This window comes from Prosopis cineraria, unplaced genomic scaffold (genome assembly GCF_029017545.1).
Source record: "Prosopis cineraria cultivar Desert tree isolate PC_DT_omini unplaced genomic scaffold, ASM2901754v1 PC11, whole genome shotgun sequence".
Classification (NCBI taxonomy): domain Eukaryota; kingdom Viridiplantae; phylum Streptophyta; class Magnoliopsida; order Fabales; family Fabaceae; genus Prosopis; species Prosopis cineraria.
The window spans coordinates 12,238,154-12,526,511 of record NW_026555342.1 but is presented as its reverse complement, the minus strand read 5'-3'; the positions used below and the strand labels follow the sequence as shown (position 1 = coordinate 12,526,511).

Below are 288,358 nucleotides of genomic sequence, written 5' to 3'. Positions count from 1 at the left end.
CATCTAAAGATTAGATGATAGATTATAAATATATAAACTTAAAAAATATTTAATCAAATGACTTAAACTATTTTAATAGTGTATACTATCCGCAAGCAAATTTAATATAAAAAATTTAATATGGTATCAAAGTTATTTGATCGGGGACCAAATTAAAACAAAAATAATAAGAAGAAGAAGAAAAAGAAAATGAAAGAATGAAAAATAAAAAAAAAGAGATTAAAAAAAAGAGAAGGAGGAGGAGAACAAAAGAAGAAGAAGAGATTTGAGGCATCTGACACTAAAAAAAAGTACAAATCCAAGCACAAAAAAAAGAAGAAGAAAATGAATAAAAAAGAAAAAACTAATAGAGGGAATATTAAATATAAAAGAAGTCTCACATTTAAAAATTAAATTATAAATTACAAATATATAAACTTAGAAAGTATGCAACCAAATGACTTGAACTATTTTGCTGGAGTATATTATTCTCAAGCAAACTTAATATACAAAATCTAATATGGCATCAGAGCTATTTGATCAGAGACCAAAAAACATTTAAAGAAATAAATATATAAGCTTAAAAAATAGTAGAGGGAATATAAAACATAAAAAAAATCTCACATTTAAAGATTAGATGATAGATCATAAATATATAAGCTTAAAAAATATTTAACCAAATGACTTAAGTTATGTTAAGGAATATACTATTCTCAAACAAACTTAATATAAGAAATTTAATAAGTTTCTTGTGTTATGATATAAATAACAGTAACAAATAATATTATGTTGCTAAAACCAGTGAATATAATTCCATATTAGTTGTAAAGCACTAAAAATGACCCACAGACACGGATAAAGGGTTTGCTAACCGTTCTATGTTGGGACTTTAACGTTGGATATATGTTTGAGGATTAATTGTAAAACATATAAGTAGTCTTATAATAGAAGTGCGTCTGACCTGCAATGTTCTATTTTATGCTTTTTTACCGATTGTATGTCGTCTAATATTATAAAAATATTAGCTGGGATATGTTCTTTGCTGCTTCCAAAAAGCAATAGTAAAAGGAAAGAATTCAAAAGAAAATGCCTTCTGTTTTCGACTTTAGATCCCCATAACACTCTCAATTCATGGTTGATAGAATTCAAGCATGAAACATGTTGAATATTTGAATATTGTTAGAAACTCATCTCAGTATTAGCCTCTTAAAAATTTTCCATTTAAAGTGTTTTTTTTTTTTTTTGTTGACAGCGCCTGAAGGTTCATTCGCATATGAATGTTTGATGGGCTGGCTAAGGCCCATGTGCTCGTGATTCCAATACATGCCTCAAATTTAGTCAATCAACTTTTTAAAAAATATTAATTATTAATCAGTTTCTTAATTTATTTATGGCTTTAATTTGGAAATTAAAGTTGTGATGGCCTGTTGATAAGAACGTTTGGCTTTCACTTAATTAAAGTGCATGTAAACTTTTTTAACGAAGCGTATTTTTTCCGGACTCTCCTTAATTAGACTAAAGAAAAAAAATATCATCTCCGCTTAAAAGGTGTGGTCATAACAAAACAAAAATAAAGGAATCAAATTAGGAGCATGCAATAATCACAAGAAAATCTTATTTATTCATTAGAATTTTCTCGTTGGATAATAATATATCCAGCAAGAAGTTTTATCCAAACTCAAGTAATATAACACAAAAGCCACAAAGCTTCTTCGCGCGCGCGCACATATATATACAAACTCCTTTATTGATCAGAAAAGCACACAAATAAACACCCCCTTCAAACAACAAGAATAACAACAACAATAATTAATTTGCTTTAAGCACCGTTCGATTTTTTTGCGCGTGCTTCGGTTTCTTAACTCTTCTAACTGCTCGACTGATTGGATTAATCACCTTCATGGCCTTCTTAAATATCTTGTGAAACAGGCTCGGAAGCTTCTTATAATGTAGGAATTCAATCAAGCCAAATATGGTGACAGGGAAGAACGCAGCACTATACACCAAAGTTGAAGTCCATTGCTTCCACTGCAACCTAATTGTGAGCAAAATCGTTGCACTGAATTCAAGCATCGTGCTAGCCAATGCCAAGAACAAAAAAGCAAACCCTATGCTCAGTTTTTGTGGCAGAGACTTGTGGAAATCCCAGAGCTCAAAAGGCGCATTGAGGACGAAGAGAAACATGACCACTGAAGCCAAGGAGAAGGCAAGCGCCACGATGTCCATGACGGTGAAGAATATGAACACCGGAGGTCTAAGGAACACCAGTGAGCCATCCTCAATCCCGCCCGGGATGGTGTAGGCCGCCGCGAAGACCACCGTGGCCACGAGTACCGCCACCGTGGAGCATGACTGGGTGGTTTACTGTGTCCATTGTTGGGCGTCTGCAAGCATGTCATCGTGCTCTATGTCCAGAACATCTCTAGCCGTTAGTTTCTCATCGTCACAATGCAAGTGTAGTTGAACAGGAATAATTTTTTCCACTCGCTGCACATCTCACACACAACAAAGTATTGGTTTAATTCCTTGACGATCGATGAATACGTCTAAATCCAAAGAGGGAAGGTAATTAATTACTTACTCTATACCATTTGAGCTCGTGTTGTAGTTGGAATGCTACACCAGGTTGGGACAATCCTCTGTAATAATCCATCTTGGCAACTTCATGCAACGCGGTACGATTGATAAAAGAAATTTGAGAACACAAGGAAGAAAATTGTGGATTTTTCTTGAGCAATTTGAAGATGTTGAGTTGACAGTGTTTAACGGTTATGTGAAGTATGTTTTAGCCATCTTCACTGATGTAATTTATGGACATCGGATGCACTTTAAGGTACAAGTCAACTATTTCTTCAATCCCGATGCTAGCTGCTGCAAACAATGGTGTTCTATATATATTATCATCGTGAGTTTAATCTTTAGTACCTTGAAGCTCTTCTCTCTTCTCTTTCCGTTCCAGCTGTTTTTTCTTTTTCACGACATTGAGACGAGCAGGAGGTAGTAGAACCTGCGATTTGTAGCCATGATTCTAACAGGTCCGCCACGAGTCATCCTTCTTAACCAGAAACTCTACCAGACTCTTTGCTAACTCATGTTTCTTCCTTTTTTGCAATATATCCTCAATTCCAGCAGATACAGCTGCTTCCTTATTTTGGTCAAGCAAGCATAGTTAATTAATTCAATTATCATATGTAAGTACAGAATTTTGATCAAATGGGTGTGCGTGTGTGGATTTTTGAACAATATTCACACCTTTAGCTAGATTGTTACAAACAGTGGAGTTTATCCTTGAAAACGCTGCAAAAACAGCAACGACAGATTTAAGAAGTTATAAATTTTTAAGCCTTCTTGTTGCAAAAAACTTATACATGAAGATTTGGATTCTCCACATCCTTGGCAATTAGGCAAAAAAAGTCCTTCAATATAAATTTTCATTGATACTAAAGTACCTGAAGGTGGTGGCTTTGCATCTTGGCCACTTTCCAAGTCGTTGAGGCACCCAGACAACTTAAAACCATCACAACCTTCAATTTGGCATCCCCCCTCAGGAAGCACTATCCATCGAAGTCAAAAATTATGATCCCCCATTTGCATTTTCACACACACACACACACACATAGAGTTGTGAGAATTATTGATAAAGTCACGCCAGCAAAGAAATTAAGAAAATAAAGATATGAGGAGGGAGGGAGGGAGAGAAGTTACATTTATAGATGAGGTTGGTGAAGAATCCCATTTGGTATTGGCCCCGAAAGGCAGCAGGCATTCTGGCTAGAAGCTGAAGGCACGTAAGGTCACTTTTATTACGCTTCATAATTAGACTACTACAATCCATGTTATTGATTATCCAAAGAGCTACATCTGCACAAGCCCATGCAATATAATTGAATATCTCTCAGTGCTGAAGGACAAGTATATATCAATAATAAGGCTCTCTACTGTGATTTGAGCTGACATATACTTACTAAAATATTGCCCATTAATACAAGCATGGAGAATAGTTTCATCATCGCTATAAAGATGAACATTCATGTCTTCATCTGCTTGTTTGGCCATATACTCTAGCGCTTTCATGTTGCCGTTCTTGGCAGCCTTGAACAGTGGCGTTTCGCCTCTTGAGTTTTTCATCTCTAGCAATTTCGGCCTCTTCGACGGCAGAGCTGATGCTATCTTCTCTTCGAAGTCGAGCACAACGTGCACCATCTCCGTCACCGTTGACAGTTTCTTTCAGTACACGATTTTGTGAAGAAGGGTGTTGCCTTGACAGTTCTGCTTTATCAAGGCAACCCACTTTTCTTCTTGAGATAGCATTTCCAGCAACTCCATCAAGAGTTTGGGATTGTCACTGTTAACTGCGACGACGCCAATGGGGGTGTTCTCGAACAAGTCAAAATTCTCGAGCAGATCATCTTTCTTGCCATGATCCTTGAATATTTTCTTAAAGGTTTCCCAATCTTCATCCAAGTAAGCCTTTTGAGCTTCCTTTATTGTGTCGCTGAACACACCAATCTCTGCCTCACTACTCTTCTTTCCCATTTATTTCCTCTCTTCCACACGCACGCCGCTACCGCTACTCATGCTGATCAACGCTATATATGCACTGCGAAGGAGTCTCTCACATGCTTTCTTTCTTTCTTTCTTTCTTTTGGCCAATAACTCTCAATGGCTTTCTTATTTAGGCAATAATGCCTTCGTGTGGATAGTTATTTGTACTGGAAAAATGGTAATATTTTTTCTTAAATTAAGAACTAGCATAATTTAAAACTGGATTATTTAATTCATTTGTACTATCCCTGCAGTATAAAATAATTACTATTATTTATAACACTATTTCGTGTGTAATTCTTTTTTAAAATTTAATCATAACATCATGGTAACTTTTAAGTTTATATGCATAGTTGGGTTCATGAGTTTTATGTGATTATTTGTGTTGTAATGTAGATAATAATACAAATGATATTGAATTAAGTGGAAAGACTCAATTCTCTTAAAATTATAAGGTCGAATATTTATATTCCATACATTTTGTAGACCATATTGTGAATATGATGGCTTTTTTTTTATTGCACACAGTCAGTGATAGATTCAAGATTATTTTATGCATGGGGGCCAAATTTTCTTCTTCTACCTTTTTGGGGAAAGATTTTGCTACAAAATTTTTATAACTAATTTGCAGAGCCCTTAAATAATTTAAACATTTATAGGTGTTGACACCTAATCCATCCTTACATACAAGTATTTTTTTTTTTTTGAGGCAATTCGATTCGTTATATAATCAAACATTAAATGTAAATACCTTTCAAAGTGATGATTTAAACCTTAATTCATAATATTGTAAGGGGCTAATCCCTTTTGTTAAATTCAAACTCATTAATATATGATTATTTTTAATAAAATGATGTATATGAGTAATAAAAAAAATATGTTATAGATACTATTATATATATGATATTAAATAAATTTATAGATAATAGTATATATCACTCAGAATATAGCTAAATACCTTTGCTCATTATACTCTTTTTTATTAAATGTGTATATCTCATTTAGTAATAATTTAAATCTTGATTCGTCATGTGATTAATTCCTTTTGTTAAATCCAAATATGTTAATATATAATTGTTTTAAATAGTAAGACATCTGAATAATAATTAAAATAATATGTTAGATGCTGCTATCTAGTATTAGATAGCTTTGTACATAATGGTATTGTACATCATATAGCCTAATGCCTTTACTCATCATTCTTTTTGTTTTTTGCAAGAAAGTACCAATATTATATTTTCTTTTTCAATATTGGCGGTTCAAACATTTGACATGTGTTTGGCCAAAGAAAAATAAAAAGAATGCTTGACATGTGGGGGGATCATTGCATCATGTGTTTGGCCAAAAAAAATAAAAAGAATGCTTGACATGTGGGGGGATCATTGCATCAATGTTGTCATGACAATCAATCATTGACAGAGTACTATGTTCTTTAAGAAAGTAGCAACATTGTTGGTTTAAAAAAAAACAAAAGAAAGTAGCAATATTATATTCTTCAAGAAAGTAACAATGTTATATTCTTCACTCACTCACCACGTGATTCATGTATATATTCATCAGACTAATTAATATTGATAGTGTCTTGAAAACAAAGTAAACTTTATTATTTTAAAAATTGGACGTCAAGTATTTTTTTGAGTATTTTATTTAAACTCAGCTTAATTGAAAACTGAATTATACAATAATATATGCTTTTTTAAATAAAAGCCAATATATTAATTATAAAATGATTACAAAAGTAAATGGACCCTCAAAACACAACATGGGAGCCCAGCAGTACAGTCTAACTAGTAGTTACAAAAACAATAACAACTAAAAACCCAAACCAAATGAAAACCGGGCACAGAAAAGTAAAGACAAAGAATATTAACCAAGTTTTCAAGGATTGCTCTTTCGCTGCTTCTGTATGAAAGAAAGTCCTACATGGCGATATGTATACTGAATTCTGCAAGGAGAATGTGGATTTCTAGTTAGTCAATCTCCTCAGATCTGCAAAGTTCGACATCTCTTGAAAAGTGGGAACTAGCATCATATGCTGGAAATTATGGAGAGCAAGGAATCACAGAAATTTTGCGGTTGAACCTTACAATGTTGATTCCTTTCTAGTAAATATTAGGATCTTAGTGAACCATGCAAACTCTTAAAGTCTTTTCTACTTTTAAGCCTCTGATGTGACTGGTTTAATCTTTTTTGTTTCTTGATGCATCTTATGCTGTGTAGTTTTCATATTAATAATATTCCCACTTTCACTCAAAATTACGCAATGTATAATATATTCACACAAATCAGAATATATATATATATATATATATGGAGCATCTTTTGTTATAAAATATATATATATATATATATAGTGTGGTTTTTTTTCTTGATAACATAACTTTTAGTACCTCAAATCTGTTTTTATATATATAGTGTGATTTTTTTTATGACATAACTTTTAGTATCTCAAATCTATTTCAATTATTAACTCAAATTTAATTTTTATCGATTTAGTCTTTTAAATTTACTTTAGTTGTCAAGGTCGTCCTTATTGTTTAAAAAGGAGATAACATTGTTAAGATTTGATAAAATGAATAACAGAATATTGATTCAGCCCATGCAGATTAATTAAAAAAAGTTTAATTCCTTAGTTATGAAAAAAACACAACTTTAAATTGTAAAAAAATAAGAGAACAAAACACAATGTGCAAAATTATAGTGATAAAAATTAAATGATTTGATGATTAATACACACACACACATAGATGTCAAGGCCTTAATATGTTTTACAAATTACTAGATTATTTTGAGATTTAAGTTATGTTTTAAAATTTAAAAGACTAACATGATAATTTACGAGAGCACAAGGAACCAAAACGATAAAAATTGAACTAAGGGATCAAATTAATAACTAAGACAAATTTGATGGTCTGAAAGTTTTACTATTCCTTTTTTTTCAATCAATCAGGATTCGCGAAGGATATATAACGTTGGTTTATAAAAAATATACAGCATGCCTTTCCTTTCGTTTTTTCTTTTTTCAATCAATCACGATTCAGGATAGAGGGAGAAGGATATGTAACATTGATTTATCATTTAAACGAGGATCTTAACATGGCTTACAATTTGTACATGATTAAGCAAGCTCTAACGACAACAGTATTTACCATTCATGATCAGTTCCATTTTCTCTGATCATGCAATATAAAATAATAAGTGTTTTTATTATATATCATGTGCACGCAATTCAGTTGTCATGTTAATCACACTCTGTAATCTAAACTTTGATATTTTTGAGCCAAATGTTATTCGATAATTACTTAACTATATCTTTTGTGTTGTTAAACTACATTTTTTTTTCACTTGGTGATACATGTAAAATACTGAAATGATCTTCGAAGTCCAAACCACGAGCTTTGCTGATCAATATTCTTCCATATTTGCAAGAAAGTAATGTTTGTTTTTTATGGAATAAAGGAAGCAATGTGCCAATAAAATTGATGAACAAACCCATTAAGAAAGAATCCCAACTTCATTCTTTCCCTACAAGTTTAGCCTGAATTTTTCCCGACTTATTCAAATTATCATGAATAAGTTCGATGCTAAAAAAGTATCATTTTTCTAAGCTTAATTGGTTTTATTTTATTATTATTTTTTATTCATTTGAGTTGGTCTAAATTACTAACCCAAACCCAAGTGAAAAACTGATGTCAAATAAAAAGTTGTTCAAACATTTTATCAATATACCAAATATAATTTTATAAAACTTACTCCCAATCCCGATCCCATAATTTATATTTTTATCTTTTTAATGTTATGTTAAAATTAATAGAGATTTGAATTTAAGTCAAATTTTTCATTTGAATACAAGAAAATGTATAGATTATTCAAAACCAGATCTATGTTTTACTAGATTTTTTTTATAATTTCAAATTTCATATATATCATAGTTATATGAAATTTCATCAATTCCAACCATGTCCTTTTTTCATGTTTTCAGTATCAATGTCTCTATTACTTTTGGCTTTTTTCTTGTCTACCGTCAATTAAAGTGTAGAGATAAACTTATTGTTCATAATTTTGTATGGGTTAATGAGCAAAATAGATCCTGAATTCTTACTTGAAAAGCACTTTGGACCTTAAACTCTTAAAATGTGCAAAATAAACTATATATTTTTAAATTTGTAGTAAATTAAACCTACCATTATCTTTTTTAATGCCAGTTATTGTTCACCATAGGTCCCAGTTAGTTAGCACCACAAATCTTAAACTATTATATGAGTAGCATCTTGGACCCTGACTTTAAAATTTTGAGCAAATTATGCCCAACGTTTATGTATAGAATGTTGACTATTATGTATATCAAATTAGCCTTAACATGGTTCACCACGGTGAATGCATTATTGACTGTGGTGAATATAAGGTCTCCCTTACTTAACCACATAATGCTTCACAATCAAGGTATAATCAAGAAATTAACCTTCAAAGGATTACCTAAGTTTGTAAAATTACATAAAAAGAGTTCTCAAAACTTTTATAATGGAATCCCAAATTCAAAAGTAATGCGAAAGTTTGGAAATCAATTGAGACCCAAAAGAATGAGTTTTGAAACTCAAAAATGAATTTTATACAAATATTTTGGCCTTAACCATGGGTTTTACAATCAAAACTCACTAACCCCAGGCATAAAATGCACTAATTGCACAAAATAATGCAAGTAGTATAAAAACATTAGCATGTGATCCTAGTTGGCATTTACATTAACAAATACACATGGAACAACTAAAAGGAGGCATATAGAGGATTACTCCACAATCCTAGCCTTTGTATTTTTTTTTGACTCAGATCCGATAAGCTAGGTCCTAAAAATATTGAGAATTGAGGGGTAAGTATAACCATTTAGTAAACAAGTTTCACCTAACCTATACAGTTGCATATCAATTATAAATGGATGCAATTATGCAAATTCACATATATCATATACAAACACTTAGCCACGGTTCACAAAACTAACAATCATGTAATCGAGCCCACATCACACAATATTGTGATATTTCACAAAGCACAACATGAGGTCGCAATCATAACAACCATGCACCCTTAACACATACCGGACTATAAAACTAACAACCATGTGGTCGAACTTATGTGCATAATTATATGTCAACCTTATACCCTCCTGTTACCTCCGACATGAAATCTGTGGCTATCATATAGCTACGTCCTTCACGGACTAACCCAACCTTTCACTTGTGAGAAGCTACCGAGCTAGGGTAAACTTACTCACTTATGTAATCCGGTTTCTCCCAATACTAATAACCATGGGGTGTCGTACCCTTAATCTAGTCTCCTTATGAACCGGTGAAGACTAGTTAGGTTCGAGTCCCTTGTAGAACAAGTGGAACAGTCTAGTATCAACCATAAGACAAGGGCTACCTCTCGATTCCAATGGTTGGTGTTAAGATAAGTTTTTGATTCCAATAATCACTGCTAGTATCACGTGAACTTAAACTGATCTACTTCTTTCCCTAGGCGAAATTCCACTAATGATCATGCTATACATATTTTTCACATAATATGCATTTCAAACAATAAATTTATGGCAAACAATCTCACATACTCATATTCAATTACTCCACACATTTAACATACCACATATCACAAATCTTAAGTTTTGTAACATGCCACAAGTAAATTTATAAATCGCAAGTAAGTGGCAGAATCAATGTTTTCTTTTCCAAATTTATTTCATAGTTAAACACATTACTGATATACCTTATTGATTTAAATCATCAAAAACTTTTCAAAAACACAATTAACATTCAACTAAAAAAAATTAGTTTTTCTTGGTTACCTTAAACCTTTAAGAGGTCAAAGGTTTACCCCTCATAATATTAACTTCCAAAGCTTCAACAATCTTAAATAGTGTCAAAATGAATCACACTACAATCATAACACAAAAGTACCATTATTATCCTATTTGGAGGATTTTACCACATAATCTCCATACACACAATTCTATCGACCCATGAATCATTACCCATTCATACCCAATAGACACTATAGGTTTCATTAATGTACATTATCATCAATAACACTTTAAACCACCATTAATGGACATAAACCTTTCCCAACTATCTCATTTATGTGGATTTTCGGACATTAATGGCTCTACCTAACAAACTCTTAATAAAACCATCAATTGAAGGTTCCTATGCCTTAAATAACTCTCATTATACTCATTTTAACTAATGAAATTGGACCTATAATTTTATGAACCAAATTTCAACCTTTCAACTTAAACCCTACCATAAATCATCATAAATAAGGAAGAGAAAGGAAGAACAAGGCTTAGATTACTTACATTGGGTGTTTGGGATCTTCAATTTATCACTAATGTGCTCTAATAACAAGCCCTAGTAGAGCCAAAGTCATGCTTCTCAATTTTCTCTTCCTCTTCTCTATTTTTCTCATGCAGATACGAAATTGATATATCAAAATTTTGGCTGTACGCCACACCGCATGCTGCCTACTGCTGAGATGCATGGCACAAAGGAGCCCATTGGATTTAAACCTACCTCTATGCACCACAAAGAACTAACCACACTCCGCTGCATATGGCACAAAGAACAAATCTTCACTTTTTCTTCCTTTTTCCTTGCTCGGATGGCCCACCATTGATTTGACCCACTTCTAAGGCTGAAATCACCATAATTACACCAAGTTAAGCCCCTATGACCACACACCTCATTAGCTCACTAATCAAAATAATTAGGTTGACTAGTCACGGTTAATTTTCCTAAATGTTACAACGAACAACTCAATTTTGTGAAATGACATTTTTTACCTTTTTTTTTTGCAATGTTTTCTAAACAATTAGTATCTCATACTTCCTTATACTCTATAACTTTAATTTAATTTATTTTAAATAATATTTTTTATTTAATGGTGAAAACTTGGGTTCCCATTGGCCAAAAAGTTTAAATATAAGATAATTTTAATCTGTTACTTTCGGTTTTAAATTTATTGATGAAATCATCAGCTTTCGTACCCATTGTCTGTAAAATCCTATGATATCTAAACTTCTTTTTAAATGGAATCCCAAATTTTCATCATTAAATAAATAAATATTATTTAAAATAAAATTAAATTAGAGTTATAGAGTATACAAAAGCATGAGATATTAATCATTTGGAAAACATTGCAAAAAAGGGCAAAAAATGCCATTTCACAAAATTATCGATCGTTCGCTACAACCAACAATGGATTCACCATGACAAACCACATTGAGGCTAATTTAGTTTATATAATAATTAACATTCTATACATAAACGGTGGGGATAATTTGCTTAAAATTTTAAAGTTCAAGATTCAGGACGCCACTCGCATAATAGCTTGGGATCTGTGGCGCTAATTAACTAGAGCCTATGGTTAACAGTAATTATATTAAAAAAAGATAATGATAGGATTTAATTTTCTATGAATTTAAAACTTTATGGTTTATTTTTCATATTTTAAGAGTTTAGGTTCTAAGGCATTTTTTTAAGCAAAAGTTCAGGGCCTATTTTCCTCATTATCCCATTTTTTATCTTTCTTCAAATATTAGTTGGGTTTGTTTCTTCCTTTAAAAATATAGTTTATGCACGTGCATCATATTAACCATCATTTTTTGTTTAAAGTGAATAAAAAAGAAAAAATATATTTTAATGAGTTCAATTTGTTTTAAAAAATGGACAAATACGTTATAAAATTTTATTTGAGAAATGTAAAAGAAAAATAAAAAAATCAATTTAAAACTTTCTAGCCACAATTCTTTATTTTTCTAAAATTGAAGTCACTAAAATTTAGAATCCCACCCCCAACCATTTTCTTTGATCCAAACATATCATAAAATTAATAGAAATTAAATTACAAGTAGATATTAATTTGATAATTTTATAAAACTAATAGCTTATAGAAAGTGTGAAATAAAATTGTATACTCCCTTCATTTAAAAACGTAAGGCATTTTGTGAGGAGTTAAATGTTAAAAAATGTAAGGCATTTTCAGTTTTTTAATTTGTAATCATTATTTTTTTTAAAAGTGTCCCTATTGATAAGTGACTTTATATTTATTATAGGTTGTTTAATAAAAGTAAATATAAAAAGATAAGATTACTTTGAAAATATGTAACTACTTTATTGAGGAGTAAAATTTGCTTAAAAATACTTTACATTTTTTAACAGAGAGAGTATGTGGTTACAGATAAATAATTATAATAAAAAAATAAATATATACTTTTATTTCCCTAGCATATTAATTTGTGATTGGAAAATAGACATAAACAATAACTTGTTTTATCATAAAATTTATTATCCAAAGTATAATCAAATCTATATAATAATTGGGTTAAGGGTCAAAAATATCCTTGAAATATACATGAAAGGGTCACACAGATGACCTAAATTTAACTATGAGTTATTTATATTTCTTAACTTCAAAAAATCATTACTCCATTAGCCTGGCGTTAACTTACCTAATAGATTCATTTTGTGAGTCCCTGACACTACTGTCGAATGGCACCAAAATTAATAAAAACTAAATTTTGTAGTAAAGCGCAGCCTAAGTCATCTCCTAAGAGTCAATAAAGTAACTATTTGAATTATAATTATGAAAGGCTGAAAAGTGGGGAGATTTTTTTATAATGAAATTAATTAAAAAATATAAATTAAAATTAAATAAATAAAGAAAATTTAACTGAGAAAATTATTAAGAACAAGCAATGCAATCGATCATAACCCCAATCACTTAAACTTAATCTTCCTCGTTCACAAAATAAATTAATTTTATTTAACTTTATTATTTGGCTTTATTATTTATTTCTCAAATTATTATTCAAAAATTAAACAAAAAATTAAGTTATAGATAAATTGAGATCTCCTTTAACTCACAACCTGACAACTGTTCTAAGTTAGTCACATCGAAAAACAAAACATGGATAATCACCCAAACTAGACAAAATTACTCTTACAATGCTATATCAATCAATTATAGCAAGCAAAATTTCAGATAAAATTTATAACCTAAAAATTATGCAATAAAGCTACTCTAATCAGCAATAGCAATTAAAACATAAAATTCAGAGATAAAGAGAGAAAGAAAATTGAAATAAAATTAAAATAAAATATTTTTTAAATATCAAAGACTCTGATCAAAGTTTAAAATGATAGTTTATAATTGATCACACAAAAAGTAGCCCTATATGAAACTAAAAACAAAATAGCAGCGTTGCCTCTGATTCTTTTCTCCTCGTAAAAGTCGTCTTGTCTTTGCTGTTCCTTCCTTTATATATAGAATGGATGATGTGTTCTTGTGCGTACGACTAAAGCAAGACTAATGATAAAATGATAAAACTACCCTAAATAACTTTAATTAAAAATTATACTAAATAATTTAAAATAAATTTAAATAAAATTTTAAAATTTAATTTTTGATTTGATCTTCAAGCATGCCCATATTCTTCTTATCCAAAATATTCTCTTTCAATATCTTTTAAATTTAATTTAAAAGATATGCGTAAATAAAATAAAATTAAATAGCAATTGTGTACAAGTATTAAAAATATCATTTATATTTTAAAATCATAAATTTAGATAGTTAAAATTCTAAAACTGAATATTGACTAATAAAATCAAATAATATCTAATTAAACTCAATTACTCTCGAATAAATATTTCAAAGTCTAAATTAAAAAGATAAAAATATATAAAATTATCGTTTATCAGGCCCACATATAAATTTTTTAATATTTTTATTATAAAATATTATTTATGGGCTCCACATAATTTTTTATATTTTTTCCTCCTCCTTCTCCACCTTTTCTCTCTCTTTCATGTACACATCTTCAAACACTGACCCACTGATTCTCTACTTAACCTCACGGATTTATCATATAGCTCATAAACATATTAGATAATTATTTTTATCATTGTTTTTTGCCATAAAGATGAGTAAATATATATATATATATATATACATCATCCTCCTCAACCTCACATCCCCACCTCTACCTCTGACATCCTCTATAAAGCATAACCAAAATTTGGTGAGCAAGAATAAGGTAATAAGCTTATGAGAGAAAACAATGAGGAGTGCATGTCTATTCCCTCATTCTCCTTCATTCCCTCTCTCTTCACATCAACAACAACTCTTACCATTCTTTCTCGGTTTAAAGTGAACAATATGACCCTTGGCCCATCTCTGTTTTTAAGAACGAAAACAGGGGAGAACAGAGATAGGCTCAACAATAGTGCATGCATGCAGGGTCCTTCATATAGAGGAGAGAGAAAGTGGGAAGGGGAGAACGTTGTTGCCTCCTGCAAGATCCTTAACCTCCTCGACTGCATGATGATGAGGTTGGCATTAAAAGCAGTAGCTTGTTTTGCAACCTTGGCCATGATGTAAAATGGGTTAGCAACAGTGACGATGGCTTCAATGTAGGAAGCTTTGAGGAAGACTACGAAATGGGGAGAGTTAAAGAGGAGGAGCATGATTATGTGACCATGTCCGAAGTCAAGGTTGTTGAGACCGAAGGTGAATTTTTTGTAGAGTTAAGAATAAGGGCTAGGCTTGAAGAGCCACTCATTTAAGCCTTATTTTCATAAGGGTTCAAGTTTAAAAAATGACATTTTTTAAAAAATCAGGCTTTCAAGCCCAATCCTGATAGGCCCTGAAAAAAGGGCTCAAGTGGCCCTTTTAAGCTCGGTTTTGTTTTTTCCTTAAAAAATAAAATATTTTTAATTTTAAGTTAAATTTAAACTTTAAAATATATGTTTATACTTTAAAAATAAAGTTTTTATTATTTATTTTAAATTTTTAAACATTATAATTTATATTTTTAAAATATATGAATTTTTTAAAAATTTCAAAAAATAAATAATAATAATAAGAGCTTATAGGCCTAGCCCTGAGCCCTTTATATAAGGGTCGGACTTTAAAAAATGAAATATTTAAGAAAATCAAGCTTAAGGGCTTAAGCCCTTAAAGGCCAGGCCTATAAGGGCCGAGCCCGCCCGTTTTCCAACTCTACTTTTTTAGAAAAAAAAAAGTTTGACATTGGCATAGAGCAGGCTAAATTAATGATAGAGAAGGAGAGAGTAAGGAAGATGAATGCAATAGAGGAGGTTGGAGGTGAAGATCTCCTATCATGGCTTCTATAGGCAGGTGAATAAGCGATAATCAATTATAAGCTTCATACTAGTAAGTAGGGACACAACAGCTTTAGATTTCACCAGATGCCAATCAGGAGCTCCTAGAAAGGGGAGGCCATTTGCTTGGTACATATAGCGACGCTAGTGTTGAATGTCACATGCAGAAACAAGTCTTCAAGGCACGATTTGAGCTCATCCGTGATCTGCATTGGTGGGTGTGGAGGAAAGAGAGGAGAGAGAGAAGGTGGGAGAAGATAACATGGGTAGGATAAGAGGTTGAGAGATAATGGTAGAGGTAACTATCGGCTTAGTAAGGATATGGCTGAGTGGAGAATAATCCTTACTTGCAAATGTAGCTTCAACCTCCCCTTGCAATAGTCTTCAACCTCCGAAGAAAGAGAGAGAGAATGAAAGGGGAGAGAGAGAGAGAGCAAAGAGGGAGAGTAGGGAAAGAGGAAGGAGAGAGAGTAATATTTTTTATTTTATAAAAATATTAAAAATGAATTGTGGGACCCATTATTGAATATTTTATAATAAAAAATATTAAAAAATTTAATTGTGGGACCCACTTAATAGAAAAATAACGTAAGGGTCACGAATGATCAAATTTCTAAAGTAAAAGGATAAAATTGACCCTAAATTAAGTTTAAGGTCATTTATGATATATTGTGTACACTTTAGAGACATTTTTTACCCTTAATCCATAATAATTTGTTTTATTCTATGAATTGTTATATCAATGTAAATTAAAATTCTATAACATATATGTTGTTTTAGATTTTTTTTCATTTTAAATTGTATGAACATCTTATTTTGTTTTAGTATTGGCTACCCATGCATAATAAGTGTGAGTGTGTGTGTGTGTGTGTAACAATAGGAAGATAAAAATTAATCCTCATTAGGAGAGGTGGCTAATGATAAAAAGCACAACCTAATAATTTATATGCAGCGGAAATGATTCTAATCCACTTGCTAGAATCTTAGAGGAGCAAATGAAACAAATATATGGCAAAAAATAAATAACACAAATTTAACTAGATACGTCATTAATTATTAACATGGAAAACCCCTCAATGGAAGGATAAAAACCATGGTTCATCCAAATCAATGAAGAATAACTCTGTTATAATCAAAATATGATACAAGAGAGTCTTAATCAAATGCACAAACAAACATAAACAACCAACCAATCAATAAGCGTATAAAAGAGGGTGAAGAAGATGAAAAAACACCAAACTAAAGGATGCAATGTGAACATAATATCTATATCTCTCACACCGGATAACAAATCAGTGATCTCATCATTGAAAATTATACACTGGATAAAAATTTCAGCTTAATTCAATGGTGAAATAATTTGCAAACACCAATTCATTGAGACTACTATGAATATGCTAAATGACTTTCTCTCTTCTTCTCTTTCAAATGGCTACACATAAAACTTAATATGACTTTTTTGACCCCTCTTTACTTTACTTAGTGAGACTCACAATAAGCTTTAACATTAAGCCTTTCTCCGTATAGGGAGTTGAAATCTAACATAGGCCATATTTAATGCTCAATTGTGCCTCCAATGGGATGATACTCATGAGCAATAAAATAAAATAGGCACTCCCCCTGTTAAAAAATATTAAGTACTTTTAAGGGGTTGGATGTTAAAAATATAAGGCATTTTTAGTCTTTCAAGGTGTAATTATTGTCTTTTTTTCTAAAATTATCCCTATTGAATAAATCACTCTATATTTATTTTAGGATAAAATACTCTATTAAATAGGGATAACTATGAAAAGATAAAGTTAGTTTAAATACAAGTAATTATTTTATTGAGATGAGATTCAGTTAAAAATTCCTTCCATTTTTTAATAGAGGGAGTAATAATTTGTTTTATTGTTACACAAATTATTTTAAAATATGATATCATGTGCATAAAAAAAATATAAATATCTTTTTATTTGTGGTCCCTATATAAATTAAAATTTAAACAACATATTCTAGTTAAAAAGTTATTACTTGTAAATATAAATAACTACTTTTGGTGAAAAATATGTATAAATAACCACTTATTTTTTAAGGATTTTTTATAATGGTGTGCATGAAAAATGTAAATAACACTTTTTTATACAGTTATCTAACTAATTTAAATTCGAGCATTATTTAGCATAAAAACATCTTAATCCAAATTTTCAATTTCATACATAATTATTAAAATTAATCAATTTTTTAAGTTGTGTGGGAATAAGTTGATTGATTTAAATAATAAAATATTTTATTTATAAATTATTATTTAAATTGTTATGTTAGATACAATTAATTGTCTTATACATATACAAAATACAAACAATAAATGATAAGTTTCTTACATTTACAAAAAAATGTTAGATCTCATATGTATTATTTTTATTATAAGTCTCATATCTATAAGCAGTTTTATTATGAGTGCCACCCCTTTTTTTTTAAAAAAATTTGTTTTGGGTCTCATGTGAAATTTTAATATGCAAGTACTATTTTAAAAAAATAAAAAGTCATGGTACTGTTTGTCCAACTGTAAATAAATAGGGCCATATGTTGCACTTTACAAATATATAAATTTTTTACATTATTTAAATAAAGAATTTTAAATATATAAATTTTAAATATAAATTCTAAATTTTAAATGTAAATTCAAATATATCACTCCAAACTCAACCTAAAATTTATTTTGTATATCAAGCATAGTCTCGGAGATCATGTATAAATTTAATTTCATTTTATGATAGAAAATTTCAAAATTCCAATAAAGGGCCGAAAGTATTTGACAGTGGGATGCAATTGCGTAAACTTAATTACCTTTATATCCAAAATATGAAAAACCAATTGCAAATTATTTTATATAAGCAATATTCAGTAATAAATTGAAAGAATGAGTGGCAATTCTTTGCAATAGATACCTCTAAAATTTCACACGAGACTTTATGAAATTTGATGCTGATATGAGAAAAATTGTGGGAATAATGACAGTGAGATCCTAAAAATAATAAATTAATATCCGTTAAGTCCCTGATAAAATTTTTTTATAAAATAAATTATAAATATCAATTTAAACAGTTATAAATAAAAATTTCTATTACAATCTAAAAGTTACATTGAATATTTAAATGTTTATTTGTAATTTAAACTTATGAATTTGTAATAATTTGGTTTGATATTTTCAACTTACTTTTCAAAAAGAAATTATCAAATATTTAATTGATATTAACTCACTGTTTTAAAACCTAACTATCATTCTTTTAAAATTGTAATTAATGTTTCAATTTTTAAGATGAACAATTGAAAAAAAAAAAATTTAACTAATACATTTAACATTAATATACTCACTTCATATTCATTCATAATTTATAATTATAATTTATTTACATTTTCAAAATGACACGCTACCAAAGTGGAATCACAATCACGGTGGGAGGCCCGGATGATGCAGAAGTTAGGTGACACTTCTGTGAGCAGTGTTTCTAGACTGCTCACCAAACTGTGATGCTTATTAAGTCCTCTGCCTTTGAATCTAATTTCTCGTGCTTCCAGCTACCCCTTCTAGGGCCGAATTTATTAAGGATTTTTTGAGGCGCATTCGCTTTTGCTCATTAAAATTATATATACTATTGATATTCATAATAAATATTATTTTTTTCATTTAAAAATATAAAATATTTTTAATTAAATTTCACACTTTAATAAAGTAATTACCTACTTAATTTTATCTTTTTATATTTAATTATATTAAATACCTTATAATAAATATAAAGTCATTCATTAATAGGAGGATTTTTAAAAAAGACAATGATTACATTTCAAAAATTAAAAATATGCTATATTTTTTAACATTTATTTTCTCAAAAAATATCTTACATTTTTAAACGAAGAGAATAATTAATATTAATATAACTAATCCCTCCCATATACTATATAAATTTTTTAAAAATAAAATCATATTTATGATTCATTTCTTAAAATTTTATATATCATATGCACATTATAAGTAAAGGTGGATGGGGGAGAGACCAACAGTAGCAACGGTCTCAGCTCCCCAAATTTTTAAGTTTTTTAATATTATATATTCCTTCGTTAAAGAATATGATATATTTTTAATTGAAGTATGTCCCTAACAAGTTAGTTAATTATTTTTCAATCAATATTATATTTTTATATTTGCTATTATTTAATAAGATGTTTTACCTTAAGATGAATGGTTGAATTTTGAAAAATATTAATTATATATTAAAAAATTAAAAATGTTTTATATTTTTTAATATCTAATCCTTTAAATAAATGTTATATTTTTAAATGCAGGGATTAGATGTTATATACTTTTAACTTTTTAATAGTTATAAAAGTTTTGTAGGAAATATTTTTTGTAATCTTAATCCTCTCATAGTTAAATCTTGAATTCGTCTAATGTATAAATATTGACTTTTTTGGGTCTAAAAATGTTGATTAGTAATTACCCCAATATATCTATGTTTATGAAAAAAACAAGAACGATATATGTATTAAAAAAAACACACACAAGGAGTGATATAAAGAGTGAACATTTAGTTGACCTAGAGGTCACTTTCTGCTTCTTCTTATCCTATCTTAATTTAGTTTTTTATTTTAAAAACATTTCATGCATTTTTTAACTTTTACACATTATAGAATTTTAATTTCAAAATATCTAAGGATCTATCAAAACTACCCAAAAAAAATGAAATTGAATATGGTGAATTCTGAATAGTGAGTTGTTGTTGTTTAAATAAAAAATCAATAATATAAGGCCGTTATCGGCTAATCGCTCAACCCTCCAGATCCGAAACTTGTAATCCACCAAAGTAACCCTTTCAGATCAAACGGTGGCTAATCGGCGAGGTTTCAAGGATCTTTGACCTTTTGAAACCCTTTTTCAACCAACCCATAGTCCTCATCCGCTATTGGACAAGAATCATAGATCCACGCTTCCCTCGCCCCCACAATCTTCTCTACTCCGTCTTACCTCCAATTATCCATGGCACCTTCTTTCGTACCTAACGGAGGCTTCGCCGCCGGCAAAGCTGCACCTACCTCTGTCACCGGACGACTCACCTCCGTCTACAGTGACGTCCAAAACAGCCGTATCGACTACGAACTCCCTCTTCCTTCGGTTCTCGAAAGGCCTTTCAAAATTGTTGATGGTCCGGGGAGCTCTGCTGCTGGAAATCCTGGTCAGTCTCTACTCCTCGTGCTTCGTTTGGATCAATTTTCACTTCTGGTTGATCTATTTTTTCTACATGCATTGTTCGATTAACTGCCGTTTTTGTAGGAGAGCTTGGTTTCTTTCTGACAGCGTAATGCTTGTCTCAGATCACGTTTACTTCCTTTTTACCTTCGACGACGGTTGTATTGAAAAAAGAAACTTAAGGTTTGAATTCTATGTCGAGGTTTATTCCTAAATACTGGTGATGGACGTGTTGTTATTTCTGCAGATGAGATTGCGAAGCTATTTCCGCACTTGTTTGGGCAACCTTCGGCAATGTTGGTGCCGAGCAAAACAGAGGCTCTGCCGTCGGATCAGAAGTTGAAGATTGGTGTGGTTTTGTCTGGAGGTCAAGCACCTGGAGGTCACAATGTCATTTCTGGAATTTTTGGTATGCACCATTTTGAGTTAGATTAAATGAATATTGTATCTATTGGGCACATATTTGTGCCACGTAGCCAAGTGACTAATTTATTTTCCTCTTTGTTTAAGATTACCTGCAAAATCGCGTAAAAGGGAGCATATTATATGGTTTCAGGGGAGGTCCTGCCGGCATCATGAAGTGCAAATACGTTGAACTGAATTCAGATTATATTTATCCTTACAGAAACCAGGTTCGTTTATTCTTTTGCACTCATATGATTTTGTTACACAGATGTGCTTCAAAGTTGTTATAATTTAGTTGGGAAGGACAGGCTTTTGTGTGTGGTTTCTTCTTATTGTTTCCTTCCTAGTTAGTCGAATCTTTGAACTTAACATGTTTTCCCATTACATTGCAAGTCTCCTACCGTTAAAGCCCAACTTCATTTCTTTCAACACTTTACCGGTGATTGGCTCCAAAGCTTCAATGTTAACTTTTCATGGCCATTCTGTTTGTAGTTTGTGCATCTTGATTTCTGCTGTTCTAAAGTTGATGCACTTGGCATGCCTGCGAATGCTGGCCCATTCATTAATATGTTAGAGTCTGCGTCTATTATTACTCTCTTTAGTCTGATGTTAACAAGGTTTGACATCTAACATGCATCATATTTGTTGGCAGGGTGGCTTTGACATGATCTGCAGTGGAAGGGACAAAATTGAAACACCGGAGCAGGTGTGATCATAAGTTTGCTATATGTTAGTTTACACGAGCTCTCTCTCTGTCTCTTTTTCTGTTAAATGTCCGGAGTTTTTTAATTGGCATGCATAGTTTAAACAAGCTGAAGAAACAGCTCGGAAGCTAGACTTGGATGGACTTGTGGTTATCGGCGGAGATGACTCCAACACAAATGCATGCCTCCTTGCTGAGAACTTCAGGTTTGTTTTAATGGACTTACATCTTTGCCATGATCTTTTGCTATGAAGCGTTGTTGATACAGAAATATTTGCAACTTAAGGTGTTGATGTTCATTTCAACCCCAAGGTCCTCTTGGCTGCCAATGTATTGTTTTAATCATTTGGCACATGCATACAAGAGGAGAAGCAAAAATTCATTTGTTAATATACAAATGTTCATGCTTGCTTAATCTGAATTAATGCAGGAGCAAAAATATGAAAACACGAGTGATTGGATGCCCTAAAACTATTGATGGTGATTTGAAATGCAAAGAAGTCCCTACAAGTTTTGGGTTTGATACTGCCTGCAAGGTCAATGATGCTATGCATTCTGCCTTATCTGTGGATTTTAATTTATGTAGTGAAACAACATATATATTTATTCTCATCACACATTCTGGTGATTTATCCATGTTCTATTTCCTGGAAATGCAATTTTTCCGTTCGTCCATGTAATTGATGCTAAATTATGATCGATGCATGGGCACAGAACCAGGCTTTTTTTTTTTTTTGACATGGTAGTGGTAATGGTAATTTTTTTTTTTTTTTTTTTTTTGCAGATATATGCTGAAATGATTGGAAATGTTATGATTGATGCACGATCAACTGGAAAATATTACCATTGTAAGTATATGCATATGGAAAGTATTTAGTGCTCAAAATGATTAGAGATTGGTGACTTTACAGGGTTGCAGTGATCAATATTGAATGAATCGCCTTGGATTTTTATTGCTTAGTGCCTTGGTCATGCTTTCCATTTTACATTAAAACGTTTAACCTTCCAAACATTTAGTGCTCAAGTTCTATTCAAGAATCCACAGATGTAAAATCATATGTTAAATGTCATGTATTTCAAGGTTGTAATAATGCAATTACATCATTCAAGATGACAACTGTGCTCCAATTCTTGAAGGGACTTTAATAATGAGATATGTCATTTTACTTTGCCACAAGTTGCTCATGCTGCCCATCAGGCATTGAAACATACCTTTAATATGAATAATTCACATTTTTCAAAATCTTTTGTTACGTGAGAATTCTACCTCTAGTTTTGTTGATTTTGTTGAAGGAAAATTGTAATTACCCTCCTTCAACCATGACACATATGCAAATAACCACAAATTTATATAACATAGACCTGCTGATACCCTCTTCAGCTATCACCCATGATCCATTTGCGAATGCCCCCTAATTTATAAAAGCCAAGCTAATACCCTCTTCAACAATGATTTTTTTGTAAATACTCATTTGAATTATAAAAATGGATAAATATCCGTTGCACTTACATATTTTTTGATTTAAATACAATTGCTCATTCTTGGTTTACAAAATTTTCACGTTAGACTTACACTGATACCTGGTGTCGTCCTGTTGGCTTGGAAAGAGCACATGAACAAATTGTTTATGAACATAAATATCCAAACTCCAATCTAGATTGCGACTTCAACCTCCATCCTATTGAATTTTTATTTCTTTTCCAAATTAACTTTCCACAGTTTGTTTATAAGCCAGGATTGTCCCAGGTCATTAGTAGAGTTGGATGTATGGACTTTATGAACTCACCTAACCCAAAGTGTACTAATGGATTTAAATGCAAACATGTAATAGTGTGAGGGGGCATTTGCAAATGGTCTTTGTTCAAGATGGGTATTTTCATTTAACCTTACTAACAGTCAAACCTTAGTGTTGTGTGAAGGGACATTTTCTTTTATTGTCCTTTATTTAGAGATTGAAATTATTTGCATACCATTTATGCCTTGAAGAATATTGATGCAAATTGATACTTTAGTTCTTATAGGGGGCCTATTTTCGCTCACTATCTAGATAGTCCATGGCATGCCCAAAATGAACAGATCGTTGTGCTTCCATTGCAAATATTAGGTGTCAATTTCAATTTTTTCAGCAGTTCTTAATTTCTCCATCTGCTCATCATCTGATTGGCTTCTGGATATTGAGTAACATGTTTACACATTTGTATGTATGCAGTTGTACGACTCATGGGGCGTGCAGCTTCACACATTACCCTAGAATGTGCTTTGCAAACTCATCCAAACATTACTATTATTGGAGAAGAGGTTTGTCATAAATCTGATCTTTTTGTGGTATTTGCACGTTGTGGATTGATAAAATAAATTTAAGAAGCTTCTATTTTGATCTTGTGATTTTAGTTTCCCACTGGCACAGCACTGCAGGATTATTGCTTCATAAATTTCAAGTGATTTTGGTTGCATTCGAATTGTTGTGAAGCCTTTGAAAGCAAATTCATGCTTATATTATGTGCTTAAATTAACCCAGGAAACAAAATTGAATGAAGACATAATGGCAATATTTCCCTGCTTGTGGGTGCAAATATTCATTTCCATCCATCTGTGTAGTGTGTACAATGATACAGCAGTATGGAAAGGCTGAGGAAATGCCTGGTGAAAGCTTAAGTAACTAGTACTTTCAAAACACTCATCACTTTCTCACACCCAGCACCCTACTGACCCACACTCCTCCGGAAAAATACATGCTTTTATGATTTTCCTGCTAAGATTAGTGTTGATGATTGCCCTCATGTCTCTATTACATTAAATTGACCTGGAAATATCTTATTGCAGGTTGCTGCCAAGAAGTTGACTCTGAAAAATGTTACAGATTACATTGTAGATGTTATTTGTAAACGAGCTAAAGTTAATTATAATTATGGTGTCATTTTAATCCCTGAAGGCCTAATCGATTTCATTCCTGAGGTATCTATCACTTTGAGTAGAAAAAATTCAATCTGATTCCCCTTTATTTCTTATCTGTGATCCTGTACAATCAGTACAGAAATACATTGGCTGATAAGCATTTGTGTACATAATTGTGCCTTATGCAGGTCCAGCAGCTTATTGCAGAATTAAATGAAATCCTGGCTCATGATATTGTTGATGAGGACGGATTATGGAAGAAGAAACTTACTGATCAGTCATTAAAGCTTTTTGAATTTTTACCCCAAGCAATTCAAGAACAATTGATGCTTGAAAGAGATCCACATGGAAATGTTCAGGTTCTTTATGGTGCTATAGTGCTATTCTTGTTTCAATTATTTTTCCCCCATATGCAATTTGACTTAAAATGATGCTTATGCTAACTTATTCTCATATAGGTTGCCAAAATAGAGACAGAGAAAATGCTGATTCAAATGGTTGAAACAGAGTTGGAGAAGAGAAAGCAAGAAGGCTCATACAAGGGTGAATTCAAAGGGCAGTCACACTTTTTCGGGTACTTTTACGTAATATGATATTGTTATTTGGCGTTGTCCTTTTGAATTTGATATATAAAGCCATGATGCAAGATAAATACTTTGTCATATCGTACAGCTATGAGGGGAGATGTGGTTTGCCAACTAACTTTGATGCCATGTACTGCTATGCCCTGGGTTATGGTGCTGGAGCCCTCCTTCACGATGGGAAAACTGGATTAATATCATCGGTTCGTGCTTATCCTTATGCGCTTACCTTATTTGATTATCAACTTCCGAATGTCATCTTGGTTCGATGTTGATAGTTAATTCCGTTTTGTAATTGTGTTAGTCTGGTCATGTTGCTATCTCCTGAATCCTTTGATTTTCTCTGATTTTTTATCAGGTTGGCAATTTGAGTGCTCCAGTTGAAGAATGGACCGTTGGTGGAACTGCACTGACCTCGATGATGGATGTTGAAAGGAGACATGGTACATATAAATATCCTTATGAACTTTTCTTTTCCTTCCAATGGCTATTACCTGAACGACCATGCATGAAACAATTTTTTGTTCCCATTTTGTCGCACAACTCAGATCCATGTTCCATTGTTATTCTCAAATGTGTTGGGACCTCGAGTTGACAGTAAAATGCATATAAAAGTAGTAATACTGTTAGCTTTATGTATGTTTTGGTGGGCTGTGTGGTGAATTTATGTTAAACTGTCGTTGCTTTCTTTCCGGTTTATCGATGTTTAATTTTCCTCACAGGAAAGTTCAAGCCTGTGATTAAGAAGGCAATGGTGGAACTAGAAGGTATGATATTCACTTGAACTTCAATATTCTAGGTTCAAATAAAGGCTCCACTTGGTGACTGAGGATAGAGCAATAGGTAAAATAGCATGTGAGCTTCATTTATTTTTCACCTGCGTGGAAGGAGATAATGAAATTTAAGATAGTAATATTTACTTCTAATTGCTCCATGTAGTAGCCAAAAAAATAAAAACACATGGAGCCTGTTTGTTTTCTTTTTTAAAAAACTGTTTTTTGTTTTTGAAAATAGAAAATCTTTAAAATTTATTTGGACAGGTGTTTTTCATTTAATTGTTTTCACAACTGTTTTCATTTTTTTGTTTTTAAAAACAATTTTTTTTATTTTTAAAATACACTACATTTGATTATTGAAAATTATAGTTAGCTTGACCAATTTTTATTATTAATCACCACCATTAACTGTCTATAACTATCACTATTAGTCTATTTTTTAATTTTAAAACTGTATTTTAATTGACATAACCAAATGGATTTTCATTTTTTTTTTCAACAAATTTAAAAACTGTTTTACAAAACAATTTTTAAAAACAAAAAATGAAAATAAAATCCAAACAAGCCCATGATCTCCCATGTTTGAAATTTGATTTGGGCCTAGCATTGAAGATTTATTGGCTTATCAAATGATAATTTTGATTCGGAGTTCTAGATTTTTGTTCATCCTTCGCTCTAATAATATTTGGTGTATGCTGCGATGACTAGGTATATCTACTATAGGACCCATTAAAAGCTTAATAATAGATGGATCCAAAATTCCAAATTGGAAGTCTCTGTGCTTCAGCTTCAACTTGGATACGGAATCTGCAATTGAAATACTGTTAATGATTTCTGATACTTTAAAATACTGAATGACTGCATTTCCCGTAAAATTTTCCAGGGGCACCCTTCAAAAAGTTTGCCTCCTTGAGGGATGAATGGGCCTTGAATAATCGCTACAGCAGTCCAGGTACATGCTTGCTTGTTGCTGCTGCTTCTGGCTTCTTTCAATCACGTTCTTGGCTTCAATTGTTCACCCCATTAACATTGAATAGATTGAGAATAAATTAGATATAAGTCTTAGTTTATCTTGAACTGGAGGCTCTCTGGAACAAAAGGACAAACGCTCATTGCTCATGATGGTCTTGGGTGCAGGTCCTATTCAATTCAAGGGCCCAGGTGCAGATGCTGCTAATCACACCCTGCTCTTGGAGCTTGGTGCTCGATGCTAGGGATATTATGAGGCTTTTGTTTGTTGGTGGCAGTTTATTTTATTTGAAGGCGCTGCAATTGCAAATAAAACTGATGACTGATGAGGGTTAGTTAGAGCTTATTTTTGTTTGGACTTTTTGCGAACTTCTAGCGGATAATGGTTTCGCAAGTTGTTTGACTTGCATTGGTTGGTAACTCGTGTTGCACCAGCGTTCGGTAAAATTTCATCTCCATTTCCTTTTTTTGTTTTCTTAGTTTCCCACTCGGTATCCTGGAGAGCATAGATATTGAGTTCATTGCCTGCCTACCCCATTCCAAATTAATCCAAATCCCCATATAGGTTGAGCTCTTAATGTGATGGTTTTGTGGGTATCACTGATGAGACGCACTCTGTGTATTAAGCTGTGTGTTTGCGTATCCTGAAACTCAAACATGAGACCTTAGACGAGCACAGTTGGTTTTGCATTTCCATATTGATCATCATAGTACATGTAAAGTCGAGAAAAAGAGTCAGGTTTGGAAGCCTTGTTTAAATAATGGTTCGGGTTTTGAGAATAAATTTTTTTTTTAAAGTAATCAGGCTTGAGAGCTTGGCCCTGATAAGTATTGTAAAAAAAGGATCAGGTCAGGGTTGCCCTTTAAATCCTGTTACATTATTATTATTATTTTCTTTGGTGGAATGTGTTTGAAATCAATGACCTGCTCACCTGATCCTTCATATATTATATTATTATTAATTTTAATTTATTCTAAAATTAATTTAATAAATATCAGTGTATAGTATAAAATTTTTTGATATTTTTTATTTTTTTATAATTATTATGTTCGTGTATTTATGAAAAATAAATTATTTTTTAATCAAGATTTAAATTTTATTATTAAATTTTTAAATGTGTTGTTTAATTTTTAAAGGATTTTAATTTTTTTAATTTTAAAATATTTTAAGTAATTTATAATGTTTAATTTTATTTTAATTTTTTTATTTTTTTAAAAAAAGACTCACGGATCTAGCCTTAAGCCTCTCACATGAAAGTTGAATTTAAAAAATGAGGTTTAAAATAAAAAAACTGGATGTATTTTCAATTCTAAGTACATGTTCAAGTTCAACTACTGGATTGGTAGTGGGTGTGGCCCCTCTCCAAAGGACCCAATGGATAAACATGGACTTGCTCCATTGGATTTTCTGTGCTCGAGATTTGGACGCTGTAAAAGTATTGACTTAAAATTAGGAAAAATAAATCAATTAATCATCATAATTTAACTTAATTATGATTTAATTTTTTAACTTTAATTTATTATAATTTAATTTTTAAATTTTTAATTCAATTATAAATTAATTTTTAACTTTTTCTCTTATAATTTAATTCTTAAAATTTTAGTGTTTTAAATATTGATCTTTATATTTAAAAAAATAAAATTATAAAAATTAAAATATTTTAAAATTTTAATATTTATAAAAATTAAAAGGGTTTAATAATTTAAAATATTGGTAATAAATTTTAAAATATTTTTATTTTTTATAATTTTATTTTTTTAAATATAAGGATTAATATTTGAGATGTTGAAACAATCAAGTTAAAATTTCAAAAATTAGGTTATAATGAGTCAAAATTTAGGGATTAAATTATAATAAGTCAAAGTTTAAGGATTGAGTTACAACAAAGTCAAACTATAAGAATCAAATAATTTTTTTAAAAAAAAATAATTACTCTTCATCATGTATATAAATCTCTTGTAACTATTTTACTTGAAATTATAGAAAAATAGTTAAATTATTTATATTTTCTTTTTTAAAAAGGAATTTTTTATTTACTTTTGTTAGACGTATTATTTTTAAAAATATTTTTAATCATATATAATTTCTTTCTTTATTCATAGAAAATTGTAAAAAATAGAAAATTGAAACAAAATATTTAAAATATTTTTATTTTGGATTCATAAGAAGTATTATCAATTTTTTTAAAATGGTTTATTCATGAAAGCAGAAAAATTATGTAAGGAGAATCACGTCCAAGAATTTGATCAGAAATTCATTCAATGCTAATATATGTAAATATAAAATGATTTGCTGTTAAAATGATTTTTTTTAAAATAAGATTTGTTATTAATTCTGATTAGTGAATAAGTTTTTCATCATAGGATGCCATTCTTCCAATTACGAATAAAGCAACTTTTTTCATATTCAAACCTAGAAGCGTTGTTCTCCGAAGGAGGAACCGCCTATGGAAGAGGGCTGCCTCTTCTCTGATTCACCCACCTGCTATCGTACTGCTATCGACGACTGAACTTTCATATATCCACTTTTATTTCGCCTATTCAGCCTTTATCATTTACGTCAAGCACGTTTAATTTTTCCGGAATCAACAGTGCCAAGATAAAATATCTTTTCCAACAAAGTTGATGAAGCAACAGAACATGGCTTTGGCCATAAATATTGATTTATACTTTAGGGGGGTATCTTTTTTTTCCGTATGCTAATAATACATTTAATCGCAGTTTATTTTATCACAATCACGATTTGATACTCCCACCCAAAAAAAAAAAATTTCACGGTTTAATACTAAACTGTAAATTAGTGTCCCAATCAGTTAAATGATTGATACCTTGAAACAATACGTTTTAATTAGCGTTTCGTGTTACCAAAAGAACTATAAGAATGTAGCATCCCTAAATTTTAATCTTTGTTAACTGTCATAAAGTACTTATTGGACATAATGTCAAATATTATGAGAACCTTGGACATCATACTTTGATTCGGAGCCAAAAAGGGGATTCACTTTAGTCTTGAAGACATGGGATTCCTTTCTTTTTGGCTGGAGACAATTAAAAGGGGGGGGGGGGGAGATGGTTTTTGTGTGCAAAAGCTTCCTTCTCGATAACATCTCAACTACTTCTTGCATTTTGCCTTTTCAACTGTTCCTGGCCATGCTATGAAACAGAGCATGTGCATCAAGCCGTCAACATCTCCCACCATTAATATCTACATCTACAATTAAGCTATTCAAGAAAAAAAAAATTAAAAAAGCCAATTTTCAAAAAGAGAAATGATAGATTCATTTCATATGTGAAGAAGAGCACAGGGATTAGAGTAAAAACAAAAGTGGTTATAGCTTATGATTGAGTTGATGACTGTAGCAAATTAATGTTGTATCAGTTTCTGAAAGTGAAAGGGCTTGAGTGTATGTTTCACTCCCAACCAAATTGTAAAATCCCAAAAGGGAATGTTACCTTTTTTGTTTTTGCTTTTGCCCTTAACTCCATGTTTCTTCTCTCTGGAGGGTTTCTTGCATAATGATTTACGGGACATTTCTTTCAAGAATCAATCAACAATAACATTATACATCTTGTTCTCATTCGAGCTTGTTTGTTTGATTTATGTCATGTGATATTCTCTTCCTTCTTGATGTTATAGCTAATCATGTTACTGTACTGCCGATCAAAACGCGAATATCTCCACATTTTAAAACATGGTAATGACAATAAAGCCATTAATATCAATTTGATATTAATCCAAGTTTCAAAAAGTTTTCCTGAAAGATAATTGCAAATATATATTTAAACAATTCCCTATTTAGACTAGTGACTTGCAACTAAGACTCTTATATTTTATAATTATCTAATTTGGTATTTGAAACTTATCTTTTAATTTTTTTAAAAAAAAATTAACTATCAGTAAATTGATCTTTTGGGATCTACCTACCATTCTACTTTTTTAAAAAAATAAATAAATGTTAAATTGTTGGTGACATGAAGGACTAAAGAAGCATCAGAGGTCAATGTCTTAATAATAGATGGTGGCTAAATTGACATATGTGAGCTATTGTCCAAGCCAACAGTGTTTCTTTTCTCTCTTTTTTTTTTCTTTTTTAATTATTTTCTTTGGATCCTTCTTCTTGTTTCTTGGCTATGCTGTTTATGACCTTTTTCAAGCTCTATTGACATCTTCCCTCATGAATCATTCTAGTTCGAGGTCCTCCATGAGCTGTTCCTAGATTTAAAAGCACATGACAATAATTTTTATTTTCATTGTAGTTTTATGTTAATAATCAAATGTTTCTTGTGATTTATTTCAAATCATTTGATCCTTTATTTTATTTTATTTTTCTTACTTGGATTGTGACGGAAATGAATTCACGTATGTAAAAACAATTTATAATATTCAGATTAATGATGAGATATAATTTTAAGTGGATAAAATCTAAATGCATTTTTTATATTTAATTTTTACATTAATTTTTTGATTTAAAACTTATTTTTTAATAACGTTGAACTTTATATTATCTTCTTTTATACGTAAAGTTTATACCTTTAAATTATAACTTTAACCCAATTCAATCACTTTGAGGTTTGAACTTGCTCTCTATCAAAATCATCACTTTATTTTCAAAAGATAAAGAAAAAATGAAAGTTAGGTTAAAAAAAAAAAAGTTTACTGAGTTGATATTTGTCAACGCATGTGGCGACAAAAGCTCTGATTGGCAAACGGCACACCCCACAACGACAAAGCTCCAATCCCACAGGACAAAAGCGAAGGGGTGTCAAAATCTCTGAAACTTCATCGAAGCACACTAAGAAATATAATCAGAAACATTTTCCGTATTTTTTATTAAATAATTAGATAAACTTAATTAAATTTTTTTAAAAATTAATGATTTGATTATTCATATACTTTTAACTCAATTATAATTTAATTTTTAAATTTTAACTCAATATAATTTAGATATATAATTTTAAATTAGTTAAAACTTAATTAGCCTCAAAATTTTGGCTTGGTGCATTCAATTCCTATATTTTTAACAACTTAAAATGTTAGTCTTTATATTTTAGAAGATAAAATTATAAGGAGTAAAATGATGCTTTGAAGCTTAATTTAGAATTAATGTTTGAAATAGTTGAACTTATAGGAACTGATTTGTATTAAATCAAAATTTAAAAAATAGGTTGCAACTTATTCAAACTATAAAGATTAAAGTATATCGAGTTAATATTTAAGAATTAAGTTACAATCAAATCAAAACTATAAAAATTAAATGATTATTTTTTTTTAATTTTATATATGTGAAAGTATCACTCTTGTCTATGAAGTGGTAGTTGTTTTTCTATGTTATATATATATACATATATATATATATTCATGAAACTCCTATGAGTATAAAATAAGTAATAGATTCAAAGAACTTAAAACCGAAAGTTTAGGCACTAGATTATGGCTGATTTGCTCACAAAAGAGTCCATCATTATATCATAATCACTTTGATTGGCACCTAATTGAGGGGTGGGAGGGAAACACGAGGGAAAGTAATAGGAACTTTGGAGTCAATACATATAACATATAATTGTAATTTAATCTATAAACAAACATTGCTTTCCATTACATGATTAAGCATATCCTTAGTTTGAAGTTGTACATACACATTAATAATTGATTAATGTCCCTAATTATTATTCGTGTACTGTGTCTTCGTTTGAAAAAGATCAGTTGATAGATTTTGTGTTTGTATATAATGGGTTGGTATGGGAGCAGATAACATCGTGTTTTTGATTAATAATTTGTGTCCTTTAAATATATATATATATATATATATATATATGTTCATGAGTATATATCTCGTGAATATTTGTCCATTAGGTGTCGACAGGCTGTACGTGGATTCCATGATCAGTGTACGTGTGTCTCTGCATTTGTTTTTCTTATCCTCTCATTTTGATGTTGATTATTGAATACATTAACTTAAAAAAATTCTTTCTTTCATATGCTTTTGGGAACTAAATTCCAAGAACATTTGTTTTTTTCTTGTCTCGAGTAGGCTCTTAGGTGTATTCACTGTGTTTATTTATTTGAGAGAGAGAGAGAGAGAGAGCATGAAAAGAGTGTTTTTATATGTACATAGTTTCTTCACGCACTGAAATTTCTTGTCATGGCTTAATTATAATAATAACAGCAATTGGGAAAATGATCAATGCATTATATGAACATGATGACGAGGACATCACGCTTTAGATTGAGATTATTCGTCTTAATATAGAAAGCAACATACATTGTAAAGTTGTTATGCTGTTGTCTTAGTCTTTTGATGTTATCGAAACTTGGAAACTTGAAGAGGACAAGATTCAAAATTCCAACCCAAGTTTAATTTTGGATCGTAAAATTCACGTGCATGGTTCCGTGAAGGATTCGAATAGTTTTGAATGAATTATTGTTTAATTATTTTTCATTTACGTTTTTTTTTTATATTCCAAGTTGGCTAGCTCGATCATGTTTGACAAAGAATAATAATTAACTTGTTATTTAATAGTGTTGGTGTCAAAATTAGTTGGAGTACTCGAAAGCCAAAAGTGTTATAATTAATCTCTTCAAAGAGAAGTCAATGGGGATCTTATAATTTATTCGTTTGGCCTGAATCTTCTTCACCAATTCTCTCAAAAAGAAAATATCATCTCACTCACTCATTGGCTCCCTCCTGCTATGATTGTTTTTTTTCAAAAAAAAAAAATAGCATCATGGTCTAACTACATATTCCGATGAAAACGTAGTCGTACGGATGGTCAATTAGTTACCAGAAAAATAATAAAAATGATCACGACTCAGTTAAAGTGTTGAGGTTGAGAAAATGGATATAGCAAATTGAAGTCTGGCACTACATTTTAAACTCAAAATCTTCAAACAATGAATTTATAAATTGACATACTCTTGTTCTTGTATACTTGTTATTAAGCTGAATCTTTTCGTTCATCCATAGACACAACATTGAACCTAGCTAGGAGAACCCAGTTTTGCATGGGGACATTCTCCTGAGTTTGAGATGGATCTAAAACTTGAAGAAAAAAAAATTATAAGCATTGTTTTCAGTTAAATATGCATGTAAACAAGAGGGAAGTGGCTTCACAAAGAGTAAACGAAAAAACATGAAAGAAAGAAAGAGCAGAAGGATCCAAGAGAGTTTGAAAATGCAGGAAGGTACATACAGAGAGGTGTTTAATGAATGCGATGATTCAGAGACAAAGACATATAAATGCGTTGTGTATAGGTTTTGCAGAAAAACTGACAAATCATGCCACGCTAAGCCAAGCCAAGCCACCAACTACTTTTGGATCTCTTCCTTCTCTCTCTGTGGTCCTCCACTTCCCTTCATTCTTCCTTTCTCTATCCCTTCATTTATATGCCTGTTGTCCATTCCTTAATTAATCTATGTCAAGTTTTATATATATATATATATATATATATATTAAATATTCTTCTTACTACTTTTTTTAGTTTTTGAGTCTTATTAGAGGCATGAGATATCCACAGTTTTCATTTTGTCTCTGTTTTTTTGTGCAGTTTCATCTTTCTTTCTTTCTTTTTCTTATATCAAATGATTCTGATACCATATTAAATTTTAAAAAAACTAGATATTAATTAGGCTTGTTTTACGATCAAAATACTATTTTTGAAGAAATTGTAATCTGAAAAGTTTGTTTGGGGTACATAATTGTCCCCGGAGAGGGGAATAGCCCCGGGGCAAAGGGGAAAAGCAGGGGAGGAACTAACAAGCTAGGGGCTACAAACACTCTAACCCCCTCTCTCCTCTCTGTCTTTTCATTATCATCTGCTTCTTTTTCTTTTTTTCACTTCTTCTTCTTCTTCTTCTTCTTGTTACCCTTTTTGTTCTTCTCTTCCCCCACAGCAAGTTCATGAAAACGACCCATAACTTTGACAGCATATATAGTCTTTTCTTTCTTAGATCTTTTGACAACTAATTTTCAAACTTAGTAATATTTATTAATAGTAAGAATAATATTATATTATTTAAAAATGTTAAAAGAAAATAATATATCAAAAATAAATTTAAGATCTTCAACGCTCCTAATTCCTAAACTCATAATTTAAACACAAATTATTATTTAATTCTTTTAAATTCAGTCCGTTTATCATAACAATTGGGTGTTGAGGTACATAACTTTTGGCCGTGGAAAGTTTATGACAATCCATTATAAATGAAATAAACATAAAAAAAAGATCGTGGATGGAGTTGATCTCGGCCTCTCGTCTGCGACCAAGAATTGGGCAGTGGCCTAGCCGTGAGAGTGCAATGGATTGAATCCCCGAATTTACTCGGTTGGTTTAAAAATATAAAATATTTTTTAAAAAATAAATATTAAAAAATATAAGATATTTTTAATTTTTTAAGGTATAATTATTATTTTTTTAAAGTGTCCCATTAATGTATGATTTTATATTTATTGTAAGGTATTTAATATGAATAAATATAAAAATATAAAGTTACTTTGAAAGTAAATAATTATTTTATTGAGTAGTGAGATTTAATTAAAAATATTTTATATTTTTTAACAAAAAGATTAGTTTTTATATAAATTGACAAAATCAAGTTTTAATGTTGTGGATTAATTTATACTTTTAAAATTTATGAAATTTTAATTATCAATGTTTATGATTGCAATGGTTTCTTCACTAAATGAAGGCATTTCCTGAATCCTCTGATAACGATGGTGTTTATAATCTATCAATCCATTTTAGATATCCTCTTTTCTCTCCCTACTTTTTTTTTTTTTTTGCAAATGAACCTCACTTTCCATCTTTTATACGTCAATCTTTTCACCAGATTTTTAAACTCAGATGTATTTTGGGCCAAAATTAATTGCATAGACCAAAACTACTTCATGTAATAATGCTTAAACCTAACATGATCACAATAAATATTTGATAATTACATCAAAATAATATCAAGAGAAAGATTACTACAACTCACATTATTCATAAGTTAAAATAATTAAATGATATTAATTCAGATTAAATTGGGTGGAGGAGATTTCATTATTTAAACAAGCGGTCTGTATTATTAACGAAGTATACTCCTTTTTCTATGTCTAATCAAATTATCAGGCTCCATATAACATAGGAAAAATGTAACTAGTTATATTTATAAATACTAACTATATGTTTTTTGAAATTATTTTTTATTTATATAAATTATTTTAATCAATGTGTCAAAATTTAAAGCAAATTTTACAATAAACTACGTTATTTATATAGCTTGTGAGTGATATAATTTTATTTTATTATTTAATTCATAAAAAAATTACTTTTACAATTAATATAAATAAGTGAAATTTTTTTACATAATTCATAAAAAAATTACTTTATTAATATCAATACAATAAAAATACAATAAATAAAAGTAAGTGAAATTTTAAATATAACCCTTAAATAAAAAATAAAAAATAAAAAATAATATAATATTTTTTTAACTTTTTTATTTTATTTTTTAAAAATAATTTAAAAATTTAAATTTAAAATAAAATAATTTCATCAACCACCGATTTATAAAGTGAACTAAATTACATTTTTAAAAGGTAATTAATATAAATTTCGTTGTTAAAAATCTTCATTCACCTCAAAACAAGGACAAATGGGTGTCTAGTTGCTCCAATGTCATCAAAGCACGCGGCGATACAGCCCTATCAATCTTGTGGGCTCCACAGAGCATGTCAGCTTGTAGAGGGGGTCCCACCCTTTTGATATTACACCCGGTTGGTGAGAGGAAGGGTTTGAGCTGGACCCCACAACGATATTCTCCGGTACGTGCCAACGGTAATAACCGTTTGATTTTGATGTGTTACTTTTAAACTTTTCTTGATCCAATGGCCCATATTTGTTATCGTGGCGTTTCATCATCCTCCGCCTTCCCATCTCTCGTCTCATTCTCTAACACGTGTCCCTTATTCTACCACCTGTCACTCGTCCGCACAATTAAACATTTATTTTTCTTTTCCCATTATTTTATTTATTCTCAACTACACTTCCTATTATTTTCTCTCTTTTTTAATTAACACCAGAATTATTATTATCATTATTTTGAGGTTACATCCGGAAAATCCTCCACAGCAACAACACTAACATATCTTCCAAAGATATGAAGGCCACATGATAATTCTCCCTTACTTGAATTTGCTCCGTGCAAAAAAAAGTGAAAAATGAGATTTTTAAATACTTTAAGAAGATAATTCGTATAATTCACACTATTAAGAGCCACGTTTTCCTTGGAGCATGTCAGGAAGCTACTCCTGAAAACAACTGTAAATACAGGAAAAACACATAAAAATAAATGAATTTTACATAATATGTTTTTATTTTTTTTACCATCACATAATATGTTTTTATTAAATAGTATACAAATAACATGAAATATTAAATTCATGTAAGAATTTCTTATAATCAAGTAAGAACAATTTTTTGATAAATGATTTTTATATAAAAAAAATTTCAAGGTCTTACTTGTTTACTGAAAATGAATGAAATGTAATAAATTAAAAAAAATTAATAAAAAATAAATTAAATTATTCTTTCTCCTCATGATATGCATGGTAAAATTTATTAATATATACTATAAATATAAAACTAATCAAACCTTTTAAAAATTTTATAAATTATAATTCTCAACCTCATGAACTAAATACATCTTTTTTTTATAAATGTGGTCACTGTCTGTTTTAGTCGTTCTCTTTTTTTATTATTTTTTTAATCTATTATATTTCATTCACTTTAATAACCAGACGGGGTAAAAATTCATGAGAATAACATTATTTTGTATTGATTTATAAATAAAACAAATCAGAAATAGCTAAAATTGAAAACAGAGAGAATCGGATGCTTTCCAATTACGATGACAACAGACATCTAAATCGGGGGATTCCTAGGAGTAACGTTAACGAACAGTTTTGCTGTAAAGGAATAATACATGACCAACACGTGGCAACAGGATTAGATGGCAACATAATTGAGGAGGGCATGTGAAATCTACTTATCAAAGGCAAAAACCAAAATAAAGCGGAAGCAAACTAATGTGTGGCACGCTAATCCAGAATTTCATAAAACTAAAATTACACGAAGACGCTCGAAATAGTGAACAGAACGTGAGTAGTAGAGAGAGAAAGACTGAAATGGATTCCAAATTGGCAAATTCCAACTCGAGGAGTGATGTGAATCAAAGTCCCTTTTTCTTCCTTCCCTTCCAAAATACTCCATTCTCTCTGTGTGCACACATTCACAAACACAAAATCCACACACACACCTCCATATGTTGGCCCTGCGGCATGTCGGTTCCTTGCGTCATCGGTTATATTATTTCCTGACCCTATTTAATTGATAATTAACTCCAACACCTTTCACATTTTGTCATGTTTCATAAATCTGTCTAATAAATTTTCCAACTAAATCAAACAAAGTCCTCTAAGAAAATGCGTTTTTGTTTATATGGTTATCCAAGTGGATCGGATTTGAGCATTACCGTGGCCAATGTTCGTTGGTCTAAATAATGTGTTTTATTGAGGGTAAAATTTTACTATAAATGATTAATTTCAACTAATTTCATTGATTTACTGTAAAGTTATCATTAGTTTCTTGTAGTAAGGATCCCAAGGTGGATATTGAATTGTTTTTGACCTCCTACATTTCTTTGTTATAAAAAATCTAAAAAATTAAATGGTTGGTTATGTTTCTAGATATATGTGTGCGTATATATTTATTTATATCCCATGTACATAATGCATGGCTGATTTCGATTTCAATGACTTTTAAATAATTTAGATGGACATCACATCGTTTAAACTTGGGAATATGATAATAAAATTTCATCGAGATATATAAAAAATAATTAAATCTCTTAAAATGCTATAATTCATTTCAAGTTTTTAGGTACCTTTATAACATTAATAATTTTATATTAAATGACTAAATTGTCACCTGTTTAAAAAATTTTAAATGAAAAATTGTGATTTCTTACTTATTTGCAAGAATGAAATTTGTGATTATTTAAATAAAAGTTGTAACTAATTAGTTTCAAAAATTAGGCTTAAATGGTAAAATAAGTTTCATATAAAAAATTGTGATTTTTTATTTAATATTTGCGATTAAAAAAATTAAAATTGTTATTACTTAAATAAAAATTATAACTGATTATTTTTAAAACTTAAACTTAAATGATAAAAGAAATTTTATGTGAGAAGTTGTGATTTATTATTTAATTTTTATAATTCACAATAAAAGTTATAATTATTTAAATAAAAGTTGCGACTGATTATATTTAAAATTTAAACTTTAATGATAAAAGAAATTTTATATGTGAAGTTATAATTTTTTATTTAATTTTCACAGATTAAATAATAAAAATTGTTACTGTTTAAATAAAAAATTGTAATTTAAATTAATTATTTTAAGCAAGAGGCAATTCAAAATTTGTTTGGGTAACCCTCAAATATTCTTGCCAATTTCAACAAATATTTAATTTTTTTAAATATACTTTTAATAGATATAAATTGAAATTCATGCGAGAATTTAATTATTTAATAAAAAATTATTAATATTAAAAATATATTCAATGACTTAAAAAAAATTACATTTTGAGGGATGAAATTTTATCATCGCTTCCCCTTTAAAATTACATGTAATTTCAAAAGACTCTAATCCGTGATCGCCAATTCGTGAGAGCAGCTTTTTGGTGCTCTCACTGCTGCACATGTAGTTCATATAATACAGTTCAGATTTTTTATTTAACTTTATCGTACAGTACTTTTATACAGATATATGTACACACACTCACTCACAAATAATAGTGTGCATTAATTAATCGCGATGTATCTATCCATGTGCATCCCACCCAACCCTAAATGCTACGCGTGTTCGGATCCTCTGGTTTTTTCCCCCTTCCTTCCTCATCTCATCTCTATTCTCAAATTATAAAATAAATAGTTCAGATTTAATTATTTTTTTTCAATAAATTTAATTTTTTATAAAATAATTATAATATAAAAATAAATAAATTTAAATTATTATAATTTTATTTGGGCAGTTCACACTTATATTTTATCATTAGAAACTTTTATAAATTAAATTTTATTTATTTTATTGCAATTATATATTGTGCATGTTAAATTTTAACCATTTAAAATTACTTGTTTTGATTTAACTGGTTTAAAAAGTTAAATCAACTTATCTTATAATCTTAAATTTAAATTTTAAAATATTTAATCGCATTAAATAAATATATTAAGAGCATTTTAAGATAGCCATGAAACTATTATTAATAATAATAATCTCACATAACTGAGATTTTGATAAATAAAAATGTTTTCTTATATAAGCAAACCGTGAAGATGGGAAGAGAAGGAGGAGAAGGACGTGCAGGGACATTCTGGAGAGCGCCCGGTAGGGGATCTGCTTCCTTTGCGATTTTCTCTTCCTTTTGTTTTTCTTCCCAAACAAACATTTTTGGTGCCCCCATAGGAATTTATTTCTGTAGTTTCATACATGTATTTTTGTCAATGTCTAACTTACAGTTATTCCTTAAAAAAATACGTTTTCCCCATAAATAATAAGTGTTCTGATGTAGATACTTCTATATATTATAATAAATTAAAATTTACATCACACACAACTATAAGATAAACATTTAATTTACTTTCAATAATTCGTATCCACAAGGAGTGCAATATTTTTGTTGGTCGTGATAATAAATATTTTTTAAAAAGACTTGTGCAAAATTAGTTATACTACTACAGGAAAGTAAAATTGTTTTAATAGAAAAGATCTAAAACATAATTAAAATATTATCAAATAAATACTAGTTCTTTTTTGCCAAAAATTTAAAAATAATAGTATACTAGATTCTTATAAATTTTAAAATTTTTATTTTTTTTAATTGAGTTATCCTTTAGAATCGATCTTTTATATTTTGCCAAACGGCAGGCTTTGTATGACACATACTCCTTCCATACATAAATGGACTCAACCTCCAAGTTTCCAACCTCCTACCCTAATTATTTTCTCACTCAATGCAATTATTTGTCAATTTTGGTATATTTTTAAAATTTAACAGATATGGTCAATTTTTTAGGGCCATAAACAAATAGGAAAGTATAGAGATATGAGTTTGTAATTTTTTTAAACAAAAATTTGAAAAACTGTTGCAAAGACAAAGCCATATGCTGGAGGAGTTTTGAAAGACTTGTTCATTCTACTCTCTTTTAATGCTTGGTTGGCTCTTTATGATCTCTGAATTCTTCTCACACTCCTTCGGAAACTCTCAACCTTCTTCATAACGCCATTAAATCACTACACCTCCTCATCCTTCATCTTCCTCCTCCTCATCCCCCTGAAATCTCCATGGATACCAGCAAAACAGAGAACCCACAGCCTTGGTCTCTTTCTCCATCCAGTGGCGGAAGACGAAGAAGCAGCGTCTGCAATTCCCCCGAATTTGAGTTCTGGAAGGTTCGCAACCCGTCTTTCCCTCAACCCAATCTCCTCTCCGCGGATGAGCTCTTCGTCGATGGCGTCCTCCTCCCGCTCCACCTCCTCCCCCTTCAAAATAATTCTGGCCCATCGGCCTCCACGCAACGCCCGGACACCGAAACTCTCATATCGGAGCCGCCGGATCCAGTGCCTGGGTCCACAACCGAGCCATCGCCGGCCATAACAGATTCATCTGTGACGACGTCGTTTTCGGCATCAAAACGGTGGAAAGACATTTTTAAAAAGAGCGAGAAGAAGAGCGAGGAAAATAAGAGCTCCTCGGAAGAGAAAGGGAAGAAAAAGAATAAAGAGAAGAAAAAAAGCGGGAACGGTGCGAGTTCGGCGGAGTTGAACATCAACATATGGCCGTTCTCGCGGAGCAGGTCCGCCGGAAATGCCAGCACCCGACCCAAGTTATTTACCGGATCTCCCGTAACCCGGAAGGTCAACAGCGCGCCTTGTTCTCGGAGTAACTCAGCCGGGGAGTCCAAGTCACGAAAATGGCCCAGCAGTCCCGGTCGTTCCGGGGTCCATGTTGGTCGGAGCAGCCCGGTCTGGCAGGTCCGCCGTGCAGGATCCACCTCGAAGACTTCCGATTCCGGGGTTCTAAATACCAGGGGGTCAAGAAGAGAAACCCCCACGAGTCGCCGGAATAAAACGAGCACCCCAACAACCACCACCGGCGGCGTTAGCTCGAAGGCCAGAGTTTTGAATATAAACGTCCCCATGTGCATTGGCTACAGACACAATCTGAGTTGCAGAAGCGACGATAAAATTGACGCCGGTGGCCCCGCCGTCTGCGGCGTCGCTGAAAACGACGGAACTGGTAACGCTGCGGGAAGCGGTGGTAATATTTTCAATTTGAAGAGCCTTTTCACTAAAAAGAGCATGATAACGTCGCACTAGTGACAATTAATTGGACTCCCATATACAGTAAAATAAATAAATGCTGCTGAGATTTCATATTTTCACTTTGCCCTCTCTGATTAACTTTTTCTTTTTTTCTCTCTTTCTGATGATCTTTGTAAAGAGAGCTTTGTGGTTGTGTGATTCGTATATACTGTGTTGGATTGTATGCAAGGGAAAAGGCATGTTTCTGAGAAATGATGACTCACAGGTGAAGAGTTAGAAGTAGATTGGTTGATGAGTGTGGTAGGCTGATAGGGATGAGTAGATAGTAGATAGGAATGTTATGTGATGCTTCCTTCCTCTTTGGGTGTACTGTAATGTCAAATGTTGAAATGCGTCACCAAAGAATGTTATTTCAAGTTTCTTTCTGACTTCCTGGTCTTCTTTCAGCTTTCCTCTTTCGGCATCTTTGCCTGTGACTCAGTCTTACACTTGTTACTGTTAGTACTTATTATTAGCAGTGTTCATTTTACTATTAAAAAAAAGAAAGAAAGAAAGAAGCACCCTATATTTACATGAAATTTGACGCAACTGGGATGAGCTGTATTATTAACGGCAAGTTCTGTGAATTTTTCCAAAATTAAATGAAGATTTTATGTATGAGCAAAATGGAAAAGGATCTTTTATAAAGTTGAAATTACATGTAAAAATGTTTAATTGATGATTGATTATTGATAATGAGAGTACTGTGTCATTGATCGTAGAGAAGGCGTTCCCTGATAAAGCCGAATTCAGTGGCCTTTTGAAGGACGAGCACTCTGAGACATTTTGAAACTCAGGAAGTAAGACAAGCAGTAAAACTGATTCAGCATAATAATCCAAGAAGTGTTGCAAGCACAAAATTCTCTTTTTACTCCTTCCTCATGGGAGCAGTATCTAGTTTTCATTGAAACAAACCCAATAACAAATTAAGCACGTAATTAATTCTTGGCCAAAGGTAGGGCTGCACAAAAGACAGGACGGCACTGGACTTCACCCTAACTCGAAGTCCGGTCTCTTTTATGAAAAAGATTGGGTTAGGTAACCCGTAGTCCAGTCTTGTCCAGTGATAACCCGAAGATTAACAGGACCAAACTAGGTCCATAGGACTGGGAGACTGGTCCTGTCAGTCCAGTACTCACTTAGCTTTTTTTTCCTCTTTTTATTTTATGAGAAGCAATAATACATTCCAACATAATAAACTCAATTAAAATAGTAAAAACAATTATAATAATAATAAATCCATAATAATTTCTAACAATAAGAAAAAAAATATTTTTGTTATAGTCTAAATTATTTAAATTTATAAACTTTAACAAAAACAGTACTCAACAAAATTCAACAACACTATATTACAATAACAATTTAGAAACAAACTTAATAAATCTTTATGCAATCATCTCCTTAGCATCAATTACACTTTAAACATTTGTCAAAAATAAATTAATTATAATTATAATAAAAAAATTAATAGGACTGGACTGGACCAAGTGGTCCGGATGCCTGGTCTCTTGTCCAGTCCAACTTGAAAAAATAGTCTGGTCTTTTTAGTCCTTTTGGTCCTGAAGGATCAGTGACTATACAAACCGAACAAGACTGAGACCATCTCGGGTTGGACTGGACCGGACAGGACTGGAAGACTTTTGCACAGTCCTAGCCAGAGGTGACAGACGACAAAGAATGCATAGATGTGTCATGCTACTCCAACCCAGGATATAGAATTTATAAAATCATAGTCACAAAATACATTCCTTCTTAGCAATATGATCAAGGCAAGTATCCGCATCTTCTTAGCAAGATGAGCGTGAGAGTTTTTCTCCCAAAATTATATATGTTAACTAACTAATAACTACTAATAATTTAATTTAAAATAGATAAGTAATAATAATTTTATTTATATGTTTGTTTATGTGTCTGTAGAAATAAGCTTGTCTACCGGCTAAGCCCTGTGACAAATAAGCAAAATAGGTCACTTAGACCTACTTCCACCTTTAATACGAAATATTTTTTCGGTTTAACATTGGAATTAATGTACTACCTTCTATATAAATTACCCTCTCCATTGAAGAATGTAAGATATTTTTTGAGGAATTGAATGTTAAAAAATATAAAATATTTTTTAATATTTTAAGATGTAATCATTATTTTTTTCCTCCCAAAAGTGATCATAACTAATCAATCATTTTATATTTATTTAAAATAAAGCACCCCAATAAAATAGAGGTAAATATAATAAAATAATATTATTTTAAAAATAAATAACTACTTTATTAAAAGTAAAAATTTATTAAAAATATCTTACATCTTTGAATAAAATGATTACTACAAAATTAAGGGATAAATAAATACTTGTCACTTAATAATCTTTTACTTTACCCAGCATCATTGTCGGCACATGTGGAAGGAATGACTGATCAATTTTTATTTATTATTAGCCTTATGAAATATTTTTTTTTAAATGACAATAAAATTCTTTTGAATTATATAAATAATAATTTGGTCTCTTAAAATATTATAATTTCATTAAAATCCCTAAAAACGTTTTTATTATTAAGGGATTTATGTAAATGAACAAATTATCTTTGTAGCAATATCAAGAATTTGACATATAAAGTTATAATTTGCTCTTACATTATTGCAAATATAAGAAGCAAAATTATGATTATTTAAATAAAATTTGTAATCATTACTTGTTATTTCCAACACTTGTATCAATATGAGATATTTGACATATGAATTTGGAATTTGTTGTTGTATTGTTGTGAATATAAAAAGTAAAATTGTGATTATTTAAATAAAACTTATAATCATTACTTATTATTTTCAACACTTATAGCAGTATCAAAAATTTGACATACAAAGTTTTGATTTGCTATTGCATTATTGTAAATACAAGAAAAAAGTTGTGATTATTTAAACAAAATTTGTTATCATTACTAGTTATTTTCAGCATTTATAGTAATATTAAAAATTTAACATGCGAAATTGCGATTTACTGTTATATTGTTTTGAATATAAAAAAAAGTTTTGATTATTTAAATAAAACTTGTAATCATTTTATTCTCATTAAAGGTAATCTGATCATTTATATAACTTTATTAATAATAGAAAGATTTCTAGAGACTTTAATAGAATTATGACATTTTGAATGGTCAAATTATTATTTATATAATTTAAAGAGATTTTATTTTTATCTTCCCAAATTTTTTTTTGAAAAGGAAAATTACACTAAATATTAGATCAAGGATCCTTATAATAAAGTTGGAAGGCCTCGTTTGGTAACCACCAAAGAAGGGTAATTTTTCCATCACGAGATGATAAAAATGTAAAATACTTTCTCTGGTCCCGTTTAGAAAATATCTTCTAAGAGTATTTTTTTTAATTCAAAATATAGGACACTTTATAATAATTAAAGTATTTTTTAATTTTATCATTTCTTAATTAATGTGAAGATATTTAATGTAGTTGTATTATTATTTAAAGTCGAGGGTAAAAATAAAAGTACATATAATTTTTTTTATAATGTCAAAAAACTTACATTTCTTAACATATGTGAAACAGTTAAAAATATTTTATAATAAAGTATGCATTATGTTCCTATAATCATATTTAATGGTAAGATGTTAACCAATATTCTTTCTTAGTTTATTATTAATTTTTATCTTGAGAATTGAGACATGTGACATAAGAGTATGGAACTGCTTTTTCTTTGTATCACACACTGCTTTACGAGCTAATTAAGTCCCGAGGAATGAATAATTGAACACTATTCCCTTTATTTTTATTTATAAAATATTTTAACTGAATCCCATATATTAATAAAGAATTGCTATTTAGTTGAACTTACATAAAAATATAATTTTTTAATTTTAACCCTAATAATATCACAATTAATATTATGATGGTGATAAGAAAAACATACAATTAATGATCTGTTTTATTTTTTAAAATAAAAGTAACATTACTTAATTATTTAAAAATATTATTATTATTTTTTATATTTAGAGATAAAATAAACTTATAAAAAATATTTTATATATAAAAATAAAAGGAGTATACCATTTATGACCCCCAACAAATTGTTTAAAATTAAACACAAGGCGCGGAGCAAGAAAAAGCAGTTTTTTGGTTGCAATTTTGAAGATCGCGTCCAAATGCATCAGCCAGTGTTGCAGGCTCTAATGTAGTGATTCTGAAAACTGAAAAAGCGAGTAAATATTGTGAAACGGGAACAAGTGGACTCCAACGCACATCAGAAGCAGCAATTGTTGAGAACTGTTCGACATGTAATCAGAAGGTTCAAAGGCCTCACCTTGATGTTCCCGAGCCAGCTGTGCGAATAACACATTGTGCAATGCTTATGCTCGTGTTTCATTTTTTTTTTTTATATCAAAATGTGTTTCATTTTCCTTGGAGGAAGTGAGATAAGTGGCCTCCGTGATGCAACCCAATATGTTTGGGCCCTTGCAAAGGCCCAAAAAAAAACAAAGCAGGTAATGCAGTAAAATGCGTTTGCCGGCGAGTTTGTACGTGTTGCAAGTCAAAACTCAAAATCCTTACTGAGTCTGTATTTTGAAGGCTGACTGTTAAAATAAAAATTATGCGTTTCATTTTTATGTCCTCACTCCGTCATAATTTCTAAGGCATTTTCTAGCAAAATTATACATAGCAATGAAATTTATTAAATATAATTTACAATATTATTTTTTATAAACTTTTAAAAATACCCTTCATAAAATAATGATGGGCAAAATGGGATAATTGCCATTAATAAAAATTTTTTAAAAAATATTTTATATTTTAAAATATCAAATCATCTCAAAAAATATCTTTAAAAACAAGACAGGAAGAATATTTTGTAATGCATTGCATGTCAAAATCCTTAAGGAGTTTGTATTATAAACGCCAATTGTTAAAGTTAACTTGTTACTATCATGTAAGATTCTAGTGTTGACTGGGGCATCCAGAAAACTCGACACTTGAGAATGAGAACGAGTGAGTATTATATGCGTTGGTTCCGACAAAATGATCATCAGGTTTTCCAAGAATCGTTTGCCAGCGGACCTGTAAGCAATAGCCTGTTTGGTTGAAAGCGATCCATGTTTTCTGTAGGGGAAGGAACAGATTCAGATTCCCATTGTGCACTGTTTATGTTTGTTTTGTGGCGTGACATTTTATTCCATTCCCAATGGCAGAGGATTCATTCTGGCAGCTTCAAGAATCAAAAATCCCTTTTTCTAGCGATGGAATGAAGCTCCCTTCTAGGCGTTCAACTTTATACTCATCTCAATCGATCTAATTTCTTCCAAGTCATATAGGAATGGTCTTTCCAGATCCCAGGAAAAAAAAAAAAAAAGCAGAACAAAACTGCAGAGCCAAATAAGATGAAACATGAAATTGTTGTCGGACATCCCATCTCTAATATTATATATATATATATATATATATATTATTTTTTAATAAAACATGCATCAAATATTTTAATTATGTTAATATAATTTATTCTTATATTAATTATAATTTTAATATTTGTTAGCCAAATTAAAAAATAAAAATTTCTTAATGTTGATAATTTTAATAACATAGATCAAACAATATAAGGTAATTTTTTTTACAAGATATTAATTATCTAAATACAATTTATTCTTTATATATATATATATATATTTAATACTAATTAATTTGGTGATTTATTGTTCGTGCTCCTCCGGGCATGTTTCCAACCTTGATCCATTCTTCTACTTTTAGCAACTTAGAATTATTTTGTAATTAATTTTTATTTATAATATTATTTGTTATTGGTAATTAATAGTTGAAAGTTAAAAAATATAACCATGATGTTTGGTTTAACTAATAAAAAAAATTAAATCAGCTTATCTCAAGGTCTTAAGTATGAGTCATAAGATACCTAGTCATATTAAATAAATATATCAAAGACATTTTTAAAATATCTTTAAACATTGTTTTGAGATTTAATTTTTTAAAAGTATGTATGAAGAACAACTTTAATGAGAGGACAACTTTTTGCATAATTCTCAATTTCATAAATTAAATTATTCATTTCTCTCATAACTTATCTTTTCTTTATATCTTGATTATTATATTTGTATCTTTTTTTAAATTTATTTCATTCCATTACTTTCTAACCAAATGGCCATTGTTATCTGTTTTGGTGACAAATTTGTACGCCCATATGGGGCTACCCCAAAACAATGTCCTTACATCAAACACACAACAATGGCTGCGTTTGCGTTTGATATATGGGCAACGTGGTTGGTGCACATCCTAAATTTTATTTTCATAAATTTATTTAAAATCACGTGCTTGAGCTCGACAACTTTGTATTTTATCATTTCTTATACTTTATGCAAGTATCCGTAGAATTGTTCTTAGATTTCGAGTTTAAATAATAAAACTCATCTTTATGAATTTACTTTTAAAATTATCGGTTTGCAATTAATCTTGCATTTTATTTAAAGTGTTTATTAATGACCATACTAAATCACAGGTTCAACAGCCTTGTCGATGTATTTCATTAATGACTCTACTTCATCAGAAAATGAATAAATTTAAAAACGGAACACAAGGTCAAAGGGGGAAAAGGATCACGGTTAACGGCGTTATCCATTTTAGCTCACGCGCTCTGGTGGAGCGTCATGTTATAAGAGATTTGTGCGGCAGGATATATTGGCTCTATTCTCGAGCTTTCTTTCTCTGCCTCTTCTACTCTTCCTCTCTTGCGTGTGTTGCGAAGGTAGAAACAGGAAAATAAAAATAAAAATCAATGGCGTCGGGAGACAGGAAAGCATCGAAGGCATCGAGCAGTCGCGCAGGAAGAATCCGTACACTATCGGATCTGAACCGGCCGTCGGTCGACTCCGACAGCGACTCTGACGGGCCGCAGGAGTACTACACCGGTGGCGAAAAGAGGTTTCCATTTCTCCAACCCCTGCTGTTTGTTTGACATTAAAATCTCAATTTTCTGAAATTTTTTATGGTATTTGTTTCTTATCGTATCGAGTAGTTACCGAGAGCTCTTTACCCTGAATTTATATGTTATTTTTCCTATTTCAAATGTTCAATGGCTTATTTGTTCGAATCAGAACGGGGGACGGGGTTGGAAGAAGAATTTAGAGTTCAGTTTCATTTTTTTGCCCTGACATAAACTTTTTCTTGTCATCGAAAGCTTTATATGCTTGACCTACATTCCATTGGATCGGTACTGTTGTGTCCCTTCCCTGGGCACTAATTGAGCAATCAGGAGCGGGAAAGAGAGAACTATGACTTGAATAGCTTGATGCAGTGATTTACGAGCTGGAGTATAGGGATTAAGCCAGTGCTTGGCATTGGAATACAATATTGAATTAGCATAGGAAGCCATTATTGTGGTCTAGCTATAACTAACATGATTTTAGCATTCCCCTTTGTCTTTCTTTCCCCTTGATATTATAAGTGGCTTTACCTATGATATATTACCAGCGATACCATCTCAATCTGCTGATAAACAGATAGGTCACTTTGTTGTTGGTCTCCTGGCAATGGGTAGACTGATTATGAAAACCCTTTAGCTTTGATTTGTTTGATATATCTTGGTATGCATAAATATATTCTGTTAGTTTACCAATTTTTACTCCTGCAATGATGAGAGTCGACTTAAATCATGTAGATGTCAGATCATTTGTTCAATTTTTGAATTCCTAGGTTTATTTTATTCGGTGACTGGTTTTGTTGGAGTTTTTCTTTGGTTTCTCTGTTATGAGTTGCCACTTGTTCTCTTTCCCGGAGGATTTCTTATCTTCAATCTCTGTGCATTTTTTAACCTTATCTTAATGCAATTTCTTATTTTGTTGTGGAACAAAATTATAAATGGGATGAGAGCTTTATTAGCTTCTCATTGTTAGGTGCCCGTATTATTTAGCTTGTCTTTACATTAGATTTTAACCTGTGACCCTTCCTTACTTTGATGTGTGATTATTGATGACCACATTCCTTCTTACATGCAAATCTTTGTTCACTTGACTGCCTGCTGAAAAATAATTTTTCCCGTTGTCCTTAAATATTTTTAGTCTAGATTGAAGTGTTCCTTTATCGTGCCACTCTCCTAGACTGAATTGGTACCACAGATGGTTCAGCTCACTTAGAAACTGGTAGTCATGCTTTCTGAACTGTATTTGGAACTTTCTGTTAGTTATTTAACGTTTGTTTGTTATATCTCCAGTGGAATGCTTGTCCAAGATCCTTCAAAGGGCAATGATGTGGATGCAATTTTCAATCAAGCCAGGCAACTGGGAGCTATAGAAAGGCCTCTTGATCAACTCCAGGATCCACCAAGGTCAACAAGCTTTACTGGAACTGCAAGATTACTCTCAGGAGAAACTGTGCAATCGACTTCTCAACAACCTGAGTCTTTTGTTCACAACATTGTTTTTTGGAGTGATGGCTTCACTGTAAATGATGGACCTTTGAGGAGGTTGGATGATCCTGAGAATGCCTCATTCTTAGAGGTATACTGCTTTTTTCACAATGTTGGGAGCTTTGCAGTTGCGTGCAGCCCAAATAAAGAATTCATCAGTATTTGAAGATTGTGATTTTTTTTCTATTTACGATTCACAGAATGACAGAATGATGAAATATTTCTGGAATTTTTGTTTTTATCTCCACTTACTGAAAACCTCAAACTGAAAATTCCCTACACTGAAAACCGCATGGTAGCCACTAGGGAACTGTATCCCAAGCATATAGTTTGGAGTGCTCTGAAAGCTGTTCTTGAAATGAGCCATGAGACTGTTGAATAATTTTTTCAATATCTTTCTGGAATCTGGAGTACTATTTTCTTCTTGGTTACACTGGTCGATTTGTTGTTAATGATTAATAATTATGTTTACTCTGTTTGAATGCAGAGTATCAAAAAGTCTGAGTGTCCAAAAGAGCTTGAACCTGCGGACAGGAGATCATCAGTCAATGTTAATCTCATAAGGAGGACTGAAAAATATCCGGTTAGTTTTCTGTTAGTGTTGTCCCCCTCTAATTTGATATGAAATCAGCGTGAAACTGGTTTGCTTTTCTCTGTCCTGCTTTTGAATATTCCAGTTTTTTTTTTTTGTTTTAAATTACTGCCCTGACCTGGAAGCTGAAATCTGAGGATCCGTTGAATAAATTGGATGTGAATTTTTGTTATATTTGTAGGAACCCGAAAAGCGCCATCTTCCATTCCAGGGAGTAGGTAGAACTGTAGGAAGCAGCTCTACTTCAGCAGCACCCGAAACAACTGTTGCTTCAGGTTCTGGTCCGTCTAACGCTCCTACCCCTTCTGCAGGACTGGTTGTGGATCAGTCTTTGCGGTCAACCTCAGTACAGATTAGGCTAGCTGATGGAACCCGCTTGATATCTCATTTTAATTATCATCACACAATCAGCGATATCCGTGCATTTATTAATGCGTCTAGACCTGGGGGTGCATTGAATTACCAGCTTCAGGTGATGGGGTTTCCTCCAAAGCTTCTGACTGATGAAACTCGGACCATAGAGCAGGAAGGACTGGCAAATTCGGTGGTCCTCCAGAAATTCTGATAAACTGCATAAAACCTGCTGCTTCCTGGACATTACTGGTTTAATGGCGGTCTTTATAAATTGAACTTATTTTCTCTGCATCAAACTTGACAGGGTTTAAAGACAGTTTCTTCGAGGGCTTTTTGCTTTTGACGACCTAATTGGTGTTATTCAAGTTTTATCGTGTATTTTTCTTGATTTAGGATCCAGTTGGATTGAAGCTTTGAACCTAATGCCTGTGTCTTTCTGCTAGTATAAGTCTATGAGAGGTGGTTTTATTTATCACTATTGAACTCTCTTGTTTCACTTGTCCAAATGTAGAAAGTGCCATGTCTATTGAACTTTGCAAATGTTGATATTTAATCTTCTACAAAATCAAGCCAGCCTTAAGATATTGGGTATTACAATGTTTGGCTTTGCAAGCTTACCCATGGTGCAAGGGGATGATGTCGTACGGTGGTTTTCCAAATACTTGAAATTTTATTTACCAGATAACTTACGGTTAACTTATGCCAAAAGATTAGCTGAAATTGGTTGAAACTTGTTACGTCAATATAAATGTTAGTCATAAATCATCAAAGAGAAGTTAATGGGGCCACTTAATCTAAGGGAAAATCATTGATATGGATTTTCTTTGGTAGATGCATGTATTACATCTGAATAAAGATGAAAAGATTTCGCCAAAAAAAAACGAGAAAGAAAGAGTATAATATAAAAAATAAAATACAAAGTAGATAGACAACAAATCTTGTCCTCCTATGCAGGGTCCTCAATGCTGTTGACAAACCTTGTTTTTTGTCTCTCTTTTCATGTTTGTGAATTCCCGGCCCAATTTGTCTACATTGCTATTGGTTGAACTAACTGTGCAAAATCCAAGCATCCTTACTACATGAGGCCCCCATAAATCAGTTTAACATTTTAGAAAGGGCTTTAGTTATGGACCTGCGTGCACGACAAATTAAATGCTTCCATCGCTATTATGAAGTGATCTTAAGGTAGCATAATTAATTTTAAGAAAAAGTATATAAAAATATGCCAAATTTAATGGAGAAAATCCATTAATTAGGTGTCTAAATCCTTCCACTTTAAAAGATTTTGAAGACACAATACAGCCCATTTCATTAGTTTTAATGTTTTCACCGTTCTTTGCTAAATTAATGATTCCGATGAAGTAAAATAATTTTAAAAATTAAACGACCCGCCTTTTCAATGATCAAATCAAATAAAAAGTTGTGATCGAGAAAAAAGTATATCTTGTTCTAAATCCTCTAATAAAAGATATATTGATAAATGCTTTCAATTAAAAAGCCAAAGCAGCGAGGAAAAACAGAATAATGTCGTGAACCATTTTCTTCCTTTAATTTCCTTCTTTTGGAAATGTCAGGTACTTTGAGATATTTTACGAAGACGATCCATCCAAGTCCTTCAATGATGTTACTTTACAAAAACCAAATAATACGTGATCATGGAAAAGGCTAGATTTGCTTCATGCTGCAAAATTTGAACCGAATGCCAATGAAGAAACACATACACGGATGTGTGTGACTTGAGTTTTGCTGGTCCAGAGGTTTCAGAAAGATTGAAGTCCACTCTAATTATGTTGAAGCGATAGACCTCATCACTAGGGATCAGAGTGTTGACCATCCTTTTCATGTTATTATTTATAATGCTTGTAATTTGGTAAATAGGGATTGGGTAGTTTCAAACTTTCAATTAACTTGGTCTATAGGGATGTTATTAACAATCCTCACTATTTAGCTAGGAAGGCACATGTTTTTGAGAGCACTTTTTACATCTTTTACTATTCTCCATTTTTATTATTTGAAAGAAATGAATGATAACTACTCCTTCCGATTCTATTTATAAGATAAAGAGAAAATAATTTTTTTATTTTATTTATAAGTTACGTTATTAAATTTTTATTATAAATTTTTTTTATCTTCTATTGAATGTTAAAAAAGAAAATATATAATTAAAATATGTATATTTAATACGGGTAAAGTTAAAAATTTATTAAATTTTAGAACAAGTTAATAAATTTTAAAATTTTTTTATACTAGTAAAATATGTTGAAAGTGATTTATAAATAAATTAAATAAATGATTAGGATCTCTCTCACTGTTTCTTTTTAATAAGTTAGAAATATGATTAGGCTCTTTTTTGAAGGTTGTTGTACCTGTCTTCTCATTTTATGAATGCATTTTAGTTTGATTAGGGGAAAAAATGTTGCATCAATTTGTCAACCAATTTGGCGTCTTCTAAGTTGCTAGGTGAAATTAAATAAGCTTGGAGCGTGGTACTGCGCGGGGAGTTCCCTTTGTGGCCGACACTTAATTGATTAATTAATTTTATTTTTAGAAATATGTTATGGACGAGACACGAATAACCCAACAAAATTTAACCAATTATCTGAAATATTTCAAATTATCTTTTTTATGGAAAAAAAAAGAACAGAATTTTTAATCCCTATAGTTTTATCAGGTTTTATTTTCAGTCTCTATAATTTTTTTCCTGTATTTTCAGTCCTTATAGAGACTAAAACCACTAAAAAAAGGAAATTATAAGGATCTAGAAATAAATATTACTCAATCTTTCTGAAACTATAAGGATTAAAAACATGAAAAAAAAAACAATAGGAATTAAAAACAAAACTTGATAAATCTATATAGACCAAAAATTATGTTTTTTCTAAGAAAAAAAGCTCTTCTGTAATTTTTAATTTCCTTAATGTAAAAAAATTCCAAAGAAACGAGTAAATATACTAATAAATCATTAATACACGCACACATATATATAATACACAGAAAACCGTATTTAAAATTATTCATTCCACATATTTCCCTTAATGCAACAAAAAAACATGCAATAAATTTAAAAAAAAGCATTATAGATTTATGAATAATCATCATTTAATTTATATTCTTTTGTTAATTAGAAAAAAGCTTTTTTTCATTATGGCCAAAATCAAATCATCTCTCTTTCTTGGTGATAATAATATGTCCAAATAAAACTCGTTGCGAGTTGCTTTCAAAGAAAATGATGTGGTTTTTACCAAAATAAAAATATGATAGTGGTTCTTATGAGTTAGGAGTTTTGATAATGTGTGTGTGTGTTACCAATTTTATAAAAGAAATGAAAATGAAAAAAAAATCCAATAATAAACTTACAAAGCATGAGATTTTTTTTTAGTGGAGATTTAATATATATATATATATATATATATATATTGACCGAAAGGAGTAATTCCATCAAAGGTAAATAAAACACGAGTCAAAGCCGTAAGCCAGAAAAAATGGCAAGCATACAAAAAAGATCAACCAAAAATAGTTACAAATTAGCCGATTCCCTCTCAATCAAATACAGAAGATGCTTGCAAGGAAGTGTAATGATGCACTATCAGGTCGTTAGTGATGATAGCAGGAGGTGAAGGTGCAAAGACCCAGCCAGAAGGTTCCACCCCCTTTGATGCAGAGGCTACTAAAAAGTCAGCAGCATTGTTTCCTGATCGTCTCACCAAGGGAAGATTCAAATGATGAAAAGACCCAATAGAACGCAATGAATTAGCAAGCAATTCATGATACATCCAGCTGCAGTTATCCCATTTTTGTGAGGATAAGGCATGATGTAGGTCTTGATAGCCTATTTCAACGATGAGTTTTTGGTTAGGGTTGTCAGATAACAAGGGAAATCAAGTATTTCAGCCATGAAACCAAATGAGGCGGTAATTTTTTCACACCAACCTTTAATGAAAGAGCTGTTATGATCTCTCCAAATGATCCCTATGCCAGCAAAACCAAATGAACGAAGAAAAGATCCATCACAGTTGACTTCAACTTCACCAACAGTGGGAGGGGACCATATTGCCGAAACAAGAGTTTGGATTCTCATAACAATTAGCTTTCCAATATTCTCAGGCAGCAACATCCATAGTTGAAACGGCAGTGAAAGAGTTAATTACAGCACCATAGAAAACTGAGACAGACCTCATCTTCCCAATCTTCTAACAAAGATTTGCTGCATAAAATTTTCCATAATCATCCAGATCATCCTGAATCAGCAACTTATGACACCAAAGATCAAAAGGTAAGACTGTTTCAGCATCAACCTAAAAGATAAACAGCAAGCATACCAAGCCTGTCCAGCCCATGCACGCAAAAATAATAGATGTTCAACAGTTTCAGGCTCTTGCAAACAAATTGACCAACCAATAGCACACTTCCCCGTGATAAAGAGCTGATTTAATTAGTTGCAAGGGCATTATTGACAACTCCCCGCAAAAAGTGTTTGATCTTTGGCTGCAGCTTGAGGTGCCAAATATTCTTCCATAAATCATGGGGCTAAAGAAATGGATGAACAAGGCACTAGACTCATTTTGTGGGGGTGAAAGAGATACGGACAGTCGATGCCCAAGCTTAGTAGGGTTTTTGCCATAATGAACGGGAGATTTAATATATCAGGTAGTTAAATCATAATGATTACACTTTGATGTGTCCGTGATAAAAGTTGATTTGAGGATGAAAATTTCAGCAGATTAAAGTACATTATTATGTTTACAAAAAGATAAGTACATTATCCTATGAAGACCATTAGGGTTGATGAACGATAATTAATAGGAGCCCAATGTGCCATAACAGGAAGAGTTTCTTTTTGTTTGTAAATGTAATAATCCCTTTTCACTCCATTTACTATATAACTCCTTCATGATTTGATTGCTTTAATCACTCATGATTACTCCCCCAAGAGGAAAAGCTAATAACGTCGCGTCCCAACAAAAGTGCTAATCATTTCCTTCATATATTTTTTTACCTCTAAAACTTAACAAGTACTCTATTTTCCCGACCTAACAATCCTGTCGTTGTTGATTAATTTATCATTTTACCAGCATGGCAATTATTAATGGTATGTCCCTTTATTTAATTTTATTTATTTATTTTTTAAATAACACATTAAACTTTGACTTGTTGCAGTTTAACTTTTTTGGCTTTTAAATTACACACATATTATCTTTGTACATTTTATTGGCAAAATAATATACAGTATAATTATAAAAATTTGTTTACATAAATTAAAAAATAGCTTCCCAAGGCTTAAAAATGTGAATTGTCCGTGATACTTCCTCCATTAAAAAATATAAGATATTTTTAATCGAATTTCACTCTCAATAAAATAGTTACTTACTTTTCAACTAACCCTATCTTTTCATATTTACCCTTATTAAACATCTTACAATAAATATAAAGTAATTATTAATATGGATGCTTTTGAAAAAAAAGATAATAATTACATCTCAAAAGATTAAAAATGCCTTACATTTTGAACATCTAATTTTTTAAAAAATGTCTTAATTTTTTAACGAAGGGAGTATATATATACTTATTCCTTTTAAAAGGGTTGAATGTTAAAAAATATAAAATATTTTTAATATTTTAAAGGACAATGAATTTGTTTTTCCAAAAATATCTTTCATAAATAAATTATTTTATATTTATGTTTAAGTAAAACATTTTATTAAATAAAAATAAATTTAAAAAGATAGTTTTAATTGAAACACACTTAATTATTTGTTTGAAAGGTATAATTGGATTAAAAATAATTTAATTTTTTAAGAGAGGAAGCATATAATGGTCATTTTCTGGCGGCATCATCCACAATGGTTGACTTCGTGCACCATAGCGCCCAACCAGCGAGAAACTTCCGCTGTGAGGAACAACTACTGATCGAAGTGTTTAATATTTAAATATCATTTGTATTATATTCAATTAATTAATTTCAGTCACATTAATATTATGTCCGGCTTCAATCATTTAACCCAGTGTTTCACTGGAAGTAATCATTATAAATTTAAAGACAAAGATAAAACAAGAAAAACCGGAACTGGACTATTTCCCTTTTCTTTTCTTTTTTCTCTTTTTTTTTGGGGGGTTTGGCAAGCAACCCTTTGTGCTGATAACTTATTATTTTTTATTTTTTAGGACATAAGATTATATGTTGATCATGTTATACATATATATACATATATATATATATATATAAAAGTAGAACGGATGGAAAGTTAACACAAATTCACCTTATCTTAAATTATAAAATATTTTTAAATAAAATCTTGCATGCTAAAAAAATCATTCAATACACTCAACAATTTTATTTTTTTTAATATAAAATTTAAAAAATATTCTTCATTTAATATATCAAAAAGAGAAATAAATGAAAATTAAATAAAGAAAATATAATATTAAAATAAGTATTTAATAAAATTTTAATATCCTCAAAGTATCTTATATTTTAATATGTCATTCTCTTTCAAAAATATTTTTTAATTTAAAATAGAGAAATATATTTCAATTAATAAAATTTAGCTTAGTGCCCGTTTGGATAAGGAGAAAACGCGCGTTTTGGACCCAAAATTAATTTTTTCTGCCAATCTATCCAAACAGTCGAAAATGATCAAAAATCAATTATGGGTCAAAACGCGCGTTTTTCCCGAAGAACCCTTCGTCAGGCCAAAAGTTTATCAAAACGTGGGGAAAATTACAAAAACAGGTCCAGGAAAAAATTACAAAGAAAGCACATAATTTAATAAAAATAAATTAAACTCTCTTCTTTTTCTTTTTTTTTCCTTAATAAATTTAAACTTTATATATTTAAAAAATTAATATTTGATATTTAAAAATTAAATTATATAGTTAAAAATTAATTTTGATTAAATTATCCAAATATCTTCAATTCTGTTAAAATCAATTTTAAAAAAACAGTATCCAAACAGATTACATTATAACATAATCAATTATGATTAAAATCTACCACTTAATCAATTATTTTCATAATCTATTATACTCAACTGAAATCCAAACGACCCTTATATATCATAAGATTTTGAGTTTGACTCTTTTCATTCATTGGAAGACATTATTGATAAATAATTTATGAGTACTTTATTAGTTTTTTTTTTTTTTGGAACTTGAAGCCGTGCTCTCATAGAAATGAACTCCTAATTTCTAACTTGTGTACATTTTCATCATTGAAAGCATGACAAGTGGAAAGAAGCAAACATTGTTCTACTTGGAGAAGATGAAAACAAGGAATTCCTATACAGTAATAGAAAATAATATATTTGTGCACACACCTTGTAGAATGATATGAGGGGCACACTTTGGATGTACGGTCAATAAAGCTAAAATGCTAAATCATCATGCAATGGAGTCGATTCGCTGCAGCAGATCGAGATGGGACAAAAGAGGAGCATGCTAGCATTGTAGGCGCACACGAGACTGAAATGAAGATAAGCTTGTTGTTTTTAACCCACTAAGATCTCGAGTAATACAGAGGTATCATCATTGCTTAATTACACTTAACATTGCTCTCGATTAATATAATCCATCATGCAACAGTGAGGAGACGCGACGTAAAGCAACCAAGTGGAAAATGTTTGTTAATTTCTTTTCTCCATTTTTAATTAAAAAAAATCACATTTTGGAGTTGGATTTGGAGCATTAGGGTCTATTTAATTTTATTGGTTTTAACATTCGAAAAGTATTTTTTTTATTTTTTAAAATCAAATGTTATTTAATTTTAATTTTTTTAAATATTCATTTAAAAAGTTCATTTTAAATATTATTGAATGTGCTTTTGACCAACTTAAAATAATGAAATTTTTTAAAAGTAAATTTAAAAAATGAGATGTTATTTAATCATACTATCTCAAGTTTAATCTCTTATTCTTTTATTAAAGAAATAATTATTTTATTAAAAATATAATTATCATTTCAATATTAATAATTAAATATTAAGTTTCTTACGTTATAAATTAAATAATTAATCATGTTAATTTTTAGCATTAATGTATAATAAAAATTATAAATTTTTATCACATTTTTTAAAGTTACAAATTAAAAAAGTATAAATAATTAGAGATCAAGTTAACATTATAGATCAAATTTTATATTATTTAAAATATTTATCACATTTTTAAAATATTTAAATATAGATATTTATATAATAAAAATTATAAATCATTATAAATTAATTTTTTAATAATTATATATTTAAAAGTATATTTTACTATCATAATTTTTAAATAATTTTTATCGTATCAAACTAAATTTAAAAAAAATGTATTTAAATATAAATTTTATTATAATATTTAATTTTTATTAAATAAATTATTGTTGAATTAAAAACCAACCACATACTTTGTCTATCAAAGGGCATAGGGTACGGCTCTCCTGTCCTCCTATATATCCCCCACCAGTCCTATCTGTTGACTAAGATTTCCACCACAACCAGATCCACGTTGCAATTGAGTAAAATTGATTAAAAAAAATTATTATCAAATGAAGTTTAATACAATTCATAAATTCTCTCGCAATGGAATTTGAAATGCTAAATGAAGTTTATGGTGAAATAGAGTGTTTGGGTGTTTTTTTTTTTTATTTCAAGTGACATAATTAATTACGGAGAGGCATCCAAACACATCCCATGACAACCTGGGATAATCCTTATATTAGAGTTAATGACCTAGATTTGATCATGTTTAAAGGTATAGATTAATTTTTATTATTGAAATCTAAACAACTTAAAATTGTAGTGGTAGTGAATAGAAATTATAGAGGAGACAAATCAAGTCTGGCCCATGTCAAATTTACATTATTCCTTTTTTCCTCACTTACTCTCCAATCTTTAGAGCTGAAAATATGGATGAGTTGGCCCACAATTACTTGCAAACTTGACAGGGTAAATTGATATAACTTGTATGTTGTACATGTTACATTTCTATCAACCCTCTAACTCGAACTAACTCAATAAAAAAATATTTTTTGTATGCATTTTCTTTTATTTCAAAACTACAAATTCGCCGTAATATTAGCATTAATATTATTAATTATTAAAATTATACAATTAAACATGAAAATATAATGGCTATCTCTCGATTTCAATGATCAGTGTTAAGGTAAGCTTCTGATTCTAATAGTAAATCACTACTATCATGTGAATTTACTAACATACTCTTCTCCTTAGACAAAACTCCCATTAATAATTATGCTATGCACATAACGACACTTATTATGCATGTTAACACAAAATAATAATATCAAATCATATTCATAATTTTCCTTATCCACTGTACTCCATTACCAATTATCACATGTTCATGAGTTTCACAATTACATGTTTTCATTCACTTTTAATCACACATTGTGTGTAACATTCTCAACAATCCAATGCAACTGTACACACATAATTCATCACGTTGTCACAATTTACATCGATAGTTTTTAAACATCAACAAGTTCTAAATCATTGAATTTAATAAATAATTAATTAATAAACTACTATACAAATTAATTTTTTTACCAGTTACCTTAGACCTTTTAGAGACCAAAAGTTTACCTCTTTTAATCTCCTTCCTTAATCATAAATGATTAACTCAAATTATCACCTGGTTCAAGGTTGACTTTGGGCAATCATCAAGTTCAACAAATTTACAAATAAGTAATGAAGATGAGATTTTAAGTTTTCAATAATTTAACGCACCTCAAAAGGCCTACAAATGAATAGTCAGAGTTTCATTAACTATATGAAAGCATGAGATCATTAAAGAAATCATTACATTTTCTTAGAATCATAAAATAGGGGAATTCTACAAAATTAGAGGCATGTATTATGGCTCATTGAACTTGTGCAGTCGTTTGTGAGCCTTTGTGCCTTGCGCCGCAACGCATTACACACCTCATGACAACAGAATTCTGCTATTAGTTTGATGACAACCGAGGCAACTTTTGACGCACCTCAATTTTTCATCCAACATCTAACTGACGTGATTTAGGCGTCCACAGAAATGTTTCAGCTCAAACTAATGGCTTTGGTTTCACACTCAAATTATTTTCCACTTGAGAATTGGATAATCTTTTCAAAATTCTCATTTTTCACCTTTAACATGAAACTTGAGTATCTAATCTCAATACCAAAAGCCAAAAGCTACAAACATCATCTAAATCACATACAATGGACAAAAATGACATGTGCAACACATCACAACATCTAAAAAACTTACAAATTATATTTTTAATGCTCAACTCCTAAATCTTAAAAACAAGATGGGTAGCTCTAATTTCACAATTCATCAAAAAGTCTGACATGAAAATCACATGTCAAACTCAATTCTTACTTATACCAGTATTTTGACCTTGTTACAAATATCACACTGCACATACATACACTCTAGAGCTCAAAATATGCATTACAATTAAACAAAATACATAGTGTAAGTAGGTTACAAATACATCAATTCTAGTTGGCAATATCATTTATCATATACATTTATATACTCAAAAGGTAAAAGTAGCTTAGCACTAGGATATCAATCCCGTGCCTATGGTTGTTTTTCTCTATTCAATCCTCTTGAGTTATTTATTATAATATTAAAGATAGTAGGATGAGTATAATCACTCAATAATCAATGTCCAACTAACTCATATTAATGCATATAAATTTATTTAAATGCAAGCGGCAAAGGTAATCAGTAAATCAAATCATAAAACATGTTCAAGAATACTCATGAGATAAATTAAAAAAATTTTAAATGCATTAATAAAGTTTACCTCTGCTGCTCAATAACCACTTGGTTTGTAAGGAGGTTCATGCTTAATTTTACATTCTCATTCACAAGAATGCATATTCATGAGATATTAATCAAATTAATGCCATTCCATAAAGAAACATGAATATCACATGTTTTATTCTATTAGAGTCACAATACAGACAATTATATATCTTTTTTTGGCGATGTACATGATCACACCTTCTTTATATTCTTATTATTTATTTAACACGAAATTGTGGATTATGGACACATTGAGTTTGTCTTTACCCTGAGACTACCTTAATCAAAATACTTGTGAGAGATTACCCGACAAATAAAGTTTACTTGACAAAATACACTTGTGACTTGTGACAAACTCCTTACAAACTAATAAAATTTTAGCTATCATAAAAAATGAAAAAAATGCAATAAATACTAATAAGTTACACAACAAATTAAGTTAATAAATATAAGAGTAAAATAATAAAAATTTAAAACCTATCAAATCTCTTATATTTTAAATTAAAATAAATTAAAATAACATTTTATAATTTGAGCTAAGAAAGTTCTACCTAATACTTTCTGCCAGGTCAACTCAACTGCTCTTTGGCCAAAAATAAAAAACGCAGTCAGCCTTTTGGTGAGCAAAGGTCTAGTTCATAGGGATGTGGAGTGGATTAGTGAAGGAGAAGGGTTAATAAATGAAATTTGGTGGGGACACTACGCAGAAATTCTGAGAGCAGATTTAGGACCCACCGATTGGATGGAACGTCATGGGGGTAATTCCGTAATTGCGTGAGATCCTGTGCCGTGACTTATCTATCCGCTGTCCTGTCTCGTGTGTTGTTTTGTTTGGTTTCTTCCCTTTTTCTCGTACCGGGTTTTCCTTTCCCCCCCTCCGGTGAATATCAGAATATCTCCTTTCCTGTTAAAAACTCCTCCAGCCACTTTCTCGTATTATTATTATTATTATTATTATTATTTGTTTTTAAGAAAAAGAAATATGAGAGGAATTAGTAGCACTTGCACCAAGGATTAATTTGATAAAATTTTGACTTACCTGAAGTCTCATGAAAAGAATTGAGTTATGTAACTCTTAATCTAATTTAGTCCTACTATAAACTGAAGCTAAACAAGATCAAATTGATGCAATAAAATTATCTCACTTTATTTTTTTCAATTCATGAGATGTAACAATTTATTTTAATATAATACATTTAATTAATATAATAAATTACTTATAATCACATAAAATTTATCACAATAACAACAATTATACTCCTCCAATCTAGTATATAAATCACTTTCTAAAAATATAATTTAATTCACTTTATAAATCATTTGTTGATGTGATTGTTTTATTTCAAGTTTAAATTTTCAAATTACCCTTAAAAGTAAGAGAGAGAAAGGCAAAAAAAATTATATGATTAACTTAGTTTTTGCTTTTTACTTGAGGGTTATATTTAAAATTTCACTTACTTTGATTCATTATAATTTTATTATATTAATATTAATGAAATTGATAAAAATAATTTATAAATAGAATCGGAGAAAGTAAATCACAAAAATCTACAACAACAGCAAAAAGTATTTTAGTTATAATACAAAGGATTTAAATTAAACACTCTTTAAGATGTTTATAGTTCATTATATCAAGTTAATAATAAAATTTATCAATAAAAAGAGAAAATTAAGATTGATCAATGTTAACATTTTGCTAAATATTTATGACTTCATAACTATACAACACGAAAAAGTATTTAATTATTAATAAATTAATTATAATTATATTAAATAAATTTATAAACCTAAACCAAATTAAATGATTTAAATGGTTGGTCTCTTGTTCAATTTCAAACCTAACAGAAGAGTATGAACTTTTTAGTTTTTTTAATTTTAAAAGATTAATTTTTATCCGGAGCGAATTATCTGCAATTGGATGGACCGGACTGGATCAAAACACTTTTGCAAACAGCCATAGGAATTAGTAGTAGTACGTCATGTGACTTCGTGACAGCCTCAGATAGCTAGACTTGCTTTTCCAGTGCGGTGCAGCTGTTGCAAGGTAGCCCCAGTCAGTTGAATTTCTTGGTTCTGAGGAATCATCATTCCCTATTAAAATACTTGTTCCTCTGTGATTGGGTGCCTGCGTTTGCCATAACGTCAGATTCACTTAAAGCTTCCTCGTTGCCCATCCTCCTCCTCCAGGTCCGCCGTCAAGTTGGACGGACCAGAAGAAGCCTGAAATCAAAATCAAATCTTTTGATTCACGGGGTGGGGTTGAGAATCATCTACTCACAGGAGTGCCAAATAGCAAATAGTTCGTTGGGTCATGGAATTGCAGATTCTCTTCCCACTCTAGAAGCAACGAAACTTTAAATGAATTCTCAGGATCGTAGAAAATAGAAGGCGGCAAGAAGATATGGAAACGATGCATTCTCTCTGAAACTATATTTGATATTTTAAGAAATTAAAATTAAAATTAAAATTAAAATAGAATTGAATTTAAAAGTGTGTTTGATATGATGATGGAACCTGATATAATTTTAATAAAATATAAATACTTAAAATAAGAAAAGATTAAAGTGTCCTTTTTAAAATTAAAAAAATATATTGGAAGAAAGAGAAGGGGTAAATTAGAGAAAGGGAACCATAAAATTAGATTTTATGATGCATGTGATAAAATTAGATTCTGTCGAATTTTTTTAAATTCAAATTCTAAAAATTATAATTATTATATATTAAATACACATGTTAATAAATTTCATGTTCAATTTCTTTTTTTTTTATAATTTTAAGCTATCAAACGGGCCTGAAATGAAAATTCAGTGAGATTCCCAGGCGTAGCCACCCTTATGCATGCCACCTTTCTGATTCCATAATGGAGATGAAGCAGCAAGTCAGCAAGGATGTGACACTCCTGGAAAATACACACGCCTTCCATCGATATGATCCGTCCGGTGCTGTTTATAGGCTATAGCATCCAGAGAAAATAATTTTTTCATTTTCTTTATAAATTATATAATTAATTTTTTATTATATTTTTTCTCTTCAGCTTTATTAAATATTGGTAAAAAATGTTATTAAAAAATATAAATTTAATAAGAATAAAATTAAAATTTATTAAATTTTTAAATAATATTAAAAAATTTTAAAGTTTTTTTTAATTTCAATGAAACAACTTTAAAGTGATGCCTATAAATTTTATTAAAAAAAGAAACACTTTTTTCATTTTAAATTATAATAAAATTTTAAGCAAAATATGTATGCTAATAAAATAAGATAATAATATTTATAAATTTATTTTTCATTTATTAGACACTTTTAAAAATACCTCTATAAACTTAATTATTATTTTATAATATTATTTTAATTCTCTTTATACTTAAAGAGTAATATTATAAAATTATTATTAATGAAATTTTATTCTGCTTAAATGATCTTATATTTTAGAATAATTTTTTTAAATTATATTATAATTTGATGTATAGAAAGTATTAGGAGTTACTATCATTTTTATTTTTTTTTAAAAGCGCCATGTATGTTGAATACATTTACAAAATATAATTTATTACTTTGCATGATAATTTCAGCGGCCGTGCAACTGAAACTACTCTGCCCCTTAATTATGGACAAGAAGAGCCGCATCAAACCTGATGAGCAACGTAGACCAGGGAGGAATAGATTCATGTCACAGTATCGAGAAATATCCTCAAACTCTCATAAATCATTTTTATCAATCCCACCAATATTAATATAAAAAAATATGTAAAATTTAAATAGTAATGTCATATTAATTTTTTATTATGAAAGATAATTTAACAATATTTTTTAAATATTATCTAAAAAATTATACTGTAACTTATAAATAAAAGCAAATAAATCATCTAGCACGTGTTTTATAAATAAAATTAAAAAAAATTAAAAAAAATTTCTTTAAAAAAAAAAGTACTCCTAATCTAGCCATTCTTCATAAAAAGAGAGGCATACATTTACGCATACATATTAACCATGTCAACATTAACTTCAAATCCAAATTCCTTTTAAAAGAAGAAAATAACGTTATTACTAAGTGTATATTTAGTTTTCAGTTTATTAAAAATTTATTTGATGAAAGTTCATTTGGTGAAAGTCAATTTAATAAAAATCAGTTGTGGTAATGAAATTTATGTTTGGATATATTTTTTTAAAAGTCAGTTTGGTATACTGAAAGTTATTTGGTTTGTAATAGCGAAATATGTTTTTGAATATATAATTACCAAAAAAGAACATTAATTTATGATGATTTGTAATTTTCATTATACAAATGAAATATATTTGAAAAATTTTAAAAATGTGATAAAGATTTTAAATAACATAAATTTTGATCTATATTGCTAAAAATTTGATCTTTAATTATTTGTATTTTTTAAATTTGTAATTTTAAAAAATGTGATAAAGATTTATAATTTTTATTATACATTAATGTTAAAAATTAACATGATTAATTATTCAATTCAAAGTGCTAAAAACGTGATGCCTAATTATTTTTATTGAAATAATAATTATATTTTTAATAAATTAATTATTTTTTAAATAAAAAAAAGAGATTAAACTTGAGATAGTATGAGTAAATAACATCTTACTTTTTAAAAGTTTAAAATAGTTATATTTTAAAAATACACTTTCAGTTACTGTTTGAATGTATTTTTAAGATGTGTTTTCCTATAAAATATTTTATTCAAACAACTTTTAACTTTTTCAAAATAAAATTTTGCTTTCTGAATGTGAAAAGAAAGAAAACCAAACGAACTCTAAAACTACTGACCGTTGATAGAAAAAATCGCTTTCAAATCTAAATGCAAAAAGATTTTATAAAATTATATATTTATTTTAAAATCAAAATTATCAAGCAATGCTAGATAGTTGTGGATGAAATAATAATATTTAACTTTTGTCGAAAAAAATAGCAATAATTAACCGCTCCTATGGGCTGTTTTTTTTTGTCCCATATATATCTTTTTATTAAAAATAATCATATTTAAAATATTATTAGGCATTAAATGTTAGACTTTTTTTCATAAAAATTTGAACATTGTTTTGTTATATTATGAGTGACTAGTTGATTTGGTTAGACCCAACCTTCATTGTTGTATTGAACTTATGTATAAATACCTATCAGCATACTGTATTGAAATCAAGAAAAATTTTAATCCTCATTGCTTTGTCAAAAATTCAATAAGTTTTTAACTTTACTCATATTAAATATACATAATTAAAATAAAAAATATTTAATAACTTTGTTCAACATATAATAAGAATAATAGGATGAAAGTGGACATAAAAATTATAGGAATGTCCTATAAATAAAATTAAAATAGATATTTTCTTTGTCTTGAAAATAAGACTAAAAGGAGTAAAATAAATATTTTTTCTATTTTAAAAATAAGACTAAAAGGTGTATAAGTATTAATTAACACCCTCAGTTAAAAAAGGTAATTTTAGAATAATTTTTTGATTTATAAAGTTCTTCTGTATTTTGTTAAAAAAAAAAATTCTTCATTTAGATTTCTGATGCAAGATTTGGAAGTAATTTTTTTAAAACATGACGGTAGTAAAGTCAATATATTTTGTTGACCAAAATATCCAGATTACAAGAACATTTAAAAAAAATAGATTCATCAGACGTAAAATTATGTGTTTCCTGCTAGCTGCATGCATCTCAAAATATGGCGTAGATGATAGTAAATTTGAGTGTTTTTGGAGGTTAAAGACTGCAAGTTTGAGAAATGACAAGATTAGGGTTGTAAATTGGAATACATTATGGAGGAATTATGAAAGAGAGGGAGAGATGATGAGACATTCGGAGTGTCCCACTCTGAACAGCTTTATTTATGGCAGAAATGCAATGACTGTGTTGTTTTTAAAAATAATAACATGATTGAGCTCTTTACCCACAGGAGAGAGAAAAACATAATCCCCCGTTATCCTCGTCGTCGTAGATTCATAGATGCTCAGTTTCTGTTCGTGGTACTGTAAAGTTCATCTCATCTCAATCGCCGAGCCACCACCATGTATGAGCCGAGGACGGTTATGGTCCCGCATCATTTCCATAATACTTATAATTTTAACCATATTATTAAAATTAAGAAAAAAATAGTTAGATTGTTAATTTTATTTAAAAATAAAATTTTTATCTATATTTAAGTGAAAATTTTTCAATTTTACCAATACATCATGCCTCATTATCAATGAATTTAAATAACAGTTTTGTTGGGAAAAATGTAATTAACACCAAATCAAGTGTCATATGTTAAAACTATCAATTTTTTTTTGAATGAGATGCCACAGATAAACCATGCTGACCAACATGAAAAGTCTTGTTAATGTGCAAAAGATTTCTATAACCAATGGGTATTGTATCAAAGATTAGAACATTAAAAATATCAATAAAAGCTTGGTGGATCAATCAATTTGTACATTTGTTCGCTTATATGAAAATATGATTAAAGATAATAATTCAATCTTATATAATGAGATTTTTGATTTTGTTGATAGTGGCAAAAAGTGAGTGATTAGTAGAGAACTCATTGTAAATTAACGAAAGAGATTCAGCAAAATCAGAGTAAACATTAACTTTGTCAAATTTTTCAGCTCAATAGATGTTAATTCTTTTCAAAATACCTATAAATTTAGTTGCTGTACTTGGATGATATCCAATATATTTTGAGAAATTTTTAATCTAATTGCCTTGTTTGTCTTGGACGAGACTACTACAAGAAGCTGCACCATGAATATTGACGGAGTCATCTGTATCCAACTTAACCCACCCTTCTTTAAAGGAAAGCCATTTAGCTTTAGTTCTATCACCTTTTTGAGTCAAAAAAATTGATTTTAGATTGAAAGTATTGATTAATGAGAATATCTTGGATACTGATAAAAGTAATGTCTCCATCATGAACATCTTCTTTCAAATAAATATTTTTGCATATTTTCTTTCAAATGTTCCAGCATACATAGCCAAAGAGTTATTGCCAAAAGGTCTTTCTTACCCAAGCATTGTTTGCACCATTCTAGGCATTTCAAATTAACCAATTCTATAAAGAAAGAGAAAAGAATGTGTTAATTTTAAATTGTTTTAATAATTTTAATCAAATCTCGCTAAATTTCTTACAATTTCTCGACATATATATGGTTGAATACAAAGAATTGCAATCAAAAGGGCATGTCCTATGATAAAGATTGCCTCCATCAACTATCAATCTTTTTTGTAAAATGCCTTATATTATAATAAGAACAAGATGAAGTATTTAATTAATGATAGGTAAATTTTTTATGTTTTTTAAAAAGTAAATTGCAAATGTCAGTTTAAACAGTTAAAATAAGAAACACACGCGTTTGTTACATTTGAAACTTAAATCTTATATATACAATTAAAACTTAAATAAAAACTTTTTGGATCCCACCATACTTAAAGTAAAAATAGCTAGTTTCAAATTGACAGTGGATCGAAACTATTCCAATTTTAAAATATATCAAATACAAATTTAAGTTTAAATCATGCTTGGACTTATAATTTAGGATCCAGATTAACATTTAATCCTAATATAAAATATCTTCACAGCCATGCCTGCTCAAACGAATAAAAAAAGGGCGATGCACTTTGAGATAATGTATTTGTTGAGTGTTTTTGATTGCTTAACAGGCATGTTTAAGTCTTATAATACTTTATAATGAATTATATTATTCATGAATAAAAATATGATTAATTTGTGAGATCTTATGCAATTCATAGGAAAATATTGCTACGGCTTTATGATTTCTTGGCATAGCTGGCTCGAATGCTGGAGAGATCACGTCAATCGAGAATATATATGTTACTTGTAATTAAAAAAAAAAGAATATATTTGTTACTATAAATGGATTCCTTCCACATTTTTTTTTTTGGAATTGATTCAAAGTCTGGGATGGGATAAGGATATATGAGATACATTTCTGGAGTTTATTTTAGTGGGAAGGGCATTTATTGTTTCGATCCGTAATAACAAATTGTTAAGTTATTATTGATTAATTTAAAAAGATGTGGCATAATTGATAATACTCTGTTGTCTCAGTATACAAGACATATATCTCAAGATATAAAATATTTTGACAATAATTATTTAAGTCCAATTTACCTTTTCCTCTTTGTTATATTTAATTTTTCTATTTAATATTTTACAAATAAAGTTAATTAAATAAAGTGTAATTTTTAAAATTTACTCCCTCCATTAAAAAATATAAAGCATTTTTAATCGAATCTCATCATTCAATAAAGTAATTACCTACTTTTAAATTAACCCTATTTTTTATAATTATCTCTATTAAATATCCTATAATAAATATAAAGTCACTGTCAATAGGGACACTTTAAAAAAAAGACAATAATTACACCTCAAAAAATTAAAAATATTTTATATTTTTTAATATTTAACTTTTTAAAAAATATTTTATATTTTTTAATGAAGTGAGTATATTAATAAAATTTGTAAAGCGTATTTATCAAAAATATATCTTATAAATTAAAGGGGAGAGAATATACTTCAAGCATGGGACGATTATTTTACATTTCCCAGACATCCTATAAATGCAAATTGTACATTTTACATTGTGTGCGAAGTGAGAGTCAATTTATGAAATCAATGTTACCAAAATCCAATCCACCGTTGAATTGATCAATATATTAGTTCAAGATTTAATGTTGGAGCACGACCTGAACTGTGATCGAATCGCTCAGGAATAAATTAATGTATTTTAAATATTATATATTTAATATATAAAGAAATGATCACATATAATAATAAAAATGAATATTTAAATTGTAAACAAAAAATATACAATAAAAAAATAATATCAATCAATATTACATCATTTTCATTCAAAATATATATAATTATTTCATAATTTATAATTTATAAATTTAAAATATATACATAATTCATACATATTTCTTATATTTTTTTCATTTCATAAGGCTTATTAGGTGTGTGTGTGTGTATATATATATATATATATAAATTATAATTTAAAAATATAAATTAAAATAAAAAGTAAAAAATAATATGTCCAGTTCAACCGGTTTTTTATCATTTTTACCAATTCTTAAATATTATAGATTTTTATGATGACGGAGTTAAATTTAAAATTGATTTCAGGTTGAACTAGTTAGATCTATCAGTGCAATCTAATTTTAATAACATTGTATGAAATTGTGGCATTGGAGCCTAATGAAGCATCACGTGGGCAAGAGATATGATGAGCTCTTTTTTTTCGGCCAAAATGAGTTAATTTTATTAATCATAAAAAAATATTACACACACTAATTGCCAAGCCAAAAAAATTGTCAAAAAATCTTATTAATATAGCCTAACATACAACTCACAAAAGGCCAAAAAAAAAAAAACCAAAGAAACAACACAATTAACCAATTCCAATTATGTTAGAAAAACACTTAACTTTGGCAGAATCATTGTCATTCAAAGAGTCTGCAACTAAAACATCTAAGAGAGGAGATGGAGCTCTAAAGAGCCAACCTTGCGGATCCATCGTCCTAGCACCATGAGCTGCAAGTAAATCCGCAGCAGAATTGCCTTGCCTCCCAACTAAAGCAAAATCCACACAATCAGCAGAATCTCTATGCAACAATAGCTCCTCCAAGACAATCAAACATCGCCAATCACAGCCCTTCACAGAATTCAACAACAAAGCTGATAATTAAACTTGCATCAGGTGGGCAGGAGATATGATGAGCTCTGACTTGTGACTTCATACATAGTATGCAAAAGCACAGTACAAGTGACTTTCATATGATCTAGAATTTTGATGTATGAGTCCGTTTCTAGTGGCACAAACATGCTCTTCCTTTTTTCTCAGATTCAAACATAACAACATGCTCATGAAAGCATATTTCTATTTAGAAATGTCACTCACGCACAAGAGAATATAAAAACATGCTCGTTTCTATTTGTAAATGTCACCCACACGCGAGAGTCTAACTCTCTCCATCACTTGTTTAAAACTTTTCTTTAGCATTTGTTTGGTATGTTAATCAATAGATCATGGAATGGAATTTATATTTTACATAGGATAAATAAAAATAAACATGAAACTATATTTTTGCCTTTGCAAACACAAAAAATGGAGGGTACAGATGTCCAAATGTTGATCACAGAGAGTATAGAAAGCTTATACGTTAATTCATGAAGATCTCAATCCGATTTACATGCCTAGGGTTATGTAATTGGGGTTGTATGATTTGTTGTACTTTGTTGAGTCAATAGTACATGGGATTATCTAACTGTGTCAGCCAAATGCCATGAATCGGCAAAAAAAAAAAAAAGGGTCAGTAACACCAAATTGGAATGAACAAATTAAATATTAAATAATAATATATGAATACATAATATAATAAGAAAGACAAAAAAAAAATTATGATCATGAACTTTAACTTGGTTAGTAAGAAGTTGACTTACAAGATATGAGAACATGAGCATCAACTCCTTTGATAATGTGACATGTGAGTGGCTTCATGCTGTTGATGATGATACTCCCTTTGCTGCTCGTTATAATTGCCTTGTTAGGATTAAGGTGGTTAAACTATTAATTTTGTTTAAATGAAATAATTTTTTAAATTTTACCTCTATTTAGGTAAAAAAAATTAAATTTATATTATATTCTCTCATAATTAATGAATTTAAATAAAAATAATATTGAGAAAACATAATTAAAACTCTATCATATGTCTGCCTTATACGAATGATGAAAACATCTTTTTAAAACTTGTCTTTCAAAAAGTTGAGCCAGTAATTTGATAGTATTTTCATGTGTGCTTGGATTAAAAAATTTATAATTAAGATTAGGATTCAATTAAGGTTAGCAAATTGAGATTAGAATAAAAGTCAGTTAATATAACGTAATTTATATTTAGATATCTTTTTTTTTGAAAAATTAATTAGATAAATTAAAATTCATTTGGATGATTTGATTCAAAAGCCAGTTGAGATGTTTAATGGCAAAAATAAGTATGAATTTTTTTATCTTAGATATTAAATTCTAAATAAATTTATTTATATTTTTTGACTATTTAATAAGTAAAAAATATCAAACTTAAAATCACAACTAATAAGTAAAATATCTTAAATATTCAATCATGAAAACATAAAATAAATTAATATTCAGTTGATGTGATTTACAATTTTATCTCCAATTATATCACAAACAAGCTGCATCTGTCTTGACGATTCGTGTAGATTTGATGAAAATACCTCACCAATATTGATATCTTTCTTATGGACATCTACACTTTCATCTTCAGCTTGTATGAATTGCTCAACAATAATTGAATTTTTTCTAATAAAGTTATGTATTGTCATTGTTGCACAAACAATTTGAACTTGTGTTTTATATTTAAATTTGGGCATTTTTTTTGTATAATTGCAAACCTATTCTTCCACACTCCAAAAGTTCTTTCTATAGTGCATCTCAAACTTGAATGATAATAATTGAAAACCTCATTAATGTTTGCAAATCCTGCAACTCGCCTGAAGTCTGAAAGGTGATAATGTTTACAACAATATGGACTAAGATACCCATTTAATGTTGGATAATCAGGATCAACCAAATAATATTTACTTATTAAATAAAAGGAAGTGTTGTAAATTTGACTAACATTATATCAATGCAATAATAATTATAGTGACTTTAATAAAATATATCTGGAGGTGGATGCGAACAATGCATTGAAGGAGTTGATATGACATTATCAAATACTCGAGCATCATGAGCTGTACCCTCCTATCCCATATGACAAAAGTAAAAAACATGTTCCAATCACATACAGCCATAACATTCTGTATTGCATATTCTTTTCTTTCATTAAATTTGATTTGATTAGCAACACTAACTACGTATGGCACATGAGTGCCATCAATTGCTCTTATAGTATCCTTAAAGAATGGCCAATATCGTGGATTATTTTGAATTTTTGAATGACATCATTGAAACAAAGAATCAAGTGACATCTAAGGTTAAGGAAGGCAACAAATACTCTATGAAAATTTCTATGGATAGTTTTCCCTAAATGGTGAAATTGTTCTTGTCTCATTCTGTTACCAACTCCACATCCAAATGTATTTGAAAATATTCTAACCATTTCTTCAACTCCCATTTTTTTAAATTTCCTTAGACCAAGATCAACTAGTGTCGTACACAGTCGCCTAAACAAATGTTTTTCTATTCAAAACATTATATAACAATGATTAGGATGACCTTGCAAAATCTTATTGACCCACATTTGTTCTATTTGCCTACTAGTTCTCCATGGCTCTTTACATACATTTGGCATAACATATTCACTAACTAATTGACATATTTTTTCTTGCTTAGTTATATCTTCTTGTAACAAGAGAAGTAGTTGATGAGCCATATCTACATCTCAATCTTCATTCCAATCTAACATATATTCATTTAAATCTTTCACGATTTTTCAACTTGAGATAAGATAGTATGTAAATATCATTTGTATATAATATAAATACATAGTATATAAAAATCATTCAACAACATAAAAAATAAAGTATAAGATAAGCATTAGATAAGAGTTAAATATTCACTACAAACCAAGTCGTCATTTGCATAGCAAAGTACAAGTCAAACACAGGTTAAATCATTAAAATCTTAGATAAAAATTCATCTAGATGTATTCTTTAAAATAAAATCTGGTAGATGGTAGACTTGGTGTTTCAACCAATTGACCAAGTGATTAGGATGATCTTTAAGTTACTAGTAAACATCTCGCATAGACTTGTACAGAACAAGATTGACATATCTCCAATGTAAATTTTTATTACCAAAAACTTCTGAAAGTCCATTCATGTGAGCCACAACCTTTAAAACTCCTATGTTATTTGCCAAAATATTTTTCATTATTTCTATTCTAGTTTTATTATCCTTAGCCATTTCACTCATCGCGTCTACTATTTTCATTGAGGTAGGGACTTTTTGCTTTTTCCTCCCACCAACTCCTACAACCCTTTTTCTCTTGCCTTGACTTCCATCACTACTAGTTCCACTGGTATTTGTGGTAACATTCAAGCCCAACAACTCATCTGTAACCCCCATAGGTGTTGCGGTGTCAGATAAATTTAGCTCCTATTCAGTATCATCAAAGCCTTCTTGAAGGTCAATAGTAGGACGGTACACATCCTTATCATCATTGTCCTCTATTTGGGTCTGGGTAACAGATGATATAAAAAGTGTCTTCCCAATGGCCAAGACATCCTTGAATATCAAGGTCAATTCCCTTGCAAATCTCAGGCCTTTATATCTAAATTTTTCATAAAAGGGATTTTCCTACAACCATTCAAGTAACTAACAATTAAAATTCTTAAATTAAATTCTAATTTTAAAAACACAAAAAAAAATCCATGCCAAGATTTTTCGCTCCTATCACTCATTTGGAGCATCGACGGTATTCTTGTCACTGTCCCATCCTAAGCCGATTTCACTTGAAAACAACTTATGCTATACGTTCCATTCTTTCTTCATGTTAGCTAGCTTATTTTTCAGTTGCTTTTGCTCATACCTTTTTCCTGTTTTTGCCTCAAACCCCTCAATTATTACTTGCCACCCATTTTTGTTGAAAGTAATTTCTTTCTTTTATTTCTTGTATACTTGCTTCAAGCACTCCGTAATGAAAATTTCTATTAAGGTTGAATTTCACACAGCTTTTCCTTTGTCGCTATTTACAGTTCTATAGACTAGTCAGTCATCACAACCATGCAAAATCAATAAATATCTCTGCATATAAATATCCTTAAAAACGAACAAGAGATTGTAATTAGATCTAAGGCTTTTGAGAATATTAGCTACTAATTATCATCTCTCTTGATAAACCCAACTAACTCTTAATTTCTCTTACTTGCTACAAGATTATATCAGACTAACATTAAGAAATAGATTTTAGAATCTTTAAACTTTAAAAGAATAAATTAAGAAAGTAAATAACTAATATAGTACATTAAAAACATGACATGCCTATTCATACAGCACTATAGAATCAATTCTAGAAATGATGAACGATGAAACTAACAATATCTTATATAATGAAGAACAACAATTTAAAATGATGCAACTTGCACAAAAAGAATTGAAGCACAAGTAGGAAGAGCTAATGACATAAAAGCGTAAATTGGCATTGCTGCTGCAAGAATTAGAGCAAGCTAAAGTGCAACAGGAGGAAGTTAAGGTATGCTACTTTGAGCCTTGCATATTCCAAGTTAGTTGTATGTCATGTTGCTTGAGTTCCTTACTTACCCAACCGAATTATTTGCTATCCATTTCTATGCATCAAATGAATTTTTATCATTGGGTCTATTCTCATTGTAGAGGAAACTATCACAGGCCAGATGGCAACAAAAAGTAAAGGTAAAGGAAGAAATTATCCTATAGGCTAGTTCCATAAGAAAAGGAAGAGAACAACTTGAAGTTTTAGCAAAATTCGAGGAAGACATGATCAAATCAAATGTAGAAAAGAATCCACACCGGTACATAGATGATTGGTCTAACAACATTATAAATAAATGAGTTCTAGAAATGTATCTTATGGGCATCTGTACTTATGTTACACGCACGTATTTCTCGTCGCATGGGATTGAAAAAGAAAATGAAAATCAGCAACTTGAGTTCCAGAAACGAATAGGGGATGAAAGTAAAGATAATAACAAGTAGGATAGTAAACAAATGTACACGCATTATATCTTCCTTTGCTCTAAAATAAATGAATAGGGGATGGACATGAAAGAGAATAACAAGCATATATCAGTTTTTGGAGCAGCAGAGCACAACAAATCAAGGAAGAAATAGTCTTTGAAGAAGGAACAGCAGAGCATGACAAGAATGAAGGCAAGGAAGGAGATGAAAAGAAGGACCTTACTTGGCAAGGACAGGCAATGGGGAGTAGATCCGGCAATGGGAAGTGCAGATTTGTAGACACAGTGGAGATTGAGAGGCGAAAGGGAGAAGAAGCACTTTGGAGCAGGGACACGGTAGAAGCTAGAAAAAATAGCAGAGCTAGAGATCGATAGAAGGAAGCAGACAACTAACGGAAGGAAGCGGATCTAAGATGTGTAGAGTTGTGCGCAATGTAAATTGGGAGTTGTGTGTTTTGATCTGAGGTGTGTGTTTTGAAGTAGATTGGGAGGTCACGGGTAAAAGCAGCATGCATAGGAAGCAAGGCACAACTTGGGTAGATAGAAGATAAGAGAAAGAAAGCATCAAAATTTAAAATGCATTTAATGCTTGCAACAGCAAACATGAACGGAGGAAAAGCCATATCAGTTGGCTTCTCAATTATCGCGCGTTTATATGTTAACTGAGGTTGAAAAATTATGCTAATCCAAATAAAATTTTTTTAACATTTTGCATTCTAACCTCAATTTCACCCATTCTAATTAAGATTAAAGTATAATCCAAACATACTCTTCATGTATTCTTGTTAAGTTGCAATGCATTGTCTTGCCAAATTTTGAGACTTGACTCCCGCAAACAAAATTTAATTTCAACTCCATAATAAAAATATATGCCCATTTTTTCAGAAAAGTTCAGAAATTGATCCGATAAAGATTTGGAGATGGAGTGGCGTGGGAAGAAGGTATATTGCAAGGGGAAGAAGGGACAAGACAAAGTGGGAATATTAAATGAGCGCACAGATGCCGTCAAACGCCAATGGTTACAAAGGAAAGCAGAACACAGAGAGAGAGAGAGAGAGAGAGAGAGTTATTATTAACAATTTATATTTATAATTAATAAAAAGGGTGATTCCGTGCCCAACAAACCTATCTCTTCACTCCTTCTGTCCATCATCGTCCATCTGCACTATTACCAGTAGCCCAGCTTACAGGTGCCTTGTTGGCTCTTCCTCGATTAGATCGTTCCCCCCCCCCCCCACCCCTTTTTTTTTGTTTGCCAGTTTTGACAGAGCATCACTGCCACTGCAAGTAAAGAGTGTGAGAGTTTTCATCGGGAAGGTAAAGCTTTCTTCGCACTTGCACCATCGTTCACTGCTCTTCCTCTCCTCCTTCGTCGATCTTCTTCCCTTGCTCCCACACACCATGCGTGAAGATCAGAAAATAATTTAACTGAAATCATCAGAATATATACACAGTATTAAAGTAACAGCTGTGTTCTCTCACAGATAGTTATTAATGCTGCAACAATTAACACTTCGTTCCTAAATGAATGATTAACTGTGCAGGCAGGCTTCGCCAGAAACCTCCTCTCTACTGTTCAGGATTTTCCTGTAAAAAGCCTGAAACTTTTTGGCATCAAACCCGGGAGAGACCTGAAGGCACCCTAAATTCATCACGACAAAATGACTACTCAGAAAGACAAAATGAGAGGTGACTGCGACTGTGTTATATATACATAGCAGGTATGTACGGAGAATTATAAGAGAGAGCGTGAGTGTTTGGAGTAGAAAACGGAGGAGACTTCTCGAGGGATGGCTTTTGTGGGAGAGAACAGTGGTGGTGGTGATGGTCTAGTATGTCCTCAAATGATGATGAATATGCCTTTAGTGACAAATCATCATCATCATCATCAAAGTGGTCATCATCATTCATTAATAAATCCTAATGCTAATGCACATACTAATTTAAACACTATTAATTCTCCTTTTCTCCCCACACCTTGCACTAATAACAGTAGTTTCTCCTCCCCCTCCCCCTCCCTTGTTACGCTTCAAAACATCAGCAACACTGGGTTAAGCTTTGGCCGTTATTTCATGGACATCGTCGACTACAACATTAACAACAACGATGGTAGTTCCTCTTGTTCTTCTGTGAAAGCCAAGATCATGGCTCACCCCCACTACCCTCGCCTCCTTGCTGCTTACGTCAATTGTCAAAAGGTGAGTTATTGATGACAGATATGAAAAAGAAGACAGGAAGAGAAGCTTAAATTTTGACTGGACGTTTATCTCATTTTTCTCGCTTTAAAATTTTGGATATTTAATAATACCTTCATGGTTTATGCTCTCTCTCTCTCTCTCTCTCTCTCTCTCAAGTTCGGATCTGAGTTTTCGGTTGCTTGATATCTCGAACTGTGGCGTTATTATTGTCGTTACTATTTGAAAATGCTTTCAAGAAAACAGACGTGAGGAAAGAAGTCAACAAATTCAAACCCTTTGAAGTTGAATTGATTACGACAGTTCCTTGCGACCTGGATTTTTTTTCAGTTCAATTTCTTCATGGCAACTCCCTCATATTTTGTCATTATATATGCATTTGTGCATATAAAGAACCGCGTGTCCATGGATTTATTTGAGCGAGTTTGAATTCAGATCCTTAAATCCTGGGACGTGACGAGTACAGCACTGACTCCGAATTCAATGGTCTTTGGTTTGCACCTAACAGGTGGGCGCACCGCGGGAAACGGTGGCGAGGCTCGATGAAGCATATGCGGCGGCGGCGGCAATGGGCGGCAACGGAGCTGGGTCGGGCTGCACCGGAGAAGATCCGGCGCTGGATCAGTTCATGGAGGCGTACTGTGAGATGCTGACAAAGTACGAGCAAGAGCTTTCCAAACCCTTCAGGAGGCCATGTTCTTCCTTCAGAACATCGAGTGTCAATTCAAAGCTCTTACCGTTGATTCTCCGATTAACTTTGGTGATCACTTCTCTATTTAACTTTTAAACTCTATCTTCTTTCCCGATTTGTTTGGGTATTTTTTGAGGTCAAATTTTTGCCCTGGTCATGCATATATAAATGTTCATGGTTCCAGCAGAAAGTTGGTTTTGGTAAAACAATGCTATGAAGCAGAACAAAGTGATCCTAAATTGAAGTGGGTTATCACTGTTTTTAACTTTAATCAAATCTTTCCTTTTGGGGAACCGGGTAGGAAGGTCTGGTATTTGTTTTTTCTCATCGGGATATTAACACAAAAATACATTTACATTTACTATAGTCTATGAATTGTTTATTTCTCTTCTCGGTGTGGGTGCAATATCTATAGTATGCTCCCGTTATATTCTCGTTTGCTTTTTTGTGTGCGTTAGGTTTGGAACTCTCTTATGTGTTTCCCCATTTGATATTTACCTGTACGGAGGGTTTGTTGATTTTGAACCTAAACACAATGGAAGGTATTCTTCTAGCTAGAAACGAAACTACCGGCAGAGGGAAAAAAATTAGGTTTTGATGTATCCTAGGGTTTTTTCAGACCTCGTATCCAGGAATGGCAATTGTGAGGTTGGGTCAGATGCACAATTTTCGCTGTGCTTGGAAACGTGAATTTGCAGACAAGTGTTTGTAGAGAAATGAACCCATTCGGGCCAGTGCAATGCTGGAATTGGTAAAGGAGAAAAAGTTATTTGTAGGAATGAATTTTGGAACCTAAAACTAAATAATCATTGCAACTGGTCATGGCATTTCAGCCACCTTCAATCCCTTGTTTTTTTTTTTTAGCATTTTGTTGCATACTACACTTAACCTAGTGAAGAGGGATATCTAGATATTATGTGTTGATTTCATTAAAGTACCCTTCATTTTGATTATTTACATTGAAAGCTATACCTAATTGATTGCACAATTTATTTAAATGTATGTAATAGACGTATACGGGATAAAGGAGTTTTTGATTTAATTTTTGAGAGCTAAACAAACTTCTTAACTAACTCTTACATTTAGGATAGTGAAGAGTATGCTCTTTAAGATTGAGGAAGAATTGGAGTGGGTCTTATTAAATTGCATGAAGTTCAAGATGAGCTATTGTTTGTGAACTTAGCGGTTTCCTCTACTTTATTTACTATATGTTTTATATTTGTTTTTATATTGGTAATGATTAGATAATAGTCTGAGAAAAGTCTAAAATATATTTGATCGTTTGTTCTATCCAAAAAGATTTTGCCAAATATTATGTAATTTTGCTCAATGTCAATATTTCATTGGTAGATACAGGTTTTGCCGGTTACTTTGCCATTAATCATTGTATTTCGGGGTTGAGTAATAATTATCCTTTTTTTTGTTGACCTGATATAACTATCCAAGTTTAATCACCACCCTTTTTACTTTTTATGAACGTTGCTAGGTGTCATATCATTTTCCATATGTTTGGATCTGCAAGTGGAATACATCTTTTCATGCATGTTGCGCCCATGATATTATGATCTATATAATATATATATTTTTTTAATATGTTTCCTTGTCTTTAACTAGAATTGGATCGACATTGACATATCTAAGTTGGTGCTAATTGTTAGACACCTACAATAGAATGTGTCCACCTTCAGTGTCCGGGGTCATACTTTTCTGCGCGTGTAAATGACCGTGATTGAGGATATCTAACAGGCTTATCCCATACTTTCTTGGATATAAACATAACCTAGCTTTTAGTGAATCAATTTTCTGTGGCTTTTAACCGTGTTTGGTACAAAAGAAGCATTGTTCGTTGTGAGTGTTATAAAGCATGCAACATTCAATGCATAAGCAGCAAAATCAACTTATGGATCATGTTCTGATAAGTTCTTTGTTCTCCCAGCTGCTTTTGTCGTTTTGTTGTTCGTTCAGAAAAAAAAAAGTTTCTTTGATATGTTCTAGACAATTTAACTTCTATTCTTTTGCTCTTTTGATCAAACACTTATTTTCCAATGAAATCGATTGCTCTGGTTAGAGGATACTTAAATACCTCCATTATTGCTTCAAGGCTTTAATTATTTTTAAAAACTTTTGTGTGACAAACGACAATGCCTTTTTCTACTACTTACTTTGGTCTCTCAAATAAAATTGAAGGTTTTAGGATTTGGTAATTTGATCAAACACGATTATTACTTGATGGTTTGAATTATTACTTTTCAAACCTCTCTTTTCTATGATAAATGACAATGCCCTTTCCTCCTTCGGCCTCTTATCATGCTGACTGTGACGTTGAGATTTCCATGTTATTTTAAAGAAGTGAATTATATATGCACACAAATAAATTACCATGAGATCCTTGTTTTGGAGCCTTTTGAATTCACTGATTTGTACCTTTTTTTAATCTCTCTTTATTATGATAGCCAAGTCTCTCATTTTAGGAAAGATAACCCACTTCCTACTCGGTTCCCCAAAAGGAAAGATTTGATTAAAGTTAAAAACAGTGATAACCCACTTCAATTTAGGATCATTTTGTTCTGCTTCATAGCATTGTTTTATCAAAACCTACTTTAATATATATAAATGAAATATTGATTGGTGTGGTTTGATGTGAGCTGTCGATCAGGCGCTGTTTACTTTAATTTGAACCTTGATGCATTGTCTAATCTGCTTTTTGATGTACCTATAAATGCTTTGAGTGAATGGGATGGTGATTATGTTGATGATAATCCTTGGTTATGTTGCTACTGATGATTAATTCATATATATTGTCTTATCAGCTTGTGATAAGAATATTGAAAGGACTGAATCATCTGAAGATGACATGGATCTTCAAAACAGCAGAAGCTTGATCGATCCGCAGGTTGAGGATAAGGAATTGAAAGATCAGCTTCTGCGAAAGTACAGCGGATACTTGGGAAGCCTGAAGCAGGAGTTCATGAAGAAGAGGAAAAAGGGAAAGCTGCCTAAAGAAGCAAGGCAACAATTACTTGATTGGTGGAACAGACACTATAAATGGCCTTACCCTTCTGTATGTTGCCTCCATAACCTACTTTAATTTCCTTGAACTAATTCTTCTATAATTTATGTTTTATCAATCTCCTGTACGTTAATGTAATGCTTGGTAAATAGAAAAAATACTTAATTTCTAAATAAGAAGTGAGAAATTTCCATTTTATTTTTAAATACATTTTTTTATTTCCTTTTCAGAAAACACTTTTTCACGTACCAAACATAAAGCACTAAATGTGTGCTTCGAGCGGCTGTAGAAGCCGATACATGTGCAGCTATATCAGCTTATGTCCATATTTCCAATTAGCCTAATTTTTTTAACATGTCTATGATGGTGCAGTACAACTCAGATCTGGACTTAGAAAAATTTCCCCCAGAATGAAGGGATATTGTGCTAGATAATAAAACTTCTAGTACTTGAAATTTGTTTTAGTTATTGATTTAATCCTTGGAATTTAATATTCATCGATCGGGTCTATAAAATTTTATAATTATATACACAATCAGTCCTTGTGATTTATATTTCCCTCTCAATCATAAGGACTAATCATGTATGGTTATGAAATTTTGAGGACTTGATTGATAAAGATTAAATTTCAAAGACCATATTGATTATTGAAGCAAAGTTGAAGGATCAAAAGTTTTATTATTGAGAGAATGACAATTAAGGATCTCATAAGAAAATTAATGTTAAATCAGGATCTCATCATAACTTATGTTCTCAAATTCAGCACCCGTAGCTTTAAGTAGACCTGATTCAGTATTAACCTTCTTAGGAGGTCCTTAGTTGTCATTCCCCCTTTTTTGTATCTTTATTTTGCCAATTAAACAATTGGGTATAATTTGGTTCAATGAATTTTGCTGTCTCAACTCGTACTTATTGGGAGATATACTCAATCAATGCTTCTGGGTGGTGGTGTTGTATTTGGGTCCTCTAGATCTGTTTCTCCATGGAAGTGAAGAGTAATTGAAATGTGGTTTGAATTGATTACAGGAATCACAGAAGCTGGCACTTGCAGAATCAACAGGTCTGGATCAGAAGCAAATAAACAACTGGTTCATTAATCAAAGAAAGCGTCACTGGAAGCCTTCAGAAGACATGCAATTCGTGGTTGTGGATCCAATGCATCCTCCCTACTTCATGGACGACGTTCTGGGAACTCCATATCCCATGGATTTCTCTCACGCCATGCTCTGAAATATTCATAATAATCATGTCTCATGCATATGCATGAGCCTTATTCTTCTTATAATTATTAGTCTGTAGTCCATGCTAGCCGTGTCAAGAATCAAGTCATTATTCATAAGTTCACAGCTTCCCATATTCACTCTAAACCATAAATCTTATAATTAAACTGTATTATATAAAGTGTGTGTAGAGATTATTTCTGCGTTTTATGTACTACCAGATTATGTGGAATATGACGTCTATTCTCAAGATCATATATTTTGGACTTCTGGTTATGATTACACTTTTGGTGTTTTGATGAACTGGGAGGATTGCAATTCTAAAATTTCTGACTTGTATCTTAACGAGAAATTCAGCTAGAAAACTCAGTTTTAACTTTGATTTCGTGTTTAAAATTTTGTATTCTTTAGTTCGAGAGGTTGTCATCGTATCTAAGGCTCTGTTTGGGTGGCTAGCTTTAAATTTTTTGAAAAGCATCTTTGGTGCTTTCTAAAAATTATAAGTTGTGGCTTTCTGGCTTTGAAGATGTTGCTGAAAACATGTCTATTTTGAACAATGTTGAGAGCTGCTATGGATTTGATGTTGGCTTAACTCTTATTCTCTCAATCTTAGCAGAAGGAATATCTCAACCCAGTGAGTTCCTCCTGTTAATGATTTTGTTAAATTTAATACTGATGTTTTTGTACTTGTAGATGGGAGTGCTTAGTGGGGGAGTAATTTGGGATGCTGACGGTAAATGAATTATGGGATTCAGTGCTCATTTGGATCTTTTGGCATTTTGTCATTGCGGAAATCAAAAGGATAACCAAAGGGTTGAAAATCTGTTGAAATTTTGGCTTCACACAATTAAAGTTATTAATGATTGCATCGAAACTCTCAATTTGAATTTTAGAGATTTTAAAAGAATATTTTGAATATTACAGTTTATTAAGAGAGATTGGATTATAGTTTTTAACTTCACTTTTAGAGAGGCTAATAAGGTAGTTAATATTTTAGCTACTTTTTCTCATAGTTTAGTGTCCTCTTTTTAAATTTTTGATCATCCCTAACCTCATTGCTGTAAGGTGGTAAATGATGAAAGGGTTATTTGATTTGTTTGGATATGACTCTATCTCCAATGTTTAAAATTTTGACCACACTCTTAAACATTTCTAATGCATTAGATTTGTATAATAAAAATTAAAAATAATCATAAATCAATATCTTTTTTAATAATTATACATGGAAAAGTATATTTTATTGTATATAATTTAAACAACTTTAAATTTATTAAACTGGCCTTTTAAAAAATATATTTAAATATAAATTTTGTTATAATAATTGACTTTTATTAAATTGATTTTCATCAAATGAACTTTTAATAATTTTAACTAATGAAAAACTAAATACACACTAAATTTAAGCGAAATTTCAGTGTCATGTATAGATTATTTAACAAACTTGTACAATCTTATTTTTTATGACCCAATGTTGAATAAATAATAGTTGTTTTATCATAACAGTGCATTTATATTTGTATTCCTGGACATCTAAAAAATATCTGATTTGTGCTATGCATAGTGTGCGTGTCATCGAAACGTCGGCATTAATTAGAGTTCATGACATTTTTGTGTGTTTTGGAAAACATCAAAATTGAGGTTTGAGTTGTCTAGACCACGGTTGAGTTGCTAGAAGCTCTTTAGCTGATCTCAATGACGGGGCCAACGAGTGTAGAGGTGACCCGTCAGGCCGACCCTTGTTGTCGCCTCTAAATGAGTGGTGGGGTTGAAGACGTGAAACGTGTTGAGAGAGCTAATGCAGTCTGGTGGTGAGTGCTGGGGATGCTTTTTAAAATTATTGTCAGACTTCTTTGTCCCAGTGGTCTGTTCGCAATTGTTGCTCTCCATATTTGCCAATGAATTTTAAAATTTCATATTACCTTTTTACAAATTAAGATTTTTTATTTATCAATTTATTTTAAATTTTAAAATTTTACCTTTTAAAAATTTAAATTTAAATTTATTAATTTTTCAAAAATAAATATAAAATTTTTTAAATTTAATACGCTTGTATTTCAAATTATAATATACTTTTAAAGGATATTTGTCATATTAAAATATAAAACACTTTAACAAAAACAAAGTTTTATTAACAATATTTTTTTAGTATTACCTTTTTCATTATATTTTTTTAATATTCTTCTATATATGAAATATTAAGCGAAAGATATTTTTAAAAATTTATATTTTTGTCTTAAAAAATTTAAGTTGTACGAAATATTTAATGAGCTATATGTGATTTTATCTTAGAGTATCTTATAATTTGGAATAGGTAAAGTATTTTGTACTTTATGATCTTATTTTATTTTTAAAAATTTAAGGTTTTTAAGTTTATTTTTTAAAATTATTTAAATAAATTTTAGTTTGTCCAACTAACTTTTAAAAAAAGTATGCAAACATCAGTTACATTATAGTCGCATACTTTTATCATAATTTCATCTTGCCATCTCTTTTACTTTTCATGGTGACATGAAAGTTTTTGTGAAGAGAAATATTTAGATAGACTAGTGCACCACATTGTTCATGATCCATCTAATAAATTTACACCAACTCAATTAAATAAAATTTTAAGTGTCATTAGTTTTAATAATTTTATTTTTATAACAAAATGCCTATTTATATTTTTACTTTTCTCTCTATATTTTTATTAATATTAAAATTAATTTATATTTAACTGCATCTGAATATCATGTTTTTATTGGTGGAACATTAATGACGTGATACATTAAATCTATTTAAGAATTTCTCTCCCACCTCCCTCTAAGGGTGTTCACGGGACGGGACGGGACCGGGACACCCCCATCTCGTGTCCCGTCCAGAAAAAAAGATCGGAACTGAATTTTGGTCCCGTGTCCCGTCCCGTCTCGAAAGTCATCCCGTCCCGTTAAGAGTCGGGACGGGACTGGGACAAGATCGAGAAGTCTCGCTGTCCCGATATATGAAATAATATCGAAAAAAGATCTGGATAATAACGTTCATTAAAACTTTAAATTATATAATTTATTAAGTTTAAAATTAAAAAAACACAAGTACATAAATAGCAATAATTTAAAATTAATTATTGAATTATATTAATCATAACTACATATTATAATAAAAAATATAAGTGATCTTTATGCTATAAGATTAGCAACAACAGGCAAGTCAAATACAACATCAAATAATTATTCTTCTACTTTAGTGAAGATGTACTAAGCTAATTACTCTTCTAAAAATAAGCAAGAAATATGTTATAAATAAAAGTTATTAAATAGATAGATATAAGAATAAATTATATTAATATAATTAATATAATATAAAAAAGATATCGCCATGTTTACTCCATGTCATTAAAATTATTAATATAAAAACACTTTAATTTTAAATAAGAATTGTAAGTATTAAAATTATAATTAATATAAGTATAAATTATATTAATATAATTAATATATTTAAAATAACAAATAATATATATAATATTCGGGACGGGACAGGACGTCCCGATGGTAATCCCGTGTCCTGTCCCGTCCCGAACCCCTTTCCTGTTCCGTCCTGATTATTTTCGGGCCGGGACAAGACCCGTCCTGATATGATCAGGACGATACCGGGCCAATCGGGACGGGTCCAAATTGAACACCCCTACCTCCCTCCTTTTTTATTTTCTCTTGCATTTTTTCCCCTTTTTTATTGCTTCAAAGAATTCAACATTCCAAACAAACCATTGATTTTATTATATACTCTCCCAATTAAAAAATGTAAGACATTTTTTTAAAGAGTTGAATATTAAAAAATATAAGATATTTTTAATCTTTTGAGGTGTAATAATCACTTTTTTCAAAATTATTCCTATTGAATAGATCACTTTATATTTTTGTAGGGTTAAACATCCTATTAGATAGAAATAAATATAAAAAGATAGGGTTAGTTTAAAGACAAATAACTACTTTATTGAGAGGTGAGATTTGATTAAAAATACTTTATATTTTTTAATGGAGGGAGAAGTTCAGGAGATTGCATGTTTGAATACTACCTTCAATGTGAGAATTTATTGATAGGCAATTTGTAAGTACTTATATAAATATCTTATTTGAGTTCGAGATATGTTCTGACTAGAGTTAGTAATTCGAAACGGAGCGGGCTAGTTCAGGTTGAGTTTATTTAGATTAGGTTTAAAATATCTAAACATATAAAAAAACCCATATGATTAAACATAGCCTTAACTTATTTAGGCTTCAAGCCTATTCAGTCAGGCCAAAATATACAAATTATATTTTTTATTTAAAAATAAAAAATTTAATTATTTTTATTTTGTTGAAAAATTAAAAATATGCCTTTGAGGATATTTTAAAAAATGGAAGAATCAACATTTTTTATAAAAAAAATCGCGGGTTTTAAAGTTAAAAAATCAAGATGAAAATATATTTTAAATATTATTTAGAAGTATTTTGTAGATTCAAAACATTAAAAATATAATAATATGGAAATTTTTAATTTTTCTAAGAAAATATCTAAAGTCATGTGCTCAAATATATGATTTATCAATTTAAAATGAATTAAAGTTTAAATAATTAATTAATATTTAATATACTATATTTTTTTTTTAAAAAAATTGTTTGGGTATTTTAGTTAAGCCCGAATTGGATCGGGTTTAACTTGAATTTTTCATACTTGTTCATGCCAGCTCATACACTAAAAACTAAATATTTTGCTAAGTCTAGCTTTAGATTTTTTTATTGAACTGTCAGGTTTGACTCAAATTATCGACTCTATTTTTAAACTTAAGAAGTCCACGGAATCCAACTAACATGATCTTTTCTTATATAAAAAAATTCAGCCTCCAACCTATCCTCTTTATAATAATTCTAATAGAATTCTATTTTTAAATTTTTTTTATGTGGGAGTTAAAGATGAAATTACAATTGTATGAATATTATCATTTCATTCAGGGCTGTTCTTGTGACATGGCTATCTAAGATGCCTGTTTAAACCCAATAAAATTTTCCCAGCTCAACCTAGAAAAAAAGCAACTCGACATGGTTTGTACATATTCAGGTAGAGGTGATGTTCGGTTTGGGCCAGGTAACGAGCAAGTTATGTTGCCTTGTCCTTTCACCCCTACTTGAGGTATATTTTTTATATATGATTTTCTTTTTTTTTCATAATTGACCGACTAAGAGTGTGTTTGAGCATATATGGTGAAACGATCATTAATAAAATTAAATGGGGTGGAGTGGGATGGAGCAAAACAGAATAAAATATTTTATTGCTTATAAGTTTTATTAGGTGAGTGAATAATTTTATTTAATAATTATTTAACATTATTATAAAATTAATAGATTCAAATTATATATAAATATGCTTTTCAATATCAAGAGAAGGAGGTGAAAGCATTGTTTGCAAAATTGGATTGAACCAGTTGGTCGAATTGGCGACTAGGCAACCAAGCCATATGTCCTGTCCAGTTTTCTTGTTGGAAGTGGACACATTTGACTTGGATCAACCCATCTAACCCCACAGGTTAACTAGGTTGAGCGGGTTAGATTTTTTAACCCCTAAAAATCAAAAAAAAAATCAAGAAGAAGATGGAAGCTTGTGAAACTCATTCAATCTTTCTTCCTCCTCTTCTACCTTCATGGCTATTCACTTCTCATCTCTAGATATCTACTTGCTCTCGAATCTCAGTTGAGATCTCTCCATCCCTCAATGTTCCTCAGCATCTACAGTGTCCACTACAAGTCTCACCTTCTTTACTAATCCCTTAGTATTGCACTATTACTCAAGTACTGAATGCTGCGTCGTGTGCGTTCTCTTCAAAGATCAAGCAAAGATGCAAAAATAGAAGTAGATGAAGAAAGAAGAAAGAAAGAGATGAAGACTCGAGATTTATGGGACCTAACTTCTCTCCATTTCCTCTCTACTTCTCGTCTCAACCATTGGATCCATTTTTCAATGGTTGATATTTAATATTTCACAAAATTATATAATAATAATAATAATAATAATAATAATTTTTGTGAAACATTAAATCTCAACTATGCAAAAATGGATCCATGGTTGAGATGGGAAGTGGAGAGGGAAGGAAATAGAGAGAAGTCAAATCTAAATTTGTGACCCAATGCATGAAGGTGAAGTCAAAAGAGGCAAGGTGAGTCTATCAGCATGTGAAACATCAAATCTTAACTATACAAAAATGGATCCATGGTTGAGATGGGAAGTGGAGAGGGAAGGAAATGGAGAGAAGTCAAATCCATACTTGTGACCCAATGCATGAAGGTGAAGTCAAAAGAGGTAAGGTGAGTCTACCAGCATTGATAATAGTGAAATAATGATGATATTTATTAGGCTAGAGCAAATAGATAGGAAGAAAAATTGTATATATATTATAGATTTTATATATTTATATTTTTAATAAAATATTTATTATTTATTATATAATGAAAAAATACATTATTTTATTACAGCCAATTTGACCTTGGTTGAACCCTTGATTCTTAACCTCAATTGATTCAATAACTAGTTCAATTTTTAATACCTTGCATGAAAGAGTGAGAAGAGATGAGAAGAATGATGATAATTTTATAATAATGTTATTTATATTTGACCATGTCATTCTTGACCCCTAATTAAAAAGGTAGGAAAAATGAGTCCAAATCATTTCATTCTCTTTTAAAAAATGAGTCCAAACAATGATATATATAACTTTTAGGGCTCGTTTGGTTTGCTTCTGTTTCATATTCAGAAAGCAAAATTTTAGTTTTAGGATACTGAAAATTGTTTAGTTAAATATTTTACAAGAAAGTACATCCTGAAAGTACATTTAAACGATAACTGAAAGTGAATTTGTGAAACATAACTATTTGAAACTATTGAAAAATAGATTTGAAAAGTAAAATGTTATTTGATCATATTACCCTAAATTTAATCTTTTATTCTTTTATTTAAAAAATAGTTAATTCATTACAAAAATAATTATCATTTCAATAATAATAACTAGGTATCAATTTTTTATCATTATAAATTGAATAATTAATTATGTTAATTTTTAGCATTAATGTATAATAAAAATAACAAATCTTCATCACATTTTCTAAAATTACAAATTAAAAAGTATAAATAACTAGAGATCAAGTTTTTAATATCATAGATCAAATTTTATGTTATTTAAAATTTTTATCATATTTTTTAAATATTTTAAATATATTATATTTGTACAATAAAAATTATAAATCATCATAAATCAATGTCTTTTTTAATAATTGTATATTTAAAAACATATTTTACTATTATAATTCAAATAATTTTTAATACATCGAACTGATTTTAAAAAAAAAATCTATCTAAATGAAAATTTTATTATAATAATTAATTTTTATCAAATATTTTAAATATATTATATTTGTACAATAAAAATTACAAATCATCATAAATCAATGTCTTTTTTAATAATTGTATATTTAAAAACACATTTTACTATTATAATTCAAATAATTTTCAATGCATCGAACTGATTTTAAAAAAAAAATCTATCTAAATGCAAATTTTATTATAATAATTAATTTTTATCAAATAAATTTTTAACAGAATGAAAATAAAACACACACTCAGGCCATGTTTGGTAAGTTGGAATCAAGAAAATAGAAAGGGAAATGGAAATGGAATCCATGATCATGCTCGTTTGGTATATTGCATTCATGATTCTATAGAATTCTGATTCAGTCAAAATTGGCAGAATCTGATTCCATCTCATACATCATAGAATCCGATTCCAACACCCTTTCTCTCCATTTTACCCCCTTGCTCCATTTGACCCCTGCTTCTCTCCCTACCCCTTCTAGCCAACACAAAGGCTGATTGATGATTGCAACAAGACCTTTTTTAATAGTGATGAATGACGACATTGAAAGCACCCCCTTCCTCCGATCTGCACTAGTCTCCCCTAGCCACCATTTTTTCAGTATTCATTACTGATAGGAAGCATCAGTGAATGGCCTCGAGGATGTCAACCATTACTTCCCAGCTCAACGGTGTCATGGCTACTTGGTTTTTGATAATCAACGGCACCGCCGTTCGACTCTCATCGTTGTCGATGTTCTGGCTCGATGAAATTGGTTTGTGTTGTTGCTATTGATGTTATGCGTTGGTGTTGTGTTATTATTGGTATTTTTTAGGAATTCTTTACTCTCATCTTGCCGAGCTTTAATATACCTGCAAGCTCCAATACACTTCCAGAAAAAAAGAAGAAGAAGAAGAAAGCACTGTAGCTGAGTTGCGATTCTAACTCCTGTGTTGTGATTTCCTTTTTTATTTTTAAAGTCAGGGGCATTTTAGTATTTTCTTATTTAATATTAAAATTATATCGGTATTCTATCTTCATACAAAACAAACTTTTATAATTCAATTCTATCCGATTTCAATTTCAATTTCAATTTCGATTCCGATTCCATTAAAAAATTTTCTATTATACCAAACGAGGCCTTAGTTATCCCACCCCCTTCTCAAAAAAAAAAATTATCCAGACAGCAAGAGAATGGGTGTGTATTTTCAGGCCAACGCTTTTCTCATTCGGCTATTCCCAGCCCTGTCGCTCTTCCCTTTGCCCTGTCCCCTGTCCCCTCGGCTCTGTGCCCTTCGATTTCCCCTTCCCTTCCAAGTCCCAATCCTTGCCATTGCCGTCACCCTCTTCTCTCCCCGCTCTCGTTTGCGGCTTGGACTCTGCGTCTACGACTGTGCGTGACCGCGAGCAGTGCTGTGCAGCGCCGACGACATCGACGTCGACTCTGCATGTGTTTGTTGCTCGACTGTGCTCTTGCGTTCGACTCTTGCTTGACTTTGCTATGCCATTCACTGAACTTCGCTCGTCTCTGTTTCTGTTCGCTCGACTCTTCCTTGTCACTTTAACAGTCAGTTTCGAGAGTTAGATCTAATTGGCAGACTATTGGCCTTTGCATTTGTTATTCTTTGGCATGATCTTGCCAAACAACACCCAATGTTTTTGGGTAACAATAGTTGATATCGTCATCCTATTGCATTGGTAAAAGCATGCACATTTACATTTTCTCTTTAAAGAGATCTCCACCACTTTTCCTTGCAAAAAATGATATCTTATTCTATTCTTCATTTTTGATTTCGACAATGTTAACTGGAGAAGTTAAAAGCTATCGCCTTAAAGATATTTGCTGTTGTGGAGGGGAATAGATGAGGCCCTTTGCTGTGAAGACTAAGTTTGTCACCAGTCTCGTCATTTGCTTGTAGTTTTTTTAAATCATCTGCCTTCTTTTTTTATTTTTGGGTGGAAATCATCTGCCTTCTTTATTATCATATTATTGAACTATTAAGAATGTTTGGTTTATTGTTGAGTTTAACAGCTTTGCTAAAATTTTTGGAATTTTGCAATTTGACAGCCTTTTACTATTTTGATGGCTCATTTTATTCTGATTTCTGAGTTCTGAGTTTTGATGATTGTAATTAGTTTACAATTATACTATTAATTTTGAGGTTAGTTTCCTTTTACATGCTACTCGTGAAATTTTGTGTATGGGTGCTTCTGAAAAGTTTGTTTCTAGGGCAACTGATTCATTCAGTATATATAAATTTATGCGGTATGGATATTGTTTTGGGCTTATTTAATATATCTGCTTCTTAAAATGCTATTAAGTTTGATTTAGTAAATTTTTTTTTTCACAAATAATCGGCAGAGCCCTATCACAGGCAGCTTGAAGGTGGCTAGTTCTGCCCAACGTGAAATGGCTACGGGCGGACGGGCCACCGTTTGCAGCCCATGTATCCTTCAGGCTAGGCATCGGTCAGGGCCTTGCCCGTGTGCACCCACTGACTTCATTCATTAGCGCCATCCCTGATCTCATCTTCAGTTCGAGCTTTGAATTTCAACCCTAAGCTCTTCATCGGTCGCCGCTCTCTCTTCCTCATTGCTGCTTCTCAAGATCTCGCCGTTGTCACTACAGACTGTGGTCGTCGTTCACCGCATTCACTTCTGCCCTTCCCCCTTCCTCCATTCCTAACTCATCTTCGTCGTTACCTAGATCCATATTGTCAACCCTTTCCTCTTCATTCCCTTGCCCCCTTCCACATTGTCGTGAGGTAATGCTAAATCCCTCCAGCAAAAAATAAAGGATAAGTATGAACGTGAGGAATTGCAAGCGCTTTTTCCTCCTTTCTACCCTCAAACCAAAAGTCTTAACAAAAGATGGAAAAGATGGAAGAGGAATGTATGAACATGGCTTACGGGGTGTTTGATGAAATGAATCTTTGTTTTCAAAGCTAGCGATGGGTCTTTGTTGGATGTCGATCTCGGACTATCAATGCTTGTGATGGGTGACGCCAGCGAAGGTGGAGATTGGAGAAGGCTAGAAGGCAGGGAGCCCATCAGTGGTAAATGAGGGGGATTATCATCACAAGATGCAACCAAACAAACAGTGTTAAAATGTTTTTTTTTTCCCAATGGGTACTTCCTTCGGTCCTATTTATAAATTATTTCTATCAACCTCATCAATACCAATACAATAAAAATATAAGGAATAAAAGTAAGTAAAATTTTAAATATAACCCTAAAGTAAAAAACAAAAAGTAAGTTAATCATATAATATTATTTTTTTAAATTTTTCTCTCTCTTATTTTTTAAAGATAATTTGGGAATTTCAATTTAAAACAAAACAATCCCATCAATAAATAATTTATAAAGTGAATCAGATTATATTTCTAGAAAGTGATTTATATATTAAATTGAAGGAGTATCTTTTTATTAGGAATAATTTTATTGGATTGACCGATGGTAATAACCTCTCCTGTTAGACCGTGCGTAAGAATCCCTTCTTGTATCCAACCAAATGAGCCCTAAATCATTGAGGCATGTTCCTATTTTGATATGGCTCCCAAAATAAAGAAAGAAGTTATACCTAGTGTAATTAAGGAAATCTTGAGAATAACATTGTAGCATGCGTTGGATCCTCCCAATTTATCATTCGTATGTTGCTGTTTTAGGTTTATGGAATTATTCCATTGAAGTTAATTTTAGTCTCACAAGCAAAAAATATTTTTAATTTAGCACTTCATAAACTTGTTTTCTGTGTTTGATAATTTAATTTATCAATTTAAATACTTAATCGCTTATTGGTTTGGTAAATTAAAACTGTAGTTTTATTTCTGGTCTTTCATAAAATAAAATTGCCATCAATAATGTGTATTTTTAATCAATCTACTGAAGATGTGATTGATAGATGTGATAATATATAACTTAAATGTTTTTATGGGTTACAAAGTAATCTCCTATATTAGCTTATAGTTTATTCCTTTTGGTAAAGATTAATAGATAGACATTTATATAAGATATCATAAACGAAAGACATTTTTATGAGAAAAATTTAAGAATACTTGATCTATAAACTATACAAACTAAATTGAAAAATTAATTTTATGAAGAGAAAAATTAGGGAACAATGGGAGTTGGAAGTGCACTTTCCCCACTCCGTGCATATCAAAATGGAGTTTCATGCCCACCAAAAGTAATCTATTTCTTTCCAAGTAAACGCAAATATCAAATAAATTTTACGGGTTTGCATGCTTAAATGTTTCATGAAAAATCTAGCCCAAACTAATTTACAAAAGTAGTGACTTTTTGGGTGAATCATAGTGGGCTTTTAATTTGGGTCAATGAAGATTTATACTTCTATGTGCCAAAAATGATTGGGCTTGTATGGACCCAACCCGAATAAAATGCGGGTCTTATTGTCATTTTCTCGTCTTATTCCTCGCCTGCGTTACAAAACCCGAATAACGCAGAGGGGCTGGGAGCTGCACATCAGTCGCTGGTCCTATCTGGAGCACGGTACTATTTCGTCTCAAACACTTTTGCTGCATTGATTCGCGTCATTTGATGAATTTCATGCTGTGGGTTTGTTAGAGATTGCGGAGCGTACGGGTTTGAATCTCATCTCTCTGATCATTTAGTCCAAAGGTGTCCCTTTTAAACATCGTTTTTATTTATATGTTTCTCCACTTATGGACTTATGGATGACCCGTCTCAGAAATTAACGAATCCCGGGTAGATAAACGGACATGTGTATATGGTGATTTCTGACGCTGAGCTATTCTTTTCTTTCTCATTTCTTTGTTCTTTTGGACAGTCACTTCAAGAAACATTTTTTTCCTTAATGTTATCTAGGATGACTGGAAGTCTAATATGTTGTTGGACATAATTGATAGTGTGATTTGTTCGGTTTTTGTTTACTTGTTGTTCTGTTTGAGGAAGCTTGAGTTTCTGAAACTTCAAATTGTCAGGTATAAATCAGCTTGCTGGCATTGGAATGTGGAGTTGGGGCTGGGCTAGATTCTTGATTTAGTTTGTTTAATGAAGTATGGCAGCTTTAATCTCAAGAAGGCTCCAACGTTCTTTTGGTTCCTTGTATTCAATAGGCCATCGTTGTTATTCACCAAATCCTACTCATCCGCCATTAATTAAACCGGATGGTATATACTTTCTTTAATGTCACCGCTTACTTCTTGTTCTAAATCTGATTTTGGTTATTATAAGCTTCGCTATTTCCCCATTATTTTGCATTCACAGATATATGCAACAGTTTAGTCGGGGACAGACTGTTTTCTGCAGAACGTTCTGGCTTTCTCTCGGTATGTTGTCACTGCATTTATTTTTCGTTCTCCATATGCAGTTTTCTGTGGATGAATATTTAATCTGCAAAGAATTATCTCGTGATTATGGTCTTGCGTTCACTGCTGTATAATGTACAATTGTATATTTAAATGTAGGTTAGGTCATTGACCTGTTCTCATCGGCTGTTTTCAACTTCTGTTTTAACTCCTGGGTCTGGTGATAATACATTTCCCTCTGATTTGTTGTCTAAAGTGCCAGGGGCTGCTTCTGAGCGCACTATGGGTATGGATGATATTCTGAAAACTTCTACCTGAATTTCGTAGTGCTTTGTTATCCTCTGAAATTGAGATATTAAACAATACAATATTAGTCTTGCGGCCAGAATTGCTGTGTGATGCTAGATATCTGAGACATTTCTGAAGTTCCTCTGTCCATTCTGTATTTTTCTTGAAAGGTAGAAGATGCGCAATTCTCATGTGATGGTCATATGCGAGTAATGGAATAAACACATTTATTGTCAGACATCACTGTATGTATTCTCAAGGAAAAGAATATATACGTGACACTTATTTCTCAATCATGGAGAATTAAGTGTTATATATATGTTTAATGATCCAATTCTGCTCTAAAATATGAACTTGTGGTTAGGGTTTCACTTTTGTATCTCGCCTTCTCTTTCAAAAGTCATGCATATCACATTTTTGTTATTAGTCAGCTGTGGTCTTGATGTACTAGGGTTCAAGTTGTTTGCTTTGATCATGCGTCTTTCACTTTTAAAAATAAAGATGATGGTAATATTTAAATACCTCCTAATTATAATTCATAATAAATTAGACACGTTTTCCCATACTTGCATTGAGTATAAGGTATGGGTTTGTATTGTTCATGGATTATAAATGTTGTGACTTGCTATAGAGTTTACCTTTTGTATTGATTACAAGTTGAGTGCATCTTGATTATGTACTGTGTTTTCACTATCCCCCATCTATCATATTAGTTGTTAAGCCTTGATATTCATCACGGAAGAGCTGACGTATTTGGCTGTGGCTTTCTTGTTTTAAATAATATAGTAGAGCTTGTAACTAATGTATTTTTTGGATGATGTAGGGCTTTACCAGGATCTTTTGATTCCAGTGACCAATTTCCATAATGAAGACAAGGGCTTAATGGTTTTAGCTGGTGATGTTTTTGATGTTCCTATTAGGAAAGATATTATCCATCGTGTTGTTAGGTGGCAGCTTGCCAAAAGACAGCAGGTAGTTACTGTTCATTATGCTTTCAAATCCAAAGCTTGATTCTATATAGTTTTCATGTTATTCAGGGATTACTCCCTTCAGTTCTTATTATAGGATACTTTCAATCGTTTCATATATCTTAAGAAAAATTAGTTTTTTTTCTTGACATGATAAAAGAATAAGATGTACTTTCATTTTTACATTTGGTTTTAAATCATAATACAACTACATTAAATACCTTTACGTTAATCAAGAAAGGATAACATTGAAAAAAAGTAATTTAATTATTACAAGGTGTCCTATATTTTGGACCAAATATTACTTCTAGAAGATGTCTTACCAGTAAGACCTGAGGGAGTAGGGGAGACTGCTGACTCTAATTTTGTAATAGTGACCAAACAATAATTGGGATGGCTTTTATGTTATCATTTTCTTTCATCACTTCTGTTGATGCATCGACAAGTTCTTGGGGGGAAGGGTTGAATAGGGGAGTGTGTGAAAAGCATTTGTATTTTGAACAATAACTACGGTTTAGCGTGTTCGCATCAAAGTGTGTGAGGATGAAATATGTCTTGGCATTTGTCAATGATTGGTTGAACTGTCTATATTTATATTTTATTGCACCTGGACACTATGGAATTTGATACATAAATTATTTAGGAGTAGGAATAAGTTTTAGGCTCTGTTTGGTTTGTTGGAAGCATTTTGGTGGAAATGGATTTGGAGAAAGTAATAAAATAGAAATGGAAAAAGAATTTGGTTTAAAAGCATGCTTGGTATGATGGAACTTAGGTGTCTACTAATTGAGTGGAACAGGGAACACACTCTACAAAAACTATTAGTGAGGTCAGTGGGACAGGAAGAAAGCCTTGGCGACAAAAGGGAACTGGTAGAGCAAGACATGGTACTTTACGAGGGCCTCAGGTAACACAACGTTCTTCTTATTGGTTAACTGCCCATTTTTTTCCTTCTTTTCTTCACTACTTTGCTGCATTGTTAACATATTTGGTAGTTGAATCAATGAATGGGTAACAGTTCAGGGGTGGTGCCACTATGCATGGCCCTAAGCCCAGAAGCCATGCCTTCAAGCTCAACAAGAAGGTCCGCCGGTTGGGGTTGAAGATTGCTCTGTCAGCACGTGCAGCAGAAGGAAAGGCAAGTCTCTTCCTCACCCCCTCTAAAATTGATGCTTCTCTATTCTTCATCGTTTTGTTTCTCTTTCAACATTGATGCTCTAAATTTATCCTGGTTGAGTTTAAGATTTTTGCTTATGCTTAATTTAGTTTGATTTTTCATGTCAGGAACATTTCACTTTTAGCTTTTATATATTGTGTTAATTATTGCTGCTTCCCAAGGGTTGATTATATGACATTCCTTTCTTTTTTTCTTACATAATACTCCTGCCTAACTTTTAGATCAGAATCACTGTGCCCCATATTGTTAATTTAGCTTTTAGTTATGTCTGGGATACAACTATTTCTGCTGGTTTTATGCATTAAGCTACTTTCTCTCCCTATGTGAAAGGGATCAATTATTAGTTGTTGTATTTTTTTTATGTATATCATGAATTTCCTGTGGAGTTTAAATGTGGTGCGAAACATCTAAATAACATATCATACTGTATAGATAGCTGTGACATGTGCCTAGATTTTACACAGCGTGTTGATAAATTAATGAAAAGGAAGATTAAGAGAACAAATTGAATGTTGACTTTCCATCTGTTATTTTCTAACTTTTATGTTAATTTTCCACGGATCTGTTTCCACATTCAATTGCCATTCCTATTGTACGAATCTCTTGACCCAAGGGGGCTTGAATTCTAAAATTTGAATGGTAAAGTTGAAAATTCATGTTCTTGTTTAGCTTTGCATACACACTGCTAACAAGAAACAAATATATTATCTGAGAAATAAGAATGGTTCTGTTTACCTCCTCACCTAATCTTGGAATGGTCATAACAACTGGCTTTTATTTTGTTTCAGTGGCTTGACAATCAAATTTGACATACATCAAGAGTGTTATGAATTTCTCCCAGCATGTCGAGCCTTAAACTGTCTGATCATCTATTTGTATATTGTCTGTCTCTGAGTTTCATGTAGCTTGACAAAAAATGATCAATGTAGGCTATTCTTTATGTGTATTTCATGTCAAAATGCCATTCTTTAGGGCATGTATTGAACTCAGTTCCCGATACCATGTTTTTTTTTTACCTTACCGAGATGCTTTATCATGACTCTGGTACAGTAGGCTACAGTGTCTGTTCTTGAAACTCAGTTATTCATGACTTGTCCTTTAGCTTCTTTCATCCCCTAATTTGACTAATTTGTACCGTTTGCCTACTTTTTTCCTCGATTGTGTGTCCCTTGCATTTTATGCTGAATTGAAGCTTATAATTTCACTTTACATGAACCTAATAATGGACGACTGCATATATACACAGCTTCTTGTATTTGACGATTTGGAGGTTCCCAACCACAAGACCAAGAATATCGTGAACTATGTCTCTCAAATGGAAGATACCAAGAAACTTTTGCTTGTAGATGGTGGTCCAATCGGGGAAAAGTTGAAGCTGGCTACACAAAATCTTCATTATGTTAACATACTTCCTTCCATTGTAAGTTACATTTTTCATCCTTCTTGTTTGAATGTTTCTATACAAGACAGGAGCATAATTTATAAATTAGCTTCCTCGAGTCAATGGGTGTTTCTGTTTAGAAATTACGGACTTTTGAGAGACTCTGTCAACTTATCAGATGTTGTGGAAGTTTTCTTTGCTAATTTATCTTTCACATGTTCTTGCAGGGGTTGAATGTCTACAGTATTTTACTGCATGATACATTGGTGATGTCCCGTAATGCTGTTAACAGAATTGTTGAGCGTATGCACACTCCAATAAACCGTTGAGGCAGTTTTCGGTTATATCTTAGTCAGAATTAGGAATGATTCACCCCACCCTCCTTCCTTTCTTCTGTAAAACATGAGGAGACCAAGTTGTATGCGATTTTTGTTAATTAGAAGTTGGGCAAGTGACGCCAAATTTGCAGCTGTGAAGCTTGGAATTTTAGGAACTGTGATGACTGAATTTTGATGAAGTTTAATTAGAGTGCTCGTGTTTCTTGAGGCTTCTAATCGTGACACCAGGGATCTGAATCACTCTCTCTAACATATGCACTGGATCTCTGATTAGCCAGGGACTTTAGATGGAGTTGTGGACCCATTTGATTAAGTAAATTAAGTTCTCATGGATGGTATCCACGAGTGCATATTACATGTTTTCATGCTATTTGCTATTAATTTCATCTTGTTATCCTCTATATGCCAAACATATCGTGGATTTTATTTTTTTTTTTGGGCGCCTTGCGTGTGAACCTTGTTTGCGGATCTGACCAACGTAATTTGTCTTGGGTTTGCAATGATTGAGCAATCATGTTGGCACCCTAGCATGGCTGCTCAAAGGTGATAAATCTCAGAAACACCATTGTCTCTTTATTGCGCCTTTCACTGTTCTTACCTTCCCCTTTGGTCTCCGGCTTGGTGCGGCTTCCGTACAAATGTTGTACTTGTGCTTCTTTCTACCAGTTGTCCTGTTTACACGCGGGAATAAATAACATCCACAGAAACAGAATTGCTATGCCAACAGATTTTGAGCGTTACATGGTAATTAACACTTTAAGCACTTATAAATTCATTTTTACGAGCAATGTGTCTTTTATTGTTGTATATTAAAAAATATATTGGTAGTATGTCAAAAGAACAAATGGTTTGTTGATATTATAGTCATTTTTCATCAAGGAAAGGCGAGATTATACTTATAATTACGATTGTGTTTTGTTTTTACTTATTTTCTCAATTAAAGGATTTATTTTATGATTTTTTTTTTTTTTTTTGAGTTTTACAAACTGGGAAACATCCTTAAATCTGCAAGAACAGGCCGTGGATCTAGGCAAAAAGTTAAGCGGAAAAAAATAATCGTCAAAGGAATAAACTTGGTGAGGACATACGTGCCCGGGAAAAGAAGGCTTAGCCGCTTAGCTCAACGCCAAATATCTAGTAACATCCTCTATAGTGAACCTTGAGACAGTATTATATCGATTCTTGAATCACTGGTAAACTCAGGCGAAGCGTCACACTTACTCGTGCCCCTCACACAACACAAAGTCCTCATCTTCAACTTAGGGTTCCTCTGTTCTTCTCGCTAAAATCTTAGGGCTTACAATTTATACATTTCCAATCTTATGGCAAAAACTAGACCGGGAAGAAAGGACTTGGACTCTTATACCATCAGAGGTACCAACAAGATCGTCAGAGGTAAATCGCTATCTATTTCTTCTCACAAAATACCCAGTTCTGTTACTATGTTAAAAATCGTTCCTTCGTGATTTTCTGCGTTTCGATTTCCAAGGATGTGCTTTCGTGCTTTTTTTGGCAGCTGGAGACTGTGTACTGATGCGACCTTCTGATACCAGCAAGCCTCCGTACGTGGCTCGCGTGGAGAAGATTGAACAAGATAATAGGAACAACGTTAAAGTCCGTGTGAGATGGTATTATCGGCCGGAAGAGTCGATTGGAGGACGCAGACAATTCCATGGAGCTAAAGAGCTGTTCTTGTCGGACCATTATGACGTCCAGAGTGCTCACACCATCGAAGGGAAGTGTATTGTTCACTCTTTCAAGAACTACACTAAGCTTGAGAATGTAGGAGCTGAAGATTACTACTGTAGATTTGAATACAAGGCTGCGACTGGGGCTTTCACGCCAGACCGTGTTGCTGTGTGAGTTTTTGTGCTTTCTTCTTGTCGGAATTATGGCGTTTGGAGAATTGGATTGCAATAACCAGTGGGTTTCTGTTGATTTGGTTTGCATATTAAAGGTATTGCAAATGCGAGATGCCTTATAACCCGGACGACCTCATGGTGCAATGTGAGGGGTGCAAGGATTGGTAAAATCATTGTATTCTGCTTCACTTTGCTCATTATTAATGTATTGACTCAAGTTTTTTAGATTTTCAGATCTTAGGCGTGCTAAGATATGTTATTTACTTGGATGAAGTCATTAGATATAATTTCCCGTCCCTGCAGAAGGAGCTTGTAGTTTAAACAAGCTGTCCTAAAACATAATTGAATTGAACAATGATGTTGATTTTCAGAACTGAAGAGTTCTATTATGAAAAGATTTTAAAAGATGGTTTGAAGAAGTCCTATGGTACCTTAATTTTGATTATTCATCCTCTATTTTGGCATGCTAATGTTTTGCATGTTGGAACTACGGATTGTACATCTCCCATCCATTACCTTCGTATCACAACTCTGAGTTCTGTGATGTTTCTTTTCCCGTATATAAGTTAGCCAATACAAATTGAATGATGCATTTGCCTATTCTTTACAATGATTGGTTTGTTGTTATTTTTGAAAAGTTTGCTTGGATAAGTTTGTTAAAATTAAAACCCATGAGAGGTAGGGGATGGAGATATAGTACGTGCATTAATTAACACTGCCTTTTATGACACGATCCTTTGATACATTGCAAGATTGTTAGATTTCTAGAATGTCCTAGAAATATTATTATTTTAGTTTTTGATATAATTTTAATATCTCTATATGCTTTATCAAATACATATTTCAATAATTCAATCTTTGTAGGTTTCTTGCAGGTATCATCCTGCCTGTGTGGGCATGACTATCGAAGAAGCCAAAAAACTGGATCATTTTGTCTGTTCTGAATGTTCATCTGATGATGACATGAAAAAATCCCAAGCTACATTTTCTACATCACCAACATCTGATGGCAAGGTGAAACCTGCCTGCATCCCGTCCCTAATAATTCTACATGCCCTTTACTTTTGTCTCTATTGATTTTGTTTCTCCAACATATTCCTCACTCCACCACCTAGGGAGAGGTATAGAAAGGTGGTGAAAACATAAGCAAGCGACTGATGGTTGATTCAATGTTTGGTGTATCATTTGGAGATTGGTGGAACATTTTCTTCCTTAGTGTGCTCTCATGACTGTTGGTCTTGAAACTGCCAATGTAGCACAGCTGATCTCTGAATTTACAAGAATAGAGTGCTGGATTGTTCTTTTATGAAAATTGAAATTTTCATGTCATTTTAGTTATTTATTTCAGGCAACATTTTTCAGACACACAGAAACAAAATTGGTAAAATCAATAATTTACCAAACTTGCGCACTAATTCATTATCCAATCATATTTTGCTTTACATGCTTGTATTCTCAATGCAGTGTCCAATTAATAGCCATTATATATTTCGTTGATTTCGTATTGTAAACTGTTTTTTTATTTTATTTCCCTTTTTTGAATAAGCAAACTGTAATTAGTTAGGGCTATGTGTTGGTTCAAATTAATCAAATGAATGGGGATGCCAATGATACCTCTACACTGTTGAAATATGTTTTTATGTCTTCCAATGATTTCTTAAAGCATGTGTGGCAGTTGTAGCTTCCTTTCATTATTAAATTTGAATGTGACTAGATGTAGCCGCAATTGTTGCTTGAGATATTGGAGTATGGATGTTTTTGTCCTTATGAGCTTTTCACTTAGTTACTATTTGTCATGCCAGGCATGCATTTTTATCTTGCTCAAGCTGTTCTTTCACTAAAAGTTGATCTGAATAAAGTTGTTAAGTTTTCCATGACCTAGTCTTGTGTGCAATTTCCTAAATGGGAAAAACTAAAGAACTTTGGTCAAGCAATTTTCTCCTGGTTTAACCCTCGTTCCTCCAATCTTGATTCAGTTGCCTCTGGGTTTTTTTTTTTTTATGAACTTTTTTCATCATCATTGAATTTGCTTGGCCGATGACATATTAAAATTTGTACTCTCGTGTCTGGTAACATGGAATAAGTTTGACTAAATTGACTAATGATCTTTCTTCCAATGATTTGATTAGTTTGTACTGGTGGACCATCTTTTGAGTTGTTTATGGCCAAGAGATGCAGTTTTTCGTGCGTTCTTTAATTATCATGACCTTTTGGAAATTATCTTTTGATAGTTGAAACTATATGCTGTTGATATGCTTGTTCAAATGTTTGGTTTGATCCATGCCATACTTGTTTTATGGAGATAGGGCTAGGCTGAAATTTATAGGAGGTTAGAGTGGTGATTACACTGCTTGTTTCCATCTATAAAGTAAATGTAAAAATGTGATATTTGAAGGTATTGTAAATCAATCAATATTTGACCAATTTCATTCTTGGTGTTATTTGGTCTAATTAAGCTTGATTATATATAGTGTCATCGCATTAATTTTGAGTGGCATTCCTTCATCAGGTTAGTTTATGGTATGAATGGGCTTACATTTCTTTATGTAAGTGATTAAAAGTGCGGAGTTGGATTGCAATGATGTCATGTCTTGTTTGATTTTTATAAGAAGAGAATTTGCATGTTTTAGTTTCTGTGTGCATTTGCAGGTAAGTGAATTTTTCTTTTAATAAAAGGTGTCAGAAATTTCTTCTGAAGGTAGTATGGTGGTTTTACCACCTTCAATTGACCTCCTTTCTGGATGCATTGTTCTGTGCATATCACTTCTTATTTTGGGCCACTGAATTGTGAGTTTTTTCTGCAGAAGCTTTTTACTTTGGAATACATAAATTCCACCCATCAGCGCAGTCTTACCTTTTGTGGGAAAAAATGAGGAGTTAAAATGAGAAGAAAGGAATATCATTCCTCTCAAAATCATTCATTCCACTGTACCTCCTAGACAAAGTGTCTGGGTTTAAAACTCCCATTTATTTATTTATTTGGGAGCATAAAAGGCTCTCAAAGTTTCTTTCTTTGGATTCCCTTTGGGTACTGTTTATGCTACATAAGGTGACATAGATTGCCATACTTTGTTATTTTGTTCCTGCACTGCATCCTTCGGCACATCCAATCTTATTTATGGTGTTTGAGGCAATCTTATTTATCTTGTTTGAGGCAATCTTATTTATGGTGTTTGAGGTCATGATGAGTACGTGCTTGTTTTAGCAGTCATTCTATCTGATGCTTACTTAACGTTTTATTTTAGATATCTCAAGTGTTTGCCATCAGAAAACATTAAATCTTATGAAAGAATTAATCATATGGGGCTGCTGAATTGTAAGGAAAAAAGCGTGTTTATGAGATAACGTGATAGCAGACGTCTAAAAGCTGTTAAAAAGTTTTCTTCTTTTGTCACCACAACTTTACATTTATGCTGGTGGCGTTGAAGAGGAAAATATCTTGTTATTACTAATTGCTCAAATTCGTATGAACTGGCAGGTGGAGCCCAAGCGGCGGAAGAGATGACCGTTGTAGGGACAAAACTGTGAAAAGGCATGACTGCTGCTGTTGTTGTGTGTGTTGTAAAGCTTCGACCGAAGCTATGAAACATGTTATGTATTTGACTCTCTTGTGTATGTATCTGTGTTTATTAGATCCATGACGTTCCACATGTTTCCCTTTCCGTCCAGAAAGCAATCATTTCTCTGAGACAAACATCAAACCTTAAGCATTGGAGCAACAAGAAAGTGCCAACCCCAGTTTAAAATTCATTGTTTCTTGTTTGTCCATTTCTTATGGTCCTTTACCACTGTTTTCTGGGTAATATGATCTTTAATTTCTGTTTACTGTAAAGCTTTGTTCTGATTCTAATTATTCCGATCGGACGTGGTGTTACGGGATGAATTGGATAACTCGAGACGGGGTATCTGTTGCAATGATATGGCTTCATGCCTTCACTTTATTATTTCTTTTTTGAAACCTGAAGGCGTTCACTTTATCTAACACCAAAAACAAAAAAACAAAAAAAAACAAGAAGCGCTTTGTCTAACATTGTTAGGTAGGTCATGGTTGCAGCGTTGTTAGTGCGGATTGAAGTGATCAAGTTACGTATTAATCTAAATTTATATGAAAGATCCAACAATCCTAATCGTTTTCAAGTTAGGAGTTATTCTTAACGAAATTATAATAATCCAGTGGAAAATTGGGTGGGAAATAGAAGAGAGAGAGAGAGAGAGAGAGAGTTGACATGGAAAAAACAATGATAACGAGGCGAAGAGGACAACAAAATATGCTGACGTCAGCAAAGTGGTGGCTTGAAATATTCAGTCGCTCACAGGTCCAGTCATGTATGCGTGTGCGCGCGAGCATATGCACTTGATTGTGTTTAGCACCAAGAAGCATTATTTGCAGTGTTGATGAGCTATAAACCATCATTATCTAAGCGTGAGTCATATAGAATAGAAGACAGATATAAGCACAAGGCATGGCGTGGGCGTTGAAGGTGTTTGCAGCACTAGCTATGAATTGAAAGTTTCCACTTTGTTTTGCTTTGGTGGGAATCACTATATTTGTGTGTGTGTGTGTGTGTGTGTGTGTGTGTGTGTGTGTGTGTGAACATGGCATTATTTGTGTATTTTGTGTTGGTGAGTGAAACAAGTGGGCGACTTTAGTTGCGTGCATTGCATGGGAGGGTTGACGAGGCTTCGAGAGCACATGCAAAGGCCTTTAGTGTTTGGAAGCCTACCTCTACACATAATGCCTTATCTAATATCTCCATGTATATGACTTTTGACTTTTAACTTTCAACCTTGGTGTTTGTCTTACAAGTTACAACAACTGTATTATTAAAAAAACTGACTTTTATTCCCGTTCCATTCCATGTAGGTCTTTCCTGTTAGCATATTCTTAGATTAATCATGGCCTCACGGAAGTTTGAAGAGAATGAAAGTAATTCTGGGAGATCTAAACAAAGCACTGATGTAGTGTGATTGGGAGGGCAGGTATAAAGGTGACATTGATTATAAGTGATATGACATGGGGCTAATCTTTCAACTCATGTGATATTAAACACTTTTATTGAAAAGAGTTAAGTAAGCTTGATTTGTTAAAAAGAAAAATCCTTGCTTTAGTTGAGGAATAGAAATTTTGAGAGCAAATAATGATTGAGAGACTTGTGAAAATGTAAGATTTGTATTACTTGAAAACTTACAAATGATCACAAATGAAGAAATGTGAAGTATTTATAGACATCTCATTGAATTTAAAAAATTCTCACCTTCTTAATAAATGATAAAGATTGAATTAATCTTAGGTATATTGTTGATCCTTTAAAATTCTTTCTAGATATTTACATCAAAATATCTAGAGTCTATATTAAAATATTCATGCTAAAGTTGTGTGAATTTTTTTAGAATATTTTTGTATACTCTAGCCTTCTCAAGGTTATTTGGGAGTCTTTTGAAACATTTTAAATCATTTTATCCTCATAAAAAATCACGAATTGTGACAAATAGGCCAACTTCGTGACGTATTTCAAGGGAGAGACCCCTCCTTCAAAGTGGGGGAATATGAGATTATATATTGTGATTTAGACTTGATTTACGTGCGCATAAATTTCATTTTTTTTTAACAATCTTGATAAGGTTTTATTTAAAAATAAAAATAATTTTGTATTAGCTACCCACTGGACACAATTAATCTAGATCAGTCCGGTTGAACCTCCGTAATTGATATTTTTTTCTTTTAATAAAACTTGTGCCCAAAAAAACTTGAATCCCAAAAATCATAGGTGTCCAAGCACATACCCTTCTAATTCTATTTATTAGGCACCTTCGATATGCTTTTATACTTTAGAGTTAAGAAAAATTTTAAAATTAATTAATTTTATTTAAAAATTTAATTTTTAACTTTACCCTTATTAATATATATATATATATAATTTAATAATATATTTTTCTTTTTAATATTCAATGAAGGTTAACTAGAGAAATTTATGATGAAAATTTAATTAAATGACTTATAAATAGGATAAAAAATATTTTCTCTCTGCCTTATAAATAGAACTATACAGAGTAATCAACTTACATTGTTAAATAAAAATAAATTTTGCCACACTTTGAACTTTGAAGAAAGGAAAAATGATAATAAAATCCCTTTAAATTATATAAATGATAATTTAATCCTTTAAAATATTATAATTCCATTAAAGTTTTTAGAGACTTTTCTATTATAAATGAATTTATATAAATGATCAAATTTTTCTTATTGAAAATAAGATGATCATAAGTTTTGTTTAAATAATCACAATTTTTTTTATATTCACAATAGTGTAATAACAAATTATAACTTTGCATGTCAAATTTTTGATATTACTACAAATGTTAGAAATAACAAGTACTGATAATAAGTTTTGTTTAAATAATCACAACTTTTTTTCTTATATTCATAATAATATAATAGCAAATCATAAGTTCACGTGTCAAATTCTTGATATTACTACAATTGTTGAAAATAGCAAGTAATAATTATAAGTTTTGTTTAAATAATCATAACTTTACTTCTTATATTTACAATAATGCAATAGTAAATCATAACTTTACATGCCAAATTCCTAATATTGCTACAAGAAAAATTTAATTATTTACATAAATTCATTAATGACCAGAAAGTTTTTAAAAATTTTAGTGAAATTATAATATTTTAAAAAACCAAATGATAATTTAGAGAGATTTTATTGTCATTTTTCTTTGAATAAAATAAGAATTTATTTTCTATATTAAATATAAGTGATTAGAGATATGATATGCATATTGTATCCATATCTCTTTTAAAATGTAAAGTGACTCTTTGCTTCTTCATACATTTATTTCTTGATATAATTGAAGGAAATAAAAATACATAATGAAGCCCAAATTGGACTCGAAGACTGCCTGCAGGTTGGGCGACGATGCACAATGCACATACACACTAAACTTATCCATTCAATATGCATAGAGGAACACGATAATATTAAATGTAAGCAACCATTTCAATTAAAAAAAAATAGAAGTATTCATATTTAGTGTGGCGTTGTACTTTGAATATCAAACAGTATTGTTTCTAACAAAAAAATATGTGTACACAACCATTAAAAACAACACTTCAAAAGGTAAAAGTAGGCATCTCATGGGCAAGAATTAAATATAAACATCTATTTTAATAAAAATTTAAATATTAATTCGTTACATTGTGAGAGTGGCCTAATTCTTTCTATTAAACTCAATCCTTTGGTAACTTCATGTACTTTTTTACTCTTTATATTTGATGATATAGAGGAGTAATGATGATTTGAATAAATTAAATTTTACAAATTAAGGCAACAATGAGATGTAGAAAAATATATTTTTTTATGAGGAAGTGTATATTTTTCTTTGGGTCAACTGAGATGAGGCATTGAAGTTATGATTCGAGAACCCCACATCTCACCATATCATATGAATATTATCATTATTTCTACCTTAAAAGGAAATTAAATAATTGATTATGCAAATAACACTCACTCACACACATGGCCTTTATTAAATAAAATTTACATATGTAATTAATTGAAATGCCGAAGACGGACCAACTCATTTCCTTACTTTCGGTTAATATCTCACTCTCCAAGATTTCAATTAAGTTACTGCTTAACAAAGTTGTTGGCATGTAATAGAAAATTTTTAATAATTTATATTTATTCATGAATTTTAAATGCACAAAATTTGCACTAATATTAACACATCCAAGACTATATTTGGCCACAAATTATCATACAAGATTTGAACTTATTATAATATAATAAGGCAAAAATTATAAAATAACCGGATGATAAATAAAAAATAAATCAAAATGTTAAAAGTAAAAAGTATATGTATAGATTCAATTATATTTCGATAGGCCGGACACTTGCGAATGTCCGGTTGTTGAGCAGCTTGATCCGGTTCTTCGGTATTTTGATGCTATGACTTTTCACTTCTAAGTTCTAACTGTTATCTGAGGAGAAAGCTATTCTACGACTCTATGTAGTGCCGGTACGTAAAAAAGAAACTACAGGCAACTTAAAAGCTTGAAAACATAAGATATCAAATTGAAGTGATAGAGTTAAAACAAAAAAAAAAAAAAAGTTGGCAAATCAAGATTTGAATTGCATTGAAAAATGTGTTTGCTCAACTGTGCTTTGAATTAAACAGCCTTAAAAAAAAGATATTTGTGAGAAATAAAAAAAGGTGATAGAGTTTGTCATGTTTAATATTATAAGAATTTTCATGCTACTTCAAGTAATTCTTTTTTGATTCCTCACATAAAATTCAAACCCTTTGTGCGCGAACCATTATTACTAACAGTGATCTCATAACTATTTCGGGATGTTGTTGACATATTTATGCAGCACATGGTAATTATATATTTTATGACTTAAACTCAAATCTTAAAATAAATGATTTAATTCTTTCAATCATTTGAACCATGCATCTCTTGGTCAAGTTCCTCGAAGTGATCACATAAATTTGCTAAATGCATGTTTCATCGCTGATTCTGACAATAATTAGGCGGAACATGCGGGTCTTCATAGTTCATACCAATCGATGTTGATCAGTAAATTTGGACTTACAGATTAAAACGACCTTTCTTTGTTTATTCGGGCATACATTGTACATGGACAAACTGATCAAATTAAGCAAGACATGCATAATTCAATATTTGGGATACAGAAAACTAATAAAATTTAAATTTAGGGAGAATGATAGTGAGAGCCTTCTGAGAAAAAAAAAATAGCAACGAGGACTCAAATCAATTTAAGATTTATTTATGTACAAGTGCATCGATAAACCTCTTTAGTTGCGCATGTATAAATAATTTTTCAATTGCTTTCGGCCTCACTGTTATTTTTTCTTTTCTAAGAGCTCTCACTGCCATTCTCCAAAAAAATTTATGACCATTTCAAAGAGAAACAAATCGCTTTCATGGATAGACAGCGAGAGATAAAAATTCATTATTAAACTACGCATGTACAGTACGCAGTCCTTAATGAATCCTTCATAATTGTCCATTTGGACTCATCATTCCCTTTTCGCGTCAAGTTTCAAGCTCTATTATCTAATCATTTCTATTTATAATGAAAAAATCCAAATCACTAAACAAAGACAAGTGAGAAAAAGAGAGAAAGAAAAGGTTCCAAAACTGTCATTCCGTTGACGGCTATTACTCACAAGGCAAAGGAGTTGAACTGAGTATCGTTAGGAACAATAACGTTATGCGTGTATATATATTTGCTCAAATGACAAAAGATGCTCTTCTCATTATTCATTCTTCTTTCATCCTCAAATTGACCACACAACGAAACCCAAGCCTAAGTTCGTCCTTCGTCTCCTTCTTCTCTTCTTCTTCTCTTTCAGTTATGCATATTCAGAGTCGAAGCCAAGTGCAGGCCCGGGCATGGCTGCCAACTAGCTTTAGCTTCCTACTACGTTGACGCAGAAAACGCCAACTCACTCGAATCAGCGACCTCTTCGGTCAGAAAATTTCAGACATTCTCAAATACAATTCCCAATATTCGAAACCCCAACACCACCCTCCCGACCAGATTCGGCTCCGCGTGCCCTTCACGTGCCACTGCTTGAACCAAGACTTCTTAGGTCATACCTTCTCTTATTACACCATGCAACGTGGCGATACCTACACGTCCATTGCTACCGGACTTTCGCCGGTCTCACCAACGAGCACTGGATCAGCAGAGTCAACCGTCTCCAACCTAACGACATACCCGCCGGGGACCCGGATCAATGTTACTGTGAATTGCTCCTGCGGCAGTGCACGCGTGTCCGCGGATTACGGCTGTTTCAACGTATCCGATTCGGCCTGCAGAGGGAATGTCAGGGGTTGCGGCGGAGAATGATATTCCGGCCGAGTTGCTTCAGAGGTTACAATCCGGGTCCGATTTCAGCTCCGGCCTGGTGATTGTGCGGCTAGAGGTTTGATTTTCCGATAGATATTTAAAAGTTTTACTTAAAAATAATATGAGTTGAATTCACTCGAAAGTTTAAAGTTATTTATGTCGCGTGGACACGCGGTTGGCTTTTTTTTCCCCCATTTCACGCACGGAGCTCATGCTATTGGATAATAAAGTTTTTAAATGTTAAAACATATTGCCTTGAATGTTGTATTAAAGTATAAGAATTAAACTATGTACTATTCATAATTCTTGATTGATTAATAATATGTTTTTATAGACTTCATAGTGAATGATAATAGTATTAATGGTAAATAATATGTTGACTACCATGTCTCTAATCATTGTCTGAAACCCAAAGAATGAATCTACATTTTTATCCAAAAAGAAAGAAAGAATGAAAGAGTACATAATTTATTTATGATTTATTAATTTTAAATTTAGAATAAAATAAATTCAATATTTTTTGGGTCCTTTTTAAGCCTTGAAAGAAGTTGTCTATTTTGTGCTACAGAAGTGCTTCAAAGTCGCATTTTGTCTCGCAAATTATGGTATCATTTGCGATGTCTCTTGTCAAGGGAAAAAAAAGAAGTTAGAATCTCTTAAAATTACACAATCATCACAGCCAATTTGTTAAACAAAACTTTTTTAAATTTAACCTCAACTAAAAAAACTTCATACTTATAATTTATAAAGATACTAAAACTTAGATTGGAGACTGAACTGAGCAAGGTAATAGTTTAAGTTCTAAAAATGGGGGTCAACTCATCATAATTGTTAACTCCAAACAAACCCTTTTTTAGACTTAATAAAGTAATTAAATATATACATATATATAATCCAATACATTGATCTGTTCAAAATTCTTGATCAAACTAATTGGGGATGATTCACCAATTCATTAATTTGACTGGCTAATTAGAGCTGAGTTTTTTTTTATTATTATTTTATGAGATTCGAGTTGGTTTTATTTTAATGTAATTTATAAAGACATTTGACGCTGAAACGAAGTTTTCATCAATGTTATAAATCTATAATCTGAAGAAAAAAAAAATATGAGTCCAATTTGCTGACATACGAGCAGTTTTCTTAAACACTACATGTAAATTTGCGACAAAATTAAGAGAGAACATTTTTTCATAGCCTCATTAGCTCATGAACAGTCGTAAGACTCATTCACGCGGTTATGAAAAATTCATTTACTCAGTAACAAAACAAGAGCCAATCAACCCACACGGTACTCTTCAGGCCATCTCTCTTTCTCATGGAGAACAAAGTCTACTGTTTCATTGCTTCAGTATTGGTGTCGCTTCATGAGATGTCTCCTAGATTTTATAAAAATTTGCTCTGGGTGTGTGGGTAGGGATTTGGAGTCTGCAATCACATGTTTGTTAGAAGTTGTCAAAGAGCTATGCGTGCCTAATGATACTTTTATATCCTATATTTTGCAGATGGAAAATGGAAACTTTCCACCATTGAGTTAAAGTAAGTTGTTTATTGTACCTCGTGATCCTGTACTATTAATTTGGCTTTTTTCTATTTTGGGCCCTCAATAATTCTTACACGCCCAATAGTGATTTGTACTTCAAATCAGTCTTTCTCGTCCTGTTAGACTGGACTTAATGTTTTGTCAATCATTCTTTCTTTCGGAAGTTGCTCAAGTCCTCGACTCCTATGTCCCTCACCTTATACCCATTTGCAGATCAGGTGATGATGAGGACACTGCACTGCTCTATTCAAGTTCACTGCTAATCAGTGTGTATTTATGGCATCCGATGTTGACATTTTAAATAGGAATTTCTGGCGGAACTATTGCTGGTATAGTTGTTGGAAGCATTTCTGGGACCTTACTCTTGGGACTACTGCATTTCGTGTTTTAGATGTAGAGAGAAGAGAGTGGAAGATGCATCCCTTTTCACCAATCCCCTCGCATTTGAAGATAAGTATAATCAACTTGGACACCGTAAGTCAATTATTCTTAGGCATTGCTCCACATGATCTATTGGCATTGACAGATTATTTGTGTGGCCATATTAGGAGCCGAGTAGTTAAAGAAAATGGGACTCAAATCTCGTAGAAGAAACTACTAGTTTTTAATACAACAAACTAGATTTATGAATTTCTTAGAGAAGCAAAGAACCGATTGAGGAAATGAAGCGCAGACACATGATCACAGCTCAAAACTACTGGGCAAGATTAAGAAGAGATCACGACACAATATCCATTTTGTCTCTTTCCATTTTTATTCTAGAATTTAAACGTTATATCTAAGCTTCTTAGGTTGTTGAAGTTGACGTGTTTCTTGGATTCAGGTCTGGAAGCTGCTCAAAGAAGCCATCAGAATTGGTTGGTGGTGCTTCTCCTAGATTGACAGGCATTACAGTGGGACAAGTCAGTAGTGGAGTTCTCATATGAGGAGCTTTCTAAAGCTACTAATGGCTTTAGTATGGATAATAAGATTGGACAAGGAGGTTTTGGATCTGTTTACTATGCAGAACTTAGAAATGAGGTTTGTCTTCACCGAAGATAGAATCTATCAATAAAAGTTTAACACTTTTATTTGTTACGGCTCACATTTTTTTTTTTTTGATAATTTCTAGCACCTATTGACATTAAAGCCCCACCATATGTTGTGCCTCAGTTATATATATTGCGCCAATTACCACATAAATTCAGAAGTTAAAATCATTTTATTAGTACTTCTAACAGCATGGCCATATCATCCTTTCAAGAGAAAAAAAAACTGTGACGAGTGATGAAGACTTGAAAGTATGGAATATCAAATCCACATTGAGTAGTATGAGATGCCTATTAAGGTATTTAATTGGATTATTTCTCCCACCTAAATAGGGAACTTTTGGAGTAGGTTCCCATTCATGAGTCAATTTTGGGGCTCCAGCTGATCATGATCATTCTGAGTACATGTCATCATCCTGCACTGTGTTTCAAATAATTTGCTGACAACCTTAAGCTTTAAATCTTCGATACTTGTCTCTTGTTCTATATTCAGCCCCGTTTTATCAGTCTGCCATATGTCTAAGGCTGACCTTAAAATTGAAGCAGAAATTCTAATAATTGCTAGGCGTTGACAATTTTCCTACTAATTTATTATACAGAAAGTGGCAATTAAGAAGATGGATATGCAAGCATCAAAAGAATTCCTTACTGAACTGAAGGTTCTGACACATGTCCATCACTTAAACCTGGTGAGGTTTTCCCCTCATTTTATTATCTTATCTTCATTTCCATCGATATGAACAGAATTATCCAGAACCGCTGTGATGTTGAATGTGGGGTTAATAGATGTTGTTTGGACTAATTCGTGATAAAATTTGAAATACAAGGTGTTATTTAATTAAAGCACTTGCCTGAGAAAACCTCCTCCAATAATGCTTCCAAAGTTCATTTTTTTGTCTCCATTTATTTTTGGAAGTGATTTTCATCGTGGCTGCAGGCTAAAATGTTGAAACCGAACATTAAAATACCGCTACTCTTTCTCTCTCTTCTTGATCCCACTCTGGGAGAATAGATGTTGTGTGCCTAGAATTATAGTTACTTGCCATGCCAATATACTTGTTGTTACCTAAGCACACACCATTATGATTCCTTCTATATATGTTAGGGTCAGGGGTAAACAAGGTAAATAATCTATTAACTCTCTCTAAACAAACATCTCACTCAAAGAAAAATAATAGCCAAGTCAAGGAGAATCTCTAGAGATTGAAAGAGAATTTGATTAATTCTGAATGTGAATTTACAAACAAGCAGATGAATTAATAGACTCAACAATAACTGAAAGACTCCAAAAGAATTACTCACTTCGTTAAACTTGGGACTTAGTGGGCAACTAACTTATAACTGACTGCAAATGCTTATTCAAATTAATAATTACCCCTAAAAGCTAGGAAGGAGGTTCCACTAACTCCTAAACTTGGGAAATAATAAACTGAATTAATAAAATAAATAACAGACTTAAAAAAATCAGGAAAAATCTGAAATTAATCACATATCTTCCTCTTTTTCCTGCTGTACGTGATTAGTGGCTTATCAATATATGCTGTTTGCAGGTGCGTTTGATAGGATATTGTGTTGAGAACTCCTTATTTTTGATCTATGAGCACATTGAGAATGGCAATCTAAGCCAACATTTATGTGGCTCAGGTAAAAATATAGGGCCTACCCTCTCACTCTTTCATTTTCACAGACATTTGAAATCGTATTGCGTTAAATGCATATGTGACGTTAGTATCAACCACGAGTCATAGTATCAACCACGAGTCATGATACTTTAAATTGTATATGTACTAACACTTCTTATCACATGATTGTGATCACATGGTGTCTTATGTTTTTGTATCAGCTTCAAAAACGCTAGCTTCATTTTGACTTCAAGACAGTTAATTTTGTTGTTTTTAGAGGGGAAGCCATTATCATGGCCAAATAGAGTGCAAATAGCCTTGGATGCAGCAAGAGGACTAGAATACATCCATGAGCAAACAGTTCCTGTCTACATCCATGGAGACATTAAATCTCAAACATATTGATTGACAAAAACTTTCGAGGAAAGGTTTGCAAATGCTGTTTCTTTTTGGATTTTTGATTAAATATACAATGAAGTTAGAAATTCTGAGGCTAACTAACATTTTCACAGGTGCAGATTTTGGTCAGACAAATTTGACAGAATATGGAAGTTCTTCAATGCCATCACATCTTGCGGGCACATTTGGCTATATGCCTCCAGAGTAAGAATTTGATTTACTCATCACTTTCTTAGTTGAATTTGTTTGTTTAGTGATACAAATGCTTCTAGAATTAGTTCTTTTATTTGATTTTGTAAGTCAAGGTATTTGATTTGGGAATTAAAGTTCAATTAAGAATTTAAATGAATCCTTTTGGGCTTACGATTTTCTTAGAATTTTGAACCTACAATTATGTTACCATAATCAATTCATATGATGTTAGTGGCTTTCTAGAGTGTTAATGCCTTGGTTCTGCACCACTATATTTGTTTCAGTAGCATTTGTTTCTGTGATCTTCTCTTCCTGAAAAAAATTCCCTACTAAGCAGAAAAGTCGCAGTACATGTGTAATATGACCCATTGAAAATCATGGGATATCTATCATCTGGAGAAAAGAAAACCGATGTCTTTATTTGGTACAAACATTGACCGCGTCGCAGTGAACTTTGCCCTAAATCGTGAGATGCCTTTTGCTTGTTATTGGAAAAATACTCAGCACAAGTGCATACACCGATGATGCCACATAGGCTTCATAACACACCACGATTTTAAATGTTTATGTATAGTTTAGATTAAGTGTCGCATTGACTTCAATACGAACATCCTATACCAAGTGAAAAACACGGACACTTTTTTTAAAGCAAGTGCCTTTGAACCCATTCGAAGATATGATTGGTGGGGTTGAAAGATCCTCCTTATATTGTTATTATCTTTTCACAGCAAAGATTCATTGATATTTTGACTGCAAGTCTGATTTGATAATTGTAAAATTTGGAAGGGATTTTTTCCCCCTCTTTTTCAGCCATGTGGAAGAAGATGGTGCAGGACTAAAAAAGAAAGTTATTGATGGTAATAGTAACGTAAAGCTATAGCCTAGTGCGGCAGTTAAGTCTGCTTTCAAGGGAATAATTGCATTGAAATACAGACAAGTTGAGCTAGCCAGCATTCATGATAGCTTTTGATTTGGATTGCGTTTATCATGCTACAGTAATCTTTACAGATGAAAAGAAAATGGGGTTCGCATGTCGGCCACCATAACTTTTCTGCTTTGCTTAGTGTCCCCAATTATTACACTGATTTTCTGACAGAATAAAAGGGCGTGATGAACTTGTGGTTTTCAGTAATCCTTTGTGAGTGCTTTTTATCGCTTTTACAACGTTCCAGTCTCTTTATTATCAGACAAATTTCAATATTATTATAATCTTTTAATCATTTTGGCAAAGAGCGGTATTGCTGTGCGGATATGCAAAATATGGCGACTTTTCTCTCAAGACAGACGTATATGCATTTGGAGTTGTTCTCTATGAACTCGTATCCGCAAAGGAAGCAATCGTGAAGACCGGAGAGCTTGGGAATGACTCAAAGGGACTAGTTTCCTTGGTTGTTTTTCCAGGCCTTCTTTTAGCTATCTTAAATAACAATAATAATTTGAAGTCTCACAAGTATTCCTCCATATTCATTAGCTCAAATTTTACTTTAACTTGATGAAATGCAGTTTGAAGAGATTCTTAATCAACAAAACCCAGAAGAAGATCTTCGCGAACTTGTTGACCCCAGGCTCGGTGACAGCTACCCTCTTGAGTCAGTATACAAGGTAACATGTCATGTATACATAGTAAATTTCTAAATTTTCATTTACAAAAGTGAAAAGTGAAGGCATAAAGTGTATTCAAAAATTTATTTAATATTATTTTCTCTCCAGATTTTATATAACTGCATAAACCTAGAAATACAACTTTTACTGTGTCGATTTTTTGGTTTGGCTGTGGTGAGTTGCAGATGTGTCAGTTAGCGAGAGCTTGCACACAGGAAAATCCTCAAATAAGGCCAAGCATGAGATCAATTGCAGTTGCATTGATGATACTGTCGTCTCCAAGTGAGGACTGGGATGTGGGCTCCTTCTATGAAACCATGCTCTGATTCATCTCATGTCAGGAAGGTAACTTGTGCGCTGCAGGGTGAGCTACTCGTATTTTGACACTCCTTGAAAATGTACTAGACTTGATTACAGCGAGTGTCCTAGTTTTTTAAGCTTCTACTTTATCCTACTCTGTCTCAACATGAAGAGGCCATTCTTTGTTTGAATCTATGGGATCTAGGACTCGTAATTCACAAACCTGGAGACAACCCTAGTCCATAAGAGTCATGACAAGATCTGTAATTTCCTAGCAATCAAGTCTATGACTCTATCCACGCTGATTTTTTTAATAGAAATTTCCATTTTTATCCGTTTTTCTGGACTACTTTGTTTTTGTCTTCTTTTTATGGCATATATGGCAGTGGGGACAACTGATTTGGGGTAATCCAAACTCACCACTCTCTTCTGTGGGGCTTCTTTTTTTAACTATCAGCCAAATTCTGTCTCATCAGTCACTGGAAGTATGCGTTTGTATTCATTGTCTCCATCAATTTAGATTATGAAACTCCAATACAATTACATATAGTCCAATAGATATAAACTGATCTCTTCTAAGGCCAAATCACATGCTTAAAGGTGTGTTTGAATTTCATTAGTATAATTAATTATAAAAATAATTGATTAATATAAGTTATTTTGAATATAATTGATTTATTTATGAGGTATATAATTAATTTATAAAATAATCAATCATATTTGTTTTAATCAGAATTGAAAATAGAATTGAAAATCAAGTAAAATCATGATTTTGTGAAAATATATCCAAACATCCCTATTATATGTTAAAATCAATTATGAATCAAAAATTATGCTTTCAAAAAATATTCAAACACCCATTATACATGTCAAAATCAATTATGAACTCAAAACCATATTTTTCTTAAAAATATTCAAACATACTTATATATGCCAAAATTAATTATGACCCAAAATCACCGTTATCTCATAAACTAATATTACTTGATTTTCAATCATATTTTTGATTATACTTTCTAAAAATTTATTAAAAAACTATATAAAATTATTTGAAAAAATCATATTTGTGGGTTTATAATTAATTTTGACATATATAAGTATCTCGATATTTTAAAGAAAATATGGTTTCGATTCAGAATTATTTTGACTATTTGGATATTTTTTAAAAAAATACAAGTTAGGTGCATGATTAAATTTTAACATCTACTGGAAGTATTTGAATATATTCCTCTAAAATTGATTAAGAAGACAATTCAAACCCGCTCCACTTGTTGCTTAGTAAGGTTCCAACCATATAAATAATATGATGACAAGACAAGATCATGTCAATATCTTGGCCATTTGGCTTTTCCCCATGGGCGTACAGCCTTCCAAAATTCTCAATTTTAATACTTGTGTGCCCCAAACTGCTCTTTTGGGCATATTTCAACTGTTGATGTAATTCACTTTTTTTTTCAAAATAATCCATCTTTTTTTCAGGTATATAAATTCTGCATCTATATATGCAGTTCATTCTAGCTAGCAGATACCTCATAATAGACATTATATAATTGAACTTTTCTTTTAAAAAAAATCAAATACATATTACTAAAAAAACGGATTCATAAAGCTTAACTTATACGCTAAACTACGCAAATCTTTCAATGCTAGTTGTAGATTGATAAATTACTAAGAAGTAAGACAGCTATATTTAGATAGCATTTTACAGCTGGAACTAGTTGAAGTAGTAATGTTGGGATATGGTTCTATTTTATGAGAGTGATTTATCTAAAGATGCTATTGTTCTCAACTTCATTGAGTGAAATGGGGACCACTTGGGAAACGACAATTATATAGTGGCATACTAAAATGTGGGAACAAGATAAAATTGAAGCTTGATAGACATGTTACTTGGAAATTAGTCCCACCCCATGTGTGCATGTTCCATTCAATTACCTCCTTTTATTTGTGAAAATGACTGCTACATTTACCAACTGCCATGCTACATATTACCAATGCCCACTCCCAAAGTCTCAATTATCCAAATTATCCACTCTTCTGTTTTAGAGGTTCCTAAAAAAAAAGGAAAGAAAGGTGAAAAAATAAATTATAAATTTGTAATTATTTAAATTAATATTTACAATTTATTTTTTTTAAATTTTATCCAGTACCCAACTGCTGTCATTAATAATTCTTTATTCTTTGAGACTTGATTGATTTTCTCCCAAAAATTTGCTACACTCAAAAGACACTTAGTAAGAAGTGCACATATTTTTCAACAAAGAAAGCGGGGCTATAGAAATGACTTTTTATATTAGTTATTTTAGATTTTTTTTAGGTCAATTTAAGAAGAAGTAAAAAAGAACCGAAGTGAAAAGTTAATTTTTTTATGTTGGTTATTGAACTGTAAAACTATAGGTATGCCTATTTTCATTTAATGAATATATATATATATATATACACACTACTTTATATAATGATGAAAGTGGGAAAAAAAAAGGAATTGACATCATTCACCCTCTTATTATTTTCTGTCCAGCTCTCTCTTAGATGGATGATTTATTATTTTGGAATATTATATCACAATTTTTTTAAGATGAAAAAGATCACAATTATTCTCTAAGTACTTCGGATCATATATGAATAAAGGAGAATTACAGCTAAGTTTCAAAGAGAAAGTTAATGATAATTAGGTCATTGATAAATTTTTTTAAAAAAATTAATTATAAATATTAATTCAAACAGTTGTAAATTTAAAAGTTTCAATTAAAAATAAGATATTTAAATTCTAATAGAATAATTAATTTGTAATTTAAATTTTATTTGTTTGAATTATTGTTTTTAAAATCGGACCAGACCGGCCGGTCCGACCGGTGACCGGTGACCAGCATGTGTCCGGTCCGGTTTTTTTTTTATTGTGTTTTAAGTTAACCCGGGTTAACCTGGGTGACCCGGGATTAACCCGATTAACCAACCCGCCAACCCCTCGGTTCAGGTGGGTTGGGCGGGTTGAAATTAAAAAAAAAACTTAATAATGATTAACCAAGATGCATATTTATTTTGACATGATTATGATTAATGATAGGTCAATAGGAGTCATAGGGTAAAAAAATATACTTAATTTCAGATGAGGGGACGGAGAAGCAAAAAAGAAATCAAAAGTATACATTCATATTATATTATATTAATTTTTTTTAATTTGAATTATTTAATTAAAATAATTTTTTAACATATATCACTTTCATTTATTATCTTTTATTTTAAAATAAATTTTTATTTCTATTATTTTAACTCATTGAAATTTTTTTATCATTTAGTTAACCTTATTTTAAAAAATACGAATGTGTTTATACTTTATTATTGTTAGAATTATTGTTATATGTTATATGAGATTAAGACTTGGATATGTATAACGTATTGAGAATTAATACATTTTTTATTTTAAATTATATTATTTTATTATGACCGGTTTGACTCCGGTTTGACCCCCGATTGAATCCATGACCCTGACCCCTGACCCCTGAGTTTGGCCAGTTCAATGACCGATCCGGTTTTCAGTACCTTGGTTTGAATAGATATTTATAATTATTTTAAAAAAATTGTTGAGACCTAACTATAATTATTCATTTTTTGTGACTTTATTGTCATTCTCCTTGTAAATAGTGATGGAAATCTCTATGTTTTTTTTTAGCTGAATAAAATCTTTTTAATTTTTCAACTTGTTCAAACGACTCCCTTAAAATAATTGTACTGATAGTTTAATAAAAAGTGATAATTTTTCGGATAAAATAATAACACGTGATATGTAAGACGAATTTGCTTAAATTTTATTTTGATTACTATCTTCGTAAACTTTGAATCATGGACCCTTTAAAGTTTAAGATATTCGTTTCATTTGAAAAAAAGTTCAAGCTACATTTGCACAAACTAGTACACCGACTAGTTTAAAACTTTTAATTTATTTATTTTTGGTTGAGTAATTTTAATTTATTTATCAATAAAATAACAATTAGAAAAAAAAACAATTGCACAAACTAGTACACCGAAGTTATAATTGTACATTTGCCAGATACACATTACATAACAACCAATAAAACAAAAGCATGAGATTGTAATAACCTTTACATGACAATTGCAATTATCGATAAAATAAATAGTCTGAAACACCAGTATAAACTACAATCAATTTTTATAAGTCTTATTCATCAAATCATGTCACCATCTATAAGCCATTAGTTTTTTTAAAAAAATACAATAATTTATTTTAAAATTTTAAAAATATTGTCAAATTTGGGAAGTTCACGTGAATTGAGTTTAAAGAGATTTTAGAGCGACTTTTTTCCCAATAATAAGGACATGTTGAATTGACTTGTCCATTAATTAAAGCTTAGCCTCATTTTTTTGAGTCAACTAAGCCTCTTATTTTGAAAAAACAAACCTTTTCCCCTAATTTAATATTATATTTTAAAAAAATAAGTTTTATCAATGCAAATTTAAAGGCATGAACTTTGAATTTGAACTTTCATCCCTATTCCTTTCCGGGTTCGATTTTTGAGATTTTTTTTAAGCTACAATTTTTTACAAGATTTTCAAGCTAAAATTTGTCTTTAGGTGCGTAGATGTATATAAATGAGAATTAAGGGGGAAGTTATAAATTTAAATGAGAATTACAGTTAGGTTTTAAAATATAAAAATTTAATGATAGTTTATTCTCGACAAAGAATTACAGTTAGGTTTTAAAATATATAAATTTAATGATAGTTTATTCTCGACAAAATTTTATAAATAAAATATTTGTTTATATTAATGGCTAAAATATGTTTTTGGTCTTTTAACTAACTTTATATAAGATTTTAATTTGGTGTCTTCATTTTATAAAGTATCTTTTAAGTTTTCTAACTCTAACACTATTATTTAAATGATTATTTTTGTGTCAGTTATTATTTAAAAATAAATAAATTTAATGTGTCAACATTTTATCAATATTTAAAAGTTTAACATAAAAAAAATTTTATGATAAATTAATGGTGTTTAAAGTTATAAGACTAAAAAGGCACTATATAAAATTAGAGGAAAAATAAAACTATATGTAAAATTAGAGGATTAGTAGTATATTTAATAATTCATGTTAATTGAAACAATTATAAATAAAAAATTTTTGTAAAGTAAGCATGGTATTGAAACCCGACCGGACCGGCCGGGTCAACCCAGAAACTTGGTGACCCGGTCCCTTGTCCGGTCTGGGTTTACTCCTAAACCAGTGAAGAAATAAACCGGTGTAAACCGGTCAACCCGGGTGGTTAAACCCGGTATAACCCGGTAACCCGGTGGGTTGACTAGGTTAACCGGGTTATTTTTTTGAGAATTTTTTTTTATTTTTTATTTTTCAGAGTGCTGAATTTAAAAATAAGATAACAAAAAAAAAAAGTGAAACTAAAGTCAAAAAATGAAAAATTAGAGGTAGAGCACGCTGAGTCCAATTCAGATTTTCAGACAGCATTTAGTTCAGCCTTTCATCTGTGTTTTCCTCTCTCGCCCTAACCTAATTAGCGTTCCTTCTCTAGCTTAGTCTTCGTCTCTTCTTCAGACTCCAGTTCTATCTCCGTCTCTGCTATCTTCATCTCTTCTCCAGCTTAGTTTCTGACTCTTCGTCTTTTTTCCAGCTCAATCTCCGTCTCTTCTTTCAACTCTATCTCCATCTTTTCTCTAAACGTTTGAGATTGAAGAGTTGTAATTGTAATGATAGATATTAAAATGTTGTATTTTATTACTGTGTCTTTTTATTTAAATTATTATTTTAAATTTTAATCATGACCGGTTTGCCACCGGTTCAACCCCCGGTTCAACCCTAATTGAATCACTAACCCGTGACTCAGTGTCATGACCGGTTCAATGACGCGTCCTTTTTACGTACTTTTGAAAGTAAGAGTTACATGTCGGATAATGTGTAATTTACGCTTGAGACTCAAATGCAATAGTTAAATTAAAACTTGTATAATTTATCATTTTATTTTTTTTTTTGAAACTTTATAGTTGATATTTTGAAAATGTGGTACGAGAGTATAAAAAATTAAAAATACTAAAAAAAATAAGTGTTCAATGAAGGTCGATATCACATGATCCCATATGGTTTGAAATTTTCTAACATCCACTTATTGAGATTTGGATAGGCACGGACACATTATCAACGCAATTCCATTAAATTTTCCGTCGCAAATGCAATAACTGCATGCCGCATCCTTGGTAACTATATGCAGGTAAGCTGTTGGGCTTGTGTCTGGTTAACAGCTTAAATCAATTTTAGTAATCAAAATTATAATTTTATTAAAAATATATTCAAATATTCATGCTATATGTTAAAATTAATTATAAATTTAAAATTATATTTTTTAAAAAAATCAAAACACTTTTATATATACTAAAATTAATTATGAATCTAAAATCATGATTTTTTTTTAAATATCCAAACACCTCTTATTAATCAAATCAATTACGAACAAAAAAATATAATTCGTAAAATAATTTATATAATTTTTGGATAAATTTTTAGGAACGTATAATTGAAAATTTGAATTAAAAAATAGGTAATAGTAGCATATGAGATAATAATAATTCTGAATTTATAATTAATTTTGACATGTATGGGGATGTTTACATATTTTTAAGTGCTGTGGATAGTATATGGAATCAATTTTAGAAGCAATTGATTTTGGCATGTACAATGAGTATTTGAATATTTTTTTAAAAAATAATTTTAATTCATAATTATTTTAACACGTAACATGAGTGTTTAGATATATTTTTACAAAATCATAATTTACCTTATTTTCAATTTTCCTTTTCAATTTCATTTTTTAATTTTGATTAAAATCAATCTTATTAATTAATTTTATAAATCAATTATATACCACATAACATAATCAATTATATTAAAATTAATTATTAATTAATTTTTTTATAATCAACTACACTCAACTAAAATCCAAACATACTCTTTTTTATTTTCTTTTATTTTATCATCACTTTTTTTATAAGGATAAGACTTATATATTTAATTTTATATATTTAATATACTTATATGTAATCAAATTATGACAAGTAAATCTTAATACATTAATAAAATTAAGATTAAGTATACTTTTAGTCGTATAATTTGATCCTTTAATTTATAAAATATCTTTTTAGTTCTTTAACCCTAACATTATTATTTTTATTTTTTATATTAATCATTGTTATTTTGAATAAATTAAACTTAATATGTTAACATTTGAGAATATTTTGTCAATATTTAAAAGTTTAATATAAAAATTTGTTGGAATAAAACAAACATTATTATGCTTAAATGACTAGAAAGATACTTTATAAAGTCAAGGGACTAAATAAAATATTGCATAAAGTTAAAGGATTAAATGTATACTTTAATCTAAAATTAATAACAAGAATTCATTGTAAACTAAATAACCTATAAAATATCACTATGCCTTAATTTAATTAGAGATAAGTATATTAAGTATATAAAATTAATTGTACAAGTTTCCCCATTTTTGAATATAGTAATCCCTCTGTCCCAAAATTATAAGATACTTTTAAAGGAGATTCAACATCTCAAAATATAATATGCTTTGATAAAAATAAAGTTTTATTAATAATTCCTTTTTAATATTACCATTTTATTATATTCTCTCTCTTTAATATTCATTTACAAATAAAGTATTAAATAAAAGATATTTTTAAAAGTTTATATATTCCTTTGTCCCTATATATAGAATATTTTTACCAAATCACACATTCAATAAAAGTTTGTTATGCAATTGAAATTTCATTAAATCATAGTAATTTTTCTAATTTTGCCTCTAACAATGTCAATTAATATCATGACGATAGTGAGTAAAGCACATATTAATATATATTCTCTCTCTTTTTTAAGGTAATGACAAAATTGTTTAATTACTCAAAAAAATATAACACATTTTATATTTAGGAATAAAAAGTTTTAGAAAACACCTTATATATAAAGATGGAACAAAAAATTGTTTTTGAAAATGAGATTTATTGATGTGTATAATTTTTATTTAAAATATTTTATAATTTGAGATAAAGGAGTAGCATTTCTCTGCCAAACTATACAAGCCCTTCTTCTTGTTGCTAACAATGATACGGGCGTTTCAAATTAGTCAAATTTAAACACTTTGTTTTGATTTTGTTGCTTGGTTGGCGCAGCAGTAATTATAGAGAAATAAAAGATAGGATGTACATCTAATATATAAATAATTCAAAAATTAGTCACTTCGACTTTTTTAACTTCAAATGGTAAGATAAGGTGTCCAATGTAGCAAATTTTTTTGGTGCAGTTAAAAGAAGTAACTTACAAATTATTTACATAAGACACAAAACTGTTCTATGAATTTATATTTTTATATTGATTATAGCATACCCACTTATTTATGATTTTGTGGTACGGGCGCGGGAGTGCTTTTCATAGGCAATAGAGATTAGAGACTAATTCAAAAGGTTAAGGATAAACTCTTATAAATTATGCTTCCTCGTTGGACAAAAGTTTGGAATCCAATTCCCATAGATGGCTGTTGACAACTTGCCTTACTAATATTAATGTCATGGTCACATCAATAACTTTTTTTTTGTCAAATCAATATATTAATATCTCATGCTAAAATTTATAATTTTAAAAACTAATTTGTTAACCAAAACAATACATATGGAGTATTGACTAAGATTAACAGAACTCTAGAAATTAAAATTTCCATGCTTTGCAAGGGAAAAAATTGAGAAAAAATCACGTTCAAATCTCATACAAAAAATCTAAATACAAAAATTATCATTAAATCGCAAACTATTCTAAAAACTCATACTTTTTTGGAGTTCTTAATTATTACAGTTTATTGTAAACTCTACCTGTGTTAATGAAACCTCCTGAATAACCATTCAACAATAATTAACAACTTCAATACAATAATTAACATCATTAATAAAAAACATCAAATTTTGGAGTAATTTAAGAAGAAAAACGGTGGAAAGGATCTGGTAGTTCCACTGCTTTGCTTCCACACTGCTCCAAAGCCCACGCGGCTCTCTCCTAAGTGACCCACGCCGTATCCCACTTCCCCTACACGCCATTCCGATCGCCAGCTCATCCTTCTGACATTCCCTCTCTCTCATCATTCTCTTGGCGGTTCTCTTCACGCGCCCTTCCTCCGCGTGCACCAACTGTCCTCTTCTCAGCCTGAAGTAAATTCTAGTTGTCACCATTCAATCCTGTAACCGCAAAAAAATAAAAAAAAAAAAAAAGTAGCCGTTGTGTGACTCCGCGTGTGATTTTGCCGAGATGAACATATATTTTTATTTTATTGTGTGAGTCAGCGATATGATGCTGTGCGATCTTTTTTATATATATATATATATATATTTATATATCTTATTTTCATTAATAATTGATTTTATAAATTTCAGACCCCCTCATCAGCAAACGAAACCTCTAGCCCATACTCACCACCCAACGAAAGCCAATCCGTCGATCTACTTCACTCACAGTTGGTGTGCCTAACCTGCCGGAAATCCAAGAGCCAACGCTGCTTTTGTTCTTTCTTTCCGTGAATCCTCTCATAACCATAAGCCTTTCTTCTTTCTTATTATTTTTCTCATTCTGGAAAGAGCTGTGTTCAGTTACTTGGTGTCTCAACGAGGAAAAGGCTGAAAGTGGCGTGTGTTCTACGTCCATTCCACTGGAAAGAGGTGTTCGAATCTTGTTGCTTAGTTTGCTTTCGAAGATATGCCATCTCTCTTCTGTTAAAAATTATTATATTGAGCTTCGGTTTTCTGTCATTGAAGGATTGTTCTGTACCTGGGATTTCATTTCTTCGGCCAAGTTGTGAGTACCACGATTAAATCACGCGCCGTTTTTACTATGACCTTTGTTTGTCAACTGTTGATGGCTTCTTTGGATGCTTTGATGACATCTGTTTGTGAAAATCTTGTGGTATGATTTTGGGTGTTAGTGATTTATTCTTCTTTCTCTGAAAGAGTGGAACTTTCTAGTTTTCTCTGGTTCAGTTCAAGCTTAATCAGCTGCGTAATAGCAGGTTTGGGAGAGAAATATCAGTTTTTTCTTCTCACTTACTCCTCAGTTCTGTTTGATTCTGAATGCGGTTGAACTGGCTAATATTAAATCTTACTGGACAAATTTTTTGATCTCGCTGGGGGCATTTTTTTTCCCTTGACAATTACGGCGACCAGAAAGCTCTTTGTTATATAATTTGGTTTGGCGTTTCTTCGTCTCTAACTTATATTTGGGTTTGGCTTCTGAGAGTGCAAAGGTTCCTTAAAGAACGCAATTTGCCATGTATAAATGCAAATGCAGATCAAACATGGAGTTAACGCTATTGGCTTGCTAAGCATGTATTTCGTGAAGGCAACAAATTTGCTATTGGCTTGTAAGAAGAGCGTGGACAATGCTGAGAACCCTAGGAATTCTTGCTATATGGAGATGCTAAGGGGGTTTTCGGACCCTCGTCGTGTGTATTAGTGTTTCCTTTTGAGTTTTGAGTGGGCTTAGCCCCGTTTGTTACCCAAAAAAAAAAATGAAAGTCTTTAATTCTTCTTAAAATCAAGTTATGCTTGTACGTATATTGTTTAGGCAAGTGCTTCGGTACTTTGTTTTCATGCTTAACTGACTATAGTAAATCTACTGAAAGACATGGATCTTCTTTTTGTTCAAATTTCCTGGGTATAATCGCAACCCTCTTTATCAATTTCTTTGCAGGAAGGAGTACTTTCTAGAAGAAATAAATGGCACGCTAGCAGATATCGGACTTGCCAGCTGCCATCAATATTCTCAGTGCTTTCATTTTCTTTGTGGCATTTGCTGTTTTGAGGCTTCAACCTTCAACGATAGGGTTTACTTTCCAAAATGGTATTTGAAAGGTTTAAGAGCGGATCCTGTACATGGAGGAGCATTTGTGCGGAAGTTTTGTGAATTTAGACTGGAAATCATATCTTCGTTTTCTGAATTGGATGCTATTGGCTTGTAAGAGAGAGCGTGGACAATGCTGAGAACCCTAGGAATTCTTTGCTATATGGAGATGCTAAGGGGGTTTCGGACCCTCGTCGTGTGTATTAGTGTTTCCTTTTGAGTTTTGAGTGGGCTTAGCCCCGTTTGTTACCCAAAAAAAAAAAAAAATGAAAGTCTTTAATTCTTCTTAAAATCAAGTTATGCTTGTACGTTATATTGTTTAGGCAAGTGCTTCGGTACTTTGTTTTCATGCTTAACTGACTAATAGTAAATCTTACTGGAAAGACATGATCTTCTTTTTGTTCAAATTTCCTGGGTATAATCGCAACCTCTTTATCAATTTCTTTGCAGGAGAAGAAGTACTTTCTAGAAGAAATAAATGGCCACGCTAGCAGATATCGGACTTGCAGCTGCCATCAATATTCTCAGTGCTTTCATTTTCTTTGTGGCATTTGCTGTTTTGAGGCTTCAACCTTTCAACGATAGGGTTTACTTTCCAAAATGGTATTTTGAAGGTTTAAGAGCGGATCCTGTACATGGAGGAGCATTTGTGCGGCGAAGTTTGTGAATTTAGACTGGAAATCATATCTTCGTTTTTCTGAATTGGATGCCAGAAGCACTTAAAATGCCAGAACCTGAGCTTATTGAGCATGTGGATTGGACTCTGCCGTGTACTTGCGGATTTATCTACTAGGGTATGTAATGGGTCATCAATGCATTGGCAAGGCATATTTTTTATCTTTAATTTAAATGTTAACGTTACTCATCAAAAGGGTTAGCTCTCTTGTGAGAGGAAATTATGTTTCTCCTCATGAAGTTGGATTCAATTATTCTGGCTTAAATATCCAAGTGCCCCAAGCTACGATACTGATTCGTGTATAGCAATTAGCATGGGTATGGAAATCTAGTTAAGAAAATTAAAAAATGCAGCTAATTATACTTTCCTTTTTGGTGCAGGCTTAAAATCTTTGTTCCTATAGCATTCTAGCATGGGCTGTGCTAGTTCCGGTCAATTTCACGAGTTCTGGCCTGGAAGGAGCCAAGATAACCAATGTAACTTCTAGTGACATTGATAAACTCTCAATTTCAAACGTCCATGAAAGATTCTCAAAGGTTTCAGACTCCCCATTCTGTGTTGTTGCGATTTTTTTATATACTTTCTTGACATCACTTAATAAGTTGGGGACTTAAGGTTTAAGGGAGATTTCTTTTCTGATTACAATTTTAAGCTACAGCACAATTCTCAATGATTGCCTTTCTTCTCTTTGATGACATTTAGATTAGAATACTTATTTTTATCTCTGAAATACCATTGCTCGATTCCCCTTGCTAGTGATTTGTGTATATAATATAATATATATATATATAGATATATATTTTCCTTAAACCACTCACGTAAGTTGTGCTGCAATAAGATTTTTCGGTTTTACTCTATTTCAGGTTTTGGAGGCGCACATACACTATGGTTCATATTAATACGTGATTTTGTTGGTTATATATATATATATATATATATTCCTCAAACCTCATGAAAGTTGTGCTGTGTAATAAGATTTTTCTTTTTCACTCTATTTCAGGTTTTGGGGGCACATAATTGTGGCTTATGCCTTTACTTTTTGGACGTGTTATGTTTTGTTCAAGGAATATGAGAAAGTTGCCATGATGAGATTGCAATTTCTTGCAGCAGCAAAACGTCGACCTGATCAATTCACGGTAAACTTTATTATTTTAATAGAGGAATATTTACAGTAAACTTGATATGCGTGGCGCTGGCGCTAGATATTTTTTATATGGATTCTTCTCATAGATGCATTATTTTCATTTACAGTAAACTTGATAGCCGTAGAGCTAGAGATATAGTGAGCTTGTAGAACACTTTTTTCTGGTCAATCATCCAGATCACTATCTTACTAAGGTTAGTTCCTGCTTTAAACTTTTGCATTAGTAGAATATTGAGATAAAAATTATCTCAAAGGATTCTGATACTGTGCATTAAGGAGCAGCGAGTGGTTGCTATGCTTTAAGTTTCATCTTTTGTTGCAAGGCATGGCTATCTTATGGCTTCAACGTGCTTTTCTTCCATGCGTAGCTTTGAAATTGAATTCTAAGTTTACAATTTGATTGATATGATGTGTACAAATGATGGAGTGCCATAGACTGTATTTCCTTGTTTTTTAGCCCTTTCTTTAACCAGTAATGTTCTAAAGATGGATCTGGTTTTATAATTGCTCACCTAGAGGTGAGGAAGAAAGCACATTTTTTTGACTTCTTACATTGAATCATTATACAGGGTGTTTATAACGCAAACAAACTTGCTAAGTTGGTTAAGAAGAAGAAGAAGTTGCAGAATTGGCTCGTCTACTATCAAAATAAATTCGAAAGAACTTCAAAGAAACCTGAAATGAAGGTACATAAGTTTAATCTGACATTCATTCAAGTGTAGCATTATTGTACTGTATTTAGGTAACTGCAATGCTTATCCTCTTTTTTGTCTTTTTCAGACTGGTTTCCTTGGTCTTTGGGGCAAAAAAGTCGATGCTATTGATCATCACACAACGGAAATTCGGAGGCTGACTAAAGAAGTAAGCACCTATATCCAATTTCTGACTTGGACATTTTTTTCCCCATTCCTTGATTGTAGTAGTATAAAAAAAAATGAAACAATTTGGTAATCGTGAATCAGATGCCAAACTTGTAAAGTTCATGTAAAAGTAGATTTCAGCATGTTGAATTTCTCAAGCATATGCTGGTTTTGATGCCACATTCTTTATTCTTATATGGTAACTGTTCTTCACTTGTCATTACTGAAGATGGTTGCTCTGATTGTTTACTAGGAGTTTTTGACTCTGATGGATCTTTTAGCACTTTCTTTCAACGGAAATTTAATCTGGAACTATATTTATGTTATATGTTGTTACAGTGGTTTCATAGTAATTCAAATTGGTCACTTCTTGCAGATAGCTTTGGAGAGGGAAAATGTTACAGCTGACCCCAAGTGTATTATGCCTGCCTCATTTGTTTCATTCAAAAGTCGATGGGGTGCTGCTGTCTGTGCGCAGACTCAACAAACCAGAAATCCAACGCTTTGGCTGACAGAGTGGGCTCCAGAGCCAAGAGACGTTTATTGGCCAAACTTGGCAATACCATATGTTTCTCTCACTATAAGGAGGTTAATTGTCGCTGTTGCATTCTTTTTCCTCACTTTCTTTTTTATGATCCCCATTGCCTTTGTACAATCCCTTGCAAGTATGAAGGAATCCAGAAAGCAGCACCATGGCTGAAGCCACTTATTGATATGTAAGTTCATCTCATTGTTGGACTTTTAAAGCCAGAGTTTTTCTTCAATACTAGAAGATGAGTTATCTAAACTCATGCATGATATTGTGCAGCAAATTTATCAAGTCATTTATTCAAGGATTTCTTCCTGGTCTTGCTTTGAAGCTTTTTCTCATCTTCTTGCCATCAATATTGATGATTATGTCAAAATTTGAAGGCTTCTCATCTTTGTCATCTCTCGAGAGAAGATCAGCTTCTAGATATTATATTTTCAATTTCGTGAATGTATTTCTTGGGAGCATACTTACGGGATCAGCATTTGAACAACTTCAGTCTTTCATTCACCAGCCAGCCAATGAGTATGTCATTTGATACATACTGGTTTTTTCTTGAAGCAATTTGTCTTATGTGGAGAATATATCTATTCACTTGATTGATCAAACCCTTGTCTTAATTATTTAATCATTTTGATGAGATTAAGATTTTTTTGTAATACTTTTGGCAGATATCCTATTACAATTGGCACAGCAATTCCTTTGAAAGCAACTTTCTTCATTACTTATATAATGGTTGATGGATGGGCTGGCATAGCTGGAGAGATTTTGATGTTGAAACCACTTATAATTTATCACTTGAAGAATTTCTTCTTGGTTAAGACTGAAAAAGATAGGGAAGAGGCCATGGATGCCGGGAGTATCGGTTTCAACACAGGAGAACCTCGTATACAATTGTACTTTTTGCTGGGTCTGGTCTATGCTTCAGTGACACCGGCTGTTCTTCCTTTCATAATAATTTTCTTTGGGCTGGCTTATGTTGTGTTTCGTCATCAGGTATAAATTTGTTGATTAATAATATAAAATAAGATTTATGATGTTCAGGTATGATTAGACTTGAGATGATGTGGAAGGTCTCATGTCGAATAGAATTGAGCTTAATAAGTAACACATAGGTTTTGTTACTCCTCATTTCTAACAAATGGTGTTATAGCTAGTTTCATCTAGGACTTCTATGGAAAAGATGCTGTTAAAAGTAATATATAATAAAGTAGAAAGATCCATAGATTCAAGCCTTAAAATTTTGATTTAAAATGTAGTTTTAGGCCATTCCTAATCCTAACATAGGATAATTCAAGTTTCTATTCATGTTTGCATTTCTTGCACAATCACGATATGCTGTCATATACGAAACTCACACGAGAAGATGCTACTTTTATCTTTATCTTTATCTTTGTTCTTTTTTTTTTTATTTGGTTGGGTGGCCAAAATCAATCTTTTTGAAGTTTACTTGTTAGGACTGTTCTATAGGATCCTGAGCATCTATCATAAGCACTGCTGCCACGCTTTCCTTTCGGATTTCCAAGCACATGTTTATCATGATCATAATGTCATTCTACAAGGTATTATATTATCTGCTGTTTGGTTTATATAAGATGGATCTGCCTACTGCAGATCATTAACGTGTATAATCAGGAATACGAGAGTGGGGCGGCATTCTGGCCCGACGTTCATCTGCGCGTTGTGATCGCACTGATATTTTCCCAAGTAGTTTTGTTAGGACTCTTGAGCACCAAAAAAGCTGCTTCATCAACGCCATTTCTCATTGCACTCCCAATACTCACCATATGGTTCTATAGGTACTGCAAGGGCCGTTTCGAATCTGCCTTTGTTCGTTATCCCTTACAGGTATGTTCCAAAAAGGAGATATCGTCCCTTTAATCTGTTACTGAAAAATCAAACATTGCCATAACATTTTTGGGGGCTTATGCAGGAAGCAATGATGAAAGACACACTGGAAAAAGCGACTGAACCTAACCTGAACTTGAAAGGTTACCTTCAGCATGCCTATATTCATCCGGTTTTGAAGGCTAGCACTGAGAATGATAGTTCTGATGATGAGGAGATAGTCAGTGAAAAGTGGGAAACTGAGAGCGCGCTTGTGCCCACGAAGCGCCAGTCCCGGAGGAACACACCGTTGCCGAGCAAAATCAGCGGTGCCTCATCTCCACGGTCCCTTCCGGATGGTATCCAAAATCATCCGGAGCCTTGAATAGAGGGAGGAGCATCAGTCAGTGGGACAAGGTACCAGCAATGTCGCTGTAAATTTGATGTTGCCATCATCATTGACCAAGACAGATTAGGATCTTACCTTGCAGCCGAAAGTCCTTAATCTGAGGAAAAAATGGTGAATTTTTCTAGTGCCTTGCTTGAAAGGCTAGTTTTGTGGATTTACTTGTTGATGAGATTTGCCATATCTAGGCTGTAATTCAGAGATTCTATAATATTTCGGATTGTATTTAGTGGTATATTATGAAGTGAATACTGTAAATTATCTGAAAACAAAGAATATACAATTAAGCAAAACTTCATTTTCTCCTACTGCAACAATGTGAGACGCGAGTAGAGTTGAGTTTGATATAAGAACTATAACATTGAATATTGTGAAGTCTTTGAGTAGAGATGTGTCTTGAACTTGTTTACACTTGCTTTCTTTCCTTAGTGTTGGTTTAACTGGACTCTTTCCTTTTTTGAGTTATTTTTTTTCCTTGGTGTTGGCTTAACTGGACTCTTTCCTTTTTTGAGTATCATATTTGTTTCACTCTCCAACAAGTGGTAGTAGAGTATAAGTACATCTGAAATTCAAAATTGGGTCAATACTTATTTATAACAAGGCTCATTTTAAAATTCATTGCATCACACGCGCCTGAAAGCCTGTGCATCATTTAGTTTGGGCCTATTTTGTTTCATTGGGGAATTGTGTGCGTTTGTACTTGTGTATCTACCTATATTAAGCAATAAGACGAGGTTAATATGTGACATATTTTTTTTCCATATTAACCATTTAGTATCTTAGGTTCATTGCTCGTTTCAAACTAATTTAAATTTCCCACGAGATCTTATAGTAATAATGAGGTATGATGGGATGACCTCTTTGAGGCCATGTTAATTATTGTGTTTGTTACTCTTCAAGGTTCGAACACTCGCCCTAGAGAATGCTAGCCGTAGTCTTTTCCAACTTGATTGAGCACTCATTGGTATGTGACCTTTTTAGTATAAAGGAGAACGTATGTTTAGTCAATTATGGACTGGGCTGTTCTTTCAGGCTTTTTTCAAGGGTTTTTGCAAAATCGTGTCTAACTTGTATTTGTCATATTTGTTTTTCAGAGGGGGAGTAACTAAAATTGCAAAAAAAATTGCATAAAATATTCATGGTTGTTGATTTATAAATAATGGTTTGTCATGAATTTATATATCGATGATTATGCTTACTAGTTACTTCATGCGGTCCTAGATAGTGATAACAAGGTCCAACATAGTTAGCAAGCAGTTGGATTTCGAAAGTATATTATTATCGACAGGTGGAAAGAAGTCATCAAACTTGAGCTTTAGAATAGATTCAAATCTTGAATGGTGAAGATTCGATCTTTTGGAATCTGAAGCAGCAAGCTGGATGGGAATTCACTAAGCAGGTGCCATGGGATGTTGTCTTTGGTTATACGCATTGGGACATCTGGTGCACTGGATGTAAATATTTACTCAATGAAGAGGATATTGAAAGAAGCAGCTCAAAAGAAGCTCTCTTTCATAAAGCTAAAACTGACTGGTGTCAATTAAACACTTCCATCGCTTTATCTGTGCACTAGATCTCATTATCAATGGTTTGGGCCCAGGGGTAATGATCTCCCCCTAGACATTGACAGCCCCTACAAGGATGACATTTCTAAATGTTGGGGTGTGATCCGAAATGAGAAGGCTAAGTGACTATTGCTGGCTTCTCTTCTGGCGTTGGTAATTATCCTCTTGCCATTATCGAGATTATTGGTGAAACTATAGGTATTAACATGTGCCAGCAAAATTTATAGAGGATTCATGTTTTTTCTAATTGTACTGAGGCAATTAACTTTCTCACTAGATCTAATGTAAGTTAACATTTTTTCAAAGATGTGATTGAATGGGCAGAGAATGTTTGAATCATTTTAGAGTAGTGTCTTTAAATTTTATGTATGGAAAGGCAATTTTTTGTACTCATTTTTTTGTTTAGAATGCTTTAGATTTTTGTAAAGAGTTTTTTGTACTTTTGATCAGTCATCACCTTTTTGTTAAGAGAGATGGATAATGAAAAAAAATACTCCCTCCGTTAAAAAATATAAAGCATTTTTTGAAGAGTTAAATGTTAAAAAATATAAGACATTTTTAGTTTTTTGAGATGTAATCATTATTTTTTTTTAAAGTGCCCTTATTAATGATAACTTTATATTTATTGTAAGGTATTTAATAGGAATAAATATAGAAAGATAAAGTTAGTTGAAAAGCAAATAATTATTTTATTGGAGTAAGATTCAATTAAAAATGACTTACATTTTTGAATGAAAAGGATACATGTCTTATGAGGTGATCTGAACATTCTTGTATCTTATTTGGATAAATGTACCGATAGCATGTTATGGGTCCAATCCTTGCCCTAGTGCACATAGAAAAGGATCAATCCTTGACTTTCGGTTGGGATATGCTTGGTGTCCAAAAAATTTGTTACCTGATTCATACATAAGTTGATGTATCATCACCTCCCCCATTTAATTGGACTCTATTTACTGTTGCACACTCATCTCATATTGTCAATCTTCTCCAAAGGGTCTATTCGTCCATGACCTTCAAACTTCTCAAGCTTTTCATATTTGCGAGTTAATGAGATGTTTTTTGGGCCAGAATTTACCCTGAAATTGGTGAATGACTCTTGTTGAGAGTCTGTTGGTTTGCTTCTTTTATTAATTTATGCCATTGAAGGTTGATTTGATTAAGCACAAGAGATGCTGAGCGTCTAAGAAGAATCAAGATCAAATTATTTGCAATTATAGTGTGTGTGCATGCAAAAATAAAAATATACTCTCTCTTTTGCCTGCGATAAAAAAAAAAAAAACTCTCTTGCAGCAAACTTTTTTAAAAATATTTATCACTTTGAAATAAATAAATACATTTTATAGAATTAAATTTTTTTCATCGTTTATTTACTATCTTGATTGATTATTTAGTTATATAGTATTATTATAAACTTTGAATATCTCAATGCAATTCATGAAAATATTTTTAAATTTTTAGAACGGCTTAAATATTTTATCATTTCTATATGTTTATGTACAGTATAAAATTTATAAAAATAGTTTCATTCTCATAAAGTCATTAATATAATAATGTAATTAATTTCGTCGTGCTTTAAGTAGGCCTTCTAGATTAACTAATATTTACCAAAAAGAGTTATAATAATTAACTTCTGTTTAAGATATGAGATTAAGTCCTCCATTAAAAAAGGTTGAATTTGTTACAAATAAGTTAGCCCATGTATGCTTGATTACAATGGTTTGTTTGTTTGTGTGTTTACTCCTTCATTTTAAAAAGGCAAGACACTTTTTAAAAAGTTACTCTCTCCGTTAAAAAAATATAAAATATTTTTAATTAAATTTTATCTTTAAATAAAATAGTTATTTACTTTTTAACTAATACTATCTTTTTATATTTATTGCTATTAAACATCTATAATAAATATAAAGTTATTATTAATAGGGGCACTTTTGAAAAAATAATGATTACACTTTAAAACACTAAAAATGCCTTACATTTTTTAATATCCAACTTCTCAAAAAATACCTTATATTTTTAAACGGAAGGAGTAAATATTAAACAATACAGGTAGTTTTAATGTTTCAAAATGTAATTGATGTATTTTTTAAAAATATTTATAATAAATAAATTACTTTATATTTATTTTAAAATAAAATATTTAATTAAATAAAAATAAAAATATAAAAAATGACATTAATTAAAGGATAAATAATTATTTTATGAGAGCCAAGGTTCTGTTTAAAATACTTTAGGTGAGTCTGTTATCAACGGCCAAAAAACAAAGTACGTTATGAACAAGGGCGAGTAATCTTCAAACTTCAAGCCGAAGACAAAAGGACGAAACGTGGGGAAGGGATGGGTGATATATGTATGAGTCAAAAAATAGAATAATAATATGAATGGTGATGGATTGATTGGATTGGGTTGATGTGAAAGCAGATGACAAGACTTGAGGAGTGTTACTGTTAGACATTGACCTGGGCCGACCTCCGGGGCTAGTTTCTCTCTGCTTATTATGTAATCTGCTGTAACTTCCGCGCACGTCGTGTCGCGTCACTGATTCCTTTCCCTTTACACCCGTTTAGAATTTGCCTTCTCCTATTCCCCATTCAAAAATATATACCCACTCCATTTAAAAAAACGTAAAGTATTTTTTAAAAAATTAAATATTTAAAAATATAAAATATTTTTAATTTTTTTAAATATAATAATTATTTTTTAAATTTTTTATTAATAATAATTTTATATTCATTTAGAGTGTTTAATATAAATAAATATAAAAAAATAGGTAACTATTTTATTAGAAGGTAAAATTATATTAAAAATGCCTCACATTTTTATACGAAGAGAGTATTAGGAACAATTTTAGTTAAGGGAGAGTGATGAGGTTTAATTATTAGTAGGTTTTAAAAAATTTGAAACTTTAATTTTAATAATACAAAATCACTAGTTATTAATTTTTTATTTCACATAACTTATGTTAGTAAATTATAATACTAGTTAGTAATTTACAATGATGTTAATAAATTAATAAATAAAGTTAGCAACTTAATCATTGATGCTGCTGTTTATGATTGAACAATTGATGCCAAATCTTATATAATCATTGACAAATTAACTTATATAATTTGCAATTCATATTAGTAAATTACAATTAATGTAAGAAAGTTAACGAATAATGATTTTGCATGATAAGTTAAGGGTGTTTTGATCTTTTCATAATTATTTTTTTTAACTTTTCTCCCATAAACTGAATTGAAATTTCATAATTTATTGGGACCCATCAATAATTAAGCATTTTTCATGATCCTGAAATTCTCTTTGTATATTATTTTTAATTGAATATATTCTATTTGATTTTTATTACAAAAAACTTCTAAGTATTTCATGAGAATTAAAGGGAACTAATTAAATTATTAAGTATATTAAAAAATATAATAATTTTTTAGTTTGATTCCTATTTAGATGAAAAAATTTTGAATTTACATTATACTATCTCTCATAATTGATAATTTTAAATTGGATAATACTGAAAAACATAATTAATATTTCATCACGTGCTGTATATTAAAAACTAACAGATCTTTTTAGAAGATCCCTTGTAATAGGGACCCCAGGGAGTATATTCTAACGAGTTGATTATTTATTTTTAAATTATCATTATTTTTTTTATATATTTTATTTAATGAAATATTTCAATCGAAGGTGAATGGTTGAGTAATTCATTAATAATATTTTTAAGAAAAATTCATTAATTATACATTAAAATTTTAAAAAACCTTTTATTTTTTAACATTTAATTTTTAAAAAATACCCTATGATTTTTAAATAAAGCGGTAAATTTGCATTTTGTCTTATAGTTCAGCGAGATCAAACCTCTACACCTCCAAGTGGGGGGTTATGCGTGGGCCACTTTTTCTCATGAGAAAAAGTTAGGATAAATGTGATCGGTGTGAGTGTATGAATTTGATTTATGTAAAAAAAAGTGCTATTATTAATTCAAATTGTATGATACCAACTATCAAGGGGGAAGTCAATTATAGTACGCTATAAAAGTCTTTTTTTTTTTTCAATTTTGTGAAGTAGTTAAAAATATTTTACAATCAATTTGTTCGATTGGTTAGAGAATCACATCACTTTATTTTGTTAAGATACGCAGTTACATTAAACAAAATATCAAATACATGATTGAGATATTTATGCGACTTGCATTGGAAGAAATAATCCCACCCTATGAATTGAGGTTGAAAAAAAAAAAGATTTCCTTTTGTGTTTGATTATTTTTAATTACAGATATATGTAACAAAAAGAAAGAAAGAAATGATCTCATTCTAGTTTAAAATAGTAATGATAACATAATTTTTTTAATTAAAAAATTATTTATTTTTAAATAAAATTTTATTATATTTCTTTCTGAAATCATACGTCAGAATCTCCCCAGCAATCTCTAACCCTCCATCCTGTCCTTCACATTCCTTCCTGCCCGTGTTGGGATGGGATTGGCATAGTCGCATGTTCAAAACTTCAAATGACAGTACTGTGTTCATAGAATTTTTATATTATATTAACGAAAAACAATTTTTACATTACACACATATTTAATATATGTTTGATTTTCAATTCATCAAAAATTTATTTAACATAAGTTAATTTAATAAAAATTAATTATTATAATAAAATTTATATTTGAATATATTTTTTAAAAATCAGTTTAGTAAATTAAAAATTACTTGAATTATGATAATAAAATATAATTTTAAATGTACAATTATTAAAAAAATATTGATTTATGATAATCTATAATTTTTATTATAGAAATATAATATATTTAAAATATTTAAAAAATATAATAAATATTTTAAATAACATAAAATTTAATTTACAATGCTAAAGATGTGATATCTAATTATTTATACTTTTTTAATTTATAATTTTAAAAAATGTGATAAAAATTTATAATTTTTATTATAAATAAGTGTTAAAAATTAACATGATTAGTTATTCAATTTACAATGTTAAGAAATTGATATCTAATTATTATTATTTAAATAATAATTATATTTTTAATGAAATAATTATTTTTTAAATAACAGAATAAGAGAGTAAGATAACATATATATTTTAAACCCACCTTTGAAATTCATCAAAAAGTAGAGTTTCAAAATTCACATCTCAAGCCTATTTCAATCCACTTTTTAAAAGTAATTTTGCTTTTTAAAAAATTACCCAAATAATTTTTAATATTTCAAAAGTTTAAAAATCCATTCCAAATGTTAAATGAGAGAAAATCAAATGCACTTCAATATTTTAAAAGTCATATACTTTATTTTTAAGGCTGAGAGAAAATAACTAATTTATAGAATTTAAAAAAGCTGGTTAAGTGTTTTCAAACTTGTATAAAAAAATGTTTGTTCAATATAATAATCATGTCTGAAATTAAAAATTTAGATTATATTATTCCTGTAATTAATTAAATAAATTTATTTAATAAAAATAAATATTAAATTTATGAGAAATAAATTGAAAAAATATGATAAATATTCTTTGATTTTATAGTTTTGTTTACATAGTAAATAATATATATATATATATATATATGACAGTTTTTCTCGAGTATTGGAGAGATATATTGGACTTCAAAGCTTGCACTATACATGGTTTTTTTTTTAAAAAAATTTGATTGATTTAGGTAATATTAACATTTTTTTTGGGTCACGTAATGTTTACATTTTGCGACCTTTGAAGAGAACAAGAGGTGATAAAAGTTTTTGAAACCAAATCGATAATCTTCCAAATTTATAGAGTGACAAAATGGTTTCATTAAAAATTAAAAAATAATAATAAAAGGAAGAAAAATAAATTACTGGGACCCATGTAGTGCGTTCTGTTCTATCTTCAACCCCAACCAACGAATTCTTTAACACTTTTATCCCCTTGGCAAACCATTTAATAATTACCCCAATCTGTATTTTAAAAAATAAAAAAAAAGTAAAAAGTAGTAATTTATGCTATATCGTCTAGAATATCAAAGATACCATGCATTCAATTCAAATTAAGATTTTATGGAGGGAAGATCCGCATCAAAATATTATAATAATTTCAAATTAATATCTGACCATATATATTTTTTCCCTCAAACCAATATCCCAAAGAAATTTTAAAATCTTAAAAACCCAAAACAAACGAGAAGCACGAGGATGCGGGGAATTGGGACGCGATCCTACTATTCACCAAACAGCGCGTGGCACTATTTTTCTTAGTAGTTCAGCTTTCCTCTTTCCTTTCCCCTAAGACTACCAGAAGCCGTATCCATTGTTTTGATTTCAGAGGGGAAAACAAAAGTTTGTGATCTTGGACTGTGTGAAGATTAGCATCATAGAGCTAATCATGCGTATACGAATCTGTTTTGTTTTGTTTTTTGGACAAATATACGAATCTGTTTGAGGGTGGGATAATCCAAATTCCGTTTATATTCGAAATACTTTATTATTTTTTTTTGAGTGATTTTTTATTTTTATTAAAAGACGATAATTAAAGGATCGTTTTTATATTAGTTTTGTGCCTCTATTATCGTCAAAAATAAAAAAAATTATTATCAATTTTATTCTAATTTGGTACAAATTATATACCGCGCTACAAAAAACGAAGTGGGGAAAAACTTCGTAATTTACGCCTGTTTCACGAACTCTGAGAAAGTAACTCCTGCGGAATTACCCGTTTCCTGGCCTCTAGTCTCACCCACAGATCTAAAGCCGCCCACAAGGTTGCGTCCAATTTCACTTTTCGGTAAGTTTTTATTTTTTACTTTTTACTTTTAAAATTTTAATTCCCCGGATTTTGCGTGGTCTTTATCTGGGTTCTCTACTTCCTCTCTGTTTCTGTTTCGCCGTTCAATAACAGGTTGATGCCTAAATCTTGAACGACGTTAATTTCGAATGTTCTTGTTCTTCTTATTTGTTGAATGCAAAATGCTATTCCTCTTTGTTATTGGTCTTTCGGTTGCGGGCAATTTTCTTTGGGAATTATTGTATATCCGTGTTGAATTGCCGGGCGGGTTTATTGACCATTGACTTGCGCGGTTTATGGTCTGAATCTTGTCCTTGATCTCGAATGTGTTCATGGTATCGTGCCTATGATTAAATGCAATTGCAATTCCTGCTTCTTACCTTTGTCTCCGTGAGGGGCTATTTTTCGTATAAACCAATGTTGTTAGGTTGACTTGCCTAGCTGGTTCTCTGTTTTGGATTGACCTGAAGCGCCTTAGACATTCGAAAGAACATTTGATATAATCTTATATGCACTGGGTTTAATCTTTTCACGCTGTATAGCAGTTTTTCAGGAAAAGAAGTTTTCTTGATTGATGTGTCACTGACAGTGATTATTGGTTAGGTTTAAGCTATACTAGAAGGCGGTGAGGATGGAGGTGTTTTGCTCTAACGCATTTGAAGTTTCAAGGAGGAGAAAGGTTCAAGAGAGTCATAAGTATCCTCCGATATCGGAAGAGGAAGGAGACATTCTATGTTGTTCAAAGAGGAGGTTTAATATTCAATGCAAGAGAGGTGATCAACCAAAGAAATCTATAGCTGCCTCAAAAAGGAAAAGAAATTTGCAAAATGATTTTTTGATTGATGATTTGGAAGATGACAAGGAAACCGTGGTTGCCAAGATACGGTCCAGGGGAAGAGCTCATAAAATGGACTCTGTGACTATGATGGATACAATAGGCTCAGAATCAAGTGGAGAGAGTCCATCTTCAAGCATTACCACATTGCATTCTCCACCAGCATCCACATTGCCTCCTTCGGATTTAGGTAACCATACTGAGGACAATCACATTGCAACAAGTAGGAGGGTAATCACCTTTCTCAATTCATATTACTTCAGGAAAAAATCTTAAGTTGCAGTTTTTAAGTTTTTTAACTGCTAAGGAGTCAATAATGTGTTACAACGTTTGCTTATATTTTTATTAGAGGGACTTTACTTTGTACTGTCCATTACCTGACTCTATAACTGACTAATGCCTAACTTATTATGTTAAACAGGATACTAAACGAAATTGCTGGATATGTCATCAGTGCATGAGAAGGGATAGATTAAGCTATGTCCCTTGCACCAAATGCGAACAAAAATTATACTGTGACAAGTGCATCAAGCAATGGTGAGTAATATTACGTCTACACAATTTTACCTGTTAAAAGGTTCTATTTATTTGTTCTTGTAGTTTATAAGGCATCCTTACAAGATTTAACTATGTTTGCCATTTATCCGCCTAGGTATCCTGATATGACGGTAGCAGAAATTGCAGAGCGTTGCCCATTTTGCCGTAAAAATTGCAATTGCAATGTCTGCTTGCGCTCAAGTGGGATGATCAAGGTTTGATTTACTGTGTTATCCAAACCCTTGCCACTTTGTTTAATGAAGATTAGAAGTTTACCCTTTCAATTTTCTCATAATTAATTTCTTATCTACCTGCCAGACATCTATCAGGGATATCTCTGATAATGAGAAGTTTCAATATCTGCAATATTGTATCAACTTGGTTCGTCCATTTCTGAAACAAATGTGTGAAGAACAAGCTCTAGAGGAAGAGATTGAAGCTAGAATACAAGGTACTTGAGGCTGTAATATTTTCTTCGAAACATCATTAACAATAAACTATATTTCTTAAAAAAAAAAAGCTTTTTAACTTTCAAGACATTAGTAACAATAAATTTTTTGTCAGGAACATCACGTTCTGAGATTAGGATACTGCAAACTCTATGCAGTGATGATGAACGTGTCTATTGGTAAGTTTACTCTTAAATCCAAATCATTTCACACAAGTTTTTTTTCATTTTCGTCAAGTTTGTTTAATTTATCCTTTTGGTCTTGGAGCAGCAACCATTGTGCTACTTCAATTGTTGATCTTCATCGAAGCTGCCCTGTGTGTTCCTATGAACTCTGCCTCCAGTGTTGCCGAGAAGTTCGTAATGGGACTATTTCGCACCGAGCTGAAATGAGGTTTCAGTATGTGAATAAGGGCTATGATTATATGCATGGTGGTGATCCTTCGCCAGAGTCTTGTGATTCCAAGACTTCAGATGATCCTTGTGTTGAGCTATCTATTGAGTGGACTGCAGAAAGCAATGGAAGTGTTTTTTGTGCCCCAAAGGAGTTTGGGGGATGTGGAAACGGCAAGTTGGAGCTCAAGCATATTCTTCCCAGGGGTTGGATATATGACCTGGAAGCTAAAGCTGGTGATTTGTTAAGAAACTACGTTACTGAACAAACTCCTCTGAAGCACATAGGAGTAGCAGTATCATGCTACAACCGCTCTGTGAGAAGAGCTGCTTCTAGAGAAGGCAGTGATGACAATGACATATACTGCCCTTCTTCAATGGAGATTATAAACGATGGGTTATCAATCTTCCAAAAGCATTGGATTAATGGTGAACCTGTTATCGTTCGTGATGTTCTTCAACAAGCAACAGGTTTGAGCTGGGAGCCCATGGTTATTTGGAGGGCAGTATGTGCAGCTTCAGGTTCAAAAATCAACCCAAAAGTGTCAGAAGTTAAGACGATTGATTGTCTTGCTGGCTGTGAGGTACATTTCTGGTATCTTCTCTTTTTGTGCTTTGTGAAAACTTGGTCAAAGATAATGTTTAGGCGACATTTGTATAAATTCATACTGCCATGTATTTTCCTTGCACTTGAGATTCCCGCGTGCCTTGGAGCTTTCTATCTTCTGAAGTATAGTATAGTATACTAGTTTTCTACACGATTGACCTGTGTTCATTCTTCCAAATATTTGCAGGTAGAAATCAGCACTCATAAGTTCTTTAAAGGTTATATGGAAGGAAGAACATATAGAAACCTCTGGCCAGAGATGCTTAAGCTAAAAGACTGGCCTCCCTCTGATAAGTTTGAAGATCTTTTGCCTCGCCACTGTGATGAATTTATCCGTTCCTTGCCATTCCAAGAGTACACTGATCCTCGGGTCGGAATGCTCAATCTTGCTGTCAAGTTGCCAATGCATGTCCTGAAACCTGACATGGGTCCAAAAACATATATTGCTTATGGAATAAAAGAAGAGCTTGGCAGAGGAGATTCTGTAACAAAGCTTCATTGTGACATGTCAGATGCGGTATGCTTCTTCAAGGTTGTTTATCACGCAAGTACTATGATTCTTGTTCTTAAATAAATTAACTTTCTAGTGTTCACAGGTGAATATTTTGACCCATACAGCAGAAGTAAAGTTAAACGATGAGCAATGCTTGTCTATTTTGAAGTTGAAGAAGGCACACAAGGTCCAAGATGAGAAAGAGAAGTGCTGTGGTGAAATCAATGGAAATATCTCTCCAAATGATGTGGCTGAAGGGGTCGCATTTGTCACTACAGAAAATGAGACAAGAGAACCAGGTGCTGCTCTTTGGGACATTTTCAGAAGAGAAGATACTAAGAAGTTAGAAACATATTTGAGAAAACACTCAAGAGAGTTCAGACATACTTATTGTTCTCCAGTTAAACAGGTACAATACCTACCACTTGATCCATGTTTCTGATTATCCTTAACTTTTATGCTACTTGAGGCTCTAATGTATTTTATAGGTTTTCCATCCCATTCATGACCAATGTTTTTATTTAACAATGGAGCACAAGAAGAAGCTGAAGGAGGAGTTCGGTTAGCACCAAAAACTAATGTATATCTTTGTTGCTATTACTTGTTACTTGTTACTGAAACAAACCCTTAAAACTTTAAGGTGTTGAACCTTGGACGTTTGAGCAGAAACTAGGGGAGGCTGTGTTTATTCCTGCTGGATGCCCTCACCAAGTTAGAAATCTCATGGTAACAATAAACTCCTTACATTTTATATTGGGAACTTTGAAGTTTGCTTCTTCTTCTTCTTCTTCTTTTTTGCCATACTCATGTTAGTGCGTCTCTTACCTTTTGTTTGGAAGGGCAGAAAAAGAGGGAGGAGGGAAAATTCCTAAAAATAGTGAAAAAATTACTATTTTTAGAAATTTCTCCTCGTTTCCTCTTCTCTCTATCCCTTTCCCACTTTTCCCTCCATCCAAACCAAGTCTTATTGTTGAGATTCCTGACTTTTAGGGATTAAATGCTCATGACTTAATATGAATATTACTATAATGTCTTATGAGAATTTAAGAGGAGAGAATATTTTGTAATTAATTAGGCACAATAATGTAATGTGATCCATGTAGCTAACCCTACCTAGTGGGGTAAGCCTTGTTGTAATTAGGCAAAATTTCCTTTTGTTCCATCTATGGACATATTATATTTAGTTGTATCATCTCAATACATAACAATTCAAATAACACATACCTGGAGTACTCCATGGTAAGCTAGTTTTCATACTTCTCACGGGCAACTAATCCAAAGGCTTAATAAATACCAAGGATTCAAACTGAACTTAATTGAGGCTTTGCCAACAATGGGCTCAAGTTCGGATGGATCCTCTTGCTCACCTTGGGAAAACTTGATGGGAAAAAGTTATGTTAGAGCAATTTGATTGGCCATCAGAGGTTGAGAAAAGATTGGGCATCTCACTGTAGAAGCTTGAACAACCACCTTAGATGACATGTCAGATGCTATATGATGGCAATCAAAGAAATCCCTTGTGATGTCTTGGTTAATGAGTTCGATGATTCCATTGACAAAATGCTCACGTTTATTAGTACTAAGAAAGAAATTGGGATGTGACGAAAGAGGCATATTTGATGGTGGAAACTTTGCCTAGATCTTTGAAATCAAGACTCAGTTATAGTAGACCAACCAGGTTGATAAAAGGTTAATGAGTATTACCTTGAAATGGTGACTTTGGCAAGAGTTTGACACCAACTTAAAAGATGAATGGCCATGCATTGAGGATGTTATCATGTTTCATGTGCTAAATCGAGAAGGATAGGTTAGTTGAATTTGTTGCTAGCTTAAATAAGACCTCGACAAAGCTAGTGGCTCGAGAGGAAGCTAGTGGCTCAAAATCATCTCCTTATGATTTGCAAAGCATTTGTAGAAGTAACAAGGGAGGAGGCTCGACTTAAGGGGATGCTAAAAGAGGAGAAGAATGCTCAAGATGTGTCAAGTTTATTGACTTGAAGTATTGGGCTTGAATTGAATTAGAATAAGCAACGAAAGGGCCTTAATATTTTGTAAACATTGAAAAAATAGGCCACGCAAAAGACATTTGCCGTGAAATTCATGGAAAGTTGGAAGGTTGAGAAAAAAGTTGAGGTTATTGAATCAATTTTGAGAACAAAAAATCTCAAGAAGAAGACTACTAGTAATGATCAACAAGAAGTCTTATTCCACTAGATAGGGTTGGCTATATGGATTGCACGTTGTTATTATGTTTTATCAGCAACCAAATCTCTACCACTAGTAATGATTAGTTAGGGAAAATTTTAGAGATGTATGTGCTATAAACAATTGGTTAGTTATTGGAAAAAAAATACTATTGCATCTTTGGATCACTGAGTATATTCTTATGCTCTTAAAATTTGCTTGCACAACTCATGAATTGTTGATTCTAGTTTGTTGATACAAGTGCTTCTAATCACATGATTGATTGTTATCAATTATTTACTACTTTTGCTCCTTTTGTTGGTGCTAGAAAGTTAAAATTGCTTATGGAATCTTAGCTTGGGTGTTGGTAAAGGAAATCTTAGAGCTTTTGCTTCTAATAGTAATAAAATCTATTCTTTATCTTCCAAACCTCGCTATCAGTCGATAAATTGAAGATTCCAAATGCTCTGCTAATTTTGCTCCTACTCATTGTGTATTTTAGGACTTGTCATTAGGGATGACAATTGCCAATGCTAAGGAATGTGAAGGATTTTCTTATTTTCAAATTTATGAAGTTTATGGCTTAAGGACCAATGTTATTTATAATTATGCTTTATTCTCCATAAATAACAACTTAATGTTATGGCATCGATGTATAGGTCATCTTAGTTTTAAATTACTGAGTTGCTCCTATAAAAATTCGATCAACTTTCAATGTGAAAGTTGTGAGTTGGCCAAGCATCACAAAAATACTTATCCAAAGTCCACATATGAGGCACAAAACCTTTTGCCATTATTCATAGTAATGTGTGGGGTCCCTTATGAATAACCCATAGAACTGTCATGTAACGGTAAATGGTTTGTCTAATTTATTGATGATCACACACGTCTTAGTTAGGTGTATTTATTAATAAATGAGGTTCCTCATGAGTTCACAATTTCCATACAACGATTAAAACTCAAATCAATTCAATACTAATATCCAAATCTTGTATGCAAATAATGGTACTATATGTTTCAATCAAGCACAGGATATCGTCCTTAGAACATGTGCTATAGCTCATTAAAGCTTCTATGGTCATACACCCCAACAAAATGGTATTGTTGAATGAAAAACAAACATTTAAGAAGCTATGAGAGCCATGATGTTTGTCCACCAACCTAGATTGGCCTCTACTGCCTTATATCAAGAATGCATTCCTTTACAGGAATTTAATAGAAGAAATATATGACATTTCCTCTTGGATTTGAAGAAGGGAAGAAGAATAAAGTTCATAGGTTAAAATCTTTATGTGGTTGAAAGCAATCTTTGAAAGCATGGTTCGTTCAATTTGCAAGAGCCCTAAAATGTGAAGGGTACCACTGGGGTCACTCAAATGGTAAAGAAGGGAAGAAGAAAAACTTATCCAAAAAAAAAAAAGAGGAGGAGGAGGGAAGAAAACAATTCTTATTGGATATGCAAACAAGATCTTGAGATGCTTAGAAGTTAGAAGGCTCCCTTGGAATATGACTTATATTAAGAAATAAAAAAGGAAGGTAATCAAGCTTGAGTTTGGCAGGTTCATCAAATGACAACTGATCTACAACTATATATTGCTGATGGAGAAGCACGAAACAAAATGTGACTAGAAGTAGTGCAGAAGCAAGAGTTTAGAATTGTTGCTCAAGAAATATGCGAGGACTTTGGCTACAGAGGCTGTTAAAAGAACTATTATTCTGTATTCAAATATAAGAGGAAAAAAAAATGGATTCACATACTTTAAGAAAGTTGGTTAAGTATAATAATTATATCTGAAATAAAAAAATTAGACTAAATTATCCTTGTAATTAGTGAAGCAAATCTGTCTCATAAAAATAGACATTGATTGTTTGAAGAGTGATTTGACAAAAATGTGATAAATGCTTCTTGATATTTTCAATTTGGCTTATGAAAAAACAAGGAGGCAGATGACAGTTTCTTTTATAATAAAAAAACAAAGCGTACATGAATCAATGTGACTTTACTTATCAGGACTTATTGTAATAGTAATAGGACTAGGCACATGGAGGTTGATAGGCATTGGATTAAAGAAAGAATGGGAGTTATTCATATAACGTATATTGCCAGCCAAGAATCATAGCGCAAATTGGAGATGTCCTTTCAAAGGGTTTGCTGCGCCAATCAGTTGAATGATTTTTTTAATAATTGGATACGATCGATATGTAATCCAACTTTAAGAGGACTGTCGAGATCCCCTTGCTCTTGGGTATTCTACAGTCTTCTTGTTTTATTGGAATATTACCATTATGTTTTATGAGAATATTAGAGGAGAGAATATTTTGTAACTAATCAGGCAGCAGATTCCTTTCTCTATGTGTATGTATTCTATTCAATTGTATTATCTCAATAAAAACCTTAATTACTACGCTTATTAGTTTCCATATTTCCTATTTTTCAACTCGTTGGATTGTAGCTCATCTGAAAATGTTCTAAATTTTTGCTTTTTTGCAGTCATGCACCAAAGTTGCTGTGGACTTTGTGTCCCCAGAAAACCTCCGTGAGTGTCTGGCTTTAACTAATCAGTTCCGGCTGCTTCCCAAGAACCACAGGGCCAGAGAAGATAAACTTGAGGTGATGTGTGCTTCCAATTTTTATTTCATGTTTCCTTGCTGCCTCTCTCTTTATGAAATATGCCAAGAATTCTTAGATACAATATTAAGACTAAATCTATCTAAACAAAAATGTAATGGAGGTGATGTTTGCTTCCAATTTTTATTTCATGTTTCTTTGTTTTTCTTTGATCGAACAGATAAAGAAGATGATAGTGTATGCTGCTGACCAAATTCTCAAAGATTTGGAATCCTTACTCAAGCGTTCTTGATTGGCTTGGATGCTGTAGCTACCAAATTCCTTTGTTTATCCATGCTCCTACTACTTGGAGCTGGATTTCTTTTTCTTTCTTCTTTCTTCTTTTTTTTTTGGTGCCATAACATTTTGTACAGTAGGAATGTTACCCTGGAGTGCAATTACTGATTGCTCCCTTAATGGAACGAGCCTTCATTTTTAGCACCATGTATATTGTAGGAAACAAATACATTATCATTATGAATAAATTTAACTCTTTCCCTCGAAAACAAGTATTCATGATAAGAGATAGTGGGGGTTGATAAAGTAGAACACTTCACTTATTTATACCAAATAGTAATAGCAAGCGCCAAATCAATGTACGTATAGCACCATCCTAGCTGGTAGTTCATTGCTCTTAAAATTGAGTCTTGATTTATTCAAAATTTAATATAACATTCTCGAATCATTTTTAATTAACATTATTAACTTATATCTTTAAATTTTAAAGTCAAACATCACATGTTAATAGACAAATAAACATACAAGTGTCTTAATAATTTATAAATGTTTCACTCAATTTTATGAGTGTCTCATATTAAAGATCATACAAATTTTTTAAAAGATGTTTTGCTTTATATCAATAACCACAAGGAGTACAACTTTAGGAATATGTTTCACATTTGAAAAGTAGATATCTTGATTGTCAAAAACTTAGATGAGCTAGGGGCTATGAAATCTCCTGGACTAGATGATATTCAAGCCTTCTTATATCAAGATTACTGGTACATTTTGGGGAACGAAGTCTACAAGCTTGTTCAGGACATTTTTACTAACCCAAGGAATCTAAAAGATATAAATCAAACACTTCTTGTCCTTATACCTAAAGTGGACAAGCCCTAGCATATTAAAGAGTTCCGATCGATCTCCTTGTGCAATGCAACTATAAGATTATTTATAAAATTCTCACCATGAGAATTAAGAAGATAATGTCAAAGATAGTGGAAGAAAACCAAAGCATTTTGATGGCTGGGTGACAAAGTTGTAATAGTGTGATCATTGCTTAAGAAGTTATCTACTCTATGCAAATAACCAAATCAAAGAAGGGCTTTATGGCAATCAAAGTTGACTTGGAGAATGCATACGATAGATTGGATTGGTCCTTTATTCATAAATTCTTGGTAGAAGTTGGTTTGGAGACCAAGATTACTAGCATCATAAGAGCTTGTGTGGAGACCTCTTCTATGAGAGTCCTTTGGAATGGGGAATCAATTGTTGAGTTTAGAATTTAGACCATCAAGGGGAATAAGGCAATGAGTCATTTGATTATAGATGAAGTTAGAGATGGAAATTGGAAGCTAGTGAAACTTTCTAAGTATGGCCCTCCTATTTCTTATTTATTCTTTATTGATGAGTTAATCTTATTTATTGAAGTCTCTTGTGATCAAATTGAGATCACGAATAAATGTTTGGGAAGATTTTATCAATGCTTAGGACAAAAAGTCAACAAAATGAAGACAACAATGCATATCTCTAGATCTATCCATTGCTCCATAGCTATAGAATTGAGGTAAAAAATGGGAATTGAGCTCATAGGGACATGGGCAAATACTTGGGTGTGTCTCTTCTTACTAAAATTTCTAGCAATCACTATAAAGTCCATCCTTAATAGAGTCAAGCACAGACTTGTAAGTTGGAAAGGAAAATTTTTAAATTTAGTAAGGCAAATCACTCTCATCAAAGCTATTATCTTAGCCCTCACTAGCTACCACATGTAAATAGCATTACTATCAAAGAGTATCTTATTGGAGATTGATAGAACTTGTCGCTCTTTTCTTTTAGGGGGATAGTGATGACATGAGGAAAGCCCATCTTGTATCTTGGAAGGAGGTGTAAAATGTCAGAGATAAAGGTGGTTTAGGTATAAAGGATTTAAGAAGCCAAAATGTGGCTTTTATCCTTAAACTATCTTGGAAACTTGTTGCATCCCTTAAAACCTTTTGGAAAAGATTCTAAAATCTAAATGCAACTCAAGAACTAACTCCCTTCTAAATAGATAGGTTGCGTAAACTTGTTGGAGGAGTATTATAAATATGTGGGATAAATTTATTGGTGGATTGTGCAAAAGAATCTTATTATCGACCGTAAAACCTAGTTTTAGTTAGAAAGATGGTCTAATGTTGAGATACCACTTCTTAATTTAGCTAATGCAAAAACAATGGTTGACTACTTCTTTGAAAATGGGAATATGATAAAAATTGTTCGCTGTATTGGCTCCAACTTCACATTGTTGACCAAATTACTAGTTGATGCTTTAGATAGATGAGTGGTGAGGATAAATTTGTTTGGAAGCCATCCACTAATGGCTCATTTTATGTAAAATCTTCCTATCACTACGTTTTTGTAGGTACAATTGAAAATAGTGACAACATGTGTAAGCTCATCTGGAAAGCTTAATATGCCTAGAAAAATGAAGAGCTTTCTTTGGATGGTGACTAAGGATAAGTTGCATACCATGGATCTAAGAGTGAAGCAAGTAAGGTATGGATGACAACTGTTTATAATATTTTAGCTATGTTGTTAATTCATGTTGTTTGAGATTGTCAAAATGCTAGAAGTTTTTGGAATTAACTTGCAAAATGAAGTCTTTTGTGAGTATAACAGGAGCTAATTAGGTAAAATGAAACATTAAAAAAGAGTTAGGTAAAGGCCATACAAGGAATATTCACTGGAGTGTGCTATTTTTCATATACTTGTGGGAAAATTTGGAATTTAAGAAACAAAAAAGTCTTTAATGATGCTAAGAGAGTCTTGCAAAAAGCAATGGTAGATGTGCACTATATGTCTCATAAAAGAGAGATGAGAGGATTTGCTTGTCAAGTTCGGAATGTTGTGTAATTTGTTAAGTTCTATTTTAACGGATTGATGAAGATCAACCTTTTTTTTTTGATAAAGTTAATGGATAATCATATACTATTATTGACTTGAGAATGTCAGAAGCTTTTGAAGAAAAAGCTTTTGAGTATTTTTTTACCTTAAACTTTAATTATTTATAGATATTTAGACTCTTGTACTTACAATAGCAATTTCTATTACTATATGTGAAGGACATTTAAAACCAAATGAAATTAGCAGAATTGAACTAAATAAAACCATTAAAAGAAACTTAACAAAACCTAATGTAAACAATATTGGTTTGTTTGTCCTTTTTATTGGTTAAGGTCAATTTGGTTCTATTTGAACAAGGCCTTGTTATAGATTTTGCCAAATTGATTGGTTTGGACCAAGAAGGCATTGATCTTAGTAGAAAAGGCTATAGTCACTTGAATATAGGATCCTAAGTTTGAGTATGTGTGAATGTAGAAAATGCTTTTGAAAAACTATCTCTTATTAGACCTAACAATACATAAATCTGACCTTATCAAATAGCTATATAAAAAAAAATTGATTAGTTTAGTTTAGCTTAGCAAAGAAACTCAAACCAATTGAAATTAACATTAAAAACAAACTAAGTTCACTTCATCTTAATGTGAATAGGTCCAAAGTTTTGACAAGGACTAAATTGGATTAATGAGATAACAAGAGAATTAAAATCCATATCATTAGCATAATAAGATAGCCAAACATTATAAGAATTTGTTTTTCTAAAAAGGTGTGCTCATATATAACTTTCCAATTTCAAATAAGCAAGCCTCTTTTATCTTTTGTGATGGTGAAGTCTTGTAAATGTGAGATAGTGTAAAGAGCTTTTATAGAATTGAAAAAACACCATGATCTGCTTATATTTTAGTTCCATTATAGGGACAAACCTTCATGGATACTTATCACTTCACCAATAGTATAAGGATGATACCACAAATTTTCCATCAATTTGTTTTTACAAACAATTGCTATTTTCACCTGCCTTTGAAAAAATTGGACCATTTCTTGAATTGTGCGTGTAGAGCCATTGCATACTTACAATTTCATGGTACCTAATTTCTTAATTCTTAACTTATGTTTATTATTGGCCATGTTGATCTTCTTTATATTATTTAAATTTTATTTGAGCAAATGACTTCTTCATGTGCCCAAAATACCACAAAGAACACATTAGAGGCTTATGGGGTTTATGTATGGATACCTCTACCTAAAACCCTAGTTTTCTTTTTATAGATTATTTTTAACATAATCAAAAAAGGATCTTAACTAATTGTTAATCTATATCACAACTAACCTTAATATTTGGCACTTGTATAGGAATACAAAATCATTTTCAAATGATATATTTAAACAAGTAAATTATTTGTCTACGAGAATATATTGAATTGATTGGTCAATACAATATATTAATAACTAATAAATATTTATATATTGTATTTGTTATAATTTTACAAGCAAGATTAAGTTCTTAATAAACAAATAGATTTTGAAAGGGATTTTTTTTTTGATAACATGAAGGGGATATTCTAAGAAAGTGTTATATAGAGTATAAGCAATATATATATGATAGTAATCTTTAGAATAACTTTTATTATTTACTTTTATAGTGCATTATGCAAGTAAATTGAGAAGATATATTACATTTGAGAAATTAGTATATTCTCTTGAAATACAATAATTTGAAGGGTGATATCTGTGAGTCACTATGCATGATAATCTTTTTTAAGATTTTGTCTCATTGAGTTTTTCTTGTAAGATTTTCATTGAGTTAGTATAAAATAATGTATTAGAAAACAACATACTATTTTTTTTCTTTGAATTTTTTGTTCCACATGATTTTTTCTAGTTGAAGCTTTCTAACGAAGCATGTTCTTAAATAATGATGGATAAACATAGTCATTGAGTAAGGACCAAGCCGTCACATTTATGATCATAGAGTAAGGATCAATTTTGTACAAATTTATGATTATTGACTTATAATTGTGGGATAGAAATATCTTCTTTTATTTTAAGGTTAGGGTATAAATTTACCCTCAAAATTTTGATGCTGTGCACCTCATACCTCTATTTTTTTGTTGGTATAATTTTGCCCCAACTTGTTTTTTATTTGGCACAAGGGTTAAGATACAAAACTACCACTGATATTTCTAATCAGGCATACCTTATGTCCTAAAATATCTTTTAGTGTAATTTTATGCTAACATTTTTTATTTAGGCATAATGTCGCCATCTGTTAACAAATCAAAATGTTGACTATTAGTTTGATTGTGAATTGTTGAAATGGCATGCCACATGTCAAATGGGCCCCATATTAATATCATGTAACCTCTTCTCCCTCTTACCTGGTCAACTTTATCCATTCACCTTCTTTATCTAGCTAGCTCCCCATCTCCATCTTTTCTTCTTTGTCTCCCCTCTCTCATCTCTACCATTGTTATTCTTGCCTCCTCTTCCTCCTTTTCAAACTTTATCACCCCACAAGACCATCACCAACTCAACTTGACCACCCTTCCCTTCTCCCTTGACAAATAATTGATCCACCAAAGGCAGCCCATGCCTTAATACTTCACTTAGCTTCAGTGATGCTCACTTAACTCTTCACAATCAAAGAAACAAAGTGCTAATTTTTAGATCCAATATTTTCAATCCAAGATTTGGAGAATTCATCTAAGTTTGCCCCCTCATTCTCTTTGATTTTGTGTTTTAAATTCCAAGACCTTACCTTGGTAATATCCCAAATCCTTACCCTTCAATTTAATTAGGTTAATAATATTTCAAGAGATTTTAAGGGTATTTAAAGACATTGGAAAATGATTTATAATCAATTATGGCTTGGAAGAAGATAAGAAATCAAAGATTTTGGAAGGGCAAATGATAATATTCTTTAAATAATTCTTTTTGCATTAGAAAGTAAACATTTCAAGATTTCTATAAAGTCTTAATTTGCAATTTTTGGAGATGTGTGAAATTAATTATGAATATTTAAAATTGGATTAGTGCAATGGTACCATTGCTCACGTCAAGTAGCATTTTTGGTTGTAGTGAATAGCCTAAGGTGAGGCTAGGAGTGAAAATCTTGGATTCTAATAGGGTTTCAACACTTCCTCTATTGGGGCTTGATTTTGTGGCTTTAAAGCTTAAGGTAACACTTCTAATCCCTCCCTTATCCTTTAATCTTCACTTTAAGTTAGGTATTGTTATAGGTTTGGTTAGAGCTTTCTTTCTTGAGGATGGTCAGCCATTAGGTTAAAACTTTATGGTTTGTTTTATGTTAAGTAAGTGTTATTTTGAATTTTTTGATTAGTTATATCATAAGAAGGTGTTTAAATCTGAAACCCTAAAGTTGTTTTGGATTAAATTAAGCTAATGATAGTGATAAACTATCATTTAGAGTCATCCCTAATTCTAAATAATTAAGTTTAAGCTTAATGAATGTTAAATAAACCAATGAAAGTGAATTTTGGGATTGATTTTGCTTGATCACCTGTAATGGGGGTGTTAGGCCTTAACTATGATCAAGGGCTAATTAATGACTATTAGGTATTAATGAGGTTTAATGATTTTAATTGTAGATTTAAATACTCTTAGAGCTTATTAATTACTTGAGAGATCCCTTAGAATCTAAAGTGTACTCTTAGGGTGGTAACTTAAGAATTGAGATAACTGGGAGCTAAATTTTTATAGATAATTGTTTTTTTAGCAATTATGAATTATATGTTATTAACTGTGATGAAAATAGTGATATGGATATATAAGCATATTGGTAGAGATTGTTTTAAATTATGTGATTGTAAATACCCTATTTTGTTTGAGCCCTTACAAAAAATAAATGAATAAATAAAAATAATTGAGAAGCCTTTTTTTAATACAATAATAAAAGAATGAAATAAAAATTAATAAATAAAAAATTCTTAAATTTGTATCTTAATAGGAGTTCTTAATTGGGGAAATTGAATGGAGATCCAATCTCAAAAATTGTGTCTTAATATGAGTCTTCAATTAGAAAATAAAATAGAGATCCAATCCCTAAACTTGTGCCTTGATTTAAAATGATGATAGTCAAATAAAATTAATCATGAATTATGATTTGATAGGATTCAACTATTAAAAATGGAAGCCCCAATTCTCATTTATAAAAAGGTGGAGATCAATAGGAAAAAAAAGAAAAAGAGCTTGAGAAAAAAGGTGAGAGTTTATTTGAAAGGTAGAGTTTTTTATATACTGGTCATCTCTTCTCATGACAACATATAGGTATAGAAATGAGTAGGAGTGCCTCAGAGAAGGTGAATTTAAGTGCTCTATTTTCTTCATCTTGCTTCTCTTTTAAGTCCCATCTATTATTATTCTAAAATTCCCTAATGAAAGCTTGTATGTTCGCATATGTGAATCTTAATATTGATAGGTAAAGGTGTAACATCATTCCCGACATTACCAAGCACACATAACGCCAAACATATAACAACGTTATGATAACCAAGATTTCATTAATCCCATAAACAATTATCATAACCTAAGGCTTAAAAGTATTTAAGAAAAATGGGATTCCAAGAAAACCCTTTTAAAAGATCATTTGAGCTCAAAATATAGTTTAAAATTAATTAAATAAGACAATGAAAGCAAAAGAATACATCCCATGAAAAATAATAAAGAACAAAACAATTTACAACAATAGAGCACAGTGCGTTGTGCGCCGTAGGGTAGGGCATTGTCTATCGCGGTAGACTGCATAGAGGGAAATGTCCTTCTTTATTCTTTGTGCCACGGTGCGATGGACAATGCGTCGTAGCATGCGGCCACTGTCATCACAATAAACTACTGTCATGACAGCTCTCTAAGCTAACATTCAGAGTGTGCCATTCTACCATTCGATGTTCGACTCAAGTGATTCAAATATCCACACGTAGCTCTTAGAGCCACCTAGCTATTAGCATGGATTTACACCCAAACACTGAGCCAAATGAGATTTAGACATCCAAACATAAAATAGTACTTTTTCTTTCAAAACCATTATTGAGGTACCCAAACTCTCAACCTAAATGCCAATAGCTGTGGAACTACTTGAACTAACTCGAATGGACTATACACAACTTGTACACATATTTAAACCACAATAATAACAATCTAGACAAGATTCAGCCACCAAGACCTCGATTTTAATAAAATTTCCACAAAGGGTAATAACTTTTCAAAAGCAATCCAATAGCCAATCCAATACATAAATCATTACAAAACTAACACTTGTACTAGTATCTCGACCCCTCATAGCCATTAGAATATAGATACATCAAACTTAGGCTGAAATACCCATAGTTAGGAACAAACATAATGTAAGTACATCACAAAACCACACATGTCCTAAGTTAGCATATGCATTCAATATTTATTACAAATCAAAATAAATGAGAGCAGCTATACAATCTGGCTAGTCCCCTCGATACTCAATTGTACCTTCCTTTTTCTTGCCCCTATTAGAGCCTCCACCTATAAAATGTAATAACGGGGTGAGTCGAGTATTTAGTAACCAAATAGTCTAATCAATTACTCGTGTGTGAGAATAGTTTATATGTATGTAGAGCCACATTCAAATCATATATCAAGTCTTATGCATGCGCGCATGTTTCTAGTATGAAATGCATGGTTAACAAACCACCTTATACCTTCCCTATGTCTTTCGATTGAATTTGTGGGTTGATAGCTCGATAGGACTAAATCCATACAATTGGATTGGCCCAAGCTCACCATTAATAGGAGGTAGCCTTGGCAAAGAGCACCTTTGCCCAATATGAACCATATATTCCTCCTATCCATAAATACTAGGGGTGTCAATACCCAATTTACCTTATGTAGTATTGAGACTTTTAAATAATATAATACTGAGCACCGAGGCCTTTAGGGTGCCAGTGTATTATATGAATTTTCAAACAATATCCTAATAATACATTAGGGTGAGCTCCCACCCTCTCATAATAATCATTCCAAACATGCTCAATACTCTTACACATAGTCATAACATATAATTCATCATAATTTCTTATTTTTATTTAAATCATAAAATTTCACAAGTAGATATATATATATATATATATATAGATAACATTTAACTTTTCAAATACTAAAAGCATTAAAATAAATTTTCATTCCACTTCACATAACTTCAAATTCATAATTTCATATTATTACTATACTAGTACCAAACTAAAGTATTAACTTTGAAATCTAACATACTACTATCCAAACACACAAAAAGGGAGATTAGACAATCTAGTTATCTCAATCCTCTTATCACTATGGTCAACCAATGGCTCTACTTGCATCCACAAGCATCACCATGCTTGATCAAAGCTAATCTATAAGATTAAATCCTAAATTATTAATTCACACAATAATCACTCCATTAATAATACAAATTTGGGTACCATTATACCTAATACCTCTATTCAACCCCTACAATACTTACAACACACTTCATTAATCCTACTTAACATCCTAACACATAGATAATACTATTACATTACCCACATTGCTCTTAATAATCAAATTTGTACCTAGGGTTTGTCCAAAGCCTAACCAACAACTTTAAATTATTATATAATGTATAAATATAAGTTTAGAGGCTTAATTTAACTACTCAAAACTTTGACTAAGTAATGGGTTCAGTCATTATCTAAGAAAAACTGAATCAAAACCCCAAAGTATCTTAATCATTAGAAGAGTTTGAATATAGGGATAAGGAGAAGTGTAGGAATCTTATATAAAGTTAAATCTTGGTCCCAATGCTTTCAAAATGATCCCAAGGTTGAGCCCTAGCACCCATCGATCGTTACTCATCATCTCTTCGTGTTTTCTCTATCTTACTTCTCATTTTTTGTTTGATTTTGTGAGCTGATAAATGTAGATTTTGCATGTGCCCTGTGGTGTATGGCATAGAGAACCCCCAAACTTGTTTTAGGCCTTTCTCTATGCCACAGCTCTCTTAAACTCCGATTTAGCCCTCTTCTAAGGTCGTCCAATAATCCAAAAGCTATATTAGTCTCTCTAAAATAACATTAATTAGAAATTCACTTAATTTAACTAAGATATCCTTATAAATAGTGGAAATTTTAAAGTTAAAATCTAGAACATTACAGAAGGGTAGGACTCAAATAAGTGGGATCTATTTATTTATCCAACTAATTATATATGTTGTTTGGTTTCACCATGTTTGATTTTCCTCATCTCTTATAGACCATTATTCAATATGTTTCATATTTGCTTATATGGTTTGATCTTCTCCATTATTTAATGAGGAGGATGCTTCATCTTCTTTGATTATTTGTTAACAAAATTGTTTTGATTTGTTTAATTTGTTGTAAAATTTAGAGGTAAATATTCTTTTGCTAGATGTTGATTGTGGTTGTGGATATGAAATTTTTTTATCTCTAAATGTTATAATGTTGATTTTGGTAGTGGATTTAGAATTTTGATATGGAAATGTTTCACTATCAATAAGGGACCAAGATGAGAGGGATGAAGATGAGGGAGGGAAGGGAGATAGGTTAGCTTGGGGTAAAGTGGATGAGATTAAGAATTAAAAGTTAGAGAAATATCTAACATAGCAAGGGAGAGAAGGTGATATGGATGACTGGCTAAGCACAAAACAGTCAAATTTTCAAAATTAATAATCAAAGCCATTAAAGCGTGACGAGAGGGTGTCATTGTACCTAAATAAAAAAATATAAGGGCAAAATTATGCTAAAAAATACTTTAGAATATAGGGTGTGTTTGGGTGAATATATTGAAGGTAGTTTTATACTTTAATCCTTTAGTACAATGTCACCCTAGGTTAACAAATTTAGACTTTGACTATTAATTTAACTGTTAAATGCTTTCCTTGTCTGCCACATGTAAGTCCATGTCATTTTTTATTCATTTCTTTTTTGCCTTCCTTCCAACCTTGAGAGTATGTGGACTTTATAAGCTTTATCCCTTCTCCAAGCTTCTAACATTTACTAGTTTTAGCCTTCAGCCTCAACATCTTCCCTTTGCTTCATCCCTTATCCAGCCCTCTCCCTCCCCTTCCTTCTCTCTCCCTCCTCTCCCACCCATGTCTTCATCACTCTTCTTCCATCCATAAATCCAAAGCTCAAGAGGAACCAAAACCTAAATCTCAATCTTCATCATTTGGGTCGTGAAAATAGAGACACAAGTAAGCTTAGGTTGAGATCTGAGGGTGGGGATTCAATGCAAACATGATATAGGTTGCGATCGCAAGCACAGGCGCAAGCACATGGATTCAACATCATTTTAAAGAGGAAAAGCTTAGGCTGTAAATCATAGTGGGTGGGGATTTAATGCCATTTGATTCAACACTAGGTGAAAAGGCACAAGTCAACTTAAGAATGCCAATTCTGATCTAAATATGGTCTGGGTTTTTTCAATTCCAAACAATGATGATTTCTAATATGGGTTTTACCAATATGACTATTTCTCACTTCCATTCTCTCTAAAATCGATGTGTTGGGATTTCTTGATTTGACTATTGATTATGATCCAGATCTTGTTTCAATTTTATTTAGGTTGTCAATTATTTCTTAAATGACTAAGTTTTTTTTTTTTTTTTTGTTTGTATCGATTGTAAATATGCGATTGTTGATTATGATTTGTTTTGAATTTGGGTTTTTTTTCGGTAAACATAACTTTTGGTTCATATATTTTACTCGCGTTTTGCTTTTATTCCTTTTTTTTTTGGTGTTTTAGATCTCTACACTTTTATTTTTCATTATTTTCAATCCCTCTATTAGTAAAGTATAGGGACCTTGAAAGGACCTAAAACAATAAAAAATAAAAGTATAGGGACCTAAAACACCAAAAAAATATAGGGATTAAAAACAAAATGCTAGGAAAGTATAAGAACTAAAAGTTATATTTATCTTTTTTTTTTTTTAATTTCAGGGATAGGGATTCTTCTTCAGGTTTGTGTGAACGAAAATTAAGACACAAGGAGCTTGTCAATTTGATGGGTTATTGTTGTGATGGGGAGAGAGACTTCCCATTTCATAACAATTGAGTGGATCACAAAGTTAAAAATTTCCTTCAACATTATCAAAACCTCAGATTATTGTCAAAGTTGTAGTTTGATGAAGAATGACACTACATTAACAATATAAATAGAAGAATAGAAATCGAAATCATTCTTACACATTTGATTGTCTGCCAATAAAATGCTATACTTCACATAAGTTGATAACTAATAATTTGTCAAACTTTGTAACGTGAACTTACGACTTGGGTATTACTATTACACACATATACACATCTGTTAAACATAATTTTATTCTAGGTTATATTTTGCACTTACTCCTACATCAAGTTAAGTCTACCCATAATTAATATCCAACATTAATCTTTCTTACATCTACTTATTGATTATACCAAATAATTTTGAAAGCGTATGGCACTTAATCAATCCACTTCTAACTTAAAATCTTGTAAGGACAGTTGATACATCCAAACACCACACGGCCCAAACTCTCGTGATTCAGCCCAATTCCAAAATAATAAAAATAAAAGATCCTTACGTTGAAGCGTTGAGCGCCATCATCCTCCTTCCTCGCATTATCTTAATTCTCGGCCGCTCGTCAACTTATTCATCCTTCCGTCTCATGCCAAATGAACGCCCAGCTCATGCACGCCCACACACAACTTCAGTTGCTTCAATTTCAACCACCTTTGCTTCACTCACTTACATTTCCTTCTCCCACAAAGCGGCTTAGTTCTCGAAATTTCTCAACGACTAAAAATAGTCAATTTGATCTTAGATTGTGCTATGGGAGCTTTAGTTATGGCACTTGTGTTAGGAACTCGGCGACTAGGGGAGCCAATGAAGTGGAGTATCAGAAGCCGAACCACCAAGTGGTGAATAGACCATACCCTTTCCATGACATTGAGCCCAAGTGGCAGCGTTTTTGGGAGGAGAACAAAACTTTTCGAACCGCAGATGATGATATTGATACCTCTAAACCTAAATACTATGTACTTGACATGTTCCCTTACCCCAGGTTCCTCCCCTGCTTATAATTTCATTTTCTTTTTCCTAGCGGTTTCTGCTATTTATTTTCTGTTTAGGTTGTCAGGATCGTCTAATGTAACGGTATTTGAGTATTTGTTTTGGAGGCCGTAATTGGTTTTAACCATTTAAGCGAGCTTCTGTTTATCATTTGGAACTATTTTTTGTAGCGGAGCTGGGCTACATGTTGGCCATCCCCTGGGATATACTGCCACGGATATTCTAGCTAGATATAAACGCATGCAGGGATACAATGTGTTGCATCCAATGGGATGGGACGCCTTTGGGCTGCCTGCTGAACAATTTGCCATTCAGGTTTGTTTTTTTGGGTTTGGCCCCTGACTTATGTTATTTAGAGATATTGTGACAATTTATATTTCTGGTTTCATTGTCTGTCTCTATTTCAGACAGGAACTCACCCAAAGATAACTACAATGAGGAACATTGATCGCTTTCGTTCTCAGGTAATATGATCAAATGAATGAATGATGATCAGACAGTGTTTACTCTCACAAAGACAAGTTATGCTTTTAATTTTGTCATAAAAGATTTATTAAAAACATGGAAGAATCAAAGATGCAGTACACTGTTACGTGTTAACCTCTTCAAATTTATTGTTAAAGATGAGGTACAATTAAATTTATTGTTGTATCATTTATTGTTCATGGTTTGCTTTGCTAGCTGCTATCTGGGGATCATTACATGGTATATTTGGTCTAAGTTTCTAATCACTAGAAAGAGTTGTGAAGGGACTCAATTGAAGTGAGGAAAATAGCTTCCCATGTTTGGTGGTTATCTGAAGGGAGAAATTCCTTTTGCAGGTTGCACCTCCAAGTTTTTTTCGCCCGACCCCCTTCATCAATTGAGTCTGACTATTGCTATTGGAAATGATCAGTATCACTATTCAAATAGACTTAAGCTCTGTCCTGATGATAAGCATTGCTGATTTTTCCTTCACAGTATGTCTTCTTTATGTTTTTGCAGCTAAGATCACTAGGCTTTTCATATGACTGGGATCGTGAAATATCTACCACAGATCCTGATTATTACAAATGGACTCAATGGATCTTTCTACAGCTGTTAAAGAGAGGACTGGCATATCAGGTTGGGTCTAAGATAGCTTATAAATCTGTTGCTATCTATAATCCTGGCCAATGAAGATCTAATGGGGTTCCTATCATATGTACAGGCTGAAGTTCCCGTCAATTGGTGCCCTGCTCTAGGCACTGTGTTAGCCAATGAGGAGGTGGTGGATGGTGTTAGTGAGAGGGGGGGTCATCCTGTGATAAGAAAGGTATGTTTGCTGGCATACCCATCTCTGTTTCTGAATCCTTTGATATATCTCTTATATTCCTTGTTTGAATGGTTTCATAATCTATACAGTGTCATTGTTTATTAACAAGCAGCCAATGCGGCAATGGATGCTCAAGATCACTGCCTATGCTGATCGTCTTCTTCAAGATTTAGATAACCTTGATTGGCCAGAAAGTGTAAAGGAAATGCAAAGAAATTGGATAGGGAGGTCAGAAGGGGCTGAGCTGGAATTTTGTGTTCTTGATTGTGATGGAAAGGAGAGAGACATAAAGATTATTGTCTATACTACAAGGCCAGATACAATCTTTGGAGCAACGTATATTTCTATCCAATCTTCTGATAATTCATATAAATTTTACAAATTAGCTGAAATCTGAACAACTCTGGAAAGTAACTTTTAAACATTTCATGTTCTCATTGATTGTGTTCAGTTACTTGGTTGTTGCGCCAGAGTATTCTTTGTTGTCATCATTAGTTTCCACAGCCCAGAGCAAATATGTAAGTCATCCTTTTCTCATTTTCTAGTTGTATCTGTGTTTTGCATCATGGATATTTATAAGATGGCAATTCATTGGCTACAGGTGGAAGAATATAAGGACCTTGCCTCAAGGAAAAGTGACCTTGAGAGGACTGAGCTTCAGAAGGAGAAGACGGGGGTCTTTACGGGTTGTTATGCAAGAAATCCGGCAAATGGGGAAGCCATTCCAATATGGGTGGCAGATTATGTATTGGGGAGGTGTTTGTGTCTATAAAATCTCTATTTTCACCATATTCTTGATGACGTTCCATTTGGCTTGTGCATATGCTTAGGATGCCAATTTGTGTGCAAAACTTTGTAAAATGCATTTATTAACTGCTCACCATGATATGCACATGGGGTTCATGAACTGTATTTGGTAAATTCTTATGACACCAACATATAAATGTTTTCACTGGTGCAGTTATGGAACAGGAGCAATTATGGCTGTGCCTGCACATGACTCTAGGGATTATGACTTTGCTTTGAAACATGATGTTCCAGTTCGCTGGGTTGTAATGCCACATGATAAAAGTATCATTGAAGGTGGAAAGGCTTTTTCAGGTGAAGGAACTATTGTAAATTCATCAAACGCAATGGTGGGACTTGACATTAATGGCTTGTCCAGTAAAAACGGTGCTTTGAAAGTCATTGAATGGGCGGAGAAAACTGGAAATGGAAAGAGAAAGGTCTAATCTCAATTTAATTTAACTCGTATCTTCGGAATGAGGTTTCTGATGATATGTAAAGTATAAATTATATTGTTTCTCCTTTATAGGTAAACTACAAGTTAAGGGACTGGCTTTTTGCTCGGCAGCGTTATTGGGGTGAACCTATCCCTGTCATTTTCTTGGATGATACTGGGGAGACAGTTCCGCTTAATGAGACTGAACTGCCTGTTGTACTACCTGAATTGGATGACTTTACTCCCACTGGAACAGGGGACCCTCCACTGTCCAAGGCTGTTTCTTGGGTATGCATATACCAATAAATGCTATTTGTCTGTATTCCCATTTTTCTTTCTTTTTTCTTTGGCATTTTTATATTCCATCTTCGTTATCTCTTTATCATGGCCGTTTGACTTAATTCTAAATTTTATAATTTGGAATGTCAATGAGTTCCTTGAGTTAGAGGATTTTCTCATTACAAGTAAAAATTAGTTTAGATACTTAAAGCATATAAAATTAAGAATAACAAACAAAAGGAAGATAACCATGTGTAGTGTCTTGTTGTTTAGGCCATGTGACAGCCCAGTCCACTGACAATTTTTGCCAGATATTAACATAGATTGAACCTACTCTTATCATGTTCAGATTTCAGGCATCACCATACAAATTTGTGGCTGAAAAAAATGAGATTGAGCTTTAAAGTAGTCCTTCGAACAGTTAAAACTTTTCTATACATTAACTAAGTTGTAACATGAAGAGAAAGCTATGCTCACCTGGATTCCTTTCTGATGTCCAAATGAGAGTTGTCTTACAGCGGTACTTATCTGTTTATCTGTAGACTAAATCATTTCTGAACTAGGATCATTCTTTTATCTTATCTCTTAATGTCATTGACTAGTAACAAGCAAGACGTGATATAACCTTTGGCTATGCTAGGTTAAAGTGGAAACGGCAAGGCCTTTGTGAAATGTCTTATCTCTAGAGGGCTTAAAGTGATTTAAGAATATTTTGGCCCTTTTCTTTGTTTTCACTTCTTCCAAGTATTACACAAGTTATTATTTTCTTAGTTATTCTGGGCATTCTGTTCACATTTGTTATTTTAATCCAATTTTGCCCTGTATAGCAATTTTTTTTATTCAATGCTTCAGGTTAAAACTACAGATACTTTATCTGGAAGACCAGCTACTCGAGAAACAAACACTATGCCACAGTGGGCTGGCTCATGCTGGTTTGCCATTTAACTTTAACTAGTTAGCTTTTTTGTTGATTTGGAGCAGCCTTTACACTGGGTTGGGCTTCATTTTATGTAAGATTTTGCTGACCTTCATTTTGGGGCTCGTTTGAAATTAAATTGAGACCCAAAGCCCAGACTTTGATCATCTGAATTTGAATCTCTTTATTGGTTCTCTGTATCTCTGTTCAACATTTACCCCTTTCTAGTTAAATCTATTTTAGACTTTTCATTGAAAATAGTGATGAAAACTAAATCGTTTATAAGAATATGTCTCCTAGTATATAGACTATTGGTACAAAATCATTTGGCTGTTCCAAATATAGATTCATTCCTACAAAATCTTTGGGTGGCTTAGTTTTCTAGATTCAGGATTTCCTATCCATTAGATACAACAGAAAACTGAAGTTGTAGTTTTTCCTGTTGCAATCAATTCTTGTGGAAAGGGTTCTGAATTGAGACTAACTGTAGATATCTTATTATAATTTTTTTTAATTATTGTTTTACTCAAATCTTATGTGATAAATTATATCCCTGTGTTTGTATTTCTTTTATTTTGTCCAGGTACTATTTGAGATTTATGGACCCTAAGAACCCCAAAGAATTGGTTGACAAGACAAAGGAAAGGTAAAATCTTCAGTTCTCGATGCTTTTGGTTTTTTCGTTTGCTCTTTTGGAGACATGTTTTCAACAGGCTTTTGCAACTTCTGAGACAAAGCTGTTCTTACATTAGCAAAACCAACGGGTTTCCAAACACACACTTTATAGACTTATACAATTTTTTAATGATTAGATCACTTAGCTTTTCAAACTTAACTTTATGGAAGGTATTGGAGCCCTGTTGATGTGTATGTTGGTGGTGCTGAGCATGCAGTTCTTCATCTGCTGTATGCTAGATTCTGGCACAAGGTTTGTAATTTATGTCAGATTGTTTTGTGATTTGTTTCACTCTGTGCCTCACGAATTTTTTTTTTTCCTTGGTAGAACCTCACAAAATTTTATCTCTATGTGGAATATATCTTATAGGGATCTTGCTATATCATGCTGAATTGCCTAAAGAACACTGCCAACCCAGTTACTGATATTGAAATATACTCCTTGAACAGGAGGTTACAACACCCAACTCACGCTAGTATCATCATTTTTTACTAAAATACAACCCGAAAGCACACTTCATCTGCATAAATCACGGGCAAAAACCAGAAACCAAAAGATGAATGCTGGTTATGATTACTTAACACACAAAAAGTGATGGCAGTAAAGTAATCAGTGCACAGGACAGGGAAGACAGAACAAAAGAAGAACTGAATAAGATGACAATGGCAGTGGCCAGGGGCTAGCTTTTGAGAAGCTAGCTCTCTCCAAAATCCTTCTTGCCTTCATCCTCAGTCTCTTCCCTTGATATACTCTGATATGTAAATAATAAAATATATAAGAGTTAGTTAGGTTGGGGATTATATTTGTTATGTTCGGCAGTCAGATTTCTATATTTAGGATCCTTAGCCCAAGGGTTGTACACTATTGATTTTATAATGTTCAGAAGGAACATTCAGAATCCTCTCCTCTGTTTGTCTCTTTCTCTCTTCTACCTATATCTCTTTCTTCTCTCTTCTTCAGTTTCTACCTTAACATACTCTTTTCCAACTACTCTCAAACTGCCAGTCACCTTTTCATCTTGAGTTCCCATTTTTACCTCCTTACTTCCTTTATTCTTTGATTCGAAACCTTTGTGCTCTCTTCTGGAATAGTAATACCCCCTTTTCTTCCTTCTGTCACTCCCTTTTATCTCCTGATATAGTTTCTGGTACTAGCGCTAGCAATGGGTTGGGGGGACCCGTCAATGTTCCAGTCAGTATCATCCTACTACTGCTATCTTCTGACTCTTGAATAACAAAGAAAATGGTCATTTCCACAGGTGAAATCTAAAAAGTTAGTAACCCTTTTAGCAGTTAAAGTATTTGGTGACATGGTTGACCAAAAGATTACCCACTCACCCTGAGATGAAATATATGATTGAAATAAGGTATCTAGTTCTCTAAAGAAGTATTCTATGTTGCTACCATATTTGCAGATTTGATTCAATATTCTATTTCAGGTTCTCTATGACATTGGAGTCGTTTCCACCAAGGAACCCTTCCAATGTGTTATAAATCAGGGGCTAATCCTCGGGGAAGTAAGTCTAGTTTTGTTTGAAAATTAGAGGGAAAGATGTTTCATCACCGCTAGTTTCTGATGGCTTCATTGGCAGGTCCAATATATGGCTTGCAGGGATGGAGATGGAAATTTGATATCTGCTGATTCAACATTGGGTGAAAATAATTTAGAAAAAGTTCCTGAGGAAAAGGTTTCTCGTGCCTGTTTCCATTTCCTATCTTAATGTATTTCTCAATAAACATAGTTGAAGTAGTAAGCCCAAATATTATTTTCTTTTGACGAGGCATTTTTTCTACTGATTCAGGTCATGAAATCTGGTGACTCTTTTGTCCTGAAAGATAACCCTCATATTCGTTTAATTGCGCGTGCCTATAAAATGAGCAAAAGTAGGGGAAACGTAGTTAATCCTGATGATGTTGTTTCTGAGTATGGTGCAGATTCTCTCCGCTTATATGAAATGTTCATGGGACCATTAAGGTGAGTTGACCATATAATTCTACTTGCGATGTTGAAGTGAGATGGGATTGAGTCTTGATTTAATGCAACCCTTCTCTTCTCTTTTTATTCTGACATCATTATTCCCATTGCTTCTTTCTTTAACCTTCTCCAAGGGACTCGAAAACTTGGATTACAAGTGGTATTGAAGGTGTGCATAGATTCTTAGGACGAACATGGAGGCTCATTGTTGGTTCACCTTTGGCTGATGGCACATTCAAGAATGGAACTTTAACAGTTGATGAGGAACCTACACTAGAACAACTTCAATCTCTCCATAAATGCATTGCTAAGGTCAACATATTAACTTTTAGGATAGATTTTGTATTTCTTTCAATTATTTTATTCAATTACCAATTCAGTTTGGACATTGGGCCTAAGTGTTCACTTTCAGCATGCAGGTAACAGAGGAAATTGAGGGCACACGGTTCAACACAGGAATTTCAGCTATGATGGAGTTCTTAAATGTGGCTTATAAGGTTTCTTGTTTTAAGTTATTTTCTTTGATATCTTTCTCAACATTTTGCTTGGATCCCTTTCCTTTACTTTGTTCTTGGGGTGGTGAGGTGTGTTAAGGTTGGGTGTTTTAGACCTAGTTTCTGGTTTTGTCATTGATATCGTTGATTTTGTATAAAAAGAAGAGTAGCTAAAAATACATGGATGAGTAGTTTTTCTATCATCGAATGAAATGAAATCTTGAAGTCATTGCATGTTTGGTGTGATTTGTGGCACTGTAATTGGTTTCATAGGCTGACTACAATCATAACAAGTGTTATCCCACTAAATGAGGTTGACTGTATGGATTACAAAATGCCATTAGGCTCCATTAGCAGCTAATTTTTCATGCATATCATTCAGCATGAGATCCTATTCTATAAGATAATAAGGTGTCTATCTTTGTTTCTCTCTACATCTATTCATAGGATTAAAGACCATTTGCTCACGAAATATAATCAATTCGTTTTTTTAGATGACCACACATCCACCAATTTGGATTATCATCGTTGCTTTCCCCATTTTTTTGATAGTAAAAATAGGGCTAGCGAAAGACAATATTTAATAATGCTCTTAATTTTGTTTTGATAGACGGTTATTAACTAGGAGGCTTCAGGCCAAAAAAAAAAAACTAGGAAGCAGGAAGCTCCTAGTCTGGGCTGGCTGTCTAATAAAAAGTCAAGGAAACATGCTTAGCTTCTGCCAATCGATATTCTTCATGATGGTTCAAGCCTCAGAGAAATTTTTTAAGTGATAAATTATCTTGTTCATGCTGCTTTATTTTTCTTGGTTGTCAAAGGGTTCCTTTTACTTCCTTCTATTACCATCTCCTTTTGATTCTGTGTTTTTTAATACATTTTTTTAACTCGTTAAGATGTATATATAAAGTTTGGCTTGCCTATATTTTCAGTGGGATAAACATCCAAGATCAGTTGTTGAGGCATTTGTTTTGCTGCTTTCACCATACGCACCTCATATAGCTGAGGAGCTTTGGTCACGGCTAGGACACACAAATTCATTAGCGCATGAGCCTTTCCCTAAGGTATGAATTGGTGTCCACATCAAAACGGTCTTGCATTGCTTGTTATGTTAGTTCTTGACTATGTTTTATTTTAGATTTTGGATATCATATTCGATAGCAATATGTGGTCATGTGTCTCACGTTATTGCAGGCAAATCCTGCTTACTTGAAAGATTCCACGGTAGTCCTCCCAGTTCAGATCAACGGTAAGACGAGGGGTACCATACAGGTCGAAAAAACATGCACAGAGGAGGATGCTTTTGAACTGGCTTGTAGGGATGAAAAACTATCCAAGTTTTTGCATGGTAACCCTGTGAAAAAAAGAATCTACGTTCCTGGCAAGATCTTGAATGTTGTTTTGGACCGTAAAAAGACCAAGGTGGGTGTATAGTGGTTAGTTTGCCCTGTCTGGTGCACAAGTTTTACTGGGAGCAAGCAGCAACAGCCAACTTTGGTCGTCGTCATGGTGGCCAAGCTGGCAGCTCTGATATTCAAAGAAGGCTGAATTCGGCTAAAAGAAGAAAGCTTTCATGGTTAAGAAAGCGAGGGCCAGCCAAACAAGAGGCTTAGGACTTAAAATAGAAGAGTGACAAAACGTGCTTCAAGGTTCATATGGTGGGTTCTACATGTGGATTAAGCTACTTTCTGTAGATATCATGTCAGATGCAGAGGGCATTCAGGCGCTGATGATCTGTTGTGTAACGATAGTGATTTTCTTCTCCATGTTAATTTCCCCCCTTTGAATGCACCTGAGTATTCCAATGAATTCTTAATCTTTTTGTTTCTCTGCTTAGGGTAAAGGGTAGCCATTAGGTAAGGTGCTCTAATGTCAGTTGTCATTGATTCTATAGATCTGTCACGCCGAAAGTACTTCCGACAAACAGGCTCTTTCACACATGGCCATGTGAATAGGTTATTCAAATATTCAATTATACTAGAGAAGTGACCTCAAACTTCGGATTGAAGAGTGCATAAGAAGGGTGTCAAAGGTACAAGTTTAATGAAATGAAACCTCTGGATTGTGATCATGTCTGCACGGCACTCAGGTGCCTTTGATATCCTCAGATATGCTAAGTAATGCTCCTCATAAACTCCTCTAACATAGCACTAATGCATATTAAAATGAAAAAATGAGGCCTGTTTCAAGATACGTACAAATAAAATTATAGATTTTGGCTCTCTCTTTTTTTTTTCCTCAAATGATATTTTTTTTATATTTTAAAACTTAAAAAATATATTTACAATAACAACAAATCTTATTCTACTAGATGGGATTAGTTATATGAATTGTATGATATCATTGTATTTTATTATGTATCATGCTCTTAGGAATATTACTTTTAGTCTATCTCTTTGGCCTTTCTCTACTTGTCTTAATAGGACTTAAAATTATCCATTATACTTTTCTTATGGGTGCCTCCTGTGATATTCTTTGCACGTGTCTAAATCATCTTAAATGATTTTAATATTTTATATCATTTTTTTCTCAATAGATGTTACGACCACTTTTCCTTTGTGTGCTTATTTTGAATTTTATATTTATGTGTATGTCCACACTCCATTTCAACATTCTCACCTCTATTATTTTAATTTTATGCTATTGTTATCCAGTTTGAGCCCAACATTCACTAACATATAACTTAGTTGGTCTTATAGTAATTTAATAAAACTTTCTTTCAACTTCGTTATGTACCTTTCGATCGCAAATAACTCTTTGAGCTTTTGTCCAATTAAACTACCCAATTTGTATTCTATGTACAACATTCTAATCAATTTCTCCACCATGTTAAACAACTAAGGAGTTAAAGATGATCTCTGATGTAGTTTAATTTTTATTTAAAAGTCTTTTGTTTTACTGCTAGATGTTTTTACACTAATTATTGCCCCTTCATGCATTTCTTGTATAGCTCTAATTAGGTAACGTAGACTCCATTTTTTTTTCCAAAGCTTTTCAAAATACTTCTTTTAGTACACTATCATAATTTTTTTTTTCAAATCAATGAAAATCATGTGCAAATCTTTATGCTTCCATCAATACTTTTATGTTAGTCTCCTTAGTAGATAAATTATTTTTGTAGTCACCTTACCTAGCATGAAGCTAAATTGATTCTCAAAAATATCAGTTTTCAATTTTAACCTATGCTCAATCACTCTTTCCTATAAATTTATTGTATGACTTATAAATTTAATCCTTTTGTGGTTTGCACAATTTTAAATATCTTCTTTATTTTTGTTAATAGGAATTAAAAGGCTTTTACTCCATTCATCAAGCATTTTTTTTAAACAATAAGATTTTATTAAATAATTTAGTTAACCATTGCATTCTCTTTTCAATTTTCATCTAAATATTTTCACATTCAATTAGAATACAATGAGATTCATAGGCTCTATCGTTTACCATGTTTTTTAAAAGCTTTATTTACCTCACTATTTAAAAAAGTGAATTAATTTACTCTAAAGACCATATCATCAATATAATAATAATAATAATAATAATAATAATAAAATCAATAAAAAGTTATACTATTAATAAAAAAAACCATTAATGAATTGGCTTGCTTCATATTTCATGCTGCCAAGTGGGAGACTAACAATTTAATTTTCACTTTTACTATATGGGTTTTTTGTACATGAATTTTGATTTTAAGTTCAAATTATACTATTCATGAGGTGTGAATTTGACATTTGATAATGATATCAATGATAAATATTAATATATCTTCCAAATTTATCTATCTTGGATTGGAAGCTCTGTACAAATAAACAAACTCTTTTTAGTTGATAATAAATACTCACTTCGTTAAAAAATATAAGATATTTTTTAAAAAGTTGAATGTTAAAAAATATAAGACACTTTTAGTATTTTGAAGTGTAATCATTATTTTTTTAAAATGCACCTAATTGATAATGACTTTATATTTATTATAGGGTGTTTAATAAAGGTAAATATAAAAAGATAAAGTTAGTTGAAAAGTAAGTAATTATTTTATTTGAAGGTAAAATTTGATTAAAAATATTTTATATTTTTAAAAAAGGTATTAATTTGGCAAGGAGAATGACATACTCTTGTCATTTAATGTAAATGATTGGATGTTTGAATTTTAATTTATATATATATATATAGTAATTTACTTAAAAGAGATTATTCATTACTCTCAATACTTTGGCGGAACCCACTTCTTATGCCCGCAAAATTGTTTGTAACAATTTTTTTTATTATTTTTAAAATATTTTGCGTTGGTTAAAAAAAGAAAGAATTTTGCAAAAAATATAGAAGAAATTTAAAGACAAGGAAGAAAGAAATTTATTCATTAGCACGAGCGCGTCACGACACGTATCACGCCAAGAATATTTCCACCACCATTTTCGTAATTGACGTCGCGTGGCCCCGATAGTAGTGATACTTTCTTTGTCTTACATTTAGCTCCCTTTCACATTCCCTCAATACATTTGTTTATATTTAATTTTATTTATTCATTTAATTATTATTTTAGTTGATGATATAAGATTGATAATTATGACATTAAAATAAATATATTATTCATTTTCATCGTATATATGTTATTAAAAATGAGATTACAATGCTTAATAATAATAATAATTAAATGATATTATAATCATTTTAATATTATAATTAGTAATATCATATCATTAAATCAAAATAATAATTAAATTAATAAATAAAATTGAGTATGAAGAGATGCATTAAAAAATAGCAAGAAGATCTAAATAAATCTGTTACTCCATCCATCTCAACATATTCCTATAGCCCTCGAGCTGGGTACTGGTGGGACTTGCGACGACGACGTGTTGACAAAGATTAGTGAAGATTTGTGAAAGCTCCAGATTTGGAGTTTGGTTGATGGCGGCATTTGCCTCTGCTTTGGTTGACAAATTTAAGCAAAATTAGGCGGAGACGATGAAATCCCGAGAAAGATTTCAACGCTTTTTAATTTGTTGAAGGTTTTGGGATTTTCATCATTTTTCTTTTCTGTTTTCTTCTTCTCTCATCTCATGACATAACACGTTGAATCTGAATTTTCAATTCCAGTTATCGTCTGTACTGGTGGTATTACATAATATTATCGAAGAAATTATTTTTCAGATGAGGGCCATCATACATTGCTGTGTAAATCGAAATTTTCCCAAATCTCTTAAAATATGATGAAAAAGTTTAAATTTTCTAAATTGCATCACGATAATTATTTTCAAGCCCACCAACATTCAGGTATGAATAATCAATACTAATAATTGCGATCTAGTGTTCCAAAAAACTTTGTCCCATTTCTTCGCCCATAACGATTAACAAATTTCATCAACAATGCTCGTACATGACTTATAAATGGTCATGGATCAATTCTTTTTAAATGATTATTAACAATTGTGTTGATTTTTTTTTTTTTTTCAAATAGAGTTATCACCTCTTTTTTTTTGGCCGACACAAAGAAAGTGATACGTTGTTTGGCTCTGACTTCAGTTTCCGAGTCTTGTATTTTGGTCACCGAAAAGTGTCCGCATAGGCGACGCGGGTATTTTGCGTCCCTGTATAGCATGATTCCACCGCATCGAGTTCGGTAGATTCACGAGCCTCCGACGACGACGTATTGACACGGTTACTGAAGAATCGTGAGAACCTTCAGCTTTTGGAGTTCACTGCCAGCGCACACCGGCACCGCACAGCCCAGCTTGAACACCACCTCCACCACGGTAATGGCGATCAGCAATTCCGTTTTGAAATGCTTGTTGAACTCTTTTCGCATCCAATTCAACTTCCCGGTTTTGGGCATAGCAGGCATAGACATGACGAAGAAGGTGCCTCCATTAGCGAGACGCCAAGCCAGCCGGTTTAGCTTCAAGCTTCTCATTCTCTTCTGCGTCTCTCTCTTTCTCTGCGCCTTCGCTTTCTTCAAGCTTCACTCCCAATCAGAACTCACTTCGTCCGCTCCATATTCTCGGAGGAGATCCCGAATTTCACTTGAGACCTTCGATGGCCCTCCCAAGATTGCCTTCATGTTCCTCGTCCGCCGCGAACTCCCTCTCGATTTTCTCTGGGAAACCTTCTTCGAGGTTCGCTGCTATCGCGTTTTATTTGTCGTGGTGTTCGGGTTTGATGGTGTTTTGATTTGGGTTTCTTGTGCTTGCAGAACGGTGATGTCGCTAATTTCTCCATTTATATTCATTCGGCGCCTGGGTTTGTGTTCGATGAATCTACCACGAGGTCGCACTTCTTTCACGATCGACAATTGAGTAATAGCATTCAGGTAAAGTGATGACTTTGTTGAGAAAGTATTTGAAGAAACAGCTCAACTGAAAGTTTCTTCTCCTTGAAATGATGGTGAAGGTTGAAAAGCTCATTAGGGGAAAAGAAGAAAAAGGAAAGACGAATCCAATTTATGGCCGGATGTTTCGTGTTAATATTTTTTTTTAAATTTGAATTGAGAATTGACTAATTTGGCGTTGCCTATTTTAGGTTTTATGGGGCGAATCGAGTATGATTCAGGCTGAAAGGTTGTTACTAGATGCAGCTTTGGAAGACCCTGCAAATCAAAGATTTGTTCTTCTCTCTGACAGGTTGGTGTTGATGTCGATTCGATGCATGCAGGAGCTTTTCTTCCCTGTCGCCAAATGCTACTGTAATTGTTTTGTTTATATTCGCTTGATCAAATTTCGAGATTTGCGCTACTTGAAATAACACATTCAATAGTCACCTCCGTGTTTATTCAGGAGTAGTTTTCATATATTACGTGCCCCATCCTATCAATTTATGACATAAATTTCCACTAGGATTTAAGCTTTCCATGATTTCTTCTATTTAGCTTAGTGTTTCAACTCTTTTTTTAAGGGAGAGGAGGTTTGAGGCTTATGCGAATTTAATCTCTCTTCGTTTTCTGTTTCCTATGTGCAGTTGTGTCCCTCTATACAACTTTACCTTTGTTTACAATTATGTCATGGGTTCACCAAGGAGCTTCGTGGACAGGTAGAAGAAGACTTTGATTCTGGAGGTGCTTAGCACTAATTCATTTTAGACCGGGTCAATCAAAATGACTCCATAATGCAATTTCTTACCCTTTTGCTTAATGCAGAAGTTTTGAAGCTGCAACTTAGTAGTTTGTTTATATTGCAGCTTTCTTGATGTCAAGGAGGGCCGCTACAACCCAAAAATGTCACCTAAATTACCAAGAGAAAGATGGCGTAAAGGGTCACAGGTTATTTGTCTTGGCTAAAATATTTTTTTGCAGCATCTCTCTCTTTGTTCTTTATGAGAATCCATGACCTTTAACAGAAAATTGTATTGTTGGTTGTGTGGGTTTCCTTGCTGCCCGAGCTGTATTTTGTTGGATATTTTGCTTGGCGGTCTGTTAGAGCCTATTGGTTGGGTATACTTTACAGGATCCTGGGAACAACTAACTTTCCATGATACTAGTTGAAGGAGTGATGTAGTGATAGATGAGGAACCAGGGAAATAACTTTAAACAATAACAAAACACAGATTTTTTAATTATTCATATCATTGAATTCTAAATGGTGTGAAATACCGAGGCAAGCATGTTATATTTTTCCAAGTTGAATGGAGAAAAAATGTTACTTCATGCTTGCTAGGAAAATCAAGCCACTGTCACTCTATGGAATGATTTGAGTTTCATAACTAGCCTTATAAAATCTGAAGGCTCTACTCACAGCATGATACAATGACAACAAACAATCTTGTCCCACTATGTGGCATCAGCTACATGGTTTGAGTGATGCCATTATGCTCTATCAACGACCAAATCTGTTAATATATTGTTAGCAAAAAGATCTCTTTCAATAATTTTATTGAGTGTTCTCTTTGATCTTCACTGATTGTACTCATAGCATGAAGGAACCAATATTTCCAATTTGAAAACCAAGGATAGTTTTTAGCCATGAATTAGTTTCTACATGTCAAATGAACTTTAAATTTTCATTTGGCACAGAGAATGACATTTTTAGCTATGCATTTCTAGAATTATGTATTAATTGGAAATTATTTTGGAATTACAGTGGATCACCTTGATTCGTAGCCATGCGGAAGTCATTGCGGATGATGAAGTTGTCTTTCCAGTTTTTAAAAAATATTGCAAGGTATTTATTTAATCTATAGTTGGATAACTTCTTGTCTAAACTTCTACTAAAATTGGTTTAATTTGATATTTTATGAAAATCATGTTACCCTGAAAATCAGACAATTCAAAATCTAATTATCTAGTATATGTTACTGTTCATTACTGTCTAAGCTGCGGGTCAGCCTTGTATGATGATCAATATAAACATAATTTTCTTCTTACTTTGCAGCGACGCCCACCAGTAGATGCCAGAAAGGGAAAGCTGAATCTTGTAAGTGGTGATAATTGGTTTTCTTTGTGTTAATATCGATGCGTTTTTTTGTGGTGTCTAGGAGTCATTGTAAAGCACACGTGCCTTTATTTGAAATTAATTAATTCGGGGCTATGCACCTGTAAGTTTTTGGTGCAACTGCAAATAATTGAAACTGGCCAATTTGTTAATGTATGATGGAACTTTGAAGAGAGTCATCGGCTTAAGATTGATGTAACATCAAGGATTGAGAAAAAATATTTGGCTTCTGGAAATGTAGGACTCCTTTATCTTATATTTGATTGATAAACCTTGTGAATTTTCTCTCTCTCTCTCTCTCTTGGCCATAAACCTTGTGAATGTTTAGTATACAGGTTTTATGTAAATTTTCAAGAAGGGTATTTAATCTTTGCATTTAGCCTTGTCAATATGTTTCATATTGTAGTGAGAGCCTGTAATTTTGCGATATGTGAAATTCTTTAGCAGAATTTATGTACAATTTAGAGAGACTTACGTATTGGGGATTCAATGGAAAGTACTTCAAATTTGTGGACAAGTAACTAGACAAGTGGTTTAACATATTGCAACTTAATTAACTTCTTGTTTGCTGAATTTTTCTATGATTGGAATTTTTTTTTTTTTAAGAATTCTTAAACTGTAATTTCCCTGTCTTTCCATTTCTCATCGAAGAGTTATTCATTTGCTGCTGTGAAATGCATTTAGCTGATCTCGTGAAAAATTCAAGAGAAATAACGTTATAGATCCTAGTAACCTGGTATATATTGGATGGATGAGGACTTGATTAGATTGTGGAATAGTCAGAGAAAATGCTATGGTGCAATCATTTTATTTTAACTGTTGTTTTTTTTTTTTTTTAATGTGTAACAATTTTGAGTAATTTTGGTGTAAGCACAGAAACTTCAGAAGCAACACAACTGTATCCCAGATGAACACTATGTCCAGACATTGCTTGCAGTAAGATGCTGAGATAATTTTCTTCCTTCTCCAGTTTCTATATTAGATGTTCGTAGAATGCATTGTTCTAATCAATTTACACCATTTTTCCGTTCCTCTCCATTCACCAATGACCTTGATCATTGTTTTTGTTAAAAGTCATGATTTCTGTTCTTACTCTAGTGCTTTATGTTTCAGATGCATGGCCTTGAAGGTGAGCTTGAAAGAAGAACGTTAACCTATACAGTGTGGAACGAGTCTGCAACAAAATTGGAGAATAAAGGGTGGCATCCTATGACCTTCGGCTATGCAGATGCTAGCCCTGAAAGAATAAAGGAAATAAAGGTTATCTTTTGTTGTCTCACTTGCCGTATTTGTAGGCAAACATTTCTCAAAGCCTCAAATCCTCTTCCCACTAAGGAAAGCAAACACAGAGTGATTTCCAATTTATATTAATGAAAAAATGACGTTTCTACTGCTGTGGCACATAATGTGATTGGAATGATTGGAAGGAGCTTCTTAAAATCTGTGCTGGAAATGCGTGCCTGTGGTGATCTAGAATGACCCTATGTGTTTCTATGATGTCCTCTTCTTCTCATGATAATTGAAGGGTCCTTTGTAGATATTAAGTTTGCTGGGTTGGGAGTAAAAAATGTTTTTGTTCGAGAGATACATAAGGGTCCATGTATAATAATCACTCATGATGTTTTCATAGATGCTTTTAAGTAACTATGTCTGTTTCTCTTCATCAATCTGAGATTCTTTTTCTTTCGATCAATATATCTAGCAGTAGCACTCGTTGATTTGTAGAATACTTCAATCATTATAATTGGATTTATTTTTTGTTTTGCTAGTGCTATTACATGCTTATAATATTTTTTTTTTAAACAGGGCATCAATCATATATATTTTGAGACTGAGTACCGGACAGAATGGTGCCGTAACAATTCAACATCCGTTCCTTGTTTTTTATTTGCTAGGAAATTCTCTCAGGGAGCTGCTATGCGCCTGTTGAGTGATGACTCGGTTGGCCACTCTGAAGTTTCTTCATTGTTAGACAGTCGGCCATGACTTGATCCGTATGATCATGAAGCACTCTAGCCATATACTAACTCACACAATATACTTCGGACGCCAGATGGGGCTATTTCTAGTTTAAAGACAGCTTACACTGCCCCAGATTTTGCAGGTACAAAGGGATGAGATATAGCTGCTGCTGAAATAGTTAAATTCAGAAATAAGTAAATACGGTTGATAGTAATAGGCTGATAAAGATCATTTGCTGCTGAAATAGTTCAGTTCAGCAGTAAGTAGGAACGGTTAGTGGTAAAAAGCAGATAAAGATCATTTTATCTTGCCTTGTAGAGAGGTTTCATACAACTACCTCAATTGTAGAACAGCGATCTGTTATATGAATTAGTAATTTTTGAGATAAAAAAGGTTTTAAAAATTTCTGAAAAATTTGGGACTGTTTGATTTCGTTTCAGTCGCTGAAAATAAGAAATCAACGTAGTTTTACGAAACAAAAAATAAAGGCAGTTTATATAGTTGCGTGTTCAAAATATATGCTTGCAATTTGCATAATAATAATAAGAGAGAATAAATGCTTAAAGCCTTCAAGCAATCAAGCTCCAACCTTCCAGGTGCATAATGTTCTTGGGTTGTTTTCAAAGTAAACACCGCCCCTTCCAAAAAAAGTCCTGTAGAGTAATTTCAAAATATTTGGGCCTTAAAAAAAACAAGACTCTTAAAAAGCTCCAATGATCTTGTACCTTGCATTATTCTGGGGGAAGCTTCTAGCCACTTCGCTCATAACTTTGTAATTAGTAGTTTCTTTTTGTATGGTTTTATCAGTCTTTTATTTGCTCGCTCAGAAGTTAATAGCATTAGAGAAGATTGGGATTGTGATGAAAAGTAGTTAGCTGAACTTCTTGGGACAAAACTTGAGCTTCAAAATGATTATGGTGCCAAGCATCCCCGGAAATGTTAATATATTGCTCTTCACTGCTTTCTAAGTTTGACAGTCAAAAAATTCTTTTGGTACTTACATTCACCCCAGAAGGGAGGCAAAAAGATATTTTTACTCCCACATGTTTGGTGGGAAAATAAACAAGAAGGGAGGGAATTAAAGGAAAAGGTCCTATTTTATTTTTGTTTAGGAAGGAGGGAAAAGAATTGAAGTAGCTCATATTCCCTTCTTTCTCCAAATAAAGAAGTCTTTGCAAAATTGTCTCAAACTTCAGCATGTGACTTGGCAAAAGTTTTCCTAAACCATGGAATAGGGCAGTAGGCAAACATTCCTTCGTCCGCAAGCACGTTTATTTTTATTATTTTCAACTCCTATATATTAGAGTATGGCCATGGAAGTGCAAGTTGAGATTCAGGAATAATCACTTAATCAGGAAGATGATGACATTTCTGTACTGACACTCGAAAAGTGCTTCTTCATGAACTCTAAACCCAACGAAGAGATGATACAAGGAGATTAAACACTAACCTGAGAGTTGATTAAGAACAAAGCCAAACAGGAACAAGAGTCAAACCGGTCTGAAACCAGAATTTTCGTGTGAAATTACTTCTTAATAACTCATACCAAGTAACCACACAAAAAAAAAAAAGAGTGAATGTAAACGATAATGATGATGATAATAAAAAATAACTAACGATAAAGATGTCAGATGAATACTTTTACTCAGATTAAAGGGCACTGCCCTATTCTAATTTGGGCACAAGTGGTCACTGTGGACTCCATCCTCTTTGGCGAGCCCTGAGCTCCCACAAAGCAGTTATTTTCCTTTGATCTTCAAGTGCTTCTTCTGCTTTTTCCCTTGCCTCCTCACATGTCTCCATCCCTGAATTGCACTTGTCAGCCTCCTTTTGATACTGCGATGCTACTTTCTTAGCATCTAAAAGAGCCATGTCAGCACGCTGATGTTTTTCCAGAGCTTCAGCTTCTTTTAACTTCACTTCTTCTGACAACAGATCCAAAAAACCCTTCTGCATCTCCTCGCTCACCTCTGGATCTTGTCTCATGCAATCTGCATTAACACTAAATATAATTTTAAAAATTGTCTATACATGAAAGTTCACCAGAATTTGAACTTTCCAGGCATATTTGGGTTCAGAAATATGAAAGAGAAGAAAAGGTAAGACAAGGTTTGATCTAAACCAAACATCCAAACATTTCCATTTCTTTGCTTCTCTATTGTTCTCATCCCTCAATCCCTAACGTACCCTATGGCATGCCTTTTCATATATCATCCTGCAGACAGTCTATTAGTTGTCCCTCCACCAGATGATACTGAAAGATTCAGTGATGAGCTAAGATTATCGTTGACAGTTTTTTATGACACAATTAAATGTAACAAATATCAGGACTGATGACCGTTTTGGTTGTTTAAGAGATCATATCATATCATATTAACTCACACAAAGAATTGAATTTAGCTAAGAATGCCTCGGCCTAGACACTTTAGATGCTCAACCCAAGACTATCTAATCGTTGCCTCATGATTGCCATCTGAGTTCATACTGACGGCTTTCTGTAACTTCAAGTGTAGCAAAGGTGGAAAGACTTACCTATAATGGAGTTGTTGCTTAATCCTGCAGTTGAAAAGCAGGCAGAGAAACTGAGTTAAGCTTGCACAATCAATAAGCAAGATCAAGGTCGAAATAACAACTGAGTGAATAGAAATCAGCAATTAATATCTCAGTAAGATATATAAACAACGTTTGCTAAAAGATTATCTTGTTCAGATTTTCCACTGTACTACGCGGTCAGAGTCAGGAGTAATGTTGTCTGAGTGATTTGTTCTTTTCTATGGCAGTTAACTAATCACGCTTGGCCAACAAATAGAAATGTTGGAAATAAAGTATGCATTTCTTCCAACACAACTCAATTCCACATGTCAGAAAGCACTTAAATTTCAGCACAATATAGAATGTGGAGACAATGTCGTCTGGTTTGACTGGAGACTGTTATATTCTATAACGTCTAATTATATATGTCGCCCTTGTTACGTTAGATTCAAACTCAGTTCAGGATTGATTTTTAGTTATGATGCCCCTACCAATGAGCTTATTTGAGCAGATACTGTCTGAATTCGTTCACCAGGTATTTTGACCTGATCAACACTACAATGCGAAGTATCAACATTTGAATAAGAATTGAGTTTCCAGAATTCCCCATTAGGCCAAGAAGCAGAAACGAACTTCCAACTTCTCAATCAGAGGAGAAAAGAGCGGGCAAGAAAAAATGTCAATGAGTGCATTCACAATTTGAAGGAAAGAAAAGAGCGGGCAAGAAAAAATGTCAATGAGCGTATTCACAATTTGAAGGAAAGAAAAGAGGAGCACCGTCGGGAAGAGAAAGAAGGGGTTCAAGAGAGCAATCGCAGGGACAAGGAGGACAAGAAGGCGGCGAGGCGTCATGGCGAACGGTGGCGAAACCTTCGGTGAGTTGCCAATACAAGGGTCGTCCCGCTATGTAAACCGCCAGAGTGAGTCCCAGCGACCACATTAACAACTTCAGCGTCTTTTGTTGCTTCCTGTTCATCTTTGTATTTTGCACTCCACTGACAAAAAGGATCTTCTGTCTGAATCGTTTACGTCTTCAAGAATTACGCATTTCTCTCTGAAATCAAACTGCCCCACTGTTTACCACGTCTATTTCCGTGTAGTGTGTGCTATTTATAGTTTCTCCTCCAGCCCCAAACGATGCTAAGAAAGTTTGGGACTTGACGACGTCATAGTTGACACAAAACAAATAAAAAACCATAAATTCTCATTCGAATGCAGAAATCAATACTAATAGTTTCATCTTTCAATTGTTAAATTTAAAAAAAAAATTGTTCAACTCTTGCAGTCTTCCAAGAAATTATTGCGCGTTAATTAATATTAATATTAAATCTAAAATCGTTGTACGTTGACCATTTTATTGTATAATTCAATAATATCGCAAATTAAAATTAAATAATTTTGATTACGTCTCAAGTAAGATTAATTATGAAAATAATTAAATAAATCAATAACGAGGCCAAGAAATCAAGAGTTACATTTTTTTTCTTTATATCCCTTTGCGGGGACAACAATATTGAGGTACCAAAAATACCATATCCCATTCAGTCTGCGATTGTATTCTGAATAAGTAGCTCTCCGAATATATTTATTTCCGTGAATTTATGACATTGACTCCTAATTGATAATCGCCAACAAATCCGCAGCACAAGGAGTTGGGAACGCGAACCGGGCTGCGAGATCATCAGGTCAGGTGAGCTACTGGTTTTGTTTCTTTGGATACTCTCTGGCGCCAAATATGGTAGACCCAACCCTCACATTTGTACTACCCATCTCAATCTGCAAAATTATAAAGTTGGCAGGCTAAAAAATCTTTAGACACTACTTGACTACTTGTGCTTTCGGCTTAAGGCATGTAAATTACAAGAAGTAGATTTCTTACAGCTAGCTCAAAGTCCGAAGACATGCCCATGGATAGCTCACATTGCTCTTCTGATATACCAAGTTCTTTACAAACTTCGCTTCTACAATCAGATAACGTCTGGAGAACAGAAAAACAATAGCTTTCAAGGATATTCACCAACAAAGGAGGCAAAATACAGGTTGAAAATGTAGGGCACCAGCCACCACCTTAAAATTTTCCGGTGTAGCTGTATAATCTGGCATACCAATTGTCATCAAACCACAAAACTCGAGATTAGGACAGCTCCTGACATGCTTTACAAGGTCAACGCATCCAGCAGGTTCAACACCAGATTTTGCTGCTTGAATATAGCAAATTGGTAGTCATTTTGGAACCTAAAAACTTGTATTCAAGGCTAACATTGGTGGCAAAAACTATAATACTAAGAAACAGAAATGTACATAAAGATTCACAGTACAAACTCTAAACCAGTATGCCACTCCATCTAGCAGCACATCATCCATATGGCTTTTAGTTTGATAAACGTTAAGTATAAGTTCAGTCCATTTGCAGGAGTGGTTGGTGGACATAAATCCAATAATATGAATGAAAGCTGCACTAGATGTTATTTTGGGATTTATCAAACAGAAAAAGAGTAACGTAGGGTTAATGGACATCTAACATAAGCAAGTCATTTTATTACTACATTACATAAAATGAAAAACTCCGCCTATGTTTATAGCCGGTCCCAAGCCCGGGTAAAGGAGGAGGGTTGTGTTAGGCCATCAACAGCCAATGTAAAAATTTGTTGAATCTATCATGAACATGGACAATAGACGTTATAATGTTAATGCTAGGTCGTTGCCCGTAAGTAACGCGCTGCATGGCTCGAGTACAGTGATAAGTGAGTTAGAGCCGCTGCATCGGCGCCCGGATGTAGTGTTAAATGAGCAAGGGCTACCGCGTCATTCTGGACGCACGCGGCTAAAGAAGTTAGTCCATAAGAGCAAAATTAGATTTGGTACTTGGAATGTTGGGACATTAAATTGTAAATCTGTAGAGGTTGTAGGGGTTATGATTCAAAGGAAAATCAATATCCTTTGCTTGCAAGAAACAAAATGGCGTGGAGAAGAAGCTAAGGATATTCAAGGTTTCAAACTTTGGTATACAGGAAAAGTAAGTGCACGCAATGGAGTAGGCATCATTATAGATAAGGAGTGGAAGAAGAACGTTGTAGAAGTTAGCAGAATTGGAGACAGAATTATTTCTTTAAAAATGATAATTGGACGTGAGACTGTTAATATTGTTAGCGCTTATGCGCCGCAAGTCGGGATAGAAGCCAGTCTTAAGGAATTATTTTGGGAGGATCTGGAGGGGTTGATTCGACACATACCACAGAGTGAAAAGATTTTTATTGGAGGAGACTTTAATGGGCATGTCGGGAGGGAAGCTGGTCAGTATGCGAGGGTGCATGGTGGTTTTGGTTTTGGAGAGCTAAACAATGAAGGGCAAACTCTTCTTGATTTCTCATTGGCGTATGATTTTAAGATTGCCAACACTTGTTTCAAGAAGAGAGATGAGCATCTCATCACCTACAAAAGTGGAGCCTCAAGGTCGCAGATTGATTTTCTTTTGGTTAGGAACACAGATAGAAAACTTTGTAAAAATTGTAAGGTGATCCCTGGAGATGCTGTAACGACACAACATAGGGTCCTAGTCCTTGATGTGTGTATTATGAGTAAAATCCAAAAACGTCGACAAGTAGTAACACCAAGGATTAGGTGGTGGCAATTAAAAGGTGAGAAGCAAGATATTTTCAAGCGAAATCTTTTGGATAAAGGAATTTGGGATTCTCAGGGAAGTGCTAACATCATATGGGAGGATATGGCTAAAAAGATACGGGAGGTTGCAAAAGTAGTTTTGGGAGAATCGAAAGGTCCTGGTCCGAGAGATAAGGAGTCTTGGTGGTGGAATAATAGTGTACAGGACAAAATCAAGTATAAGAAGAATTGTTTTAAAGCCATACATTTGTGTAACAATGAGGAAAATTGGGAGAGGTACCGTATGGCTAAGAAGGAAACTAAGAGAGCTGTGGGTGAAGCTCGTTCTAAAGCTTTTGAAGAATTTTATAAGAACCTTGAGACGAAGGAAGGAGAGCAAAATATTTATAAGATTGCCAAGAGTAGGGAAAGAAAATCAAGAGATCTAGAACAGGTAAGGTGTATTAAGGATGAAGAGGGAAGAATTTTAGTTACAGATGATGAAATTAAAAATAGATGGGAACTTATTTTTCTAAACTTTTCAATGATGGAGAGGATTCATCTAGTAACTTGGAGGATTTAGTAACTGGTGAAGGAGAACAAAATTTGTCATTCTATCGAAAAATACGTGATAAGGAGGTAAAGGAAGCTCTTAAGAAAATGGCAAATGGTAGAGCTAACGGACCTGATTGTATATCTATCGAAGCGTGGAAATGTTTAGGTGAAGAAGGGGTGAGATGGTTAACTAAGTTATTTAATGTGATTTTACGGTCCAAGAAAATGCCTGATGAGTGGAGGAGAAGTACATTAATTCCTATTTATAAAAATAAAGGAGATATTCAGAATTGTACTAACTATAGAGGGATTAAACTCATGAGCCACACAATGAAATTGTGGGAGAAAGTAATTGAGCACAGGTTGAGATTGGAGACAAGTATTTCTGAGAATCAATTTGGTTTTATGCCAGGTAGATCAACTACAGAGGCGATTTATCTACTAAGGGGATTAATGGAAAAGTATCGTTGTAAAAATAAAGATCTACACATGGTTTTTATTGATTTGGAAAAAGCTTATGACCGTATACCAAGAGAAGTGCTTTGGAAAGCGTTGGAAAAAAAGGGAGTACGGATTGCTTATATTAAAGCCATACAAGATATGTATGAGGGGGTAAAAACTAGTATAAGAACGCCTAGTGGTCAAACAAAGGATTTTCCTATAAAGATTGGGCTACATCAGGGATCATCTCTGAGTCCTTATTTGTTCAACTTGATTTTAAATGTTTTGACGGAACATATTCAAGAGGAAATCCCGAAATGTATGCTCTTCGCGGATGATATAGTTCTTATAGCAGAGACAAGAGAAGAGGTTAATTGCAAACTTGAGTTATGGAGGAGGACATTGGAGTCGAAAGGTTTTCGTCTGAGTAGAAGTAAGACGGAATATTTATATTGTAAATTTGATAAAGGACTATTCGAAAATAATTTGGAAGTGAAATTGGGAGATCAAATTATACCTCAAGTGGAAAAGTTTAGATATTTGGGAGCCATTATCCAAAATGATGGCGAAATCAGTGGAGATATTTCACATAGAATTCAAGCTGGGTGGTTTAATTGGAGAAAAGCTAAAGGAGTTATTTGTGACCGTAAGGTGCCTAATAAACTTAAAGGAAAGTTTTATCGTACTGCTATCAGACCGGCAATGTTATATAGTAGTGAATGCTGGGCTCTAACGGGACAGCAAGAGCATAAAGTTGGAGTAGCAGAGATGAGAATGTTACGATGGATGTGCGGACATACACGTAAAGATAAAATTCGAAATGAGCACATACGTGAAAAAGTGAGGGTGGCACCTATTGAGGAAAAAATGGTAGAAAATCGGTTGAGATGGTTTGGGCATGTACAAAGAAGACCAAGGGAGGCACCAGTGAGAAGAGTGGAACATATAACTTTGAGTCCGATTAAGAGAGGTAGAGGAAGGCCTAAGAGAACACTCTTGGAAGTTGTTGAACGTGATCTCTTAATTAATAATATTTCTAAAAGCTTAATAAATGATAGAGCACAATGGCGTCTTGCAATCCATGTAGCCGACCCCACCTAGTGGGATAAAGGCTTGTTGTTGTTGTTGTTGTTGTATTACATAAAATGAAAAGTTAAGAAAATCAATATAGCTTACACGTTTCTCCACTTGTATTAACTTGAACAAAAATTTTCAAAGGCTTTCTACCAATGTTTGCTACTGCACGGTCAAGATGATTTGCTATCTGCCAGCAAATAATTGCACAGTGAAAACTAAGCAAGCAATAAATAAACTGTCTGTAATAGAAAAATGGAAAGGTACTATATTTATGCATACGCTACAGCTACATGAATTGTTTCACAGAAGTAAGGTAAACTACAGTTTCTTATGAGATTTCAAATTAAGCTTTGCTGAATTGAACATAGCACTGCAGAGGAGTAAAAAAAAAAAAAGAAATTACAGTCTCAAGAATGTAGGACATCACAAAAGATTTAGGACAAATTAATCTTTGGATGCCTAAGCATGTCACAAAAGTTAGAGCATAAATTTTAGTCAATTGGATAAAAATTGAACTTCACAAAGACTTATAACAAACTTGCCCGTTAATTAAACCCATTCATAGAGTGGCAACTTCATACTTTATCATAAATATTGGTCAAGACAAGTGAACCAGGGAAGTTTGCAGCTAATTATGGCATACATTTTGAAACATTATATACACCAATTAGTATAAGATATTTACCCAGGAAAATCCCTTCATTTTAGTCTAAAAATCAAGACAAATGTATCTCCCATCCCCAAAAATTTTGCCGACAAAATCATATTTGAGAACTATAATTCTTATATGGGCTCAAAATCCTTAATGCGCCAGTCTTCCTAGGGGTAGCAAAAACATGCATGAACAGCATACCTTCTCATCATCAACAGTCTCGACATATGCAAGATTTGGAACACCAGCTGTACATGGAAATAGGAACCATGTTAAAAGCCAGATAAATGCAGAGTAAAACTGAACATATTTCCATAATACGCACAAGCTAGTAAGTGAATTTGTTCACAAGCATGACCTCAATTAAACTTAATGCATGAGCAACCCAAACATTCAACGGAATCTTTTAGGGAGGAGAGAGCAGAATAATTCATCTGTATTAAGAATAGTCACTCCAATGAGCAACAAGCAGAGGATTAAGTATAATTGTGCTACTACTCTGTATCACCAAATTCTCTGAATCCCACTGATCCACGTTCCTACGAGCAACACTAAGATTCGTCACCATGTCCAGTTTGGTATTTATCGCATGTCAGCATAGAATTGAACAAAAGATGCCATGACTTCAGTTCATAGGTTGAAAAAAATTATAGTCCCAAGACAGCTCTATTCAACCCAAATTCAAAGAGTTTAAACTACTCATACCCACAAGAGGCTTTACTTTATTGCTCTGCAAATTCCCAATGAAATGCCACTCGATATCATCTGGGAGCTGCAAGTGCAAGAAATATTCAATCAGAGCCTTCTCTATCAGGGATTACCATGAGCAGTAGGCAAACTCCCACTGCAGTTCAAGCAGATTACGAATATTCAATCATTTTTCATCAAAACATTGAAACGAAAAAGAGCCAAAAATAAAACTTTAATCAAAATCTCAACAAAAAGGGGAACAAAAAAGAAAAAGAGATATCACGAATCAAATCAAACAAACTCAGTGAAAAACAAGACGAAGGATAACCTGGGGAGCTTTCTCAATGAGCTCCTGAACGTAGTTCTCGCCAAAGCATCGATGGCCAGCATCGTGGACCTCGCGGATAACAGAAACTGGCTTAGTCTTGCTTACAGCGACGAGTCGGATCTGCTGGGCAGGTCGGCCGGACCGCTCAGCAGCCAGTTGAACTCGTTGTAGGACAGACCTGAACGACGCTGCAGCGACGCCGTCCATGGCGGCTGAAGCGGCCATAGGTACTAAGATTTTGAAAGAGCTTGTTCACCACAGGTAAAGGGAAACTTCTTCGTTCTTATTCGTACGGAGGCCCGCCCAGCCCCCGATCGTCCTCATAAAAATGAGACTGAGAGACGAAGCATCTTTAAAACGGTATCCAGAAAGTTCGTCGTGGGGGTGACAGGGAGGATAAAGATAACAAAACGACATATCGTCTTTTCATTTTTTTTTTTTTTTAAGTAAAGCCAAATGCATAAAAAATATAACAGTAATTAAAGTAATTCTTTTGTGTTCTAGGGGAATTTTTTTTTCGTGATGCAATGAACATTCAAACAAGTGACACAGATTTCCTGGTGGAGTTGGAAGTTATGAATCCACTGAAAAGCTTATGGAAAACAAATGAAAAGTTAAGAAATGAGTTTCTTGAGCTTGTTTTTACATAGCAAAGCTAATGAGAAATTGACACTTCTAATCAATAGCAATAGTAATTAGGCAATAAAGTTGCCTGTTTTTTTTTTTTTTTTTTAAACTTTCTTGAACCAAATAGTACAGTCATCATAGCCATATGATGATTAAGAAGAGAAATGAGATAAAGGTTGATCATATTCCTGTATGCCTTTTTCCAGTCGTATACATATCGTATTCTAACTCCGCCTATGTTTATAGCCGGTCCCAAGCCCGGGTAAAGGAGGAGGGTTGTGTTAGGCCATCAACAGCCAATGTAAAAATTTGTTGAATCTATCATGAACATGGACAATAGACGTTATAATGTTAATGCTAGGTCGTTGCCCGTAAGTAACGCGCTGCATGGCTCGAGTACAGTGATAAGTGAGTTAGAGCCGCTGCATCGGCGCCCGGATGTAGTGTTAAATGAGCAAGGGCTACCGCGTCATTCTGGACGCACGCGGCTAAAGAAGTTAGTCCATAAGAGCAAAATTAGATTTGGTACTTGGAATGTTGGGACATTAAATTGTAAATCTGTAGAGGTTGTAGGGGTTATGATTCAAAGGAAAATCAATATCCTTTGCTTGCAAGAAACAAAATGGCGTGGAGAAGAAGCTAAGGATATTCAAGGTTTCAAACTTTGGTATACAGGAAAAGTAAGTGCACGCAATGGAGTAGGCATCATTATAGATAAGGAGTGGAAGAAGAACGTTGTAGAAGTTAGCAGAATTGGAGACAGAATTATTTCTTTAAAAATGATAATTGGACGTGAGACTGTTAATATTGTTAGCGCTTATGCGCCGCAAGTCGGGACAGAAGCCAGTCTTAAGGAATTATTTTGGGAGGATCTGGAGGGGTTGATTCGACACATACCACAGAGTGAAAAGATTTTTATTGGAGGAGACTTTAATGGGCATGTCGGGAGGGAAGCTGGTCAGTATGCGAGGGTGCATGGTGGTTTTGGTTTTGGAGAGCTAAACAATGAAGGGCAAACTCTTCTTGATTTCTCATTGGCGTATGATTTTAAGATTGCCAACACTTGTTTCAAGAAGAGAGATGAGCATCTCATCACCTACAAAAGTGGAGCCTCAAGGTCGCAGATTGATTTTCTTTTGGTTAGGAACACAGATAGAAAACTTTGTAAAAATTGTAAGGTGATCCCTGGAGATGCTGTAACGACACAACATAGGGTCCTAGTCCTTGATGTGTGTATTATGAGTAAAATCCAAAAACGTCGACAAGTAGTAACACCAAGGATTAGGTGGTGGCAATTAAAAGGTGAGAAGCAAGATATTTTCAAGCGAAATCTTTTGGATAAAGGAATTTGGGATTCTCAGGGAAGTGCTAACATCATATGGGAGGATATGGCTAAAAAGATACGGGAGGTTGCAAAAGTAGTTTTGGGAGAATCGAAAGGTTCTGGTCCGAGAGATAAGGAGTCTTGGTGGTGGAATAATAGTGTACAGGACAAAATCAAGTATAAGAAGAACTGTTTTAAAGCCATACATTTGTGTAACAATGAGGAAAATTGGGAGAGGTACCGTATGGCTAAGAAGGAAACTAAGAGAGCTGTGGGTGAAGCTCGTTCTAAAGCTTTTGAAGAATTTTATAAGAACCTTGAGACGAAGGAAGGAGAGCAAAATATTTATAAGATTGCCAAGAGTAGGGAAAGAAAATCAAGAGATCTAGAACAGGTAAGGTGTATTAAGGATGAAGAGGGAAGAATTTTAGTTACAGATGATGAAATTAAAAATAGATGGGAGACTTATTTTTCTAAACTTTTCAATGATGGAGAGGATTCATCTAGTAACTTGGAGGATTTAGTAACTGGTGAAGGAGAACAAAATTTGTCATTCTATCGAAAAATACGTGATAAGGAGGTAAAGGAAGCTCTTAAGAAAATGGCAAATGGTAGAGCTAACGGACCTGATTGTATATCTATCGAAGCGTGGAAATGTTTAGGTGAAGAAGGGGTGAGATGGTTAACTAAGTTATTTAATGTGATTTTACGGTCCAAGAAAATGCCTGATGAGTGGAGGAGAAGTACATTAATTCCTATTTATAAAAATAAAGGAGATATTCAGAATTGTACTAACTATAGAGGGATTAAACTCATGAGCCACACAATGAAATTGTGGGAGAAAGTAATTGAGCACAGGTTGAGATTGGAGACAAGTATTTCTGAGAATCAATTTGGTTTTATGCCAGGTAGATCAACTACAGAGGCGATTTATCTACTAAGGGGATTAATGGAAAAGTATCGTTGTAAAATAAAGATCTACACATGGTTTTTATTGATTTGGAAAAAGCTTATGACCGTATACCAAGAGAAGTGCTTTGGAAAGCGTTGGAAAAAAAGGGAGTACGGATTGCTTATATTAAAGCCATACAAGATATGTATGAGGGGGTAAAAACTAGTATAAGAACGCCTAGTGGTCAAACAAAGGATTTTCCTATAAAGATTGGACTACATCAGGGATCATCTCTGAGTCCTTATTTGTTCAACTTGATTTTAAATGTTTTGACGGAACATATTCAAGAGGAAATCCCGAAATGTATGCTCTTCGCGGATGATATAGTTCTTATAGCAGAGACAAGAGAAGAGGTTAATTGCAAACTTGAGTTATGGAGGAGGACATTGGAGTCGAAAGGTTTTCGTCTGAGTAGAAGTAAGACGGAATATTTATATTGTAAATTTGATAAAGGACTATTCGAAAATAATTTGGAAGTGAAATTGGGAGATCAAATTATACCTCAAGTGGAAAAGTTTAGATATTTGGGAGCCATTATCCAAAATGATGGCGAAATCAGTGGAGATATTTCACATAGAATTCAAGCTGGGTGGTTTAATTGGAGAAAAGCTAAAGGAGTTATTTGTGACCGTAAGGTGCCTAATAAACTTAAAGGAAAGTTTTATCGTACTGCTATCAGACCGGCAATGTTATATAGTAGTGAATGTGGGCTCTAACGGGACAGCAAGAGCATAAAGTTGGAGTAGCAGAGATGAGAATGTTACGATGGATGTGCGGACATACACGTAAAGATAAAATTCGAAATGAGCACATACGTGAAAAAGTGAGGGTGGCACCTATTGAGGAAAAAATGGTAGAAAATCGGTTGAGATGGTTTGGGCATGTACAAAGAAGACCAAGGGAGGCACCAGTGAGAAGAGTGGAACATATAACTTTGAGTCCGATTAAGAGAGGTAGAGGAAGGCCTAAGAGAACACTCTTGGAAGTTGTTGAACGTGATCTCTTAATTAATAATATTTCTAAAAGCTTAATAAATGATAGAGCACAATGGCGTCTTGCAATCCATGTAGCCGACCCCACCTAGTGGGATAAAGGCTTGTTGTTGTTGTTGTTGTTGTATACATATCGTATTCTCATTATTCTGATGAACTAATTAATGCCAATAAAAATGCAATCCTCTATCATTGCCTTGGGGGTCTAAGTTTGAACCAACCTAGTAAAATAAAATCATTATTTAAAATTTTAATAGTCATGAGATTATTTTTATTCTATATTATACATCTATAAAATTAAATTAAACCTCAACAGTGCAATGTCAATTTAAATGATTTAAGGTGAACAGCATCTACCCATTTTGGGATGACTAGAGCACCCAAATTAAGTTTTCTGATTACAAGGTTTTCTTTTATGATGAAGTCAATTTTAAAATTCTTATCTTAATTATATTTCATAGATCAATCAATATATAAAAATATATGTATATAATAAATTTATAGCAAATTATACTATTCACAAGTCATAAATATTGTAGATTATCTAAAACTTTGTAGTACATTACATAAAAGCACATTTATATCACTTTTCTTTTAAAATGTGTATTATCTCCCTTCAATATTATAAGACATTTTTTTAAAGTGTTTTAATTAAAATCATAAGGTATTTTGAATTTTTCAATGTGAAATTAATAATTAAGGTTGTTAAAAAACCATTAATTAACCAAGTAGATATGTTACGGATAGTAGTAATATAAGCTTCTTAAGTATCATTTTAAAGCTTGATCACTGGACGCATAGTAAATACTAAGAGGCGTAGTAATTAATAAAGTTTTATAATTGAAACACCCTAATGAATAATAGTAAATATGACAAAATGTGTAATTTTAAAAATAACTAACTAATTCATTAAGGGTGTAATTCACTTAAAAAAAATCTTATAAATATTGAATAGAGGGAGTATGATTTATAAAAAATTATGTTATTCACAAGCCTATGAATGGTGCTTTTATCAAAGAGAGAATTTCATTCAAGGACTATAGTCGGTGTATATTTTCTAATCACACTCAAATATTTTTGAAATAACATTGAAAGTTTTGAAGACTAATATAAATTAAGTTTCATAGCAAAATGACATTATTACCCTTAGTATTTAAACAAAAAGGTAAATAGCATATGAGAGAAGCCATATTTACAATTAACATTATGAATTTAACAAACAACATAAGACAATTTACAAGTAAAACTAAAAGAATTTACATTAATTTGAAAACAAATACATTATCAAACTCTAAAAGACATTTTATTTGTGAATTTACAGAGGTTAGGCATTTGACAAATAACATTATGAATTGTAAAGTAATTTGCAAGTAATATCAGACAGTCTACTAAGTGATCCTAATAATTTAATAAGTCATAAATGGTTTTATACTAAATAAATATACACAAGTAACATTCCAGTCATAACTGTTACAACTTGCACTTGTGAGCTGTCATTAAATGGAATCCCCAATAACTAACCCCCCCAAATTCTGCATAAGCTACCGCAATGAACTAAACATTAAATTTACAATTTGAAACAGAAACAAGGTAACGAGCCAGGCTTTTAAGAAGAGATGAATAAAAGAAGAAACATTCTGAGCAATGAGAAGTAGAACCTGGAGGTTGAGAACCGGCTAGCCCCATGCCTCTCGCGTCGAGGTTTGTCCAATTCTAGCAAAGATGACACTGAATTGAAAATGTCATGGATGGCTTAGAGACGAGTCGAATTCCACCTTAGAACAAACAGTTGAGACCAGATCTTCACTTTTCCTCCATTCATTCGTTGGAGCAACAAAAACAAAAATAGATATTAAAATTTAAAAATGATCAGAGCTAGCAAGGCGGGGATGTTGGATTCATTCTTAGGTGCTACTATTTTCATTCTATATTTAGGGGTAATTTGGTGGCCTCCCTGCACGAATTAATCTCATTTGGGTCTCCAAATACAGCAGAGTAATTTCAGATTTTATTGGTCTTTTTGTGAAATTATCTTGTTTCAGCAGTCTTATAGTGAAATTCTCCCCTTTTCATATGGGGCATTGAACACATGAGCCTTGGCAGCAATCTAATTGATAAAAAAAATATCAAAAAAAGACAACGGTGAAATTCCTTTCTTCGCCGTATATGCATCAATGGTCTTCAAAAAGGAGAAATAAAAACATATATACACTTCACTTGATTTCAGGAGATTTTGATACAAAAACATTACATCTTAATTTAAAACTTCAAAATTCAAGTCTTATTGATTTTTTTTATTGTATATTAATTATTTAACTCAATTTTATTGGATATGAAACTTATCACATCGTTTTAAGTCAATTCATATTTGAATAACTTAATAAATCTTAGTCCCTCTTTCTCCACGTTTGTCAGTCAAGAATTGAAGACAAGTATAGAAAGAAAATCATTTTAGCTATCAATAAGTGAAGAGAACATATTCTTTCGAAGCGATATTGATTAATCTCCTGTGAACCTTGTGTTGCTTGTTTTCCATCTTCTTGAATGTTATCGTGTATATCTTTTCTTAAATCTTTATATAGTATCCAAATGACATTTTCTTAAATACTCTATGAAAATTTGAGACTAGTTGTTTGGTTAATTCCATAATTTTTTTAATTTAATTTCAAAATAAAATGGACAACGAAAATCTGAATTATTCCAACCGGCAAAAGAAATACTGAGGAGATATGCATCCACTATACAATGGGCTGAAAAAAACTTAAAGAGGTGGCAACTATGTGAAGGCGGCTGGAAGCCTACAATGTAGAAAACCTAGGAGCATAGCCACCTCCTGGACTATAGTAGCTTGTTCAAGCCAGGCCTCCTTGGAGGGTCAAACTCAGCCCTTCTATTCCGGACATGAATGTAATGATTCAGGAAAATAATGTAAATAAAAAAAATCTAAAATTAGATAAGTTAAGGTATTTGTATTTTTTTGGTATAAATTTATCAAAATATTCTAATAGTTCAGTGATAACTACTATTTATGTTTATTTTTAGGTCCCATGTTCGAATCCTTATGGTGGATAAAGGGAGTCTTCATTCTTTTCTCTTGCTTTTGTTTATTTTTTCTGATTTATATGATATTACTATTATGCCTTTCAAAAAAAAAAGAGAAACAGAAATAGAAACAGAGTCGGATATAAATCACACGCATACCCAATTTTTTTCATTTTTCCATTCTCGAATCTTCAAGAATCCGGTGAGAGAGGGAACTTTCTGATCAAACCTCCATCGCATTCTCACCTCCTCCATTTCAATTGATCACCGGCAGGGGTGTCGAGTTCACCATGAGTTCGCCGCTGTAAAGATTTCGCTCAAGATCTACCTACTCCATCTCTGTTCAAGCTTCACTGTTGATTCCTTGTTTTCTCTTTCTCATTGGCGTCGTCTGGATGCTGTGAGTAGACTTCGTTCCTCTCCCTCTTCCTTCGTGCAATAGCATCTTCTCCTTCCTCCACCACTGCGTTATCACTGACGACTGTGCTCCCCTTCCTCCTTTGTTTGTGTGCGTTGTGGCAGTGCTCATGGGTAGCCATGGAAGCTTGATTCTGTCCTCTCTCTAGTTTGATTCTGTGTACACGTATGTATTGGTGAGTGAGGTACAAACTCTTCATTTCTTCCGTTCAGCTGCGCATGCGTTGGAGGAAGCAAGAGCTGTTCATTTCCCTCTATTCTTTGTTCATCCTCCCCCATTTCTCGTTGCAGACATCTTCACTCCTCTTTCATTCATGCTGTTGTAGATTCTTTTTCCTTCCTCCTCCTTGTTCGTTCACCTAGGATCATCTCCTTCTCTGCTCGGTCATGCTGGTTCCAGGTGTGGAGCATCGAGTTTTCTTTTTTTTTTGCTGGCTGTGTACGTGTGTGTTTATTTTAGTGGAGATAATATTATTTGGTGTGTGAGGTTACTGCTGTGCGTGATTATAGAAAGGGAGTAGGTTTCTGAACCAAGCAAAAATCTTTGTCTATTGAAGATGTTGTTTGTGCTTAGAGTATAACTAAATTTATATTGATTTTGTTGAAGAAATAAACTTGGGATGCCAGATTAAATTTTATATTGATGGTGTAGAATTGTTGAATAAATTATGGGATGGTATTTGAAGGAAGAAATTACTATTAAAATTTAAAAATTGGTGCCTATAAGATGTTTGACAAAATGCTGGAAAGGATGAATATTAGTGGATGATGGGGAATAGATGTGATGATTGTATTGTTGATAATTAAATTGTTATGGAAGAGAATTATTCTCTATACAAAAAGTAGAAATTAGAAATAAGATTAGTTTGGAAATAATATTATGAATTAGTAATTCAAGAGCTAATTTGTTATTAAGATATTAGTCATTAGAATGTCTATGAAATGTTTGAAAAATGTTGAAAGTTAAGAGTTATCTGTGTTACTTTCTGAATTATTTTAGACTGATGATGATGATAAGATCTACAAAAGAAAATAACAATGGTATTTCTTGGGCACTAGGATTTAAAGAGCAAGCATTACTGGAAGAGGACCAGTTAGAAGTAAGTTACTTATTTGAAAACTTTTCAGGTAAGTAGATAGCGTCCCAACTGATATTTCATTAAAATCTCTTTTATTTAAATATTATATTTTTATGCAAATTCTTTTTATGACAACAATGTGATTATGAGATATTTTGTTGATTAAATTATATTATTTTATGAAATTATTTTACCAAAATTGATCATTTTAGTTAATCAGTAAATGCAAGTTTGAATTCTAACTGTAGGATTTCAATTTGGAAATTATCAAATTGTTACGGAAAAACGATTCATGCGAGTTCGACATTGAAAAGGAAAATTTGATTGAATGGTGATCGATTTCTCGCATGTTTGAAAATGGTTTTAAAAAAGGGACTTTATATAGAACACTGGTTGCTAACGGCAGTTCCGTTAGCCCTTGGCGCGCCATGGTACACCTAGCTAGCAGGGTGTGTATAGGAGGTGCTAGCCCCGTGCGATGGCCAACGCACGTGGAATGGAGGGGTGGTTATTCGTGAGCATCGTACTCACGTTTGTTTCGTGGCTTTGGCTGCGTTTGGTTACATACCCTCGTGGACTGTATGTCCACGTTTGTTTCGTGGCTTTAGCTGCGTTTGGTTACATACCATCGTGGACTGTGTCTCCACGTTTGCTTCGTGGCAAGAGCCGCGTTTGGTTATTTACCTTCGTGGACTGTGTGTCCACGTTTGTTAATTGTTCTGATAAGTCCTATTATATGACTTTGATTATTTGATAATTTTACATCCCATTGGTTTTAAATAGTAAATTATTTATAATTATTAATTTTGTTTATTTGCTTCTTTGCAATCAAGTGATAATATTATTTATTATGAGATTTTATTTAAAATTTTATAGAATCATTTTATTTCGAAGTTTACTAAATTTTTATAAAGATCGTTGCCTCTTTAACTAACATAATTGTTTAAATCTTTTGTTATGTTCAATTATTTATTGTTGGGACGTTATTCATTGAAAAATTATTTTGATCTCAGATACCTTAGTTAACACCGATTCTCCAGTTGATCCATGAGAACTCATAGATGTGCTGGGTAAAGAACTGATCAAAATTTCCTTTTTTATGTAACTATCAATGCTTATGTATGTTATTTTGGAGAGGTCTGGTTAGGTGCTCCACATATGCTATGTCTAGGGCTTCTATTTTGGTATATATGCTGTCTATTCATTGGAAGAGCTAAGTTCTTGACTGACATGATATTCTGTAAATATTTTTGTATTGTAGAGTTTTGGAAGATTCTATTTGCAGATGAGGTTTTCTCAAAATTTTTACAATTTTTTTAACTTTATTATAATGACCAATACCAAAAATGTTAAAATATTAATATAAATTTTATTACATTTTAGAAATGAAATGAGTTTAAGATTAGAAGCTTACGGAGATGTGTTATATGGTTCACATCCCGTGCCGGTTACCACTCTATGTTTTTTTTTTTGGGGTGTGACAATGAACGACCTTAGAGATTTAGATTTAAGGTTGACATCATCTACCCATTTTAAGGATGACTAGAGTACCCAAATTAAATTTTTTTATTAGAAGGTTTATTTAGGAAATCAATTTTATATCTTAATTATTTTTATAGATCATCAATATATCAAAGTATATGTATATAATAAATTTATAGCAAATTATACTATTCATGAGCATTGTAAATCATTAAAAGTTTGTAGTACAGTGGATTAAAACACATTTACCTAGTTATGTTCACTTCTCTTTAAAATATATACTCTCTTCGTCCAATATTATAAGATATTTTTTTAAAGTATTATGTTTAAAATTATAGGCATTTTGAATCTTTTAATGTACAAGTAATAAGGTATTATAATTAATAAAGTTTTTTAATTGAGACATCTTATTAAATAATAGTAAACATGGAAAGAATATGTAATTTTTAAGACAATTAATTAATTCATTGAGGGTGTAATTCAATTAAAAATATATTATAAATATTGAACAAAGGAGTATTTATAGAAAGTTATGTTGTTTGCAAGTCTATGAATGATACCATTTATCAAATGGGCATCGGGCAACACATGAGCTTGATAGCCATCTAATTGATAAAATTATTAAAAAGAAGAAGAAGATACAACTGTGAAATTCCTTCTTCTACCATGCATCAATGGCCTTCAAAAAGGAGAAAGAAAAAGTTACATACATTTCATTTGATTTCTAGTGAACTGCTGTACATGTTTGTGGCTGATTCCACAGACTGTGACAACATTTTTGACTTGATGTACCTGAAGACTTCCAATGCTACAACTATGACCAACAAAATACTAAGTACCCCTAAATAAGCCCACTTCAACTTTTCAGCTTCATCACATTTAGCGTTCATCCCTCCAAATATGTTTGCGATAACTACCACCACTATAACATACCCAAGAACATGGTGGCATATGTTCCAGCTGCTGCAGTAACCCTGATCTTTCTTTGGCAACATGCAAATGGAAAGCATCTGATTTCATTTTAACACAAACATATATATTCATTTTAAGAATACTTAAAATGAAGTGTATTATTTACCAACAAAGTTGAAGAAGAAAGAATTAGAGGGACTTACTTGTGCATTTATGAGAGTAAAGGCAACGATACTGAGAGTGCGTTGAGTTGCAGATGCATATTGTTGTGAAGAAGCTGCAAGCCACATGCCAATGGACCAGCCTATGGTGCCCAAATATGTCCCAGAAGCTGGCACGTTATGTGACTTGAGTACCATTGATTGCATTTGATGGGAATTTTTCTGCAGAATCTTGCAATGATCACCCCAACGGGCAGTAAAGTACCCCATCCTATCAGTATTAGAATCCCTTGAACCTAGCAAATTCATGATTCCCAAACGTATCAACATCTTTCTGTATATATTTGTCAGATTGGCAATTCTGAATACCAAGCTTCAATGGTGTGTATTTGATTGTTAATAGATGGTATCAAGGATTTCGCTTTTGAATGAATCTAATTTAATTAAAGTTTCAATCCCCTTTCTTTAATAGGTGCCCTAGACTAAATTGTATTGAGAACTTTAGTCCTGAAATCATCCCATTCCTGAAGATATCCATAAAACAACCCAAACAGTTAGCCATTAGTTACTTAGAGAAATTAACTTTGTGATGAACATGATGAATTTATATATGATACACGCACATGATATGTTTAAACTTAATATAACTGAGCTTACAATTCCAAGAAGATTCTAATGATGCTGGGTGAGAGAAAGACCTCTGTATGATATCAAATATGTTGTTTTAGCCGCATCTGGACTCCGCAGAGGAATTCCTGGCATCTATGCCTTTGATTTTGAGGTCAAAATCCCAGAGAATTGTTATTCTAGTGTGTGTTCAGTGCTCAAATTTAATTCAAATAGTACTTATAACTTCTCGTGTTTAAAATTAAAATAAAAACGATTTAATTTTGAAGATGCTATACAGTGTGGAAATTAGCTAGCTGTAGGGAATATGTGCTTTAATTCTTATCAGACCAAGGAATGATGCTTGGCTTGATTTAATAGCAAAACACAATCAGATATTATTCCTCTCGATCTTTGGCCACTTGACATCTTTCCCTTTTTCATTGAGTTCAAACAATTCATGAAAAATCTCTAGCATGCACCAAAACACACACACACACACACACGAACTTCACCCTTTAAAAAGAAAATTTTTTCGAGAATTAATTGGAATCAGCAATCACTTCCTTTGCTTTCTCTTTAGCTATGAACGAGTGAGAAATATTGTTTGGCTTGCAATCCAAGCATATTTCCCCTTTCTTGTCATTAGCTAAAGAAAAATTATTCTAAGAAATATATATATTTTTAGATTTAAAATTAATTATATAATTGTCTTTACACAGTTGCATTAACTGTTACAAGAATATTAAGAAAAGAAGTACAATCTCATATGCTAGCTTAACATATTAATTTAGTTGTCATTACAAGCATGTTGAGAATAAAATCACGTTCTGTCAAATATTATAAACCTATGTTAAATATTTATATATTCATTCCTAATTTCTTCATTATTTCCCTTGCTTAGCTTGCTTGACCTAGTGATCTGGAAGCAAGAATAAATATAGGGAAATGTGTGTGTGTGTGTGTGTGTGTGTGTGTGTTTTGTTTTATAAAGAGTATGCAAAACAGCGACGTGTTGTCCCCAGATTACTGATCTTGTGTATGTGTATTAGACTGTAAGGATTAATCCAACTGCATCAAAAGAATTTCAAGACGAATTAACCCTAATGCTTCATAACCCGATTTGCGTCTCTGACTTCCCTGTTTGCTTTTATCCAATTCAAAATCTGCCAACTTTCAATTGAGAGTGAAAGTCCAATTGTAATTCATTTTTTTATTTGCAAAGTCCAATTGTAATTCATTTTTTTATTTGCAAAACTTAACGGGGTAATGTTGGGATATAAAAAAAAATTTGGTAAGTTTTTATTAACAAAAATTTAAAAATTTATTCCCTTATAAATTTATTTAACAAAAGAGAATTAATTTTAATTTATTCAAAGACATAATCAAGAGATGTTGCATTGCCAAAAAAAATATACCTACTTTTATTAATTTTTTTATTTAAATGGAGATTTAAAAAATTGGAGGCTAATTAACTTTCACAGCCGACCGGTTTCTCTTCTCATTTGCTTTATATATAATTTAGTGATTTTTACTTTTGCCAGGGGAGGAGCTTAACAAGACTTTGCAAGTGATCATTTTGACTTGCCTATGAAGTTTCGGGGAAGTAGTTTTAGTTACCATCAAGCAAGCTTCAATTTTATTTCCACTCTTCAGTTATGTTCTGGTAAGCTTAACTTAATTGATTTAAACTTGAACCCACAAATTGGACCATCATATCAGAAAATGCATAAACAAATGAACTACAAAGAAGAACCAAATCTGAAATCTGCATGATTCCTTCACTTGTTCCTCCTATATATATCCCTCTGCGTCCCTCCTTTGGTCTCATCCAAAACCACAACCTATCATTCCTATATCACCTTCGTCTCTATTCAAGCCTTTCCCAAATTCTTATCTTAGAACCCCAACAAACTTCCAAACATGAACAAGTCTGTGAGGATTCTTTTCCTTCTCATTACCATATTTGCGGCTTCCGCCGTTTCTCTTTCGAGAGCATCAAAAGAACAATCCAACTCCGGACATCGTGGGTTCTCAAGTCGCTTTCTTGCTGGCATACCCTATGGGAGCATAACGAATTGCAAGATAAACCCTAGGGTTTGTGTTGTGGAAGGAAGTGCAGGCCCACATTGCTGTCACAACAAGTGTGTGAATCTCGAGACAGATTCGTCAAACTGTGGGAGATGTGGCAAGAAATGTGGACACCAGAAGATATGTTGCGAGGGAAAGTGTGTGAACCCCATGAGGAATGAAAAGCACTGTGGCAAATGTGGTAACAAGTGTGATGAAGCCAGTTCCTGTGTGTATGGGATGTACAGCTATGCTTGAACATGGATTCATTTATATCAACTTAATTAATAAAGAATAATGATGATGATGATGAATAAAGTGCAGCCATCAACCGGTTTGCTTGATGAGTCCTGCCAACGCATATATACGTACGCATGAATAATAAATAACTCAGTGTTGTTTATTTACTTTTGTGGCTATTAATTTCGTTCTTCAATTACTTTACTCTGAGTTGAAGATTTTTTATTTGGACAACTCTTTAATTATTAATTACAAGAGAAATTCTCTTTAACATCAGGATTTTTGCACCACTACTTCTTTTGGTCAGAATATATATATATATATATATATGTAGTAGCGACTAGCAAGCTTTAATGGTTTCAATGAATGGAAAACCAGTTAGGACCAGCCATGAACTAGTTAGTTGGCCGATCAAGTTTATATCCTAATTTGTGGTAGTGTTAATCCGGTCAACTCAGTTGCAACCTGATGGGGTCAATCCGAGATGACCCAATCAACCCAATTCATTACACTACATTTATTTGAATAATATATTTGACAAATTTAGCAGTTATGATAAGATTATGTGAGAAATTTGTGTGGAGAGCAGATTGTAGAATAATCTTTAAATATTAGTCATGATAAAGACCATTTCTCTTTGTATTAAATATTTGTTAGGTTATTTGAGCAAAATTGTTTAACTTTTTATTGGGATTTTACAAAGTTTGATGAATTTTTAGGGACTATGCTTACATGTATAATATTTAAGTATCTCCATTTCTATTTATAAAAGAAACTATTACTTTTAGCTTGTTTTTTTATATAAGCAAAGTTATATTTTTCAATAAGCATTTATGGCTAACTTCTTAAATTATCCCTTCTAATTTTATCATTCATATTCATAAAAAATAATTAATGAAGGATTAATTAACACAATTAATAAAAGGTATTGTAGTCTAATTCTTTTATTTTCATATATAATTAATATAGTTAACTAATATTCTTAAACTATATGATACAATTTTTTTCCCTACAAATAGAAACGGAGGGAGAAGAACTAATGATTTTTTTATTCAAATATTCATTTTTTATATTTAAGTATGAATATTTTTATATATACAAATTAAATCACACTATTTTAATTAAGATTAGTCTAACTTTAGGTTGACTCTAAGTTGAACCACTAAGCCTTGACCCATTATCTTAATCGATTTAATAATCAATTCAGTTTTCAATATCATGGTTGATTTTGCTGGGATAGAGAATCTTTGAGACTCTAGACATATGCGATATCTTATGTGGATAATATTAATTGTTATATATGAAATCATATATTTTTGTAAAAAATAGTACCAATTAATATTTTTAATTTTTGGGCATAAACTATACTTTTTGGTTAAATTTTAAATTGTTTTATTAATTATTCAACTCTCTTCACAATCAGATGGTTAAGTCATCTGTTAAGAATGGGGAGCGACCACTCAGGATATGAAAAGCTCATTATTGCACATATGTTTGAAGCTCAAAATGAAACTAGCCTTGGCCGTAGCAGGGACTTGTGTTTACCATGCCATTTGAAGCCTAAAAATTATATTGACCATACAATAAGGACTTGGTATTTATAAGTGTCTTTGATATGAGGAGCTTATAGACTCACTTTCAATGGGATTGTTAGATTGCTCAAGTATGAGTGGAGTCAAAACAACGTGAGAAGTCCTACATTATATTGGACAATCTTTTTTGTAATCTTACTCTTTTTTCTATCCTTTGTTCTCAAGCAATCTCTCCATGTTACTAACAAGTGGTATCAAAATTTAACTCTGATACCACTTATGCAAGTCATAAGAAAAAAATAAAATAAAAAATTGTCAATAGAGAACATTGATAGTTTGGCTAGGAGAAGATGAAAGCTTGATGGATAGATCACACATTACAAGAAAAAAAAAGACTTTTGATTGCAGCTTTTAGTGGCGACAATCTAAAGGTCTACTTTTGATGGTGACTTTTTTGGTCGCCACTTAAAGTCATTTTTTTTGTAATGACATATGTAAACAAGTTATGTATATAAAGAGTATCAAGTCGAGGAGGACCGAGATAATAAGAATTTACAAATAAAATAAGTGAGAGAATTGAGTGATTTTTAAATGGTTCTTGATTTTTAATCATTTCAATAAAGGATAACACTCGCTCTGGTGTCCATTTTTTTCTCTTATGACTTTTATAGTTTAGAACTCTAGCGCTCTCCTCATTTCTGACACTATATATTGAAATGAACTAGTTCAGGACCAAACACACATTTAATCCTAAAGGTCTATAAAAAAAACAACTAATTATTATTCAACAAAAATGAAGGGGAAACAGTCAAATTCAAAGAATTCATGAATTGAATTATATCTTTGCCTAGTTCTGCTTTAAAAAAAAAAAACTTTGCAGGATAGTTTCTAGCATATATATATATATACACACACACTCTCCTGAAGTTTTATTATAAGAAAAACTAGCATAGGTTTCATTGTTTTTAGAAGCAAAATTACAAATTTCAATTTAATTATTACAATTTTCTCAAACTACCCTCTATGAATGGATAGTATCATTAAATTATATAAAAAAAGTAAACATTAATAAAAAAATACATTTTAATCTAAATCTTATCAACTTTAAACATAATTATTAGGATTAACTAATTTTTTTAAACTATGTGAGGTTTTTAAAATTTTCTTATAGTATTTAAAAACTGAGGGAATATGTGCTTTTGATTTTGGGATCTGTACCCTACAAAAAAGATAAAAATAAATAATAGAAGGAACCCATAATAAAATGAAATTAATTTGCATATATTCCATGCGTGGTGCAAACTTATGCTAAACCAATTTGATGAGTCAACTTGAATGTATAGTAGTGCTATATATATTCAAGTACATATCCAAGGTGTTAAGACATAGTGCTTGGCTGCGTATAGCACATCAATTAACAATAAAAACCAAGTTAATTTTTTTTAAGCAAGTAGAAATAGGCTTGTGCAAATGCAAACATCTTATATAACACATTATAATGCTCATAAATTATAAATTATACATTTATTTAAAATTTATTAGATATATGGAAGATATGAACTCAATTATAAAATTTTAAATTTTTGAGATTAAATTAATAATTAATTAGAATTAGAAAAGAAAAAAAAAAGTATTTTAGGCCAAAAATTAACAGTACAAATAAAGAAATATATGTGTATGTGGACATTGATTTTAAATATTTTTATACTTATTAATAATTAGATTTATCTTTTATAAACCTGTTGGACGAATCTGAACGCCAAGAACTCTTTGTTTTACGTTGTCCTCTTGTAAGCGCCGAAACTAGGCAAATGAAGTTTCGATCCGGGGCAATAGATGTAGCTGTCACACGTAGACTTTCAGTTTTTTTTCCACTCTTCAATTATGTTCTGGTAAGCCTAACTTGGTTCAAAGTTCAAACTTGAATATATCTTGGACCATGAAATCGGAAATTGAATAAAATATATCTATATATGAACAGTGTATAAATATGAAATCTCCATGATTCCTTTCACTTGTTCCTACTATATATATCCCTCTACGTCCCACAAATTTTCCTACACCTTCTTCTCTGCATTCAAGTCCCTACTCTCAAAATTAAAGCCCTAACATACATTTCCAAACATGAAGTCGTCCTATCTATTCCTTCTCATCATCACCATACTTGTAGCTTCTGCAGCTACGCTTTCCGCAGGTCATGAAGAAGAAGAAGAACCTAAGTTTGTAGGTGGGATTAAAAGTCGCTTCCTGGCCAACACACCCCATGATGGGAGCATAACAACGAGTTGTAAGATAAATCCAAAGGTTTGTGTTGTAGAAGGAAGCGCAGGCCCAGATTGCTGCAACAACAAGTGTGTAAATCTGGAGATGGATGCATCAAACTGTGGGAGGTGCGGCAAGAAATGTGGACACCAGAAGATATGCTGCCAAGGCAAGTGTGTGAACCCCATGAGCAACGAGAAGCACTGTGGCAAGTGTGGTAACAAGTGTGATGAAGCCAGCTCTTGCTTGTATGGAATGTGCAGCTATGCTTGAACGTGACGCGTATCCATTCCTATCAATTTCATTTAATGATGATGATTAATAATTTAATAAAGTGCAGCCATGTCGACCTGTTATGGTGCTGCCAATACATTAATTTTTATTTGTTCTTTTTTTTCATTTGTTATACTGATATGGCCATGCATATCAGCATATGTATGCATGAATATATATATATATATATATGAATGAATAAATAAATCCATATCGTTTGTTTGGTTTTGTACGTATATGTTGGCCTGTTCTTTCTTCAATTACTTCGCTCCCTGTGTGTTGCTTGATTTTTTTTCTTTTTTTGGCTAACTTGGCTAATTACACTGCTAAGTGAGTAGGGGACAAATTTTGAAACATCTTTGATAAAAAATTGTTTAATTGATGATGGGTGTATCGTACTAAATTTGAAAATAAAACTACTATATATTCATAACTTATTAAATATGACGTGGTGTAAATTTTATTTTTATATTGAATATTAAATATAAAACATTGGTATCATCATGGTTAGTAGCTAGGTGGTCTCACTTCAAATTTTGCATCGGAACACACGGTGATTTTGATGGTTTTCAATATCCCAATAATAATATTGAAAGAAGCCTAAACCACTCACAATTATGATTTTTTGGATTTGAATCCTGCAAGTGTCTTAAAATTCTCACCTAGAGAGTGTCTACATTGCCGTTCGTAGGATTTCATGTATCAACACTTAAAAATTCATATTTGATCAAAAATAAATAAAACGGTGATGGTTTTATGATAATGCATTTAATCATTTCTGTGCAAGCATATGAATAGTTATTAGATTAAAATATAAGGCATAGAAAAAAGATAGAGCTGTAATTTGATGTTCTCTTTATATCTTGCGCTAATATTTCTAACAACTATTTAATTGAATATTTATAATGCTAAGTAAGATACTCACTGGAAGAAAGGATTGAGACACTCGTCGAAGCATCGAATCTGAATCCATGTTTTTCTGAGGCCATTGCGAAAATTATGAACCACATTTTCTGGATCATTTTTAGTCACCTTTTTGCTATGTATATGGTCATTCTGCCCATACTTTACTACACTCTTGCCACGGGAGTTAACTTCCAGACAATGTGGGAAAGTTTTATTTTAAATAAAATTAAATTTAATAACTAATATATAATAAAAAGGAAGGACTTATAAATTTAAGTCTTGGGGTTTTTAAACTAAGATGTAAAGTATCCTTCCACCAATCTTACCGTTTCTCCTCTCTCACTATTCTCGAGCAGTCACTTCTCATTTCTAACAAGTAATATTGAAGTTTAGTTTTGCCCAAGATCTAAAAACTCATTATTGTGGATGCGTTTAATTAAATCCCAAAATAGGATTTTATTGTGTACCTGAAAGTTTCAGACTTTATTCTACGCACTTATAATTAATATTAATGAAATTAATATTACTAATTATAATCATATAAAAAGGTTTTAGGTTAAACAAAATTAGTCTAAATCTTTATTTATTTATTTTTATATAATATGATATACACGCACACCATAGCAAAATAAATTTAATCCTTTAAAAGAACAAATAATGAAATAATAGTTTATAAAACCTGCTATGCTAACCAAAAAAAAAATGTAGGAAAAGAAAAGGTTGGGCATAAACAAATATTAAAAAAATGATATAGCATATTCAGCGTAAAAATTCGGCATATCAGCATTTGTTAGTGTTTTTAATGTTTTTCCTCTTAATATGAAATCAAAAACGAACTTCAATGTTTTTTCTTCAACAGTTTTCCTACTAATTAGAGTGGGTTAGTGCCTAAATGGTTGAACACTTACCATTTGAAAAACAAATAGAAATAGAAGAATAATAAAATGATGAAAAATACTAAAAAGGGCAAGCTTCACTTAAATTTATAGATCCCAATTTCAAAGGATTTAAATTATATATATATATATATTATTATATATATATATATATATATATAATTTGGAAAGGTTAGCATAAACATTAAAAAAAAATACCGCCACAACTCTACTTAAAACAATTAAATTGAGTGAAGTTGACTTTTTGTTTTGGAAAATTAAAAGAGTACTGAAGGTGACGTAGTAAGTTAATTAGTATCACTTAAACAAAATTTTGAGTTTAAGTCGTATAGGAAAATTTTTTTGGATATCAGCTTAACCCCACTTTTGGGAGCTGACCAGGCTGAAATGAACATGATACCTGAAATTAATAGCATTTACTTCATTTAAATCATAATTAAAATATTAATGGTTATAGTAAACTCCCACCCAATCAAACGCAATAATAAGGTTCTTCAACAGGTTTCATTTTCATTTCATGATCTGGTCTAATTATGATAAGTGCAACCGGAAGCATTAAGGAGCATGCAAATTCAGAAAATTCATTTCATTTCCTTCTTGAGTGTATTTTTATTTGTTATATGTCACGGGATGGCTTTGCCAAATATTACAAGTTGATAACTGGTGTATCTTTCCTTACTTGTATAAAGTCTTAATTCACAGTTCGAGGTAATAAATTTAATATTTATCATTTATATTAATTGTATAATCTGACCTTTTTTTTCAAGTAAGCAACGTATGTGCAAGTGAGATTTTCAACGCACGAAGTTTCCGGCAATAGTTTCAGTTATCATCAATTCATCCTGCAGACTTCAGTTTTTTTTCCACTCACAATTTTATTGTAGTAAGCCTAATTTGATTTGAACTTGAACCAACTCTGATGAAAATGAATAGAATAAAACTATAATAGCCAGATCTGAATTCTCAATGATTCCTCCACCAGTATAAATAAATGCCTCTACGTCCCTTCTCGTCACATGCATCGATCAAAACCCCAATCTTTCCTATCACCATCTTCCGCCATTGAAGTCTTTCTCCCAAAACTTCACTCTCAAAAGTCAAAACCCTCATCACACCCTCCAAACATGAACAAGTCATTGAGCCTTCTCTTCCTTTTCATCACCATCGTTGCAGCTTCCGCCATTACTGTTTCCAAAGCAGAAGAGAAAGAATTCAACTTTGGACGTGGGCTCACAGGTCGCTTCCTTGCTGGCATAACGAATTGCAAGATAAACCCTAAGGTTTGTGTTGCTGAAGGAAGTGCAGGCCCAGATTGCTGCTACAACAAGTGTGTGAATCTGGAGATGGATTCATCAAACTGTGGAAAGTGTGGGAAGAAATGTGGACACCAGAAAATATGCTGCGAAGGCAAGTGTGTGAACCCCATGAACAACGAGAAGCATTGCGGCAAATGTGGTAACAAGTGTGGTGAAGACAGCTCTTGCTTGTACGGGATGTGCAGCTATGCTTGAACGTAACACCCCTGTTCATTTATTATATCAATTTCATTGATAATAATGATGATTATGAATAATAATAATAATAATAATAATAATAATAATAATAATAAAGTGCAGCCATCGCGCTCTCTTAGCTTGGTATGTATGTTAGTGCTGCCAATACATTAATTTTTATTTGTTCTTTTTTTAATTTGTTATACTGATATGGACATGCAGATATATGTAAGCATGAATATATGGATGAATAAATAAAACGGTCTTTTTTTTTGTTTAGTTTTGTATGTCGGCGTGTTATTTCTCCAATATTTCACTTTCTATTATTGATTGATTGTATGTATATATATATATATTTTGGCTATAACTCAGTCCATTGCGCCGCTAATTGATTGCGGAGCATATTTTCCAACATGTTTGTCAAAATCAATGCTTATGCTTGAGGGGGTTACCCTGCATTATACTAAATTTAAAAGTAGAGTTACTATATCAGTAACTTAATAAATAATATGATGATATGGAATATTAAATAGAAAATGTTGGTGTCATCGTGTATAAGTACGTAGCTAATTAGTCTCATTTCTTTTTAGCTTTCCTTTGATCTGTATCCAAAGTCTTTTGACCTTGACTAATTGAGTTGTTAGCTTGCAGGCTTCTCGGAGTAACGTACCTCTTACCCAAAATTTAATCACATCTGCATATTTAGAGTTCGAACTTAAGACTTTTAGTTAAGCTAATGAAACTTAGATAATCTCTTTTTTAATTTTGTATCGGAACCCACGGAAACTTTATCGATGGCTTTTTTGATCCCGAAGACACTTCCAACTACGATTTTCTTGGACCATTGCGAGAAAAATTATATGCGCCACATATTCTGTATCATTTTTTAATCACCAATTTTGCTATATATACCAGGAGGGTTTAAATTGCTTATCTCTACCCAAAGTTTATCAATGATACTCTTGCCACCTGAGTTTAAATAACTTATGTTTATTTTATTCAGCCTTTTAGATTCTTGATGGAGCTGAAACGCCCTTTTTGAAAATTCTCTTACAAATACTTTCATTTATATCGTATAACAATTATTAAATCAAAATATGAATTATCATAAAATTGATTAATGAATAATGTTATTTATAATAACATTAAAAGATTTGAGTTCTCTGATTAAGAAAAAAAATCAAACTCATCATGAAATTTAAATAATTAAGGATAAAAAGATTTGAAAACCTGATTTTGTTAGACTAAGTCTAAATATATTATTAAAGGTTAGACATATAAGTGGGGAAGTTTATTGTAACCCCTCATGATTCATTCCCATGGTTTGGGATATATACATCACTCTTTAGTTAAAGGATGAATTGTTAGTATATCTTTCAAGTGAAGGATTATATTTTTGTAATGTTCAATCATCACTATCATTATGAATGTTCATCTTATTCTCTCTATTTGATTCTTACAAGTCTTCACACTTGGAATAAGGACCAAATCCTCTATTGAATTAGTTTAAAACTTCACTACTTTCATTATATGACTTGCAATCCTCAAAACAAAAATTTGCAATTGAGATTGACTAATAATTTATAAAGGAAATTTTATCAAATATATCATTATTCTTCACAAATTAACGAATTTTACTTACAAATTCATTTTTTAAGAGTTGCATGAAAATAACTAATTAAATCAATGGAAATGGTGATGTGTAATTGGTAGTTTTATATATATATATATATATTAGCAAATTTAACTTTCAAATTCTTGTTTTAATAGTTACAAAATATTATTAAAAAAATGACTTTTAGCAACAATTTTTAACGACGACTAAAAATAAATTTTTAACAGTGACAAATCAACGTCATTGTCAAAAGTTTACTTTTGGCTGTGATAACTAAATGTTACCGCCAAAAGTGAACTTTTGACAGTGACCTTGATATATCACCGTTAAAAGTTTACTTTTCACAGCGGCATTTGTCATTATCAAAAATATTTTTATAAAAAATAATTTAAAAATTAAAAATTATTTATATAATCCACTTTTGGTATTTTTTTTAAATATAATTTTAAATTATATGAAATAATTTCTAAAAGTATAATTTAAATTTTTTAAAAAATTATGAATTATTTTAAAAATTTGAAATTAAATAAAATTATTCAAAATATATTTATGAAATTAAATTTTTTATTTTATGCATAGAATTAGAAATAAATGTTATATAGGGACATGAAACAAAAAAAATAATAATCAAGATGTGCTAAGTTTAATTATTAAATTATTTCTAATCTTGTATTATTCATAATTTTTTTAGACATATATGGCTCATGTTTTTTTAAGAATTATGTTATTAAGCTAGTCTTTTAATATGATAAATTAAAATATTGATGGGTTATTACTTTCAATTATAATTAAGTTAAATTATACATAAATTATTACTTACATGTAAATACATAAATGGCATTAGGATGTTAAAGTTGTACAAATGTCACGAAATGCAAATGATATTACAGACTACTTAGTATATTGCACACTTGATATTTAGCTTGATATACATATAGTGTCTACTTTTTCTACTGAGCTCTAATGGCTTTTGAACAAGGATTCCCTATAATTCCTCTTAATATATTTAGGTTTTCATTATTATAAAAAAGAAGTTAGTAATAACATTTTTATAACTAATTATTACTAAGAATAATATGAATAACTATTCAAATCCACCTTGCTATGAGATTCAGGATGATTAGATGTTAACTAGATTGATTATATATAAAATTCTTGTAATTATCATATATTGTAAAAGTTATTGGTATTCTTTTTTAAAATTATTCAAAATGACTATTGATAAAATTTATGTGGTTAAAATTAATGTGTTATTAAAATAATTTTTAAGATATATAAAAATTATCAATAAAATATATTTTTAATAAAAGAGGAAAAAATATTTTGCTATTTTGAGAGACGATAAAAATTTAATTATTTAATTCATCACTTTTTGAGAAAAATATGGAGAAGAAAAAATTAAAAGATATTCAACATAAAATAATATCATACATATTTATAAATAAATTATACACTTAATAATTTTTATTTAAGAATAAAAATAAAATTTAAAAATTAGTTACAGTGTATATATGAATATTATTTAATATTGAAAAATTGTTTATTTTAAGTTTATTTTCATGACAAAAATAATATTTATTGGTAAAAAATATTTTATTAAAATTATAATTTAAATATTCATATAAATCATTTTGTCATATTAATAATTAAAAATAAAATGTATATCTTTTTAATAATATATTATTTGATATATGTGTATGTAATTACATAACATATTATATTTAATTTTGCATATAATAATTATAGATACATTTCAATTCAATAGATAAAGAAGGGAGGCTTAAGGTTTGAAAGTAGGAAAAGTCAAGGTTTCAAACCTTGATTTTGTCATATTTTATAACAAATATGTTACATAGTGTGTGATAGTGACATAATGAGGCACACATGTGACAGATGATGTGCGCGCGTGGCAGTGACATGAGCGCATGGCAATAATGTGACGCATGAGTTGGCTTGAGGAGGCACACACATAGCAGGTGACTTGGCACGAAATAGTGGCATAGCACATGAGTTGGCTTAAGGAGATGCACACGTGGCACGTGAGATGGCAGTGCGATGTGGCATTATTTGTCCAACACATGGCCTATGACATGAAATTATCTGTCACGTATATGAACGACGATATGGTATCATGTGATGTACACGTGACAGAGTAATATGATATAAAATAAATTATTATTTCTTAAAAAAAAAGTTTTGTAACGACAAATGATGCCACTAAAAGTCTTTTAATTTTAGCGGCAATATTTTTTGCCACCAAAAATACTTTTAGTGGCCAAAAACTTTTTGCTAAAAGTATACTTTTGATGGCAACAATATTTATCGGTATAAAAAATTATTAGTGACAATTGTTAAAACGACGATCTTTTGACGGCAAAAACTTTTAACGGTGACTTTTGAACACTTGACGACAACAAAAGTCTTTTTTTTTTGTATGAAATAATTATAGCATATTTTTATACCAACTCACTAAACGATATTTGGTGATTGTTTTATATTTTCAAATCTTTTGATCGTGATGAAAGTTGGGCCCAAAAACACTGGTACAGGTTCAATATCGTAAAATTTTGGTCAACCAGCATATTAGTTTTTTTTTTTTAATATTTTCGTCGTGTTTCTTAATATGGAGTCATCGAAAACGAACTTCAACCATAGATCATATTTTCATTCGCACTTTTTCTACTGATAGTGGGGTAGTGCCTAATGATTGAACAATAATCAACGATTTTGAAAACATATAGAACGAGATGTTATGTTCAGCATCTTTAGTGCTTTTCAATTGTTTTGGCTAGAAAAAAGACAATTTGATTACTTGAAGGATAAGTCAGAAAGTCAAGCCTGAGTTCCAACAATTTGATGCTACCTCCTATTAATTTCAAAATGTCAAAATAAAAGGCTTTTGAAACATCACGTGGCTTTGTAACGGTTTTTCTGGTTTCATATCAAACTGTTAAATTTATTTGAGGCTTTGCATACCACTTGCCTCCATTAATTAATTTATCTTCTTAATTACAGCCATATCGATCATTGGAAGTGCACACACACACACACACACATATATATCATCATTTGGCTTGATGACAAAATAGATTAATAATTTAAATCTTTTTTACGGATGATGGTGGATAAAAAGAAGATTGATATAAATCATAAATTATAATAATAAATAAATTTAATTAATGTAATTTTAAACTGAAGGATGAAGTTTGAAGTATCTGTCGTCATTAGGCGCTTCCCATAGTATTTGGTCAGATCTAGACCAACGCACTAACCAGCCAATACGGATGGGATATATATCAGCCCACATGCACTTAAACCAACTAACTACTCTTAATTAAATTCCTAATTAATTACCTTCAATAATATCAAAACTCACCAATAATCTCGCATGAACCTTTGCCTGATGCAAGGGATTGTAAGTTCTATTCCTTGATTTAGGTTATGTCGGCGAGCATGGAATATGGATAGTTAGGTCATAGGTGTGGTGTGCTGCCATCTGTGTAGGACCCTCTTTTTTATGGGAAAGGGTTAGATAGATTAAGAAGAATAATAATATCAAAATTCATATATCTTCTGATTCCTTCCAGTACAACCAACCTACACACATACACGTGCGGACGAGAAGTCAATAAAGATTAAAGACCCTGTTTCGGGTGGCCACATTCTCTTCTGAACAAGAAGCACCCACCAATACTTAATTACAATCACACGCACATCATCGCTTCCTAGTTTCTCCTAGAAATGCGACGAGGACCCAAAGATTTGCACTATCAGGGGCACTTCAATTATAATAACAATAATAATACTACAAATTCAGTATATCTTTTTTTTTTGGTTTTTCAATTAAAATATACCAACAACCGGTAGGCGTAAAATTAATCATTTAAAGAATCTGAGTGTCCTTCTTAGTGATGCTTTCCACACATATTTATAAGAATCAAACTCAGATGCTTAAGGAGCCCATGCCACTATCATCTGTGCCACATTCACTGGGTATTCAATATATCTTTTAAAAATAATTACACACATTTCATCTCCCTAATATACTATATTTCGTATATAATTAAATTTTATATAAATTCATTAGAAATATATTTTTATGCTTGAAAACGTAAATATCTATATAGAGAGAGAGGGGGGGGGGGAGGGACGGATGGACGTATGCAGGGAGAGAGTGGCGTTCCCTATGCTTTTCCTGAGGGGTTGCATCGAAAGTCCATTGATTTCATAATAGTTATTTTTCATTTTTATGTAAATATGCTAGTATTTTTATTTTTAAAAATTACCAAATAAAAGTATTTAAAATTGAATCATTAAATCGATTAGAGTGAAGTGAAATGAGAATAGATCGAAATTGATTAAAACTGACAGAGAAAGGTTAATAAAAAAAATGACCAAGAATATAATGGACTCCAAATTAGGATTTGAAATATAAAGCATAAGTAGATAGATTTAGTTTTTAATTTGATTTTTCCACATGGAAAGTTTTCAAATTTCATTAAGTTTGATTTAACTTTAACCAACCTCACCACAAGGGTTAAAAAAATTTAAAGCGCAATGTAATATTTTCTTTCAACTTTTAAAAATAATGTAATACCATTTTTATTATATTATTAATAAAAGTTAACTCTGATTGTTAGTTAATTAAAAAATTATAAAAATTGGTCTCAAAAATTATAAAAAATAATCAAAAAATTATACAAAATGACAAGACAATTTTCTTTGGTCTTTTTCTATAATTTTGTAATCAACTAACTGAAAAAATTGTATCATTTTTAAAAGGTGAAGGAAAGTATTGCACTGAAAATGAGTTTGGAATCTCAAACTAAAGAGCGCTGAGCCCAAAACTTAAAACAAAATTATATCATATAGGGGATTGAAATCCTAAACATTATTTAGAAGAAACTAAGCTCCCCAAGAACTTAGGAGCAACCTCAAACAAGGGGAGAATAATTAATGAGAGTATTTCAACTAAGGACCAGGGAAGATAGATATTATCAATGGATCCCAAGAAAATCTAAAAATTCTCTATAGGTTTTTTGGACTAAAGTGAAATAAAGTTATTGGCTGAAGGCAGCTGATCGAAAGATTTATTAATCATATAACTTTACTTATTAACTATACAACATGACTTGTTAATTACTTCATTTTACTTGTTAATCCTTATCAAGCATTATTAAGTAATGTATTGGTTAACAAGTAATATTATATAGTTCACAATTTAAGATAATAATTTCACAAAGTAGTGTATTTGTTACATGTTTAATGTTGAACAAGATATCAAATATCATTTAACAAGTGATGATGGGCAATTAACGTTGTTGAGAAATTAACAAGTAAAATTATATGATTAATAAATAATTTAATTGCTTTTCAGATCAACGGATTAAATAAGTCTTATCACTATAATAATAAATCAAGTTACAAAATTAACAATTATTGTTGTGAAATTAACAAGTAAAGTTGAGAAATAAACAAATAATGTAGTTAAGTTTAGAGAGAGTCACGGATTAATAAGTAAAGTGAAGCAGTTAACAAGTCTTGTTTAACTACTTTTTCTCCCTTTTGCAGAATGATGCTTTGATCTTTTCAGCTAACAATTTTATTTCAGTTCAGTCCAAAAATTTCTAGAGAATGTTCAAATTTTTTTAGGACCTATTAATAAATATTTCTCTTCTTTGACCTGTAGTTGAAATTCTTCCATAATTAATTGCTTCTTTTTCCTGTTTATCAGCCACTTGATTATGCTTCCTAGGCACATGTTGGATCTGAATTTTTCCACTTGAGCATATTGATGATTCGGAGAAAAACATGACTGCAAGTGTCTTATTTTTCTTGAAATTTGCCATTTAACGGAGAAAAAAAAAAACCCACGTCATTGTGGGGGTCCAAAGACATTCCATTATGTGGATGCCCAGAAAAATGCTGATAAAAGCCCAGATCCTCAAACGAGACACGTGTTCCTCCTTCCCTCCCTCCCTCTCACAGCGTGCGTTTCTCTACCTCCAATACAATTTACAAATAAGACGCATGTTTCAGATACTTTGTGCGAGAAGTAATCAATTAGTAGTTATATAAATATTTTTTCAAATTAAGTTGGTTACGCATTCAAATGTGGCCTGTGGCATAAGTAGACTTATATATTACTTTCTTCGTTTCAAATTATAGGATATTTTTAAAAAAAATTTTTAGCTTCAAAATATAAAATACTTTGAGTAAATTAAGATTTCATTAAATATATCATTTTTAATTACCCTTTCTTTCTCTATAATTAATGTTTGTCTCTTTTCTTTTCAATGTATTAAATAATAGGTATTTTTAAAAGTTTATATTTTTGTTGTAGAAAAATAAAGTTGTTAATTGTATTTAATGAAATTTATTGATATGTGAATTTTATTTAAAAATATTTTATAATTTAAAATGGAGAGAGTATTTTTTATTATATCCACGTACAGAACACTTTTCTTCAGCTAAATTATTACAGTCTAAATCTTCGGCCGAAAAAAAAATTACAGTCTAGATCATCACCAAAAAGTCAAAAATAGGGAGAATGATGAATTAAATTAAAAGTCAAACTGTATAGAGGAATACAAAAGGAAAGATCAGTGCTTCTGTAACGGACTCTTTTCGAGTGGCTTATGAAATTGAAAATTACTTTTTTTTTTTTTCACTCGAAACTTTTGAACATGCAAAATTTGAATACAACCAAGAACCGACGCGTACGTTTGCGCCTGCTTTATTCCCAACGCGATGCATAATCTGACATGATCGCCAAGAAAAGTCATTAATCAGCATCACGAAGTTCTACTGTAAATTAGCCATAGTGCTCCAATTTAGGACACCATGATCTTACTTATACAATTAATTATTAAGCTTTTAAATATTAATCGTTGGAGGCCGATTTTCACATTTCCACAGAATTAGAAGTTCTATACTTTCAAACAAGCCTAACTCGGTTACTTAACCACTTATTTGAGCTTTGAAGTTTGAATCTGACCAATTCCTCATGCAATGACCTAATATTAATTAAAACTATAACTAGCTTCATTCATTCTCATTTCCCTCCTTCGTTCTCTATATATACCATGCTTCATTCCTCTGCTCATCCATCAAAACCATTATTCATATTTAGTTTCTTATATAGTTCTGAATCTTCTCTCTGTGTACATCAACTCTGACTCACATAAATATGAAGTCCCTGAAGGCACTATTCCTTCTGGCCTTACTGGTGGCAGCTTTGGCCATTGCTGTTTCACAAGAATCAAGCTCTCTTGAAGGGCCAAATCATCGGCTCCTTCGCGAGAGACAACACCAGCACCACCACCACAAGGCGATGACTTGTGATAAATATCCGAGGATTTGCCGGGCGCCGGGGAGCAATGGGCCGGACTGCTGCAAGAAGAAGTGTGTGAATGTGTCAAGAGACAGAAACAACTGTGGCAAGTGTGGTAGGAAGTGCAAGTACTCGCAGATATGTTGCAGAGGCAAGTGTGTGAACCCTATGGTCAGCAACAACCACTGTGGAACATGTGGCAACAAGTGCAACAATGGAGATTCTTGCAACTACGGAATATGCAGCTACGCTTAAATTCATCATAGAACTAACAATATATAATTTCATTGTAATTCTTTTAAAGATGGTTTCAGTATCAGTTGATTTCTTGGTAAGAATATGAGAAAATTTAATTTGTGAGTGCTAGTGTTGTTGTCATAGGTTCCAGTTGTCAAGTTAATCAGTCAATATAAATTTATTAGCTTATTAATTATGAGTAATAAAAGAGCAAGTGCTCATCACATGAGCTTTGCGAGTGAATGTATTATATATTATTATTTTAATTACATTGGCTTTACTGGAATATGATGGATTCATTTGGGCGTTGTAATTGACATCAATCTGTGATACCATTCTCACCTCACCCATGTTTTTCTTTCAGGCTCTCTCTCTCTCTCTCTCTCTCTCTCTCTCTCTCTCTCTCTCTCTCTCTCTCTCTGTGTGTTTTTTTTAACCCTTCATTTTTAGCATTTATTTACAAGTAGGCTACACCCTAATTTTAGATTATTTAGCTAATTATATAATTTGACCTAATTTTTAATGAAACTCAACGATAACATTTGTGTGTGTTTCATTAATGTCACCAAAAGGAAGTTGTGTGTGTATATATAAATATATATTATAATATCAAACGCAATTTTAATAATTGAACTTTCTGGTAAAACAAAATCTCGACTGGAAAATCTTCTTGGTCGAGGGGAAAAAAGATCTAAAATTTCCATTGCAGAACAGATCATCAGCATTCCCCTTTATATTTGCAAATATCGTTGTGTATTTGTGTGCATGTTTATCTAATTAATTAAGGCTCCGGAAGTACTAGATTTTCACATATACCAATGTTATAACCTAATTTTAAATATTAAATATCATATTGGTTGATTTGGGTTAATAAGTATTTTAGACTTTAAACTATTGTGCAAACAGTATTCTGAACCTTAAACTTTTAAATATGCTAAAACTTCCTTTAACTCTTTAAATTGCCATTAAGTTGAAGAAAGTGACCATTAATTTTGTAGTTGTGAAATTTAGTTGCACGTGATATGACACTCATTTTCACAACATTTTTTTCAACTTAATGATAAAGTTTATGATACTCATCAATTCTATAGGTTCTAATACTAGGGGATTTTTTAGTGAATACATGTGTTTATAACTTTATAATTTCTTCTTGTTTAACCCAATAAGAAATGATCATTAAGTAATCAACCGACAAAGTTCGTGCATCCACGTATTTTTCAGAGACAAAATCTCAACGAACGCAAGTCGTGTGCCCCACCTACGACTGACCTATTTCCTATTTAATCAACTCATGTCGTCTACTATTATCTCAGAATTAAACCCATCACCGTCAATCAATGGCCACGTTAACCCCAAAAATCTTGTTCCTTTCATGCTTTCTTCTTCAAAACTTGACTACAACCTTAAGTGCAGATTCAACAGACAATTATTACCTCAATACTACGAAGCTCAGTTCAAGCTATATCCCCAAACCTAAGAACCTTATCCTCAACACCATTGACTCTTGCTGGAGAGGCAAATCAAACTGGGCATCGAATCGGAAAGCCCTGGCTGATTGCGCTGTTGGGTTCGGCAAAGACGCCACTGGAGGTAAGTTTGGAGCTATATATGAAGTCACTGATGCATCCGATGACCCTGTGAACCCTAAACCGGGGACACTTCGCTATGGTGTCATCCAAACACGGCCTCTTTGGATAATATTCGCCAGGGATATGGTTGTGACCTTCAAGAACGAGCTTATAGTCAATAGCTATAAGACCATCGATGGCAGAGGATCCAAAGTGGAGATTGCTTATGGACCTTGCATCACCATCCAAGGTGTTAGCCATGTCATTATACATGGGATTAGCATTCATGATTGTAAACCAGGTAATTAATGCAGCATTTATATGTCGTCGTTATCTGACTAAGAAGTAAAACGATGACATATAGGTCATGACTTGTTGACAAGATGTACGTACGTATGTCCTTATTTTACGATAATCTGATATAGATTTTTAACGCTGTTGCGCGCGCGCGCGCACTCACACACACACACACACACATATATGCAGGAAAAGCTGGGATGGTTAGGAATAGTGAAGAGCATGTGGGGCAAAGGGGAGGTTCAGATGGAGACGGCATTAGCATATTTGCTTCTTCGCATGTTTGGATCGATCATTGCTTCTTGGCTCGTTGTACAGATGGCCTTATTGATCTTATCCATGCCTCAACTTCTGTCACCATCTCTAACAATTACTTCACTCAGCATGACAAAGTAAGGAGAACAAATTTCAATTAATTCCATATTGCTTCCAAAAATGTTGAGTTGTCCAAGTGTCCGCTGACTGTTGAGCTAACGTGAAAAGTCTCGTGTCGGATAAAATTAAACTATATTATAATTAAGGTATAAGTAGCTAGCTAGCCAGGTGCATGATGAATGTCCCCTGCAGGTAATGCTGCTCGGGCACAGCGATGAATATACAGCAGATAGAATAATGAAAGTGACAGTAGCCTTCAATCGTTTTGCCAACGGCCTCGTAGAGAGAATGCCAAGGTACGTAAGAGGTTGGTTTATTTTTCACGAATGAAACCTTGTAATATAGTCTAGCTTGTTGTTCCAAAGTCTAAACGCATGTATATATATAGCCATATCACTATATCTTAGTTTTGGAATGAGTTGTGAATTAATGTGTGATGAGAGACGACGCAGGGTGAGATTTGGGTATGCGCATGTGGCGAACAACCAATATGAGGAGTGGATTCAGTACGCCATTGGAGGCAGTGCCGACCCTACCATTTTAAGTGAAGGCAACTACTTCATAGCTCCAAACAACGCTACTGCAAAACAGGTACGTCAATATAATGTTGAGAAATCAACAGATTCAATTAACCATTATTGATTCATATGTGCAATAATTAATTAATAAATGACAGGTTACCAAGAGGGAAACAAGTGATAAAAGCTGGAACAAGTGGAAGTGGAGGACGTACAAGGATGAATTCAGGAATGGAGCATATTTTGTTCCATCAGGGTTTGGAAGTTGTGCTCCTTATTATGCAGCTTCACAGTCTTTCATAGCTGTTACTGCCTCCTTGGTCCCTCATTTGACTCTCAATGCTGGTCCTCTTCATTGTGTCCTTGGCAAGGCTTGCTCCTAAAATTGTATTTGGCCTCGTCGTTATATCAGCACTTGATGCATGCATTTTGATCTCTACATGCTGTTTCTTTTTCCTTTTTTTTTAAGCTCGGAATGGGATCTTGGGAAGTCATGTACTAAAATTGGAGGAAAGTTGCGTTTGACGGCTATTCACCGTGTTTGCTTCATCCCACTTGTTTAATCGATCAAATTATAAACACTTAATTAAAATAAAATAGAATATTTAAATTTAATTTAAAATTGAGAAACACTATAAAGACCTGTAAATTGATTTTCTCATTTCTTTTTAACCTTTTAATTTTATTAAATTTTATATTATTTTTTATTTCTCATACATATCTTTTCATTGGAGGAAATTCTACTTAAAATTAATTGTTTGGTTAATTTTCTCATTAAATAAGAAAATTAATATACACCTCCTTATAGTTTTTTTTGAGTTTTGAATTAACTTTATATAATTTATTGTTTTTAAACAAGTGTTTATAATTTGGTCATTAAATATGTTAATTCTTAAACATTAAAATCCTTGAATTTTTTGTCCTTGAAAAAAAACATTGAGAATTTTATATTTTTATTAAACAATAGATATAATTTCCATTAAAAATTTAATCAAAATATAATTTTTTTTGCTTATATAATTATGCACTGTTATAGGATATTTCTTCCAATTTGCGTGAGATGTGTTTGACCATAGAAAGAGAAACAAATCAAAGTTAAAGTCCTATAGTTTCTTATATATATATATATATAATATCCTCCACGAAAATAAAATATCTTTTAGAATCATCTAGCTGATTAATCTATTATATAACTAATGAAAGTTAACATATTCTTTCCCAAATTATCATTACTTCTTTTAATAATTATTTAATAATAATAATTAAATCAAATACCGAACAAGACTATTAGATATATAATCTAAATATATCATATAACGATTATCTTTCAGAATCATCTAGCTGATCATATTTTAGATTACAAATATAAGATAAATACACCTCCTTTGGATTACAATGCAGAACTTTTGTTTAAAAATCCTGCTTCGTCTAAAATATAATTACGTTGCGTAAATTTTATATATTTTTCTAATTATACCCTTTATTATATATTCTACTAGAGTAATTAATGAAAGTGTTTTGAATAATTCAAATATTATATTTATTACATCTGAGGTATAATTCAAGAGATGTGAATTTTTTAAAAAAATTAAAACTTTACAAAATTAAAATTTTACAAAACATAAATTAGTTAACAATGACTTATATTATAATACAAAGGAAGCAGTATATATACATTTTATATTTTTTCATATTCATAAATAAACGGACAACCCTAAATATAATATTCCATTAATTAGTTTTATGTCTAAAATAATTTACCTTGAATATTGGGAAAAACTTATATACCTAATATTATATAGTTAAGATACTTATTTCCAATTAAATCTGGGCATGTAAAGCTTCCAAATTATTTTGTTAACATATTAGGATGCCTGTTCAAGCTTTTTTAAAGGAAATAGGTACTTTTTTTAAAAAAATATTTTTAAACTTTAAAAAAATCAAAATATAAAATAAAAGCAGATTATTATAAAATTTTAAAAAATACTAATTCATATAGATATATCATAAAATTTGAAAAGAATAATAAATAGATAGTTAGGTTTATAGATATATGTAATGATTCAGGAAAATAATGTAAAAAAAAATCTAAAATTAGATAAGTTAAGGTATTTCTATTATTTTTGGTATAAATTTATTAAAATATTCTAATAGTTCAGTGGTAACTACTATTTATGTTTATTTTTAGGTCCCATGTTCGAATCCTTATGGTGAAAAAAGGGAGTCTTTATTTTTTCTCTTGCTTTTGTTTATTTTGTCTGATTTATATGATATTACCATTATGCCAGTAAAAAAAAAGAGAAACAAAAAAAAGAGAGAAACAGAAACAGAGTCGGATATAAATCATACGCATACCCAACTTTTTTTTCATTTTTCCATTCTCGAATCTTCAAGAACCCAGTGAGAGAGGGAACTTTCTAATCAAACCTCCACCGCATTCTCGCCTCCTCTATTTCAATTGATCACCGGCATGGGTGTCGAGTTCACCATGAGTTCGCCGCTGTAAAGATTTCGCTCAAGATCTACCTACTCCATCTCTGTTTAAGCTTCACTGTTGATTCCTTGTTTCTCTTTCTCGTTGGTGTCGTCTAGATGCTTGCTCATAGGTAGCCATGGAAGCTTGATTCTGTCTTCTCTCTAGTTTGATTCTGTGCACACGTATGTATTGGTGAGTGAGGTACAAACTCTCCCTTTCTTCCGTTCATCTGCGCATGTGTTCGAGGAAGCTCGAACGCAGGAGCTGTTCATTTCCCTCTGTTTTTTGTTCATCCTCCCCTGTTTCTCATTGCAGACATCTTCGCTCCTCTCTCGTTCATGCTGTTGCAGATTCTTTTTCCTTCCTCCTCCTTGTTCGTTCGCCTAGGATTATCTCCTTCTCTGCTCGGTCATGCTGGTTCCAGGTGAAGAGCATCGAGTTTTCTTTTTGCTAGCTGTGTGCGTGTGTGTCTATTTAGTGGAGATAATATTATTTGGTGTGTGAGGTTACTGTTGTGCGTGATTATAGAAAGGGAGTAGGTTTTTGAACCAAGCAAAAATCTTTGCCTGCTGAAGATGTTGTTTGTGCTTGGAGTATAACTAAATTTATATTAATCTTGTTGAAGAAATAAACTTGGGATGCCAAATTAAATTTTATATTGATGCTGTAAGATTGTTGAATAAATTATGGGATGGTATTTGAAGGAAGAAATTACTATTAAAATTTAAAAATTGGTGCCTATAAGATGTTTGACAAAATGCTGGAAAGGATGAATATTGGTGGATGATGGGGAATATATGTGATGATTGTATTATTGATAATTAAATTGTTATGGATGAGAATTATTCTCTATACAAAAAGTTGAAATTAGAAATAAGAGTAGTTTGGAAATAATATTATGAATTAGTAATTCAAGAGCCAATTTGTTATTAAGATATTAGTCATTAGAATGTCTATGAAATGTTTGAAAAATGTTGAAAGTTAAGAGTTGTCTGTGTTACTTTCTGAATTATTTTAGACTGATGATGATGATGATAAAATCTACAAAAGAAAATAACAATGGTATTTCTTGGGCACTAGGATTTAAAGAGCAAGCATTACTGGAAGAGGACCAGTTAGAAGTAAGTTACTTATTTGAAAAATTTTCAGGTAAGTGGATAGCGTCCCAACTGATATTTCATTAAAATCTCTTTTATTCAAATATTATATTTTTATGCAAATTCTTTTTACGACAACAATGTGATTATGAGATATTTTATTGGTTAAATTATATTATTTCGTGAAATTATTTCATCAGAATTGATCATTTTAGTTAATCAGTAAATGCAAGTTTGAATTCTAAATGTGGGATTTCAATTTGGAAATTATCGAATTGTTACGGAAAAACGATTCATGCGAGTTCGACATTGAAAAGAAAAATTTAATGGAATGGTGATCAATTTCTCGCATGTTTGAAAATAGTTTTAAAAAAGGGACTTTATATAGAACACTGATTGCTAACGACAATTCCGTTAGCCCTTAGCCCGCCATGGTGCACCTAGCTAGCAGGGTGTGTATAGGAGGTGCTAGCCCCGTGCGATGGCCAACGCACGTGGAATGGAGGGATGGTTATTCGTGAGCATCGTACTCACGTTTGTTTCGTGGCCTCGGCTGCGTTTGGTTATATACCCTCTTGGACTGTGTGTCCACATTTGTTTCGTGGTGAGAACTACGTTTGGTTACTTACCCTCGTGGGCTGTGTGTGCACGTTTGTTTTCGTGGCTAGAGCCGCGTTTGGTTATTTACCTTCGTGGACTGTGTGTCCACGTTTGTTAATTGTTATGATAAGTCCCTATTATATGAATTTGATTATCTGATAATTTTACATCCCATTAGTTTTAAATAGTAAATTATTTATAATTATTGATTTTGTTTATTTGCTTCTTTGCAATCAAGTGATAATATTATTTATTATGAGATTTTAATGGTTCGAGATTTTATTTAAAATTTTATAGAATCATTTTATTTCGAAAGTTTACTAAATTTTTATAAAGATCGTTGCCTTTTTAACTGACATAATGGTTTAAATCTTTTGTTATGTTTAATTATTTATTGTTGGGACGTTATTCACTGAAAAATTATTTTTGGTCTCAGATGCCCTAGTTAACACTGATTCTCCTATTGATCCATGAGAACTCATAGATGTGCTGGGTAAAGAACTGATCAAAATTTCTCTTTTTATGTAACTATCAATGCTTATGTATGTTATTTTGGAGAGGTCTGGTTAGGTGCTCCACATATGCTATGTTAGGGCTTCTGTTTTGGTATATATGCTGTCTATTTATTGGAAGAGCTAAGCTCTTGACTGACATGATATTCTGTAAATATTTTTGTATTGTAGAGTTTTAGAAGATCTCATTTATAGACGAAGTTTTATCAAAATTTTTACAATTTTTTTTAAACTTTATTATAATGACCAATACCAAAAATGTTAAAATATTAATATAAATTTTATTACATTTTAGAAATGAAATGAGTTTAAGATTAGAGGCTTACGGAGATGTGTTATATGATTCACATCCTGTGCCGGTTACCCCTCCATTTTTTTGGGGTATGACAATATAGATATAGATAAATATATATTTAATTATAGGAGATATGATTATAAGATTTCGATACACCAGGTTAAATTCTAAATTCCCTACCTACAGTCTCGCTGGCACATCATTTCCCTCATAAACCTCTGACGAAGCCCAGCCTAGCAGTTACGTCAAATGCAAGGTTCATTTGTGGTCATCACATCAAGGTAAGCATCCAGCAGAAAAGCAGAAATCAATCTTATGTTGTTGTTGAGAATTATTTAAATCTGAAATTATGTTGTAAATAGTTTGATAATTGTTACCCGAAAGCTTCTGAAACCTATTAGAGATGTACATGGATTATGGTAGCGGTAGAAACTTGAGTGACTTCTCTGGCCAAAAGAAAAGCTTGAGTGACTTTAATGATGAGATTTTTTTTGCATATTCTTTGCTCTATTTCTCCAAAAATATCCATGCAAACTAGCTTATTATCCAAGAGATAGCGATACTTGTAGACATCAATTCCTGCCCTTGATTTTACCCAACATTCTAAAACTACATATGACTTTATCAATTTTATGAAACAAGCTCTTTCATTCCAAGTTCCTTCTAGAATCATCCAATTTAGGCTCATTGGCCACATGGACGATTCATGTCCTGTTCAAGCACTTATTTCTATAAGTCATGTCCAAGGATGTGAACTCCAAATATTTGACTAATTTACATGTTGACTTAACCCATAAGAGCCTTATAGATACACTAATGTCTTTTCCATGTATCTTATCAAACCTAAAGATGTTGAAGCTTTATCAAGTTGTCTTCTCTGATGACCATTCAACTAAGAATCTTTTTTCAATGTGTCATGTTCTTGAGCATCTGCATCTAGAAGATTGCTTGTGGAAAAATGTCAAGACAGTGAGTATATCATTTACTAAGCTTAAGAAGCTGATTATAGATTAAACAAATTGTCCACTTCCAAATGTTTCAAATTGGTCTAATCAGTTCGTAATTCATGGGAATGATCTCAAACAGTTTAGTTATAGTGGCCAGTTTTACTTTGATTACTGCATCTTGAATTCTACATTACTAGAAGAGGTGATCATTAATGCTGAGATTTGGCCTCAAAACATTCTTCCTTATTGGGAAGAAGATCAAGACTTCATTAACAATTTGAATCAACTTAATTACTTTGTTTCTAATTGCATAATGAAGCTTCTAAGAAGGGTCTTTCATGCTGCCAGTAAGTTGATATTTGGAGATACTACTATCATGGTAAGATTAATTACTTCTTTTAATTGTATGTTTATATTTTACTTTTATTTATTAAAAAAGTATATAGCATATAGAATATTTCATTTACAAACTCGAAAAAAATTTGCAACTTGAAATGTTTGCAAACTTACTTATCAAATATTGATATAAGATACCAAGTACCAACCTTCTCTCTGTTCCCACCCCTCTCACTCACTACTTTGAATTGAGATTATTTATTCATTTTTCCTTTACACCATGATTCAATCTAATACCCTTTTCATCCAAGGTTTTTTAATTGCAACAATTTGCATTCTTTTCAGCTCCTAGCCAAGAATCGAGAATTTGGGGATGATATGCCATATTTCTCTAATCTTAGCCATATAAAGTTAAATGCAGTACATCCATTTACCCTAGTTAGTGAATGTTGGAGTGAGCCTATACGGAGGAGTCCTCACATCGAGCGCATGGACGTTTCAGGTGAAACCTTATAATTGCTCTGGAAGACAACACTTAAGTATTCGTTCATCTCCTGGATCAAGGGCCTTGTGTTATTATATTTCAGTAATCTTAGACCTAAATAATGAGAATTATTGATATTAGGAGCTTAGATCTCTTGGAAAATTATAATATGATATTTATGCTTCATTTCATGTTTCTTCTTTTCCTAAGATCATGGGTGCATGTTTTATGAACAAACTTCTTTTATTTTAAATTTTAGGTTTAAAATTTGACTTTTAGACGTTTTATGCTTCATTTCATATTTTTGAAATGTTTGTGATTTACATGATAGAATTTTTTTCACGCTCTTTTCTTTCTATCATTGAAATAAGTCTCCATAAAGAAGTAGATATTTTATCAAAAATTAAAGCTGTATGACAATATTTTGGACATTATATTTGTTCTCATACTTTATTCCTACGAAGCTGAAGACACAAAGGATTCTATTAGCTTCACAAACAGACACATACTTTCACTTTGAGAATTACATATAAATTACCAAATTATAAGATTTTTCTCCAAATAAATAAATATAAAATAAGTTCCCCTAAATAATAATGATGATGACATATCGTCATCGTCATCATCGTCATCATCTTTTTTGGTAAATTCCTTGACAAAAAATGTTTATATATAACTCAAGAAAAGCAAATTTCATTACTTCTTCAAAGTTTTATGAAGACTTCACGCATTAAATTAAGGTTAAAATACAAATCTACCATCAAAGTTTTCATGTAGACGCACTTGATTTTCTCAAGTTTTTTTTGGCACAATTTTATCCCAACATCTTTCAATTTGGTATAATTTCACCCTACCATTTGATTTGACTATATTCATCATTAGCTTGACTGTTGGTTTCAATTTGGTAGCCCACAAATAGTATATTTATTTTAATATCATAATTGCCAATCTAATGCCATTAAACAAAATGAATAATTAAATGGATGGATGAAATTAGGTATGGAGAGATGTATTTAGGGAATCTAGTGAGAGGATTTAAATCCATCAAATTTGAGGATCATTGGATTGGTATAAATCACACATCAAAAAATTTTATAAGTTAAATAAGGTTTATAAATTTAAGAACCTCTTTCTTTCAATATATGTTAATTTTTTTTTAACTTAATCTTCCTTTTTCCTTTTAACATATAAACATGGACTCCTAACACGTACCAAATTACATGTATGTTAAGATGATATAAGATTAAAAATTTTATTTTTAATTTGATAATAAAAACAATTAAGTGAGAGCATAGTTATTTTTAAAATGCAAATAAATTTATGTATTTTAACGATTTAAATAACTTGTTGATTTACTCCCTTCCTTCCCCCTTTATTTTTTGTGATTAGTTGGGCATTTCATCATAGTGTTATTGATTGACTATTCATTTTTGCCATTATTTTTGTTCTATCTTCAAGTTTTGAATTGTAATTTAAACTTTTTATTATGTTTTCTTGTGATAGAGTAGATATTTATTTTTAATTATACTAATGCATTTTAAATTTGTAATGTGTTTTTTTAATAATTTAGAAGGATTTTTAATATTATTTGGATAATTAGTTTCTAGAAAAAATATATTTTTTATAGCCAAAAAATAATGTAAAGTGGTGGGTTTGTAATTTTTAAAATTGAAAATATATATGTGCGTGTTGCGTGCGTGTGTGTGGTTTTTTTTTTTTACTGGTAGGTTAGCTCGTCAACCTACCCCTACAAGTTCAGGTTGGTAGAAATACAACTTCCCCTGATGCAAGTTATGCCAAACCGCAACCTGCTGTAGACTGGCCTGTATTATCAACTCTAGATGTGTAGTATTAACAATTTAAATATGTTTCCTTAATTTTAGTAGAGTTGTTAGAAATCATTTATATACTAATAACAGATCAATTTAGTTGGTAAAGCTTTGGCCTATAAGTCATACGATTATGAAATCAAATCTCACTGCTAATGTGAATGCTTTATTAGTGGGCAATTTATAAATGCCTTTGTAAGCACTCACTTGGAGGCATATCCTAACCTTAATGAGTGTCTGGAATACAACTCAATCTCACCTAACCTTTTTTTATTAAAAAAAAAAGGAATAGCTTATATATGGGATCAAAGAAGGTATGAAACTATATGTAAAGGATTTTGGCAAAAGGTCAACAGGCAAGCAATTTCAGTTTCTCTATTGTCATTTGATTCACCCTTATTCCATGGTAGAAAGAGTTGTAAGTTTTCCATACAATAGTTGTTCATTACCCATACTAAAATGGCTATTTTTTCTATAAGAGTTGTTTGTATGCATAGCTATAAGGTTAATTTAGTCATTTCCCTCAACAATTTAATTTCGTTTCACTACCCTTAGTTTGCAATGAAATTTTAGACTTTAAAATGCTCTATTTTTCATTATGTTTGACCAAGGGATTTAGATTAAAATTTTTCCTAATAACAAAGTACATCATAATTCACAAATAATAGGACTACAGGGTCACTTGTCTTGGTCAAAAAAACAAGCTAGAAACTTTGATTAAACCCATAAACCCAGAAACTCATAATCAATGGATATGATAGAGAGATAAATGAGATCTAATTATTTTCAAGTCCATTAAAATATTGTTTAGAGATAATGTTGCATTATTAAAATATGTTGACATGGATGAAATAATATTAATTACAACTATATATATTAATGAAAAAAATATAGTCATTTAGATAAGAAAAAAAAAACTCAAATTTTTCTTATAAACAAACCACAATGTAAGAGACTGGATTGATAAAAATTAAACTTAAAGATTAATTTATTTAGGATTGATAAAAAAATTAGCTTAACCAAGATTACTCCAATGGCTCAAGACCTAATCAATTAGTCCAGCTAAACAAACAACATGATAAAATAAGTAATTCCTTCAAACATGCTCGATGCCCTCTTTGGCTAAGATATCCACTGCACCGTTCACCTCTTGACTATTACACCATAGCATATCAGCAAACTAGTCCTAACTAAGCTTGCTCTAAATTTCTATTAATAATTAGTACTCGGGATGATCCTTAGGGATATCTATTCACAGCATCTCTATAACCTCCAGGCAGTCTGTCACCATAGTTAAAGACGTGACATCACCTTCGCTTAAGACTTCTTTGAAGTTTCTTGCTCAAAATTCTTGAAAGGGATTGCATTATTACAAGAGCTTCCCCTTCTCTTACTAAAGGATTTACCCCCATCTCTCGCTAAAGAAGTTGAAGTTAGCTCACCTTCCAACCCATCTTTTGTTTTCTTCAAAGCTTCTCCAAAAGACACTCCCGCCCTTTGGGTAGGTATATTGTTTTATTGTAGGTATATTCTATATCTAGATTTTCCTCTTATGCAACTACAATTCACTATTTCAATTTCAAGACATGTGACAAAATCACTATTCCCTTTAGCCATATCTATCTCTAGTTTTACATCCAGCCAATACTTACCTTGAAGGGCATAATGTACCCACACCTTCATTAATGCTCGACCTTTGTAATGGATAAGGAGGCTTATGCTTGTTTACTAATATCAATTAACATTATAGTACTACCATTGCTGGATCTTATAAAATAACATGCAGCTTTAAATTTTATAATCAATAATTGTTTTTCCTATTAATAAATCTTCTCAATATTATTATGATGCCTTGTTAAAACTAATTTTTCTCTTAATTAATTAACATCTTGGATCAATGTATAATTCTCCCAAATAAATTTTAATTCTACAATTCTCCATTTCCATATATATAAACTCGTATGGCTTTTTTTAGAAAAAGAAGAAAGAATTTCTTTTATTTTCTTGATTCTTTTCTTTGATCCATATATACTGCAAACCTTAGCTTTGAGTATTAAGACATGGGTAAAGAAACTAGTATTATTATGCTTACCTGTGCTTTACAATTTTATACATTATGATCTATTATGTGATATGCGACTATGAGATTCTTCTCTATTACATGTTGAGAAATTAACATAGTTTTGTCACCCTATTTTGGTTTACAATTTCAAGAGTTTTAATGCCCCTTCCCCAGAAGGCCCATTAATAACTTGCTACAACTACTAAGTATTTGACCTCTTTAGTGACATGTAGTGGTCACCTCTGTCCTTTGTATCATTTAGATTTAGCCACCACATATCCCTTAAGATATCATCACTATAAATTATGATTCCTTTGTGTGCACATTTTAAATTGTTATTTGTATCATTGCTTGAAGAGGCTATGGTAGAGAATTGCATAACTAATTTCAATCCAAGTTGCTTATGTGTCTAACATGTTATGCCATGTGTCACATAATCCATCTTAACAGCTCTTTTGTCTTTGTTCGTCTATTCTAACATTAAAGCATGTTAAGGATGAACACTAATAACATATGTAAATTATAAGGACTTATTCTTAACAAAATAAACTATAAAGAGCTTGACTACGGTTGACCTAAATTGTTTAATTAATTTTATCTTTTTTAATTTAGTTTTAGGAAAAAAATTTACTGAAGATAATACTTGGCATTGAGTAAATTTTCTATCCTATAGTTGCATATTATTGAAACACATGCACTCAAGAGGAAAATAGAACACCAAAAAGAATTGATGTTAATATTTTGTTTTTTTTTTTGCCTGTGAATTCATATGAAATAGTATCATTAGTTTGTTTCCTAAGGCAGAATCAAATACTAAAATATCATATTGATTTGTTTTTTTAATAATTATGCAACTATACATTCAAAGAAAATAACATAAAAAAGTGTGATAACGTGATTATGTACTTATTGTCATGGGGTCATTACTCTTTTCTCAAAAAGCTAGCTCATTAAAGTGTGTAGCACACCTATTTATATAGCTAGGACCCTCCTCAAATTCCTCTGATATGGGACATCACAACTTCCTCAACTAATCCATGACACCCTCATCATGGGTCACCCATTAAACAGGCCTACTGAATGGACAAACTTAAGTCTATCTTTTAGACCACTTTGCCACAAAGCCATTACCCTCTTCCTAAAAAACTAGCTCTTTAAGGTGTACAACGCACCCTCTTATATAGTTAGGACCCTCCATTTAACACCCTCAAATTTAAGGTGTACAACACACTGTCCGAAATGACGACGCCCGTATTTAGTGCACTGTTGAGAGCTCGTTATACTCGGGGCAGGGGTAGATACTGTTGGGCTCCTTTGTGACCCGTGATAACTACTATGATAGCTCCTCTGTCCTTGGCCCCTTTAAAATGGACCCTTCTGCCTTCCTTGGTTCCATGAGCTACTTGAACCCTGATGGTTTTTCTTCATAATGCCTCTGGTGGGTCGAGGGTAGGTTGGGGGTCTACTATATGAATAACCCCTCTTCTCTCTCTCGACCTCCTTCTTACTGCGAGCTACTACTTGTAGTTTTATGCACATTTCGTCATAATCTCGGATATCTAGATGAGCCAATTGCTCCCTCAATTCTGGTCTAGCCTTCTCCAATAAGCGCTTGGCCTTCCATTCAGAATCATCCCTATACTGCAGGTACGTGGAGTATCTAGATAACTCTTGAAACTTAGCAATGAATGTGTCCTCATCGAGGTTCCCTTGCTTAAAGGCATGGAATTCCGCTTCCTTCTCAGACCTTAACTCTGATGGAAAGTAATGCCTGAATAATTTTTCCTTGAATTCCTCCCAGGTGAGTGTAGAATCATCCCTGGGCGCTGCTGTCTCCCACCAATCTCTTGCTCCTTTCACTAGGAGCACTAATGCTACTTGTACTTTCTGATTGCTGGTGCATGTGACTACTCGAAAGATGGACTCGAGTCTCGTCACCTATTCCTCTACCATGGATAGTTTAAGGTTACCATCAAATGTAGGAGGGTTAAACTTCCTAACAGTTTCCCACACATCAGTAATGGTCGGTGGGGCTCTCTGTTCCTCCTGCTTAATTTCCTCCCTTCTAGACTCATGATCTCTCGGAGTGGCAGGATGTGAGGAACTGCCTTCCCCCACATGACTCTCAACATGAGCCCTATTTCCATTTTCAATTACCTTTTGCCTCTTTAGCTCCATCAACTCTTGTTCGTATCCTTGAACCTTGTCTGTTAATATTTTTACAAGCATTCTCAATTCCGCCAAGTCAGGCTCTTCATTTGGCAGTGACGGTGGTAGGTGCTTATGTTGGAATCCTGAGTTACCGCGAGTAACAGGCATTTTCTCTCTCCTCCTAAAGGATACAAGATATAAATAATAAAATTAGCCTAGCTATATAATGGCCATACAATGAGAAGTACCATAACAATGTATATTGCCAACCGACTATATGTAATGCACCACACATAATAAATACATATTAAATTCATACAAATAATAGTTTCAAACAAAAGTTTAAATAAGTGTTACTAAAATATAGGCTCGAAACATGATGCTTGATACCAATATTTAACACCCTCAAATTTACAGACTGATTTTTCGCAAGTTATTAATTCAATAAATCCTTTTTTTTACTTTTTTTTTCATTGAACCCTTATCATGGTAAAAAAAATTTCTACCATGATACATTCAAGACAATATACCACAGGTCTTAAAATATCTCAAAAAGCAATTAGAACCATGAGGGACAGACATGATCCTCATAGCATGTTATTCAAATCAGATCATAAATCAAGAAGGATAAACATAATCCTCTTGGTTGTATAAATACTTTTAATAAAAAAGATTAGAGTTTACATGCTTCACAAAGAAGATATGTCCTAAGTTGGCACAAGATATATTGTATAATCTAAAATAAGAGGCAACGTAAAGATGGTGTCTCATACACCACAGTTACACCTCTGGTGCTTTCTCGACCGGACTCGATCCTGTAAAAATATTAACCATGGGGAATGAGACTTAAAAGTCCCAGTAACCAAAAATTAATATGTAATGATGCATGCGGATGTAACTAATCATGTGATTGCTAAGTGGGCACACAAAACATTTAACCGAACAATACTTTCAAACAAACCGAACAAGTATTTAATTTGCATGACTGCACCTTATATCCTCCTTTCACCATGCTCGGACGCCAAATCACCCGGCCAAAGGTGAGTTGGACCAAGCGACACGCCACTCATTGGGTCCAATGAGGGCTTACCATGTGGTAATAATTAACCGAACAGAAATTCCCATTAACACCATATATTAAAATACCCTGACAAGTCATGCATCATTCAAATATCCAAACAGGAATATATCCGAACAATAATATCTCATCATGATAAATAAAAATAAATTTTTGACCCACTTGGCAATAATTTCAAATAAGTATATATATACAGTATTTATTTTTATTAATTCATAATTTTTCCAAACAATAAAACAACACACAACCATTCACAAACACACCCATCATAACACATTAATAATGGTTACCTTGTGTCTTGAATAACAAGTTCCCTTCACAACTCCTTTTTCACCACTATCTTTGTCAATATAATCTACATAATTATTTCACAATACTATATATTAATTTTACATTAAAATAAATAACTCTAATTTAAAGAGTTAGAAAGTCTTAGATCTATAATCCATATTAACACTAATTTAAGATTTATGCCTCATTTAACTTCCCAAATTCTTTTTTAAAATTCTCGTACCCTAATAAACTATTTTTTATCCTCAAATCACTTCTAGTATCACAATTTCATCCTTCTATATTCTAAAAATTCATCCAAAAATAAATTAAAAATTTTAAAATTATCTGAAGCCTCAAATCACCTTTCTATAACCTCAAAAATACCTATTCATACTTAAATAAATATTTAATAATCATAGGTTTATCCCTACATTTCAGATTCCACATAAATTCAACCATATAGATCTAGATTTTAACTCAAAAATTCTTAAACATGAGTTTCAACCTTAAAAAAATATTTTATAATATTTATTATATCCCTAAGAGTTTTAACCTATATTTTTAATCCATCATATCATCAGATTAACTATCCTATAGAAAAATCTACTCTATCCTACAAAATAATCATATCACTATAAAGCTAATATTATTTAGAAAATAACTATAAAATTAATTTTATAGTTAAATAAATTTTTAAATGCTAATCTAAACAGGAAAGTTAGAACATACCTGAAGAAAAAAAAATAATCCCCCCTTGCGAGAAAACATCGACCAACGTGAGAGGAAGAGAGAAAAATAATATAAAAATGAGATTGTGAGTCCCAAAATTATATTAAAAAAAACTATAGGTCTGAATTTAATTATTCAAACCTTTGGGCCATAAGTTGTAATTTTTTCTAAATTGCATCTTAGTCTCTCATGCTTCCTAATGCACACACCCCTTCTTTTTATACATGAAGGCACCTCATCTCTTCCCTCATCTAACCAATGTGGACTTAGAAACAACAACCTTCCACCCTTTTTTTTATTCCTTCTACTTTCTCTTTTTTTTAACACACACATAAAAAATTATTTATGTATTATATCTTAACTAAATATTGCTTATGTGGTTTTAAATTTAAATTTTTAAATTTATAATTAAATACCTAACTATAATATTATTTCTAAATAACCTCAAATAATATAAATTCCTATTATTATCATTTTTTTCAAAACCTAAATTCTACAATTTCTTTATTATATAAAAATTAGGATGTTACACTCCACAAGTCTCTCTGATGTGGGACATGATAGCTCCCTCAGCCAATCTATGATGCCCCCACCACGGGTCCCATTAAAAGGGTCTATTGACTGAGTAAACTCGGGTCTGGCTCTAATACTATTTTATCACAAGGTTATCTTCCTCTTCCTAGAAAACTAGCTCATTGGAGGTGTGCAACATACCTACTTATATGGCCAAAATCCTCCTCAAGTCCCTTTAATATGGGACATGACAACTCCCTCGGCTAATTCGTGATGCCCCCATAACAAGTGGCCTATTAAAGGGGCCCACCAATTGGGCAAACTCAGGTTTAGCTCTAATACTACTTTGCCACAGGACCATTACCCTCTTCTCAAAAAACTAACTTATTGGAACGTACAGCATACCTGCTTATATAGTCGAGACCCTCCTCAAGTTCCTTCAATGTAGGACATGATATAATACACATGTTAGTTTACCTTTTATTCTTACAAATCCTCTCTCTCTCTCTCTCTAAATATCATGATAAATAGTAAATAATATTTTGTAATAGTAGAGAATCATATATAATGCATGAAAATGCTTCATCCTGGCCTTAAAGCAAAATAATAATGCATCAACAAGATTGATACTAATGATCAAAAGGCTCAATATATTGATTTGTAATACAAAGACAGAGGAGAAATGTACTATACTAATATTAGCCCTAGCTTGTACATTAGTTGAAAGAAATCAATTTATAATCTTAGACAAGTCAGGTTAACATCAGATTCACTAATTAATTGCTTTAGAATAATTGTACTGCTGTTATCTTATACTAATATTTAGGTTATTGTTTTGGTAGTTTCTTTAATTTGTTGTGCTTGCGGATCTTTTTTTTCTAATTTGCATCAAATTCACAATGTTCTTATATATGATTTTAGACAAATTGTTCAATTAATTTAATAATTTTTTTAATTTGATTTAGGATAAAAAATGGACAATGACGATCCTAAACGACACCCAAACTATGATGACCAACAAAACTCTATGTTGAAGCAATATAATGGCACTAGAAAGTAAGCTTTAGAAAAACTTGACCAAGCAGCTACTAGGCATAGACGTAGACCGTTTCGTTGAACAAAGCCAAGGAAACTGCCTTTAGGATTGGAAGCACCAGAGCAACCGCCTCCTAAACTGAAGGCACCGGAGCAGCCACATCCTAAACATGAGGGCCAAGCCTCCTTAGAGGATCAAACCTGGTCCTCCTATTCCTAACTCTGACTTCTTGAGACAACAAGGTGAGGTCAACTTAAATTATAATGCAATAATATCCGTACGTTTTATGAATAACAATGGAAATTGGATTGATTCAAAAAATGTAAGTTTTCAATTATTTCTAATTGAACTCAACAAAACTCAAATCTAAGTCAATTAAATAGTTATATCAAAAATGTTACCTTTCAAGGATTTTTTTTTGTTTACATAACACCATTCATTTCAAGGCTTTATTTTCCTATGTACCAATGATCATGAATTCATTAAAAAACAAATATAAGATGTGGCGACCCATAATTCCTTAATTCTGGTCGCAAGCTTGTTAAGGTGTTCATGTTGGTTCCATACTTGGTATTCTCTGAAAAAATTAACTTACATAGGAAGCTTCTTTTTATGTATGTGTGTATGTGTGTATTGGCTGGAAGACTGATGTATAAAGTTAAGAAATTAGTTGTGTGCAAAAGATTTTTCACTATAATGTTACACTTTAAATTCAATTCTCACAATGCCTTCATTTTTGCACGTCTCTTTTTATACTTACTCATTCTAGTTTTATATTTTCCTTTGGATTCAAATCATATATATTTAATCATTTTGGTTTTCATAATTGTTTATTTGAATTGTCATGTACGCGTTCTAGTTTATGACCAAATCCTCCACTTTTGAAGTTTCCATTAGGGATTTTTCTTAAGTTTCCATTCCTGTCTTTTTTAAAAAATGAATATAATTACAAAATTATATATCAAATAATAAAATATTAAAATAAAATTTAATGAAATCCAATGAGGATTATGTCTAACAAAAAAGACTGATTTCTCATAATGTGATGAACCAAAGTCAAATCTCTCGTTGAGAAAGGTATCCACATTTAGTGTCCAACCATACCTCGAATGAGATTATCTCTATTAAGAGAATATCTATGAGCAACATATATAGAAAAAGGGGCCAAAATACCCACAAAGTGATCATCCAAGGGCACCCAATATCTTAAAGTGAGGAAAAAGGTATAAATACCCATAATGTTACATGAGTAGGTATAAAAGTGACCAAATTGTTAATTTTAACTTAATGCCATTAACTTTGATTGTTAATACCGATTGTGCATGCCACGTGTATATCTTTATTAATATAGATTAATAAAGGAGCAAAAATATCCATGAAGTTATCGGCAAAGAGCAAAAATATTTATAATGTTACTCGAGTTAGAGTAAAAGTGATCAATATATCAAATCCCTTAAATGTTAACAATTTAACTGAAACCGAGGTAGAAGTTGACCACTTTTTCGCTCACATAGACAAAAAAATTCTTAGATGAAAGTCTCTAGAGATTAATCGATCATTGTATGAATATATCATATGAAAAAAATATTGTTTTGACCGAATATCAAATTAAATCACTTGTTTCTTTGCAGCAATAGCGAAAGCCATTTGAAAATTTTAAACCTATCGTGAATAAAATTGCTTATAATTGTGATAATATTCTTAAGGTAGGGCAGTGTAGGAGGTGTGCTTAGTCTTGATCTTCAATTGTGTACAACCTATGTCACTATGTTGAATCTCAAGTTTTTCAGATAAGAAAAATGAGTGGAGAAGGAGGGAGGAAGGGGCGGATATGTGGCAATGAAAAGAAACCATTGGCATGGGTTTTGATAGATTAGTCACTTTTGTACCCACTAAAGTAACATTATGTATACTCATATGATGATCAATCAACCTCTATAAAAATTTATCTGGAAATATTTTTGTCTACATTAGCAAAAAAATAGTCAACTTTTACTTAGGTGTCAACTAAATGATCAATATTTACAATCAACATTCAAGAAATTTGATGGATTAGTATTTTTGCACCAGTTACGAAAATGTTAGAGGTATTTTTGCTCCTGACTGACAAATTTGTGGGTATTTTTAATCTTTTATTAATCCATGTCAGCAAAGATTGATACATAGCATGTATAGTCAGCATTTAACAGTCAAAGTTAACGACATTAAGTCTAAGTTAATGATTTGGTTGCTTCTCCACCCATTCATGTAACGTTATGGATAATTATACCATTTTCCTTATTTAGGATTTTGAGTGCCCTGACTAACCACTTTATAAATATTTTTATCCCTTTACCCATATATATATATATATATATTTCAGAATGAGAATCAAGAAGCTTGCAAGGTGGTGGAGATGCAGGCTTGGTACACCAACCGAAGGAGGAAAGGAAAGCCCAATGGTACTCATTTTCTTTTGTTTTTTAAATTTTTTTCATTTTACCTGTTTTGAAAACTCAATGTATCTTTGGTGAACAATCCCATTTGCATCTTTGCTGCAAAAATTTAATTTCTCAATATCACCCTTACACACAAGACCCAAGCCCAAAAAAGTGAAACAGCAAAAACACATTACCCTTCAAGGCTTTTTTTAAAATTTTACTTTTCTTAGGTTGTGCCTTTCAAAGGTTGAGAAATTAACTAAATAATTGATAATTGAATTTCATTTGATTACCTTAATTCCACGCATCGCATTCATTCATGACAAGCCCATCAACATTGTGAATGAACCTTTGATTTCCTTATTGGTCTCTTCTAATGGATATATTTTTTATGTTAACACTGATTATATAGTAAGTTAGTGATATTAATTATACTTTACACCTGAATCCTAACAACCATCTATACTTAGATTTCACGTGTTTAGTATTCCTTTAATGTCCAAAATCTCAATCTTTTATCTCGAGGTGTTTTGGACACATGAGCTTATATTTTTTTAAATTAAACATTACTCCCATGAACTTTGAAATATATATACATAATCTCCTTAATTTTTAAAACTTTACAATGAACCCTCTCAACTTTTATATTTATATAGGTAACTCTACGTAATTAATTTTACACATTAATTATTTACACATAGCTTAAAGTTTTAGAGGCTATCCGTATATCAATCAGAGTTTGGGAGCTAAATGCATATAAAAATAAAGTTTAAGGGGATATATAATTAATGATTAGGTTTATTTACATAAATCTGGAAGCTTAATGAGGTTTATCATTAAGTTTTAAAGATTAAGAAAGTTATTTGTATATAATTTAAAGTTCAAAGAAGTTGTGTATAAGTTAGCCGTGTGTGTGCGACTCGGTAATTTTTCCCTACTTCTAGTAAGATGACTGCTGCTGTTATACATATTGTACATATTTCTTGAAAAGATTACGAATAGGTTCTATATGAAAAATTCATTTATAAATAACAAAGTCTTACACGCCCATCACTTCATTGCTCCTATTAATATCAATGTGTTATTGATATTGATCATATTTATTGTTAGAACAATCCAATAGAAACCAATAATTAATAATTTGTACGAGCACGGAAGATCTAAATCAGTTGTGTGTGTGTAAAAGAAGTCTAATTAGAGAATATTTAAATATTGACCGAGCTTCGAATTACGACCGGTCAATCATGCTCTCTTCCTCTCCGATCTACGGATGAAAATTACACGTGTCAGAATCCTGTTCCCATCAACAAATTCTTCACAAGCTGCATGCATAGAGTGTGGTTATGTGTGTTTTGTGCAAGATAATTTATTTGAATTTGTATTGTAGTCTAACTCGCTATAGCTTTGTGCCAGTGTCTAGAAATGGTTATAAATAATTAAATATACATAATAGTTAATTAACAATAAAGATCGAACAAGTCAACCATTAACTCCAGCTCGTGCAACCACGTTTGTGTTGAAAATGTTCTAATTTAACAAATTACCAAAACATTCTCTGAAGTCAACCCTCAAAAATTATTCTCAAAATCACCTATATAAATTCATCAAATATTCCATAAGATGCCTCAAACCCTCGAGCATGGCTACCTTAACACCCCCACTCTTCTTCTTCCTTTCAACATTATCGTTCCTACCACTATTACATCTTCAAGCTCTTATGCCAACAGTACTGCTCCCAAAACACCAAAGAACCCCATCCTCAACACCATAGACTCTTGCTGGAGAACCAACTCAAACTGGGCATCGAATCGCCAAGCCTTAGCTGATTGTGCTGTCGGGTTTGGCAAAGACGCTATTGGAGGTAAGTTTGGAGCTATATATGAAGTCACTGATGCCTCCGATGACCCTGTGAACCCTAAACCAGGGACACTTCGCTATGGTGTCATCCAAACACGGCCTCTCTGGATAATATTCGCCAGGGACATGGTTATTACCCTCAAGAACGAGCTCATAGTGAATAGCTACAAGACCATTGATGGCAGAGGAGCTGAGGTGGAGATTGCTTATGGACCTTGCATTACCATTCAAGGTGTTGATCACGTCATTATACACGGGATTAGCATCCACGATTGCAAACCAGGTAATACAGCATTATCTTGTTATATGATGTTTGACAAAGAAATATAACGCTGACATATATATAGGACATGATGTGTCGACATTATTTAATTAAATTTAGTTAGGATTCATTGATTTCATTCACCATTTATCGTTCTTCAGTTAATTATTACTTGGCTTGTTTTGCACGAGCAGGAAAATCTGGGATGGTCAGAAGGAGTAGTGATCATGTAGGACGTCGTTTAGGTTCAGATGGAGACGCTATCAGCATATTTGGGTCCTCAAATGTTTGGGTTGACCATTGCTTCCTTGCTCGTTGTGCCGATGGTCTCATTGATATTATTCACGCCTCCACTTCCATCACCATTTCTAACAATTACTTCACACAGCACGATAAAGTATTGATACCACAATTTCTTCTCTCTCTTTCCCTCGTACCTTATTACTCATGCAGCACCTTCTCCTCACCGATGTCTTTGAAATGGTGGTGTTGCTCACTGAGCTAACGTTTGTTTCTGTAGGTGATGCTGCTAGGACACAGCGATCAATACAAGGAAGATAAGATAATGAAAGTGACAATAGCTGTCAACCATTTTGCCAGTGACCTATATGAAAGGATGCCAAGGTAATTAATAAGAGTGGTCTAGGTATGCATATCCAAGTAAATCTTAGCTTCTTGAGGCTAGAGCCAGTTTGAAGAGTGTTTCTATATTTCACTTAATAACTGATGAACTTTTGAAGGATAAGATTTGGATACGCCCATGTGGTCAACAACAGATATGATGGGTGGAAGATGTATGCCATTGGTGGCAGTGCTGACCCAACCATTCTGAGTGAAGGGAACTACTATATTGCTCCGAGTAACCCCAACGGAAAGCAGGTATATAGCTAGAAAGCCCCCTTAATGACTAAACTTGTTTGTGAGTAAGAAAGATTAGGTAATGAGACTTAAATCTCAGTTCATTATATATTCATGTCATGAACCAGTATATAATTCAAAGAGAGCTCTATCTTGATGCAGAATGCTACCTGAATGACAGGTTATTGACTATTAATTAACTGCGGATATTTCATTGCAGGTTACCAAGAGGGTAGTGAAGAAAGACTGGAAGAATTGGAAATGGAGGACTTATAAGGACTCATTTCTGAATGGAGCCTATTTTGTTCCATCTGGGTATGGAAGTTGTGCCCCTTACTATTCAAGTGCTCAATCTTTTATTGCTGCTTCAGCATCCTTGGTGCATGCATTAACCCTTAATGCTGGTCCTTTGAGTTGTAGTGTTGGGAAAGCTTGTTAATCTGGCCTCATATTGGCTTCTCCTTTTTGTTCTCTCTCTTCTATCATTGCTAATTTTTCGATGTTCGATCCATAAGTGGCTTAGGTCCACTAGGGACAGACCTACATATCGTAGTTGGAGGGGTCAACAGCCCTTTGTGACGATGATATCTTTTTCCTTGGTACTATATGTAAGATGAGTATTAATTGCTCCTAATATCTGATAATACTATTTCTATTGTCCCGCCAATAAATACACATATGTTAACAGCCTAAAATTACTTGAGTCTTCATCGACGGTGTACATCAGAGTGGTTTTGAAAAAATTCTCCTGAGGTACCACCTAGCTGGATAATAATAAGCTGAATATGATAACCATATCCCCTGCTTTGCAGAAGACTTGGTTCTGTGAGTTGTGACAGCTGCTTGTGTTTTTCTCGAGAAAATGAAGAGGCTGTTGATATGAAGAAGTGTAGAACATATTGTTCGGCATAGCCTTTTGTTTCCAATAGTCAACAGATATAAAGAAATTACAATCACCACCATTAAAGTAACAGAGGTGCCAATCAGAAAGTGGGAAAAATAGGGAAGAAACTCCAGAAGAAGCATTATAAAGGCCACTATATAACTGAAGTATAAATATATATATATATATATATAGCTCCATCAAAAAACTAAAAAAGAAAGAAGGTGTGAGTGTCTGATTCTCAGCGTTTGGCTGGTCATATTCAGAAAAGCCTATTCTCGTTGCTTTGAACTCCGCAAGTTACTGGTGCTTTGGTCCTCACTTTCTTCAGGTACCAAATTCCAGCTCCAACTCCAAATGCCCCTGCAGCTGAAATCGCACTAACTGTCCCTGCATCCACAGTTTCAACACACAAAACCACAAATGAGACTCACATCCTCCAAAAAAATTTCCGTCTCTCGTCATTGTTCATTTCTTTTACCTGCAATCACATGTACCATCTTACTGTGCCTGGCAATATCATGATCTGCCACACAAAAATCCACCCAGTTAATTCATATTCTCCAACGAGTTATTGAAATTCAAAACACCACGAATCATATGTCATTCTCTTGGGACTTGGTTGCCAGATATTGAGGTTTGCACAATCAAAATACCTAAGAAATTAAGAAAACAGGGGAAATGGTTTGAGGTACCTTTGCAATGGGTAGTGGAATTTCCATCCTTACATAGGCACAAGAAATTCTGGTTCTGTGTATCAAACCCACAAGTTCCACCTCCTTTCATGGGATCCTGACACTGAAGGCATCTAGTAGTGACTGGTATATCGAAATCAACTCTGATTCCATATTCGGGCACTTGATCATACGGTTGAGGAGCACCCACGTTTCTCCAATACACACTAGTATAACTAGTACAGTACTTAAGCATCAACCTCAAAGATTCAGTAGCTTTTGGGTAGTAAGAGCAGCAAGAACTCCCACTCAAAGCAAAAGCACACCCAGGAAGGTGCCTACAAAGATAGCTAGCACTATCACAGGAAGAATCACAATGCTCAGGGAAATGTTCACAGAATATAGGCTTTGGTTCCATGATCACACGATCTTCACTGCAATTGAAGAATAAGTACTCGTTTTGTGGGGAAAGCTTGAAATGGGTACTTGTGTCTAAGCTAAATGGCCTGGTGGGTCGAAAATGCTCGCCATCTTCACAGCTCCACATGAGTGGATCTGAGACCAGAATGTGAGGGTCAGAATAGCTCAAGTTACGAACTGGGTATCTCCCAGATGGGGTTCTGAGCTCGAGTTTTCCTGAATCGGAGCAAACCAGAATGTGTCTGTAATACGGGCTTCCACATCCATCGTCGATGCCGAAAGGGTAGTTTATGGGAATTCCACCACAAGAGGTTCTGCAAGTGCTGGATTGAGCTGTGGCGAAGGTGAGGAATGAGAAGAGCGTGAGCTGAGTGATGAAAGATATCATTTTGGATATGGGGTTGGGCGTGTGAAGAAGAAAATCCATGAGAGAGACGGGAGAACGGAAAATTAAATGCGTGTTGAATCATAGGCAGAGGAGGGAGTAAGCAAAGTGAAGTGGGAAAGAACGAATAAAGAAAGAAAGAATTGGTGTGTAAGCGTTGCTTTTGTTGGCTTTTGGTTGCTTTAATCCATGGCTTGTTTCTCTTTATATGCCGCTTTTGCTTTCTGGGTTCTGAAGCTGGGGACAGAATATAGAGAGTAAAGAGAATTGGGGAACCGAGTCGACAGTTCATGTTTAGTGAGGAATTCAAATTCTGATGTGTTTTTGTAGTGATGAAGACGAAGACAGAGGAGGGTAAGGGTGAAGTTGCGGTTAGGAATATGTTCTATCTCACGCCTTTGCATGCCGCACACTTTTGCTTATTGAGCAAATTACACGTTTAGTAAATTAATAATTTTAACTTAAATCAGAGGTTACCTTTATTTTGCAATTATTCCTTATAAGATATTAGTTGGTAATTTATTTTTTGATAAACGATATTACTTGGTGCTTTATATTAAAATACTATTATACTCAAATAAAAGACAATTTTCTTGGTTTTTAACTCATAAAATTAGAGCATGAGACTTCAATTAAATTAAGAGGTCACTTGTTTGTTGGAGTTTTTGATAATTTATTATACTAATATATATTTTATTGTACACACGTGTTTTTATATTAGAGATAATTATACTTAAGATGTGATTATATTTTTAAATTTTATTTTTTTGATAAAGCACTCTTTTAAATTTTAGTTTATTATGTTGTGGTAGAGTTATTTTTTCTGTTAAACCCTATCATACTGGTTTTTTGGGCCAAAAATTATACTGGTTAAGCTTGCCATTTTTGTCTCCGTTGGCAAAAAACAGATTGATATTTTTTCTCGTGCTGGGCCATTTGGGAAAAATTTCATTGTGGAAACAGGTAGAGAATTCAACTGGCCCAATACCTTCTAGGGCTGGGTACATTACTCCAATGTTGAATATCTGTATTAAAAAAATGTTGGTATATCACATGTAGCCTAAATAAGTACTTTTGGGCATTAACCCATAGTTCATCCACCTACTCCTTCAATCTTATTTATAAGATAAAGAGATTAAAAAAATTTATTTATAAGTCACATCATTAAATTTTTATCATAATTTTTTCTTTTATCCTCCATTAAATATTAAAAAGAGAAAATACTCCCTCCATTTCTAAATATAAAAGAAACTATCACTTGTTTTATTTTTATGTATAAGCAAAATCACATATATCAATAAGCTTTTATTGCAATTTTCTTAAATTATTCTTCATAAACTCATAATTTTCATTTAGGAAAAACAATTAATGCAGCCTTTTTGTTATTAAATGCATGGGTATTTTAGTCTTTTTTTTATTTCAAGATATAGTTGTTATAACTAACTCATTTTCTTAAACTATTTGATGTAGTTATTTTCTTATATATAGAAACGGAAGGAGTATGTTGTTAATTAGAATATGTATATTTAATAAGGATAAAATTAAGACCTTAATAAATTTTTAAATAGAATTACAGAGGCTTGAAATTTTTCTTGGTACCGATAAAACATATTCAAAGTAACTTATAAATAAATACAGACAAGTAAGTATTAGGGCCTTTTACAACCTTAATGAGTGGTGGTTGGGAGTTTAATTTAAAATCCTCATAAATATTTAAAGCAAATTTCGTTAAATACTCCCTCTAGTTTTATTTATAATTAACTCACATTCTTAAATTATTTGATGTAGTTATTTTTTTATGTATAAAACGGAAAGAGTATGTTGTTAATTAGAATATCTATATTTGATAGGGATAAAATTAAAACCTTAATAAATTTTTAAACAAAATTAAAGATGCTTGATATTTTCCTTGGTAGCAATAAAACATATTCGAAATAACTATAAATAAATACAGACAAGTAAGTATTAGGCCTTTTACAACCTTAATGAGTGGTGGTTTGGAATTTAATTTTAAATCCTCATAAATATATAGAGCAAATTTCATTAAACACTCCCTCTAGTCTTATTTCTAAGTAATTTTTAGCATATTTTATTAAAATTAAGGAAAATCTTAAACCTCATTACTTTTATTTTAAAATTTAACAAGTCTTCACCTTTATCTCTAATAAATGTTCTTAAATCTGATCAATGGTATTTTTATTTAAGGTATTTAAAATGGGCAAATATGTAAAGATGAACATTGAGAATTGATAAGTGCCTTGTAAATAAGATTAAATTTTTTCTTCCCACTCTACCTTATAAATAGAACTAGAGAAATATTATCTATCCTTTACCTCCATACTTCTCTAGTATATACTACTTATAGTGCAAAGAGAGTTCATATATTTTGATTCTATTTATAAAACACTTTAATGATTTTTTATGTCTATCTTTACTCTTGTATCCTTATTAAGCATTGGGAAAGTTTTTAAATGCCCACAATATTTTATTTTAAAGTATATATATTTAATAGGGATAAAATTAAAAACTATTAAATTTTTAAACAAAATTAATTAGGTTTAAAATTTTCTCTATTGCAATGAAACATACTAAAAATTACTTATAAATAAGAATGAAGAGTACTTAAAAGGATAACAATGCCTTGTACAAGTACAGAATAATTCTAGTGCTTACAAAAAAATTTCTTATTATTGATCATAAAAATATTTTATAAAATTGTAAATGTTCTATTTAAAATTTGTTATTTTATCTATCCTCTTTCAAATGGACAAAAAAAAAATCTCACTAAACGTTTCCTTAAGGTTGTTGGGTGTAGACTGCAGACAAAATATGTAACTATTTCCAAGCCAATGATGACAAAATGAGTTGTGAGAAATTTTGAGCTCATGACAAGGAGGTCATCTATATATATATATCCTCTAGCTTTGTATTATTGCCGGTCATAATCAATAAAACTATGAATTTCTTGTCTTCTCTCTTATCCGACACAGCAAGTAGTCACATCGAACATTTGGAATTAATTTAGTGCTTGGTCTTCTTGTAGATCACAAGATTTAAACTCTAGCTAAAACTCAATTCTACTTTCATCAAAATCGAACAAAATTTAGATAAATTTAATTTATCTCAAGAATATGCGTTTAGTTTCTATGCACGTCTTGTTTTGTTCGATTTGCAAAAGTGACTGGTCCCTGATGCACCCCCCTTAGCTCCTTGTTTGTTTGATAGCAATGGCCACTAGTTGTACAACTTGGAATGGAAACAAGAATATAATATATATTCAAAACTCGCGTGCGTGCGTGCGTGCGTGTGTATATGTATGGTTGATTCTTTGAATTTTGATTCCCATTCTCTCATAAAATGTCGATCGATGATCCTACGTATATATTTCAAGGGAGTGAAATGACTATTCAATTCATTTAGGAGGTTAATGGAATGGTTAAATATAGCCTATATATGATTCGGTTAATTTTGTTAATGGCCAAGTTTATTCCTTTTTATGAGTGGCTTTGTTGCTTAAATTAAGTATATCTGTCTCTGTTAACGATATAATTCTTTTTTGGATCGATTTTTGGAATTCACTGATGCAATCATACCTCCAAAGAAATTTAACCAATCTTCCCCCCCCCGGGGCATATTTTATGAATTTAACGTTGATTAAAAAATTATGCACTTATTTCTTTAAACAGCATGCCAAGTATACACTGGAAAGGAGGAATTATTACTTACAAATTAAATTACAATCATTGCTTAAGATATTGCCTATTTAATACTGTGTCGGCTGTTTAAATATAGAAGAAAACTTATATACTTAGGATACTTTTTTTTAATTAAATAAAAATATGTGTATTATTTATAGATTATTTATTCTATGATAAATTTTTATTATTAATATTTTTAACACTTTAAAATTCACTTATTCTGATTTAATTAGGTAAAAGTATATTAATTGTACAAGGTTAAATACTTACTACACTTAAATATATATGGCCACAACACAACCCCTTCTATGTCATTTTAATTGATTAGCTCATCAGGAGGGGGATCTCTCTGTAGTTATTGTGAAGTGAAGTGTTTTTTCACTGCTGACATGTGTTATCTAATTAGAAACAATCGTACTCAAGATACTATTGAGTTATATGAACACTTCTCCCAAACATGGTTTGAGCACTAATTTGCTACATTATGAAGAACTAATACCTCTTTTGTTGGACTCAACCCCATTAATAATTTTTTTATGCATGTCTTTTTAATATGTTGCACGTGCTTGAAGAGATGAAGAAGATACAAGAAAGAAAGTTTGCAGCAAACAATCAGGATTCATGTCTAAAGCTCCCATTTTTCACAACACATGAGCATCAACACACTATAAGCCTTATAACATACGGGTTTTACTATAAGATGTTATGGTTGAGTTGAATGATAAAGATTTAATTTGATTTTCTTTTTTACCACTCTTTGATATCACATGATCACACTTTAGATGTTTGTATTAGGGTTAAAAATTATTTTTGTCCCTAAATTGAACACGTAAGGTCATAAGTGACCTTAAACTTAATTATGAATCCATTTTATCTCTTAACTTTAAATATTTCCTTCTTCATCACCCTGCCATTTTTTTTATCATTAGTAGGCCTCACATTATATTTCTTATTATAAAATATTCAAGTTGAGGGTGCTAATTGACCCTTTGAATAAAAGTTGAGAGAGAAAAAAAAAACCCTTACACTGATAAAGAGGGACAAAAATGATTCTTAACCAAACAAAATATTTTTTAAAAAACAATGGAACCTACTGATGACTAATGAATGTTAAGTGTTTTTAACATCAAGGTGATAATAAAGGCAATCTTTAAAGTTGAAGAATAAAATTGATCCATAGTTAAATTTAAGACCATTTTTGTGACCTTTCGTATACAGTTCAAGGGAAACAATGACCTTTAACCCTTTATATTATATATACTCTCTTGATTTTTATTATAAGCCACATTTAACAGTTTTACTAGAACTAATAAGAGGTGCTTTAATCATTAATCTTGTATGACAAAATAATAAACTTTCAATTTTATTTCTATTTAAATGAAAAAAAATTAAAATTTGCACTACATTCTCTCTTTTAATCAATGAGTTTAATGCAATTAATACCCCACCAAATGCCTTAAGTGTAACAGCCCTCCTGGGTCACCACTGCCTCTCCAGGGTCTTTTCCCAGGCGTTGGACAACACACATGTCACCATATGATTGCCGGGCTTTCCCACTGGTGGTACAGTGGTTATTCCTCACCCCATCCTCAGGGGTCTTTTGGAACCTCCCCAGACTTGAACCTCCAACCTCTACCACCTTAACGAAGTTGAGGCGAAGTCTGATACCATTGAGTCACTAATTGTAACATCTCAATTTAAATTTTAATAGTTAATTTGGGTTAATAGAAATTTTGAAAAATAGTTAGAGGTAAATAAATTAGTAGAAAATGATTATTAAATCTAACTTAGGATATAATTCTAAAAAAAATAATAAATAAAAAAAAATAATAAAAAAAATATTATTAAATTATTATTATTATTATAAAAAAAAACAAAAGAAAAGGTGTAAAAAACAAGAAAGGAGAAAAACAAGGAAACTTTCGCCACCGCACATGAACAGTAAAATAAAATAATAAAAAAAAAAGAAAGAAAGAAGAGAGAGAAAAGAATAAAAAAAATGTGTGGGACCCACTGAATTTTTATAAAACTCACCCGTTTCCTTTCATTTCTTCAATTCTTTTCCTGCGCGCAAGCTGAGGCGGAGAGAAGCGAGTTGCCGGTGCGAAATATCTAAATTTTTAAGGTAAGAGTTTTTAATAGGATATTTAGGGTGTGATTTTAAGCTTTTTAAGACAAAGTAAGTGTTCTAAAAAATTTTCTTAGTCATCCTTCTTCTTTAGTTTCTGAGTTTGTAGTGGTAGAAAATTTAAAATCTGGAAGAGAGATGAATTTATGTTGAATAAATATAGTTTTTGAGGTTGTCAGTAGTATAATAAATGTTCTAGAGTATAAATTTGTTGATAATCTTTGAATCTGTGGCTTATGGATCAAATTCTAAACTAGATCTGAAAATATATGTTGATTTATTGAGGTTTAGATGATTATTTGGGATGAGAAATGAATTATTATGGTTATAGGATTATGATTCTAAGCTAGAGACTTAATTTTTAATTTTTGGGTATTTTAGGTACGAATTTATAAAATAAAAAGAAAATTTTGATAATAGAAATTAGTTTAAAATTTGATTTTTAGATTATCAATGTTTATTGATAATTAAAAGAGGAGTTAAAAATTTTACTTAATAGTATTAACTATAGATTTGTATTAAGATTGAAATTAGGAATTATATTATATTTTTAATTCTATTATTAGAATTATTTTATTAGTTTCAAAAATTGAAACTAATATTTATAAATAATATGTTATTTGTAGATTGTATTACTGGTGAAGATTGTGGTGAGAGAGAAATTTTAAGGAATAATTTATTGAAAAAGCCACAAGGTAACCATGCTTTTAATTTGTGATTAGTGTTACTTCATGTTAATTGGGTGATTATTGAGAAAATTATGAATTTTGTAATATTGTATAATTGTGCAATATTATTATGAATTTGTTTAATTATTGTGGGAGGTGTTGGGAGACTTGCTATTATTGTTGTATTTATGTGACACGTGGTACGCCCCTATTGGAGCTCAATAGGTGGCTTGTAAGGGCTCGGGCTAATCTACCTTTGGCCGGGTAATTTAGCAGTGAGGGCTACGGCTCGAGGTTAATGGAGGGATATAAGGATGGTTGTTTGTGTTTATTATAATATTTCTTATATTTGTTGGAATTATATTATTTTTAATTCTCACTTAGTAAGCACACACTTAACTGTTTGTATACACTATCATAAATTGGCTTTGGTTACTGGGACTTTTGAGTCTCATTATGTGGTTAACAATTTTCAGGAGAAGAGCCACGAGTGACACGTGGAGGAGTCCCAGAGGCTTAGTGGTATAGATCCACTGTCTCTTTTGGGTATTTAATTTATGATTTATAATGTGTTATATTGCCAATATTAGAGCTTTTTGTTTATTGTCAATTATATGAATATATAAATGTAATCATGCCTTTCAAACTATTTCTATTTTTGGTACAATTTGGATGACTGTAATTTTAATATTTGGTTTACTTTGGATTGGTTAAAATGGCATGATTATAAGGCCAAATAACTGGCTTGTGTTGAAAATTGACTAAATTGCTTATTTTACTTGTTGGGAGTATAAGGATGGACAAATGTGATTTAGCCTAATGGCATATGGGAGGTAAAAATTTATCTGAAATGTTATAGTGTGTGAGTTGAAGCCAATTATAAAATATTTTATATCGAAATTATTGATATAAAAATGTGTTGGGTGGCTGTAACCCAACTATGGTTGAGTTAAATTATTTTAAAAAAAAAATTTTGGTGTGTTACATTAAGACTTAAGAAACTTTTTAGAAGATGCTTTGCAATAAATAGGGGTGTTCACAGGATGGGATAGGATTGGGACACCCCCATCCCGTGTCCCATCTCGAAAAAAAGATCGGGATTGAATTTTGGTCCTGTGTCCCGTTCCGTCTCGAAAGTCATCTCGTCCATTAAGAGTCGGGACTGAACGGGGACAAGATCGGGACGTCCCGCCGTCCCGATAAATGCAATAATATCAAAAAAATTTGGATAGTAACATTTATTAAAATTTTAAATCATATAATTTATTAAGTTTAAAATCAAAAAACACAAGTACATAAATAACAATAATTTAAAATTAATTATTGAATTATATTAATCACAACTACACATTATAATAACAAATACAAGTGATCTTTATACTATAAGATTAGCAACAATAGGCAAGTCAAACATAACTTCAAATCATTGATCTTCTACTTTAGTGAAGATGTGCTAAGCTAATTACTCTTCTAAAAATAAAGCAAGAAATACGTTATAAATAAAAGTTATTAAATAGATAGGTATAAGAATAAATTATATTAATATAATTAATATATTATAAAGAAAGATATTACCATGTTTACTCCATGCCACTAAAATTATTAATATAAAAAAACTTTAATTTTAAATAAGAATTGCAAGTATTAAATAATAATTGATATAATTAATATAAGTATAAATTATATTAATATAATTAATATATTTAAAATAAAAAATAATATATATAATATTCGAGACGGGACGGGACGTCCCAATGGTAATCCCTTGTCCCGTCCCCTCCCGAACTCCTTTCCTGTCCCGTCCCGTAAAATCTCGTCCCGATTATTTTCGGGCCGGAACAAGACCCGTCCCGATATGATCGGGATGATACCGGACCAATCAGGACGGATTCAGACTGAACATCCCTAGTAATAAAGACCAGATGAGTGTATATATTGATGAAATAAGCTGCATACAGCTACACAATAAAGGAAGAATATAAAAAAAAAGTTAAAATGCATAAAACTTTCTTAAATTTTAAGGTAGTTGTGTATGACCTTTTTCATTTTTAAACGTTTAAAATTAATCTATCTAACTTTTAATTTTATTATTCTTTATTAATTAAAATAACCTTTTTGGCAAGATAAATGAAATTTTTATTCTTATGAAAAATAATATAATTTTTATATAATTATTATTTATGTACATAAAATGCCACATAAGCTTGTACGTGGCTTTTCTTAATTTAATATGATAAACTTTATTTATAGCATAATAGAGTAATTAATGGTAAGGAGGTTTTGAAGAACAAAATTAAATATTAAACGATTCATTTTAAACATTTACAAATGAGAAGATCATATTCAACTGTTTTAAAATTAAATAGATTTTATGCATTTTTAAAAACAATGAAGGGAGAAGAAAGCCAGCTATCAAGTGTCAGCGAGGGCAAGTATGGATCACAACAAAGCGGCTGAGGTGGAGAAATTAGACCCCTGAAAGAGATTATGAAATGACTTTATTTTGCAAGCTCATTTGACCTGAGAATTGCCCAGAAGCTTAATTATATAATTTCAGTTTTTCTCATAATTTAATTGTAATTTAAGTTGGCCATAATTTACTGTAACATATAGACTGCAGTAACATTAATATGTTGATGTTGATAACTATATATATCAATTTATTCATAACTGATAATTAATAGTTAATTAAATAAATGGCATGAAATAAACATTGGGTGTGTGAAATTGCCTAATCCCATAGTTTTTAAAATGAGAAAAAAGGCGCATTGGCGCATTTACAACCGACTTGTGCAAATTCAACTTGCACATAAATATCTTATATAAATATGCATTATTTATATGTTTATATATCTGGTCCCCATTTTTCGTTGGCTTTACATTTTTCCCTTGACTTTATGCAAGAAATTAATTTTAGTAGTTTTCAGGGTGTTGTTTTCATCTAGGGTTTTCCATTCTTGCTTGCTCGGAAAACAACAACACAGATGGCACGATCAAACAAAGAAACAAAACACAAGGCAGCAGGATATGATTTAAGATTTTTCACTGTAGCAAATATTATATTTATATAAATTCTTGTGCCTTTCACGGTTTTGTTTTCATGTAATTATGTCAGCTTTATTAATCTTTTCATGATGCACTGTAAACAAAAAAGATAACATTAACAAATAAAGACAGGCAGATTCCAAAGGGATAATACAAAATCAGTGGTGCCACGTACCATCTAATAATACTGTAACACAAGAAAATCACATCCAATGGCTTTGACGTTAAAAATATTTAATTACAATTTTTTAAATGTAATTATTAATAAATTCAAATTTCATCACAAATTTAATGCATTTTTAATTACATCAAATTATTTAAAACTGTAATTCATACAAAGTTCAGTAATAATACTTTTTAAACATTAAAAATCAGGGAGAATTATATTAAAGTTTCATACAAGAAAATTAATTACTACAAAATTGTTAATGACCTTAGTTTAGTTATCAATAAACTTAATAGCAATTAATTTCTTTGTAGGAGTCTTGTATGTAATTCTCCCTAAAAATTACTCCTAAAAAAATGTAATTAATTACTAATTCTCCCTAAAAAAATGCTTTATAAACTAGGACAGAAATAATATTCAAGAACTTTCATTTGAAATATCAATTTTTTTTTTTTGCAAAACATTGTTGAAAAGTGAATTTTAATTTTTCTCATTAAACCCTTCTTGCCTTACTGACAGGGGAAGGGGGGCAGAAAATGTAAAAGAAAACTCAAGAAAGTTTGGTTTGAAATGCCCGAACAATTACGCAGGTGACTAACGTTAGCCCCTGATTTGGGGCGATCCTTAACAGTAATGATAAGGTTTGAAATCAAGAAATGAGTTTGAACCGCGTCATAAAACTAAGCCGGAAAATACAAGAGTTGTTGTTACCTTACTTATTTACCAAATTCTTTTTTTATCTTTTTAGAAGAAAAAAATAATAAAAATCAATTTCAGTGTGAAAAGTATCTGTGAGTGGCTTGAGAGCGCACGCAACGCAAGCTGTCACAATGCCGTTCAGTGCTCACCCGGTTGGTTTCTCAACCTAACCGCTTTCTATAATACCAAAATTCTACGTCATGCAAGTAAGCCACGTGGGGTGGGATCCTGTGGTCAACGTAAATCCCAGTCAACCCTACACCGCTTTTCTTGTCTGTTGATTTTCTTTCCTCTTTCTCTCTCTCTCCCTTCCCCTCTTCTTTTTCAAAGGTCTAGGTCACCTCTTGTGGTGCCATTAATTATGTCCTTCTGTTAAGGGGTCCATCCCCAATAATTCAAATCAAGTTTTAAAATAATGCTAAGCTCTGCTCTCTGCGTCTTGCAACACAGAGAGAGGATGATTTTTTTAGTTCTTCCATTCTCATTATTAAATGTTGTTATATTGTTGGAAAGGATGTTATTAGAGTACTTGTACTAAATTCAAGTAAAATTAAAACTTGTTAGAATTTTAGAAAGAATCAATAGATTTTAAAAATTTTATTAATTTAAATAAAACATGTTAAAAATAACTTCTAACTTGTTTAATGTATTCTTTATTTTGAAAATCAGGGATTACATCCCCAGCGTTCATTTGCCATTTCAAATTAGTTTCTTGATCTAACGGGGAGGGAGAGTGAATAATGTATATGTATAAAATAAACAGCGTAATGTTTTTGTCTCTCATTGACTGAGATCCCTAATTTTCTTTTCCTGAATTTATCAGTGTCCGTGATTTTTGAAATTTCTATATATTACCTGCATTTGTTGACTAACCAGGTAGCCAACATGTAGAAATACGTAATGACCTGGAAGAAAAGTACAATTACAATTTGTCTCGTGTAGTGTTACGTCAAAATTAACCAAAAAAAAAGCATATTTATGATTTTTTATTTATTTTTATGAATAAGACGTAACACTGTAATATTTGGATTTTAACAAGAACAATCGCATAAATACTGAAAAAATAAATATCGGTATTATTGAACATATATTCAAGATCATTCGAGGAAAACATATTCATTGAATTTGCAATAATCTTATTTGTTGTGTAAATTGACAACACAAATAGTAAGAAAAGGGAGAAGAAAGATGCGGTGCAGCTGCCTTTCATATTACTAACAAAAATAGGTTTAAAAAGACGTACTCTTTTAATTTTATTTATAAGATAGAGAAAGAAGATTTGATTTTGTTGATAGGATACTTGTCAATTTTTAACATTCTTCTTTATATTTTTACTTTATTAAATAATTTGAATAAAAATATCAGTGATAAGATTTAAAACATTTATTAAGGGTAAAGGTGAAAACTTATTAAATTTTAAGATAAATTTAATGAGATTTAAGTTTTTTTATTCTAGTGAAACATACTGAAAATGACTTATAAATAAAACCAGAGAAAATAGTCACATAACTAATTTGAGAAAAAAATATCGACTCTGGTCATCCGATGAGAAGTATACATGAATTTACAAATTACAAATGATAATGTTTTAAGTAAAACATTTATCAAATAATAATAAAAATAACAAATGAATCAAGCCGCTATAAAATAATTTATCTATGTGAACTATTAACTGAAGTATAATTATATATAATATAATCACCCTGTATATCAATATTCATACAGAAAATAGCATCTTAATATCGCTCACTATCAGGCCACGGCTGCTTTGATATGATATTCAGAAGTTGTGCTTTGAAACTGAATACACAATTTTGGCCCAAAAAAACACGTGAACACACAATAATAATTAGAAACAGAAATTATGAGGCTACAAGACGGTAAACCACGTTCTAAACCTGCGGTTTTGCAAAATCCTTTTTATTAATTGTAGTATAAGCAATTCATTTTCGCAAGCTATTGGAAAAAGTGATCCCTCTCTCTTTGTCTTTTATTTCTTTAATCGTTTCTCTCATTTTCTCTGGGCGCCGCAAGTATGAAAGCAGAAAATCCCTGATTTCGACCAGCTTCGTCCCTCATGCATGAACTGTGAAAACTTCACTTGGATCGCTATCCACTGTTTGAAATTTCATCTTCATGGATTCTGATGAGGTCTAAAACCAACAATAAGATTAAGCTAATTAAGTAGTAGGAAAAAAAGAAACTGCATGCAACTACCAAGATTTATTGAGACAAGGGCTTTAAGGGTATCTAAAATGTCTTTTTTTAATATCTTTATAATGTTTCCGCCTTCTTAACTTCATTTTTCCTTTGATTCATTTACTTTTATGTAAAATAATTGATATTTTGATATGTTAAAGGTTCCCGTATAGAAACCACAGAAAATTACTCTAATGAGCTTCAACCAAATTAGGGTCGTTCAAATTGTTATAAGGATTTGAAGAAGCGTGTCTCTCTACTTGGCGTGGGTTTTTTCTTCTATCCCAAAGATTTGAATGGTTGTTGAAACTTTGAGGAGCTTTTTCAGTTTTATCAAAAATTGAATATTTGAGAGATCAGCACCAGAAATTAAATTTTCTTCTCTGAACAAATTTTCAAATGACGAATTAACTATGGCAGGAAAGCAGTTGATAACCATAAATGCGAATTAATAATATTGTTCAGTCTCCGCTCTCTCATGCTATTTTCAACTCCCACGTGGGATCCATTATATACTGTATGTAGATTGCATTAATAATAAAAAGGATAATACAACTTTAAGTCCCTTGCGTTTTCAAAGAGTTACTGAGTTAGTCTTTTAAGTTTAATTTTTATTATTGTAATTCCTGATATTTAGTTATTTTCTCCGGTCATCAAGTTAGTCCTCTAAATTTTATAAGATAAATTATCACTCAAATTAAAAAGATGACTTGACAAATTAGGTTATTGACTTGGAATATACACATAGATTTATTAATACACATGAGCCAAATCTCCTAGCACTAGCTAATTGTTATTCCTTCCATTCCTATATATAAAAAATTTTTATAACCTTTTTTTATTCCTAAATATAAGAGGTTATTAAAATTTTTTAATGAATGAACTATTATACTCTTATTAAATAGAAAAGAGAAAGAGATAAGTATTCTTATTAATTTACTTTAAAAAAAGAGATTTATTTTTTATTTATAATAATTACGGGCAAAATTAGAATATTGTTGTGCTTTTAATTAGATAATCAATTTTTATTAATTTGCGTGATTCGGTTAAAAATATCTTATGTATAGAGATGAAGGAAGTAAAATGTTATTGACTTTACTATTTTATAATTCCTAAGTTAATTTAATAATCTACATATTTTTTTAATTATCGTAGCTTTTTCCTTAAATATGTTGTTTTTTCTTATCCAGGTCAGCATTAATTCTTGCTTCCCACATTACTAATGTACATGATTGCCATTTCATTATTTCGTTAGCCATGTCACTATAATATAATTAGATAAGTATCTGAAACATTGTATAAGTATTAAAATGATAAAAAAAAATTAAAATTTAGGTATCAAAACAATAACTCATTCAAATATAAGGAACTAAAAGTTACATGCTTACATTATCCCATAATAATATGATAATCTTCACCAAAAACAAAAACAAAAAAACGACAGAGTGTGTGTGTGTGTGTGTGAGGTTAAAATCTAAATTATGGAGAAAAAGAAACTGGCTCGTGATAACACAAAAAGAAACTGGCTCGTGATAACACAAGTATTGTCACTAAAACTTTAATGTATTGAAAAGGAAGAAACATAGTCAAAGTTAAGGCCGACGTGGGGTTTTACTGTAAGGGGCTATGTTCAATTAATGAAGTATTGGTTTCAAAGAAAGGCTCCTTAATTCGTAGTCAAGGTAAAGAAAGGGAAGCTGATGAATGAATGGAAACGTTGGGTTTTTCTTTGTTTGGTAAGGCACACCAAGGAATGCTTTTTCCTCTCAAAATCTGCTTCCGGTTTTTCCAAAAGCAGCTTTGAAAGGCGACATTAAAGAGACCAAAAGCCAACGTGGAACGTCGCACGAAATTGAATTTCGCTCCCTCATTTGGATGGAAACCAGTTAAAACATAAAAGCAGTATGTACAAGGATTCTCATTTCCCGTGTGTACAAGTTTTTACTGCCTGTTCTCGTTTATTCTCTCTCATCTTGTCTTTTCCTTTTATCATTATGCTTTCCTTGTTTCCTAATCCTGCTTGTCGCCTTTTGAAAATGGTTGGACTCAAATATACAATTGCCTTTTCGTCCAAATACACACGCGCGCGCGCCTTTTCCACCACGATTTTACATCATCTTCTTGTGTTCTCCTTTCATCTATATATATCTACACATATACGGGATCATTACCAAATTAAATAATAATCAAATGAAAAGTGTGCCAAGTAATGTATATATGTGTAGTAAATATAAAACGCTTTAATTATCAAGAAACAACGTTGCTTTTTAGATTAGGTGGCGAAATATATATATACTTCCCTGGGGACTAATTACTGTGGGAATAATTTTAACTTTATAGGGAATTAATTAGTATCTATTACAAGCAGCAAAAACATCACATCACGTATGGTATTATAATCTATTACCCATTCGTTTGTCAAAATGATGACAACCAATACTTATTATTATTTGTTCATAGTCTATCGTAGGTCTGTTAAGTTGTATCTATCAGTGAGAGTGGTTATGAGTCCCTACCATTTATTAACTTGTTTGATTCTTTGATCAACACCTGGCTTTGTAAATATCGCGCAGAAAACCAACCACGTTATAGTCATAACTTCATTACAAATTAAGACGCCGAGCTATAAAGTTTCAAATTATAAGAAAACAAAAGGATATATGCGCGCGCGCGCGCATATATATCTACATATAGTTTAATTTCTGTGGCTTTTTTAATATTATACATATACTGATAAAAAAGGAGGAAGGCCTTGTGGTGAAAATTTGAAGATAACTGTGAAACTGAATCATTATGCTTATACATGTTGAAGTACTTTGCCGATAAAAGTTATATGCACAAAATATTGTGTCTTAGTTTTAGTTTTAATATTAGAAGTCATTGACAAACGAGGCTTGGTTTTAATATTGTGTGTGTCTGTCGATCAATATGCACAAAATAGAAAATGATAATAGCAAAGTATAGTCAGACATGGTGCCAACCATATACCAAGTGTAACCAAATTAGTATAATTTGCAAAATAATGTATATATAGTTGAAATGTCACTGTACATTGTTAAGTGACTTGCACATTAAAGAAATTAAGTGACATAAGTAACTTTAAGTTTTAATTATTGAAAAACTTGTTTTTATTCGGTTAAGTCACATGAAAGAAAGAAAAAAAAAAGACTCGTTTATAGCTCTGTGTAATGTGTGAAAACCTCAGCTTATATATATAGTTCAATTCATCGATGATTGCGGCAAGTTTTCTATATTTTTGGTGTGATTTTCATTGATCAAGTTCAAAACAATAAACAACGGGCTACCATATATTACTTGACAAATTAGCATGAATTAGCAAGCATCAGTGAAAGCGATGCGCGTGGATGAGAAGGTATCCACGGTCCACCTACGCCATCTAAAGCAATTTACGCACACACAGCAATAGAAAATTGTTTAATTTAATTTAGTAGAAATTACAATCAGATCTTAAATAAAAACTTAATTATTTTTCCAGTCTATTTACAAGTCAAATTTCAATATTTCTAAGTGGTAAAGACCTATAGATAATTAACTTTTTTTTTTGCCGGCAGATAATTAACTTTTTATATGGACTTATATGTATTTTTTTAATTTAATTTTTAATTTTTTACATTTATCATTTTATTAGAGACAATTTTGTTCTTAAGCATCTTCTAGCAAAAATTTAAATTTTTATTTATCTCATTGTGAGTGATTAGTTTTATATTTAACTTTTGTTAGTTCTCTTTGATTTAATTTAAAAGTCTTCAAATAAGATTAATCTTCTTTGATATGAAAATTAACTGGAAAATAGCGTAATCATATTAACGGAAATATAAATATTAACTTATAACTCATTGTGAGTGATATAATTAAACAAAATAAAAGAGTGTGATGTGAATAATTAAAATAGAAGGAAAAAAAGAATAGAAAATAGGAAAGGAAGGAAAGGAGAAGAAGGGGTGGGACCCAGGAGTAAAGAGTCAACAAGGTTCCCGGGGAAGCAGATCCGAGGGCGGGCGGGCCCACCGACACCCCACCTTTGCTGGGCAACCCGCTCTTTCCTCGCCTGCTTTCCTCTCTGAGTCTTTTACCTTTTTTTTTTCTTTTGAAAAAATCATAATACAATTATTTTAAATTATATAAATAATAATTTAATTTTTAAAATAGTGTAATATTAATAAAATTTTTAAAATTTTTTTATTATTAAAAAATTAATATAAATAATTAAATTATTCTTAATTTAAATATTAATTATCATTATAAGTTTTGTTTTAAAATGTATAATTTTTTTTTAAAATCACAAAAATTTAATAAAAATTTATAAATTTATATTTAAAATTTTAATTTTTTTTAAATGTTGTAAATATTAATTATTATTTAAAATTTTATTATAAAATTTATAAATTTTTTTTAAAGTCATAAAAATATAATATCAATTCATACGTTTACATTTAAAATTCTAACTAATATAATTAAATTATTTATATTAATTTTTTAATAATAAAAAAATATTTAAAGATTTATTAGTATTATAATATTTTAAAAGATTAAATTATTATTTACATACTTTAAAGAGATTTTATTATTATTTTTTTAATTTCTTTGATTTATGTATAAAATAACATCACTGTACTCATGTATGCCTTTCACGTATTCCTACATTTAATTTGAATACATTGTTTCTTTTCTTTTTTTATAGCTCTGATGTGTGAGGTGAATTTTCCCCCAAAATACACGAAACAAAATTCAGGTCAAATTTGACCCCGCTAGTTAATTTATTAGAAAAAATAATAATAAAATTTTTTTAAAATATATAAATAATAATTTAATCTTTTAAAATGTTATAATTTTTTTAAAATTTTTAAAAATTTTCTATCATTAATAAATTTATATAAATTATTAAATTAATTTTATTAAAAAATAAAAATTTATAAATTTTACTTAAATATTTATAACTTTTTTATATTCGCGCAAATTCAAATATTTCATAGGAATGACAAACTGTGTTTATGTTATTAGTTGACCATGATACAAGGTGCGGGGGATCTTTTTAATTGACAGATGCTCAGCTAGTAAGTTTGGATAGATATATGCAACTCTTAACAGCACCGGCAGTTGATTGTTTGCCAGGGTTGGATTGTTTTTTTTTTTTTTCTCTACTGACGAATATTTCTTAGGAATGACAAACTATGTTGTATTTTATAGGGGATATTTCAGGAAAAGAATGGGAAGAAATATAATTTTAAGTCTTTACAATTTATTTAAATTTTACTATAAGTCTTTATATTTTTTTTAATATTTTAGATCCTTATACTTTTATTTTTTTAATGTTCTATATCTTTCATAAAACACTGAAAAATTAAAAATGTTAGAACTTGTAACATCAAAAATAAAATATAATAATTTATAATAAAATTTAAGTAAAGTGTAAGAATTTAAAATTATAATTTTTTAAAGAATGATGGTACAATTTATTCACAATATTAAACTTTAGTGACACACATGTTTTTTTGGGGTGCTATTTTAAATTTTTGAGGTGCTGCATAATTTAAAAATATATACGAATATGCAATTCCGAAAATGGGAAAAAAGTGACGGGAAGACAAGAAAGGTAAAATTGTGGACGAGAAGTGGGAAAATGGAAAAGGAGGGGCGAGGGCGGGAAGCGTCCAAGTTTGTCCAGCGAGGGGGTGGTCAAAGTAGTTGACTTGGATTCATTTTGGTCACGTGGAAGGCGCCGCACTATTCGGGGCGGTGCCATTCTTGATTTGATTTGCTTTGCTTTGCTTTCCATGAAGCAGTCAATCTCTTTTCCTCACGAAACCTCCTTCCTCCCTCTTTTCAACCCCTGACGCACCCTCTGACGTCGCCACGCGTCCTCCCCCGGCTTTTTTATAGCCTCCCCTCTTTCTCTTCTTGAAGACTTCTCACTTCATTCATCTGTCTCTCTCCTTCTTCTCCTTCCTCTCTCATGGACCAAGGATGGGGTCTTGCTCTTGATTCTGCTCCAGCCGCCGCCATGCTTCCCTCCTTCGGCTTCCCCGTCAATCTCACCCGCCCTTCCGCCTCCGACTCCGATCACCCCAACCGCCTCCCCCCGCGCGGAGAGCTTGACTTCTTTCCGATCGCAGCAACCCTCCCCCTTCCGATTACCCCCCTCGCCCTCTTAAACCCGTCAAAAAGGAGAATCCTCCCCCCGAATCTCCCCGCTTGAATGTCAATGTAACCACCCTCCTCCTTTTCTTAATTCTGCTGTGTTTATATTTACATATGGTTACAGATGCTTATTTTCTTCTTTCTTCTTTCTCTGTAGACTGGCTTGCAACTCCTCACTGCTCATACTGGGAGCGATCAGTCTACGGTTGACGACGGAGTCTCGTCCGATGCTGAAATTAAGCGAGCCAAGAGTTCAACTGAGGTACACGCATGAAATCTTCATTAAGTGCTACTGTTTATGATATTTTCCTTGTTGATTCTACATATGTGATGCTGTTAAATTATTTCTGCTTCTCGCTCCAGAAATTAGCTTAATTTCCTAGAAATTTTTTATTATCGACTGCCTTAAACTGAGAATTATGGATGTGTGTTTCAGTTGGCACAACTTCAAGAGGAGCTTCATCGTATGAACGCGGAGAACCTGAAGCTGAAGGACATGTTGAGCCACGTGAGCAGTAATTACGCGGCCCTGCAAATGCATCTCGTCGCATTAACGCAGCAGCAGCAGATTCAACGCACCCAGAGCACAGGACATGAGGTAATTAATTACTATATTCAATACAAACACAAGATCTGGCCAATTTTTTATACATAAATCTTTCGAATCGTTGTGCAATGAATGCTTACTTGATTTGGTTTGATCTAGGTTGTTCAGTCCAAAGCCGATGACCAGCGAGAAGTTGTACCGATGCCGCTTCTGGATTTGGGAACTAGTGGAACAGCTGAAGTAGAAAACGAGTTATCCAATTCCACTTCTGATGAAAGAACACGATCCAGCACTCCTCTTAACAACAATGGTAAAAACGAAAGGGAAGAGAGTCCGGATTCAGACGTTCAACCCCAAGGTTGGGGTAGTGGTCCAAATAACAAGCTTCAGAAGTTGAACCCCTCCCCACACTCCACCGATCCATCTACCAGTACCACCGCAGAAGCCACCATGAGAAAAGCTCGCGTCTCAGTTCGTGCCAGATCAGAAGCACCCATGGTGTGTATTAATCATGAACTCCATCGCCTGTTTTTGATTTGCTACAAGACTCAGAATTTCATAGCAATAACTGAGATTGATCTCTTTTGATTTTGACTCCGACAGATCAGTGACGGGTGTCAATGGCGAAAATACGGACAGAAAATGGCAAAGGGGAACCCTTGTCCTCGTGCTTACTATAGATGCACCATGGCGGTTGGTTGCCCAGTTCGCAAACAAGTAAGTTCTTTCATCTTCTTCTATCTTACTATATAACTAACAATATCAATATCAGCAGTGGAAGGCTAACGAGGTTATGCGCTTTCTTGGATTTGTTAAGGTACAACGTTGCGCGGAGGACAGGACGATTTTGATTACTACCTACGAAGGAAGCCATAACCATCCGCTGCCACCGGCGGCGATGGCAATGGCTTCGACGACGACGGCAGCTGCTAGCATGTTGTTGTCGGGTTCGACGTCGAGTGCCGACGGAATAATGAACCCGAATTTGCTGTCCAGAGCTATACTTCCTTGTTCGTCTACCATGGCCACGCTTTCGGCCTCAGCACCGTTTCCCACTATTACGTTGGACCTCACTCACAATTCAAACACTAACATTAACGACCCTATGCATTTCCAGAGACCTCCGTTTCAGGTACCCAATTTCCACGGGCAGCCTCAAGTTCAACCAACCCCATCGGGTCAGCATCACTTGGCTCAGGCTTTTTCCCAAACACTTTACAACCAATCCAAGTTCTCTGGCCTTCACTTGTCTCAGGATATGGGATCGTCGTCTTCTTCCTCTACCCAATTAGCCCGCCAACCTCCCAGGCCGGCGCAGCCGGGCCAACCACCGCAGCCGTCGTTGGCAGACACTGTCAGCGCCGCCACCGCGGCCATCACTGCCGACCCGAATTTCACTGCTGTGCTCGCGGCCGCCATCTCCTCCATCATTAATGGCGGCGGTGTTCCCTCTAGCAATGACAATAATAGGAGCGGCAATCCCAACATCACTAACGGTACCACAATCAGCAGTTTCTCGGGGAATCAATAAAGCTTAGGTTTTTTGTTCTTCGTAAATTTGTTTCTTCTTTCATACTTTTGGGGAGAGGGCGAACGAGATGTGAAATGTTCATACTTTTTTCTTCAATTGTTTTGCGTGTCCAGTATGGGAGGAAAGTTTAGAACAGGGAAGTTTAATTCTTTTTTTTTTTTTGTTATTTCATCTTTGAATAACTTGGTATCGTAATTCTATGAGTAAATAGACAGGAAGAAAAGAACATACATAGCATCCGTGTATCTTTGCATCTTCTACTTCTACCTTGAATTTTACAATTTTTTAATATCAACACCGTCCATGACACTCTTCTTGTATTTGATGTTTATTAACGTAATAGACTTAGAACTCTAATTCTCAAATCGCCGTTTGAGAAATGACAAGGAAACTACTATATCTCTTTAGTCGTCGATCATGTACCCAAGATTGTTCATGGACAGTTTCACTGTCTGGGCAACTCGATGGCAACGTAGAGGACCCAGTTGTCCAAGAAAGACAAAAGAACAGTCAAGAAAGAGGCAAGGAACAGGACTTGTGGATGGAGAATTTTGGGAATTTAGGGATTGGTCAAGAAATACGGCGATGGAAAATACGTAATTCAAGATGACAGGTAAGAGAGAGGAGAAAAAGAAAGGCAAGTTCGCGGCAAGTACGTGTGCACTTGGTTTGCGTGGGAGCAATAAAGAAAGAGAAAAAAGAGTACTGATAGGGTCAACGAAGAAGAAACAAGTGGGGGTGTGATTGATTGGAGCAAGCTGGATAGGATTTTTGACTTAGTTTTACTTTTCCATGAGGTTCACGTTAAGGGCTATCCCTTAGTGGCATTGGACCAATCATGTGAGAGACCGATTATAATTGTGAATTATTATTAATTATATTTAAAGAAGAGGGATGCTTCTGTATATGTTTGTGGTGGTCGCACCGTACCTTATCCACCGTACAACTCGGTCTTCTTCTTCTTCTTCTTCCTTGTCTTCCACCTTTGACTTGTTCTTTCTCTCTCCCAATCCCCCCAAAGAAAACAGGCTGACACTTTTTAAAATATGTTAAATCAGTTATTAATATTAATATAATAATAATATCAAATTTCATAAAAGTTAGTATATGAAAAGTTTTTATACATCCGGCATATGTGGCCCGACTCAATAATTCAGTAGACATAAAGTGATAAACTGATGAAGGCAGATCGATGAATAGTAGAGACGGTACATAGACATGCGTCGTGCGGATAAATTTTGGTACATATCCGGAGATAATGAGAGTCTACACTTACGGGAACCACCTCATTACACTCTTCTCATTTATTCGATTTCCAAGTTTTGATCATCACCATGTGTTATTTTCGGTGCTTGCTTCAAAAGTTAACTTTGTATTCATGTTTCTACTTTCTACATATATATAATTTACTCTTCTGAAATTTTTTTGGTCAAACATCAATATGAATGTGAGCGAAAGGAAAAAAAAAAACCCGTAAATGAACGTAATGCAGATGATATATTTGATTTTTTTTCAATTAATAATTAATAAATATATATAGTCTGTGTACTTTCACGGATAAACTATAGGTGAGAAGTCAGATCTCTTTGGAGGAAGAAAGATAAAAAGCATTTTTTTGTGCATAGGTTCATGTGATTGCATGTGAAGGTGGAAGACTCATCCAAATTGAATTTATTCATGACAATCTTTGAAAATTAGCCCAATAACATTTATTGATATTGATTGTGATATTGACGTTTTTTATTTAAAATATATTTTATGCTATGTAGATCCATATAATCAGCTCTTTTTATTTTTATTTATAAAAAAATCATATCACATAATTTAAAAAATTAATTAATTATATTAATTGTATTTAAAAATAAAAAAAATTATATTATAATACTTTTTATTAATTATTTTAATTAAGCCTTCATTAATTTTTTTATAACTATAATGATAAAATAATAAGGGATAATATAAAAAGTTTGCAATAAATGTATATTGAAAAATGTGATTTTGTTCATATAAAAAAACAAACTAAAGTAATGATTTCTCTTATAAATGAAAATGGAAGGAGTAATATATAACTTAAGGGTGATTTTTATCTTTTAATTGTATGTGAAAAATCATTAGGGATGTGAGATCTCAACTTAAAGTAATTTTTACCCCTCAACTTAAAATATTTCCTCTCCTAGCACTGTGGTGTTAATTCACCCAATGTTCATCCATGTCTACTTTTTGAATTTTTAATTATAAAATATTATTTATAGGCTTATATTACATTTTTATATTTTCTTCCTCTCTATTTTCTCCCTCTCTCATCTCCCTCCCCTTGCAGCTTGGATTTATCTTCAGTGATGAGCACCATTAGGGTGATACAATCTAGAGCATTGAGGTTTTTAATTTGAATGATCCAGATTTAAATAATTAATTTAATATGTTTAAAATGAAAAATTATAAAAAAGTTTTAATACATAAAAATTTAATAACCGATTTAAAGTTCTATTTATAAAAAAATTTAATATTAAATCTAGATCGCACAAAGTACATATGAATGGTTAATATATAAAAATTTTAAATTAATTTAAACTGTCCATATTGAATATGCACTGTCATAATTGATGATAAACTATTTATTAAAAAGTTAATAAATTTTTATTTTAATAAATATAAAATATAATTATAATTATAATTATAAATTAAAAGATATTAAATCTAGACTGTTTAGATTTCAAATCTCATCATGGTGATGAGCTCTTAAGACGGACGCTTGCAACTCCCGACTCCTCTTCTTCATCATCTTGTTCTTGTCTCTCTCCCCCCTCTTTCCTTTTCCACCAACGTCTTCGACTCCTATCACTGACTTCCCTACCTCCCTTATTTTCAACAACTACACTATCACCTCAGTTTGAGTTATGGTGCACGCACAAGGGCTCAGTTCTCCTCTCCCTCCCTCATCTTAGACTCATGTTAAGTTCAAATGTTTTAAAGTTGATGGTTTGATTTTATTACCAGCCTAGGATTTTATATATATATATATATATATTTGAGAATTATATTGAAATCTCACAAAAAAAATTATAAAATTTATTGATAACTGAACCAAAAGCATTAATAATACAATGGATAACTAAACTAAGGCCATTTTATTCCTTTTCTATCGTGATAGATTTCTGTTTATTGGATATTTTTAGCTTTTTCAGTAAGCTTATGGCAAGGAGAGAAAAGCAAGAGAGATAGAAAAGCGAGGGAGAATTTCCCTTTGCTTAGCTATATTCTGAGAAAAGTAGAGGGAAGGGAAAAATGAGAGGAAAATAACATATAAGATTCACATGTTTTTATTTTCAATTTTTTTCTTCAAATATGAAGAGATCTTAAAAATAAAATTTTATTTTTAAATTTACCCACAAATATTTAAATTTGATATTTGTAGTGTAGTTACATTTTAATCATGAATTTTTGTTAAACAAACAATATATTTAATTTTTAGATTAATTAGATAAATACTAATTCTAAATTTTCAATTAAGTTCCTCATATTTAGTTGTAGTTTTAAAATTTTAAGATTATCATATATTTAATAATTTAATAAATAAAATTATCAATTGGATAAAATAATTTGTAATTATGTTTATATTCAATCAATACTATATGATAGAAGTTATTATATATATATAATATGTTAAAATTTAATTTTTATTATATATAAATAGTTTTACAAATAATATAATTATTATTTTTCATATAAAATTAACAACTTTTTTTTCTCCTTATTTTCTTTTGCTCAGCCAAGCATAATTCAAGAAAATTGCTTTCCTTTCACTTTTCTTGTCTTTTCATTTTCTCTCTTTTTTGTTTTCTCTTACGAGCCAAACACAACATAAAAGTTAGGTATCATATAAGGCACATTATAAAAAAGAAATGGAGGAGAGTAATTAGTTTAGAACGTGCGTGCTACGTTTATTTTTCTTGTACCATACAAGGTGCTGGTCCATAATGTTGGTTCTGGTTATTGGACGACTTGAGAATGAAAGCGGTGGCATTCAATTAATCTTAAGTTTCAGCTGTTTATTTTTTATATTAAAAAAACTGTTTATTTTGTTGACTAATATACATATACATATCATTACTACGTGCCTGCTTCTTAATGTATTTCCCTGAAAATTTGTTACGCGCACAGCATAAGTTTCTCATGAGTGATCACAGTCAATATTAGTATAACTATCGTTTCTTTTCGCTTCTTATTCCAATAATTTCTGTGATTACTTTCTCATGATCTTCAATGTTAGGTAAGCATGAGGCATAGCAAACATCAATGAAATTCTAGAAAAATGAAGTTAGAAGTCCAAAAGAATAAAGGAATGCAAAAAGGGAAGAACAAGTTCAGGAAAAGAAGAGCCATGGGTTAAATGGTTTATTATGCACGCATGTGAGCAAATATCCAATCACCTTCGTCTCGTGAAGCTCTTGAATCTCCCCTTTTTATTTTGTTCAACATTCAATGAACCATCCCTGCTTCCAAACATACATCGCCTCTTCATCACACAATTATTTGTATATTTGCCGCTAAAAAAATAAAATTGTACTAAAAAAAAAAAGACTAATTAACCGGCACAAACCCGTGCTATTTTTATCAGCTTGAGGCTTTGAGCTTTTTTTTGGGCCAAGAGGCTCAGATTTAAGTCCAATTAAAAGTAAACGACATCAATAATAAAAAGGCCCAGTCCATGTGGGTTAAATCAGGCTAGCAGGCTCTCTACTTAAACGAGAGAAAATTTTTTGGGGGGGGGGGGAGGGAGGTTTGGCAGATTAATGGGCCCTTTCGGCTCGTATAAAATTAATATTTTTTCAAAAGGAAACTGGCCCCAAGTTTCTTAATTGGATCTTTCTGCGTTAAAAATGATAATATAAATTTTCACAATAGTGTAAACATATAAATAACTAAATTATTGCCAGAAAATATCAAAATATGAGGCAGTCCATTATTTATTTGAAACCAAACAAAACAAAACAATAGCAGTATAGCACGCATGATTACAATACTTTCAACAGTCGTGTGCATAATAGAGACACAGAAAAATAGAAAAGACAGGCAATATTGTGAATCCCATGGTGGATCAATAGTAATATAAAACTATACCAATATATAATGAGGTTAGAGAAGAAGAAGAAGAAAAGAAACAAGGGAATTAACAGTGACAGTAAGTAAGAATAAGTGAAGTAGAAATGTGAAAGAATTGGTTTGATGATTGAAACGGGGAAACGTGTACATGGTTCCAAGTAGGTAAGGGAAAAATGGAACACTGTAAACAAAGCATCGATGGATAGAGCGTGAGAGCGGGGACAAGACAACGGAGCAGAATAGAAAGATTAAGTGAAGGAGTGGTTGTTGGGATTTATATGAAGTGTGATATGGAATTGGGATTACCTACGCGAAATGTAGACAAGGGTTTGCTTGCAGCCATGGAAAGAGTATTCCCTCCCAGTTGGACTACGCTTTGCCTTGCACTCTTTGCTTTCCCTCCTCTTACGCTACCTTGTATTATTAATTATATCTACGCTCTTTAGACTAAAAAATATTCATTCAATGTCACTGAGGAATCACTGTTGTGTTGGGACGTTTGCTTTCTAATTCTAGGTAAAATGCTCCTCACGTGTAACTGTACACGATGCATGGTACCATGGGGGCGTGAACTTACGTACCCAACGAACTAATCAGCATCGCTAGCATTATCGTCTCTAAATTTAATCCATTCTCGTAGGTAATCTAACAATGGCCCATAAGGAAACTTTTGATGATGGTGTCCTTAATTAGTGGCCTTTCATTAGACGGCAACACGTTTTGTTTTGTAGCCTTTCATTCCTTTGGATCATCGTTTCCATATAGTTCCGCCTCGATCCACAAACGAAATACTAGTTGACATTGTATTTTAGTTTCTTTTTAAAAAAAACTTTAGAGAATCCTACGCATCTCAGTCTATCAGTTAAATTAAAGTTCCATTCTTCAGTACTAAGTTTCCTTGTTCGCCTAAAAATGTGTTAATTTTCTCCTGATGTCATCAATATCACGCATTATAATATCTTATACGCCGTCATCCTCACGTTAATTCTGATTGGTATGGCCATAATTTTAGGATGGCACATGAAATGCGCCTACTATTTCTTTATGATCTCATACTGATACCTATAGCATGAAAAAACATTAAAATGAATTAATATATAATTTTGACAGTGAAATAATTCTATTAAATTTTTATAAAATTTATCACTCACAGTATTTTTTTTTATTAAAAGTAATTCTGTTTTGCAAGGTCAAACATTGAATATAGGAAACTCTCTTAGCAAAGGATTTAAATCTCATCCTTTCTGATGTTATTTATAAGTTACTTTTAACATATTTCATCATAACTATACAAATTTTAAATTTTATTAATTTTATTTTAAAATTTAATAAGTTTTTACCTTTATCTCTAAAAAAAATATAAAAAATTATTTATAATAATTTTTCTAATATGGATAAAAATATAAAAATAAACATAAAAAATAATAAAATATCATATAAATAATACGTCGTCAAGCTGTGTGGGGACTACTCCCTCTTAGTAAACCCAACTCTATTGGTTTAATTATTTGTTTTTCCCCCCAAACCGTTTTAATGTTTTCTGTTTTATTAATAACAAACTCGCTAAACGACAGAATAAGGGCAGTGGGGGGTTAGGCGCGAGAAGGGAGGAGGTAGAGGTGTCGCATTCTCAGGAAGCCAAAGCACACGCCCCCACATTTCTGTTATCAATATTCAATATTTTTTAGCAAGGTGTGGTCATCCTTTTTCGACGGCTCCAGATCGCCTCCTACTTCATCGGACGGTTTCCATTCATGATTCCACCGCCTCGCTTTCCTTGTCGCCGCCCGAATCACGTCATTTTTAGCCCCCCTCTCATTCCTTAACCCTTGCCTGTTCTATTGAAGTCTCTTGCGCTTTTCTCCTCTCCTACTCCTAACTCCCTCCAATCTCTCTTCTTTATCCTGGTCAGAATTCCATTCCTGCTTGTATGATCATGCAATTTTTGTTCTACATTGCATTTTCCTTTTTTTTTTATTTTTTATGTTTACCATCCTGATTTGAAGTGGGTTTTACTTCTGACTTGTTGGGATGATCATTTATCATATGCTGGTCTGAATATAGGATCCGTTTGATTATGGTGTTCTTTTCTCCTCGATTCCTACTCTCTGTTGTTGTTTACCATTATTATGCCTTCTGGTGTTTTATTTTTCGATTCCTTTGTTGAGAAGGTGAAAAAGGATTTTTTTTTTTGGTTGGTTGTTGTTGTTTTGGTTCTATCAATTCATTTTCTCACTATTGGAATATCTTTCGTTATAATGACTCATTAATTTCTGAATGCATGCAATAATTATATGATATTTGTTGTTAGCTTTGTGTTTGTCCTGTGTTTGAAATTCTCCATTTGGGTGACCAGTTCGGCATGGGAAACAAGATGAATGCGGTTGTGTTGTGTTTCTTTTTGTCAAGCTTGTTGCTTTCGCTGGTTTCCTGCGAGCCTAGTGATGGGCTGCGTAGGTTTGGACTGAAGAAAGTAAAGTTGGACCCGAACAACCGGCTTGCTGCTCTGCTTGGGTCCAAGGAGGGAGAGCCGTTCCGATCCTCCGTTAGAAAGTATCATCTCCCAAGTAATCTTGGAGATGCTGCTGCGGGCTCGGATATTGTTGCGTTAAAGAATTACTTGGATGCTCAGTACTTTGGTGAAATAGCCATTGGTACTCCTCCTCAGAAATTCACTGTTATTTTTGATACGGGGAGCTCTAATTTGTGGGTGCCATCAGCCAAATGTCATTTCTCGGTCAGCCTTTATAGACTTATATTGCCTTCATAATATATATGTTCGATTTACTTCCTCATTTTGCTAACTTATTCATGCATTTGAGGTGCAGATTTCATGCTTCTTCCATGCCAGGTACAAGTCTAGCCAATCCAGTACCTATAGGAAAAATGGTATGTCTTCCTCTACCTTTTGAAAAAGACTAAAATTTTTCAGTCTTTTGTAATTTTTCTTTTGTTTTATTAATCTTGCCGTCTTTCTCCATGAATGAAGTATTTATGGTCTGATCTGAATCTTCAATTTGACTGAAATATGGAGTTTCTGTAGGACAAAGTTTGTCTTGTCACAAAACGTCAACCGTCTTTGTTTAACACTCAAATTTGTCCTGCTGTTGTTGTAGGCACTTCCGCTGCGATCCAGTATGGCACTGGATCAATTTCTGGTTTCTTTAGCTATGACAATGTCAGAGTTGGTGACATGGTTGTTAAGAACCAGGTAATGCCGATTGGCAAACCCTTCTACATCCTTTTTTATCTTTTTCTTTACTTCGAGTGGTAGCTTTTGTTTTTTTCTGTGGGTGGGGAATGGGGGGAAAAGAGCTGAATTCTTTTATCATATAATGTGATTAATATATTGATATAGAGCATCTTACTCTCCCATCAGGAATTTATTGAAGCAACAAAAGAGCCTGGTGTTACGTTTTTGATGGGCAAATTCGATGGTATATTAGGACTTGGATTTCAAGAGATCTCAGTTGGAAAAGCCGTTCCAGTGTGGTAACGGCACATTTAAATTTTGTTCCCGCATTTTGCATGGATTTTATTAAACCTCTGTGATTATGAGTCATACACTTGTCCCAGGTACAATATGGTTAAACAAGGTCTTATTAAGGAACCAGCCTTCTCATTTTGGTTGAATCGCAATCCAAAGGAGGAGGAAGGGGGTGAGATTGTCTTTGGTGGTGTTGATCCTGCTCACTACAAGGGCAAGCACACTTACGTACCTGTAACACAAAAAGGCTATTGGCAGGTGATTTTTCAAATTATTTGCTTATCATTCTACTTTTTCTGCATTTGTTTTTGCTTCCTCTTTTTTCCCCACTTGATTTTTATTCATTGTTAATTATGTTTTGGTATTTGATAGTTTGACATGGGAGATGTCCTCATCGCTGGCGAACCCACTGGTAAGTTCAAGAAATTTATAAGAGAGGATGATATATTTTCTTTGACATGATTGCTTGCTTTGCGGTTCTATTTGTTGGTACTGAACTCAGCATATTCTCGCTCAGGATATTGTGCTGATGGCTGTTCAGCTATAGCAGATTCAGGAACTTCTTTGTTAGCTGGCCCAACGGTATGAACTAATGCATTTAGGCTTGTTATGCTATTTGCTATGAAAGTCCTCATTTCTGTCATCAGAATTTGATAGACCTACAAGTTCTGCACTGACTTGTTTGGCTAAACAGTGAAAAAAGAAAAAGGAAATGATATGACTGAAACTCTAATTAAAGTAAGAAACAACTTAGTCGATTGTAGTTAATCTGAAAGTTTGATTGTTGACTGCATAGCAAACTTATGGTAGGCATCACTTTTTTGGATTTGCTCCCTTTCATTTGATATGTTGTTAATTTCTTCAGTAATGTAATGGTTTTCATTTTTCAATGAGATGAGACCAAACCTGAACACAAATTGATTTATCCATTTTAGTTGTTATCTTGTATATGAAAGTGGAAGCAAATTCCTCAATATTTTTTTAGGCCTCTGTAGTTTGATATTTAGGTTCCCCATCATATTATTATTAAATGAAAGAGGCTCTCTTCAATGCTTGTTACTAGCTTGTTTTGCTGATCAAATATGTGGTTATGTTCTTTTAGACCGTAATTACCATGATAAATCATGCTATTGGAGCTGCTGGAGTCGTTAGCCAAGAATGCAAGGCAGTTGTTGCACAGTACGGACAAACAATCATTGACTTGCTTTTATCTGAAGTAAGGACCTTTTCTAACTCATTCTTAGCATTATTACCAAATTTGGTCTTGTTTGATGGTGAGTTTTGTTGTGGCCCTCTGACTTCTTTAGACTGAACCAAAAAGATCTGCTCCCAAATAGGATTGTGTGCCTTTGACGGTACTCACGGCATTAGGTAAGGCCAAAAGATGAATTGCCGCCTGGGTTTTCAATTATTTTATCTTGATATGTTTAGTGCTTTGTGATTATAATCAAGAGGCTCTCTATTTCCTTTGCAGCATGGGCATTGAGAGTGTGGTGGACAAGAATGATGGAAAAACATCTGGTCTTGCGCAAGATGCTACTTGTCGAGCATGTGAGATGGCTGTCGTCTGGATGCAAAATCAGCTGAAGCAGAATCAGACACTGGATAGAATACTAAATTACATCAACGAGGTGAGTTTTCACTTGTGCCATTTAAGTGTATCCGTGATCTGATGTTCCTCTTGACTCTAGCCTCATGATGGTACTTGAACAGCTCTGTGATAAAATGCCTAGTCCAATGGGACAATCAGCCGTTGAATGTGGAAAAATCTCATCAATGCCTACTGTTTCCTTCACTATTGGTGATAGAACCTTTGAGCTTGCGCCACAGGAGGTACAGTGTTCTTACCTGATTGCTTCCCTTTGTGAGGGCTGATCATGAGCACCATATCAGCTTCTCCGTGATAATCTAATGCGCTTCGACAGTAGCACAAGTTCTGCGAGAACCTCTCTTTTAACTCGTCAAATTTGCGTTTTGTGGTTTCTTCAGTACATACTCAAGGTGGGCGAAGGCCCTGCAGCTCAATGCATTAGTGGCTTTAGTGCTCTGGATATCCCCCCGCCGCGTGGCCCTCTCTGGTACATTAACCTTTTACTTGCATAGTGGCATACAGATTTTCCTGCGTTTGATCATAGATCCTCACTCATTTGGCATTCACACACAATAATGCAGGATCCTTGGGGATGTGTTCATGGGCCGATATCACACCGTGTTTGATTTTGGAAAGCTGAGAGTGGGGTTTGCTGAAGCAGCATAAAGAAAGTTGGTTGTCCCTCAAAAAACCATATGGCTATTTGCTTGTGGTTTTTGGACCCTTCCAATCCTGACAGAACTTAAATGTTATGGCTTTGTATATATAGTCGATTTCCTTGTAAAATTCGCTTCACAAAGGCGTGTGGGTCTGCGGCCAAAATGTGTGACTAATCTGCGGATAAAATGCTAAGCTAAAAGGGTTGCAGATGTGGCTCTCGGGATTTCTTATTTACTTGCCGACTTTTTTGTCAAGTTACTTTCGCAATGTCATTTATTATCAGGATATCGATGTTAAAAAAAAAAAAAAAGAACGTAGTTGGCTGTTTGATCAGCTAGTTAAACGTGTCTAGTTGGATGCTAATTAATATTTAATATTAGGGGTAGAGAAGAATAAAAAGAAGGAAAAATGGATAAGCCAGTTTAATGTTATTTAGTTAATAAACTAATTTATATAGAGTTATAATTAACTAATTTATAGTTAAAAAAATAATTTTTGTTGAATTTTAAATAAAAAAAATGTTCACATATTTTATTTATATTTTATTAAATATTTTATGTAAAGGTTTTGATAATAATAATTAAAATTTTAGTATGTGATTTTTTAAAAAATAATAAATGAAATAAGTGTATAGTTAAAATAATAAATATAAAAGTTGTTTAATATTTTATATTTTGAATTAAGGTTTTAAAAAATATTATATATTATGATTTGGAGAGAGTATGTATTAAAAAAGTTAGATAAATAAATGGGTAATGATTTTTTTAAAGTATTTTACATATACTTCTTTCTTCTTTATATATAAAATTTTTTTTAATTAAATTTTGCATATCAATAAATATTTGTTATTTAGTTGAAATCTTATAACAATACAATAATTTTTTAATTTTATATTTAATAATATATAATTATCATGATGGTGGTAGAAAAAATATATAATTAATAATTTATTTTATTTTTTAAAATAAAAATAAAATTATTTAATTATTTAAAAATATTATTATTATTTTTTATATTTAAAAATAAAATAAATTTTTAAAAAATATTTGAAAGACGAGAACGACTTTTTTTTTGGGGGGGGGGGGGCAGTGAAGACAAGATATGACTGCTCCCTCCATCGCAAGTACACGTAAGGTTTACTTTTACTTGAATATGATATTAAAAATTTATTATTTAATTGAAAGTATATAAAATTACAATAATAATTTTTTAATTTTATTTTTAATAATGTCACAATATAATAAAGCATAACAATTAATATTTTCTTGCTTTTTAAAGGATAAAATTGTTTAATTATTTAAAAATATCATGTCACTTTTTATATTTAGGAAAAAAAATTATAAAAAATTTAAAAAGATTCTAGAAAGCAAGGAATGGAAGGAGTATTATGTTTATAAAAAAAATATTATAACACGTGTAAGAAATAAAAGAGATTGGGGTTTTATATTTAAACTTAATATAAACTTTCAGGGAGTATACTTAAATATGCTTGAATATGCCCTTTTTATCAACAGAGAAAGATGATTTTTATGTTAAATTAATTTATATCATACTTGTTAATTTTTAATATATGTTGATAACCTTCTATCATTTAAATTTTAATTAGGAATATTTTCTGGATAAACTATCCTCTACCGATATCTGATTTACTTAAAGTTTGTTTGCATCAACATCAATATTAAAAGAGAAATTGTATATGATTTGAAATCTGGTCTATTGGATGTTTCATACAAATCGCTAGACTGCAATAATTTTTATCTGATTAGTGAATATGCTAGATTTAAGATAATTATATAAATATAATAATGAACATATATATATATATATATATATATTTATATAATTGATATGTATATAGCATGTTTTATCTGAAAAGTAATTTGAATATTGAGCAACGATAAATAAGTATCAGATTCCTTATTTACGAGTATGAGATTCGCTAATACATAATTAATAGCATTTAACAAACCTAAAAAATAAGTTGATCATATTGAAATTTAATTATATAATTTTACAAGCTTAAAAATAAATTGACTATACTAAAATTGAACGTCCAAATCTAATAAATATTATTTTGTCAGAAAATAACAGGAAATATTAAAAAAGTAAGCGAGCTAAAAAAGAATATCTGATTCATTAATAATTTAATTTACTTACTCTCTCTTTAATATAAATAGTATTTTACTAGCTTAAGAATAAGATGATTGTATCAAATTTAGACATCCAAATTTAATTAATATTACCTTGTCAATTAATTTTTCCTCCAAAAGAGATTTTAATCTAGATACTAGAGCTGAAAAGCACAAAATTTAGATCAACACCTAAGAAAATATCACAGGAGGTTTGTAATTTAAAATTTTTAATGAAAATAAAATCTTTTAAAGATATTTGGGAATATTTTGAGTTTAAAAAGGAAAAAAAAAAAGCAAATTAAATTAAGTACACACACACACAGAGACTTGTGAGGATATTTGCTATGCATCTGATATTGAGTATAAAGACGGAAGAAAGAACGAGAGGGCAAAAGCGCTGCGCAAAGAAGACACAATGAAAGGAGACGAAGGTAGCAAAGAAACATAAGATGATAGAATGATAGTTGAGGATAAAGATGGCAATCTCAATATTACTGAGATTCCAGAGAAGGCAGAAGCATGTTGCAGCCATTAAGAAACGTTTTGAAGTGACCATCTTGAGAGCTAAATTAAAGCAGCTTGAATGTGCAGAGATGAAAACAAAGCTCGATCCCATTCTTTTACTTGTACCCCTAATCTCAACAACCCTCTCTCATATCCTTGAAAGCAAAGCAAACTTTAAATAGATGCAAAATTTCATCTAATATGACGTTACAATATTTTATTTATTTGTAATATATTTTTAGTATTTTTATGTGTGCTAGATATTCTTTGTATTTGGCTAAAAAAAATAGATATTCTTTTTTACATTTTTTTTAAATTTATGAGCATTTTCATTTATATAATATTTGTGTACTTTAATTTAATTATATCCTGCATGAAATTCTCTTTCACTCTTGACTCTTAACACACATATAACTCTACTATTTATAAGATAACTTTATAACTAAACCGATGCATTGTTTTGATTATTTTAAGTTTTATCTAATTTTTTTTCACTATGTAGTTATGGAAATTATCTAATTTATTCACTTTGGATTTTTCACACAAGTAAAAAATATATAATTTTATGGGTCTTAATTATCATCAAAAACTACCAAATGTTAAGTGCAATTAATGAAATTATTCGATCGTGCCCTCATTAATTGGAATATCTTTTAAAAATAATCAGAGTCAAATGTTTCAAAAATATGGAAATACATGAAAATATTATAAAATTTTAAAATAATTAAATAATACATTATTTTTCTAAATTAGATATCCATGAAACCATAAAATTTTAAAATAACTGATAATTACTTTTTTTATTATTATGACCAAATATAAAATTATATCTTCTTTCTATAAAATCTTTATAAAATAAATATTTTTTATAAAATCTCTAAACTATATAAAAGTAACTTATTTTTTAATCTTAAAATATACTGTTTTACTTTGTAATATGAACAAGGTAACAGATTTCAAAATAGAATAAATTATTATGCACGTTTTAATTTTCATAGGATGAAACATTCTCAGACAAAGTATATATGTGAATACAACATATCTTGAAATACTAAAATATTCTCTATATTTTTAAAGAAAAATTTATATACTTAGTTTTAGATACTTAATATACTTATATCTAATGAAATCAAGGTATATATATTTTTTATAGATTATTTATCCTATAATAAATTTTTATTATTAATTTTATTAACATATTAAGATCATATTCACTTTTAGATATAAGTATATTAAAAATATAAGGTTAAGTACATAAATCTTGTTCTATTTTTAAAATGAATGGGGATAAATTCTTATATGGACCCAGTATATCACATTATTCATGCTCCATCCAATACAAACATAACATTCAAATAGATGTAAATATAAATTGATCTTATTATTAATAATAGTAAAAAGAAAAAAGATAAGAAATTAAATAGGTACTATATTTTAAAGATAAAGTCATTAAAAATAATGATACATAAAATTTTATTTGATTGAATTGATGTGATTTTTTTGGATAGACTATGAATGATATGAATCACCGGATTTATGTGAGAATTTTTCTGAGTGCTTAACGGCTAAAAAATCATCAATATATATATATATATATATACATGCGCGCATGTGTGTGTTAAATTTTTTTTGGATGGGTGGTATGGCGAGTTAGTTTTTCAAAAATTTTATATAATAAAGGAAAATAAACAAAAAAAGAATGTAAGATCCACAGTAAAAAATGAGAGTGAAAGTTTAAGGGAGAATAACAAGTCTGGATTTGTACGATAACAAGTTTGACAGCGAGATCCCAAAATCATTTAGCAAGTTGAAGTCTCTCAGAGTCTTGTGAGTGTATTGCCCATAAACATTTGAACATTATAAAGTTCCTAAACAGAATGATACATAATCGCCTTTTGTTTTAATTGGTTTCTTTGTATCCAAAATTCAGCCGCCTAAACAACAAGCTTTTAGGGCAAACCCCAAGACAATTCACTCATCTCACTGATCTCAAAATCCTGTAGGCTTCTCTTTCTTCCACTTCATTATTGTGACTTTGTGATTCCCATGCTGTTGCTTTTATGATCCAACACGGAAATATGGTGATGAATTCATTTTCTAATAACAACCTCTATGGAATAATACCATTAGATGGCCTTTTTGCATCTTTTCATCCAGAAGGTAAGTTTTTTCACCAATTAATCCTGCTCATGACGAACTTAAAATAAACAAGGAAATTCCAAAATCTGCAAAGATAGATGAGACCTACTCTAATATCACCAACCTAATAGCTTAGTTTATGGAAAAAAAAATCACCATAATCTCTGATATGGGCTTGCTTACTCTTGCAGCTTCTCAAACAACAACAAACTCGAGGGTCCAGAGCTTAAAGGATTTGTTTCTTACAATTTTGGATGCTGAAGAAAGCCACTATTTGGTGATCCTAACTATATAATGGCCATACAATGAGAAGCATCATAACAATATATATTGCCAACCGACTATATGCAATGCACCACACATAATAAATACATATTAAATTCACACAAGTAATAGTTTCAAACAAAAGTTTAAATAAGTAATCACTAAAATAGAGGCTCAAAACATGATGCTCTGATGCCAATATGTAACACCCTGAAATTTACAGATCGATTTTTCGCAAGTTATGTTTTCAACAAATCATTTTTTTTTCCATTGAACCCTTATCATACCCTTATCATGGTAGAAAAATTTCTACCATGACACATCCAAGACAATATACCACAGGTCTTAAAATATCTCAAAAAGCAATTAGAACCATGAGGGACAGACATGATCCTCATAGCATGTTATTTAAATCAGGTCATAAATTAAAAGGGACAGACATAATCCTCTTGGACATAAATGCATTTAATAAAAAAGGATTAGAGTTTACGTGCTCCACAAAGAAGATATGTCCTAAGTTGGCACAAGATACATTGTATAATCTAAAATAAGAGGCAACGTAAAAGATGGTGTCTTATACACCATAATTACACCTCTGGTGCTTTCTCGGCCAGACTCGCTCCTGTAAAAATATTAACCACGGGGAATGAGACTTAAAAGTCCCAGTAACCAAAAATTAATATGTAATGATGCATGCGGATGTAACTAATCATGCGATTGCTAAGTGGGCACACAAAAATATTTAATCGAACCATATTTCCAAACAAACCGAAGAAGTATTTAATTGCATGACTACACTTATATCCTCCTTTCACCATGCTCGGACGGCAAATCACCTGGCCAGAGGTGAGTTGGACCAAGCGACACGCCACTCATTGGGTCCAATGAGGGCTTACCACGTGGTAATAATTAACCGAACAGAAATTTCCATTAATACCATACATTAAAATACCCTGACAAGTCATGCATCATTCAAATATCCAAACAGAAATATATCCTAACAATAATATCTCATCATGATAAATAAAAATAAATTTTTTAACCCACTTGGCAATAATTTCAAACAAATATATACAGTATTTATTTTCAATAATTTATAATTTTTCCAAACAATAAAACAACACATAACCATTCACAAACACACCCATCACAATACATTAATAATGGTTACCTTGTGTCTTGAATAACAAGTTTCCCTTCACAACTCCTTTTTCACCACTATTTTTGTCAATATAATCTACATAATTATTTCACAATACTATATATTAATTTTACATTAAAATAAATAACTCTAATTTAAAGAGTTAGAAAGTCTTAGATCTATAA

General features: G+C 32.0%; 22 protein-coding genes and 2 pseudogenes across 39 annotated transcripts; 19 read left to right on the top strand and 5 right to left on the bottom strand.

Annotated features, from left to right (window-relative positions):
- Positions 1–1,670: 1,670 nt before the first annotated feature.
- Positions 1,671–4,182, bottom strand: LOC129287255 (uncharacterized). Of its 4 annotated transcripts, none has more exons than XM_054923456.1 (6): positions 3,945–4,182; positions 3,685–3,840; positions 3,429–3,533; positions 3,232–3,276; positions 2,561–3,124; positions 1,671–2,466 (listed from the first exon to the last, which is right to left on the bottom strand). In XM_054923456.1, exons 1-5 carry the CDS (start codon positions 4,180–4,182, stop codon positions 3,099–3,101), a joined length of 570 nt encoding a protein of 189 aa, XP_054779431.1. In that variant the 3' UTR covers positions 1,671–2,466; positions 2,561–3,098. The 4 variants fall into 4 exon arrangements, 3 of the variants coding, with proteins under 3 accessions (XP_054779431.1, XP_054779428.1, XP_054779430.1); XM_054923453.1 differs by having other exon boundaries at positions 2,561–3,120; XM_054923455.1 differs by lacking the exon at positions 3,232–3,276 and having other exon boundaries at positions 2,561–3,120.
- A 16,416-nt stretch (positions 4,183–20,598) lies between these two features.
- On the top strand, positions 20,599–27,716 carry LOC129285140 (pyrophosphate--fructose 6-phosphate 1-phosphotransferase subunit beta). Its single transcript, XM_054920702.1, has 16 exons — positions 20,599–20,905; positions 21,167–21,328; positions 21,430–21,551; positions 21,977–22,030; positions 22,127–22,233; positions 22,458–22,563; positions 22,812–22,875; positions 24,238–24,326; positions 24,852–24,983; positions 25,112–25,282; positions 25,382–25,497; positions 25,596–25,707; positions 25,863–25,947; positions 26,227–26,271; positions 27,164–27,232; positions 27,418–27,716. Exons 1-16 carry the CDS (start codon positions 20,710–20,712, stop codon positions 27,492–27,494), a joined length of 1,707 nt encoding a protein of 568 aa, XP_054776677.1. The 5' UTR covers positions 20,599–20,709; the 3' UTR covers positions 27,495–27,716.
- A 13,727-nt stretch (positions 27,717–41,443) lies between these two features.
- Positions 41,444–43,044, top strand: LOC129286708 (uncharacterized). Its single transcript, XM_054922710.1, has one exon. The coding sequence runs from the start codon at positions 41,636–41,638 to the stop codon at positions 42,668–42,670; it is 1,035 nt and encodes a 344-aa protein (XP_054778685.1). The 5' UTR covers positions 41,444–41,635; the 3' UTR covers positions 42,671–43,044.
- A 6,315-nt stretch (positions 43,045–49,359) lies between these two features.
- Positions 49,360–52,576, top strand: LOC129286011 (plant UBX domain-containing protein 4-like). The gene is made up of 4 exons (XM_054922049.1): positions 49,360–49,582; positions 50,871–51,156; positions 51,553–51,648; positions 51,839–52,576. The coding sequence occupies exons 1-4, from the start codon at positions 49,437–49,439 to the stop codon at positions 52,220–52,222; spliced, it is 912 nt and encodes a 303-aa protein (XP_054778024.1). The 5' UTR covers positions 49,360–49,436; the 3' UTR covers positions 52,223–52,576.
- Positions 52,577–55,550: 2,974 nt separating this feature from the next.
- LOC129286115 (uncharacterized) lies at positions 55,551–56,542 on the bottom strand. The gene is made up of 3 exons (XM_054922139.1): positions 56,331–56,542; positions 55,942–56,215; positions 55,551–55,840 (listed from the first exon to the last, which is right to left on the bottom strand). The coding sequence occupies exons 2-3, from the start codon at positions 56,123–56,125 to the stop codon at positions 55,551–55,553; spliced, it is 474 nt and encodes a 157-aa protein (XP_054778114.1). The 5' UTR covers positions 56,126–56,215; positions 56,331–56,542.
- Positions 56,543–78,862: 22,320 nt separating this feature from the next.
- Positions 78,863–84,888, top strand: LOC129285326 (homeobox protein SBH1-like). The gene is given in 5 exon segments (XM_054920961.1): positions 78,863–79,704; positions 80,210–80,381; positions 80,384–80,461; positions 83,203–83,453; positions 84,429–84,888. Coding segments are annotated over 5 exon segments (1,113 nt in total). The 5' UTR covers positions 78,863–79,296; the 3' UTR covers positions 84,633–84,888.
- An 11,527-nt stretch (positions 84,889–96,415) lies between these two features.
- LOC129285314 (uncharacterized) lies at positions 96,416–101,635 on the top strand. 5 transcript variants are annotated; one of them, XM_054920946.1, is made up of 10 exons: positions 96,449–96,482; positions 96,558–96,611; positions 96,935–97,123; positions 97,221–97,282; positions 97,421–97,547; positions 98,373–98,521; positions 99,317–99,424; positions 99,536–99,655; positions 100,941–101,114; positions 101,303–101,635. In XM_054920946.1, the coding sequence occupies exons 3-10, from the start codon at positions 97,012–97,014 to the stop codon at positions 101,402–101,404; spliced, it is 954 nt and encodes a 317-aa protein (XP_054776921.1). In that variant the 5' UTR covers positions 96,449–96,482; positions 96,558–96,611; positions 96,935–97,011; the 3' UTR covers positions 101,405–101,635. The 5 variants fall into 5 exon arrangements, with proteins under 5 accessions (XP_054776923.1, XP_054776920.1, XP_054776919.1 ...); XM_054920949.1 differs by lacking the exon at positions 96,449–96,482 and adding an exon at positions 96,682–96,723 and having other exon boundaries at positions 96,558–96,575; XM_054920948.1 differs by lacking the exon at positions 96,558–96,611 and having other exon boundaries at positions 96,416–96,482.
- An 800-nt stretch (positions 101,636–102,435) lies between these two features.
- On the top strand, positions 102,436–107,100 carry LOC129285315 (chromatin remodeling protein EBS). 2 transcript variants are annotated; one of them, XR_008587158.1, is made up of 5 exons: positions 102,436–102,808; positions 102,930–103,272; positions 103,371–103,439; positions 104,140–104,289; positions 106,754–107,100. XR_008587158.1 is itself a non-coding variant. In XM_054920950.1 (5 exons), the coding sequence occupies exons 1-5, from the start codon at positions 102,736–102,738 to the stop codon at positions 106,778–106,780; spliced, it is 651 nt and encodes a 216-aa protein (XP_054776925.1). In that variant the 5' UTR covers positions 102,438–102,735; the 3' UTR covers positions 106,781–107,100. The 2 variants fall into 2 exon arrangements, 1 of the variants encoding a protein (XP_054776925.1); XM_054920950.1 differs by having other exon boundaries at positions 102,438–102,808; positions 104,151–104,289.
- A 5,176-nt stretch (positions 107,101–112,276) lies between these two features.
- Positions 112,277–120,149, top strand: LOC129286114 (chitin elicitor receptor kinase 1-like; annotated as a pseudogene).
- Positions 120,150–129,291: 9,142 nt separating this feature from the next.
- On the top strand, positions 129,292–136,585 carry LOC129285768 (calcium permeable stress-gated cation channel 1-like; annotated as a pseudogene).
- Positions 136,586–144,408: 7,823 nt separating this feature from the next.
- On the top strand, positions 144,409–153,146 carry LOC129286640 (lysine-specific demethylase JMJ26-like). Of its 6 annotated transcripts, none has more exons than XM_054922611.1 (13): positions 144,409–144,532; positions 145,136–145,598; positions 145,789–145,904; positions 146,020–146,119; positions 146,223–146,355; positions 146,469–146,532; positions 146,624–147,329; positions 147,540–147,869; positions 147,940–148,254; positions 148,334–148,406; positions 148,486–148,571; positions 152,521–152,640; positions 152,819–153,146. In XM_054922611.1, exons 2-13 carry the CDS (start codon positions 145,164–145,166, stop codon positions 152,888–152,890), a joined length of 2,550 nt encoding a protein of 849 aa, XP_054778586.1. In that variant the 5' UTR covers positions 144,409–144,532; positions 145,136–145,163; the 3' UTR covers positions 152,891–153,146. The 6 variants fall into 6 exon arrangements, with proteins under 6 accessions (XP_054778586.1, XP_054778584.1, XP_054778583.1 ...); XM_054922609.1 differs by lacking the exon at positions 144,409–144,532 and adding an exon at positions 144,567–144,646; XM_054922608.1 differs by lacking the exon at positions 144,409–144,532 and adding an exon at positions 144,659–144,831.
- A 12,203-nt stretch (positions 153,147–165,349) lies between these two features.
- Positions 165,350–174,743, top strand: LOC129285524 (leucine--tRNA ligase, chloroplastic/mitochondrial). Of its 3 annotated transcripts, XM_054921260.1 has the most exons (20): positions 165,350–165,812; positions 165,991–166,135; positions 166,228–166,284; positions 166,805–166,924; positions 167,010–167,114; positions 167,227–167,450; positions 167,566–167,632; positions 167,716–167,870; positions 168,076–168,340; positions 168,430–168,624; positions 169,468–169,547; positions 170,115–170,177; positions 170,378–170,459; positions 171,646–171,723; positions 171,799–171,894; positions 172,009–172,181; positions 172,316–172,493; positions 172,601–172,678; positions 173,605–173,736; positions 173,867–174,743. In XM_054921260.1, the coding sequence occupies exons 1-20, from the start codon at positions 165,424–165,426 to the stop codon at positions 174,104–174,106; spliced, it is 2,922 nt and encodes a 973-aa protein (XP_054777235.1). In that variant the 5' UTR covers positions 165,350–165,423; the 3' UTR covers positions 174,107–174,743. The 3 variants fall into 3 exon arrangements, 2 of the variants coding, with proteins under 2 accessions (XP_054777235.1, XP_054777236.1); XR_008587232.1 differs by lacking the exon at positions 173,867–174,743 and having other exon boundaries at positions 172,594–172,678; XM_054921261.1 differs by lacking the exon at positions 165,350–165,812 and having other exon boundaries at positions 166,053–166,135; positions 166,642–166,924.
- Positions 174,744–178,170: 3,427 nt separating this feature from the next.
- On the top strand, positions 178,171–183,465 carry LOC129287182 (glycosyltransferase BC10-like). 2 transcript variants are annotated; one of them, XM_054923372.1, is made up of 11 exons: positions 178,171–178,422; positions 178,508–178,782; positions 178,860–178,976; positions 179,186–179,286; positions 179,621–179,692; positions 179,840–179,921; positions 180,739–180,819; positions 181,030–181,071; positions 181,966–182,025; positions 182,203–182,349; positions 182,985–183,465. In XM_054923372.1, exons 2-11 carry the CDS (start codon positions 178,516–178,518, stop codon positions 183,021–183,023), a joined length of 1,008 nt encoding a protein of 335 aa, XP_054779347.1. In that variant the 5' UTR covers positions 178,171–178,422; positions 178,508–178,515; the 3' UTR covers positions 183,024–183,465. The 2 variants fall into 2 exon arrangements, with proteins under 2 accessions (XP_054779347.1, XP_054779346.1); XM_054923371.1 differs by having other exon boundaries at positions 178,180–178,422; positions 182,896–183,465.
- Positions 183,466–184,374: 909 nt separating this feature from the next.
- Positions 184,375–186,922, bottom strand: LOC129285907 (uncharacterized). The gene is made up of 3 exons (XM_054921886.1): positions 186,361–186,922; positions 185,584–185,607; positions 184,375–185,042 (listed from the first exon to the last, which is right to left on the bottom strand). Exons 1-3 carry the CDS (start codon positions 186,557–186,559, stop codon positions 184,741–184,743), a joined length of 525 nt encoding a protein of 174 aa, XP_054777861.1. The 5' UTR covers positions 186,560–186,922; the 3' UTR covers positions 184,375–184,740.
- Positions 186,923–187,036: 114 nt separating this feature from the next.
- Positions 187,037–193,274, bottom strand: LOC129285906 (uncharacterized). Of its 2 annotated transcripts, none has more exons than XM_054921884.1 (7): positions 192,927–193,274; positions 192,614–192,680; positions 192,110–192,156; positions 191,356–191,443; positions 187,651–187,781; positions 187,463–187,561; positions 187,037–187,383 (listed from the first exon to the last, which is right to left on the bottom strand). In XM_054921884.1, the coding sequence occupies exons 1-7, from the start codon at positions 193,149–193,151 to the stop codon at positions 187,279–187,281; spliced, it is 762 nt and encodes a 253-aa protein (XP_054777859.1). In that variant the 5' UTR covers positions 193,152–193,274; the 3' UTR covers positions 187,037–187,278. The 2 variants fall into 2 exon arrangements, with proteins under 2 accessions (XP_054777859.1, XP_054777860.1); XM_054921885.1 differs by having other exon boundaries at positions 187,037–187,359; positions 192,927–193,271.
- Positions 193,275–206,443: 13,169 nt separating this feature from the next.
- On the top strand, positions 206,444–206,848 carry LOC129286113 (stigma-specific STIG1-like protein 1). Its single transcript, XM_054922136.1, has one exon. It carries the CDS (start codon positions 206,444–206,446, stop codon positions 206,846–206,848), a length of 405 nt encoding a protein of 134 aa, XP_054778111.1.
- Positions 206,849–210,413: 3,565 nt separating this feature from the next.
- On the top strand, positions 210,414–211,133 carry LOC129284794 (stigma-specific STIG1-like protein 1). Its single transcript, XM_054920268.1, has one exon. The coding sequence runs from the start codon at positions 210,487–210,489 to the stop codon at positions 210,895–210,897; it is 411 nt and encodes a 136-aa protein (XP_054776243.1). The 5' UTR covers positions 210,414–210,486; the 3' UTR covers positions 210,898–211,133.
- A 2,569-nt stretch (positions 211,134–213,702) lies between these two features.
- On the top strand, positions 213,703–214,309 carry LOC129287287 (stigma-specific STIG1-like protein 1). Its single transcript, XM_054923503.1, has one exon. The coding sequence runs from the start codon at positions 213,716–213,718 to the stop codon at positions 214,208–214,210; it is 495 nt and encodes a 164-aa protein (XP_054779478.1). The 5' UTR covers positions 213,703–213,715; the 3' UTR covers positions 214,211–214,309.
- An 8,604-nt stretch (positions 214,310–222,913) lies between these two features.
- LOC129284889 (stigma-specific STIG1-like protein 1) lies at positions 222,914–223,663 on the top strand. The gene has a single exon (XM_054920405.1). It carries the CDS (start codon positions 222,997–222,999, stop codon positions 223,393–223,395), a length of 399 nt encoding a protein of 132 aa, XP_054776380.1. The 5' UTR covers positions 222,914–222,996; the 3' UTR covers positions 223,396–223,663.
- A 1,051-nt stretch (positions 223,664–224,714) lies between these two features.
- Positions 224,715–226,616, top strand: LOC129286112 (putative pectate lyase 2). The gene is made up of 5 exons (XM_054922135.1): positions 224,715–225,246; positions 225,432–225,634; positions 225,810–225,913; positions 226,070–226,208; positions 226,294–226,616. The coding sequence occupies exons 1-5, from the start codon at positions 224,715–224,717 to the stop codon at positions 226,516–226,518; spliced, it is 1,203 nt and encodes a 400-aa protein (XP_054778110.1). The 3' UTR covers positions 226,519–226,616.
- A 19,977-nt stretch (positions 226,617–246,593) lies between these two features.
- On the top strand, positions 246,594–248,614 carry LOC129286111 (putative pectate lyase 2). The gene is made up of 5 exons (XM_054922134.1): positions 246,594–247,113; positions 247,287–247,489; positions 247,613–247,716; positions 247,833–247,971; positions 248,171–248,614. Exons 1-5 carry the CDS (start codon positions 246,594–246,596, stop codon positions 248,387–248,389), a joined length of 1,185 nt encoding a protein of 394 aa, XP_054778109.1. The 3' UTR covers positions 248,390–248,614.
- A 50-nt stretch (positions 248,615–248,664) lies between these two features.
- On the bottom strand, positions 248,665–250,614 carry LOC129286623 (LEAF RUST 10 DISEASE-RESISTANCE LOCUS RECEPTOR-LIKE PROTEIN KINASE-like 2.7). The gene is made up of 3 exons (XM_054922585.1): positions 249,529–250,614; positions 249,315–249,359; positions 248,665–249,223 (listed from the first exon to the last, which is right to left on the bottom strand). Exons 1-3 carry the CDS (start codon positions 250,352–250,354, stop codon positions 249,096–249,098), a joined length of 999 nt encoding a protein of 332 aa, XP_054778560.1. The 5' UTR covers positions 250,355–250,614; the 3' UTR covers positions 248,665–249,095.
- An 18,225-nt stretch (positions 250,615–268,839) lies between these two features.
- Positions 268,840–271,447, top strand: LOC129286757 (WRKY transcription factor 6-like). Its single transcript, XM_054922774.1, has 6 exons — positions 268,840–269,140; positions 269,232–269,336; positions 269,511–269,672; positions 269,781–270,119; positions 270,225–270,338; positions 270,439–271,447. Exons 3-6 carry the CDS (start codon positions 269,541–269,543, stop codon positions 271,150–271,152), a joined length of 1,299 nt encoding a protein of 432 aa, XP_054778749.1. The 5' UTR covers positions 268,840–269,140; positions 269,232–269,336; positions 269,511–269,540; the 3' UTR covers positions 271,153–271,447.
- A 6,556-nt stretch (positions 271,448–278,003) lies between these two features.
- Positions 278,004–282,227, top strand: LOC129285880 (aspartic proteinase-like). Its single transcript, XM_054921830.1, has 14 exons — positions 278,004–278,162; positions 278,612–278,992; positions 279,084–279,144; positions 279,372–279,466; positions 279,635–279,747; positions 279,832–280,000; positions 280,115–280,154; positions 280,260–280,324; positions 280,845–280,962; positions 281,053–281,113; positions 281,217–281,373; positions 281,456–281,575; positions 281,732–281,820; positions 281,915–282,227. Exons 2-14 carry the CDS (start codon positions 278,618–278,620, stop codon positions 281,997–281,999), a joined length of 1,548 nt encoding a protein of 515 aa, XP_054777805.1. The 5' UTR covers positions 278,004–278,162; positions 278,612–278,617; the 3' UTR covers positions 282,000–282,227.
- The last annotated feature ends 6,131 nt before the right edge of the window (positions 282,228–288,358 follow it).

What these genes read in the sequence shown, in the direction of transcription:
- LOC129287287 (XM_054923503.1), top strand. Translation starts at nt 213,716, where the DNA reads ATGCATCGATCAAAACCCCAATCTTTCCTATCACCATCTTCCGCCATT.
- LOC129286640 (XM_054922611.1), top strand. Translation starts at nt 145,164, where the DNA reads ATGGAGGTGTTTTGCTCTAACGCATTTGAAGTTTCAAGGAGGAGAAAG. An exon ending in GCTCAAGTGGGATGATCAAG is followed by an intron (nt 146,120 to 146,222) that starts GTTTGATTTACT and finishes TCTACCTGCCAG; the next exon opens with ACATCTATCAGGGATATCTC. An exon ending in ATTGTCTTGCTGGCTGTGAG is followed by an intron (nt 147,330 to 147,539) that starts GTACATTTCTGG and finishes AAATATTTGCAG; the next exon opens with GTAGAAATCAGCACTCATAA.
- LOC129287182 (XM_054923371.1), top strand. Translation starts at nt 178,516, where the DNA reads ATGACGAAGAAGGTGCCTCCATTAGCGAGACGCCAAGCCAGCCGGTTT. An exon ending in TTTGTTCTTCTCTCTGACAG is followed by an intron (nt 179,287 to 179,620) that starts GTTGGTGTTGAT and finishes TCCTATGTGCAG; the next exon opens with TTGTGTCCCTCTATACAACT. An exon ending in ATGTCCAGACATTGCTTGCA is followed by an intron (nt 182,026 to 182,202) that starts GTAAGATGCTGA and finishes TTTATGTTTCAG; the next exon opens with ATGCATGGCCTTGAAGGTGA.
- LOC129284794 (XM_054920268.1), top strand. Translation starts at nt 210,487, where the DNA reads ATGAAGTCGTCCTATCTATTCCTTCTCATCATCACCATACTTGTAGCT.
- LOC129286011 (XM_054922049.1), top strand. Translation starts at nt 49,437, where the DNA reads ATGGCGTCGGGAGACAGGAAAGCATCGAAGGCATCGAGCAGTCGCGCA. An exon ending in AGAATGCCTCATTCTTAGAG is followed by an intron (nt 51,157 to 51,552) that starts GTATACTGCTTT and finishes GTTTGAATGCAG; the next exon opens with AGTATCAAAAAGTCTGAGTG. An exon ending in GGAGGACTGAAAAATATCCG is followed by an intron (nt 51,649 to 51,838) that starts GTTAGTTTTCTG and finishes TTATATTTGTAG; the next exon opens with GAACCCGAAAAGCGCCATCT.
- LOC129285140 (XM_054920702.1), top strand. Translation starts at nt 20,710, where the DNA reads ATGGCACCTTCTTTCGTACCTAACGGAGGCTTCGCCGCCGGCAAAGCT. An exon ending in TGTCATTTCTGGAATTTTTG is followed by an intron (nt 21,329 to 21,429) that starts GTATGCACCATT and finishes TCTTTGTTTAAG; the next exon opens with ATTACCTGCAAAATCGCGTA. An exon ending in AAATTGAAACACCGGAGCAG is followed by an intron (nt 22,031 to 22,126) that starts GTGTGATCATAA and finishes TGGCATGCATAG; the next exon opens with TTTAAACAAGCTGAAGAAAC.
- LOC129285315 (XM_054920950.1), top strand. Translation starts at nt 102,736, where the DNA reads ATGGCAAAAACTAGACCGGGAAGAAAGGACTTGGACTCTTATACCATC. An exon ending in TACCAACAAGATCGTCAGAG is followed by an intron (nt 102,809 to 102,929) that starts GTAAATCGCTAT and finishes TTTTTTTGGCAG; the next exon opens with CTGGAGACTGTGTACTGATG. An exon ending in TGTGAGGGGTGCAAGGATTG is followed by an intron (nt 103,440 to 104,150) that starts GTAAAATCATTG and finishes GGTTTCTTGCAG; the next exon opens with GTATCATCCTGCCTGTGTGG.
- LOC129286115 (XM_054922139.1), bottom strand. Translation starts at nt 56,125, where the DNA reads ATGTTGCTGCCTGAGAATATTGGAAAGCTAATTGTTATGAGAATCCAA. An exon ending in TAACAGCTCTTTCATTAAAG is followed by an intron (nt 55,841 to 55,941) that starts GTTGGTGTGAAA and finishes TCGTTGAAATAG; the next exon opens with GCTATCAAGACCTACATCAT.
- LOC129286112 (XM_054922135.1), top strand. Translation starts at nt 224,715, where the DNA reads ATGGCCACGTTAACCCCAAAAATCTTGTTCCTTTCATGCTTTCTTCTT. An exon ending in CATTCATGATTGTAAACCAG is followed by an intron (nt 225,247 to 225,431) that starts GTAATTAATGCA and finishes ACATATATGCAG; the next exon opens with GAAAAGCTGGGATGGTTAGG. An exon ending in ACAACGCTACTGCAAAACAG is followed by an intron (nt 226,209 to 226,293) that starts GTACGTCAATAT and finishes AATAAATGACAG; the next exon opens with GTTACCAAGAGGGAAACAAG.
- LOC129286708 (XM_054922710.1), top strand. Translation starts at nt 41,636, where the DNA reads ATGGATACCAGCAAAACAGAGAACCCACAGCCTTGGTCTCTTTCTCCA.
- LOC129286113 (XM_054922136.1), top strand. Translation starts at nt 206,444, where the DNA reads ATGAACAAGTCTGTGAGGATTCTTTTCCTTCTCATTACCATATTTGCG.
- LOC129286623 (XM_054922585.1), bottom strand. Translation starts at nt 250,354, where the DNA reads ATGGATTTTCTTCTTCACACGCCCAACCCCATATCCAAAATGATATCT. An exon ending in TTCCACTACCCATTGCAAAG is followed by an intron (nt 249,360 to 249,528) that starts GTACCTCAAACC and finishes TTTGTGTGGCAG; the next exon opens with ATCATGATATTGCCAGGCAC. An exon ending in GATGGTACATGTGATTGCAG is followed by an intron (nt 249,224 to 249,314) that starts GTAAAAGAAATG and finishes CTGTGGATGCAG; the next exon opens with GGACAGTTAGTGCGATTTCA.
- LOC129287255 (XM_054923453.1), bottom strand. Translation starts at nt 4,182, where the DNA reads ATGGTGCACGTTGTGCTCGACTTCGAAGAGAAGATAGCATCAGCTCTG. An exon ending in TGCAAAGCCACCACCTTCAG is followed by an intron (nt 3,277 to 3,428) that starts GTACTTTAGTAT and finishes CTGTTTTTGCAG; the next exon opens with CGTTTTCAAGGATAAACTCC. An exon ending in TTGTAACAATCTAGCTAAAG is followed by an intron (nt 3,121 to 3,231) that starts GTGTGAATATTG and finishes AAAATAAGGAAG; the next exon opens with CAGCTGTATCTGCTGGAATT.
- LOC129285907 (XM_054921886.1), bottom strand. Translation starts at nt 186,559, where the DNA reads ATGAACAGGAAGCAACAAAAGACGCTGAAGTTGTTAATGTGGTCGCTG. An exon ending in CCTTCTTTCTCTTCCCGACG is followed by an intron (nt 185,608 to 186,360) that starts GTGCTCCTCTTT and finishes TTTCAACTGCAG; the next exon opens with GATTAAGCAACAACTCCATT. An exon ending in AAGCAACAACTCCATTATAG is followed by an intron (nt 185,043 to 185,583) that starts GTAAGTCTTTCC and finishes GTGTTAATGCAG; the next exon opens with ATTGCATGAGACAAGATCCA.
- LOC129284889 (XM_054920405.1), top strand. Translation starts at nt 222,997, where the DNA reads ATGAAGTCCCTGAAGGCACTATTCCTTCTGGCCTTACTGGTGGCAGCT.
- LOC129285880 (XM_054921830.1), top strand. Translation starts at nt 278,618, where the DNA reads ATGGGAAACAAGATGAATGCGGTTGTGTTGTGTTTCTTTTTGTCAAGC. An exon ending in CAGTACCTATAGGAAAAATG is followed by an intron (nt 279,145 to 279,371) that starts GTATGTCTTCCT and finishes CTGTTGTTGTAG; the next exon opens with GCACTTCCGCTGCGATCCAG. An exon ending in GACGGTACTCACGGCATTAG is followed by an intron (nt 281,114 to 281,216) that starts GTAAGGCCAAAA and finishes TTTCCTTTGCAG; the next exon opens with CATGGGCATTGAGAGTGTGG.
- LOC129285524 (XM_054921260.1), top strand. Translation starts at nt 165,424, where the DNA reads ATGAACGCCCAGCTCATGCACGCCCACACACAACTTCAGTTGCTTCAA. An exon ending in ATGCTAGATTCTGGCACAAG is followed by an intron (nt 170,460 to 171,645) that starts GTTTGTAATTTA and finishes ATTCTATTTCAG; the next exon opens with GTTCTCTATGACATTGGAGT. An exon ending in TCCATAAATGCATTGCTAAG is followed by an intron (nt 172,494 to 172,600) that starts GTCAACATATTA and finishes TTCAGCATGCAG; the next exon opens with GTAACAGAGGAAATTGAGGG.
- LOC129285906 (XM_054921884.1), bottom strand. Translation starts at nt 193,151, where the DNA reads ATGGCCGCTTCAGCCGCCATGGACGGCGTCGCTGCAGCGTCGTTCAGG. An exon ending in AGACTGTTGATGATGAGAAG is followed by an intron (nt 191,444 to 192,109) that starts GTATGCTGTTCA and finishes ATTTGCTGGCAG; the next exon opens with ATAGCAAATCATCTTGACCG. An exon ending in CTTCGGACTTTGAGCTAGCT is followed by an intron (nt 187,384 to 187,462) that starts GTAAGAAATCTA and finishes AAGATTTTTTAG; the next exon opens with CCTGCCAACTTTATAATTTT.
- LOC129285314 (XM_054920948.1), top strand. Translation starts at nt 97,012, where the DNA reads ATGGCAGCTTTAATCTCAAGAAGGCTCCAACGTTCTTTTGGTTCCTTG. An exon ending in AACGTTCTGGCTTTCTCTCG is followed by an intron (nt 97,283 to 97,420) that starts GTATGTTGTCAC and finishes ATTTAAATGTAG; the next exon opens with GTTAGGTCATTGACCTGTTC. An exon ending in TTAACATACTTCCTTCCATT is followed by an intron (nt 101,115 to 101,302) that starts GTAAGTTACATT and finishes ATGTTCTTGCAG; the next exon opens with GGGTTGAATGTCTACAGTAT.
- LOC129286757 (XM_054922774.1), top strand. Translation starts at nt 269,541, where the DNA reads ATGAACGCGGAGAACCTGAAGCTGAAGGACATGTTGAGCCACGTGAGC. An exon ending in CCCAGAGCACAGGACATGAG is followed by an intron (nt 269,673 to 269,780) that starts GTAATTAATTAC and finishes GGTTTGATCTAG; the next exon opens with GTTGTTCAGTCCAAAGCCGA. An exon ending in CCAGATCAGAAGCACCCATG is followed by an intron (nt 270,120 to 270,224) that starts GTGTGTATTAAT and finishes TGACTCCGACAG; the next exon opens with ATCAGTGACGGGTGTCAATG.
- LOC129286111 (XM_054922134.1), top strand. Translation starts at nt 246,594, where the DNA reads ATGCCTCAAACCCTCGAGCATGGCTACCTTAACACCCCCACTCTTCTT. An exon ending in CATCCACGATTGCAAACCAG is followed by an intron (nt 247,114 to 247,286) that starts GTAATACAGCAT and finishes TTGCACGAGCAG; the next exon opens with GAAAATCTGGGATGGTCAGA. An exon ending in CTATATGAAAGGATGCCAAG is followed by an intron (nt 247,717 to 247,832) that starts GTAATTAATAAG and finishes GAACTTTTGAAG; the next exon opens with GATAAGATTTGGATACGCCC.